Here is a 243,687-nt window from a genome sequence, read left to right on the forward strand (position 1 = left end):
AAATCAAACAGCTACAAGGCCTGACAAAGTACGTAGCTGAGCAATTTTAAGTGAATTCAAAGTGTTATTCAGCACGTCTGTGACTAACCTCTGGTCAATCGAAGGCTGATTTTTAAGGTTATGCAGAAGTTAACATATGCACAATAACGAACAAACCTGATCCAAAGACACGGGATTTTCACAAACTCTTTCCACATGTAGATGCCTGTTCATTTTGGCGGAATCTGCATACCCATACCTCTTAGGCAGTTCATGATATTTCAAAGACCAATGAAAAAATTCAGCGTACAAATAAAACCAACAAAAGCCTACAAATTCTTTTAGGAAACCATCTGTATTCCTAATATGCCATGCTTGTCAAAGCAGAAAAAAACCCCAAACCAACCCTGTATTAAAATGCTGAATGTTATTTAGTCATTACTGGTCATAAATCATTTGCAAAATCTTACAACACTAACATACAATTGAGTGGATTAAATATTAGTTTGGGGCATTAACTTGGATATCGTGAGTTTTGTGGTCTAAATTCTAATAATTAGGGGGGTATTTCAGTATATCTGTGTGCACTCCATATGTATTCGGGAATCTTTTGAAGCTTAGTAATGTTACAAAAAGCAGAATGAGAAGGGGAATAATGAACCCAGGTACAGTGCTGGTTTAACCCACATGAAGTTTGATGCAACACAGTTTCTTAGGGCTACGTTCAGGCATGAGGAGCTGGTTTCAAACAGATACTTACTTTGTACACAGTAGCACTTAAGCCGGGAGAATTGCTGATGGGGCGGAAGCTATTCAGCCTAGACAGAACAAGCACAGGATTTACCAGGAGAGACAGTCCCATCCCTCACCGCTGTGCCCACAGCCATTTGGCTACACAACTCTTCCGCAATCTGATCAAGGCACTGAGTCTCTCCTTGGGCAAAGGAATCAAAACCTGGCCCACATCTTCTGATGTCTTTACAGTCTTCATTTCTACTGTGGCCTCTTCACAGGTTACCTGCTGACTGCCTGCATTTAAAGCACGTCTGACATTATTAATGACTTTTCTGAATTAACTGATGATGAATATGAAACAATTCCACTTTTTACTAGACAAGAGAAACAGCACAATGTCATCTGTATTTCCTAATTAAAAACTTTAAATTCTGTTGCTGTAGAATAATGCCAAAATTAACAAAGATACATAAAATAAAATCCAATTACTAAAGACCAACAAAATAAAATTCAAAGACAAGATGAAAATGTATCATTGTAATGTTTTATTATGTGTGTATACTGCATAAGATTACTACATAAAATTCTGATCTAAATCATTGCTAGGTGCTATGCCAAATGTTCCAGTGTTAAGCCTCCAGAAATGAAAATTTTAAAATTAACTGAGTGCTCAGTCCTTTTTTGCTTTTCAGACTCTCAAAATCTGGATAGCACAAGGTCCCTTTGTTAGCTTTCGTGGAAAAGGGAGACTTTGTGCCATCTGAAAGCTAAGAGAAGACAGCATATTTTAGCAAGTCAGAGGTACACGAGTCAGGGCTATTTGGCAGATCTTTTACTCCTCCAGAGCAACCAGTTTAGACACCCCAGCACCGCTGTTTCAGGCAGAGCGTTCTTCATTTCCATTTACAACGCTGCCATCTATTGGCTTAGGTGGGCTTTTATCTTTTATAATCGTTGCGACATTTTCCTTTACCAACTTTTTGCACTTTTCTTGTTTTTCTCAATGGGATTTATCTGGCTAAACATATATACCTGCAATGAGAGCACCTAGTGAGAATTGCCTCAGGCTTCCTTGAAAATCAGTAGAAGAAACAAGCACTTCTGGGGTGTGATTCATTTCACCCCAAAGTAGATAACCAACATACATCAGATGAACAGCACCCAAAAAAGCATTACTGTGATTTGTCCATGGCTATAATGGGATCTGAAGAGTGACTAGCTCAGGTGTAGAGATTACTGTCCCACTGTAAGTAAGCACAGAAAGACGCCAAAAGAAATACTACCCCCTTATCCAGCGGAAAAAGTCTTCAGAGGTGCTGCTGATTTTTAATTCATTAACTTGTATCCCCGCACAATGAGGCCACAGGTATGACAGAAGAGAGGTATTACCTACGTCTAACTTCCGGTAAGAGTGGTGATGTGTTCCAGACGTCCAGCTGCACTTCATATGTTCTTTGGCAGTAATATTGTCTTTAAGATGTTTCTACATCTTCTCCCCCAACTCTGCCTCCAGTAGCCTGTCCCTTTCCCGTCTCAGAAAGCTAGAGTTAAGTAGGAGAAGTCTCACATGTAGTTTCCTGCATACAAACACACACACACCCCAGAAAGGGGTATCAATCTTTTCCTATAAATTTTATGAATTGTAGATTCAGCTTACACAAAAGCTAGACCTAAGTAGGATTTGTTTTAATCCAAAACCAGAATTTGCATCATAGTTGAAAATCTGCTACAAATAATGTAATGTTAAATACAATTTTGTCTTTAAAAAGGACAAGCAGAATCAGTAATTTCAACACTTTGACCAGTCAATAATTATTCTACAGTTCTAAAGGTGATTTATTTTGGATTATGCTTAACTCAGTAGAGCAACACTACAATAACACAATCTTTGCAAAATAATGGTCTACATACAGATTTGCACAAGTTTAACAGAACCACACATTTGGGTGTGACAGATGTATACTACTTGAAGAGTGGTACAAGAAAAAGAGGCTAGTGCCTAATTTTCAACTTCCTATCATCGCTCCCCTGTGCTGGAAACTACCATCCTTTCAGATCTGATGCCCAGAATGCTCTTTTCAGCTTATATAAGCAGTAAAGTATGTTGCAGATTTAAACTTGCTACATTTTTTTCACAAAGCTTCAGTCATTACACCCCTTGCTTCTTAAAGCATAAGCTAATTAAATTAATTGGCTAATTAATGAATCTGAGTAGCTGACAAATGCTCTCTTAGATGTCTAGACTTGACAACTGCAAATGCTGTTTCTTGTGAGGAAATTTCCCTACTCTAATAGCTGTTCTAGTCTAACATTTCATTCTCTTGCCAGGAAACATCATCCTTATTTTCAGCCTGGTTCTAGGCTAATATTCAACCACTGGAGCAACACTGAAAGCTGCAAGGAACACAGCTGTGGGGAAAAAACAGTTCAAGAGGGACATGGGACATTATGGGACACCAGGGATAAAACTGATCAGTAAAACCAAACCTCCCAAACCCGGGAGGGAAGATCTCACGTTGGAATCAATAGGAGCCAGCATTTACTCATCAGCATTAGCTTTGGAAAAGAAATTGCTGGTGTATGCACCACGTTTTAGACCCAGTTTACATTTTTCATGTATCATGGGCATAGCAGAAAAGGATTTACAAATCAAGAATTAACGTGAGACCTTCTTTACTGTTGGGTTGTGTGAGGGACTGCGTAAGGGGGTTGCCTTTAAAAGCAAACCTTTCTGCCAAGATGCTCCTTCTCCTCTGATAAAAGGTAGACTTTAAATACATGAAAGATCTACATGGGCTTCTAAGAAAAACACAGGTCTTACAGCAGCAGATATTTTGTGAAGTGAAAGATTCAGAAGTGATCCAGTGAAAGTGATCAAGTGAAACATGAAAAAAGAAATCACTCATCAGTAAGCAAAAAGTACTGATCTCACTGCTCACAGAACACATATAATCAGAGGTTTATTTAATGTGATATTCGTGTAGATCCCATAAGGTAGATGATAACTTTTCATGTGGTCCCACACAGACAATAACTGTGCCATCGCAAATACGCATAAGTAAGGCAGGTAGAAGGGAATAAATAGGAAGCAGTGAACAAAGAGGATGTACAATTTACATACAAATAACACTATCCAATAAAGTCATCTTTTAAACTGAAATATCACAAAACTAAGAACAGCACAATCGCATTTTCAAAATCTACATTGCAGCATCAGTAATGCATCACTTGAAGTCTTTGCTTGAGATTGATAACCTTAATAAAGCCAACACACATGCCATACCTTTGTGCAGTTTGCCTTGGTGCCTTTTTCCCATACAAAGTACAGCAGTTCAGCAGTAATGCATGCCTTCATTTTAAGATATATGTAACATAAGAATCCTTCACTGAGTCCAACTCAAGGTCTATCCAGTCCATTACACTGTCTCTGAGAGTGGCCAATGTTAAGCGTCCTCGGGAATGAACGGGGCAAACATACAGCAGCTCTTTCTTAGTGCACAGAGACTTCCTAAGCCAGAACTGTCTCTTGCTGACTAATAGATACTCCTTGTATGATTTGTCTAATACCTTTTTTTAACCTACTGACTCTCTGAGTTAATCTAGATGTTCTGCTGTCCACAACTTTCAGTCATCAGTTTGCCATGTGTAAAAGCAGGCACCAATCTGTGAGCACAAAGCAACCCAGATCTGTCTGTACAAATACAGAGATCAGAGGGGAGCAAGAAAAGCTGGAAAAGTCTTTGAGTGCATTAGGTGCTCACAGGAAAAAGCAGGCTGGCAATTGCATAATACACCTCTTCTGTCTTGGAGACAGAGAGGCTGTCTATGAATTTTTTGGCCACACACAGAGAAATCACAAAACACTTGTTATGCAGAGGCTGAAAGGGACCACAGCTAAAGACCACTGTAGTATCTAGACTTCTCAGTTCTACACAGATGCCTAACTCCCATAGGAAACCATACAGTGACACAGGAGCTGGAGGACAAGAAAACATAGATGATGGAGAAGCCGCTAGAGTTTTAAGAGCGGTGATTTACTGCTCTTATGCTGAGAATGTTCAGTATATTTACTTCTTATCATTAAACTCTTGTGTGTTCTACAGCAGGGCCATCACTGTCAGACTACGTCCTCTAGCACTTCTACCATATTTGTGCTAAAGCAGTAAACCGGTGCAGCAAAGAAGTGTATACTTCTTTGAATCTGAGATTTCATACTTGATAGCAAATAAAGCAATGTCCAATTTTGTTGCTAATTTAATTATCTGAAGAGACCAGATATAATGGTATTACTCAAATGCTGCTGATGAAAAAATGTACACCTCAATGTGACGACCAGCAACTGCACTGCCATGCAGCTTGGTGGGAAAGTGATCAAATTCAGTACATACACACAAATTGGTTTAGATCTATCCACTATAAGTATCATTGATTAGACAATTCAAACCGATAGGTATGTGAACTGGTCCATTGTTGTTGCAGGAGCCATAATCAGAATGACCTTGGGAAGGAAAAGTATACCAGGTAAAGGATAGGACAGCAATTAAAAAGGGATTGATTCATTTCTTGATTTATTGTGCCTTATTGCTGCCTGCTCTGATTTGAACATTCAAAAGATTTGGCTAGTAAGTAATGGTTGGTTTGGGGTTTTTTTGCATCTGTATTCATCATAGAGAAACTTGGAGAAGCTCCTATGCTGGCATGTTGAGAGGTGTATTAGAGGATCTTTCTCACCTGAGCTGTTTGTAGAGCACGGGACAAAACAGAGAAATTGAGCAACAGCAGATCTGCAGGGCCAGAGTGTTTCCCCAAGAGTTCTGAAAGGAACAGAGAACTGAATTAACTCTGAATTATTCTTGAACTCAGTTATCAAGTTGTATCAGTTGAAGTTCTCTGTACAAGAGTACAAGGTAGCTAACGATGACATTAGTAAAACTGTAAAACTATAAAATAGTATGAACTATTAAATCTGATGCCCATACCAAGCAAATTAGTAGAAATTATTTCAAAGAATAACTTCAGTAAATATGTGGGAAATAAATGCAGAAATTTGCTATGTGAAGGAGGCTCAATACGTGTGCTTTTTAAAGTGAAGTAATGTTTCACAATGGAGTTTCTTAATCCAAGCAGGTAACAAAGGAAAATTGTCTCAATATGGTCTGCTGGGATTTTCAGCAGGCAAGCAGTTAGGATGGCAAGCACAACAGGAGAGATAAAAAAATGGGAGTAAAATGTGAGTTTCTTGTACTGGAAGTATAAATTAAAAGCAAGGAAAGCAGAGAGCAGAAATAACCATTAGCTGTGGCGGTCTCAGGCTGTACGGCCCATCCATGAGTTGTCTGGAGAAGGGCACAGGTGATGGAGTGGCACAGTCTGTGAGGGCACTGTGCTACTCAGTACGGTAAAGCTGAAGGTTTTACTGACCATGCAGAAACACGGAACAACATTGCGACACCAGATAATAGCAAGAAAATTTAACATATATTGTGTAAAATGGGGCACAAGGGTAAAAGAAATCCCTGCTCCACTGGCCGTGACAGGCCCAAAACAGGCTGCTCGCACACAGTCCCGTGAAAATAGTCGCTCAGTAGCAGTACAGAACCTTAACAGAAAGTTTAGAAATTAATCGGGAAAAAAATAATCAGAGGACGAAGTATCACAGTGCCTCGCACCACAGCACACCCCGGTTCTGAGTAACAACTCGTCTTGCATAGCACTGGACACCCTCTGGGACCGGAGGAGGTACCGAGGGGCCGACGGGACCGCAGGAGCTCGCAGCACCGTCCCCGTCGAGGGGCAAGTGGTTTCACGGCGCAGCGCCCCGCACCGAGAAGTGACGGCAGCCGCGCCGGGGACCCTGGGCCGCCCTCGGGAAGCCGGACCCCGACGGCGCCTCCCCCTCCCCAGCCCCACAAGATGGCGCCGCCGGACCGCGGAGGGGCCGGGCGGAAGCGGCGGCAGGAAGCACCGCTCGCTCCGCCCCGCCGCGCTCGTCCGCGCCGGAAAACAGAGAGGAGGCACCGGAGGCGGCTGCACTCGGCTCCCCTGGCCCACCGGAGCCACAGGCTGCCCGGGTGGGTGCGGGGACGGTGGTGTCCCTCTCTCTGCGCAGGCTGCGGGAGGGGCAGCCGGGGCGGCAGCCGGGGCGAGCGGTGGCGTGAATGGGCAAGCGGACAGCTCGGCAGGGAGTTCCGCCTTCGGAGCGCGGGGGTGGAGAGGCGGTGTTCGTAGCACGCCGATCGGCTGTACGGGCTCGGGGCTTTTCCGTTCCTTTTCTTTCCTTTCCTCAGCAAAATGTCGACTTCCGGCCTGAGGCGGCCGTGCAGGAGCTCAGGCGGGAGGGGTCCTCCGTGTGCTGGGGGTTGGGGCCGGAGTGAGCCTGAGCGTGAGGGTTTGTTTTCCTGCAAGCCCTCAAATTTAGTCGTTTGCCCTAGTTGGCAGAGGCGAGAGCTGCTCTCAAATTTAGTTGTTTGCCCTAGTTGGCAGAGGCGAGAGCTGCTCATCGGTTTTGTGGTCCTTAAAGTCATTGACCTGAGTCTGGGCACGGCATCTGTGAGACTAGGAAATTAATTTTCCCTGCAAAGGCAATGGTGTAGAAGTTTCATCCTCTTCCTCGTTCACGACTAAACTGATAAGCCATATATGAAACATAAACTAACTGGGGCTACTAATGATTATACAGCTTTTAGCACTTCACTTTTGACCTCTGATTTTTGGTCCAAATAGTTTTTGGGTTTGTGTGCTGGATCTCAGAGAAGACAGATCCTCTTTTTTGGAGCAGCAGAGGACTACGCTGTCTCAAGCTCAGCTCGGGTCAAGAGAGCCATAATACACTGAAGTTTGACCTGCATGCTCTCTTAGCAGTAAATGTGGATTGTCCCTGCAATGAACATAATTTGGTCTTATGTGCATTATTGTTTCCCTTCCATTCGCAGGAATTACTACTGTTGGTGGAAGGACGTTGCTGTGAAGACAGCACAGTGATAGGTAGGCCTTCACAGCTCAACTGACTCTCCTGTTGGGATACGAGCAGCCATAACTGTATCCTAAAGTGTCTTGTATTTTCAGCCATTCAGAAACAAGAATGCACTGTATAGTGTTGGGAAGTTTTACCTTTTTTTTCTTTTTAAAGGAAATAACTTGTACTTCCAACTGTCTTAACAATCACAGGCTTTTATTTCTGTGTAACTGTAACTAGGGCCCTTCAGTATTATACACCAGCAGTGCACGGGATTAATCTGAAGCACAGAGTGTCAGAACACATTTCAGACTTTTATTTTCTAGTGGTAATTCTGCACCAAGAATAAACATTAGAAGTGTAAAATGAAATAGACATTTGTGGGAAGATGCACACTATTAATGTTCCATGGCATGCTTTTCTTGCTGAACTCTTCAAATATTTTTAGAGAGTATGTAGTAGGGTGAGTTCAAAATGCACAGCACAAATTGATGTTTAACACCTTAAATTGTGAAACTTACTGCCATGGGATGTTGTGGAAACACGTAGTATTCGTGGGTTCAGAGAAATAACATGTTCTGTCTCTAAATGCTAAAAACACTTTGGAGATGAAAAAACTATGTGAACTGCCACTTGCTGAAATCAGGAGAAATGTAGCTGAGAAGGTAATTCCTTTATGTGTACTCTAGTGTTACATTTTACTGAGCATCTCTTACTGCCCATTGCCAGAAGCTGGATAGGGGGGTGTTAGGGACACTGGCCTGACTGAAGAAGGCACTTCTCACAGGCTAAAGGAGCAGGGACAAAAGCAGCAGTGGGCAAAGGATGGGGTCAGCTGTCTTTTGTTATATTTTTACCTTAATACCATGCTACAGGTTAATTAATCTTGTGCTCATCGGTGTTCTGAAGAAAGTCAAACCCTCCCTGATTCCCCCATTGGTAGGTCTTTCTGAGCTGTACCTGTCGTCCCCGGTATGGCAGCCATGTGGCAGCACTATATCCAACACACCACTAGAGGGGCTTTGATCCCTAAGTATGAATTACATTACCAAGTTATAAAAACCAGTATTTCATGGTTGTGTCTCACAATATGACAGACATTGTCTTAACTTCTTTTGACTCCCGTGGAATTAAATGCTGTCATTGCTTTGATCAGAGTTATTTATTTTCACTAATGCTTAGTTGCTTCAGGTTGTTAAGGAGACAGGCATGTTTCTGATGAAAGGGAGTACATCCATATTTAATTATCAGTGGGGAAATATTTTAAAACTGAGAAAAGGAAGTCATAACATTTATCAAAAAATAACTTTTCCATCATTAATGGTCAGCACAGGCAAACAAATCTCTCATTTCAAAGTCTACCTTTGCTGGTGAGTTTCATATGTTCAGTTGCTTCCATATTTGTGTTTAAAAGTATAAATTATAGAAGTAGAGTTATTACATTTATTTTCTGCTGCTTGTCATGTTTCATATGTAGTTTGTTTTGGAAGAGTAATTCAGCTGAAAATAAACCAAACTCATTCTTAATTTAGTGTCCCAGCTTGCAACATTGTTATGCTTCACTTTATATTTGTAATCTAATTTTCATAAATAATTTATGAAAATAATTAAAGTGTCTGTGTTTGGCAAAACAGGTTTTTCATATTTGGTAAATAATATAGTTGAATAGTTTTGCCAGGGTTTTTCCCCTCCTTCCCCTTCAGAGAGCATATGTGTTGCATATTAATAATAAAGTATCAGGCTTCACCACTTCCCACTTTTAAAAGCATATTTACATTAAGATCTGAACCTGATTCCTGCTTATGCTGAAGCTAGTTCAAAGAATCTTTTGTTGTGTATAAGTTAGAGTGAACATGAAAATAAAATAAACATACTTTTCCTGAAGTGGAAAATGGAAGAATTGGTTACCGTGGACTTAGGTTTTTAAGTATGAGAAAAAGACATTATGGTAACCTTGACAGTATCCAGATGTATATGGGAAAGGGATGAAAAATATGTGTGTACGCCATGAGAATGGAGATGAAAGTTTTGAAGAGGGCTAGCATGGGAAATGAGATCTCTGAAAAGAACAAAGAGGGATAGCCCAGGAGTTTTTTATGTATGTGTGGGTTTCAAGTGTTACAAGTCACTGCAGTGTTTTACAGTGACCTCAGCGCTAGGTTTTTTTCTTCCTGCAAGCAGGCAGGAGAGCATACAATGAACTCACGCTTTTTGGTTGCCTAATGCCTGATCCTGCAATCCTTTGCTCACATGAGTCGTCCCATTGATTGTAGTGAGACTGCTCAAGTATGTAGGGCTTCTTGTAGATAGGTTGGTGTGACCAAGGGGTTATGGGTTTGAGCTTAGTGTGGGCTTTGCGAAGGGCAATAATTTGCCTTTGTGGTAGCTGCATGATTTGCATTTTCAATGAACATGGCCCATTTCGCATTCTTCTTTCATGCAGTACAGCTTGTCTTAAGAGGCAAAAAGTTGCTGTTTAATCAGTATTGTTAAATATGAGGCAGAACACAGCTGGTGTGTGTACTGTATTCATATGCATTTTGAAAAATCCTAGGTTTGTGCTGGTGTAAGTCTGCAACAGTTGTAAGTGCTGTCTTGGCTATATTCCAGTGTTGCTGGGAATAGCATTTGACCATGTCTTAGGGGTAGCAATGGTAGCTCAGTGTTACTGAGTCTCTGTTACCTTTCACTGGCAATCACCTACGTAAGGTTCAAGTTGAGGGTGAGAGTGTCAGGAGAAATATGTGGATGAAGCAGCTAACGTTTAATGATAAAATAATTGTCAGGTAGGGAGGGGATTCAGAATATTTCTCAGTGATTCGTGCTGGTAAATCACACTGAAAATGATAGTAATTATAAATCCTGCCTGGTGGTTATAGATCCCTCTCTTCTCGTCCCTGCCTTTGCCTTTTTCTTTTTTTTTTTTTTTCTTCCCTCTCTTTTATCCTCTTCCTCACATTTAAAAAATGTGATTGCAACCAGAACTGGCTTGTGCTTTCTTTACAGGAGGCAGGATCAGATGTCTAAAAAAAAAAGAGAAATAAAGTGAAAAAAGGGGTTGTACGTGGTTATAAGTGCACCATAGGTCTAAACAGAAAACTTACTACTTGAATGGAGTCAAGATGGGTTTAATCATTTTATGGTAATTGCTTCTTTTATAGATGTCCCTGTGCAGACACCACTAAAAAGTGAGAACAGTGTGTTTCACTTAAGTTTATGATTTTTGTTTGGCATAAATTTGGAAAACAAAGGTTGTAGAAGCATAAAGCGTGGGAGAAAGTAGAAAAGAAAGGGTAATAGGAAAAAAAGTGTTCAGTCCCAGCATTTTAGGCTGCATTGTGTAGAAAGTTCCCTTTTAACCTTCTTATTCTAGTGGAAAATTCCAAGGAATGGGATTTTTACTGATGCTAATCAAAAACTATAAATAAGAGACTTCAGCTACCCACAACAGAGAAGGGATATTTAATAGTTGTGGGCCATAGTGTTCCAAGTTTAACAAAAATATATTCAGTGTTTGTGACCATCTTCATACATACATTTTTATGAATTAAAACCCTATTGTTTTCTTTTCTAGTTCACCTTGATCACCAGAACAAACTTCACAAGAGATGGTAAGTGGTCTTTATGGGTTTGTGTGTGAGAACTTAGTCACATTTTATATACAAAATGCAGATAAACACTTTTATTGAACTGTCAGTGCAGACATGTAAAAATTAGATATGAAAGCTTCAAAAATATAATTCAGATTACAACAGCGAGTGATTTGTCTACTCCTGGGAAGACTCCAGAGACATAACAGGAAAATAACAGAGGACTCTGTTCATTTGCCTTAGATTTATAGCTTTTGTTTCCTTGAGGAAATCTCTTATTTCCATTTATTCTGCAGCTGAAAAAGCACAGACATAGAACTAAGTTAGACTTTAAAGTGTCCCTTTCCCTTTTCCACCCCAATGTAAAACATTTCTGTAATTTCTTTTTTAACAGATGTATTTTTAAAATTCAAATGTAAAAAGGGTTTTCAGGGGTCACTTTCAACAAAAAAGCCACAAAAAGTAGTTGGACAGGCACCAGCATCACAGTTCTGTCTACGTGAACTGGCTTTTTGTCTTCGTTTCCCCTAAATTAACAACTGAAGCTAGTCAGCTAGACAAATCAGCCAGCTGGATTCCAGAGCTTTCAGTAAAGTCATCAAGGCCCTTTTTAGAAACATTTTAGAAGAACTGGAGATAATTTTTGAGCTTTAAAAGACTATGTTGTCTTCTTTGGAAATACGTAGAATGTAGGAGATACCTGCTTTTGTCAAGCTTCATGATGTTCCAAAACTGGATTTTTAAGTAGTGGGAAAAATAGATAAAATGTTCTAAAAGTAACCTGTGAATGTATCAGATTTGACAACAGGACATTCTCATCTGACTGCCAAAGGATGAGGAGTCAGTGTGACATTCTTAAGCAAAGCAAGAACAGTAAATAAAACATTGTTCATCCTAGCTTTTAGGTGGTTGGATGATTAAGAATGAAGAAATTCCATATGGAAGGCAGATGTTTTTCTTGCACCCACTCATCTTGGGAATAAGTATTCTGAAATGCACGGTCTTGTAGCAGTGCAATGTTAGACCAAGAGGAGAATCAGAATGAAGTTTCACCTCCATGAATTGTTAGTTTTCAGGAAAGAGAGTTTGTCTGGAATTTTAAATCATGTAGCTGAGCCCTTCACAATTAGGGTGTAATTTTTGATCAGAAGTATCTTAAGAAACACAAGGTTGATGTGGGTTTTCTTTATTGACTCTATTAGCCAGAGGTATTTTATTTCTGAGAGCACTTACCAATGACCTTGAAAAAAGATAGCATTTATAGATCTCTTATGGGATAATGGGCTCAGTTTTGCAGAAAGAAGGGAAACATGGAAGTTGCAATTATTATGCGTTATTGCCCGAGAACCAGAAAGTGAAAACAAATGTAAGTAAATGAAATTAACCTCTCTGGATATTGTTAGCATTAAATGGAAAGTATTCCTTAGGTTTGTTTGTTCTGTTTTGTTTTGGGATTTTTTTTTTCCAGAGAATCGTTCTTTTAAGGCTACGGAATGGTGCCAGCACAGATTAAGAAAACATGCTTAAAGAAAGATTTTTCTCTTGTATGTCCTTTTTTAAAAAAACACTAATAAAGGACTGTAGATGTCACATTCATCTCGGAAAACCTCAGCTAATCTTGCCATAGTTTTGAGTGTTTGCCAAAACATGGCTTAATTAAAATTCTTCCAATTTAAAGTCCAGGCATTCCGTTTTGGCCCAGATAAAAGATTTTCTATGGAAATTAAGATGTAGGGGAAAGAAGAAAACATTTGCTATATATCTTACTGTTCCAGGCTCTGGTTTACTTTATGGCCTTCTTTTAAGATCCTCTATTATCCCCTCTTTTTGAGAGTAGGATGAGGAGGGAGATGAAATGGCCTGTAGGAAAGGGGCTTAAGGCTAGAGGAACTGTGGGGCTTCGTAGTTGCTGGTGAAATCTGAACAGCATGAAACTGTTTTTTCAGGAAAACTAAGATTAGCTGGAAGACAGAAGAAGGTGTGTTACAGTATGTTTCATTCTATACAACTATTTTTTCGTGTAATTTACTGGTGGTACTTTATTACCCCTTTTCATATGTTGGTTGCTGATGAGTACAAAAGAGAGATTTATTGGCAGCTTGCACTTGGCTAAATACAGTCTTGTTTTTGATCGAAGCCATGATGGATATATGAACTTGGCTGAATTGCCATTTGACCTTTTCTGAGAAACTTATTTTGGCAGGCAGATGGAGGAAATATGTTACTGGATAAAATGAATGCCTTTGTTTAATATGGAGGAATTTTAATCTCTTGTGTTTTCTGTCTGCGGATTTGAAAATCAGGTGTAGGTTGTAATACATACACCTTGGAATGATTCAGTTCTTACAACTCACATGAGCAGCTAAGGAATTGTGGAATATATCCACACAGCATATTCCCTAAAAAGAACTGATTGCCACTGTAGTAGCACAAACATTTGGAAAACACCTTCTGGGCACTACAACTTCTCTGTTGCTAATTCTTCACTGGTAGTTGTCTTGATGAAAAACAACCTCTTGTAAGAGTAATGAAGTGTAGTACACTTGCACTGTATTAATACTTGTCCTCTTTCAGATCTGTATGGTTTATGATAGGAAAAAGATGACTGATGATTAAAAGGCAGACTTTGTGCTTGTGTTTACAGTGTTTCTCCCCTCAATTACTGTTCATTTTCTCTCTCTCCCCGCCCCTCTTTTTTTGGTGTCTTTCCCTCTTCACCCGTGTTTTGGCCACAGGAAGACACTGAGCCATGGTATTCTCAGCAAGTGTATGCAAGATACTGGAAGCACTATGACTTAGCCATGCGCTGGATGCGTAGACACCAGAGAGCCTACAGGAAAGCCGTGGAGTCCTTTTATCACCTGCCGTGGCATCCTTCTGCAGCCTCTCCAAGTAGCCGCTACTCAGATTGGGATGGGAATGATCTCTCACATACCCAAAAATATTCTTCCAGCTATAGCCCACATGGCAGAGCTCTGTACCGTGGAGGAGCTCAGCAGTACGCAGATGCTCACCAAGGCAGGGAGGATGCTGACAGAGACTGCGAAATGGAGGAGGACTCTGAGTCTGAAGGGGAGATAGAATATGACTTGAGTAACATGGAAATCACAGAGGAGCTTCGCCAGTTTTTTGCACAGACAGAGAGACACCGGGAAGAACTGCGTAAGTCCATGCTTGTTCTATGTTTTCTGGTACTTGGTGGCCATAACATTGAGTGGTGAATGGCTTCAACATTTATAGGTTTTGTAAGAATTCACATAAATAGGCACTGCAAATGAGCAAGTCAAATGGAATGAAGTAGGGAAAACTGATGGGCATGCTTAAGTACCATTCATTAGAAATGTCTCAGAAAATGTTAGAAGGTTTTTTTGGTAGGAGAGAGAGAGAGAGAAAATTATGACTGCAAAGAGGAGAAAAACACATTTGTCCAGAAAATAATATTCATCTTCAATGCTGAAGGAAGAACTCTGAAATTTTTATGGTTAAATTTAACATGCTATATGTTTGAGAGGGGAACCCAGAGGAAGTGCTTTACTACGTCACTGAACCTTAGCATAAGCCTCAATGTATTTTATAACATGGAGCAGCCATTTTGTTTGTTATTCTTTGGCTAACCCAATGGTGAAAGCTTGACATTTTTCTTCTCCCCATGCATCCCTAGGGTACTCTTCATTCTGTACTATACCACAAGTTTCTCTTTGTTTTGTGTCTTGATATGGACCTAAGTCTTTAAGCAGGGAATATAAGCCAAAGACTTAAGATTTTTCTCAGGTCTTGATCCTCAGAGGTATTGGTCATTTTTAGTTTTGTGAAATCCTTAAAAGAAATAAAAAGTTATGCTGTACTTTATTGACACTTTGCTGCACATACAAAGGTTGCAGGCAAATATATTATCTGTTTTACAAAAGCAGCATGATGAAAATAATTTTTCCTATCACTCCAGTAGGAAATGCCCAGAATGAACGTTTAATAGAGCTTTCTCTGAAAGAGGGAGATGTTCTAAAAATGCATAATAAAGGCAGTGATTGGGAGAGAGATAAATACTGTGTTAAGTTCTTTGATCAGAGGGTATCCAGTGAGCTGAAACACTTCAGCCTAACTTCACACTTCTAATCAGTATGATGCACAGGTGATCTAGTTAGCAGAGGAAAGTAAGTTGAGGAGCTCAGCGATGGTCCCTGACATGCATCCCTTTCTCATCATGCTTTTGCAGGATCAGGTTGGTGTTCTCTATTGAAATGTTCCTTTGATAAGGTACAGGATTCTTTAAGATACTCAGCTACTTCTGGAAATGCAGTACATTTTCTTTGGATTTATTTTGTATTTATGGTTAGTGGGGTTTAAAGATACACGAGTGATTAAAGTGGTATCCTGGAAAGTAGGAAATCCGGGCTCAGATATGTTCTCTGTTGCAAATATCCTATATGACCTTGGTATATCTATATAATCTCTTCCTGACCTCTCACTGGCTGTTGTTGCTAAAAATAGGATTTGATTCTTTATGACGAGCAGGTGAATTGGGAAGAGGTTTGTGACTCCAAATACAGATTTTACTTTTGTTCCTTCTAACACAGTGGTACTTGGAGCCTTCTGGAATAATTAGGTCTCTGCTGTGTGCCTAGTTCTGGGTAAGTGTAACTCTATTCACTTTAGTGGCACTATTTCACATCTTCATGCAAATTTAAGCAGAATCTGGTCTTTAGCTAATGTGTGCCTCAGTTTCTTTAGTAGTTTCCCTGATAAAGTGAGGGTAGTAATAATAATCTTCTGTAATTCCTCAAAGCATGAAAAAGTAAACAAGTACTTGATTTAATTGAAATTTAAAAGTGCCACAGAAAGAACTCTTGGGTGAATGGTGCTATCTAAATGCTAATTTTGTGAGTAATTAAAAATACAGTATGATCTTGTTCAGAAATCATTTTTTCTTGTGTGGTGGGGGAAAAGGAAAATAGAATCCATTTTTAAATCTGTTGAAGTTTATCAAAAGAAGAAACATAAGCAGCAGGAGGAGGGGAGAATCATTGTTTCCCTGATGGTATGGAAATAAGCTGGTATGGGGACTGTGTTGAAGGCAGTACCACTCTACTTTAGGAGGCAGTGTTAGTAATTTTCCTGGATGCTGTTTCCGAACAAAATGAAATTTAGGGGTTTATTAAGCTGCAATCCATAATGACACTGCCATGTTACATCTTTAATACTGTGCTGAAGAATGATTGCCATTCTGTATCAATGCTCAAGAAGATGGAGGTAATTCACCCACAAAAGAAACCCACAGTTACCTAAGTATTTCCTCTCTGATTCCTTTTCCTTTTAATTCCAAACTGTACATCCTGGGCTGCCAGTCCCCCCACTTAGGAGTAGATTTGTAGAGAAATTTGGGCACTATAAAGCTCAGTGATGCCTGAAATGTAGGCATCCATGTCTGGAAGAGACATCTGTAATGTTGGGGTAAGAGTTTTAAATTTTCTATAAACTGAATGTTCGCATATGTCAAAGCAAACTACCAGTAGTGACCTTGATGATCAGTTGAGATATAAGCCAGCTGTTAGGGAATGTTAAGGGGAAGGCTGTCTCTCATGTTTTCTTTCTCTGGCATAAATAAGGGGCTCCAGGTGGAGTTCACAGCCTTTGACCACTGCACCTTGGTATGACTTGGGAGAAGACACCTGGCTTGCTCTTGTTTTAAAATGAGTGGTATGCAAGAGTTTGATATATGTTTATTGGCAATTTATTGATGTGTGAGACACATGGGAAAAGAAGAGCAATGGGACAAATAGAAAGGGGGATTTGGCCCTTAAGGAAGGGGATACTAGTACAGAGGGTGGAGGTCTGATTTATCTTTGTGAAGGGTGACTTCCACTAGTCAGGTGTTTTCAAGCCCTGCTAAATTAGGAAATACTACACAGCATTAATGCTGCTATTTTGAACATGCATAATGAGAGTCTTGGTTTACCAAATAAGATATAGCTGGTTCCCACACATGATCCATGTCTCATCAACATGTAGAATGATAATCAAATGGATGAAAATGAATCCTAGCTGATGTCAGACTCTTCACTTCTAATGCCTGATCTAGAGTCTGCTGGAGGTAAATGTGATCACAGACATCAGAGGGTAAGATCTTGTAAACTTTAACTGTGGAAGACTTCTATAGAGCTGAGGTGTAGGTGGGAAAGGTATTTGTGTCTGGATGGTGACGTACAAGCATTAATGTTAATTGCAAAGAGTAGATTTTCAAAGATGAAACAGCCGTCATGTCAGACTAGCCAAAGAAGAAAACTTCAGCTTTACTTAATTTTTCAATAACTGCCACAAACTTGAAGAACAAGCAGATTCTTCACTTCTGTAGTGATTTTTTTGTTGTTGTTGTTGTTGTTTTCACAGTGGGCATTTGCAGGAATTGGCTGACTTGCACAGTAAAGCCTTTGAAACTGGCAAACTCTGAGCCTTGCTGCATGATTTAACACTTCAGCATTGATACAGTTGTTCACAAACAACCTCTTTTAAAACAATCTATTTTTTTGTCTTTGAATTCATGTCAAATTCTTAGTAGTTTTTATATTCATGTCATGGGTTGCAGTCAAGTTATGTGTTCCTGGAATGCCCTGAAGTAATTGTGAGCAGAGTTTTGCTCAGGCTGTATGAACTCAGATATATTAATGCACTACAAACTTATCTCATATTCTAGATACACGGTGCATTTGGTTAAAATCCCTTACAGACAGATTTAATTTCTTTCCTCTTCAATTGTTTCTCCATATGCAATCATAATTATCTAGAGATTCTATTTTTAAGGGGGTTTTCTTGTCAGACTAGTCTGTTGTTCTGGTTCTTCCTGTAACTGGTGATGCTAATATACTGTGCTTCTTGGGGATGTTTTTAGTTGTATTTAAAAGTCTTTCCTCTGGCTGTTGAAAAGCATGTAGTTATTTTTCTGGGTTACCATACCTCTCAGACCTAGGTAGTGTATTGAATTCTTCAGGCATCCTAGATGTAAAGGACAGTAAGTTGCCATTTTATATTTACAAGAATTAAAAGGACAAAAAAACAAGAAAGGAAGATTCACAAGCCTAACAATTCTGTAAATTGTCTAATTACACATATTTATTACACTTTTAAATTTAGCCTTTGAAATGTGTAGTTTATGCAGTTTTTCTTTGTTCCCTTTTTACATATAAGATAAAATGACTAATTGAGTGAATACAGCATTGCAAGTACATTGAGAACCATTCTGTGGTAGTCAACAGGCAATGAGACCATATCCTTTATTTAAAAACAAAGAAAAGCAAAGCAAAGTACCATCATGTCAATTCATTACTGAAGGATAATAGTCTGTCAGTTGTTAATGCTCAGACTATTTTTTTCCATTAAAGCCTCTGTCTGTATTGCCCACACATACCCTCCAGCTTTTCCCAAAATAATGTTGTCTCAACTTAAAATTTTCATGCCAGATGGAAAACCTTTACAAAAAAAATGGAAAGGAAATGGTGAATGAAGATCTTTGTTTCAAATCTGCAATTTGTAGGTTTTTTTCCCTTGGGTTTCTCTTTCTCTGAAAGATGACAGTTGCCACTGCCTCTTCCGTGAAGAGGGAGTAATGGAATTTTCAATGTTTTGAAACTTGTTTGAATAGTACCAGATCCATGAAGCTTTTGGTTTTGTTTAAGGCCTGTGTGCTTCTTTGGAAAACACTTCGATGCAGGTTTTTTCCCACCATGTTTTCCTTCTTTTCTCCACTTTTGGTAAATGCTTCTCCCTGTTCTTCATCTGTCTTTTTCTCCATCAGACTGTAGTTCAAATTCTTACTCTTGGTCACCAGCATCTTTTTCATTTCTTCCTCCCTACCCTAAACAGTGTGGATAGTGAACTTATAAATATCTGCTCAACTTTCTTGGCTTTGTCAGCCTTGTCACATAACTTTTACCACTATCTTTGGAAGATGAATTGCTTGAAGATTCTGAGAAATGCCTGTGAAATGAGTGCTCTCTGCAGTATGTGTGGGTGCTTGAGAGATGCTTTTGAAGCACTTTCTTTTGTGAACTGAAGGAGAAATGTGAAAGGCTCTCCTCTGTACCACATCTCTGCTCTTGATGATTGAACCTTCTATTGTGTAGCAGCAGAATCCTCTCAAGTGTGCACATTGTATCCAACATAGAGGTTGCGTTATTTGGTACTGGAAGCCAACAGCTGAGAAAATGCTTCCTTGCTAGAGAAACAAGGAAAAGCACCACAATTTTCGGTGCTTTAAGATTGAAAACTAACCTGTACTTGCAAAAATAGAGGGTCTAAATTGCATTTGGAGAGCAACAGTTGGGCACAGTTTTATATCCGTTTTATAAGAGACAAGGTTATCTTTGTACTAAGAGTATCAATTTGGGAACACAGCTATCCCTAGAATATGTGATAGTCAAGAAAATGTCCTTGGATCTCATACTAGAGACAGAATTTGAGCTTAGAATGTATAGCTTTGCTATGTGGACCTATGTCTTTCCTGTCAATCCCATACATTTTGCAACAAATGGACATTATGCTGTACAGGTGTACTTACTGCTACAGGAATTAATGGATGAGAGAAACTAGAAAGCTTGAGGTGCTGCTGAGGAAATGGTGCGCTTTCTGTATCGCTGGACCAGATACAGTCAAAAATGGATATCCTCTGCAGCATGCTCAGGAGAGTTGTGTGAGAACACAACTGAAATTTTCTGTAAAGTCTTTCTTATCTGTTATGTGCATCAGACAGCGTTGGCAACCCCTGAAAGTACACAAGGGCAAGGCCAGGCTTGTTGTTTTGCTGCTAAGGGATGCCTCAGGTTTCAGCTCCTATGTGGCCTGTGAGGATGCAGTGGACCACGCTCCCATGCGTGCGGCTTGGACAGTCGGGTGGAGCTGGGGCCTGGAATGCCACTGCCCTGCCTGCCAGGGGCTGTTCTGGGCTCAGTTCTTCCTAAGCATGTTGTGCAGTACTGGCAGCTGAGTTACAGCTGGTTTACAGCTAGGAGCAAGGGAAAAGAAGCTCATGTGGTTCAGGGTTAACTGTAGTGTAGACATTGCTTTAAGAGGGATGATAAGATGTCAAACACCTCTATTTCCTCTTACATTTGATGGAAATGAAGAATGGTGTCTTAATATGAAAATATGTAGTAAACCTTTGGAAATCTGTGTTTGAAATTGTCACCCTTTATTTGTCTGTCTAATGTGTTCCTCTTACTACAGTGGAGATAGTACATACCTCAGGTGGCTTGTTGAGAGGTTCAATTTATTCATATTTATAAGGGATTTTGAGTACCTCAGCAGGAAGTAAGCAAAAGCCTCAAGTGATAGAAGAATGAATAATATGATCTGAGAAGAATTATTCATTCCAGGCCTTTTGCTTAACAGTTAAGTTAATGTCCTCCCTGTGACCAAAAGGCGTCGTGTTGACGTCATCTTTGCTGAACAAATATAGGATTTGAGCTACCCTTTCTCCCAGAGAGCTATTATCCCTAAGTTATTCATGAGTCAGTAAGAGAAGTCTGGTAGTCTTGTATTGTTGCCGCTCTTGCTGTGGTAAAATTCGTTCTGCCTGGACTTGTCTTGAGGATATGAGAACAAGATGTGCAGGACAGAGACAGATCATTGCTCCTCTCAGCTGCCCTGTCCCTCACCATCCATGTGCTAGATCTGCTTTTGATAGCTGTTTCTTGATAATTTCTGGTCTCAGAAGGATCCTGTGGAAACAGGTCTGTAGCTTGCTCTGATGGATTAGCTATTGGGACTTTCTCTTTACAAAGAAAATAAATGCAGTAATTCAGTTTTAGGTCAGACAAGCAGTGTGTCAGTGTCTGTTTTGTGTCCTTGCGATTTCCAAGGCTTGAGGGCATTGCTGTGACATACCTGGGCTCTGCAAAGCTTTGGCAAAGAACCACCAGGCAAATGGACCCCAGGGCTGAGATTCCGCGTGGGAAACAAGGAGTCTTTCCCTGGTCTTGTAAGAGCAAAAATAGCTTTCCGAATGCTGTTATGGAAGATTCCTTCATACGGGAACTGTTTGGTGTGGGAAGACGCAGACACTACTTAACACTCAGAACTGGTGTTGATAATTTTTGAAGGCAGGTCTGCCTGCTCACTTATGCTGTTAGCATCTGCAGCTGCTCTGAGTGGCTCCTCTAGTCTTCTCTTCAGTCTTTGTCCCTGCAGGGGAGCTGTGAAAGCAGCTGCAGCTGCTGTGGAAAAGAGCAGGTGAGGCCATGCTGACAGACACAGCTCTAGGGAAAAGCAGCATGAAAGCTGCTCTGTGCTAATCACTCGACCCGGGCAGTCTGCCTTCACAGTTTATGCACTTTTCCATTTCCCCTAAAATTCCTCGATTACTGGTTCCATCTAGGTGCCACATGCAGCATTTCTGGATCTCTAAATGATTTTACTTAGAGATCTCTTGTCTCTGTTCTGTCCTGATAAATCTGAATTCCTCTACCTCTAGTGTGATACTCTCAACCTTGTAAGTGGACAGTGACAGTGTGGGCTATGAATTAAGCATTTTCTAACACAACCTTTTTTGTATCTACCTGGGGCACAGTTGCTGTAGCAAGAATGTTAAAGTTTCAGGGTGTACAGCACTGGAGTAATTGTGAAAAGCAAATGTCAAAGACAGGTGGAAATGGATGTAATGATGGTGTGTGTTTTCTGTGCTCTTTATCTACAAAAACTGCTCAGAATCATGGCAGAATCACTGCTCACAGCATGACAGAAAAATATCTCAAGCATTACACATTTTAGGTCTCTGTTATAAAGCAAACTGGATGTGCTTGGAGACACATAATTTACCCCTGCTATTTTTACTGGGATGGTGTTAATGCCAAGATTTCAGAGGCACCATTTGCTTTTCAACATCTCTCACTGTGCCTCAGTTTTATCAGAAGCATCCAGATGGAATTCGCATCCATTGTCGTTAGGAAAATGTGGGTGCTCTGGAGGCACAAACTGAGAGTTCAGAGACTTCATCTGCCTGGGTTTTTCTGAAACTCGTTTCCTAGTAAAATCAAGTGAGAGAGACAGACAGAGGCTGTTAGACTTGTGTGGCCTTTACAGACTTCCATCATGACCTTGAACATGCCATTTGAGACTACATCCACAAAACCTTTCAATACAGGTGGAATTTAGAAGCAGATATCCAAAATAATAATCTTTCCCTTCCAACCATGCCTTCCAAGAAGAAGGGAGCTAGTCATTTACCCAAAGGATGATGGATCTTAAACCCCAAGGTGCAAGAGAACATTGTCACTCTTCTCTTTTCCAGTGGCTGGGTTGAGCACCTGTGCCACTTTGTGATATGATCTGCTGTGAAGCCCATTCCAAGGAGTCTAGAGCACTGCCTGCTCCAGGAATTTGTGTCCGTTTTCTTTTTATTCGGACCTGTAATACAGGGATGATAGCACTTCCCAGTCTCTCAGGAAAATAAAGAAGGTTGATATGACAGCACACCAAGAAACAGTTGTGCTGCAGCCATATGAAGTACTCAGTACAGGTTGATCCAGCTGTTCATATTGTTATTGGCCTTCAAAGTACCCAAACCTGTTTATCTGGATATCATAGCTTCCCCTGATATTTTCAAGACATCTAAGTTGTTATAATACTACTCTGCAGAACACTGAAATCATGGAGGCAATATAAAATGAAGAATAAATCTTATTTGAGTACAAATATCCATTTAAGGTTTGTACTGAAATAAATGGCATGGGTGTCATACTATTGATTGTTGTTATTCACATTTAGCTGGATAAGAATCTCATGGGTTTAGTTTCATTTGTAGTTGCTCAAGTGGTGGTTGTTGCTCCAAAAGTCAGCTCTGCATTCACGGAAATTGGAGAAACTGCAAAGGAATGTGGGTCTCCAAAGAGCATGCTGGGCCTCAATCTTAATGTGGTTGTTCAAATACTAACAAGCTAATGCTGCTGTTCTCTCACTCTGCACAAGCCTTGCAGTGCACCTTCATTTCTAGGAGATCTGCAGTTTCTGATGTGGTTGCTGAGCAGAACGGTTGGAAGACACACTTTAAAATTCATGAGCTATCATTGCTCTGGGATTTTTGGCCACTGGTATGGTGGGAAGGAGGCTGAAAAATTGTAGAAGAGTCCAGACTATGGAGACGGCATCATGTGTGACATGTTGGTGGAGGAGGTGTTGAGGTGGTAGATGGCAGAGCATCTGGCTGGCTTTGGAGGAGTGCAGGAAGAAGTATCTGCCTTTTTCTGATCTCTCCACTTCTCAGTAGGTAGAACTGGTGATGTGTAGTTACTTGCATTCACTGCTTTTGCATTCTTCCCTTGGCATTAGTTACTGACCTCTGTCATGAACAGGCTGTCAGGCTAGATGAGCTTTCAGTCTGATGGCTCTCCTCATGTAAAGTCTTGATCAAGTCACTTAAACACTTCCTTCATGTGTGAATTGCCCCACTGAAGTGACAGAGGGGAGACATGGAGCTCCCGTTTGCTAAGAAGTACAACTTGACTTTCTGAAGGGCAGATGCCAGCTGCCTCTTTGAAAGGAGACCATGCTCAGACTTATGCTCCAGCAACCGACTCTGGAATTATTTCTAGTGTCAAACATTTCCCTTTTGAAGAAGGTACGACAGATGCACATCTGCAGGTTTTCTCTGGCATATTTTCCCAATGTTTTTTTGTTGTGTTTTTAGTACTGGGCATAGCAATTATCCTCATGTATTTGCGTATATTTTATTTAATTTATTAGAATGCTGAAATGAGCAATGAGAAGCTCGGAAGGTCAGAGGTAAAATAAGTTTCCAAAGCTACCGTTCAGCCCTTTCTTTTTCAAGTTGTGATGTTTTGCTGATTCCTTTAGTTTGACCCTCTTTCCAGATCTCTTTTAAAACGATTGGTCAGGCAGCACATTGCAGTTTACTAACAGCATGGAAAAAATGCATATTTACTTGCTGAAATTAATTTTATCTGTATCAGACACTGTTATTTAATTCTGCATGTCTGCAGTAATACTAAATTACAGACCTGGCGGTTAACTGAGAGGTCAATACATAGCCTGAGTATGCTTCCTTTCAGAAAATCAGTGACATAGTTACAGGTTGCTCTCAGAAAAATTGTTTTTCAAATATTTTTAATAAAGTAGCAGATTTCCCTGCATATATTGCCTAATTGCTTTCTCATATTGTACAATAAACCGATCTTGAATTCAGCAGTGTAGTTTGTGGCTGGAGTCAAAGAAATTTCAATGTAAAGTTCGAATGTGCACGTTTGATTTAGAAGACTGACACAAGCTACTTCCTTTTTTTTGCCTGAAAGCACCAAACTTTCAGCATTATTTAACTGTCTAGCTCTCTGTACATCATGGAACACTTTATTCCAAGTGCGTGTGCTTAATTTCTATTCAGGGCGCATGTAAAGAATTATTGTGAAACTCACGTTTCTTCAACGTGCTCATTTGCTTTTAAAGAAGCACTTTTAAATTTGAACACTTCCTTGTTCAGTCTCCTCTGTGCCATAAATGTATGTGTATATAGGGATACAGTTATATATAGATTTAAGTAATCCTTATGATTAGCACTGGTGTCTTTGTCTGGCGTCAGCATTGTTGCCATCAGTGACAGATTGGAGTTGTTTTGGGGGATGGGACTGCAGAGTCAGCTGGTCTGTATTTAATCTTACTGCTTTAGACTTGATCCTTACTAGAGGCAGCTGCCAGTGCCTGATCCTGTACCAATTTCTAAGCAGTGGTCGGTCAGCAACTTCCTGGCTGTTTAGCCCTGTCAGATGGCACAAGTCTGGACACCTTGGTGCCTTTGGTGTCATACAGGCCCCTGGTTACACTGGGCTCGGCTGTGTGTTTTCTATCCCAGGTGCACAAATACTTGATTATGAATTACATATAGAGCTTCCAGATTTCTAAAGCAGGCTTTCACTTGAGGTTTCACTGGGCTAGCTCCTTGCTTTGTGTTTATGGGGTTTGATTGTTTGAATTGATTTGAATATCCCTTCTTAAGGGTTTCATTGTGGAAGGGAATAGAAGAAAATAAAAGAAAGGTGATTTGTTATTTAGCTGGGCAGTAACCAGTGTAGCCTACTGCTAGTGTAAACATGGACATGAAGGGTTATATTGTTTCCATCCAGGATCTTTGGCAGTTTGGTTTGGAGACCACAAGACAACCCTTCTTGGTTTTTAATCCTATTTCTAAAACAGAAATCAGCTTCTTTATTCTCTGATTAACTGTGTAACTTTCTGCCAGTTACTTAAGCCACAGATTTCAAAATAATGGGAGATAATGAATTCTTTAAAACTCTGTCAGGTAGGAAAGTATTAGAATCATTTTACAGATTCGTTACAGTGAGGCATGTGGCTAATTAACTTGAGAGTGATACATACCACACAGTAGCAAACCTGGAATTGGAACACCTTGGTTCTAATCTTACTTCCTGGTTTTCTATTCATTTTGATTTCAGAGGTAGTTTCTCTCCCCTTGCTGTCTTGGTAACTAATTTTGCCCTCTTTCTACACAGCTATCCTCTTCAAAATGTGTAGAAAATCTGTATTATAGTGAAAGAGAAGGTATCAAACCAAGTACTTCAGATTTGCAAAATCTGTTTGCTGTCTGCTTAGACAGCCTGTTGCAATTGCATCTTTCTTAGGGAGCACACTCTTGCCTTAGACTATTTCCTGCTTTTACCAATGGGTTTTCAGTCAGGCTGTGCTTCAATGAACATGCCTCAGTGCCAAAGCCAGGTTAAGCAGTTTTTCTTCCTAGCCATTCAGTCCTGCTCCAGCGCTGCCCCTTTAGTTCAGCATGTGTGGTGCCAAGACACTGAACTATACCAGGCTTAAACATAGCTTGTTGGGGTTGTTGGGTGTTTTTTTGGTGTGGGTTTTTTTTTTGTAGGATTCATTGTGTAGCCCCTTAGACAAAGGTAGCAGCATCCTTCAGGGGCCTGGGAGCTGGAGCATGCAGCTAAGGGAGAAGAGGAGCAGAAACTGCTTACACTGGTTTTGTAGCTGAGGAAAGAAAAATGTCTGTGGAACCGTGGTTTCAGACTGCCACAAGCTTGCCAAGGAATCACATCTGCTCTTACTTCAAAGCCTGTAACAGAACATTTTCTTTTTTCTTGAGAATATTGCATTGCTTGTGGATATATGTGGTGAAATATTCAACTTCTTTTAACTCATTCCCGCCTCAACTAGCAGATGGAAAACTTGTCGGTGTATCTACTTGGGGCTTTAATACCTTCAGCATTTTTAGTAGTTCTCTTTCATGGTGGTTGTGACACTGTATTACTTCAGGCAATTACAAAAGTCACTTTTATTCCAAATTAGTGTTCTCAAGTCAGCTACAGCATTTGATTTTTCTGCATAGGTAGACTGCTGGCATATTAAGATATGGCCTAGCTGTCTCCACTTCTTTGAAGATCAGACTTCTCCTGTTAAAAATAGGAAGGGGGAAGTTACATTGTCATCTGTAATCCTTTTGTTCAATTTTTTGCAAGCACAAGGTTTTACATTTAAGGAGAAGTGTAAACCTAAGTCTGCTTTCCCCAAGCCAGTTTACAGCTAGAATGAGGCTGTTCATTCTGCTATAAAATCATCACTCTCATCTTTCAGTATGTTTCCACAATTCCTCTAAGTTGCTTAGTGTTCCAAAGTAATCCTCCAGCGAGACTGCTGTTTTCAGCAACCCAGAATATTTTATCTTTACAGATGTGAGGGTAAGTCACAATTGTTTGTATCTTGCAGGTTCCCACTGATGGAAGCTCTTGTCCTGCAAAGCTTTGCACTTGATAAAGAGTAATGCTTGAGCTTTTAGCCCTCTGGAAATCCAGACCTCTGTAGAAATTAAACTCCTTGAATATCCTGTTCACAAATCCTCAGACTTAAATCCTTATTTTGTTGGAATTCCTTTAGGCAAAGATTTTGGTTTTCCCCATGGTATGCCTGGTTCATGCAAGTACAGGCATAATAAAATGGTCTGATGCTATCACTTCAGGAAAACTCATATGTAAGTTTATGGTAAAGGTACTTAGGTTTTCTAGGGAGATGAAGAAGCTGGCATTTAGCATTGAGAAGCCTGTGTGGGCAGAACATTTAACACAGCAGATAGGCCTGTGGGAAGTGGCATTCAAAGAGAGAACTAGGAGTTTTTAATCAGTAGAAATGGGTAGTGTTTTTAACTCTGTTAGTGTGGGCTGCTCAAGATCAACTCAGGTAGCATTTAAGACAAGATGAGAAGGCTCAGAAAATGCACATGCAGCAGTAACAGAAAATTATTCATCATTTGAATTAAGCAGACAAATATGAACAGGGGTATAGGTCAGTCTGAAATCATGGAAAAGAAAAAACAGATCAAGGCTGGGGAAAGTGCAGTATTTCCTTGGAGAATAATGTGTTAACTAAGCCAGAAACTCAAAGTCAGTAAAGGCCATTTGACACTTAGGAGGAGCAAGCCCTTGGTCTCTTGCCATAACTACCATCATGTGGGGCAGAGCATGGCAGACTGCAGCGTGTGTGCACCTAGAGAACTGTGGAGAAGGCTGCCTGTATAAGAGATGTCATCAGATTGCATATGATCACTGGCTACAGTGAGCTAAGGGTGGGATGTATAAATATTAAGAGCTGAAAATGGTACAAGAAACAACACAATGCTGGGTATGAATCTCTCATTAAAAATCCAACATAAATAACTACCCTCCCTACCTTTATCTCCTTTTAATGTTGAAAAGTCTCTCCATGGAGACTTCTCTCCAAATAAGAGAAATTATTTGGGGTTTGGTCTTGAGGTTGGTTTTTTCCTTGTTTTATTTTGCAGTTGTGTGGGGTTTTTTTGGTGTTTTTTTTTTTTTCTTTTAATAAGAAAAGGATGAATTCCAGAGAGGAATTTTTTTTTATTACTACTTAAGCTTCTCAAAGGATATTACAAAGAAAGAAGAGCAAAGTGGATCAAATTTACAGAAAGTATATGATGTTTTCCTTTTTATAAAGTAAGAGAAACAAGACATCTGAGTTTCTAAGGGCCTATGGGGAAAAAAGCTTACATCTTGAAGGACTTAGGTCATAGTTTTGCTGGAAGTGTGTAAGAGGGTGTTTGCATATGAAGCCCCAACTGCAGTGAAATAACTAAGATACTAGTTATGTTTATCCTGCTTTTGGCAGTACATGGGGATGGAGGTAGTTGTATATATTTGTTCACTTTTCAGTGAGTATAGCCTAGATTACAAGTCATCCATAAAAGGTGGGAAAAGTGTGTGGGGGAACAGCAACCCAAAATTTTCTTTCAAAAGGCCTGGAATAACTGATGATGTCCCAGGATGCAGTATGAGTTAGGTAGAGATCTCAGTATTCCGTAAATATGAAGAAAAAAGACTATTTACTGTGTTTGGAAAAAGCTGTCTCAACTGGTTTTGGCCAGGTAATGATGACTTCCCAGCAGAACTGGACTTGGTGGGAATAGGTTAATTCTGAAAAGAGCTTCAAGAGAGGAAGAGCATCTTTGGGAAGAAACGATACTGACCAATTAAGAAAATGTCAGCAATGCTTTTCCTTTGTGCAGGAACCAGCCACCACTGCAGCTGCCTGCCTGCCTTGTGAACATTTGCAAAATACTGTTCCATGATTGGGAGAAGCTTGCCAATATTTGAAGCTGAATGCTGTAAAAGAAAGCGCATTTATTGTAGCCTATGTGAAGTGGAAGGAGGAACTACTCAGAATTGTGTAAAAAATTATTTGTTTCACATTTATAACTTGACAGCACAATAACTTACGAATTTGGAGTGTGAAACTGATTTGAGAATGAGCTGGGGACTTAATTGCTGCAGGCTGAGAATTAGTGTTTTGATAAACCTTGCTATTCATGGATGAATATTTGGTGCTTGCTTCGGAGGAATTCTGGTTGCCCCTATAGGTTTAGAGCTACAGACAGTTTATAATTTTGGTTTTTTCCACTGTCAGATGCTTGCTGTCATCTTCTTGATGAAGAGGTAGTTGCACATTTAGTTCCAAGTTGTATTGCTTTGTATTGTTTTTAAAGTAAGTTTTGAGGTAATGGAAAGAACCCAGACTGCTGGAAATAAGAGCAGTTCTACTTCCTAGCCCCTGCCTCACCAAAGAAAGTTTAGTGTGCATCTCAACAGGACAAAACTTATCTGCTGTCACCTATTTCTTATCTTTATGTTTGGCTGGAAATACTGCTTTTGGAAAAGCAGTAGTTTACATACCCATTTAGTTCCATGGCTTCTCTTTCCTTGATTGTCCGTGACAGCAAATAGTGCCATCGCTGACAGTGAGTTTGTCATGGTACTATCTCTCCACAAATAATTGATTTGAAACTGCAACATATTCCACACAGCTACAGCGGTATTACCAGCAACAGCTGCTTTGTTCTATGCTCAAATTCAGCCTTTGGTATAAAAAAAAACTGTGGGTCCCTGTAGCAGACTTCTGTCCCCAGCCTCTGCCTGGACTCTGTAGTCCTGATTTACATGTCTGAGACTGTAATAGAGTCACTCTGGGAATTTTTTAACCAGTAGCTATGGAATAGTAAAAGTCAGGTTAGAAAGTTAAGGGCAGTACATCTGATTAGTGTAAAGTAAAACACACTGCAGACATTAGGTAGTTTTGAGCATGGAATTTAAATAGGTATTATTATTTTGATTGTTAACATTAGGATCTGTGGGTTTCTGTACTACTCTGTGCTACAAAATGGAGATGGATGCACACTAAACTGTAATCCACTCATCCATCATAAAGCTTCTGCTAGAGACCCATTTAATTTCCAAACAGAAGAATTCATTATCTATCTCCAGAGAAATGAATTTTTCTTAAGTGTTATTGTGTGCAATGAGCTATCAGAGAACATTCTACGCCAAGCAAGCGAGGAAGCAGCTGTCTCTAGCATGCAACTATGGAACTAATGAATAAAAAATTTCCATGGGCAATACAGAAGTACAAGGAATTATCTCTGTGGCCCAAGAGAGTCAACAAATATGGGTTTGATTTATTGCCCTGCCAGAGTTTTGCTGTATAACCTATAGTGGGAAACATTGGGTTTTGAGCATAGATTTTTGTTTTCTGTCTTAACATTATTCAGCTCAAATCGCATCAGGTTCATGCTTAGAAGCATGTCACCTAGTTGTGTGCAGTCTGGTGTCCCAGGAAGTTTGTTTCAGTGGGATGCGAGTGACCTGTGTAGTCAGAGCCTGAGTGCTATAGCCTGTCGTCATAGTACTGGGCCCTCTGTAGGCAATGTTAGTTCTTCTAATTGAGACCTTCTGGTTAAAATGGCCTGACACCAAATAAATCTGACTCTTCCAAAAACATATGGACTCTAATGTATGTTTCCTTGTGAATTCTGGCAGTGCAGCCCACTTCAGGGGTGTGTCCTTAAAGCAAAATCTCAGAAAGTGAAATGGCTCTCTGGAATACATTGCTAATAACCCCTCAAGCCCTCCTCCCCTTTGACTACCAGCACAAAACTATGGATGGTGTTTGAAATGTCATGACAAAAGCTTTCTGTGTCCCTGTCAGACAAACAGATGCCAGAATTGAAGTTTCTGATTATATTGTTTAAAATATCTATTTTCTGTGAATGAGGTACAGAGGATAATTCATTCAGGAAGGCTGACAGACAGTCATTTGGCTGCTCTGTACAGTACTTTCCAGTGTAAAAATAAACTGCAGATGTTTGACACAGATATGTCAGGATACTTAACTTTGCGTTAGGGTTTGCAGATGTCATGTGTTGTGGAAGCTGTATCTCTGTCTTAAGGGAAGGAGAGAAGCAGTACATGGCACCGAATGCTGAGAAGCATGTCCTGTATGTGACTAATGCATCCTGACCTGTGGACACTCTGTCCCTTTTAATGTTCTTTTTAAGGGGGGGGGGGCGGGAAAGTGCTGTCATTAGTCGTAATCTGTTTCAGTGATGTGGCTTTGAGAACTGTTATTTGTAATTGGTAGGCTAAAGAGTTCAACTGCCAGGTGATTTTCTTCATCTTGTAGAAATGTCCCCATAAGAGGAGAGTCTTGTGTAGCACTTTATTTTAGCTGCATGGAGCATTATTTGTTCCATCAGAGCAGCACCTAGGAAGTTTGGGTACGCAAAATCAAGTTATTCCTTCCCAACTGGGCTTACCAAAGAGGATTTTTGAAGACGGAATTGGCCAAATGTTTCACCTCTCTGAACTGTTTAAATCCTCTTTAAAAGACTTGGTGCAGGGATTTATGTTGGGTGCTGTTTTGGTTTGTCTTCAAAGCAATAGCAGTAAGGTTGTGTCGCGGATGAAAGTTTTAACACGGTAATGATTTAGTAAGAAACCTAGGTTTATTAATAACTAACAGCAATTTATTATTACAAAATAATTCAGAAATACTGAAAGAAAGAAAAGCGACTATTCACAGATTCTAAAATTACAAGATTCACACTAACTTACTTAACGGTACCTTTATATATACATGCACATACACAAAACGGACAAACATACAGAAACAAAGGTGTTTGGATTCAGTAGAATGAACACAGAACGGACATACACACATAGAAACAAGGGTACGTACCCACACACACACACCCCCAATAAACAGAGAAAGAACGGGTGAAAGAGAAGCTAGCTCAAAGAAAATTTCCCTCTCGAGTGTAGAGCAAATACTCACAATGCCTTGGCATTCCTCAACGGGCGATAACTGAGACTCGAGCGGGTGGACTTCGCCCTGGCCTTCCGTCTGGAGCAGACGACACCTTAAGGGTTTTGGTACCTGAGAGGCGTCCCAGCTCAGGGGAGATGCTGGTCACAGGCCTGCTGCGATCCAGGAGAGCTCAAAGGGTCTCCCTGGTGGTCGCAGTTTATAGGGTCCAAGATAATTGACTTTTGTCAGATACCATCTGGTGCCTTCCAGGAGTTGCACAAGAACTTGATGAATGTGCAACTCTGTTATTGTTCCCATTTGACCCCATCCCAGGCACAGGTGTGCCAGGCCTTTAGGAGATGATGGTCCGTTGTAGCCGTTTCAGAGCAATCGGCAGGGGGCAGGAGCCAGGTTCGCTAATGTTATCAGTTCTTATCTCCACAGATTGGTGTATAGCTCAGGGATGTGGGTGGAATCACACGTAGCACCAAGCAGCCCAACAAAGGCGGGGGGGGGGAGGGCTAAGAATTGCACCACCACAGGTTGCCAGTTTTGAACTTTGCAAGTCTTGAGAAATGGATGAGGTTGGATAGTTCATCTAAACACAGTGCTTAACGGCTGTGTTTCATTGGATGCACTTGATGGCAGACACTTATGTGACAGACTGATTTGTTCATTTTCATAGAGTAGTAACTGATTACGCTTTCTCTTGGCTGTGGTTCAGCTAAATGCATTGTCCTGTGCATTGTTTCGTTATGTCAGCTGCTAAGTCATTACTTTGGAAGTAACTGTCTTGTTTGGGGGTTTTGTTTGTTTGTTTGTTTTTTCAGGGCACGTGTATGTTGGGGAGAAATGAAGCAATGCTGATTTTTACTTGTTATTATATATATACAAAGGTTTTCCACAGTTTTAGGATTCAATTCTGGGATCATCTTCCTTTCTCCGCACTTCTTCCATAGGCTTTATCATGATAGTAGGAATTTGTCATTATGCATAATGAGCACAGCAGGACAAGTAACATGCAATTTGTTTTGTAAGTTGCTGAAGTTCGCTGCACCCTAGAATGTGTGGATTTCAGCCCTCTAGACCCAGCACAAATTTGAATATGTAATATTTAAAAAGTTAAAATAAAATGTGATTGGTTGACAGCTCAGTAATTTACATCTCTTGTGGTTTATTTCTCTAGGGAGACAGCAGCAGCTGGAAGCTGAGCACCAGTATGTGGAGGCTGATCAAGACCTTCACAAAAGGACAGAGCGTTCTGTGCAGCCGCCTGCAGAAAGACCTGGGGAAAGGCGAATGGCAGAAATGAAGAAACTGTATGGTGCTGAAGCTGACAAGATTCAGGCAATGGAGGCTGCCATGCAGCTTATCTTTGATAGAAACTGTGACAAAAAGCAGCCCAAATACTGGCCCATTATTCCCCTTAAGTTGTGAGCACCTGGACTATGCTGGGACTTGGCACAGAGCTGTAGGGATGGGTGCCACAGTCAGGTCATGCTCCTGAAAGAATGAACTGCAAATTTTGGTTTTGGTTGGGCTTTGGGGCAGAGGTTGGCAAGGGCAGCATGTTTCTTTGCCCTGTGTTTCTTTTACACTGTCTGTCAGTGATAGTCAGAGTCTGTTCTGCCTATGTACAGTTGTCAAGTAGTAATAGGAGGGACAGTAATACTAAACCTGTCTAAAGTCACAGTTTCACTCATTTGATACCCGCCTGCCTTGACCCTGCTTGCAAGAAACATAACAATGTCTATATTTAGTGAACTGGGAAAACTTAAAGCCATGCGAAAAAGACTGTATGAGTTGTCTGCTCTTCTCATTTAGGAAATTGAGTGATCCCATTTTCTAGTCTCATTTAACCTAGTAGCGTTTGGATCCTGTTTAACAGAGCACAGCTTGAAGTGTTATGTCTGCTAATCTTGGATTTTTTTGAGAATGGGGAACCCACTGGCCAAGATACAACATATCAAATTACTGCAGTCCACCCATTTAAATTCTTTTTCAAAGGTTTATAATAAAGCAGGAAGTTTTTCTTCCAATCTGATACTTGTCTGGCAGGAGTTCGACTCTAAAGCACCATTATATAGAAAAATGTTTTAATAACAGAGCTGGGGGGAGTGAGGGAGAAGCCTGATGTGGCCGTGTCTGTTAGAGATCTGTTTAGCAGAAGAGAAACTTAAGAGGACAAAGTAGTGCCTACAGTGATTTTTTTTCCATTCTGATAAAAAGCATCTAATTAGTTTGAAGCTTTAAAGAAGATGTGTTAGTTTGATAGACTAAGGATACATCTGTATGCTGTATATGGAGGTGTGGAAGCCATGTAGCCCCGAGGGTTATGTTTATTTTAGGTGCTGCTTTCCAATGCCCACCTGTATATTACATGCTCAAAGCTTAAACATAGGCAAGTTAGATGTGTCTCTTGTGTACTCACCCATCTGCACAGGCTGTTTGGCTCCACTTGTGTCACCTGAGGGGCAGGATTGGCCCCTCAATACTGGTGACTCCTTAGAAGATGGAACCCTGAACACTTCCAAGGACTTTCTGTGAAGCATTGCTGCTACCTATCATTGTGTGCTGAAGGGCTGTAGTTTGTATTAAGCAGCATGTCCATGCCAGGGCAAAGGAACCTTATGCTGCTTTAATTGTGACAAACATTCATGTGCCTTTCTGGCAACAGAGGAGGGTCACAACTCATTTCATGCCCACTGTGTCTGGTGTATCTCTCTAGCATGTGTAGTCTGTAATACACACCAGCAGTTGCTGTGTCCTCTGCAGCAGCCAGCTGTACCAAAGCAAGGCTGCAGTGCAGTTTGGAATAGCTTTGGTTTTACTATTACTTACTATGGTTTTTCAAAGCAGCATTTTCTTTTCAGTTTCACCTCCTTCACTTTAGATGTGACAAGATGGAGTTAAATTGAACATTGAAATTTAAAGCCCCCAGTCTCCAAGACTTACTACTGGTGTGATTAATCTGAAAAACTTGTGTGAGACAGGAGAGGGGAAAGTTATGAACAGTGCTGCATTTGTCTTCACTCTTGGTTTCGGTGGGTTTTGTCAGAAATTCAGTGTTTTGTTTGGGTTTCCTTTTGTTGACCAAATAAATTCTCCTCATAACACCTTGTAATTTATTTTTATTTTTTTAGAAACAAACTTCCATACTTCAGCACTCCAGTTCTCAGATGCTAAAGCTTTCTTTTAGCTGCTGTATTGTTTAGGGAAGATTGAACTTAGGGAAGATTGAACTTAGAGCAAGGACAGTTTTAACATATTGAGAAGCACAAAGAGTGTTGACAGGACTTTCACGGCATGCCAGTCAATACCACACACGCACGGTATGGTACAAAATGAATGGGAGGGCTGTTGCATCTGCTGGGGGAAAACCCTCTCCCAGATTAACATGCATAGATCTCTCTCTTCCTATTTGAAATGTTTCCAGTGTCATGATGGTGTCTCCCCTGTGCAGTTCAGTACAGAAGAAAGGAAGGATGGGTAGAACTGGGCTGTTCTTACTTTTCAACCCAATTCCCAGCTCTTGCTGTGATTGTTTCCGCCTTCAACTGGTTCTGCTAGCAGAAGCAGAAATTCTGGCCTCCAAAAGTATTTGTAGAGACCTCATACAAGACAAACATTGAATTCCTTTCCTACTTCATATAAAATATACAAGAAATTGCCTTGCCTTTGGTTCTTTAAACTATTTCTAAGAGGGTTTAATATCCTTCATGAGGTTGGAAGTAGAGAGAACTGGATGAAGTGTTCCCTAGGAACTATGTACTAAGGGCTGAAAGGGAGAAATACACTACTGAAGACTTAGAGTTGCTGCCAAATAAACCTCTGTACTGCGCCTGAATTTGAGAGGATGGGCTGTTGCTGGTAGTTGGCCAGATGACCCGTTTTGCTGGTAGTTCAGTAGAACTGGGAGATTTTATGTTGCAGTTCTTTTACTCCACCTCCTGTGTCATTTTAAATTTCTGAGAAATATCTCACATAAAAAATGAGATCATGGAAGCATAAAAAATGTGATCATGGAAGCAATGCAACTGCAACTCAAAAATACCTGTTCAGTCAGAATGTCTCTAACATTCACCTTTCTTGCACATATGTATTATGTTGCAATCCTCAATCATGGGACCATATACGCTTTTTTTTCCTCCCAAATACAATGTTAGGCCAGCCTCGACTAGAATGCAACTGTGATGTCGCAGACTTGATTATTCCTTATCCAGAATGTTGCACCTTCACTTTCAGTTACACCAACTGCTTGTACAGTCCTGCCCAAAGGGAATTCTTTGCTTGCTGGTGATGTTGTTTCTCATGAGCTTTTCCCAGCTCCAATAGAAGGAATTACACCCTGAAGTTGCAAGTACAATTAGTCTTAATTGCAGAAACTGGTTTCCTCATTTGCTACGTGCAAATACACAAATCAGCCTCATCTTCAGAAGAAGAGTTTGAGATTGGTTGAAGACACTTTGAAGGTTGGGGGGAAAATGGTAATAGGTCTTTCCTGCTGAAAGCATTCTTAAATTAAAAAAAAACTTTCAGAACTGGCACAGTACAAATTTAACATACAAATGAAGCAATGACCTCTATGTTTCCTACTGAAAGAAAAACTGCTTACTCTTACACATTGGTGACATTGTCAAGAATGCTTGTCCTTTAGAATTATTTCTCCATAGAGCAGCTGACAGTTTAGTATGCCTGTGTATACAGGCAAACTGAGCAGAGATTAAACAATTTTGATGAGCATAACTTTTCTTTTAATCTACCTTATTGGTAAGTATTCATCCTTTTTGATGGTAGTCTTGTATAATAGCTAACTGCAAACATCTCATACTTAGAAGCTTTAATAAAAAGCAACCTATATTTCTATAACAGCCTTTGCAAAGGATAAACATGTATATAACCCATATGGATTTGTTCACTCCTGTCTTTTTCTCTTTGCAAAAGCTTCTCACTCATTCATCGTATGAAATATATTTCAAATATTGGCATCTTCATCTCTTTTTGCATTAATAGGAGTCCAGCTCTGCATAGAAATTGAGAAAAGCAAGATGCTTTGGTTCAGCTGCTTAAATTTGGATTTTTTCAGTATGATTTTTGGCATGCTGGTCTGAATATTTTGGCTGAAAGAATTACAGAGGGGCCAAGATTATTGCCCAAAATGTGAAATACAGTCTGTCAAAAGGAAATATCCAGAACCCTGCTTTCCTTCTGGTTTCTTAAAAGTATAAGTTACTGGAGAATATACTGTTTGATAAATAATACATTCACGCTGTGACAAAATTCTGTCTTCGTGTTTGTGTGCTAATTCATCAACCATCTACCCTGTCTAACCTGGTCTGTTGTCTCCTGTGATCCTGCCTGGATAGTCCAAAGGAAAGAAGTTCTTACAGGCTTTCTCCTAGGTAGAGTAGCGGCCTGTGAGGAAGTCCCAGCTGCTCCTGAAGGGTGGTTATAACTAGAGTATGAAGTTCAAGGCCTCACATCCCTTCATATATTCTTACATAGGTGGAATTGCTGAGCTGGTATGCAGAGACATGTGCAGTGGAGCTCTGGGTGGGTAGATGGTAGACCATGACATTGCTATTCAGGTATTGTCTTGGAGACCTGGCTATCATAGCGGAAGAATTGCTTGGACTCAGTCCATTCTTTGAAGTAGGTGAGTGCACATTCATCAGCCTCAACTATTAATTTCAGCAGGACAGGAGTAGCACTGAATTCTTGCTTGACCAAAGTGGAGAAAGACTTGCTCGTCTTGAGCTTTGAGCATGTAATCAAGATTCTTTGTGCGTGGATTCCATTAATTACACAGTCACAGAAGGATTTTTTCCCCTTTAATCATGAATCATTTTCTTCTAAGAAAGCAAGCAAACAGAGTAAGTGAGAACATACGTAGTTTTTGAAAAGAAAATACTTCTCAGCCTAATGATGCCAATACTACTGCTAGTTCCCTAAACTACACTGAGATCTTTTGCCTACAAAGCCTTTTGAAAAGCCAAAATACACAAAACTGCTATCCCCATGACTGCTGTTTACAGCCATCCCGAAGAAATACCTTTGTGGGGAGGAAGGGATGAGAAAAGTGGAAAGGACTGGTTGATTTTTCCCAAATCGAGTTCAAAGTGGTCCTCCTTAATTTTTAGACTTTGTTTTAAATAAAAGCAACAGTTTACTAATATCTGGGTTCAATAAAGATGTGAGGCAAAAGTGTCAGGGGCTGTTAAAAATTAAGTTACACCACTGTCTTGGGGTTTCCCTAAGCTGCACCTTACTGGAAGCTGGGAAGGGGTAACAAAATACTTCTTTATTCATGGAATTTTCTTATGCTGTCCTCTAGACAGCTGCCATTGGGTGATGGCATAGAAAGCCAACTAGACTTCTGACTTGTTTATCTGTTTTTAGAATCTTTCCACATGCTTATACTGAAGATCAAGATTGAAATGCCAGTCGTGAGATTCAGCTTTCAGCTATCCCATGCATCTTTTTTCCTAGATACAGAAATCACCCCTGTGACTCAACTCCAGCAAAGTTTACTGCCATCGAGGTCTGCCAGCAGCTCTTAATTGTGTGATCACTCCCTCGCTGTAAGTCAAAATGAGTTGAGTTGGAAGAGCCTTACTGCTAAGATGTTTAATGTAACCCAGTTTATTTGTCATGAAAAAGATTAAGGGAAGCACTCGCTTGTGCAATTGGATGAGAAGGTCTGGAGGTGGCAAACTCCACAGGTGTAAGCTTTCATAAGGCAATGTTGCTACCGCTAGAATCCTGCTTTGGTATAAAAACAATTCCTTTGCATTTCGTTCATCAGACATGTTAGCCAGCTTTCTCTATTATGAAACATCTAGAAAAGTATGCATTTATTTTCCTTGCAGAACAGAGAAGGTAATTTTGGGCAAACCCAAGGAAGGGTTTATCCCAAGATTTCTAACAATTTCTTTCATTGCTTCTTTCGTGTAAAAGTTAGTGTCTTGAGTTTGTTGGTTTGCAGACACTGCACCAAGGAGCATACTTGCACTATTCAGATTCATACCCTTTGCTTCAGTGTGAACCGTAGCAGGAATTGGAGGCCCAAGATTCAGTGAGCCCCTTTGGTCTAGACATGTACAAGCATCCAGCAAGAAAAAGTCCATGCCTTGTATTTCATTAATTAATTACATAGCTAAGTCTTATTCCCATCCTTTGCACTGGACGGGAAAAGATCTCCTGGGTCATCATGGCTAGGTTTTGCTACCTCCAGCAACCACATCATCTAATACATTTCAGAAACTAAACAGGCTCCATTTTAAAACAAATTCCATTTCCTGTCACCCCAACTTCTGCTAGTTAAGACTGCATGGCCTGCTTCTCAGTTGCAAAGCATAATAAAATATCAAGACTGCCACAACTTTGTCTTTTGTCTGAGAGCTCCAGAAGTCTAAATGCAGGTACAGATTACGTATCTTGGGGTTTTTTGTATTAATTATGGTACTGTAATATCCCCCCCTGGACAGAAGGAAAGGAGATACTGTTGTGGCAGAAGTAAATGCTTGAAGTATGTTTTTACTCAAGAAATAATTCATCAAAGGCCACAGTTCTGGTCTGTAGCATATTCCATGAAGTGGTTGAGTAATAACCAACATCTCCCAACCCACTATCCTCCTTTGATGCAAACTGGTGAGGCTGAGCTAAAGCTTCAGCCAGTTATGCTGCAGTGCACTCGAAACAAAAGTTTGATGAGTTGCTCCAAACAGAATAATCCTTTCATGACTGCAGAATATAAATCTGAAATGGACTGTAAACCAAAAGCAGTCCAAAAGAAAATAGGCATTACATAATTATTACATCTAGGAAGATAGCAATATTCATGATTTTTTAACAATTTTCTATGTATCTGTTGATGAATTTAAGATTTCCAGTAATGCCAGATCACCCTGCACTAGAGACAAGAAAGTATTTGTTACACTGAGTTTTCCTGAGCATAACATGACATTTTCATTTGTACTGCTAGGCCACAAAGCTGTGTCCCAGCAGTGCCACGGCTGGTTTGTGGTCCTGTTGCGGTGTCACTGCCCTGGGTGTTCCAGGGGCACACATAAAGCCCTTCCTTGGCACCTCTTCTGAGAAGCCCTGCAGCGGAGTGGCACTCATAGTGGCTGGTTTTATCATTATATACTGGTCCTGTGGTCTTCATTATGTTATCTTTTTTTGCTGGCTGTTAAACTTAGAAAATGCAAACCATGCTGCCCATTTCAAGGCTTGCTCTTGCTCTGAAAGCTGTGATGCTGAGTGCGTGGTATGTGTGACATGACTGGGTGCCATGGCAACAGACCGTGATATCATAAATGCCAGATGATGAATTAATCTCAGGGACACATCAGAAAGAAGAGCTGCGTTGTGCTACAGAAAGTCCTTACTCCAGAACTGCTCTCCTCTACCGGCAAAGAAAAGAGAGAAAATGAGGGAGCTCAGTGCTCCCTCCTTAGCTTGTTCGGTTGAGCAGATCCCTCTTCAGGTCATCTGCAGCTCCAGTGTGAGAGCATAAACATGTACCTCTGGAGTGCAAAAGTGCTTCTGTAGAAAACTTTTAAAGAGCTTAGTTATTTGCGCTTCACAAGTGTGTTTTACTGTGCAGACCTCTAGAAAGATGTCCTTATACTTTCCCTGCCAACAGCAGTTAAATCTTGTTTGGAAGAAGAAAAAGAGCTGCCTTACTGTAGTCTCTTCCTTCAATAGTTCTTTTAGTCTAGCAGCGTTACTTGCATTATTCAAGTCTAGCAAAATGAAATCTGTTTCTACAGCATGGCTATGGCTAAAGCTTTTTTGTTGTAAATACATTGATAATAATTAACTGTACTAGTGCCTTGTGTTACATTGTGGAAACTGTCATTCCAGGCATAGCCTGCAGTGTGATAGTCCCCATCAGCACGATGGAATCGTTCGCTTCAGTCCAAGAAGATACCACATCCTACTGGAATAAAACACACAAACAGTTTATGTTGTTGAAACTTTAAAATACCATATTAAAAACCAGTAATTGAACAATTTTGTTTTGCCTGTTTAACTTCCTTCATGCCAGGCTTCTGAAGCATGAAATGATGTAAAACCACTGTAATGCTTGAAAACATACAGCATAATCTCAAGTACAATGCAGATTTTTTTTCTAGTAGGGTGCCCAAAAATATAATAATAATTGTGAAGAAAAAAGTGTCCAAAAAATTGTGTTGGGTTTGTTGATTTTCCAATATTATTTTCATTTCCTGGATTCCAGAAGTAAAATTTGAGGGTTTTTTTTTAATACTTCTTAGCTGAGCAACTTTGAAAATGTTGAACAGTTTAGTGGCCTCACTTCACAGGGCTAGAAATCTGAATTCACATTCAATGTAAGAAAAACGCCTACACTACTCTCCCAGTGCTGCCATCCCCATGAAGCTACCTGGAATTAAATGGATATGTATTGTGATTACTGGCAATGTCTGTCATACTTTAGATCTCCAAGGATCCAGCTGAGCAGCTTTCAGGGTTTCTCTTACCTCAGTCATTTTCCATCCACCTGTGCTCTCTTCTTGCTCCCTCATCTTCTTTCTCACAAAGGCTCCTACCTAGCTTGTATCCCTCCGCCCCAGCACACACTCTTCTGCAGCCTGATGCTGCTCTCTCATCTCCTACACTCCTGTCGGCCTCCCACATGTAGGGCACAAAATGTTGCTCGGACACTCAGCAAATGAGGACTAATCTAGGGGACCAGAAAAAGGCCAGTGGCTCTGTCACCATAAACACTGAAAGCAGAATGTGCCAAGACCCTTCCCACAGCATCAACCCTGACCTGTTGGTGGATGAGGGAAGATCACTCTCTCCTCTTTTCCTAATTAAACCACAAAACTTCCTCACTGCTGTGTAAGTGGTGAGAAGGGTGTCACTGCCAGTTCATCTCTTCCCCTCTCTGGGTAGACTCCAGACAATCACTCAGAGTAAGTATCCCACTTTTCTTAACTACTGACCAAAGCCTTTCTGAAGTTGCAGTGCAATGAAACCACTACAATCCTGTTGAGCACCAGGGGAAGCTGTTGTAAGACTTTCCCCTAGTGGGAGGAACAATTACTGGATACAGAGCCTGGACTTCACAATCCATCTGTTTAATTTATAGTGTGTCTCAACAGTACATCTCTGTCAACTCCATCTCTCCAACGGCAAGGCGTAACTGTAATTTAGGAGCTCAGTCATTTGAAAGACCAACCAGGCAACCATGATCTATTCCCACCCAGCAGATGAGGACGTTGCTAAGGCAGTTTCTCAATTTAAGAATGATTTTATCTCTTTTTCTCTCTTTTCAGCCCTCTTTGCCAGCTGGCATCCCGTTTTCTACTTTTCCAGCGGGCATTGCTTCAGCTCAGCATGATCCTTCGGAGGGGGAGCAGTAGCCTATTTAGAGCTTAAAGCACATAGAGATTTACTGGCTGGAACCCCAGAGAACAACCTAGCAAGAGGCTGATGAGGGCACTTAGCCAGATCGTCTCCAAAACACTATTGTTAAAAGAACCTGATATGCATGTTAAGTAAACATCAAATATGCAAAGCCCAGCACATGTAACATGCAGATAATAGCATAAGGTAATGGGCCCTATCCCCAAATAAATAATAGCACTCTCATAACCACAGGCAGTTCCAGTATTTTCTGTTCACTTTCAATGTCCTCTGAATGGGTCATATCTATAATATAATAAAACTCCCACAAGGCTCCAGCAGGATTAGGGTTTAGTGTTAAACCCTGGCTAAAACAAGGGGAAGAAATTTCTCTTGCACACAAACAGGCAAAAATGTAGAATAAATGTGATCCAGGAAGTGACTATATAAAGGCGTTGATAATTTCATTTGCATATAAAATAATAACTAAGAACGGAAGCGAAATTATCCCATATACACAGAAACCCTGGGCGTTCAGGATTGGCTATTCATTATTCTCTTGTCATACAAAGCAATTCAGTCTGCAGCTGCATTTCTCTCTTACAAATCCAATTCAATCAAGAGAACCGAAACATCATTAGCAAACCCACTGATTTATCCACCAGTAAAGTGCTGATACAGGCTTCTATTCCTGCTGCTAATAAATTCTCTACATAGCAGTGTTTGCTTTCTCTAGGGATCTCCCATTATTCTAATGGCTAGAGGCTTCTAACTTTTCTGCTGGAATTTCGGAGCCTAAAAATCTATGATAGCAGTGTCCAAAGCCTGTGGGAGTCATAGGAAAGAAAGGGCACAGGCCCAGAACACGTACCTAGTTACTATAGAGATGTGGCTACATGGAACTGCAGGTGAGGCAGCACCTGGTGCCTTAAAATCTGCTGTGAAAAGACCTTTTTTAATTCCCTTTCTGAAATATAACCCTTGTCTCCCGTTTTGCTCATCACTTCCTCTCCCTATTTCCCTCAGCTTTCCCCCAGAGCCTTGCCTCCCACTCTGTACCTTTCCCTGGCTCCTGCTTGGTCTCTTGCCTTAATTGCCAGCTTTCTGGGCTCGTTCAACTCTGCTCCGCTCTCTCTTCTCCTGCAGAAACGCAACAGCTCTGAAGACCAGTGCTGGGTGTTGTCTCCTGTTCCTCCCGCACATCATCTGCCAACAAGGTGCCAGGCAGTCACCTCCGAGCTCATCACAGCATCATCCTCTTGCTGTTTTCATATGCAGGAGCCCTTACACACTATTTCAAGGCCTGGGCACGCACTTCTGCGTCCTTTTCAAGGTGCACTCCAAACAGGGAAGGCCCAAGGGATGTTAGAAGTGCTGTTGTCTTTTGTGAATAATTTCCCAAGTTGCAGTTTCCATAACTTCTTTAACAGTCCTGGGTCATTTTGTCTGCCAGGTTCATGTGATGTTTGGTTTGTCTGTGGCCCATTCATCTTTTAAACACAAAGAAGTTATTTCCTTGGAGTATTGCAGACCAGAATTAACATTCTAGGCTATCTGGTAGCTAAGAAACACTTGAGTTTGGTCTGAATTTTATTTTTAAAAAAAAAAAAAAAAGTACAAAAAGTAAGAATCCAAATCCACCTGTGACAGTAGCCCATGTTTAATACAGCTTTAATAAAAAGTGTTATTAGATTCCTCTCTTGGAACAGTATTATTTTTCTACTTGCTGAACATGATATCCAAGATAACAAGAATCAGGCAAGGGTCTTAAAAAAGATCTTTATTTAAAAAATACAGGCTCTCTAATCTATCTTATCTATGCTATAAATGAAAGATAAAATGATTACTAATATAAGATACTTGACACTTTCATTTATTTACTTTTTCATCTCTACTAATTGGAGAATGGATATATATGGATAACTAGTGTGTTCTGCTTTTTTATTTTTAATCATATGCTCATGCATTTATAAAAACTCAGTGTCTAGACTGAAAATAGGAGGAAAATGCTTATGTTTATAATAGCTGTTTGGATTTTTTTTTAAGAAAAAACCCACCATGTTTATTATCTAGGGAACAAAATGTTAAACTAATCTTTCAAAACCAAGATTTAATATCAAACATCGTATCATTGTTATTTTTCAAGTTCCTCAGTTGCATTCATCCTGGTTGGGCTTTCCTGGAGTGATCTCACTCATCTGACCACAGCGGCTTGTGCTTTTTTATTCCTGAATGTCACATTTCTGGCAGGTCTAATGCATTTGGCTTTCTGTGAACTCAGATGGAGGTGACGTGTTTCCATGATGCCAGCAGACCCGAAGCCACATCTTCCTTCCAAAACCACACCTCGCAGAGCTGATGGAGAACGTTGTGTCTTAGCCCCATTTCCATTATCTACCAGTGAAGAACCTGCAGGGTTGCACCAGCTGCCGTAGCTCCCACAGCCCAAGACACCCGTCCTCTGCAGCCTGTTTGCACTATGCTGCTGCACCGTTGGGCACACCGAGCAAGTTACACTGCTGCCAAGTTACTGAGTCATTCCCATCTTTTCTCCAACACATTACATTTTTTGCCACAAACCACTGCTCCGAGTATAGCCATTAGCTAGAACTGGACTGAGCGAAGCGTGAAGAGTAGTACAGAAGCAATAAAACATAGTGTGTGTGTAAGGAGGGGGGGGAACCCCAACACAAAACCCAAACCAGCATTTTAAAATGGATATTGGTAGAAAACTAAAGCTGAGTAGCCCGTTATGAGAGAATTTAACTCAGCTTTATGATACTGTTTAAGTCTTAGGCACCATTCATGATTACACAGCAGAATTAAAACCTTCTCTAATAAGTTACAAGCTTGTGCCTATTGACAGAAGTGAAAAAATGAGAACTAAAATGAAATCAGCTGGCTGTTACTCAGCCTCCACTGCCCAACTGGATCAGGAAAAGTGTTAAAATGACTCCTGCAATTTTCCTTCCCAGCTCTTTGAGTTTGATTTTCAGTTTGCAAAAAAAGGCACCTGAGAATGTTCTTAAATGCTCTCTGTGCCTGCCATCAAAGGAGTTTTCTACTTCGGAAAAAGAGAGCGAGCCTTGTCTCAAAATGTACTTTTGCCAGGAATTCTGTCCTGATTAGGCTGCCTTGGAGCACTTTCTTGGGTGGGTGCCATACTGAAGTTATTGGGTGGCAGCCATGTGTACAACACTCTTAAAGTCTATTCCCTTAATTTGCAACTCAACATAAAACTTAGGTTAAGTCTATTGATACCACTGGAGGGTGGGGCTAACATACATATGTATGCAATTATTTTCAGGATATTGCAATGAGTACATATACGCTGCCACAGAAGTTGCTCTGAAGTTGAATACTAATGTTCCTTGGGTATGCATTTTGCCCCTGTCTGGTTTCTTCATTTGCAAATTATTCCACATTCAAATATCCCCACTGGTACTAATGAAAATGTTGGATAATCCATACATTTGAGTCAGCTCCTCCTAAAGACACTAAGCTGGCCTCTCCAGCCCACACAATCCTACCCTGCAACAGAAACTTAGCAAAGCGCTTCAGTAAATGTTTATATCCAAGCCTGCTAGACTGAACCCATCATCTCTGACCAAACACAAGTGCATTTTTGAGCCTAAATGTTTTAGAATGAGGCACGTGGAAGAGTGCCTTCACCAGCATCATTTTATCATGACTCGCATAGCAGAAAGTAAGACTTTTCTCTCCTTCACTTGGAGGAAGGGTTGTTAGCATTTCTCATCCACATTTCACAGATCCATCGAGGAGGAGGAAATGAGGTGGGCTGCACATGGAAGAAAGTTCTATTGACTTGTATTTTTTCTGTATAACAGGCATCCATTTTCAGAGAGGGTAGTTTACTCTTTCACTCATAAACTTTCTGCTCTGTACAATGCTTTACTGAGACCATCCACGCTCTTTCAGACCTCATATTATCTCCTACATGGTTCCTCACCAGGCCTATAGAGAGAGAAGAGCACAGAAGCACGTGTGTGCATCCAGAATAAAAACATCCACTACCATTCTCTTCCCTCTGATCTCCCCCAGACCTGGACCTCTCATGGACACCCACAGAATATTCAAACACAAAAGTGCAAAATACTGTGCTTAGGGTAAGGTCCCTCATGTAGAGCTAAGTGAAAGATGGTTCTTCAGTTGCCAGAGGTCCTAATCTAAACATGTATCCTTTATTTTCAATGATATCTTCTAATTATTTTTTTTTTGTACCTTTAAAATCACAGACATTGGTTATTCCACAAGTGACTTGGGTATATGAAACAGAGATGAGCCTATCTTTTAACACTGAAGATGTATTTAGTACTCCGTAATTAACACCAAAATGGTAATCACTAATTTTCAGATAAAATTAACTACGGTTCATTGGGAAAAATTATGCATTCTGTTGAATATATAATTATATCTATTCTAAAGCAATCACTGCTCATATTTACATATTGAGAAACGGTTGCTGGAAATATGACCTACTTCGTAATAAGAAACAGTTTTGATTTTGGAGAATATTTATTCCTTACACTATTGAACCAGAATGTTAAATTTCAGGAGTCGTATATACATGCTGGCTAAGCTATGTCAAATTACTTCTCATTTTTTATCTTTTCTGTTCTCTCTTTTCCCCCAGACTACACAGGAGCAATGATCTGAACAATTTTGTTCAGCATTTTGCTGGATGAACTTTGCAAACAGCTCTCTGCAGTCAGCACTAAGAAGGGGTTTTGGTAGCAGCAGCTGGAGTCTAAAGCGGATCAGCTTCACATAAAAGGCACAAACGACATAGGAGAGCATGAGTCATTCCCCTTAATCTACACCAAGATGCTGAGTTCAAAACATGAAAAGGTCACCTCTTCTTTGCACGCAGATGACAGTATAAAGTGATCCAATTGTCACCTTATTTCTCTTTAACATTCGTGGCCTCTGTAATGCCACTTTGAACAGAAGATCACATGGGAGAGAAAAACCCCAGCATGCCTCAACTGTATGTGGAATCACAGAAGCTCAAGACAGAGAGGATGGATGAATCCTCTTGAAAAAGGCCACAGAGAACTCTCACTACAACTATAACCAGATTATATCACTTCTGATTCCCTTAAATCTAGAATACTCTCATGATAACATTCAAAAGGAGGTTGTTTTATGAGTCCCTGATTTTATAAGTTTTTGAGGATTTGCAGGATTTTTGCAAAATCAAGCGTAGGAGTGGTACCCTATACACTCACTCTAATCCTCTGGAAACTGGCAATGACTGCTACCCACTGGCACTGGCTGTGTAGTAGTCAGAAGTAATATTTAAGATTAACCATTAGCTTCACCGTTAGCAGAGGGAGCCATGGGAGGGGGGGGCTCAAATACAGCCAACAGGAGGAGACAGTGTGAGCTGAGAACTCACCTAAGCAGGTGTCCCACTAGAACATCTTTTTATTAAACTACTGTCTTTAATACAACTAAATGTTTAGTCAAAGTTAAAACATTAAGCAGAAACATACTGCCTTTGATTCAGTTTTTAATTGGGAAGGTTTCCATATTTTAGAGCAATCTGTCCAGTTAGCCTGAGGAAAGACAGTAGGAGCAGAAAACAGAGACAAGCAAACAGGTAGCAGCAGCTACTGCCTCATTTCGTCCACAAAGAAAATAGGGATTCATTTCAGAGCTAGGATGTTCTCCACTCATGAAGTGGGGAAACAGATGGAGTCTAGTAAATTAAAACAAACAAAAAAAAGAATTATATGCAACAAGCCTTCACTTGCTCTCAAAATCTGTTTCATCACTGATTGCTGGAAATGCTCAAATTCGGTAAAATACAGCATTTCAGACTGATACCATGCCCTCAGTTACAACTGATGAGACCCTCCCTTTCCATCTTACTTGATCCTTGACTGATTCTGAGACTGAAGTTAAATTTTCTTCTGCAAATCTGATGGCCTCTTCAAAACGTCTCCAGAGAAGAACACACTGCTCCAGACTAGGTTAGGAGACAGACCAAGAGTATTGCTACAGGGATTGAAGGTGTTTCTTGAAATACCTGCTATCATCACACTAGTATTAGGGTAACACTACAGATAGAGAAATGTTTGCCGGTTGTTACCCGAGCTATGGAAAAGATTTCGAGCGTAGACAACGAATGACATTAATCAATGCAGACTTCTAATCTTCACCTTCTCTTGTATAATCAAATCTGTGATGGCACCAGGTTGTTTTATAATCCCTTGATGCCAAGATTGTCTGGATCAGTCTGGCTTCCAGCATAATTTACAGCAGGCCTTTAGCCCTACCGGCTACCAGCTATAGCACCAAGGAGCCATTCAGCAACTGAGCCTCGCTGACATCTGCACACTGCAGCCTTTCTTCTTTCTGTTATGTATTAGATAAAAGAGTAAGAGCATGGACCAGAATCCAGCCATAAGCCTTTCACAACTAGGTAAGTACCTGTTTCTACAGACATCTTTGTTCTGAAATGAAATCCGTTAGTTTGTTCTGGAATGAAATCCGTTAAGTTTGTACTCCTTGTAGAAATTCCAGCTAAGTATTCCTGACTTCTTGACCTCATTTGAGTATTGCAATACAATTTTGCTTAAGGAACCAAAGCTTCTGACATCAGCCCTGTCAACTTCTCTCTTCACTTGTCAGAGACTTGGTATCTCTGTGAGTAGAAATCCCCATTGACTGCTGAGCCATAACCAGTATTTGGACAGCTGTTCTTTGCTTTACTCATTGGAGAGAAAAATGACCAACATTTCCGAGGATGACAGAAAGCTAACAAAGGACAGTGAGTCCCTCCCCTCACTGCGTATGTGTTAACATGGACAACTCCTTCTGTGCTACCATGGGAATGTCTATCTCATACTTTGGTGCAAGTATGCAAACCCAATCCGGACAGCACTGATCGTGTTGACCCACTTCTCCTGAGCAACTAGTCCCACGGGCTTCAACGATGCAAACTTAGCCGTAAGCACAAGCGCAGTCAGAATCAGGGACGTATTTTTCAGCTGATCATAATATTAATCAAGCACTATGCTACAAGAGCTTCACAGAATATAAATATAACTAAAGATTTTATTTTAAAAAATAAAATGTATTTATACTCTCACCAGCCCATAGGCACATAGTGCTGCACACAGCGGGTTGCTCTTACCATTTGCCTTCAGTTCCCACCATATTTCAGTGCTATGTAGTGCCACTGTAGTTAAGGGTCATGAGCTATTTCCATAATTAATCTCATTTTTCAAAGGTGCATAGCTCATCTACTTTAATTCCCAGTGGAGACTGGAAGCAGCTTGCTAGTGATCAGCTTCGGTATGAATTTTTTTCCTATCTTCACAAAATGGCTTAATCAATCAATCCACTTATTACCTCTTAAAGAAGACGCATTTATTCCCTGATCCTGCAGTGCTTGTGTGGTGTTGGGCCTGTAGTCCTTATTGGAAAAACATATATGTTTCTTAATCAGTGTAAAAGCCTCAGATGATTTTGGCCCGAGAGACTGGGATTTTTCTTTTAATGGAAAACAAACCACAGCTTTAACATTGCAACTTTATATGTGAGTGCAGACAGGCACTACTTTGGGAGCAGGGGCCTCAAATCGCAAAGTACAAACTGATTTCCCTGAGAATTTGACTTTTGCCACTCCTTTGCCTTCGTTGTTTTATTAATACATTCTTAAGCAATCGATCTCATTTAGAGGGGAATAATATGGTTACATAATTTAATAGATCGATTTGTTAATAATCATGGGAGATGACGAAATATATCCTTATACTTCACATAAATAACAGAAAATTAGGATACATTGTGACAAAGGCAAAGGAAATGCATGCCAAGTACCCAATTAATGTAAATCAGCACAATCTGATATTAGTTACTATAGATGCATATATTCTGCCTAAAGAGCTGGCCTTTGCATCTGAACCAAATTGCTCTGATGGTAAAAGTCCAGCTGAGAAAAGCAACTAAAATGAAAAAGCCGATTTTGCCACTCTCATCCATACCCGTCGTCTGCGTCTGTGAAGGCTCACTCCTGTGTGACACAAACATTCTTGCCTCCAACCTGTCGAGGTCTGAGGGGTTTTACTGGTAAGCTCCTACCGGAGGAGCCAGGCATAGGCCCCAAACCACCCAGTCTGTTGCTTAGGGGTCCCCTCCACTGGTTTTCCCAAAAGCTAAGATGCATTTCTCACAGTGTTTAAAGAAAAGTCGTCGCAAGCGGAGTCACGCAAGGTTGTGTGGCTGGAACATCCTTCGAGTGGCAGCTCCCGCCACGCCATGTAGCGCTGTAAAGGAGGGCAGGAGGCACACCGTCCAACACCCACACAGGTATTCATGAAGTGACGGCTTGTTCGGGCACGCAGGGCCCTGGCCACAGCCACAGCCAAACGGGAAGGCGCAGAGGCCTCTGAAGGTCAAGGGTGCCCTTCGCCCCGTTTCCCAGGCAAGCGCCTGAGGCGAGGGGGCAGAGGGGTCCTGCCCGGCCCCGGGGTGCTCCTCCCTGGAACCGCCCGAGGACGGATGATAAAACTCGGGAGGGAAACGGGGGCCACCACGAGAAGGCGAGCCCCGGCTTCGGGGTCGCGCCGCCACCAGAGCCCGGGCGGGGGGCGACAGTCCCGGCGCGGAGGCGGGCGAGGGCGGCCCGGCCCGGCCCGGCGCCGCGGGGGGTGCCCCCGCCAGGCCGCGGGGCGGCGCTCCGCCACCCGTGCCCCGGGCCGGGCCAGGCCGCGGCGGGCCGAGCCGGGCGCCCCTCGGGCGGTGCTGGCGGGCGGGGCCGTCCCCGCCCCTCTCGCCGCGCCGCAGCCGCCGGAGGCGAGCGGAGCCCGCCAGTGTGCGAGCTGCCGCCGCTGCCCGCCGCCGCGCCTCCCGCCCAGCCCGGCCCGGCCCAGCCCAGCGAGGCACGGCAGAGCCAGCCCCTGCCCCGCGCCCCCCGCACCGCCCGGGCGACGAGAGCCAGCCATGGGTAAGCGAGCCGGGCTGCGGGGGAGCCCCCGCGCCGGGAGCTGCGGGGGGGTGGGAGCGGGGGCAGGTGCGGGGCAGCCCCGGGGGTCGCGGCGGCGCCTCGGCCCGGCCTCTTCCCGCGCAGCGGGACGGGGGGCAGCAGCCGCCTGTTGAGCGCCCCGGCAGAGCGGGCCGGGCGCGGCCGCCCCTCTCGCCCCGCTGGGGCCGGGCCGCCGCCACAGAAACTCGGCGGGAGCGCGGGGGGCTCGTGGCCGGCGGGGAGAGCCGGCGGGCAACGGGAGCTCGCCAGCTGCAAAGCGCTCCCTTCCTTTAAAAACACGTTATTATCAGTAGTGGTAACGCTTAGTCCCGGAGCTGTAGTTTCTTGGAGGCGGCTGTACGCAGCCGGCCTGGAGCGCGTCTCCTGGCCCGGTCCCGCTGAAGCTGGGAAGCGGTGCGGTCGGGGGCTGCCCCGGGGGCCGGGGCGGCCGCGTGTGTCCCCGCGGGGCCCGGTGCCGCCGCCCGGCGCTGGGAGCGACTCGGTCTGGCCCCGGTTTACCCCGAGCGGGGTGTCCCGCTCAGCCCCTCCGGCCCCAACGCGGATCCCCTTGGGGTGCAGTTCAGATTTTGCCCGGGGGTGAAAGCGTGGCTCGGGAGAGGAGGAGTAACCTCGCGGGACAGGGAGGAGAGGGACGTGCCTGTTGAAGGTGGGAAGCGTCGAGTGCGCGGTGTGCCGGTCACAGGGCGCTGGGGCGGGAGCCTTGGGGAGCCTTGCGGGCCGTCGGGGTACGGGGGGGTGGGCTCTTCCCTCTTGTAGCTCGGGGTCGGCGCGGTGGAGGGAATGGGGCGTCGATGGGAAGCGGCGGCCTCTGTTCCCGAGCTGCCGGGGAGGGCAGTGCCCGCGTGAGGGGGTTTGCCGGAGCAGAAGCGGGGCCCTGACCTGGGAAGGATTCGTCGTGCACATGGGTCACTCAGGGCTCAACACACACGTTCGGCGTTCGCATCCTTTTAGCGTGGGCCTTTTAGCATGGGCTGCTTCCTGCCAGCTTTCCTTTTTACCTACAGTAGACCCAAATGAATTAAGCAGTAATGAAAGTTACGAGGTTTGGAAAAAAGAAAAAAAAAAAAAGATAGAAAAATACAGCCGTATCTTTGGTCCAGTTTGCCAGAGGTGTATTCTTGCTAGAGGTTGCAGCTGCTAAAGCAGAGCTATCAGGGCGTGCCCGTATGGTAAGATGCACATACTGATGCTGGCACTGTCTCTGCCTTTGATTAAGAAGGAGAAAAAAAAAAAAAACACGAATTAATTACTAAGCCAAAAGAAGCTGACAGAATTCCTATGGTTGCTACTTTGTTAAATTAATTCGCATCACCTAATTCCTTAATTTCTAGACTGGTTTGTTCCCTAGCTTAGTGAAGATCAGACTCCTGTAGTATTATGGTCTTTTTACTAAGCTTTTTTGAAGTTTCCAACACCCGTTTCAATGCACGTTAAAGTATGGATTCCTACTGCCCCTACAGCTCTGAAGGCTGAAACAAACAAACCAGCTGTATGACCAGCACCACTTCTTGTGTGCATATTCTGATACTTACTTTTTAGACTATGCTTTCCTTATGTGAACTTTTGATATTAAATGAAACTGTAAAGTTGACCACCTCTCGCATGTCTATATCTTAGTATCCTCCTCTTAACATACACTTTTACTTTACTGCCATGGATTGATGATGTCAAATAAATCTCAGAACAGAGATGGAAGAGGGAAAGAGAGAAAGGAATGTTTTCAAGTGTCTTAGTAAGAGAAGTGTATTCCTTGCATTACAACATCTTTTGGGGGGATAAAATTTATTAGATGACACGTGTAAAATTGTTCTTAAGTGTCTTTGCTGCTAAGTCTGTGAAATTGATTTTCTTCAGTAAATTAAGTCGCTAGGGGTTTGAAATCAAAAAGTTGTTTTGAAATCTTTGTGGGTGATTCATCTTGAGGAGAAGCAAATCTTAGTCCTGAATTCTTAGAAAAACACTAAAGTTAGTCTCATGAGTTTTGGGTCTGCAACAGTGTGTGAAATGTATGTTTTATGTCTGTGTAGAATGTCTTGTCCTGAATGTAACAGTTGGGAAAAGGGGAGTGGAGAGAAGAAAATGTTTCTTGAACGTTTTGCTAATAATGATGATAAAAGCACAAAACTCCAAGGTCTGTTGACTTCTTTGCTTAGAAATGTTGCTGGATGATCAAGCCGTGCGTGACTGGGTAATGATGGCATGGTCAGTCAGGAGAAGGGGCTTCTAGCACAAATTTCAGATTAAATACTTCAAAAAGAAGTCACAAAAAGAAGCCTTTGTCAGCTGGCGATCCAGTCCCTCATGAATACGACGTTTTGTTTATGCCATTGCATAACTGCTGCCTTGGCATTAGGTAGGCTGAGGCTGATGTGACCATCAAACCAGGGCTTGTTTGGAGCCCTGGTGCTGTATTGAGCTTCCAGATCCAATGGCAAGGATGTATTTGACTGGTTCTCATTAGGACCATTTGAATTGTCCTTGCTTGCACAAAACTTTTATGTAGGATTGGCTTGCTGAGATGATTTTTTTTTCTTTTTTTCTTTTCAGAGGTGCTGAGAGCCCGCCACCGCGATTGATGTTCATTGGGCTTTGGCTCCCTCAGCACCTCTGAAAGTCAGACACATTGTGTCCAACACCAGTTAGGGTTTGCCTTGGCTGAAGTGTCGTCAGTAATAACCAGTGCGGTGCTTTGGGCCCACCTGTTGGCATCTTACATCGTGGCACACACTTGCCCAAATGTAGTGTCTAGTCTAGGAGGTGGGGAGGGGGCTGTTATTTTACAAAATGAACAAAAAATTCAAAAGGTTTTTGTTCCTAAAAGTTTAAGAAGCATGATACAGTGTCATTTCCTGGGAGCTGTGTGTTTTCATAGTTTTACATCTTTTCTTCTTTGTACTTCCCAAACTGTTGCTTTCAAATAAGAAAAGTGGTTGGAGCAGAGTGGGTGCACGTATTGTGTTTTGGTTGGTCTTTTAAAAAAGAGATACTGAGGAGAACACTGTGCACAAACAAGGGATGAAATGATGCCTGTCTTTATGTGGGTTTGCATCCCTTCTGTCTGCAGTCCCTGTGCAGTCCCTGCTGCCTCGGAGAGTCTGCAAACCCAGGAGTTGCCAGGGGCATCATGCTGTGCGTGCTGGCGTGTCCTTCGCACTTTCTGCAGCACATCCAGCTCCCCCAGCAGTACTTGCTCCTGCATCCCAGAGCAAGCCATCTCTTCCTCATAGGCAGTAACCTCCGGAGTTCCACCTTAGGGTCATCTACCACCCATAGAAACAGTCCTCGCTTTTATGTGAAACGTGTCCAAAGTAGGTTCAAATATTCCCTAAACCAGGCTTTCTTCTTATAAACAGCTGGGGGCAAATCCTGAAAGAGAATCATTCCTCTTTCTTTCTATTCAGCTATACACTTTGTTCAGGCAGGAGCTGAAGTCTTTTGTGTGTCACAGTAATAGTAAAATCTGATTAGTATCAGTCATTAAGGGTGGCTGGACTTCAATTGCCAAGTGGTGTAGTCCATATTCTGTTAATTCTTGCACCTCTTAAGTATATTTAACCTCGTTCCTACGGAAAAACAAAACAAAACTAATATTAAGTTTATCTTCTCTTAAAACCTGTGAAATATAAAATTTTATACTGCTTCCCTTCCTCTATCTCCACAACACCTGCTTAGGCTATTAAAAAGTACTTAATTTTGCCTCCTCAGTCTAATCCTTCTTGTCTGAGAAGGAGGCGAAGGAGAAAATGTTGTACATTTCAGATGTTTCCCAGTATCCTAAATAGTTTGTGTTTTTACCATATTTACAGATTTTCCCTCTTGCTCTTTCTAAATGTGTGGTTCAGTAGTATAGGAAATCTGTCCCGTATGTGAATTATGATATGTCTGATAGATCTTGAAATGTTACATTTCAGGAAAACATACTGGATTATAGATTACATCCCTGGGAGGGCTGAACTGTGACAGTGCCTGATTAGCTGTCTTTTTCAGAGTTGGTCTAGAATTTCTTAAACCAATTGAAATCTGCAGATCACTTTCAATGTTTAAAGGACTTTAACTGTTTTTCTCAAATCAGGTATCTTTTTTCCAAGTTTGCTTCCATCTGTTATTATTCCAGCAGTCATCATACTGCAAGCGTAATTTTTTTTTTTATACAATGTTTTTTTCTATAGCCTTTGTTTTTCAAGATTGATGCTATCCGATCATAGAGTGGTTTGGGTTGGAAGGGACCTGTAAAGATCATCTAGTCCACCCCCCTGTCATGGGCAGAGACATCTTTTCACTTGCTCAAAGACCTGTCCAGCTTGACCTTGAACACTTCCAGGGGTGGAGCATCCAGGATTGGGGAATCTGCAACTTCTCTGAGCACTATTTAGTAAAATACTAAGTCATTACCCTAAAAAAAGTCCATTTCAGGGTAAGGTTAAAATAGATTGAAAATAAATCCAGTGAAGCCCACTTCTTGGTATCATTTTATTCGTCGTGCAGCAGCATCATGTCGTCCCTGAGTGGGTGCGCATTCTTGTACCGAGGATTTTGTTTTCCCTGAGATAGACAGCTGGTGCAGCCAGATGTAGAATCACTGCACGTATTGTACTTCCACTGATGGTATTTGGATATAAATGCGTTGTTATCTTTCAAGAAGTACAAGAGCATTGTATTCAGTGAAATTTCACTGGGGTAAAGCATTTGCAGAAGGAGCTGCTGTGGGTTGTTACATTACCACGCTCCTCATGATGACTGTTCTTCCCACTGAAATGCCTGGATTTCTCTTTTTGATCTCCCCCATGTGCAACCCAGCTGTGTGTCCCCTTCACCCCTCCTCAGGCACGCACACACCTGGTCCCTGTAAATGCGTCCCCAGCACCTGCCTGGGCTGCACCTCATCTTGCTCCTCTGTGCAGCTCCTCCAACCAAGACTTTTCAGGGAGCCACCTTCCTGCCAGTTGCTCAGGTCCGCTGACAAAAAATTTCAACCGTTCCTGGCACCGCAGTGTTAATGCTGCCAAGGTTGTATGTATTTGTTTATAGTGTACTTTTAACATAGGTGTGTTTTACCCTGGAGTGTGGGATCGAGGCTCACTCCTGATGGAGCGCACAGCATCTTGCTGGGGTGCCAATCTGGTGGGGTGTGTGGTGGCATGTTTGGGGGATCATTCTCCAGGGTTTGCCTGAGTATGCTTGTGGCCAGACTGGTTTGAGCCATCCAGGAAATAAGAATCCTTTCTGTTCTTCTGGCTGTTTCCTTAAAATCTGTTTGGGTACGAGTGCCTCTGGGTTTGAGTTGTGGTGAGCAAATGTAAGAAAAGAAAGTCTCCATGTGGGACATCAAAGATGGTTGTATTAAAGTAATGGGTCTCAGCTGAGCCTGTAAGACTGTACAGATGCAGAAGCCTGCACTGGGAGGATTACTGGGTCAGTACTCACAATGGGCAAAGAATGAAACAGAGCCATGGTGGCTCTTGTCTGTAACATCCATCTTGTAAGGTGGCTTCTTCCAGATTGTATGCAATGTAGCCTGTGGCCCGGAGGAGGCAGACTCATCATGACAGTACCAGGGGGAGGAATCCACATCTCCTGATCCTCTCCCAACTTTTCTTCTGCAGGCAAGAGTGAACCTCTGACAGCTGGGGTGCCAGGATGGCTGTGCCTGACAAAATTACCTGTCACCCCTCTCCTGTAAACACAGTGAACAACAGTGGAGGAGATTTCACCATTCAGTGTAACAAACAGCATCCTATGTACCACTTAGTCCTCAGCTGTTTGTTACTTTCTATTGCTGCTCTGTCTTGGTGCTTTGGCAGTCTCCCTCTCCATAATTATTTGTCTCTTGGGTTTTAGGCTCAAAAGCTTGCATGTGGAGCTGCGGCTTGGGAAACATTTACAAGCAACACAAAGAACTATGAGAATTCAGGATCTTTTGTTCTCCCTGGTTTTGGAGCTGTTCAACTAGCAGCAATTTCAAAATGTGAATGGAGCTTATGTTTCATTAATAGAAAGATGTGCCTGATGCAGAGCTATCGCGTAGTACAAACCTCAGTGCTTTGCTGTGTGTCAGTTTTGTGTGTGTGTTTTATGCTTTGATACTTGAGTGCATGTGACACTTGAAATTTTTAGCCTAAAGTTATATGTACAGAAAATGACTTTCAGGAATGTGTACTTAGTGTTTGAGGGTTTCGGGGTTTTTTTGCCTGGGAGGAAGAATGTTGAAAAGGACTCTGGTTCAAAGATAGCTGGGACCTGGGTCATAAAGAAGACGCAACTTCTTGGAAGTTATGAACTGATTTGGAGTATCCAATGTAAGATACAGCCTTCATAATTTGTGGGGGGTTTTTTACTGTTTTGTTAAGAGCATAGAGCAATCATTGCATATTTCAGCCTAAAACTCTGTCTTTGTATACATTCCTTCAATGCCAATGAAAATATAAGAATTGCCCCAGTCTAAACCATACATAAATTGAAGAGTGGGATTGCACTGAAGGCAAACAGGGCAAAACTTGCTCCATTAGTGGCTCAGGAGTAAGGAGGCAGCTGGCTTGCCTTCCAGGTGCTGGTTTGTGGACTGGCAGGCAGAAAGGACACCTTGTGTTAACAACGTAGCTGATCTGAAGATCCAAAAAACCAGAGTAAGTGGTGGGAGTCCAGCCAGGGAAGGATTACGTTTTGAGTAGTATGCTGGTTTTCTTAATATTGGAAACACACATTTGGGCTTATTGGCGGTTTTGCTGAGCTGGAGCTGTGGAGCCTGCTGCTGATGGCTAACCGAGGAGGAATCTGACTCCCTCGTGCTGCCAGCAAAGCACGGCTAACTGGGGCTCTCTGATGTCTGGTTTTCACTTTACCTCTTGGTTTACATTTTTGTCAGCTTGCATGCTAGAAAATTCATTGAGGTTTTTCAATACTAATGGTGAGTGCGCATCAGTGAAGCTGCTGGGTGAAGGTGAGTGTTGGTTGCCTGTGGTCTCCTGCCTGCAGCCTTTGTGAGGGCAGCTCCTGTTGCATCTTGAGTATCTCTTCAAGAGATATTTCCCACTAACTTTTTTTAAACTCTTTGAGTTTATTGTTTTGCTTTCTGATAGGACACAAGTGTTTCACGACATAAGAGAGTGCTTTCATCAACTTAAGATGTCTTTTTAAAGCTTCTTAAGTTCTAGGCTCTGGGAATCTGTCAGGATTTGCTGGAATGAAGTCATGGGCATGCACCATGCTGACAAACGCCATGCAAGTCTGAATTAGTGCAGAGCTCTGGCTGGATCTTCAGTGCTTTTTCCTAACTTCTCTACTAAAGTAATTTTCTTTTTCATTGTGTTTTCTGTATCTTGGTTTTGGGATTTTTTGGAAGGAATAACTTGTGGAAGGTTTTAAATGACTGCTGTTTGTGTGTAAACTTATGCTTTTGTTACCAGAACCATGTTGACACAAATGCCATGTACTTCCCCAAGCAAAAGTATAAAATGAGTTGTTGTATTTGTTAGGCACGCAGCTGAAAATAAGTTTGCCACGTGGAACTTCCCTTGTGGGAAATTAAATGCTTTTCTTGAGCTGCTCAGGCTTGTATTACAAAAAAAAAATAAGAAGTCAGGAGGAGAGAGAGATGACTAGTGGGAGTATGTGGAGCTGAGAACTTTCAGTGCAAGCACAGGGATCTGCTCCAGCGCATCTGTCAAGAGCCCACGACTTGCAAGGTGTAATGAACAATAACACTTTGTGCAACATCTGCTTAGGCTCTGTGATGGGCGCTGGTACAAAGGCCTTGAAATCTCTGAGATATTTGTCATACCATGTCAAGGGAATGTAACAAAATCTAGTGCATCATCTGTTATTGCCTGCTTCCCAGCCAGTGAAATTATTAGTTTCTAAAGCTGGTGACTCTTTCATTGAGCTAGAGTCTTATGTAAGCAAATACAAGGAATGCAGTGCAGAGGGGGCTTTGCTATATGTGACCGATGTAGCCCATGTTAGTAGTTATTTCCCTCATACAGTGTCTACCTTCACTTCATAGACGTTTCTTCCATTCTGTGCTGAAATTAAAGTGGCAATTTCTCATGCTTGATAATTGTCTGATGGAAATCCCCCATTTCAGATAATGTCTGGAAACGTAAAGAAATAATGACATGGAATGAAAAATAGCCAGTTAAGGAATTTTGCTTTTTATAGCCTGTAATTTCTAGTCACTCCCTTTAAATAAATTATTTTTAAACAGTTTGAAAATACCTGTTTTTCTCCTCAAACTTGAGATGTGAGAAGCATATAATAGGTACTTAATCTTTAACCTTCTCCTGAAATTCTTTGAGGTTTTTCATCTTATCTGCCACCAATATGCTTGCAACACCATCTTTGAGAAATTGTTGTAATCTACCACATATTAAATTCCTCTTATTCCTCAGTGGAAACCTCAGGGAGGCAGAAAAGAGGCAGGAAGGAGTAAAAAATGTTTTGAAAACACTAATTTAAAGTATCCACGGTGGACTGAAGGTAAGTATTTGAGGAGTGGGTGGAACTGAAGCAAACCACAAATGAGGTAGCAGCATGAATCAAGACTCAGATGATTTTTAGCCTGAAACAGTCTGCAGATTTCATTAAAATTATTTTATTTTCCTGTAAAACTTTATTTCTGGATTTTCTTAGGTTTCCCATGGCTGTCATCATAAAAACTGCTGAATGTTTTCCCCATTATGGTCAGCTCCCCAGCACACCCCAGCATGGTTTAGGCTCTTTCCATCATCCTCACAGAGAGGGAGTGCTGGACTTCATGGTCAAACCTTGTCCTTCCCTCCCTCTAGGCTGTTTTCTCCTAGGTTCTGTGGGCAGGGGGTGTGTGTGGGTAGATAGTTCCCTGCCCCCCTTATTCCTGTAGGCATTTGATCCTCCATTGAAGGCTTCCTCCCTGCAGTGGTAACCAAGAGCGCTTGCTGGTTTTGCACACGTGTGAATCACACGTGGTGGATGAGCATGGTTGTGACGTCATCCAAAGGTGCACTGGGCACATGCAGGTGTGTTTTCCGTAGATGATGTCTGTGATAGCTGCTAGCATTTATCTATTTCAAAGTAAGTATTGTGCTTCTGTAGGGGTAGAATACAGTGAGGACATGTGGAGAAACAGCTTTAAGAAAACCCCAGAAAGTCAGAAGACACCCTCTTAAGGTAAAATTAAGTGCTTTACTGAAGGGAAGTTGGAGGCTTGGCTTTCTGTTTCCACAGTGACAGAAGGGCATGGCATGGCACATGTGGAATATTAAATGTTGTTGCCAAGGCTAATGGGTATGTCCCAGCTGCTGTTAAAACCTGATGTATAAATGTGTTAGTTACTGCACATGGAATCTTTTTTCTGTTCTTATAAGAACATAGAAAGAAAAAATTCAGGAGAATACCAGTGTAGTTACAGTCAGCACTATCTACTTCCTCCCCTTACAAAATGTGTGTAGTTGATGAAATTATTTTGTTTCATGCTTGATTAGTTGATCTTAGATAGCATTGCTATTTTTTGTATGTAGAGGCACTTGCCAAATTGGTCAGTATGCTGGCTGTAGGATGGCAGTCTACTTTCTGGAAGTTCACCTACCCTCTTAGAGAGAATTCTGCTCGGGTGGGCTAGAGAATTGGGAATATTGCAGCACAGTTGTTAAGAGTTTAACTGAGGGATGAGAATGGAAACAATACCTGAGTTTCTGTTAAAAAAAGCAAAGAAACAAAAGAAACCCTGCCAGCTACTTGGAAAGGTGGTAGCTCTGTTCATTAGTTCTTCCTCTGGCATGCTACATGGGTCCCTGTGCAGGACTCCTGAGGAGAGTCTGATAGGGACTTTACATAAGAAGACGCAGAAGGGAAGAAGCAGTTATCCAGCCAAAACATGAGTTCCCAACGCATTCCTTCCACTTCGCCATGGTATAAGGCAGGTTTATGGATTAAAAAAATGCCATCATGCTTGCTTAAGTTCTCATCTACTATAATCTTTCTTAAAATACTTGATCTTTAACCCTTTGTTTTTTAGGGAAGAGGGTGGTAAGGTTAGTAGGAGGGAAGCATGCCTCTTTCCTTCCATACGCCTTTGCGAGTGTGACTGCTGTGCCCACTTCCCACATGGTCAGTAGTCTGTCTTCTTCTGCATGTGTGAAACGTCCCTTATGTTAGCTCCTTTACCTTGTAAATAAAGTAAGTGTTTTCTATTGCCTTACTCAGAAAATATGTCAGGCTTTTTCGCTGCATATGCTTCATTGCTCCAACACTTGTGCTTTGCATTTGCATCAGGTTATTAGATCTCTATGGAGAGAGATTTATTCTCCTTACCCAAGTTTAATCACAGGAGAGAAACCATAGAATCCTAGGATGGTTTGGGTTGGAAGGGACCTTAAAGATCATCTAGTTCCACCCCCCCTGCCATGGGCAGGGACACCTTCCACTAGACCAGGTTGTTCAGAGCCCCATCCAACCTGGCCTTGAACCCTTCCAGGGAGGGGGCAGCCACAACTTCTCTGAACATCCTGTTCCAGTGTCTCACCACCCTCACAGTAAAGAATTTCTTCCTTCTATGTAATCTAAATCTACCCTCTTTCAGTATAAAACCATTACCCCTTGTCCTATTGCTATACTCCCTGATAAAGAGTCCCTCCCCATCTTTCCTGTAGGCCCCCTTTATGTGCTGGGAGGCTGCTGTAAGGTCTTCCCAGAGCCTTCTCTAGGCTGCACAACCCCAACTCTCTCAGCCTGTCCTCACAGGGGAGGTGCTCCAGCCCCCTGATCATCTTTATGGCCTCCTCTGGACTTGTTCAAGCAGGTCCATGCCCTTCTTATGTTGAGGACCCCAGAGCTGGACACAGTGGTCTGGGTGGGGTCTCAGGAGAGCAGAGTAGAGGGGGCAAATCACCTCCCTCGACCTGCTGGCCACGCTTCTCTTGATGCAGCTCAGGACATGGTTGGCTTTCTGGGGGTGCGAGTGCACATTGCTGTCTCATAGTCAGTTTTCCATCCACCAGTACCCCAAGTCCTTCTCCGCAGGGCTGCTCTGCATCCACTCATCGCCCAGCCTGCATTTGTGCTTGGGATTGCCTCAACCCATGTGCACCACTTGGCATTGTTGAACTTGCATTTATTTGCCATTTTAATGGTATTTTCTTGTGTCAGGCTAAATCACTGACATCACAGCAGTATCCCAAAACTGAATTGATCCTGAGCTGCTTTATGCGATCCCAGAGACATTCAGGTTTTTTGCTCTTGGGCACTCAGATGACTTCCATAGTCACAAGTGGACTTGCAGCAGGAGCCTTTGCTCTGTGGTGGCAGGCATGGCTGGAGCTGTGATGCTTAAAGCCTTCAGGTTTGACAGCTGCTGCGTGCCTTGCTTTGTCCTGAAGGGGACAGCTGGGAAGAGCACCCCGGTGACAGCCTGCATCCCAGGCCTCCCAGAGCACTCAGGATGTATCATGCCAGTGCTTCCTGCTAAGATATACTGGCAATTAATTTAAAATCTTTCCCCTAGGTCATCGTGGCTTTTAAGGAGATTTTGCACTTATTATCTCAGAAACTGCCTTTCTTCCTTGAGGATGACCTGCCAAGACAGCTGTGTTTCTCTTGAGCACTGAAGTTAATGATACAAAATAATGAAGCTTGAGAGGAGGAGAGCACGGTTACAGCTGCTCTTAGCTGCCAGCGTCCCTTGTGTGGGAGACCAGCATGATTGGGGGCTTTTGTGTCTGCAGGGACAAAGTATAAGGCATGACTTGGGCATCTGTGATCCTTTCTGCAAGGGGTTTTTGAGAATGGTGCTTCTACAGCCTTTCTGGGCTTAGTGTGTAACAAGGCAAGCTTTCTTTTTTCTTTCCCCCCTCCTTGTGTGTGCCTTTTTTATGTTTTTTGTTTGTTTTGTTGTTGTTTATGGAATGCAGTGGATACAACAGAAAAGCCTTTTTGCAGATGTGAAAGTAGTATTGCATAAAAGGGTCCTCCTTGTGTTTGTGTATACTGCTGACATACACTGGCATGCAGACTTTTTCATTTCCAGCTTTGCTTGGGAGCTGTCTCCTGTCTCTTGTCATGAAGCTGTGGGTGGGCTTACCTGTAGCATGCATGGCAGGAGTTTGCACAAGGAAATGCCTTCTCAAATGTTAGCCCCAGCAGCTGTGCCCCTGTGGAGGCACATAGAAGAGGCAGGGCAGCAGTGCCAGCAAACTTCACCACCATCTTGTGTTTCCCTCATAGCTATGGTGACCCTGGATGTGAGACCAGGAATGTATGCACTAGAGCTACTTTAAGGAAATGTGCAGCACTACATACTAATTAATTCAGGTCATGATACTCATAGGATGAGCACAGCAGCTTCCTGCCTCCCAAGTGGTTGCCACAGTTCTGATGTGAACCCTTTGGCTTATGCCAAGAAAAAAACCTGCGTAATAATTAAAATGAACCTGAACTGCTTTAGAGGAGCCTAGTTTGAATTAAGGCATAGTTATTAACTGTAGAAGTATCTGGCTTTGCTGACTCCTTCTGTTTCCTTCCATGTTGTTCATTCCCCTGCCACTCCACCAGCTCAGTAATGTCTGCTGGGGTAGTAGCTGTTTAGATAAGACCCCTCATCTCTGTAGAGAGAAAAAAAGGGCTTGGCTGCCACATACCATAAGCCTTGGTGGGACTCTGTCAGGGGTGTGGTGCCTACTGCAGAGCTTGCTGATGGCTGACAGGGTCTCACATTAGCCCATCTCTAGAAAGCCAGGACTATGGGAGCGGAAGATGGAGAGTGAGAAGGTAACTTTATTGTGTGCATAACTGTACTGAATGCTGTTCTTCTCATGGACATCTGAAATACATTAACAAAATCGGACTGCTTGGAGTTACTGCATTAAATCCAAGTCCTTTGGGCTTTAAGAGCATTGCCTTTTGTATGCATGTGTGGGAAATTCAGGAAAAAGCAAGAGTACAACAGAGTTTTAATCTCAAACCATGGAAGCTCTGTCAGTTCAAGGGCTCAGAGTCCCTTGTTTATGGTTTTCTTTCACATGAGCTAGATGATGTGCCTGTTTTTCCTTTCTATGTAGATGACATGATTTAAAAGAGTATCTTCAATCCCTCTTTGTGGGGACAGTAAACTGTGAACATGGGTTTTCATGCAAAAAAATGCAGTAAAGTTGTTTTTGAAAAGAAGCATTTTGCATTAGGTTGTCTTGTCATAAGGTCACAACTACGGAGCACTAGTTTCAAAGTCTCCCATGTTACAGCTGTGCTACTGGTTTTCCAAGGCATTTTTCAGACAGGATCCACTGGGAGCTGCTGAAATGGTTTCCCAAATTCTTCTCTGGTATGGTGCCTGGATGCCCTGGTGCCCCTGCCTCCTGCTGTGCAGTGGTGTGATAAGGCCCTCCATGTCTGTGACCTCTGGTGATGGAGTGAATATAAGCTTTTTTTGCTGTTGTTTGGTTTTGCAGTGTTTGAGAAGTTGATGTTGGCAGAAGAACAAAAAAGAGTAGAATTTTTTTTTTTTTTAATCCAGACTAGAAGGATACTTACACTAGAAAGGCCTTTCTCAAGACATTGAAACTACTTTTGTGTAAAAAATGTTTGAAACGTACATTGTGGTATGCTGCTTTTTTATTTTTTTTCCTCTGAGAGAATTGTCTCTGCTGTGAAATGAAACCAGTCCTTAGTTTGAAGGCTTGTATTGGACATCCCCTCAACTTGGGAGCGATCGGAAAGGAAAGCAAATGTATGAGTTGTACAAAGAGGCTGTGCTGACTTTTTCCCTGTTTCTTCCTCTGAAATTCTAATTTGCCTTTGGAAAGCCCAAGAAATTAGAGGTCACTAAACATGGTCCTTTAAAATGATTAAGCATTGATAATCTCTAAATGTGACAGTCCCTTCTCCCTTTTAAAGAATCACATTGTTGCAAGATATCATTAACGTCCCTAACCGTAAGATGGCCCACGTTCTTTAGAGTGGGTCTCTCTGCTGTCTCCTTACTTTCTGTGCAGGAGGTGGATCAGCGTCCTTCGGAGAGCTGCAAGCGTCTAGTTCTTAAGCACCACAAAATCCTTGCCCTTGGTTCCTGCTCCTATCCAGCCATTGTCTGTTGTAGTCCTTGAATGCTGAAAAAAATCATGAAAACTGCTATTATTTTGGAGGCTTTTGTTTACTGTTTGGCTTATGAGCACTGGAACTTATTTAAAATTTTACTCTTCCATGGTGATGAATTTTTATAATAAAAGATGCAGTTTTTCATGCATGCTTTAGAACCGGGACCTAAATTCAGCATCAGATCATGCCTCTCTTCCTGCATGACACTAGTACTTTTACTCTTGCTTTGGGAAAGAAAGCCTAAATGTGTTCTGCGTTACCTGCCTCTTTTTATAATCCGCTCTTTTGTATAGGGTTTACTATTGCAGGTCTATAGAAAAGCGCAAACCCTGAGCCTACAACACGTGTGAAAGACCTATGTTTTAAGGAAACATATCTGAAAGAAAACTGTGGAAGCAAAACAGGGATCATTTTTTTGGTAGGTGATACCTATTTGGATAGACTTAGAATACCTGGAGGAAAAGTGTTGTCCTGTAACATAGGGATGGTACATTTTTAAATTCTCAGAATACTCTATGCTTCTTCCCCCATCTTTTTGTTGTAGTGAAACAAGGTCTTGCTATAAATTTATTGTCTGCATTTGAGCAATGTAGTATATCTATCTGATAGTTCTGTGCATTCTCTGTTCAGTCACTAAAGAGGCACCATCAGTTGTTATGTCTTTGTTACAAATATTTAACTTAAAACCAATAAATTTGAGGGTGGAGGAATGGGGATTTTAATAGTAATATTGTTGAGGAAATATTGCAAAACTGACGTAAGTGTCATATTTTTTTCCTCTGCAAGCTCTGCATTTTTCAGGCAAACTTTGTCATAACAGAGCAGTTAGGAAGCAGTGGTTAGTGGGTCAGACAGGCCCAGGGGGCTAAACTGGGTTTTGTTCAGCCAAATGTTAGTACTTTTTAATCAACGCTGAATTCTGCGTGCAACACTCTCTTCCTTCCCCAAAGCCATAACAAAATAAAAATGGGTATTCAATTGGGTCATGGACAACATCTGCTCTTTACTGAAACAGTTAGGGAGTTACCACAGCAAGGGAAGAGAAGCTGCCTATAGCTACTGTTTAAGCATCATTTTGCCACTGTGGTCTGGTACAAGCAGCTGTCAATGAAGATCTGTGCAGAGTCCTCAAACTCCCTTTAGAAGGAAGATGAGAATTTCCTTTCACGTTTCGTGCAGCAGTTTTACAAAAAGGTGCAAAATTCCAATAAAACTGTGTCCCGAAATTTGGAGGTGCAATTAATTTACAGTGCTGTGAAATAATTGCATAGATTTCTTTTCACCCTGTACAGCTTCCATGGGTGTTAGGCTATTTCACGTTAAGGAACTGGTTTTTCAAATCTCGCTGCTGTCACCTGTTCAGTCTCTAGTAAGTGTAATTAATGTGATGGTAGAAATGCTGGAGGCTTTGGACTTTCTTGTCTAAATGGCTTATATATTCTCTACTGTAAATCATGTGTTAGTTGGGCTGTCCTGAGAAGTTTCAGCTTGCCTTGCTATAGGTCTTTCTGTTTGACAAAGGGCTTTGTGCAGGCCAATTTCAGTTTTAAAAAGTCCATTGTGGTAAAGAGCCTCAGTGAACATCTAACGCAGGAGTCTTTGATTTAAAGATTTTACATTCAGCTGAACTCCTTCCAATTAATAGGAGTTTATTAAACTCTCCACTCAAAGCAAGCTGAGTCAGTGCTGTATTTAAAGTTAAAAATTAACTGTGATTTACTGGATAGTTATTGGTGGTTGCTGTAAAGGAACCTAAGAGCAAAAATGGTAGTTTTCTTTTTTAAAGTTCTGAAGCAGTTCACTCCTATCTTCCATTAGAAGAAATAGGAGGATGTAGACCCACGTGATGTTGTCTTAATGTTGCAAACAACAGGAAAGTTAACTTGCTTTTGCCTTGTTTTGGTGAAGAGCTTAAGAAATCATTAATTATTTTTAGAGGGTTGTTTTCTACAAAACATTAAATTAGTGGATGCCTTTCTCCTGAAATTTCCAAATAAAAATACTTTTAAAAGTAATGAAGATTACTCTGAAGTGGATAACTCATCTCTGGAGACCTAGGACTATTTGTCTTATAATACTCAGTTTGGGCTCCTCCTTTCCCCATTATATGGCAAGCTGCAGAGGGGCAGTGGGTGCAAATGGACGTACGAAGGGCCTATTTGACAAAATAGTCTAAAATGTGAAATCAAATTCATGCTTATTTAAATGACTATTTCTCAGAGGAGGACTGTGTCTCAGCGTGCAATCTGTTAGTGGCATATTCCTGTTAATACGAAATTTTGTCCCAGTTCAGAAATGCACTAATATATGTGCTTATCCCTAGACGCATTGACAAGCAGCCTTATGAGCTCAAGAGGCAATATTTAGTGTACTTAGATGTAGAACCTGTAAATAGTCTGCTAGATCAGGGTCTGCATGTGCAAGTTTGTGTTAAAAAGACACATAGGAAAATACACATACATAGTAGGTAAAATTTAGTTGATTTGAGACTTTGCAGCAGTGTTTTATTGCCACTGCAAATGCTTCCTTGCTTTAACAGACAGGAAGAGTCATATTTTGTATTAGACTTAGAAGTAGGAAAAAAATGGTTTGGGTTTGTTCATAAAGCATGACTTGGAATAATTTTGGTTTGGCTGGCACATTGCATTAAAGACCAAATGAAATATTTCCTTAGCTTCCTCTTTCATGTAAGTAATTACAGAAATATGCATTGCTATTTGATAATCCAGAAAGCAATTTTTGATTATAATAAGACCTACAGAACATCTTTCATGCCATGAGCACAATCTTGGAAATTGTGATTGAAGATCGCTACCATGGTAGGAGATGGCTCTCATGGAAATGAAGTACACTGCAACTGGGATACGAATGATGAAGCTTATGTAGAGAAGTGTCACATGAAAGCATGATTACTGACTTCAAACAGATGTTTCAGGCTAGCAATAGGGTAACATGCGTAGACTTGGAACTTTTTTTTCCAGAACCACAGAACACTTTCTTTTTGCAACTGTTGTTACCACGGTTTTACACTTAGCAATCAAATGCATTGTTAGAAGTAAGAATGTGGTCTGTGGTGGAGATTGTAAGTATAATTGCAAAGTTTATGCTGTTTCATAGTTGCAAAATACCTTAAATGTGCTTATACTTAATTGAAAACAGGGCTTTTGACAGAGTCATGGATGTTTTGGGAAGTCCTGAATTGATTGCCAGGACTGCAGGGGAACATGCTGTTTGGGCTTTGAGTTGCATTTTTCAGTCTTCCAAAAATGCAAAGACAACCCCAAATGCCTGTTAACTTTTCAGTAATGAAGTGCTAGTAATTACTTTAACTACAGCCTTCCTGGGTGAGTCCTCTTATATAGATAGCTCCCCTTATACCTGCATTTAATGGTATAAACTAATGCTGTAATATATATACTGTTTCAAAACTGCATTATATTGTGAATAAACTTTAATCTCTGAAATGCTGAAACTCCTTTATAGGCATACATAAACTTACATGTAGCAGCTAGGTGGCAGAAACTGTGCCTTTTTGAAATGAGATACTATAAATGCAGCAGTGTTGCTTTGTAGTGACTGTTCAGTTTCTTTAAAAGAAAGAATTTTGTGATACCTTGGTATTGCCAGAAAGGTGTCCTTTGAGAAGACAAAAGTAAGCAATTTCCTTCTGTTTTATTGATGGCATCTTTTCTCTAGGTGTCTGAATGGTCAGAAATAGATTCTTCTGTTGCGTATCTACCATCTATGTGATTTTAAAATAAAAATAGCTGAGAGATATCACTTTGCTTCTACCACTGTGGCTTTCTTACTGTTTCTGTCAAGTCATTTACCTGTCTTACCTTGTACCAACTATCTACATACACTAATTAAACTATTCTTGTGAAAGAAGGCTTGGTATTTGAGTGTGCCTGTGTAGAACAGAAGCTTAGGGTGTAAGTATTTGGAAGCAGGGACTGCTTCATGGGTTTGTGTATCACTCATTAGACCTGAAGCTCACCCTAATGATATATGGTTTAGGTCCTTTCACAATGCAGCAGTTATGGGGAACAATATGGGTAAAATTTTTTCTCTATTTTAAGATACGCTACTGTTTCAAAAAAGAATGCCTTATCTTAAAAGTAAATCAACCTAAAATGGAAATGCAACTAGTAACAAACACTATGCCCTGTTAGGAAATTCTCTAAACTCAGTTGATTACTGCAATTCCATGTATTGCTTGTTCAGCCCTTCGCTGGGCACAGCTTACCTGCAGAGGTGGCAAATTGTTTTGGTGTGCTGCTTGAAATTCTTTGACCTTCCAACCCATTCTTTGTAGTATCTGACTGATGGCCACTGTGGTTTGGATAGGAAGTCAGAGAAGACTTAAGCTCAACCCTGCATACGTCTTTGAACTTCAAAGCAGAGCTGTCACAGAATCACAGAATCATCTAGGTTGGAAAAGACCTTGAAGATCATCCAGTCCAACCATTGACCTAGCACTGACAGTTCCCAACTACAGCATATCCCTAAGCGCTGTGTCAACCTTACCCTTAAACACCTCCAGGGATGGGGACTCCACCACCTCCCTGGGCAGCCCATTCCAACACCTAACAACCCGTTCTGTAAAGAACCGTTTCCTAATATCCAGTCTAAACCTTCCCTGGCGCAATTTGAGGCCATTACCTCTTGTCCTATCACTTATTACTTGGTTAAAGAGACTCATCCCCAGCTCTCTGCAGCCTCCTTACAGGTAGTTGTAGAGGGCGATGAGGTCTCCCCTCAGCCTCCTCTTCTCCAGACTAAACAACCCCAGTTCCCTCAGCCGCTCCTCGTACGACATGTGCTCCAGACCCTTCACCAGCTTCATTGCCCTTCTCTAGACACGCTCGAGTAATTCAATGTCCTTTTTGTAGTGAGGGGCCCAAAACTGAACACAGTAATCGAGGTGCGGCCTCACCAGTACCGAGTATAGGGGTAAGATCACGTCCCTGTCCCTGCTGGCCACGCTATTTCTGTCATTAGAGCTGGCAGCTATTAGACTAAAGCATTAGAGTGGTCAGGGTGATACCCTTGCTTTCCTGCATGAACAAGAAACTTCTTTAGGGTTCTTCATTTATACGGTCATAACGGTGATACAAAGAACAGTCATGTGCTTTGATTAGAGGAATTGTTAGAAAACAAAGCAAAAAAAAAAAAAACCCAACCAACTGTTTATGAGTAATGGTGGCCCAGTCTTGCTGGGTTTTTTCTCTGTGTAAAACACTGGGTCAGCAATGTGTGAAAGAGCAGTCTATCTTCAGAGTCTGTTCATTACAGCAGATTTGCTAGTCTGCAAGCTACCCATGCTGTCAACAGCATAAGAAGTTCTTTTGAGTGCACCATCTTATCAAAGTTACACAAGTTTGTTTGTTTTAAGAGGAGTGCAGTAAAGTTACTGAAGAACAGACAGGTTATTTTATGTGACAGGTTGGGAAATAAATGCCTTGTTACAAAATGCAGTGTTTAAGAAAATGCTTGAAGATGCAGAACTTATGTCCTCTCTAAATGAAGGCTTTGTGTGCAACAGCTCTCTTAACTCTTGAATTACCAAATAACTTGATTCCTTAACAGCCAGCTCTGTGGGAATTCGGAACATACGAGCTGCGAGACAGGTCATTTGTTGTGATGTTTAAACTTCATTAAATGTGACAGTAGGTAGGATAGTGTAATTTTACTAGACTCAGAAGACAACATGCAAGCTTTTCTAACAGCTAAAACTGTCAAGAGTGTAGTGTCCTAAACAGTCATGAGAGGGGACAGTGGATCTTACATGTATTGAACATTGAGGAACACGCATCTTCTGTAGCAGTTGAATAATTTGTAGGGTTACTGTAAAGCCTTTTCAGTCACTCTTGCCTTTTAATGCAAATTTTGCATATTAACGCTATGGAGAGAGCATTATGTTTTTGACTACAGAAAGTGCTGTCTGAAAATGTTCTCGAGAATCTTCCCAAGTACATTTTTTTACAGGGGCAAGCATATTAGCGAAATGCTAAGCTGTTAAGGCAATATGCTGTAGTGGCAAATGACATGTGATTTACGTGAATTTTAAGTCATAACTCTACCTGTTTCTTGGTTTTATGGCTTTGAGCAAATGAGTTGAATTATTTTAGCTCACTTCTCTTTCATTTGTCTATGTATTCAGAATGCTTAATGGATAATTATGATCTTTAAAATGCTTCAGTGTCTAAATGGAGGGTGATGCTGAAGAGGTTTCTCTGTGGAAAAAACATGACTTAGAGTTGCATGTTTAAGTCATATTTGTTCTTAGCATTTTCAACTATATGTGTGTCCGAAAAGGTTCGTAAATCCCATCCCTTTGGTTTCTCCTTTTGCAACCATAAAGCAGAAGATTGGAAGAAGAAACAGGCTGTGGCTGAGTAAAGAAGCATTGCCTTGCCTTTCAGAAACCAGTGTCAAATTTTTCCTGCAGATTAGTTTCCTCCCAACACTCTCCTGGCATGTTTTCTTTCCTCCCTGCCTTTCCATATATGTTTCTCTAAATATGAAAGACTTACCATTGTTTACCATTTAAGAGGGGGGAAAAAAAACAACCCACAAAGCAAACTCCAAAAGCGAAGCAAGAAAAAACTCACTGCTGATTGAGATTTTTCATTAGGAGCTCTCTGTAGCCTCTGGAGTTTCAGAAATAAGAAGCATGGCTTCAGAAATAAGAACCTGGCTGCAAGCAAACCCATTGTTGCTTTGTGATTCATAGAATCACAGAAGGGTTTGGGTTGGAAGGGACCTTAAAGATCATCTAGTTCCACCCCCCCTGCTGTGGACAGGGACACCTTCCACTAGACCAGGTTGCTTAAAGCCCTGTCCAGCCTGGCCTTGAACACTGCCAGGGAGGGGGCATCCACAACCTCTCTGGGTAACCAGTTCCAGTGCCTCACCACCCACACAGTGAAGAATTTCTTCCTTCTATCTAATCTAAAACTACCCTCCTTCAGTATAAAACCATTACCCCTTGTCCTATTGCTATACTCCCTGATAAAGAGCCCTCCTCATCTTTCCTGTAGTCCCCCTTTAAGCGCTGGAAGGTCGCTATAAGGTCTCCCTAGAGCCTTCTCTTTTCTTCTCTTCTCCAGGCTGAACAACCCCAACTCTCTCAGCCTGTCCTCATAGGGGAGGTGCTCCAGCCCCCCGATCATCTTTGTGGCCTCCTCTGGACTTGCTCAAGCAGGTCTGGGTCCGTCTTATGTTGGGGGCCCCAGAGATGAATGCAGTAACTCCAGGTGGGGTCTCATGAGAGCGGCATAGAGGGGGAGAATCACCTCCCTCGACCTGCTGGCCACACCAGGATACGGTTGGCTTTCTGGGCTGCAGGCACACATAGTCATAGTCTCATAGTCAGTTTTCCATCCACTAATACCCCAAGTCCTTCTCTGCAGGGCTGCTCTCAATCCACTCATCGCCCGGCCTGTATTTGTGCTTGGGATTGCCTCGACCCATGTGCAGGACCTTGCACTTGGCCTTGTTGAACTTCATGAGGTTTGCACAGGCCCACCTCTCAAGCCTGTCAAGGTCCCTCTGGATGGCATCTGGTCCCTCTAGCATGTCGACCACACTGCACAGCTTTGTGTCGTTGGGGAACTTGCTGAGGGTGCATGTGATTACATGGGAAGGCTGAGTTGCACAGTCATCCAGGTGATGGAAAGACCTCTGCCTCTGCGACGTGACTGAGAAAGAGCTGGCTGACAGGGTTTAGGGTTTTGATTAACCACATTTCCTAGCATGCTTGATGGCTCTTGACTGGAGAAGCTCTTCTACTATTCCCTTGCCTTGAGATGTGCAGTCCATTCCTGTGTTGTCTACTCATCTTTAAAGATGAATTTTTCCTTCTACTCTGCAGTAAAGTTAGCTGTACCCTGTTACTGGCCATTCAAATGAAGATAGAAACCCCACAGATGGAGCAGGGAAGAAGAACATCTGCTCTGAGCCCTTACAGGGTGCTAATCCCTGCTCAACTGGTGACTGAGTGACCTGGGTTGAAGAGGAGAAGGAGTGGGCGATGAGCAAGGGGATTGCAGCAGAGATGGGAAAAGCTGTAGAGGGGGAAAAGTGGAAAGTTGTGGGAAAAGAAGCACTTTTTGCATATGAGGTTTAAAAAGAAAAATGGTCTAAATGGGAAGCAAGTTCAAATTTGTGCTTGGGACCCTGTCAGTCAAATACTGATTTATCTCTGCGTGCAACTTCTGTATGTAGTTTAATGTATTATTACTTCTATGGATGTCAGTATATGTGTTTTATTTTGGGTACGTAATGCTAGTAATGGAATGTGGCATAAATCGTCTGGAATTTAAACTCATATTTTGCCCAGTTCAGAATTTAGTACTTCTTGCCACTGTTAAATTACTATGAGTTATGGTTTAATATCTGTTGGGACAAATCAGGCTACATGGCAAATTGTGGGAGAGAAAGTGTGTGTGACTATTACTCATTACAATTTTAAGCATAACTAATCTCTCTTTGTCTTTCTCCCTCCCCCATTTCATAAACTAATCTCAATCTTAGCTTCAGAGCCACTGATTTTACATGTATGAGCAGTTTCTCACTGTAGCAACTTCTCCTTTAGCCTCAAGTAATGATTGCTTATGAAATAAATATGGGATTCACAGTCTGATTCAAAAGAGTTTGGGAAGCTTTGTCAATGCTTTACATTTTTCAAGGACACAGGGCACAGTATTTTCAGGCTAGATTCTTATATCCCTTCTTAATGAACAGTTTTCACTGCAACAAGGTCCAAATCCAAATGTTGAGCAGCAACAGAAAAAGCAGCAGAATTTGACTCCTTTTTGGCTCTTACCGTGTCCGCTGTAAACTTCAATAATGTTTTTTCATTATGTTTGTGAGATAATCCTTTTTTTTTTTCTGCTTGATTTATTTCTAACAACTCTGAAGGCCAATGAATATGGTATTTTCTGGAATGAAGTGTGTGTTTAGAGGCTGGGGGGAGTGTCGAGCTGGTTTTTGTCCTTTTGTTTTTAACCCCTCTTCCATAGAAGACACAGTGTCCTACAGACAGATAGAACAATGCTATATTCCATTTTAGCATCAAATCACAAGCGGGGTCTTTGGAATTAAATTTGGCGAATTGCCTGGATATATTCAGTTTTTAACAAGCACTGCTTTGTGCATTAGCACCCTACGCTTCCTCCCTCCCTCCCTCCCCCTGATGCTGCCACTGAAGAGAGATGGAGAAACAAAAAAACCCGAAACAGAATAAAAGCATCTGTTAGAGTGAAAATGGGGAAAAAAAGAAGGGATGAAAAGAGGAGAAAAGATGTTTTCCAGGACAGCTGTCAAATTTATCAAAAGATCCGGATATAATTTTTAAGTTAGTCACACTCCTGAATATCTGGTTACATATGTATAAATCTTTTTTTTTTTTTTTAAACATTAGGTGCAATGTAGATGCAACACAGCTTTTTGTATAGAATGCAGCTCAATCTTCAGCAGAATGTTTGAATGCTCATTTACCAGTACTTTGAACCCAGGCATAAGCATGTGAATATTTGACACTAACACTTTATTTTTCCATGTGTGTGCAATTGGAGATATGCTGCAGTAAGGAATGTAGATTATTATTGAGCATAGTAGCTAGGTAAAGCTTTGACAGACTTTAAGGTACACATTAAGACTGTGTTAAATGTTAATGCTTGTGCTGCTTTCCTTTTTTTTTTAATTTACTGAAGGATAAATAGAAGCATAAACTCAAAGGATTATTTTCCTTGAAACAGATCTGTGAAAATTTATCTCATGACCAGAAAGAAAGTGACTTGTGAAGAAAAGTTGGTAAGATTGTTGTTAACTTATTGACAAAACGGTAGGTGAAGACCTCCTTCCCACCCCCTGGTACCCTGTTTTAGTTAGGTCAAGCAGGGCAATTGATTGCAAATCACCATTAAGGTGAAATCACCACTCAGCTGAAAAATGTTTGCCTGCTACATTTAATGCAGTGTGTTGTTTTGGAGCAAAATTTCTGATTTAGATGAAGATATATTCCTAAAATTAACTGTTTTTCAGTGGCTGCACTCAGTAGTGCATTCCGAAGAGGAAGGAATCATGAATAAGTGTGCAAATAAGCTAACCCTTTGATGAGAGAGGGGAGTACAAAGGAGGTGGCCCTCTGTGTTCCCCAGCTGTGCTGTATTCGTAGGAGCTGGGGTCACCAGGCAAAGCTGAAAATTGAGAGCTGTGAAGCTGAAGGGAATTCTTGTAATTCTTTTGAACTGCAGGCAAAATTATTTCACAGTGAAAATTGTATCAGAGGAATGTATGAGCTCAAAGATTTTAAATTTAGAGAGCGAAGGGAAATCCGCAGTCAGTCAAGTAAATGGCCATAACAGATGGCGGGTGTTTCTGCACTTGTGTTTTATTTTTGACACAGGGATGAGGCCCTGAAGCAAATCTCATTTATCTTTATGCACTGTTCAAATCTCAGAGCAGTCCTGGAGTTCACAACTTGGGTTCCTTTTGGATGAAACTGAACTGAAACTGGACTGAAACGTGCGCTCCAGGAGGGCATCTGGAAAGTTCCCACCACAGAGTTGCTCAGTTTATGGGATCAGGCTAGAGCTGGTGTGAAGTCCCCTCTCCCCCTCTCCCCTGGAAATGCCTGTTCTGTGGGTACTGGAGACCTCAGCAGCAACTGTTCGCTCTGCAAGTCTACTGCTGTCACTTCACAAATTTATTTCTCAGTTGGTTCTCCAGTGACCACTTAAAATATGTTGACTGAGCTATAGATAGTCTTAGTGATAAATTTGAACATGATTTTGTCATGCATACTATATGCAGGTCTATTTTAAGAAGATACATAATATTTTTTTTAATTTATTAGAAGATGGAAGTTGACTTATTTTTAAGCAATAAATCAGTTTAAAGTCACGCTTTGTTTGAATGAAGAGCGCATCCTTTTAACGCACTCCAACACCTTCAGTATTAGTTGACTAAAACAAGGTTAAATAAAACTGTATATCAAACCTGCCTTAAAAAGGGACGCATGTGTAGCTAGTAAGTAGAAATAGCTGCATCTGATCACTCTTGATTATGCATTTTATGCTGTGTTTTAAACCCACATGCGATCTCCCACATGCTGCCAGTGATCCTCACTTGTTTTGACACAAGTTTTTATGAGGAGGTACGGGTCTGAGGGAAGCTGGGGAGGTGGGGGAGCAGGAGCTCGTGCGTGTCCTCCCTCCATGTGGTGCCTGCCTCTACCCTTTCTGCAGCGCATGTGAGCTGTGGGCACCAGGGCAGGGGCAGATATGGCCTCCTCTGGCCTCCTGGCTGCCTGCAGCAGCATCCTGAGAACTCCTGCCTGCTGTGGGGCTGGTGAGGTTAGGTGACTTGCACTTGGGCTGTCTGATGCAGTCTGGTGGTGTGCTGCTTTTGGCAGGATGGTTCACAAAAATCTTGTGATCACAGGAGGGGTGTGCAAGGCCAGCTCTGGGGGGCAAGATGGTGGCTAAAGTTGGGTTCTTTCCAAATCTGAATTGCTTTCTCAACTCTAAACGACTGGGCTAGCAAATATATTGAATGAGCAGGAAAATAAGAATTTAAAAAGAAAAGTAATTTCCGTACCCTCTCATTCTGGGTGCTTAGCTAATGACAGCTGCTAATCTGATTTGTCTTTCTCTGAAACATGACAGAAAGCATAAACTGCTTGGGTATATGCTATACCAATAATCATGTAGGTGATAAATCAGTGTAAACTTCAGCATAGGTTTTCAAAGCTCAGAAGTGGTTTTACTTTTGAGGAAAACTAAAGGAAGTCTTTTATTTAGTTTTTTATTTGCTTTTGTGGTACATGCCTCCCCACCTACCATACAGCTCCCCAGCCATGCTTGGATAGCTGACCAGGGTTCAGAGTAGTGTCTGTGCCAAGGAAGTGGTGCATGTGAAGTATGAAAAGTAAGAAGGTAAAAGGTATGCCGCAAGGGAGTGAAGTTATTGTGACTTATTTCACCTTGGCTTTTAGCTATTTGATGCTTTCGTTGATTTGTAGTAGTTTCTGTAGTTCTCTTTTTAAATTGTGTTTAGGTTTGACAGAGCAGACTTCAGGAAGGAGTAAACAATGGAGTGATGCTGAAATGGTGGTGTTGGATAGGCAGTAGCACAACTTCTGAGCTTCCAGAGAGCTTATTTAGGTATTGAAGGAAATCCTTCAATATTTTTAGTCACACTAGACATGTACCACAGCTTGCTGCAGCCCAGTAGGTGAAACCCACATCTCTTGCTGAGCCTGATGAGAGCTGTGGCTGTCCTGCACCAGGTCCAGGTCTGCATGGAGGGGAGGCTGTGCAGAACCCGTAGACACAGCCTGAGGTGGCCGTGTCCTACGTGAGCAAGTAGTGCGGCTTATTAGGGTTGGATCTGTAGGGCAAAACCGCTGTTGATAAGGTCCCAGTGTCCTTGCTGAACATGTTATTGGAGGGTGGAGGGTCATGTCAAACTAGCTCTGGGCTGAGCCTGAAAACTGAGTGCATTTACACAGTTGGGGCATGTTCATTGTGCTCCTGGAGCACATGTTTTGGTTTAGTTTCGTTAAAAAGAAAGCCAGTTTATGTCCTCTGAGACTGCAGTGTGGGACAAGGTATGGTAAGGGGGAATGACTGGGAGAGATTTGTGTCAGAAGTGCACTTGTCATTTCACCTAAATAGTAATTTTTAGGGTTTTGTAGTATAGATGCTTCCTAGCTGTTCAATCCCTGTGCGTTTTTGTAAGAGGAAAGAGCTCATTTTGCCTATTCAGTTTAGCATTAGTGTTCCTTGGCTATTGAATGTGTTCCTGCAATGTCCCTAGTTTTTTTTTTGGTTTGTGTTTGGCTGGAGCATATACTTGGTTATAATTCACATGATATTGTCTGTCAGTACTAAACTGCAGTGTTGCCCTTGTCAAAACTTGGCTCCAGCTGTTCACCAGAGTGGTGTGAATGGTGCTTGAGTGTGCACATCTGGTCATTTTGGAACAGGTTTAGTACATTCCTTTTGGTCCTCAAGTTTAATTTGCAGCTGGAAAGCAGACCAGCGCAGCACTAAATTACTCAGTTTCAGATAAATGCTTTCTTTGTGACTGCTTTGTGAAAATGATTTATGGGAATACTGTGTATCCTGATACGTTTCTTCCACTTCTTCCACCACTCGCCCAGTCTGACATCCTGCAACTTGTGTGTTAGACTTTGCATCTGCCTGCTAAGTATATAATCATTATGTAAGCTGAAGATACAGACCATATAATTAAAACAATAAACTGAAATAGAAATTTAAATTGCATACCTTTTAGCAGTTGTAGAAATTGAGAAGAATGAAAACTTTTGCAGATGAGTACCAGCAACTTGTCTGTCCTGCACTTGAGGAATGTTTTTGTAATCTGTTTCAGTATTCTTGAAATAAAACTAGGAAAAGGGACTTTCACTGTCTGGGAGAGCCAGAAATTGATTCTGGGCAAGCAAAATTACTTTTTTTTTCCCTATAGAATTGCAGTTGAATGTGTTTGATTAGTAAGGCCATTTTCAGTGTAGGGGGGTGGTGTGCGAAGGTAATTGCTGAGCTGGCATAGATCTCAGTGATGCTCAGATTCAGCAAAGTTCAATTTTCAAGACTTACAATAATAAACTGAAAGTACTTCTTCTCTCTTGCAGGCTCAGATCTTGATATTTCTTTCTGAGCAGTAAGCGAAGAAGGAGACATGGAGGGTGTCTTTTTGCCACAGTTGCATCTTTGACTCTGCTCAGCTTTTGACCTTGTCATTAGTACTGTCTTTGTATCTTGCATCTCCTCTGGCTGAAGATGATAAGGCTGTACCTGTTTTACTATTTGCAGTTTCTAAGAGGATCAGGCTACTTTGTTTTTCTTTAGTAATGATCAACCCATATTAATTTGTTTTTAAATCATTGTAAGAGGGAAGTATAATTTATTCGTTAAATTCGATCAAAGAACTTGAACATTGGTAGTTACCTGTATTGTGGAGGTGTAAACATTCTGGACTTTTTTAAGGTACAAAATGTCTTACAGTGAGTTGGACTTTTTTTTTCTTCTTCAGTTCTCAGTTGACTGGTTGAGAATGCTTTTTGTCCCACTTCCCCCCAGTCATTTCCTACCTGCCTTGTTGCTAGAACCAGCTGGTGCAAGCTGTTTCCTTATAATTAGAAGTTTTCTTCTTTAGTTTTTCTCAGGATAGTATGCACAAAAAAAGTGGTGTTTCCAGGACCAGTCAAAACTGATGCTAAGTATTAAACAGAGAGACCATGGGAAGTGTGGGTGATAACTTGCTATTTGTCACCTGTCCTGAATTGTTGCACAGTATTGCTGCTGTTTGCTTGGGATGCAGGAGGACTTGCGGCCATTTATCTATAGGCTTATCTTAAAAACCCTGTCCATTTTATTCTGCTTTCTGAAATGACTCTGAAAAATACCTCATCGAGTTCCATCCAAGAGGGAGCCACCTAATTGTTTATTGGTTGTACCACTGGGAAGACAGATAGTTGAAGTGAAAACACAGATGTGCTTGCTTTGTATCCCCATGAGGCAAAACTGATCAGGCAGTATTTGAATTCCTCTCTGGACATGTATCACTGTGCACAGTAATCTCTTGACAAACTTTCTGCTAGAGTAAAAGTTATTTCTGTTGTGCAGATGTTTTCCCTCTGCCTCAAAACAGCATGAGTGCATTCACTATGGTTGTCTTTAGCATCATATACTTATTTTCTGCCTTTGCTAACTTAATTTAGCTAAGATAGCAAACTGCTAATTTAAAATGATTAAAATTCACTTTCTAAATAAATCACTCAAAAGTACTTTACTCTTAAAAAAACCCCATAAATGACTACTACATGCTTTCCATTTGATGTAGGTCAGTTTGAAGCCTCATGTTCTTTGCAGGCTTCTGATGGGGAGGTGGCCCATATGAAGAGAAGCACTTACTGAGAAATTTCTTTTTTGTTTTAAGCTGAAAGAATACTACACCAATGTGGAAGGTCATGTTTTGTTTGTTGGGAGGGAGGCAGAATGCTGTCTCTCAGATTGCTTTATGGACCTGAGTCCAGGCTTGGACTCTTAAAATTATATTTTTTTGCAGGAGACTACTACTTCTATAAAATCAGTGAGAACACAGACTTCTTTGGGTTTTCCTACCTGTAAGCCAGTGAAAGTACTTCATGCAGATACATGCACACACACATATATATATACACAGATATAAATATAAAAAACCTTTTCTACATGGTTACAGTATTTTTCTAGTATTGTAATCCCTCTCTCCCGTCTTAACATGAAATGCATATGTTGTATTTGCTGGAATATTTTATGAAAGTTCCTGTTGAACTTGCTAGGTGTCTGTTCCAGCTCATAATTAAAAGAAATAAACTCTTACTGTCCAGTAAGTTTGGTTTTTTTATCCACATGCTGTCTTGATGTATCTTGATTGTTTTTACAGTGCAATTAATCTTTTTTGTCTGTTATGGTAGAAGGTTTTCGGCAATGGTGATGACTCTTAGTGAGAGGTCAATGAGATTGAAGTTGTTGACCAACCTAACTGTTTCAGGAAAAGAACAACATGCCTTTTGGGTACTTTGCTATGGTCACTGCTTGTTCAGAAAGGATTTGTTGGTGCTTCTCTTCATGTTCTGTTAGTGTAAGAACCATTAACATGTTCAAAGCAGATTAATAATGACTCTTTGTTCCTTGAGCTACTGCTTCTTTGTAATTGCTTTATCTTGGATTGAGAGGTTAGAGAGGGAAGTCCAGCAGAAATCCAGTGAAATGTTTAGGGAACTGGAGCATATGAGAAAAGAGGCTGAGGGAAGGAAGAAATGTGGGGTTGAAGGGCAGGTCTAATCCCGAAATCACAATGGAGGTATTATAGAGAAATTGAAGATAAATACTTCTTAGATGTGCACACCAAAAGGACAGGGGGCAACTAGCACTTGTTGCAATAAGAGAAAATTTTTATTGGACATAATGAGCAAAAACTGCAGTGAGAGTGGTTAAGTGCTGGAAGTTGCTGAAAGAGTTTGTGGAAACTGTGGTCTTGGAGATTTTCAAAACGCAGCTGGGCAAGGCCCTGAGCAACCTGGTCTAACTTTGAAACTAGCTCTTTTATAAGCGGGAGATTGGACTTGTTCACCTCCAGAGGTTCCTTCCAAATGACTCTGGCTTAATTTGCACAGTTCGTAACACACTGTGCTGGTTTTGGCTGGAATAGAGTTAATTTTTTTGCATCGTAGCTACTATGGGGCTATGTTTTGGATTTGTGCTGGAAATAAGTGTTGATAATACAGGAGCGCTTTAGTTATTGCTGAGCAGTGCTTACACAGCGTCAAGGCCTTTTCTGCTTCTCAGTCCACCCCACCAGTGATAGAGCTGGGGGTACACAAGAAGTTGGGAGGGGACACAGCTGGGACAGCTGACCCTCACTGACCAAAGGGGATATTCCATACCATATGGCATCATGCTCAGCATATAAAGCTGAGGGAAGAAGGAAGGGAGGGAAGTTTGGAGTGATGGTATTTGTCTTCCCAAGTCACTGTTACATGTGATGGAGCCCAGCTTTCCTGGAGATGGCTGAACACCTGCCTGCCAATGGGAAGTGGTAAATGAATTCCTTGTTTTGCTTTGCTTGTGTGCGAGGGTTTTGCTTTGCCTATTAAACTGTCTTTATCTCAACCCACAAGTTTTCTCACTTTTCTGATTCTCTCCCCTATCCTACTGTGGGGGAGTGAGAGAGTGGCTGGGTGAGGCTTAGTTGCCATCTGGGATTAAACCATGACACACACCTTTGTGGGGTGTGTATGGTCCTGTTTCTTCCCCCATTTCTTCTGCAACCCTCTCCAGGGAAATATGGATACATAACTGTGGGAGAGATATCCCTGGCATGTAAAAGACTTTGTATGCTTGTTATCTGAGTTACTTGAGAAGGTCCCGTCAGACAACTGGTCTTTCAAACTGCTGCCAGACTTCACAGGGAAACTTAATTAATCTGTGATTTGTCACAACTTTCATGGTTAAAAAGACCCAGTCAAATTTTAAATAGATATTAAATATCAGTGGGAATGTGTTCCTATAACTCTTAGCAGCTGTATGTGACCAGGTAGTGTCATACATAACTTTTTGCAATGTCCTACTGTGGGGTGAAGACTCTGCAATGAGGTCAAGTTTCAGCTCTCATTTAATACACATTTGTCCCCTCCTCCACCCTTATCATGTAGCCTTGTAGACTGTTACTACTTTTTGTTGATGGCCAACACCTTCTGAATACTTCATTAATGGGAGATTTAGTATGAGTGCCTGTTGTTTAAGCATTATCTAATGTGTCAGGCCATTTTATGAGAATGGCTGTGGGAGAATATGACTATGTGATCACTGCATAATGCAAAGACTGGGCAACCTTAGATGGAAGGTGAAAGTGGCATCAGTCAACACAAGACAATTTTCCATTTTCACCTTGAAATAGCAAACATTTATTTTAAAGGGTTGATGAAATTTTAATCATTTCTCTGTACATTAGCTAGTCAAATTAATTGGTTCACCTGTTACTATTTTTGCTCAAGGATCAGATCACAATTTTAAGACGCCAGAATAAATAATACAGCCAGTTTTAGGCATTTTCCTCAGTTTGAAAAAATACTGTGTTTAAGCTAAGGCATTTTTATTTTCTGCCATTCTGAATAATCAGTGACTCTTGTGTTTCAGTTAAAAACAAAAAGAAAAAAAAACCCAAAACCAAGATGCTTACTACAGTGCTGTTTGGGAGTCAAGAAATGTGGTTTGGGAGCTGAGAACTCGTTAGCCTGGCTCAATCACATACTTATCTGTGTATTCTCAGTGTATCAAGGCTCTGTGGTAACAGGACCATGCTCTGTTATATCACAATTGTCAATGCCTTAGTTCTCAGTGCCACCGTTATCTTGTCAAGCACGTTATCTAGCTAGTAAGGGGAGAAACCAGGGAGCTGTGGGTACAGCTTGGTCCTCTGCCCTCCATGGATCTTCTGTGTGTCACTGTAGAATTGCCCAACTCTACAACTACTTCCATGTACGAGTGCAAGTGTGCAGCATAACCTATTTTATAGGCACACATAAGGTGTTTGAAATTACTATTCCATGTTATTGGATGAAAAGCAGTACAGATTTTCAGAGTGTTTCCTTGGACACTCACTTAATTGTTTTCTGACATTGAAGAGAACTATCAGATGTTTTGAACCACTGGTACTGGGTTTTAACTCCTTGTAAAAATGAGTCTAAAATAAGTCTGGTGGTTTTTAGGCAAACTGGCATCGTTGTTATGTGGTTAAGGTTATTGTATTGTAGGTTCATAACCAGACTTTTCCTAAACGAAAAAATTGCTTTTAAAAAGCTGATGGCCAAACAGAGCAAATACATATGTTGAATAGTTACATTTGTGGAGTGCAGCCAATACCAATGTGTGGAAGGAATTGCATAAGTCTTTGGAGATACTGGAAAGATCTGGTCACTAATGAACTATAAAATATTTTCAGAAATTCCTGGTATTTTTAAATTTTCTGTTGCTTTCTGTGACAGCTTTAAGGACATGGATGCCAAAAATCTGTGGATAAAAGCTGTTATGCATTATCCAGAGCATTACGGTACCATTTATTTAACTACACAGTTAAACAAAGAAAAGCAACTTCTACAAAATTTCATTTTAAAGGATTAATATACATGAGCATGAAGAGGGAAGAAAAGAGCTTAGTTGTGCTGTCCTTGAGTCAATAAAAAAGCCAGCATGATCAAAACTTCTTTTACTGACCTGGAGAAATAATTGTTATGCTTTCAAAATATTGATCTTTATGACTTAACAACAAAATACCAAAGGAATTACTCTTTTCTATCATGTACCATCCAGTAAAAGATAACTGAGTAGCTGAAATCGGTGAAATAAACTTTATTCCCTCTCTCTCCTTGGATCAAAAAGGAAATTGCAATGTCCCTGTTCCCAAAAACTTGTCAAATCCCCCTGGATGGGTCTTCGCATTGCTTTGAAATGCAGGAGGTGTTGTCGAGGGGGTAGTTCAAAGTCGTGAGATGGGGCAGTGGTGAAGGTAAGAGCTTCTCTTCCTCTCTTCAGGCCTTTTAAAAAGTCATAGATTGCCATTCACCTCTGATGAATGCATTTTCTCTAGAGTGGTAATCTCCTGTCAGTTATCTAATAGATACACGGCTGTTGGTGAAAGCCCTTGTAAGACAAAAAGAGAGTGAATAAAATCTGGTAATTGTGACACTATAAGAAAGCACACTGATATCTATCATCCCATTGGTTCTCCCCGAGCTCCTCCACAGTCTCCGTGAGATTCCCAGCACATGTTTGTCTCGCCTGTTCTGAAAAGCCTCCGGGGACTGACACTGTGGGCACCTCTAGGTGACCTGTTCTGGTCCTTACGCTTGGAGCAGGGATTTGCCTTTGGTTGTTCTGTTGTTCCTATTCCCTCAACCAGCACCTCCCCACAGTTTCCTAATAACCAGTCTAAATTTTTTTTATTATCATTTAAGCCAACTGTACTGTCTGTCTCTGGTGAATAGGGAGGATGATACGCTCTCATCCTCTTTGCGGAAACCTTTTGGATGTTCAGTATCTTTTGTCATGCTTCCTTCTTTTCTTTACAGACCATTGATCTCTAATGACAGATGGAAGTCTCTCCCAGTCTGAAAATAAAGATATCTGCAAACCCGTGGGTGTGTTCAGAGGCAAATATGTAGCATAAGCAGTTGGGAGAAAGCACATGTACGCTTTCTTCCTGTTTATCACTCTCACCTTGATTTATGTGGCTTTAACCTGTAATGCTCAATTAATGACCCACATAACCAGATGGTGAAGAATGACTTAGAAATAGCTGGCAGCAGTAGTTAGCTACAGTTACTGGTTTATTCTTGCCTGTTGGGTCCAAGCACTACCTGTGGGTGAATTGGAAAGGTGTGCTTGCTTTGCGATAGCTGGGTTTTGTGACTCTCTGATGTGCACCCAGTCTGGACCCGAGGACCTCCTGATGCCTGGGTCAGTCTCCACAGAATCTGCAATGAAACACACCTCTGCTTGAGCCAGAGTGGGAGATTTTAATCTGGCCTTGCTTGAAGGCTGTTGTTCTCATTTTTATGGACCGCAAAGGCCCCAAAGAAGGGCCTTTCTATTGTTCTTGTTCAAAAGGGCCTGCTGTTTCTGGTAAATGCCCCCGTCCAAGATCCAGAAGCAGTGCTGGAGAGCCAGGGTTGAGGGTTTGTGGTTTTATGGTTTCTTTTGAAAGTATATTAATGAGGTGAACTGTGCACTCTGCTTACAGAAGTTCTAGATGGCATTCCCTGAAAGCCTTCCTGTTCAGGAAATAAAAAATGGCTTTTTAACAAAAGCTTTTGGATTAAGCAAGCAGGATCTTAAGATATTCTTAAGGTTCCCTTAAGCCTGATGAGCTCATACACAGGCATCCACTGGAGAACATCTTTTGTGTAGTGTCTGCAAAATCTGTCACTCATTATGTAAAGCTGCATGGCTGGTATTTAGACAGTTTTATACGATTGTATTTTTGCTTTCTTTTTTACACACCCCTTTAAAAAAAACTTGCATACAGTTTAGAAGAGGTTACTGGATGATGCTCTCTAGCACAAGTCAGAAGACACACAACTTTAGGAGTTTCTATTTACTGGTCCACAATAGCAAGTGGCTTAAAGGTATTGTGTATGACCAGTCTCGGGGCTGTGCTAGCACAAGTGCTAAAACTTTTGGCTGTGGAAGTGATCTCCTGTACCCAGTGTTGTTTGGTTACTGTGGGTTGATGGAAGCTGTGGAAAGGTCTGTCTTACCATAAAAAATGAAACTTCCTGGAAACAGTCTCTGAACTATTACTGGGACTTCTTGCCTTGACACCTACAGATGAGACATGTCTTGTAAATAATGACCATACATGCAATAATCAGCATCTAGCTTTATCTTATTTGAGATCTATAGTCAATAGTATAATTGAAATAAAAAATACTAATAGGAAGGGATTTTTTTTGTGTGTGAGGAAAGTTATGGAAAAGCAGTAAGGAAAAAGAACTAGTACTCAAGTGTTGTGGTAAAATAAATAGTCAGTGTAAACTTACAGGCATACTGCTCATCCACTGATCCTTCCTCAAGCCACAACATGGAGGTGCACATAGGTAGAAAAGGGAGAGTTGGAAGATTGCTTCAGTATTTGAAATTGCAATATTGCTTAAGTATTTCAGTAATAACAAGGACCAGATCAACTTGTTTGTAGCTAGTTAGTTAACCTTTTTTAATTATTTTTTTAAGTCACCCTGCCCTTAACTCCAGTTGTCTTCTCAAGATCATCAGCCAAAAATACATCTATTGAGTATATCTCCCTTCCACAACTCCTCACCAACAGAAAATGTACACTTGGTGACCATGCAAAATTAGCTTGCATCTCAGACTGGGGTTTATGTTGGTGTGTATAAGCTCTGAAACAAGTCTTTACTTGAGCTGGCCTTATCACACTGCATTTGTTAGTCCAGTGGCAATTTATAACTGTTAAATTGAAACAATCTTGTTTGGTATTACAGATGTGTCCCTGTGCATGTGTTCTGTATACTTTGGCTGGTAGCTGTTCCTAAGAAAGGAGTGGGTATAAGGATGGAGCCTTCATATATATAGGAATTTGAGGTGATGACTTAACTGGGGAGAAAACTGATAGGAGAAATAGCTGGCCTGTATTAGTTTCTCCTAGCAGAAAAGGGATTTGACATCACTAGATGAGTTTTTATTGTGAACTGCAAGAGGATATAGGGATGACAGCTTAACCCCAGCCTCTCTGGGTAAAGATTCACTGGAATTTCTCCTTGCTGAATGCCACAGCACTTTGCACGCTGCCCAGGAAATACTGTCGTATTATTTACCATTTTTTCACTTGTGCTCTTCTGGGTGTGATAATGAATGTAATTCTCTCTTCTTCAAACTGAAGAAGAGGACTAAAACCAAAACTGTAAATAATACATGAAGAGCTTCTGATGGCTGCCAGTGCTGAGGCTCTCAAACACTGGTCAGGAAGTAGCTGAAGCCCTGATCCCATCACCAGTCTCTTTTCCCCTCAGTGTGGGTGAACCCACTCACCTGCCTGTGCAACTGAAAACCTGCTCAGTTAGGTTTGTGGTGGCCTCTACTGGTGCTCCTCAGCAAAGGAAAGAAGTCACAAGCTCTCCCATTCAAGTTTGCTGCTTCAGAAACCTAACAGTCCAGAAAATCACGAAAAAGTGAAGTTTGGGGTGGGGGGGAATTAAGAAAGCCCTTCTAGAGCATCTGCTGTTGTGGGGAGTCCTTCAAATCAAGACCTACCACCAAGTGTACAGATATCAAAGCTGCACGTGTTCCTCTGCTAAGCATTACGAGTTTTTTGCATCCATGAGCAGATATGTCCTGGAGGAAACTCATCCTAAGCCTCAAAGTGCAGCACAGCTCCCACTGGCTTTGGCTCTGGGCTGCAACTGCAGTCTAGTTGGGGTTGGGCAGCCGGGAGGACTCAGGATGCTGTGCCCCCGTGTGCTCCTTGGCAAGGCTGGCTTGCTTCAGTTTGGGAGTATCTACAGTCTGGCTTAACCTCTTCCTGCCCTTCCAAAATAATTCAATCCCACAGGTAGTTAAAGCTACTTAAGAAGCCTTCTAGCTGTCATGGATGAAATAAAATGAATAAAATCGAGAGAGGTCTTGAGCTGTTAGTAAGAAACCTTGTGTTTATTGCTGAGGATGCTTCAAAGTGATGTGGTTAAAGGACTCTTCCCTGCTCCTGCTGGGCCAGAGAAAGCACATCAGTGGGTCTGCATGCCACGGAGAGCATGAAGAGTGTTTGCATGGTGGGGAGAAGCTCAAGCTGGGCTGAGAAACATCACAGAGAGGAGTCAGTATCAAGGTTATGCTTCCATCCTTTTCATCTGGCATTGCTCTGAACAACAAAAGGCCACCTTGCTTCAGGTTTAAATGAATCTTCATGTGCTTGAGAACACCAAACCACAGCCTGTTTGTAAAGCCCTTTTGCCAGTAAATTGTCAGTTGGGGAGAGGAGATCTGTGGGTGGTTTGTCAGTCAGGCATGTTTACTTTTTGCTAGGAACTAGAAAAGTTACTGACCTCTGGCATTTGCTGGTCCCATCCGGCAGTTGTAGTGCAAGGAAGGTGTGGGCTCTTATCTTTGAGGGTTTCTTTTTCCCCTCGAGTGCCCAAAAGTTGAACTCTGGAACCAGTAGAGCAGAGGGTCAGACCTTCTCAAATTGGTCTGTGGACTTATCTGCTGGGTTTCCAGGTACACTTGCCTAGCTCATGAGGACGGCGGTCTGATGCAGAAGGTCGGGCTGTTGGAAAGTCATGACCCAAATGCTCTCAGTTTGCTTTTAAATTATGTACTTTAAATTGTCTACTTTATCATTTTTTCCTGTTTGTGAATTGTTAAAGGTTATGTTCTTAGGTTTTTTTCTCAGAAAACATGGAGGCTAGAAAATTTGGGTTGGTTTGGTTTGGTTTTTCTTAAACAGCTTCCAGCTGAAGTTTAACAGTTGAGAAGCTGAAGCCCTGATAAAAGCACTGAATATCATGAGAGTTGAAATAAAATCATGAGATGGCAGTGTTGCTTCTAGCAGCTGATCTTTTTGGCAGTGCTTTATTTTCTAGGTCTCTGTGCAAATGCTTCTTGCTTGCTAAAAGCTCTATATTGACAAATGATAGCCAAGACTAAATGCATGATTATTTCCACTATCTAACCTGTTTATCATTTCTGTGTTGCTTCTGGATTTGCCAGTTGAAGTTCTCATGGGCACAAATTAGTGCACTTGTTTTCCTGGCAATGTATAGATTTTGAATATGGTTAAATATGCTTAAATTAATCTGACATCTGGAGATGTGGGTAGTGAGAACGCGTTTCTATGTTACCGGCTAACTTTAGCCTTGTAGCTGAGGAGGCTTTCTCTAGCTAACCGTGCGGGGTGGCAGGAGGGAGCCTGTAGAAGAGCCCTTTGGAGACAGGAGCCGGTGTCAGGTATGCTCTGGCAGTGCTGGTTGTCGAGAGAGCCTGAAGGGGCTGGCTTCTTGACTGATCTGCCTCAATTTAATCCAACCCATTTCAACCACAAGGGCATCGTTGGCCTACGAGCAACCAGGGAGCTTTCCCTGACTAGTTCAAGTGATCCTTCAACTCGTTTTGGCTGCTTCTGTGCTTAGCTTTTAGCCCAAGTCTCTTTAGGCACGCTATGAAGGAGGGCATCACCAGTGGATGTGGGGGTACCCTTGATCTGAAGCAAGTATGCTACATCAGCCTAATGCAGGCAGTGCTTTATAAGCTTGTGTTTAAGTGTTTGAGATTTAAATGTTTAAGACCCTGCCTCCTTGGGCTTGCCAGGTACATCAAAACTCAGCTAACACCTGCCATCAGAAGAGGTTTCTGTGAAGCCAATGTCACATGTCGCTTGCTTATCGTAGTCTGGAGGCACTGTGATAACACCGCGTTGCTTCCATATCAAGCTTAAAAAAGGTATCAGCGTACTTCTGCAGCCCTTTAACTAGGATCCAGTGCCAAGCAAGATCTTTCTCCGTGGACTGAAGGGTAACTATACCCTTTACGTATTTGTTTTTTCCCTGGGCTTTTCTTCTCATCCGAAAGCTTTCCTTCAGTTAGTATACTCAAAGGGTGACGTTTTGTTGCTTTCAGCCAGAATAATGGCTGCTCTTGCTAAACTTGAATAACACTAATGTCCTTTGAGCAGGGGGAGGCAGAAGCATTTCCTGTCTAGACAGTAAACCAAACTGGCACAGGGATAAGCTTTTAAACAGCTTGCTTGCTGTGTGGGCAACCTTCTCCACGGACTGCAAGGGTGGGAATTCAAATTCAATATGTGGCTTTTTTGCATAGAGATCAACAGTCTTACTTTGTGTTGTTCAACAGAGTAAGGCCTGGAGTTTGTTACTGGCTCTTGACTGAGGCTAAGCGTGGTGGTAGCAGCTGCTTCAGAGCTACAGTAAACTCAGGTGACTGAGCTTGACTTTGTGTGATATGGTAGTGGCGGCCTCTTGGTCCCTTGTACTGCTGTAATACTGTGAAAGCAATGAAATGTGCTCTAAGAGTGTGAATTCAGGAGGAACAATTGCAAAAATGGTGAGTTAAAATAGGGCAATGAAATGTAAAACTATTCTTTCCTGGAAAGTGCCTTCATGTCATTTAGAAAGGAAATAAAGACAGCACCTATGTTCTTGTGCCAGGCTCCCCAGTGCATGTTGGCTTGGCTTCAGTAATTTTTAATAGAATTCAATTTTAAGTGCTCCCAAATGAACAAATAGGAATCAAACTAACTTAAAGGAGGACTTTTCCCCCTGAGATAATAACAGGAAAAATCATTACAGATATTAATGAGTTGCAGATACTTGCCTGTGTCTCGTTTTGAGGCTTTTTTGTGTCACTGGAATATGTGCCCTGCTGTTGATCAAGCTCTTCAGCATCTGCCACAGCAAGGGTTAATTTTGGAAGGCTGTAATATACAGGTAGGAAAGGATTCAGGATTTCAGGAAAAATTTCAGTGGTAAGTTCCAAGTACCCACTAGCTTCTTTAGTATAGCAGTTCCAAATTCTCAGGGAGTGTAAGGGGAAAGAGCTGCAAGAAATGGCCAGACTTGCATGGTCTTTCTAAATAGCATCTGCTTTTGTCATTCTCTGATTCAGAATACTGGGCTAAATGGCTATTGCTCTGACACAGCTGGGCATCATTACTTATATTTTTAAGCAACACAAAATTCCTGTTCCCATGTTCCCACAAACATCATGCTATAGATATTTTTTCTCAGTGTATACATATGGACATGTTTATTTCCTGGGGAATGGATGCATCCTCATAGTTCTTATCTTCCCATGCTATTATTTCAAGACTCATTGATGGCTGCAACAGATGATTCCCTGAACAGGAAGATGTCAGGTCTAGCTTCTTTCAAAGCTTGTCTCTGGCACACTTCTCATTAGTTGAGGGCAGATTTCTTGTTGTGTAATGTGGGGCTGAGGAGAATGAAGGGGACAGCAGAATGTTTTGTTGCTCCACATAGAAGAAAATAATTTGCTCCACCCAATTCCTCCACCTCATTTTTTTCAGTTAGGTATTTGCATCAAGATATATGGATATAATCTATACTGGATATAATCTCCATGAAAACTTCCTGAGCTGTCTTATACAGAGTACCTTCAATGATAGGTTTGTTAAAACTTTGTCACCTTGTTCTTGGAAATGTCAAGCGATGAATTTCATCTTGATTTTAAGTGGATTAGCCCTGGCATAGCTGCAATGCTACTCAGTCTTCAAGGTGCCTTCAGGGTTGCAGTGTCATAACAGTGTTAGCAATATTGCTCTCAAAATGTGCCTGCTAGCAATCCTCAGTATTAATAAACAAAATTAAGTGAATCCACGTAGAAAAACTTTACAGGGAGTTTAATCTTCTATCCCAGTGTAGGGACTTTTAGCTGATGTGCAACTTTTTGTACTTTAAAAGTTACAGCATTTGGATTTTTAGGAAATGTTTCAGAAATTGTTGCAGCTGGTTGACAATCAATGTGTCTAGTTCAGTTTTGGAACCAAAATTCTAGTTTAAGGTTGTAAAGAGCCAAGACACAACAATATTAAGGTGAGATCCTCTAATAATTTAGGGCATTTATGGACAAACAGTGGAGGGAGAGAGTGAAATCCTGTGAAATCATGATCAGGCTGGGAGCTTGGGTTCTTCTCATGGGTTCGTGTAGTCTTCAACTTTTGTGTGAGTCCCCTCCAAGCTGAGAATGGATAACACTAATTTCACTGATGAAAAGGAATTTTGAGTGGATGTTGGTTTAGATGTGCAACTTCCACGAACAGGGTAGTACAGCATCTGTCAGACTGTTTCAGGTAACAGTTGACAGTGTGGCAGAGCATAGATTAAACAAAGTTTATGCCTCACTATGAAAATTGTTAAAATGACTGCTGTTCTCATGCAGATGTCAGCTGTTGCAAGTCCACATTGGAATTACAGTGTTATGATTCAGAGATGCCATTGTATCTCCTCCAGTGCTGTTTATCTATCTGTGCTGACAGTCTTTTCCTGATTCTGCACAGGGATGAAAGGGAAAGACAGAAGTCTACATCTGATGATTGGCTCTATCATTCTTATACTTCAAAGGCTATTGCTTGCTCTCATCACCTCCTGCACTATTTATGTTGTATGTAAATCATCTGATCCACGATGTGCTCCTAATAATTCTCAAGCTATTTGCCAGAGCTGCTCATCACTGTCCTTGCTGCCATGGAAACAAATTGTTCCCAGTTTCATAGAAAGAATATTTTCTTTTTCCATGACAGCTTTGGTTATGATGCATCAGAGATTGAGACACCAGGCATCATTCTCTATAACCAGGTGCTCTTGGAAGAGTTTTTGGAGGAGTAAAGGATGGGTGATGCTACTTAACATTTGTTGTTTGTTCAGTTTGGAAAATCAAGTGAAAGAAGGGGGGGATGGGTATTCAATCATATTTGCTGCTTTCTGTTAAGGAAAGTGCTGCCCAAAAGTCTTGCTGCAACACGTCATCTTAAAAAATGAATGACTGCCATTGTCTTTCCTGCGTCCTTTGCGTCTTCATGACAGTATGACTAGTGTGTTCCCATTGACTTTTTCTCTGACAACATTGAGCAGTCGCTACTTATTTAAGGCACATTTGACCTTTGCATCCTTATGAACAAGAAGTAATGATGGGGAAAAAAACAACCCCTTTCCTAATTGCAGTATCATATGCATACACTAGTGGTATTTCGTAATGATATATGGTGGTACAGTGGTGACTTCTGCCTGCTCTGAGCTAACCTGCTGCTGGATTGTTACTAAGTATGTTCCCAAAAGCATGAAAATTGATTAAATAATTTTTACTTTTTTATCTGTGTGAACAAACAAAGTATTCTGAATGAATGAATTCTTACTCAAACAGCTCTGTTGACTTTCATTGTGCATTTTTTTGCATGCACTTTTAGGTTCTTCGTAGTGCTGCCGTGTGCATGTGGAAAGAGCTCCCTGTCCAGAAAAGCGATGCTTAGCTAAACATCCCTTTTCAGAGTGTGCCTAGTATCAGGCTGGCCATGATCTCAAACATCTGATTGAAGTCTCAGATTTTGGTAAAATGTGCCCTGATTTCGCTATTGCTTTATTCTTTTAGTTGAGACATATTCCCTCCCATCTGTTTCTTTTGTTCAGCTCCTTCATCTTGTCTATAGAGCAGAGAATTTAGTCTAGGAGTACAACAGTCTGCTTTCTTCATATCTGAGATGCCTAGCACAGCAGGAGCCTTCTCCCTAATTAAGCCTTGTAGGTGCTAATGCTTTTGCTGATCGTGGCAGTTTGTAGCATATGGTTGCTTCTCAGCAAAACCAGAATACCCTCACACAGCAGAGCTCCGAGGTGGGCAAGGTACCCTCAGCAGGTTGGTTGCGTTTATGCATTTCACCAGGTGGAGCAAACTTGCATCAAAGTGGCTGTGAATTCTCCTCCTTGCTACCTTTAGTCGATTTTTATTCCGCTGTTATTGAGTATCTGAGCTCTAGGTTTTTACCTGTTGGCAAAGTTGTAATGGTGTTTGATTTCAGGTTTTGTGGGACCCCAGGGTTGGCAGATGGAGGAAAAGGGAGAGAGAACGGAGGAGATGAGGATCATTTTGATTTACTGGGCTCAGAAACCAGGTCATTGAGTGACAACTGAAATAGGCAGAAGAGAATGAACTTCCTCACTTCCACTCTGTCTCCCCCTTTCAACAGTTTGAACCTTGAAGGTACATTGTTTTAAGCATATCTAAATTAATTGCTCAGGTTTTCATCCTGATATTTAAATTCAGCAGGAAATGCTCCAGAAATAAGCTTTTTTTTTTTATGGCATTGAGGGTTTTAATGTAAAGAAGAGAATTCTAATGAGGATAGAAATTTTGCAAGCAAATCAGTAAATTACATACTGGAGAATGATCTGTGCCTGTTTCATACTCCAGCAGTCGTGAAGGTAAACCTTGATACTGGATGTGGAAATGAAAATGAACTCTTTTTTGTCGTCTTCCTGTGGTTTACAACCAATGAAACTTGACAGTGGAACAAAAGAAGAGAAAGCCATCAAAAATACCCTTTTGTCTAACAGCATAAGCAAGCGAGAGGTGTCCAGTGCCTTGCCAGGAAGATTTGGTTGCACGGCCAGTGATGCAGTTCTCGGCGATCCCATGTTGAGGCAGATCAGGTGCAGTGCTCAACAGACACTCTGGAGCGCTAAGTAGTTGGGGGTGAGCGGGTGAAACACTGACTGACTCGTGTTGGCAGATGGGAATTCAGGGATTCATTAGTCATGCTGTAGTCTCTTGTTTTGCAGTGTGTCGTGATGAATAGAGAGAAAAAAGTTGGGTTTCGATAGCTGAAGAAGGCTTTTAAATACTGCAGACTGAAGGCTGCTGTGCTTGATGTTGTCTTCTGCAACAGCTGATCATCGAGATAGTCGTGTTGCAGATCAAGGAGATGTGATGGGATTAGGATTATCAGGCTCTGTTAATTATAGAAAGTGGACTGCTGGACCTTAATTTTGGAACAAGCAGAGAATGATCCAAAGAGATGCTATCTTAAAATGCATTTTCTGTAGGTAGGAAGACCTTTTTCAACTACAGCATAATCACACAGTACTATAGTTCTCATCTGACCAGATTAGGGTCCGTTCCAATAAAAATCAGTCAGTTGGAAGATAAACACTTTTTTTTTTTTCAAAACATCTTACTTAATGGTACCTTTATGATACCCAAATTAGGGTTCTACATCTGTGTTATATCACTCTTTCCCCAGGAGGCTGTAGTGTGCCTACTTAAGAGAAGCTTTGCCTTGCCATTCTTCAGTGATTCACTTTTTGGGTGGAAATTGGGTCTAGACCTGTGCTATCTGTCAAAGAAGTATAGGATGTGTGAGGCACGCTGTCCTGGTCACATCATTTTAATTTAAGATTGCAGGAGAGAGGAGGAAGACAAACAAGGCTTTCCAGCCACCTACATCTTCAGTATTGAAGTCACAAATGTCTAAAAGGGTGTTAGTAGAAATGATTAGCAATGAAATCATCCATGTAAGTTAATAGATGGATAAATACACGATGAAGTGAAAGATGCCATAAAATTAATAGCTGGAGAGACATGAATACTTGTAACCTTGCTAATGTCTGTGGCAAAATGAAGTACTCTTGAATAAATTAGAATAACAATGAGAGGAGTAAGCTTATGAAAAGTTTGAAGTATGTTCTGTCAAAATTGGGCAATGTTTCTTAATCAGGCATATCTCAGAGGTACGCTTCTGCCTGAGGAAACACGGACAAGGCTTATGAAACAGTCCATCCAAGAGGAAACCGAGTTAATGGGCGCCAGACCATTTTGTGCCGCTTGCTTGGTAAAGAGAGGAGTGTGAAAGACCTCCACACAGTGAGACCAGTTTAAAGGGACTAACTGCTGGCAGCCCCTGGGCTAGAGCCCTCCAAGCTTGATTTCACCCCTTCTACTAAAGTGTAGGTAAATAGAAAGGTTTAAACAAAGTGTTCCTCAGTGTAGTAAGTGCAGTTTTACCGAAGTCCTCCCATATCTTGGCTGCCTCTTAAGACATTAAATGTTGTACTTTCCCCATTCTCTCTTCTGTCCCCGTTGCTCTGCAAGCATTGCAAATTTTTCACATTAGCAGTCAGCGATTACTCTTTGGGTTGTATTGCTGGTCACAAATACCCTTCTGGCCCTTAAAAGAAGGGACATAAACTGCCCTTTTTTGGGCAGTTCAGGTAAGCACAATATTTGGAGGTGATCCCAGCCCATGTTGTTCTCCAGTTAAGGAGATTGAACATTATTTTGTTTCTTTGTTAGCTGTGAGTGCCTGAGACAAGCAGCTGACTCCCGAGCCTTTCCGGGAATGGTGCCTTTGGGATGCTTAAATACAAATTAAGGGGGCACATTTGTGCATCTCTTAAGGGCTGCTTCTGCGCAAATATGACCAGTGTCCTTGCAACACTATGGAGAACTAGCCCGATAAAAACTGAAGCCCCGTCTTTGAATAGCTTCTGGATATACGTACAGTGCAGGAGCAGCTTTTGTACGCGTGTGTGTGGGGGGAAGAACTGAAGCGTTCGGTATTTCCAAAATGTTCTAACCATGCTGTCAGTGTTGCTTAGCAGCAGAGGGTTTAAAATAGCGGTATTACTCAACAGTGTGAGCCACATTTGCACATGGTAATGTTCTGTGTCCTGTATTGACTTGCTGCATTATAAAAGTGCTAAGTTAATGTAAGGAAAGTGAAGATAGATCACCACCTCCTCTCTTAACTTGATGAACAAATGACTGAACAGTGACATGTCTTTCTTATAGTTTCAACAAGCAGATGTCCATTATAGGCAAGCCACGGTGTTTTGGTCCCCACAGGTGTGTGCATGCAGACCTCACTCAGATATAAAGGCCTTTCACGCCCCCGTTTGCCTATGAGCAAGTTTAACTCTCAACCCAGCAGCCTGCGCTGGTGCTGACGAGGGCTGTGCTATTAACACAGTGTGAGTTGGTTTGGGGGGCACAAGCAAGTGCAAATAACACTCAGTAATCTCTCAGCAGCCCAACTTCTCGGTCCTTGTCAGTGCACGTTCCCACTACTCATCTGCTTCCTGGGTGGTTTGGTCTTATGTGAAGTGATGCTGAGAGTATCTGGGGTGGAGGCATCTCTTACCCACGGTCTGTGGGAATCCCAGCCTCCTCTGGAGTAAGTCGTAGGGCTTGCAGGACTGCAGCTGTACTTGCTGTCTGCTCCGGAAGAGTGGAAGTATGGTGATGAGGGCAATAGATCATGGTGACCAAAGTCTAAAGTTTAATACAGGTATCAAGGAGTTCAAGAGTTTTGTCCTCTACAGGATTAAACTAAGGGTGGATGGTGGTTAAGTTGTGTGGTAGCCTGCTGAAAAATACTGTTTGCTGATGTAAAGATGAACAGCCCAATATATTGCACGTTCTGCCTTCTTTGAAGAGCTTCAACACTTGTTTTAGAACTATAGAAATATTCCCTTAGCATTACTAATGATTAATCTTCCTAATTAATTATCTTCCTAACAAACATGACTATGTATTATTATATCAAAATAGGGCCATATTTTAAAGCCCTGAAGTGAATTAAAATAGCAACTGGATCTGTCATTAGTGTTTTATATGCCGTACCATGGAAATAAAATGTTTATCAGATACACATGTTTAAAAACTGACCTTAAAATAAGGAAAATATGTTTCTTAAGCAGATCTGGTTTTTTCAGTATTTAAAACCATGGCCTATTTCTTCAGTGAAGGCTCATAAACAACCCATCTTAAATTGCACAGTTAGAACATCATTTAAATTTATGGCTATTTTATTCAGCCTTTGCCTTAAGCGTGGGCCATTTTATGATAGGCATTGCCTCAGCACACAGTATATGAACAGTGGAGGAGTATGGCCATTAAGTTTTAATCTAAGACTGGGCTGAGTGCAAGTAAAATACTTCCTTCAGCCACTTGCAGTTTGCAGGGTAGTGTTTAAAAAAGAAATCTGGTAGTGCTTGTGACAAATAGCACAGTATAAATTGTGGGAATTATTAATTTAAAATGCTGGTTTAATGTTTCTGAGGAGGAGTGCCAAGCTCAGTGCAAGTATAAATGAAGTCGACTAGTTTGGGTTGGGGATAGCAATGGATTTAATACCTCCATAGACTTACCTGCCATTGCTTTACCTCTGTAGAGGCTTAAAATACCAGCTACAAGGACACTGAAAAAAATGATTATGCCACCAGTTGCTTGGAAAGATGATGATTTTCAGTTGTTAAAAGAAAACAGACATTGCATCTTAGTCAGAAAAAGGACACCTGATGTGCCAAGGGCTGACACATTTTTTTTTTCCCCAAAATAATTATGAAAGACTTGAAGGTCATATGACAGACCTCATGTTTCCCTTCACACATGCTTTGTGTTTCAGAAAGCAGCAAGTCTCATGAGATGTCAGTTGCTAAGAAAAATGTGCTTCTGTTTCCAATTAGGCAAGCGGAGTCTTGTGAAACCATCTCTGCAACCTCCTGTAGCTTTGTTTCAAAGTTCCTATTGGTGGAGGTGCATTCACAGGAGCCCAACTTGCAAATTCTTCAGGTGCATAGGGGACCGTGCGAGTGATTTCTGCACTACTGGCTTTTCATGTTTGGGCCTTATGTTATGCAGCTGGTGTACAGAGTCCCACATGCAGACTGAGGATATTGCTGTCCTGTGCTGGCTGGTATGCCTCTGAGCTGGCAAAGCATTTTAACGAGTGTCATTCAAGGGTAGTGCTTAAGGATGCATTGCAAAGAGGAGAGAGCTTTTTCAACTGTGATCTCTCTTGGTGCTCAGAACAGATTCTTGACTGGAGTGGAGAAGAGGGGGATTGGAAAGCGCTCAGTCCAGCTGAGTGCTGTGTAGGTATTATTTACTACTTCTGATTAGTCCCTAAACAAATAATTTCTTCATATATGTGTACATGTGCTTGCACATATGCTATAACAAGGCCTTGAAATGTTTATACTATATTTCAGAAGTATCTTGCTCTTGTGGTTTCTCATAAAAGGGCTTATCTATGACCTGTTTCCTGGATAGTTTCCAATGAACACAAAATGTATTTAGCTAGAAGAAAGCAGCTGAATGAAAATTAGCTGGATGCATATGCAATATTGCCCTTTATATGACTGCCTGCCCTTACTGATAAACTTCACACAGAGATGAGCAGGCTTTCTTCTATTGTAGATCGAAATGTTGCTAGAGCTTGCAGTTGTTCACAGGTGTGCAAAATTAGCTGTTAGTAATAGCCTTACAGGACTCACCTGGGCTTCAGCAGAGCTTGGATTTGGTGCTTTGAAAATGTTGTTTCTGTACATGTGCTCGAAATGCATGTCAACACAAGGCTTGCGTGTTGCCTTAGATTATCAGTTTGTTTTCTCAGAGACCTGGTGGCTCCGTGCAGGAGGACGGATGAGATACCAGTTCTTTCTGCTACCTTCTGTAACTGTCCTAAAGGTCAGTTTCCTCATTCCCTTTTTTGTATCCATGCATGCTTAGCATCATGAATGTAAACATCTCAAGCTGGTTGCTGTGGAAAGGAGGAAAAAGCTCTGTGTTCATACTGCCACTGGCATGAGCCCAGGTTTGCCATGAGTGTCTCGCATTAGGCTCTGAGGCCAGGCCAAGCAAAGAGATACATTTCCAGGTTCTCTTTGGCTTTTGAAACTAGTTTTACATCTGGAGAAAATGCTTTCATGAAATGGTTATTCCCTTTGAGCAGAGGCAGATATGGACCCTGCCCACAAGCCACGTACTGATACCCAGATGTTTGTTACTCTGTGCTCAGCTGCTCGCCTGAGAGCTCCTGGCTCCCGCGGGGTTTGCGGTGGCAGAACCTGGGGGAGTAGCACCCCTCCTGCTCAGACATGGGGTGATGAGTGCTTCAGGGCAGGCACCTCTTCGTAGTGGGACCCAGGAAGGGATGTTTGTCTGCGTCTTTTGTTACCTATAGGTGTGCCTAAGATTAATTTTCTGGTCTACTAGATAAGTGATACATACTGAACACAGCAGTATTTTCTATTTGTGAATAAGTATTGCATAAACTACTGCATAAATTACATTGCTGATGAGGCCTATGCACACGCCTGACTTAAGCATCCAAAGTGTCTAAGGTATGCCCTTGGCTTTTGCACCCTGCCAATTCAGGATCTAAATAATGAAAAACAGATCTTGACTGCATAATTCTGACTTCATTTCCCTGAAATTTTCTTTCCCATGTCAGGCCAGTTTCACGCTCTTTGCCAGCCCTGTGGGTAGTTATCAGCTGTGGGGAGCTCTTAGGTGTGTCATCTCCTGTTCTGGGATGAGTTAACCTTTTGCTGTTCCTGACTTTCCTTTCTTATTTTGAAGGGACTTTTTCTTCTTAAAATTTTCCCTACAGCCAAATTAACAACGTGGTTCCTTTGTTTGTTTCTGTTTAATCCTAGGGTTTCTACTTCCAAATGTGGATTGGCTTTACTTTGTTTCGTTACCCCGGGGCAGCAGTTGCTGCTACCTGAAAAGGCACTTGAGCCCCAAGTGTTTCATTAGCGTGTGCTATGTGTAATTAAGGGGCAGGCTAGAACATGGCAAGCTGTGACTTGTTTGTATTCTGTTGCTTCACTGGCTGCCTGGTAGGTATTTATGTTCAAAGCATCCATCTTGGTCTTCCTTGTTGAGGGAGAGCTTGGGATGTTGCTCTGGTGCAGCTTCTCCTCCTCCAAGGTGCTTGGTGCAAGTGTGCTTCTGACAAGCACCTGTACGCAAACCAGTATGGTTTGGTAGGAAAAACTCAACCTGACACAGAGCTGAGTTCCATGCTTAGCTGCTGGCTGAGGTGTGCTGTTCAGTGCTGTTTCTTAAGCCTATGTTTTCCTTTTGGTAGGTAGCAGTATCTAGAGATCGATCCAGGATCTGGTATTTGCAGAAGTCAAACCAGTGCAAAATCCACTTAATATTTGGTGGATATTTTTTTGGTCTGTCTGCTATTTCCTGGTGGTCTTTTCTCTGCAGTTTAGATGTCTCGGAACTGCCAACGCTTAGTGGTGTGTACGAGCTGCAGGATGGGAGGGTGTGAGCAATGCGGTCCTAGATATCTCTTTGCTGCTTCCTGCCTCCTCCAGCCTATCTTGTGTTGCTGTGGCAACTCTGAGCACCTACAGGCATGGAGCAGTTGTTGCCTATCCTTGCCTTCATGCTTCATAATCCTCTCATTTCTCTGCCTCTCAGTTTATCACATGTTGTGGGGCTTGGGAGTTCTTTTGTTCAAGGCTAGAAACTACTAACTTTTTAGGACGGCATTTGTCTAAGACAAGATGTCTTAGATTACTTTTGGCCACGCTGTGTGTTTTGTGGCGTTTGTGTTTGATTAAAATTCCTCAGGCTTCATTTCTGAGTAAAATGAAGCACGCAGTCATGCAGTGTCCCAGTCACACGGTAACAAAGGACTCCATTACAACATTTCATTGGAAATCTGTTATATCACGGTTACTTCTATTTCCAACAAGAAACCCACAAACAACCCAAGGGAGAGTTGAATATGGGTACGCTGTTGTCCAGCTATCTGCAGCTGGCTGGGAAGTGTTTTCCAATCCTCATCCTATGTTTTGTTGAATATTTTCTTGTTCTAAATTTAAGACTCCTTTCATTTCATCAAATACTAAAAAGTTAACAGTTATACAGAATGTATTTTGCTGTCATTTTCTTCAACTAAATACTTTATCTTTCTCTAATAAAGCTCTTTATCATGACCAATTACTGTTGTCTTATAAAAAAAACAATTGCCAAAAGGTTATCTTCCTTTAATAAGAGAACAGGAAATTGTGCTAGGGATTACAGGCCCTGTGGAGGTTTGCCAGTAAATCTGCTGCAGCAAATATTTGTAGTCGTTGTAATTGCATACTGTACTTTGTGTTAGTGCAAAATCCCATTCTTCCCTTGAGTTCACTGTGCCTAAATCTTAGGGCTTTTATGGTGCTCATGTGTTTAACCTACGCTTGCCACTGCAGCATAAAAGTAGATTTAAATTACAGAGGAAAGAAAATGGTTTATATTTTGCTTATCTCTATTTCTGTGCTCTATTACTAGTAACACAGATGTAGGTACGGGCCAGTGAATGGAAGGACTGCTTGCCTGAAGGGCTGTGGCAGTCCTTGTTGCTGGATATGGCTGTAGAGAAAATGCAGGCAAGACTGAGGGCCGTCAAGTCAGACTCATCAAAGCAGATTTGGTTTCATGGGGACTGCAGTGAAATGGTGCTGGTTTGCCCTTCAGTTCAGATGAAATGCCCATGTACTTGAATTTGTACAGCTTGTTCTTGCATCTCTTTCCTTGTGACTTGGCTCGTGGTTAATAACTTCGCTAGCTAGAGAGAATCTAATTTGAGCATGTCTTTCTGTGCTACCATCGTGCCTCTGACAATAACGTGTGCTGGAGAAAAATGTATGAAAACTGTATGGGTCAGTATGAAGTCTTCCAGTCGTTCCCCCTTCCAGTTTACTCCTGTTTTGTTCTTAGCTTGGTAATATTGTTCTAGCTGGGAGTCCCACAAAAATAGGCATTGAGTATTAGAATACAAACAAAGCTTTTTTGGTTTTGATCCTTTTTGAATGAATGGAACGCCCTCTTGATAATTAAGATTAAATGGGCATATCCTTTTAAAAGCATCTCTGGAATAGGATTGTTGGTTTGATGTTGACCACAAAGGAATAGAGGTTTGGTTCACAGAGAGATCTTTCACTAGCAAACTGCTTTCCCAACTTTGCGAATTGTGCATCCATCTGTAGGATGATTATTGTACTCTTAACATTTAATGGTATTTGCAGGTACACATGTCTGAGCTCTGTATGTTCTCTTTTGATTTAATGCTGCAATAATGTGTCTGATACATTGAATCTGAAAAAAATACTTTAGCAGCAGGGGCAATATTATTGTAAGTTACAGTGACTTCAGGCCGAACCCCACACCAGAAGAGGCTTCAGCTACCCAAGACTGAATTTACAAATGTGAAAATCCCTTCTCAGTTAAATTCAGAAAACTTGTGGGACCCTATCTTTGTGCAGGGGTACTATGGGAGTTTTCTTCTGTTTAAATCTGGAGCTCTGGGCAGGTTTGGTCCCTCTTTCTAGTCCTGAGCTACGTTGTACCAAAGGCAGGGAGAGATGCAGAAAAGAGTTTACAAGTCTCCTATGAATGTGGGTTTCTGAGATTGGGTACCTGACATCATGCACTGATGGCCTCTGGTTCTTCTAAAACATCGGTGAAGAGGAGGGCATGGAAGCGGAGGTCCAGACATGGGCTGTGCTCTCACATGTATGCATGTGTCCTTGCTGTGCACATAAGTGACAGTGTTGTCACCCCGGCCGTTGCCTTCTTTTCACATGGTCAGCAGGTTTTGGAAGAGAGGCTCTCAAGAAGTTTTCCTTGTCCAGAGTTTTCCGCTTCTGGGTCTGGAGTGTGCAGAAGTCCTCACCTGAGATCTGAAAAAGCTTAGAGCCGAGGTTGTCTTCATCACATGGCACGATCATGCTTCTGGGTCCCAGCCTGGCTGCCAGCCTGTATGCAACAGCCATCTTCTGCAGAGCCTCACTGCCTAGCTCGAAGTACTGAAATCCAGCCAGGTACCTAAAAGTTGTCCCCCTGCTTTGTCTAGGCCAGGATGGACGAACTGCAGCTGTTAGCTGCATACAGCAGCTATACATCTGTCATTGTTCAGTTTGTTGTGCTACCAGCAGCGAGGCAGTAGTAGAGGAGCACAGTGGTGGGGCGCGGAGGGACCCTGCTGTGTGCCTTGCATAGCAGGTCTGTTCTGCAGCAGATCTGTGCAGCCCTTTGATCCTGTGGTCCATCACCTTAGCTTTTCCTCAGCTTTCCTTCACAGCTAACCTTTTGCTCTGGTGCATGTAGGATGTCTTTTGGCTCTTACATGGATTAGGATTTCAGTAGACAAACTGCATTCAGGAGTGTGGTCCATCCCTTGATCCAACTCATGTTCTTTAGCATGTAAGGAGCTTTCTTCTCATGTCACACTTATTTAAAACTAAAATATAGCATTTAAGATTGCCTTAAGTAATCCAGTTCTAGTGCTTATCTGAAAATACAAAATTAAAATAAAAGCTAAATTTGAGGTTTATAGTATATTACTTAACTACAAAAATAACATTTTCCAGCCCCAATTGCAGACTTATGAGTTCGGTTCTTCAGTGTCTCAGCAGGTCCCCAAATGTGCTATGCTACATGCAAAATAAAGCTACTGTTACTCTGAAGCCAAAACTGGTCATTATAAAAACTCTGTAAGCTGGCTGCCAGCCTCAAAGTTCATTATGAGGGAGGTCATTCTTCCTTACAGGAATGAATGTAGCTTTTGAGTACATTCTAAAAGTTTCATTTAATCACAATGGGCATGAATTGTTTTAGCTGTGATCGCCTGATGGGAAACTAACTTTCTTCTTCCTGGAAGAAAAACTACCGTGTTGATTCTTGCAGCAGCTTTTAGAACTACAGGATGTGATTTCCTTTTTTTTGAAAGAGTTGAAGATTTTGGCACTAACAAAGGAAATTTTTCTCCCTCTTCTCTGCTTTTTCTTTAAAACTGAGTAGACACTTTTCTTTTGAAATTGGTGAATGTGCAGAATAAGGTCTTTAATGGGGCTCTTTCTTAAGCATCCTCTCAAAATGTATTTTTTACAAATGTATTCAGCTCCTCCATAAAAATTGTGTGATTCCAAAATGTTTTGAAGACTGTATCAGTTTCATATTTGGCTAAAATGTTTTAAATGGGGGAAAGAAAGCAAGTATATTTTTTTTGTGGTGGATAGCCTTTCATGTCGTAATGAAATGGTTTGGAGAGCAAGCCAGGCATTGTGTGGTATTAGGATGGGAAACCATGTCCTCCAGCTGGAACACAGGAATTTCCAATGAGATCCAAGGAAATATTTTTTTTCCCTGTGAAGGTGGTTAAGCACTGGGAGAGGTTGCCCGGGGAGGCTGTGGACACTCCATCCTTAGAGGTACTCAGGGATGCTTGGAGGTACTCAAGCATCCTTGGAATACCTTGGAGGTTCTGAAGCAGTCTACTGTAACTGACCCTGCTTTGGCCAGGACATTGGACTAGAAACCACCAGGAGTCTCTCACAACCTAAATTCTGTGATTCTTTGAAATTGATCTTCATTGTATGTGCGATATCTATGATATTGCATGAGTTTGTCATTCTATTATACAATTGTATTTTCTGTATGATTGCTGACAACCACAAAGAAATGGAGAGGGGATGGTCTTGGTAGAGGGCAGAACTCTGCAGCAGCAGCAACTAGTCGGTGAAAAACTAGAAGTCAGAGTCCAGTGCAGCAAGCTGCTGCATGTTCAGGATATTATTTCGCAGCACTGAAATGGTGCGGGGAGTGTGTTCGTTACTCCTTGGCAACTGTCTAACGATTGTCATGTTGTAAGTAGCTGTGAAGAGCTATGCCCAGGATTGATTTTCCTCATGTGTGTAAAAATGTGTTGATGAACGAAAATAGTAAATTTAAAGTACTGCTTTACTTTCACTAGTATAGACCCTTTGCCAGGACCAGTTTGGAAGAATCCAGTCTCATAACACTAGTCCCTAAATGTTAAGAAAAACAGATAGCAGCGATTTCAAACACCTGTCTCCTCCCAGCAAAATTCCAGGACTTTTCCCAAATAAGTATTTGTTTCAAAACGTGTTTAAAGTTTAAATTTTCACATGGCTTAAACTAAACACATAAAGTAGCAGGGATATCCAGTTTTAATCCTCTGTAAGCTTTTTAATTTACTTTATGGTTGTTAGGATATTGATTACCTGTTGCCAGAGAGATTCAAGATGAGCAAAAAATCATGGTATTGTAGATGCTTCCCAACCCAACAGGTCAGAAAAGGAAAATTCCTGGCATTAACTAACTTTAAATGTTTCAGCAGAAAATAAATATGGCTTCCAGAAAATGTTGTGCTCTCTATTCTAGATTTTTCCTTTCTTGCTATTCTGAAGTAACTCCTTCATTCAGATATCTCAGTTTTTAACACAGATGTGTCAGTGCTATCCTGTTGAGGATCCACAGAAATTCTGGGCCATCAATGTCAAAGAAATTCCAGATCAATTAGGTGTGTGGTCCAGGCAGGAAGGACATAGGTAAGAGAATTTCTTTTCCTGTCACATTGTGCACATTGGTGTCCTTAATTTTTTTAAGTGGTAGGTGATGGATGGACCTTAGTTAGGAAGCACTAAGTGATATTCACTGAAAGACAAAGTCTCTTGTTTTGAGATATTTCTGAAGAATCATTTTTTTTGTCTGAGAAGAACTCAGCCAAGTAGTGTTGAGATGTATCTTCTATACTGTGCAAAGTTGCAGAAGCCATTTAAAACTGTCACACTGCTGAACTGAGATGAAAATCTTTGTAGCTGTGACTCCAATACGTGGATTTTTTCCTCTGTCCCATCACCTCTAGAAGTGAAAAAGTAATTCATTTAATGTTAGTTGTCCCTGGAGTACCTGAGCTGCATAGTCCAAGAAGTCTAATTAGGGGTGACTGTTACATTCTTATATACCAATAAAGAAAAAAAAAATGCATAAGAAAATCTTGGTGCACCATTTAAACAGTAAACAAATGCTATTGTGAGTAAATTATACATGACAAAATGGCTTCATAAAAATCCAGTGGGCTTCAAGTAGATTTTGGGGGGGGGGTGGGGGTGTGGATGGAGAAGAAGGATAATCTCTTTTTTGATTAATTCAACCAGCCATAGGTGGTGAACATAGAATATTGATGAAGAAAGGTATTGATACAGTTGTAAAATAGATTGTATCTAGAAACCAAATGTAGGTCACAATCCAAGAGGTGGAAGAACTGCAGTTGGAGAGGCACGTACAGTTTGTGATGGATAGCGAAATATAAGCTCTCAGCGTAGACTACTCAATAAAGGAATGAAGGTGATCCCTGGATACAGGAGTGATGAAGATTCAATACTGTGTGGAAGAGTTTGATTCACAAGAGTTGCAAGAAGAACGGTAAGTCTAGAAAAGCTGTGAGAGAGTGAGCTTTTGATTTGATCCAAGAGAAGGTTAAGATGTTGCCAGGTCAATCTCTATGTGAGAGAATACTTATACCAGCAGACAGAGATTTGATCCATAAGGCAGTGACATAACAAGATTCGATGTCTGGAAGTTGGAACGCATAATGCATGCTACTAATAAGTAACATTCTTTATTATGCTGATGATTCATTTATGAAAGAACTAAGTCATAAATTTCGTAGGTTCCCCATCTGGCCAAGTCTTTAAAGACATCAGATCAGCTGTCTTTCTCTGGAAGAAATGGTATGGCTTTGTAGCAAAGGTAGAAGACAATGAGATGACGGAGGACTCGATGGATGAAGCCTTGTGGGCTGTAATAATCTGGAAGTTTTGTGATCTGGAATAAGTCTGTCAGGAACTGGAGTGAGGCCATCAGGTTTTTTTCAGATAGGCTGCTGAACAGCTGTCAGACAGTAGCTGCCAGTTAACATAAAGAATGTGTCCTACATTGCCAAAATGTCTAAGTGGTTTTGGCAGTGGAAGGAAATGTGGGCTTGCTTCATAGTCTTTTCACCGCAGGAATGGATGATGCACATCATAATCTGTTCTAGCAGAGCATTTGTTTGGGCATCAGAGGAAACTGAAGAAAATATAGAACAAAAATCCAGATCAGTGCCCTGTGGAGAAGAAAGGGAAAGACTAGATCTTGGAGGCTTTTACATGCAGTTAAGTTCCACTCTTCAGTAAACTTTTAGAAGCAGTTTAATAAATCATGTAATATTTTCTGTTGACAGTTCTGACTTGTTTGAAGCTGTATGCGTCACTGCTTGAGAATAGCTTCTGCTGATCTCACCAAGGTTAGAGGTGGGAAATTTGTCTGCTTTTGTATTTCTGTTGTTCAACAAGCCTTTCTTCTCTTTGCTTAGACTGTGCCACTTTGAGGCTAGTGCCCTTTCGCAGCTGTCAGAGCTGAATGTCATTGTCCTTTACACCCAGATGGGTGCTGACCTTGTGCTGATTTAGGTGGCCCCTTTCCCAAACCTGACCTCCTAGGGACTTTGCTCCTCTCATGGCAGGTGCAAGTGGTTTGAGATGCAAAATGTAGACCATGCAAATGTTGGGGGGGAAACTGAAATCTCTCATACTCAGAATCTTTTCTCTTCATTTTCTTCACTACTCTGCAGTACTATTTAAGCATATGTCCTGTAGGTTTTGGCAGTACCAGATTTTGTCTAGCTTGGCAAGTTTGTGTGGTACATATTACCACCAGTTAAATGCCAATAAGAAAGTTATCTTCTGATGTTGCAGTCAGTCTTGTCCCTCTACCTGTCTTGTGACACCCTGACCTACTATAACACTTTATCACCAGATGTTGGGCCAATTCAGTGATTTGTCTCCAGCCTATTAGGGCAGACTGAGATCTCCAGTTGCCAAATCTTTTATCTAGAGCCTTCCACATGAATATCAACCATGTTCAGTGATTCTTCATTACCAGCTCATTGACATCACTCTTTGCAACTTTTTTTTGAGAAAGGGATAGAGATGGCAAAGATATCAAACCTTGAACTCCTCAGTTTGTAGAGATCTTGTTACAGTCTATGGAGATAAAAATACCTAGATTGTACGTAGACCACTGAGTGCTGCTTTGTGCCTACTTGAAGGTACCTCATCTGGAGAGAGGCATGAGAAAAATACCTATGCTTGCCAACAGTGATCAGCTGGCAGCGATTCCCAACTTCAGGAGTTGGTAGGGAAGAATTATATTAAAATAGTGACTACTAAGTAAATCCTAATCAAATGGAAATCAGAAATTTAGAAAGGATGAATATATTACATAAACGTGACATTATTCATATACCATAGATGTTTAAAGTAGAACTTTTCTGCTAGCACTGAGAATCTGCTGGAAGTCAGTCTTAAAAAATAATCCATTGCAATGAAATGCAACAAAGAAGTTAGAATTAATTTCCTCTCATAATAATCAGTAGATATATGTAATTTGTGACTACTCAGTTCTGTGAGAGGCTTGTATCTAGCAAAATAATTCAGTAAAGCTTACAGGGCTCACATGAAAGAGAGGTTCAATGCACTTTCAAGTAAGTTTATTTGCTCAGCTAAAAATAAACATATGCAAACATTACAGGGTTCAAGGGGAAACCAGTGAACCAGCCAGCTTCTGAAGGAAAGATCTTATTGCCCATCTGTTTCCACAGAAAAGGACCTCTACCTATCCCTGTATTTTGGAGGGCCACTATTGTTGGGGTCTTTTTGTTCTGTAACTGGTGTCTAATCAAGAGCTACTAAGAGAAGTTAAAAAGTCCTTTTATAGTAATTCAGGAATAGTTCAGTACCATCAAAGATGACGAATTGAATGCTGTCCCTTAAATGCCTTTTTTTCTTGCTGCTGTTAAATCCTCACTCCTTTCTCTAAAATACCTGCTTTGCTTTGCTGAAAACTCCCCACATTTCACATGGAAGGTCCTCTCCCCCACTAACTCCAGACTGTGCCTGTAGGTCATATCTTTCTCTTTCCAAACTGGCAGTTTGCACCTCATCTGGTCTTGGGAAATTCTCACAAGCTCCATGACTTTGCTGTGCTTTTCTGCAAACGGTGCTATATTGCAAACTTCCACATGGTGCTGTGAGGGATGAAGGAAGAGAGCGTGACTTAGAGTCCTCCTTTGCATGTGGGTTGATGAGGAAACCCCGGTGAGGTTCTCATGCGCTCTAGTTACTTCTGAGTAGCAGCCCGGTCTGGGGCTGTGTATGTGCCTTTTGCTGTTTAGTGCTGCTGTGTGAGAAAATGAAGCAATGAGACAAAATCTGAGCAAGATTTTACATTCTTTTACCAAAAATGTATTTTGCATACCAACTTTTCTGAGTCTTCAGCCTTAATTGATCCTCTTTCTGATTATTCACTTAAAAACAAGCAAACTCCAACAATTCACCAAGTTCACTTTGGTATATAGAGTCATGAGGTATATCTACATATGGGATGATTACTTCCATGAGCTTTCCTTGAGTTCGGTGACTAGCTCTCTGAGCCTGGCAGCATGACTGAATTGCTGTCATTATAACGCCTGGCTGAGCTGTGATGGTGCTTTTGGAGAATATCTTAGGTGTTGCGTTCTGGAGAGAGAGGGGAGCGCCCATCTGCTTGTGGTGAGAACTAGAGAAAGTGAGAAGAAACCCACTGGCAAGTTCAGGTGTGTTTACGCTGCTTTATCTGCATTTGTAATAAACAGAAATGTATCAGTTCACAGGCAAAGGAATTAACTGTTCCTCATCAGATGAGGTAATTCACAGAGGAAGTTTCTATAGCATGGGGACATTCCTGCCAGAGGACCGATTTTTGTATCGGATACATTGAACAGTCTGAAATTATATCTAATTAATGACTGTATAAGCTGGCCTTATGCTAGAAGGCCATATGTTCACATGTGTAGACATTGTGAAGACAGGCAAACAGCATCTGCAGTGATTATGGATCTGCCTCAGAGCTGCTTACTCACTGTGAAGCAGTTGATGAGCAAGGCAGCGCTGGTGCCAACCACCTGAAGTAGCACTGATGCTCACTGATGATACATGAACAGATATAGAAATATATGAATATTCACGGCCCATTGCTGCCTGCAGCATTTTGTCGATATGGGATGGGGTCCTCAGCCTGTTCAGTGGTTGAAGGCACCTCACCTGTAGAAGGTCTGGGTTGCTGTATAAATGCTTGGATACGCAGAGCAGCCTGTGTATGCAGCACTAGCATGGCAGATAGTGTGTAAGCAAGTGCTTCTCTTTAAAGAGAAAAGGGAAGCAGGCGTGAGTGGGAAGAGCTCACCTACGTGGAGTTACAGCTGGGAACTTTTCTCCAGCCCATAGTAGCATGTGGACCCATCAGGTCCACAAATCCTGAAGATATCAGCCAAAGCCAGCAGGAATGTGTATGTGGATGTACCTCTTTTAAGCATAATTCTCTCCAAGGAGGAAAGGGGAAGTGTGTTTTAAAGGTGGACAAATAGTAGCCCAGTATAAAGTCCCTTCTGGAAATTTGTCTCAGCCTTTGAGAAAGTAGTGTGTGTCCTTTTTGGTTGTTTTTCTTTCCTGCATGAGGACTTTGATATCAACAATAGTTCAAGGGGTGAATAGGAGAATTTTGGAAGGATGAGAGCAAAGAAAATAGTTTTGCTGTGATCCATTTAGATAAGATGAATGGTGACCATTTACCTTTCACCAGAGTTGCATTGTTTCAGTTCAGTTGCACTGGAGAGATGATGCCTAGGACTGCATAGGCAGAGTCTGGAAAACTTGTACTGAGCTAGAGGGGAAAAAAAGCATTTTTTTGTCCTTGAGGTGTTTCGTATTTGTCCTCTGGGATGAAGGCTAAGTCAAACAGGCTGATTTTGGAAAACTTAAGTCATGGCAATTTTTTTCCCCTGGCATTTTTGCCATTTCAGACAGCTCTGTCTTTCTGATACTGTTTTTGCTCTGACTCTTATTCTGCCAGAGACCAGCTCCTGGGTGGATGGCTTCCAGCATGCTTCTGCATGAGGGAAAAACATTAGCCAAGGAGGGAGTCAAAGGAGGGGTATTATTCAACTTCGTGGCCACATATATCCTCACTGTCTCCACACAGGAGCACTTAAATCCTCCAAACAGGAAGATTTGCTTTAGAAGATGGGAAAGTTTGTAGCTACTTGCAGTGATCTGGAACAACTTTTGGGTCCACCTGTACAACATCAATGGGCAAGTGATCTTTTCTGATCAATTGCAGAAGAAATTGGAGAGATGTTAGTTGTCTCAGTATCTCGGTGGGTTTAGGCCTTAATTATCCTTTTGTGCCATTCTGCTGAAGCGCATTTGTTAATCACTCCAGAGTACTTCAGCTTCTTTCAATATATTGAATTCCACCTCGATGCTTTTAAAAGTGTTTGTGCAGCATATACCTTTCCTATGAGTATGTCCACAGTCTGAAACAAAAGTGCAGTCTTCCAAACTTGACATCCATGTTGTTATCCTGTAAATTAGTATGCTCTGTGCTGTTACATAAGTTTATCTCGTCAAAATAATAAAAGCTGAGTGTGCTAAAAGGCTGATAAGCCTGCCATGAAGAATTACATCATTCAGATTCTTCTGCCTTAAAATAACACCTGTTGCTTTACCAACTGATGCTGGTAGGATAGAGTGTCTTGAGAACTAGTATAAAGTGTAAAAAAGGAAAAAAATGAAAAAAGGAAAAAAAGAAAAACATTTTTTTCAGGCAGTTCAGGTCCGAGGTTGCCTTGGCAGCCTTGAATTTAGTATTGTCTCTGAGCCACTCTTATACAAAAGGATGACGAGAAAGCACAGCTGTTCTGTATTTCTGGATATTAAAAATGGACAAAGTGACTTTTCAGTAATACTGCCGTAGCCTCGAGGACCGAATGCAAAAAACAAGTGCTCCTTCTGTTGGCAGGTGGGAAGTTCAATCCCTTAAATGCAAAATAAAAAATAATAAAATAGATGGTTGTGCAGATTCTGAGGGTAGCCTGCAATGAAGGGAAAGAGACAAGCACCCCACAGCTGCCAGCGAAAATCGCTGCTGGCAGTGTGTGCGCATAAACTAACAGCGGGCTTCCAGCAGCCCTTAAATAAATGGAGAGGGGGAGAGGGGAAGTTCATCCCTGATACCACGGTTTTGCACAATGATCCCCTTTCTGGGTGCTGGGGTCACAGCTGCTGTCTGGAGATTACGTACAGAAGCACTCTTCTTCTTGGGAGAGTGAGGTTTCCTGGAGGATTAAGCACAGGCTGAAAGCAGGAGGAGTTATTCGGGAGGGAGACAAAGAAAGCGAGCCCGCAGCCGTGACATGTGACAGGGGAGGAAGATTGTGAGTGAGAGGACAACTGCCGGTGGTTGCTGCTTGGATGGCAGAGTCTCCAGTATGGGTTCCTGAAGTGTTCCAGTCGCAGGGTGAAACCCACCATGGGTTTGGCATGACCCTGCCTGCTTTCAGGACTCGGAAGTGCTGCTTTCCCGCTCATGTGGGAGGTGGATGGAGTCTGACAGAGCTCTGCCACCTCCTGCGTCTGAACTGAAGTAATTTCTTTGCTTGCCATCTCAAGTCCCCTTTAGTCATTCAGAAATAACGATCAATGCAGTAATCTGAATCCCCATGTAAAGGTACATTTGCGCTCCCCATCTGCTCAGAAGGCTATGCTTTTTGCATTTTCCTGTCGCAAACATGGTGTCAGCGTGCCTTCTGAGCCTGCTGCTCTGGTACTTCCTTCTTCCCTCTTCCTTCTCAGCTCCCAGTTTTTCCTTTTTTTTTCCCCCCTTGTTTCTCTCTTATCCTGCTGTTTCACCTCTTGGGTGTACATATTCCCAGGAGAGTACCCATAAAAGTCCTTCTACCCATGTATCATGTGCCAGCACCTCTGTTTTGCGTAGGAAGGTCTTCTATATTTGAAGCCAGGGCCATCTGCCTCATTCCTTAAAAAAAAACATGTTTATTGCAGTTTTCTGCAAGGGCAGTGGCCACAGTTCTTCTGTATAACTTTAAAAGGAAAATGCAACCCATCCTATAGTAATAATATTTGAAACTTCTCTCCTATTTATCAGTTACTTCTAAAGTTGAGTCTCATTTCACTTACCAGATCAAATTTCCCACAGATCCCATATGCTGACTACTTCTTTTTAGTTGCCACAGAATCCACTACTGCTTTTTATAATCTGAAACAAATGGGTTCTGCACATAATGTAGGAAAGGAGAGGTGGAGGCAGAGGAGGCTGACAATGCGTGCATTCAAACGATGTGAAAATGCAAGTGGGAAAAATATGACTGTGTCAGTAGAGGTTGTCAGAGGGGGGTTAGGGCATATCATGTATGAGCAAATCACAGCTATTTTGAAGGCAAAAGAAAGAAACTTCGTGAAAGGAGCAGAATTCCAGAAGGACACTAATGAGTAAGTATAGGGTACCAGCGTTTAAATGTAATGTCATAGTTGCTAGTTATTGTCCCTGCTGCATGGGTATTTCCTAAGTGCAGTATGAGTCTTAACCATCTCACCTTTAAAACTGCATTTCCATTTGCCTCTGACTCTGTAAAATCCTCTCTAAAAAGGAACATTGTCGAATAAATTGGTAAGAGAGGAAATACTGCTATTGCAGCTGAATAGTTCATGCTTTTGATGTTGCATTTAGGCACAAACATAAATAAATGGTAAATGATGCAAAAGCTATTGAGAGAGGAGAAACTAGGTAGAAGGTAGAAGTGTAACCTGTCTTCAGTCCTTGGTTGATACTTTTGTTAAAGTGAAATGCTGAAGAGTGCTCCCTTGCCAAGGAGGAACTGAAGCAGCTTCAATATCTTTTTGAATCACAAGTCCTTAATGCAAAGAGTACTGATGACTGCCCACATCTGGTGAATTGGATTAGAATCTAATTAGCATGAAGAATTTAGGAAACTTTTATAAAGTTTCAAAAAATAATATGTGAAAAAAAAAATAGCTTAGCTAAAAATTCAGAGAAGTATTACTGAAATGTTCCTTGGGGAGAACTGGAAAGTAGCTTTCCTGCTCCTGAAAGATACAGCACACATGAATGGTAACCTATTTTATTTGTTAGCATTTTCTGTTCAGATAATTTGGTATGTTTAAAGATATCTGTTGTATCTAATTGACCCCTGTAGTTTAGAGTCCATCTGGAAATCTTAGGCACATACTGTGAAAGATCAATAAAGTGATTTTAGTGTTGTGAAAGCAATTTTTCTGGCCTAGTTTATGCAGTAAAAAGGGTAATACACCTGTCCTACATTTGTGAAGTATCCCAGCAAACACAAAAGGACAGTCTATTCAGTTTATATACTTTGTTTTCCAACAGTGCGTTTTAATGGCATGTTTCCAAGCAAAAACATACTTTCCCCTCTAATCTCATTTACTTACAGGCACAGCAACTATTCTGTATAGCAAAGAAAGGTTAAATTCAGGCTAAAATGTGGTCCAAAGGAAAGATGAAGGCAGAAACTCCTTCTGTAATGCTTACTGTAGAGGAATAGAAATTCATGTCTCTAAATTTAGGGTTTACACCAACACTGAGAAGCAAAGGCTTTTCGAAAAGAAAATGAGTTGTGTAGTAGAAATTACACATATTTTAAGGTGGGAATAGCTGCTTTCATGTCTTCCATCTCTGTTGCGGTTCTGAATATCTACTCAGCTTTAGGTGTGCATTTTCTTTTTTCTGTGGGATTGCGCAGGGCTTATTTGCACAGCATATTCATAACAGTGCTTTGACTTGTAGGGTGGAAAGTGGGATCCTCTATGTATTGTTAGTAGGAATTTTGTGTCCTGAGGAAAAATCTTGAGCAATAGTTATCAAGATGGACTAGCATGTCTAACACTACGTGAGGTGATTCAAAACTGTTGGAAAATTACATTTGACTTCCCTAGGGCATCTCACATATTTGGTTGCTACATCTTGGATTAATTAGTTTTGGTGGGGTTTTTTTGTATGAAGCTCTAAACCCTTTCTCTTTGAAATATTTAGGAGCGAGATTAAATTTTGTCAACATCTGTGGTGTTGTTATGTTGCAGGTATAGCATGGGTAGAAAGGAAAGAGGAGTAGGGCTTTTGAGGAGAGAAGGGTTTATATGTTTTTAAGCATGCAGGCACTTGAGTGTTTCTGGAGTTATGTATATCTCTGAGGAGGCTCCTCTGTAGCAGGACACAGGATATTCCTCCCCAGTTTGGGATCAGCTCGTGCAGCATGTCTGGGACCATGAAGGATCCCTGTGGGAAACTTCAGTGCTGTGGATGATGGGCTCCATCCAGGCACTGCATTCCAACTAGGATGGAGTAGGATGCGTAGGGTGAAATGTGGGGAGACCTTCCTTCTCCTCTCACCCTGCTCTGTACCTACTTTCATTGCTTTCCTGATCTTGGTCATGATGTGTCCAGCAGCCCAGCTTCGGTGTTTGGTGTTCCCAACTCTCCAGCTTTGACTTGAAAGGAGTTTTCTATTTTATGGGGCCCTGTTCCTCTGTCCCAAGAGCAGCCTTGAGAGCTCAAGATGCTTTTTGCGTTAATGTCCATGTGTGTGTCTGAACGAGTGCTGGGGCTCTCGCATTTAAGCAGAAATTTTAGGCTAGCAAATATCTACCATATCATGAGAAGACTGAATATCACCTCTGCCTTGATTCGTACCTTCAGACAGATTCCCCAAGTCAGGGCTGTGTTTAGAAAGTAGTAAAAATAGTAATGATCCAGGAAGTCAGTTTCGTTAGACTGAGTTAAAAGGACAGGAAAGGAGATGTGAGGGACTTGTCCTGCTTCATAGCAAATCAATCTCTGTTTGAGTTTTGGCGTTTGTTTTTTCATGAGATTAATATAGAAGGCCAGAAACTATTTCTGCCTGCAGGAGCAGGCATAGTATGTCCTAAATGTTTTCTGTGGCTTTCTCTTCTCACTGAAAGCTGAAGTGTGAAGCATATTCTGAGATAATTCTATGTTGTTCACTTACACAGAAGAAAATAGCAGTAGGTGGGATACTGGAAAAGTTAATAGCACTTACTCAATGTGGAGGTGAGAAGATAGTTTTGTCTCAGCAAGAGTGACTCGTGATGCCAAAATGAATGTAATGAGGATTGTTTATTTAAGCTTAGATATCATATGTACCTATTGAGGTCTGAGAAAAAGCAAGTGAACCTTCATAAGATTATTGTCAGGGTTCAATAACCTGTAGTGATCTGAGTTGTAAAAGCCCATCTCATCACATGAGAATACAGAGCGCTCTTTCTGGGACTTTTTGAAAGGAAGAGTGGTGCCATTGTTGGTAGGGTGCTGCCCTGTGCCAGAATGTCACAGCGGATAGCGGCATGTGCTGTGTATTCATCGTTGGTCTGAATCCAGCAAATCTGAAGAATAACTGGAATTTCAGAATATTTCCTTGATTGGTAAAGTACTGTGGTCAGGTCCCTTTGGGGCATCAGCAACATGAAAGGCATTGCTCTACCCTGTTCTGACTTCTTTCACTTCCTTTCCTCCACACCCGAGCCATCCTGAAGAGAAATTTCACAGGTGAGATGTATCTCCTAATCAGCAGAGGACTTTTTTTCTTGGCCTTCTCTTTTCTTGATCTAAATTCAGAGTTATGAGACTATTTTACCTGAAGTTTCTGTTGATAGATCCCTTCCCCGGGAAGCCTAAAATCTCATTGCTAGTTTACTAGACCTTTTTAGCGAGCATTTCTCTTACCACCTGTGGTGGATTGACCCTGGCTGGATGCCAGGTGCCCACCAAAGCCACTCTATCACTCCCCCTCCTCAGTTAGACAGGGGAGAGAAAATACAACAAAAGGCTCATGAGTCGAGATAAGGACAGGGAGACGACTCAGCAATTACCATCATGAGCAAAACAGACTCAGCTTGGGGAAAATTAATTTAATTTATTACCAATCAAATCACAGTAGGATAATGAGAAATAAAAACTAAATCTTAAAACACCTTCCCCCCACTCCTCCCTTCTTCCTGGGCTTAACTTTACTCCCTATTTTCTCTGCCTCCTCCTCCGCAGCGGCACAGGGGCATGGGGAATGGGGCTTGTGGACAGTTCATCACACATTTTTTCTTCTGCTCCTTCCTCCTCAGGGGGAGGATTCCTCACACTCTTCCCTTGCTCCAGTGTGGGGTCCCTCCCATGGCAGACAGTCCTCCATGAACTTCTCCAGTGTGAGTCCTTCCCACAGGCTGTAGCTCTTCACAAACTGCCCCAGCATGGGTCCCTTCCACGGGGTGCAGTCCTTCAGGAACAGACTGCTCCAGTGTGGGTACCCCACGGGGTCGCAAGTCCTGACAGCAAACCTGCTCCAGTGTGGCCTTCCCTCCCCAGGAGGCCACAGGTCCTGCCAGGAGCCTGCTCCAGCGTGGGCTTCCCAAGGGGTCTCAGCCTCCTTCGGGCACCCACCTGCTCCGGCGTGGGGTCCCCCACGGGCTGCAGGTGGAGATCTGCTCCAGTGTTACCCTCCATGGGTGCAGGGCCACAGCCTGCCCCGCCATGGGCTGCACCACGGGCTGCAGGGGAATCGCTGCTCCAGCGTCTGGAGCACCTCCTCCCCTCCTTATTCCCTGACCTTGCTGTCGCAGAGCTGTTTCTCTCACATTTTCTCACTCCTCTCTTCTGCTGCAATTGCTGTTGCGTTAGGTTTTTTCATTCCTTAAATATATCATCCCAGAGGCGCTACCACCATCACTGATGGGCTTCAGCTTGGCCTTGTCCAGTGGCGGGTCCGTCTTGGAGCCAGCTGGCATTGGCTCTGTCGGACATAGGGGAAGCTGCTGGCAGCTGCTCACAGAAGCCACCCCTGTAGCCCCCCCACTACCAAAACCCTGCCATGCAACCCCAATACACCATCTTTTTGTGACCTGTAAGAACTGCAATGGTGCAAGTACATCTGTTTGTAAATGGAGCAGGTTTATTTCATTTTCTGTGCCAAGCAGTTGCAGCAGTTGATGAAACAACACTTCTAAAGGACTCATCTCAGAAGGACCGCTTATGAAGTAAAGTTCTGCTCATCCTAGTATGAGTGAGAAAACTGGTCTCTATTTGGTCTCTAATTCCTCTGTCTCCTGCCTAGGCTGCTTTATTACTCTCATCCATCTGTTAATGACTGGAAGAAGGCCTCTGGAAGGCATCATAAGTCCTCCTTTTGTTTTGATGTGAGACCTTTCTGTGGTAACATGTGAAGGTCTTGTCCACTATTTTGGTACCAAGTTGTGAAGTGCCTCAGAGCGTGGAAAAATGCATGTCCAGCCTTTAGAGGCAATTTACAGGTGGTGGTAGAGAAATACCGCCAAATAGTGCATAGTACTGTTCAGCCAGATTTCTTTAGCCCACTTTGGTCAGAAAGTCACCATCCAGTCATGTGTGGCCCCAAGTATAGCAAACATAATTGTTAAAGTGAACATGTAGCTATTGAAGAATGTGAAAAAGCTTTCCTGTGGGGAGAGTTGGCTTGTTACTGGCTTAGCTGGTGCATCAGAGAAGAGTGCGAATCATTAGCAGACAGACCCTTAGGCTGTAGGCGCTTGATGCCGCAAGGAACGTTTTGGTGAGAAGTGTGTGAGAACATCTGCTGGAGGGAGGAATATGTCTGCAGTTAGACCTCAGTCACTGCTGCACAGTTGCCATATGGACACTATACTGCATCAGCACCAGTAACTCTTTGGTTCTGGTGGAAATGAGTAAGTGAAACGCCTCTCCTGCCAGGTAACGAGGATCTGCAAAATCCCCAGGCTTGGCCCTCTACGGGAGGGAGCACTGGCACTGTGTAGGTCACGTGGCACGTCGCAGGGTAAAAATGGATGGTTGAGAGCAAAGTGCTCATGCACAGCAGAGACTGTTGAGTATCTTGAGCGTTGCTGCTAAAGAAATCAAGGAGTGGAGATGGTTTCTGATCCTCAGGAAAATTTCCTGAAACAGAAGAGTCTGAACAAAGCAGGCATTTCTCCTACACGACTTTTCTGCAGGCTGCATCCCAGGCTTTTTTTCTGCATGGTTTTTATATCCACCTCACTTGCAAGCTGCCTGCCTGGGATCTCATTGGCATTCTGCTTTTCTGCTGTAATCTCATGTTGTTAAGGAGTGTGATTTTTGTTCTTAGCTGTGCCGCATATAGAAGATTACATAAATACCTTGGAAATCTTGGGAGGGGGAAGAAGAAGAAAAAGAAAAAAAAAATCCCCACCAAACCTTCCTCTGAGAAATATTTTAACCGTGTAATCTTACGTCTTCCTCTCAGAGAAAATTCTGTTTAACATAGGAGGAAAGCAGACATGCCTCTTTACCAAGAAAGCCATGAACTGGCTTCCTAATGGTCCAGCTGTGCTAATGAGCAATTGCAGACCAACACACTGAGCTGTGGTAGATTTGTTTTCCTAGCAGTTGTTGCCCAAAGATGTTTTCGTACGGGAGTGCTTTTTCCTCCTCTGCTCCCTGTGTTGAATTTGTCATTTCCATCTACTTCCTCCTGCCCTCCTTTCCCTGGTAAATAGTTACTCACTTTCTATATGAAGCCATTTCATAAAGGTTTTACTTCTGAGGTTCAGCTCTGCTGTTTATAACCCTCAAGTTAAACCAAAGGATAATCCCAGGGGTGAGGGAGGCTGATGTGTTTCTCCTTGCAGCACAGCAGTTTAATTTCTCGTTGAAAACCAGTATTTTCAGCAGTGTGCCCCTGGTACAGGGGGGAGGACCCTTTATATTGCGTTACTGTAAATGTACTTGAGTTGCAAAATCCTCGATGACAGGCTCCATGCAAGTGCTGGGGGCATCCAGACAAGCTCACCGGGGGGTGGACCCCAAGCCTGTGGTTCAGTGGAAGCACTGCATCGACACCACGTTGCTCTTTGCCACATCAGAAGAGTGGCTTTTTTTTTTTCTTTCAAAGTCTGAAACGTATCAAATAATATAATTCACTATTTTAGATTTTATCGGTTGCGCTTCCTTCTTTTCAGAAAGAGCAAAAATTTGTTAAATATGCTTGCAACTTGGAAGAGAGAGTGGGGGAATAAAACTTCAAACAGTGCTGCTAAAAACAGCCAGGGCTGCTTTTGTTTGGACTTTCAAAACGCAGCAGCTTAATGCCTCCATTGTACGCAGGGGGAAATATGCTAATTCAAAGCACATTTCCCATCAGAAGCCCTTTCAGTCCTGTCATCGTTGAGATATGAAGGATGATAAAAGCGGGGAGAAGGGGGAGGCCCATATTATGGGAGCGCGGCTGCTGGTTATTGTGCTTGGGGAGTAGGGCTGAATAGGGCTGATGAGACCGGTCACCCGTGAAGCCCCAGGGCCGTGCGGATTCCCATGGGCGCTGGCTGCCCCCAGCCCCGCCAGGACCCCCCGCCACTGCTGCCAGGGCAGGGGTCCTTGGGGGCGCTCCCCACATCAGCCACCCCACCGCCAGCCAGCATGGGAGCGGAGGCAAGATCTGCAAGTGCAGGCCACTGTCTCCCATCCTGCAGCCCTGTAACCCAGTGTTTCTTTCCGGGTAATGTGGGCAGCTACTTTCTGTTCACTTTAAGTGCAGTTTAAGCTGAAGTAACTGATTTTTTTCTGACAAGGCCTCCATCACTTCCTTTCCGATTTGCTAAAGCTTGCAGGGCAGTGGTGCTCGCTGGCTGCGCAGCGCTGAGCTCCCTCAGTAAAGAGGCTCCTTCAACTTGGGACACGGGTGCTGCTGCCATTGGGGTGGTTTATTTTCTTCACAGTTATGAAACAGAAGGCAATCTGTGAAATACTACTTAGTCTGTTACCACTCATTTAAATGATTATACTTCAGGTTGAAATAAATACATTCATCAGTGTTTGGTATGTATTAAAAATCTGTAAGCACTATTCTTTAAATACTGCATGATATATATAAAAACCTAGAGTTTGGGTTTTTTCTTTTCTTTATTAAAGTCGTGAAAAGATCTTTAAATGGCAGGTTTTGTCTCAGGAGTCTGACCCTGTTGCTCTGGAGCTGGGGAGATACTTGGTTTACCCAGGAGGACTACATTTTCTGTTTTCTTTTTAACAGGTGCTAGTGTCGTTCTATTGTATAGAATTTGGGATTAAATGAACTCAAGGTTCTGATAGTGTTGCTATGATATTTACTTGGAAACAGTTTGAAATGGCAATGAGAATTTAGTTGTAGTTGTTTGTCTGGCTCTATAAACCTGCAGTGTACTAATGGCAAATTAAACTAAGAAAATGGGCTTTTGATTGTACTTGCAGTCTGGTGATGTTCTGTCTGCAATAGAAGTATGTGCTACACTCGAACACATAATTAGTTTAAATATTTCTGAGGCCCATAGCTGGAATTAAGTGCTTAGAAATACTTTCAAAGCTGTGGTTGGTCTTCAGTTTTTTCCCTGTACTAATAAACTTGTGAACAGGCACATCGGGCTGGTTGATTTTGGCTGGACATGAGAAGCTGCGATCTTTTTCTGCAACCTGTGGGCAAGTCTCTGATCTGCAATGAGAGGAGCTCTATCCCATGTTGAGCAACATGCCTTCGGTCACCTCCAGGACGGTGAGCACACACTTGATGTAGTACAGTTTTTTTGATACAAAGACACAGTTTCTCCTATGGACTAAAGAAAGAACCTTAGCCAGAGGCTTGGATGTTGGTTTTGCCTTGTGCTTTTCGCCACTGTTTTAATTTTTCTTTTTTCAATAGATACCTCCCTTCTCCCTTTCCCTGGTTCCTTAGCTCCTTTCTTTTCCTCTCCAAATCGTGCAGAAAGGTGGAGCAGATGATGGTACTCAGGAATCGATAGTGGTGATAGATACACAAGATGTGTCTGTAGTACTACTAAGAGCAAAAATGCCTGATGCCATTTTGAATAACGAATGCAAAGGTCTCCAGAGAAAACACACAGTGATAATGCTTGGTGTTTACACTTGGGAAGCTCTGAGTGCAAGAGAGATGGTTGCAAATGTGCTGAAACCCAGAGAGCAGAAATAAAATGGGATGGGAATGATGCAAGGAACAGATGAAGAAAAGTAAATGTTTCACTCTGACTCATAACAAAGTGCAGAAATGATGCCTTTCAGCTGTTTAAAACCAGTGAATGTCATGTTTGGAAAGAAACAGAGAAATGGGGATGTAACTAGGCAGTGTCAGGGTGGGATCGCTCAAAAGCGAGTCTGGGTGGTTTTCAGGCAGCGGGACTGGAGGCCATTTCAGAGGCCGGGATCCTGCTCTGGAGAAGCTGCTCCTTATGCATTGACTGCAGCGGGGGCTCAGCTGCTGTGCAAGCCATCCTTTGTGCTGAGCCTCAAAACCTGCTGGGGCTGCAGAATGGCGAAACGACTGAAAGGCTCCAAGCTCGAGACACTTAAAAAATTAGGCGAGACAAAGTGTTGGAAATGTATACTCTAGGGAATAATCCTGCCCTGGCAAGGGATTTTTGCTTGACAGCCTGTCAGGGAATCCAGGCTGAAAGCTGCTACTTTGTCCTTAACTCACCCTATAGCGCTTTTGTCTCAGAGCTCTCTTTGTATGCAAGATCACCCACTGCTGAGGTTCAGCAAAAATCAAGGCATGACATGATCTAGACAGAGCTCCAACCATGCTCGTTGTTGGCAGGTTAAGTCATTCCCTGTTTATAAGGTAGAGGGGTGGGTTGTTTTTTTTTAAATTGTGCTGAACTCCCCAAGTGCACACTTAACTTTTTATGGGTGTAAGTGAAAGACCTGTTAAAAACACTTCAGCGGCAGTTGTTTGTTGTCCACCGGCAGCGTTCTCAAAGGCATTGTAAAGTGCAGAAAGAACCGCTACTTTATACATGACTGGGATCCCAAATGGTGCAGCTAGAAAGAGGAGACTGGAAAAGCTAGGCCAGTTCAAGTTGCCTGGCACATATTTAGTCGATGAGTTAATTGAACACCCTCAAAGTGGAACTTGTTAATGTCCTGCAGCTTTCCTAATGAGGATATCTGCTCTTGCAAAGAATACCATGATTAATTGGGGACCCTTTCGTTAGTGTCTTAGCTGAAGATTTCATGACTAGCTTCTTGTGTGTGAACAGAAACTGTATTTGCAATTCAACAGGTGGTCCAGGGCTGCATGACAGAACTAGTCCAGGATCTCTCCCAAAGTGTAGTTTAATTACATTGGAATGGGAATTTTCAGTATCAGGGAAACGGCTATAGTATTGGTGACTTACAAGGTGCTGAAACTTTAAACAATGAATTTCAGTACCTTGTACCAATCATTATTTTGATGCTTTCTTCTATGTCAACGTTTTGACTGTGGAATTACATGGACTTTTCAAAACATTGACACACAACTTCCTAGTAATCAATGAGTGAGTCTTGGAGAGATGTACGGCTGACCCTAGCGTTGGTGAGGCCAGCCTTTCAACCCAGGATACTGAGGTCAGCGGATAATGGTGCCTAAGAAACGGTGCTCTTGCTGCATGGTTTAGCTCTGCTGCATACTCCAGTCTGACGCTGGGTAACTTGGTTCTTGGCCCTGAAATCTTGAGCTGGGAGGCTGTAGCACTGGCATTGTGCTTCATTGTGCATTCACTGTCAAACTTAATACTTGTTGCATGACTCTGTAAATTAGTTTGCATTCCTCATTGTGGTTCCAATGATGCTGATAAGGTTTTCTGCTCAATAAAAGTGTGTATATAATCATATGCATGTGTTTTCTTCATATACAAATGTATACACACACGTATATGTTTTCTGCATATGTATACACACATAGATCTGTATCTATGATTTATGTATGGAATCCCTCATGAAATTCAGGAAGAGGATTCATCCCTGTCTCTCCGTATGCCCTTCCACCGTGGGGTACTTTTTTATAATGAGTGCCCCTGATTTCTTCTGGGGGATTGTAGGGTTTTGTACTTCTTTATATGTCCCTGTTTTTTTCCACGCTTTGTGAAAAGACTGGACTGAGGCCAAGACTGAAGAACAAAACAAGCACTGAATAGATGAGAGATTGTAGGTGGGATGGTGAAGTCTATGTGAAGAGTGGGAGGGCAGTTTTGAAAATCAGTACTGGATGTAAAGTTAACACAGGATTGTCTGATTAAATCTGACTTTGTGGAGCAGAAGAATAAGTGTGTGTCAAGGCTGAACTCAGTGAAGTTTAGATTTATTTATAGAGATAGAGAAAAAAATTGAACAGGTAGCCTCCCAATACCAATTCTGTCTCAAACTCTTACGTGTTTTGAGTCTAAGTAGCTCTGTTACAGCAGGAGTGTATTATGAGACCTTTGCTGCCTTCTAAAACTCTGGCAGAAATAGCTCTTCCACAAGTATAAGAAGCACTTCTACTTAAGTGCTAGCAAGTGCAACGTAAATATCTAGGATGCTATTTCAGTATGTCCAAGTATTTAGGAACTCTTGTTAGTGTTCTGAGATGGCAGTAGGCTTTGGCAACAATATTGGAGAATAGGGTTCATAGCAAAAGTGAAGTAGGTGGGGTTGTCTTCAAGGTGCAGAATTAAAGGAACAAAGACCTAAGCATGTTGTTTTCCTGCTGTGCTGCAGCGCTCCTGCTGCTGCCAAATGTGTGACTTGAGGCAGAGGGATGGAGACACAAGCATGACAGCTGAGAATCTTCTTTCTGTTGTGAAGGTGACAGAGCTAAAAAGGTGGTTATGTGTGTCAAAATCAACCCTTAAAATGATGGAAGATCATTTGAAGCACTGTTGAAGGGCTTCATATATTAATCATATATGTGAGGATGTTGCCACTGCTGAACAGAAAATGTATATAAGATTGGGTAACTCAAAGTCTTGTTTTGCTGCCTAATTTTAAATTTAAAGCATTTGAAACTTGCCATGAATTACACTTGTAGGAAACTATACATATTGCCATGAAATTGTTGAGCTGGAGTAGAACCTGAAGATGACCATCAGGGCTGGCGCTCTGAACATTGCTTGCTGAATGAAAGCTACTTCTGGGGGAAATGCTAGGACATCTTTGCTTTTGTTTCCTATATTTCCCTGCTCTTTCAGCTGTAGTATAAATGGGCTCCAGTTCGTCAGCATATTTCTTTTTGGCTTGCCATGGAATAGCATGGTGCTACTCCAGGCAGCTTCACAGGAGAGGGGTGCAGGAGGTGATGTTGCTTCCAGCTCGGTTTCAAATGTAACCTCTTTTGTTTTCATTTTTATTGCTTTTCCTCAAAAGTCTTTGGCATGGTTGAGGTTTCCGTGTTCTGTCTGTCAGGGTTCTGAATTAATTTTTCCCAGGTCTGTTTTTTAAATACAAGTTTCTTAACCTTACTAAAGCCATTGGTCAGGATAAAGACATACTATCTAGCATTTTTTTTAATCATTTCCATGCTGTTGACTGCCTTTCATAAGCAGAAATAGACTTCCCAGCTGCTTAAGAGCATCACCAACTTTTGCTTTCATTTTGACTTTGATTATAGCTCTTCAGGCTTTTTTCTTTGGTAGCTTTCCCATCTCTGCTGTTTGAGTCGTCTTTGAGACTAGGACTTGATGAGACTTAACTATTGGAAAAGCCTTACAGAACCATCTATTCACTCTGTAAGGGATATTTTTTTTCCACTTTATGTTCCAAATAAAGGTTAGCCATCCGTGTATGTTTTGGATTTAGACTGTTTGTTGCCGTTGATTCTCAACAGTGGCTGTGACTGCAGTGGACTAAAACAGTGGTCCAGCTGGAAGCTAGCAAGGCAGCCAGTGAAAGGTATGAAACCCAACAACAACTGAATGACATCTACTTTGCCTGCCTGCTTGTCGCCAGGCATTTAGCTTGGCAGCAGTTATTGCCATCTTCATGTGGCTTTATTAAGGGGGTCACAGGACTGGCGCCTTCACACTGTTAAGGTCTGCTCACCCTTCTGGACTTACCTGCATCAGTTACCTTGGTGATTTTCTTTGGTTGCGAAGAGAACCACCATCCATGCTTAAAAAGCCTTTAGTTTTGCCCTTTCTACAGAAATCCAAGATTGAGATCCCTAAGTGCAGTGCAGACTCATGTTTTTTAGTAGTCTGTATTTTATACTATGGTAAAAGTGCAGGTTTTTTCCACTGTTACTTATTCATTAATTTGGATTTCATTTTCCTACTAATTTAGTATGTCTGAAAGAACACGCCTGAAATTTTTCTTTAAAGTACTTGCCAGGTATATGACTGCTGCACAACTAAAAGCTTGTCATGCTTTGATTTTATTCACATGGAAAATTTGCCTGCTTTTGCATAAGCATTCAGATTGGGTTTTATACTCAAGGCTTAGGTAACTGGTCTAAAGCTGGTCTGAACATAAGCAATTACATTGAGAGACACACCAAGTGGCTGCATGTGTATTTGTTCTTTCTCTTGAATATTTTTGCATATTTCGTAAAGGAAAAAAAAAGTATTCTACAAGTTGTCTTTAAAATTAGTTGTTTGGAATACATGTCAGTCTCGTTTGAGGGACAGTCTCTGTATTTTAACTTCTGAGTCTTGGATCTCATAGGCTAATCTCAAATGGCTCTTGAAGTATGTGGTGAGAACACTCTTTATTACAGCTCTGTGAAGCCTTTGTAGAAATGGCAAGTGTGTATTCATCTTCTGAAAGATTGTGAAGAATTTGCTGTAGCTTATGATAGAGCTCCTCAGCCTTCAGGAATGTAAACTAGATTCAATGACATTTAAGATAGATGTTCAAAAGGAATTGGCACATGAGCAGAATTGGGTTTTTAATACCTTTTTTAACTTTGTGCAATTGTGCTATTTTACTTGACTGAGCAAAATGATTAAATGTTTTTTTAAAACCTAGATAAAATAGATTAAAACCTCTTTTTTTAAAACTGTTTTGCAGTGGATGTCACTTGTTCTGCAGTGCCTTCACATACTTTGCTTCACTGCTATTCATCCTGAGGTTTGGCTGTAGGCTCAGAGCTGTGCTTTAGCAGCAGAAACCCTTACTGCTCAGCCCTGCTCCTCATTTTATTTTTATTTTGGTCTGCAAATAAAATGCTGGTCTGAACTCCTGAAATGTAATGAGCTGCCTTCCCTGGTTGTTGGCCTGGTCTGTACAGCAGGTTTTTGCTGAGCATCAGTCTTTAAAGAGTTTTTTGTAATTTCTGCCTTTGTGGCTTTGTCTTTTGACGTGTTGTCATAGGCATAGACTTGATGTCTCCCAGTCTCATCACATATTATGAAAAGGATGTAGCTGATTAAGGGAGGGAGCATTGGATGATACAACTTGCTGGCTGAGATTAATACCCAGAGTGCAAGATCAGCACCCATGTTAGCACTGGAGGAAATAGCATATAGTTTATCTGCTGTGTTTATCAATGATGGGACACAGGTTTGAAGATTAAAAAATTATAAGTGCTTAAAACCCATCACATATGACAGCAATCTGGAAAGTGGTATGAAGGGAGGGGAGCGAACTTTACGCTCATGCATCACTTGAAGCTTTTAGAGCATGATTTAGTAGGTAGAATTAATGCTTATGAATAGTTGGGATTGATGGCATCTGAAGTCTTCAAGCTCTTGTGAAGTTGATTCTGGTATTGTGCACTGACTTATTCATTGCTCATTTGGGGAAGGGATTATCCTGGGAGAAAGTAGGGGAAATAGTCTCCCAGCCTGTTAGTTTTGTGTTTGTAAAACATCTGCGCTGAAGTCCTGAGCCTACCTAACTAAATCTGCTTGCCATCAGGAAAGCATGCAGGTGTTTGAAGGAGTAGGTCTTACTGATACAGAATGGAGGGCTTAATTAGCAGGTTTCCTCCAGGGACAGTCTGTAACCAAGGGTTCTGTCTAATGTATTTTCTGTTTAAAGAAAGGAAATTCCAGATGATGTTCGTATTTTCTGTGTATTTATACTGATAAGTGCATTAATATTATACCACTTGAATTAGTTTTTGAACGGGCCTTTTGTGACGTGGGGTAGTCAGAAGAGAGGTTTTAACCTTCTAAACTTTTAGACCTTCCAAAGTAAGCAAATATCATTAAGAAATGGAGATCTACATTGTGACAGCAGCGAGCAGAAGTACTGACTGAACAGTGAGAAGTTCCAAGAAGGGAATTTTAATGTCAGAGGCGATCAACTGTTTTGACCAGTGACTAAAATTTGTGTGACTTTCAGCAAGGAGGCTGTGTTTGCTATGGGTTTGCAATCTTACTGACATTAAATGGGGAAAAAAAAAATTATTTGTAGAACATTTTCTTTGTATAATCATTATCCCAAAAGTAAACAAGTTTCCCAAATGTCTTTCCTTTCTTGACTGTGGGATTTGAACAACTTTTAGTAATGGTTCAAAGAATACGGCAAACACATCACCTACGGTTTCACCTTTCAGCTGCTTACTTCAGGGAGTGCGTTTGCAGTACATGGTCTTGCTGGGCAGGAATTTCAATACGTCTGTGGACTGCTTTGTGGGCATTGGAGAAGGAGATTGAAGGAGTACGCCTTGTACCTGGGTTGAGGTCTCTGCTGGGACTGCTGATTTGATTACCTTCAGGAAACCAACTCATTGCCTCGCATTGGTTCCTGAGGATGCTTCATCTCCTCTACAGATTAACTTCATCCTGCTTATAAAAGGGTCTGCTGAGGTTGGAGCTTTCACTGCAGACTTTTTCTGGACTCCAAAAAAGTTTTTTGGGCAGATCCTTGACATCAAGTTTTGATGCTGTGATATGAAACCTTAGGATAAGTCCAAGACCTCTTGGCAGCTAGACTGAAGCATATATCTGAGCAGTAATGCCCAAAGCAAAGTAACAACTGGTGACCATGGTGAGAGAAGACAATTTGTGCACTGATTTCTTGCAAGAAAAGGGAATTTTCTCTAAGGGTTGGGTCTGAGGTTTTTTGTGCTTTTCACTGGGCATCTATAGAAATAAAAATGCACAGCAAATTTGTGGGTGTAGTAACTTTAACCAGAAGAGGCTGAATTGCAGCTACAAATCTTTGGACTGCTTCCCTCTTCCCACTCTCCTGGTTGAATCTGTTATATGGAACCTGCAGCGTGTAGGTTTTAACATCCCCAGCATTTGCTGAATCTGCTAGGCATCTTTTTAGCCTGCAGAATTGGCTGCTGCGGCTGGACCAGCAGAGCCTGCCAGACCACAAAGGCCATTACTCCATGGTTGCTCCATCATCCTACACACAAAAAGGGGTGCCTCTGGGCATGTCTGCCCTGTGCAGTGTGGCAGGCTGTGAGGCCATTGAGACAAGCAAAGTGATAGGCAAGGTTAATTAGCCTCCGTACAGTACAGCCTTAAATATGTCAGTTATCTTGGGGTTTGGAAGGTGAATAATACCCCTATGTGGTGTTGCCCTGCTCTGCGGCTCCTCAGCACGGGTCTGCTCAGAGCAGGCTGGGGACACCTAAAGTCACCTCATGCAGTGCAATGTAGACGTGTCCTGGTTTTGCTGCTTCCAGAGGCAGAGCAGTAACAGCTCATGAGATTGTACTGCAGTCTGTCTGGATGTAGGGGAGCGATCAAACATGTGCTTAACAGCAACTCGGCACTCGCTTCTAAGCATGGCTTTAGGTCTCTAATGGCAGACATCCTTTTAAAATCCAAGCTGTGTTTTCTTAAACATTTTATCCTTTAAAGTATTGCACAGACATTTTAGGTCATTTGAGCTAGCTTCCCTTCTGCTTGCTTGGAGTTTTTTGTGCTTTTTTTTCCATCAACTTGCTAGTTAGAGAAAGAATTTGGATTTTCCATGTACATGTATATATATATATGTATACCCACTTTTGCTTTTATGCTTCTCTCACACAGTCTTTTGCTGCGGGTGAGCAGAACTTACTCAGCAAAGAAAGCAAACAGAGAGAACAGACCCATCACCCCCCACCCCTTGAAAGAGCAGAGGGCATGTGGAGTAAATCAAAATGCGAAGCATAATAACAAGATCCCATGGGAAAGGGAGCCTTGCGATTGTGTGCCGGCGTGCACTCCTCTTAGAGACAGCAGCCGGGGGGCTCACCCCACGGCGGCTGGGGGGCTCCTTTCTTTCTTGCCCACATCTCCCCTCCCAATGTCGCCAATCCATTCACCGCCGAGAGAATTGATTAACATTCGTCGGAAGTCTTGGGAGACAGGGGGAAAGAGGGGGAGAGCGGAGCACGAAGGGAAGGGTGCGCGAGCTGGTGATGCCGGTCCCCACGACGCGGCGAGCCGGGGCACGGTCGGGTGCAGGATGGCTATTTTATAGCTGGGGACCGCGGTGACGTATGGCTGAGCACTCGCTGGCACGGCTCCTCGTGGACCAGTCAGCGGAGCGAAATTGAAGCTGACAAGACTTTTCTGGCGTTTTGGAAAGGACTGTAATCTACTGTAGGGGAGAACAGAGCCGCTCAATCACCGCCGCTGTAAATAGGAGACGGAAGGGAGTGAGAAAGGAGGCGAAGAGAAAAAGTGCTTGCTGGGGGGGGAGGGGGGGGCAGCATTTTTGGTGGATGGTATGAAGCCAGCCATGGAAACTGCAGCGGAGGAAAATGCAGAACAAAGCCAAGAGAAAAAAGGTACCCAGGGGTCTAACAATAGCCTGTTTAAATCTTTTCATTCAGGGGGCTTAAAGAGGTTTAGGCCAGTTTTGTCACTTTTTCGAATAGCTCTTAAACAATCATTACTGCATCTTTGGGCTTTCAGCCCTCCTTTCCTGCATGGCTTGACAACAAATTAATAGAGCAGCAATCTTTCTGTCTGCATCTGTATTTGCTCTGAATCTGTCCTAACCCTACCTGAAATTATGTTTGCAAAAGAAGTCTTGTTATCACTCCATCTTTGAGGGATTTTTGTAATTTGGTTTACATAGGTAGTGTGTGCCTGTGTGTTTGCATGTCGTTTTCAGAGCCATAATCTGGTGTTTTCATTGAGACTAGCCATGTAGCAAGGCTTTGCAATGCAGTGTGGGAGACCTTGGTTATAATAACATATAAGAGATTATAATATCACACAAGCTTCATGTGGTTAGCTTCATGCCAAATGATACTCGTATTTTTAAATTCCTTTTCCTTTTCTATGGTGTCATCTGGCAAATTTTGCTTTTGTAGAGATCTGCCATAATAATGGGGAATAATGCAATGAGTTTCACAACATTAGATTTCAGGATGTGTTAATCACCAAAAATTGCTTCTTAATGGAGAGAACAATTCCATGGTAGTGGTTCTGCTGTAGGGAGATGGCAGCAGAGAAGGAGAGGTGCTTCATCCATCCCAGCCTTACAGGTGATGTATTTGGTCTGGAGCACTGAACCTCAGAGGGTAAATTCAACTAACAAAGGATGTTTTGTTTCTGCATCATATAATTCATGCCAAATAAATGTCCCTCTTCAGTGCAGCAGGCTACTGTACAAATGATAGCAATATTTTTTTGCTAAATGATACAGCAGTAACAAAACTGTTAAAATATCCACTGCCTTTTTACATGAGTCATAGTACACTTTTGAACCTGTTGTGTGTCATTTATAAGCAATCTGAGTATCTCATAGGCACAAGAGGCTGATACACAACTAATACATTTCCCCAAGTAGAATTGTTTCATTTATTGTTAAACAGCTCAGATATGAACATAATGATAAATCTTGGTACTGTCCAGTACCAGATTTTGTTTTCCTACTTTGAATCTGATTCCTCCTACACACTTTGTATAGTTCAAACCTAGCTTCAGTTTCAAGTAAATTAAATTTGTCAAGTGATTAGACATAGTACTACATAATCCTTTAGGGATTTCACAAAAGGAGGTCCACTGATGAGAGATTAAACTCTGAAAGCCATTAGTGTATGTGGACAATAACCCACCTCACTGCAGATTTTGAGTAATTAATGTACAAAATGTCCTAAATACCTTGACTGTAAAACCACCTTGAACTCATAGATCATTCTTCAAAGATCATTTTTTTTCTTCTGATTGATGAGTTTCTTTTAAAGTGATAGAACTCAAGTACAATAAACACCAAAGAAAGTTATCCGCCTGCATTAGCAGCTGTGCAAAATGGAATGTGTTGCTGAGTGTGTTTATGATGAGTTTATGGTTTCCTTTTTATTTTGGCAAGGATGAAAGCACAACATGTAGAACAGTAAATCTGTTACCAAGTCAAGGTGGTTGATCTGTTGCTTTCATAGGATGCAAGCAGGGGAACTTCCTCTTAATTGTACCACCATTTCCTAGATTTTTCCTATATTTCTAAGTATACTTTGGATCTGTTACATAGGTATGTGTATTAACACTTCAAGGCTTTGTTCTTGCCAGTTCCCTAATTTCTGGAAGTAACACATGCTCTCACATTATGCTCTTTATTTCTGTTCACTTAAATTCCCAACATGTTTCACAGTGAATTAAAATGCAGAAAGCTGAAACAGTCCTACTTCTAGTTTCAGTAGCAAAATAAATAGCCCAGATCCCCCTGCAAAGTTACTGCCATGAAGCGGTGATGTAGGAGGTATATTCGGTTTTGGGGGACAGATTTTCCAAAGTGCTAAGACTGTCGATCCCAGTCGGGTTTTTAGATGAGCTCAGTGGGCATCAGGTACCTCTGAAATGGCAGGATTTTTCAAAAGCGTTCTTTCACCAGCAGCTCTCATGGAGAAAAATAAGCTTTTCTCTGTGAAGAAACTTCCAGGAAAATGCTGCTGCTTCATTTTGGGGTCTAAATAAGAAGCTGACCGCTTCAAACGTGTTCATTTACTGTCTGGACTGGATCTCCTGCTTGCTATGCCCTACATGCTTGCCAGGCTTGCAACATTTACTTTTTCCTCTAAGATCCCACCTGGACTTAGGGTAATGGCCATCCTTCATGAGATGCCCTAGTTCCAGTGATTGCAAGGCAACCGCCACAGCTTGAAGCACTTGCAGTGCTATCAGTCTTTAACTCTTCCTCCCAAAATGAATTGAAAAGTCCAAGGAGATAAAACAACATCTGAAAGGGTTTGGGGGATATCACTTTGTTAAGACTGAGCAAGGGAAGATCCTGAGCATCTCACTTTGGGTATTCAGGTGCACACACAGTATGCTTTGCACTGCCAAGTTCTGGGGAAGGTATCTGCATTTAACTAATAGCAAATTGTACTTTTAAGCTAAGAGGTTTTTTTCCCCTTTACCAGAATTTTAAACTATGGGTTTCTGGGTTGTTTTTTTTAATGAAAGGACCTCTTCAGTGATGTAGTGTAGCCGTATAGAATAAATACTTGGAGGAAGTTGGGCTAGGAATACATGCTGTCCGTATACAGGGCTCCCTGTACTTGGGAAAATGCTGGAGAGCGATATTGCTTGATCACTTGGGGTGAGCAGCGAGATCTGTTTTCAGTTTGAGCACCTCATACAGTCAGATCTGAATGGTTGTGTTGCATAGGTACCAGTTTGTGTTTCCCATCCCTGTGGCAAATGTGGATGGCCAGCGGTTTTGGATTGCAATGTAGTAAAGACAATTTACACAAGCTAATGTGCTTTATAAATAAATACTGATAAATGAAAATGATTAATCTTATTTAGATTTTTAAAGTTTGCTAAATTGTATATGAATTTCTGTTTTAAATTTTAATAGTTATTTTCATGAATCCCCTGCCTAATTCAGGCGGTGATATTACCCAGCTGATGGATTCAGTGTTTATCAGACATTTCTTTCTCTGCACTCAGATGAGTGGCTGCTGCCCCAGTTTTTTTAATTGGAAATGGAACAACACCCATGTTGATGGAGATAAGAAATAAGTCAGCTTTATACTGTGTATCAGCAGCCTTTATCAGAGGAGAACACCCTGAGCAAGCTGAAGCAAAATGTTTAACAGATACTTTACAGGGCTGCAGGACAGATTGGATGCATTTTAAAGATGAAGGTTTACAGATTATTACAAATGACAGGGTTTATCTTGCAGGCATTAAATTAAATCAAAACGTGAGGACTAGGCAGGCAGATTTACTGAGGTGGAATAAATAAGTAAAATGAAATGCCGTTTTGCATCATAAGTGAAGGAAATAGATCCTGATACACATTAACAGAGACAAGAAGTTTCCCTTTTTCTTTAACTATGAGAAATACTACCAGGTTGCAAAATTCAAAAAACAAAACAAAATAAAACCCCTGTGGATGGGCCATGGTGAATTCACCAGTTACACATGGGAGGATGGAAGAAAGCCATTACACTAGGATATAGTTTCCTTCTATGAATGCATATGATGTTCAAATTGCATATGCTGTACTGAGGAATAATGAAAACCAGCCCGAGCAGCTGTACCGCAGGTTCCTTGTAATTGGCTCTTCCCTTCTAATGTGCTCTCGATGAAAGAAGACCTCGTGCTCAGGAATGGCTGCGAGCTTTATTATTTTCATCATATATGAAGTGATCTTTCCACTTTTAAACTCTAAACAGACACGTATATGCTAGTCAAAAACAGAAAGAAAATACTTCTTTTAAACGCAACTGTACAACTGCGTGTGATAGTGTAAATGAAGCTGCTAAAGTGCAATGTGAGAAAGGAGTGAATTAATGTGCAGTTTATTTCACTTTTAGTGAAGTTCTTTTTACGTAGTGAGTTTATGGCATTTTGATGCATCACAGATAGATGTATTTTTTATTACAGCAAATTGAAAAAAATGTCTTTTTTTATATACACGTTATGGTTATTAACTGAAATTTTCAAACGTACCCCCTTAATGTTAGGCTTATGCAGGGATATCAGAGCTGTCAAGCCGTTTAAAGATTTTTAGTATGCTGCATATTTTTTCCCATTTCAAGCAGTTTATTAGTGTTTCAGATCCCCTGAAAACAATAACTGCTTTAAGTATAAGTCCCTGAAGAATACAACTGTAGGAAGAGAGGTCCAGCCCAGGGAGAATCTGGGACACGCGATATTCTGGGGATAATAATTTGGCAGGCTTAGTGATTTAGGTTTTAATGAATAGGATTTGGTTTCTAAATAGGAGGGGGTTGAAAAACACTCAGAGAATGTACTCACAGTGGTCTGAATTACCTCATGAAAGCAGAAGACCTAGACATATGTGCCACAGGATATGGTGATGGGGGGAAAAACCCAGATGGCACTGTATGTGCACAATAGACTCTGCAGTGGGAGCAAAGGGGCTAAAGAGGGGAGTAAAGAGGGGTGGGGGGAGTCCCCTTCAGTTACTCTGACCCTTCCCCATTTTCTGGCCTTGCTCCTAATGCATCATTCATCACCAGATTGCCATATCACAAACGACCAAATGACAGCCCTCTCTTTGCTCCTGCGGACAGCGTTGTCAGCTGCGACAGATGAATGTCATAACTGTTTGCTTCCTCTAAAACCATATGCTAAAGGCAGCAAATGTGAGGATGTTGGGCACTGGAAATTTTATTACAGGCATGCAAGATGATTCATCCCAATGAATATTGAACACCACATTCACCATCGGTGTGCCTGCCTGGTGTGACATGAAGACGTCAGTTCTGTAGCTGCTGTGTCTGTGCAAGATCAAGTACAACCTGGTTCTGACAGGAGGCTTTGAGCTGCATGAGCTTGGCTGTGCATGGAGAGTACTGTAACCTAGACCTGGGAATGCAATTAGTGTAGTTAGTTCCTCAAAAAGCAAAAGATAAAAAAAAAAATCACTTGAACCTATTTCCTTTCCTAACTATTTGGGGTACAGAGTTAAACTCTTAATTCATATGTACTGTGTGCAGTAGTTGTTACAGCACTGAAGCCTGTGGGACATTTGACCTGGTGGTGATTTTGCATGAGTGGGCCCGGGTGGGACCCAGCAAAGTCACCAGAAGATACTCTTCAACTTTGGATGTTGTTCCAGGCGTGCAGTAAGGGCCACTAAACAGCGATTGCTAAATGGCTCTTTGCAGAGCAGTGGAAAAACTGAGCTTCCTTATGGAGTTTGAACTGGCTCCTAATGAAGGGAGCTCTGTTACTGCAAAACCAGAAAAGCCCAACTTCGTAGAATATTTTTACTTACAGAAATGATGCTACCAGTTTTACATGCTATCTCTGTGTTTCAGGGTTTGATATTTGTCCCACAGCAGACAGTGGTGACTTCACCAGTGTTCCCCCAGGCCAAGGGAGAAAGGCAGCTGCCTGCTCTGCTGCTCTGAGCAAGTGGTTTTTGTAGCCACTGCAGGAGAAATCTGGAATTGTGGATTCAGGCCTGGTAGGATAAAATCCTTCTGGTGCCAAGGGTCTGGTCTAGATGCTGCTGCAATGCAAATGAAGAGTTTTTTTCTTCCCGGAAGTCTTTGCAGCTGGTTGTTTTTAATTTATTTTAAAGTCTGAATCTCTTACCAATGTCCAGTAAGTAGCTTCAGAAAATCAGGGAGCAGACAGTTGGGAGGGAGAGGGGAGACGGTATGCAGTACTAGCAAGGAATTCTGTTATTTTCCATTTTGTATCCAATTCAATTATTACAGCATTCCTTGTAATCTCAAACAGGATTGTTCCTGTCTAAGCAGGAGATGATATCATCCTGAGTGTACACAGTCGTTTTGAAACAGTACTTTCAACACATTTTGAATTTGGTTATGCTCATAAGATGTGGAATTTGCCTCTCCTAAAAGGAAGGATAAGCCATACAAAATGGAATAATGTCTTTTAGGAGAAATATGCTACCTGATACCTGCTTGCTGGTTTGTGGGTGAGTGGCAGAGGGGAGAAATACTAAGCCACAAAGTATCCTTTAGAGAGCCATTGATACTAAGTTTGCATCCCAAACCCAAAAGACTGTTTTATTTTTGGAGTTCATTTGCCAGTGTACGAGACAAACACATTCTTGTTTCAAATCTTTAGACCCAACATTTGGATTCAAGGCCAAGATTTTTTCTTTTCTTGGTATATGTAAATGTAGCTACGCCAAACTCCTCTTTGCACCAGCAGCAAAACCACATGAGAGAGTGGGACTAGCTTCAGGACCTTCCTAGCCCTTCATAGGCCAGATATTTATGGCATTCCTACTTCCCCTGCCCCACCCCAATTTGTCTCTGATCTAGTCTACAGTAGATGGGTTTTCAGCATTGTAACCTTCACTTCCTCCACCTGCTGAAATGCTGCTGAGTTGGATTTATTTTGGCCGGAGATGACGTTACTTTTTCATTTAGCCCCTGCCGAGTGGGACTCTGGTACATTTTCAAGATCTGTCTGTCTCGCCCTGACAGCCTGACAAAGCCATAGCGGCGCCAAGGGGGGGACATGTAGGTTCAAAAGTGACTTGATGTTGTTTTGCCAGTGGCCTCTTTCAGGGAGCTCAGAAGCCTGTGCCAATGAGTGTGTGATGAGTGTGCGAGCGGGTCAGGTGCGTCACTGCGCGTGGGGTCTCGTTGCTGAGCTTCATCCGTCCTTTGAAAAAACAAGGATAGCTGCTCTCCTTCATTGTAAACCCGGAACAAGTCTGTTTTAACATACTTGGTTCAGATTTTTGGATGTGAGCAGAAACTATGTGTGAAATAAAGCCTGTGACTTTTTTTTTTTTTAATGTAAGAAAGTAATGGAGCAAACTCCTGTGTTTGCCCTACCTCTACACATGACAATAACCATTTTCTTTGACAGATTTAGGGTCTTTCAAAAAAACAGGTAACGTGGTTTTCCATGACTTAAGTCTTCCTTTACTTCTGGAGCAGAGCTCTTTGCCATGAACAAAGAGAGGGAGACGTGAGAGTGGGTGGGGGGAAGGAATAGAGAGTCCTTCCTTACGTGTTTAATTCAAATCCTAGGTGGAGTTTTAGCTATTCAACCTTTCTTAACACCTGTGTGAGCATTTCCCTGTCCATCGTCCCTCCCACCCCCTCCCTTGGTTTGTAAGGTTATGTTGTTTCTTAAACTACAGTGTGTTTTTCTGGGCTCTTATTTTTAAAGTTAAATGACTGAAAATACTGAACTAAAACTTGCTGGTGACACTGACTTTTTACCACCTAAAATTGGCAGTGATCACCAGACCAGAAATGGAAATTGGCAGGTACCACTGGATGTACAGGAGTTCAAGGCCACACCGGTACCATCATGTGCCAGCATTGAGAGGCAATATTAGTCCTTTGGGGATTCAAGGTAAATAAAGGGCTGGGTGAAAGGGAAATGGAGAGTTCAGAAATGGTAGTAGCATAAACCTAATGCTTTGCACTAGTCCTAACAAATTAAGATAAATGTTCTTCTATTTTTCTTGTTTGTTTTGTTAAGGCTGTAAGGAGTCTAGTCCTTTTATATGAATACTTGACATAAATTTAAATATGGTTGCTAATGCTTGAAAGACAATAATGTGTGGTGAGGGACACCTCCCTTTTAACTATGCTGCCTGATTGCTTCAAAACTGTTTACAGATGAGACAGCATAGTATAGGTTTTGTGTGCAGGTGAATCTATCAAACTGATAAGCCACAAATGCGGTAATTGACACTAAAGCAGTGATAGTACATCTCGTTCACTGGTCTCCTACAGTATGCTTCCTAGACAATTTCTGTGGATTTGTTTGTATTTTTCCCTTGCTAGAAGCAGTAAGTGCATATGTCAGAGTCTAAAAGAGGATTTCGGCTATGGCTTTAAAAATCGTTTGGTGATTCCACATTCCTGTCCTTTCAATATCTGGCTTGAGTCCTCAGAAAGGTCCTATTTTGTTTTCCTGAAGCTTCATTTTAAGAGTTTGGGGGGAATTTAGTTTTGAAACATCTCAGAGAAGCACCTGAAATCAAGCACAGGATTGATTGCATTGGAAAATTCCAGTCTGACTGAGGGTTAGCACAGCGAAAGGTAGAAATGCTTAGGGATAGCATTTGCAGCTAGCTCTATCGAGCAATCCTCTTCTCTTTATGGAGCTGATTGACTGAAGCCTGCTTGACAGCTTGTTTGCTGGAGATGCCTGCCTCCGCATCAGAGACTTTAACAGCAACTGCAGGGAAATATTCACCAAAGCTTGCTGCATAATCCTTCCCTTTTCCATTATATTTTCATGCACATTTGTTCTTTAGGATTCAAATGTTTATGTATTTCAGAATGGGTTTGGGGGAGGGGGTTGGGTTGTTTGGGGGTTTTTTGCATATACCTAGGTTGCAAATCATGATCTCCGTATTCAATATCAGTGTTCATTTAGGCCATATTTTATGATAAATGACCTGGGTGACAGACTTGGTGCTGCCGGAAGACATTCCCAAACTTCAGATCAGTGCACGTGGGATATTTTATACATGGGAGTAATGTTTCAGGAAAGGGTAGATTATGAAGGCTGCCTTCCTGGGCTGTGGAGGACATGGAGGGAGCAGGCCAGATGCCTGGGCGTCAGGGTCTTGTGCCCCTTCAGCTGTCTCCAGTGATGAGACACAATCGTATGTGCTGGCGCAGATGAGCCAGGACACAGAGGAGATGCACAGCCTTCTGTCACAGCAGCTGGGAGTCTGGCACCTAAAATGGTGCTAGAAACCCTCATTTAGGCAACTGAACCCTATTCAGGCTGCCTTGGGAATCTTCCTGAAATAACATGCAGGTAAGCGGGGTGCCTGTCATGGAGGAGTTGAAGACTGAAAGCGTTCTTGCTGATGGGGGTAAAAAAAACCCCACCAACAAAGCCCAGAAATGCCAATTCAAAGGAAGGTGCTTTAAATGGCTGCACTTAAAATAAATTAAAAGGTTTTTAGGCAGCAATGAAACTGCTCTGTACAAGTCTTGAGTAAGATGGACCTGCCAATGATGGATTAGCCACAGTGGTTTTTGCTCCTTTCCCTTAGATTGGAGGGAAAATATCACTTCAGTCACAACACAAGTCACAACTGTAACATGCCTCCATTTAGTACTGCATACAGCTCCCCACTGCTGGGTGGCATTGGCTGCTGTGCTGAGGTAAACTCTCAGTTTCTTTGACAAGCCACATTATTTCTTGGGTGCCTTTGCAGCACGGGTATTTCTACTTTGCCTCCTCAGTCAGTGTCCAAATGGACATCATAAGAGAGCACCTGTGGCAGTCCTTGTGGCATCCACCTCTAATGCCAGGGTCTCCATGTACAACACGATCTCCCTTCCCCGTTTTAAGCTTTAATTCGGCACTTGAGCAATAAGGGAAGAGTCAGCGTGGGATATTCACTGTGGTGCTGGAGCCAAGACATCCTCAGAACACCTGCAAGCTTAATGAGCCTTTCAAAACGCCTAAAACGATTTTTTCCCAGGAAGTAAAGTACCATCTTTTTCTTTAGTAAGAGAAACTTAGCAATGGTTGTTTAACATGAGCTTAGCTGTAGGCACTCATCCAGGCTGGGTGGGCGTTGTTTGCTTTATCGGAATCTTTTTTTTTTTTTTATTCCCCTTAACTTGCTTCCCCCAGATGCTGGGAGGTGTTTCAGCTCCTTTGTGAATACATAAGGGCATGTGAATGTGGAGTATCTCACTGAAACAGCCAGCTCTCTTACTGAAGCAATCTTAAATTTTGAAAATGGTGTGGTGGAGGACTCAACTGGGGAAGTACCTGCATGAAAGCTGTTGCAGGGCAAAGGACTTCTGGTTCAGGTTTCTTATTGCTCCTCTAGTTCCATAGCTGGGTAAACCCATAGTTGGGTAAACACCTGGGAAGATCTTGACATCTTCATTTATCTCTGAAATGGAGAATTTACCTTCCAAATCTTAGATCCATGAGGCTAAAATCCACAAACACTGTTTTTCGCCCCCAGCTCTAGGGAGAGAGAGGTTGTGTTTCTGTTTGCTTCTTTGTAGCTAGGGAAGAGTCAACTGGGGAAGCAGTCGGTAGCGGTGGCTGAAATCCAGTGTGGCAAAAGTCTTGCTCTCCTGAGTGCTGAGTGCTGAAGGTTGATGGAGAGTGAGGTGAGTTACAGCTGCCAGAAAGGTGGAGCTAAGAGTCTCAACTTCAGTCTTCCCAGGTAAGATATTCACCTTTGAATAAAGTCAAGTCAGCTTTAAAAATCATGTCAGCCAAGTACAGGTGGGTCTGAAGGATGGTTGAATCAAGGAAACCCAAATGTCCTTACAGAAGGGATCACAGAACTGCTGAAGTAGCCCATGGGACTGAAATGCTTAGGTGCTTTTGTACTTGCCTCAGTGAGCTTGTCTAGACCTTCAGACGTTTTAATATCTTTGGCAGTCCGCCCATCGCTTCATCTGTTTTACCTCTTTGGCTTGAGTTTGTCCAAAATTATCACCTGGGCTGGCACCTACTGAAGCAGCAGTTCTGTTATGTTGACCCTACTGAGTATTTCTCCAAGAAGGCAAAAATAGGTGAAGTGAGGGGAGAGAGGTCATGATGAGGGCATAAAGGAGGAATGTCTTCAGACATATTGAGCAGTGAGTTGTTGATGTGAGCTGCAAGTTACAGCCACAGTTTGGACCAGAGTCTGCCCTTGCTGGTGCAGTGTGTTTGAACTATGAGTTCTTTGTGTCAGTGAGCCTTTCCACATGCTCAGGCTGTGCAAAAGTCCCAAGCGTTATTTTGGATAGTAAAACACTAGAATGAATCTCCAGGAGGAATAATGCCAAAGCTTGTATCAATACTCCTTGAGCTATCCCTTATGTGAGAAGTCTCTTTTAAAATCACCAACTTACTTTTTTTTTCTGCAGAAGTAGCTTACAGCTAAAAATATACATCCTCAAGGATTCCTATATAAACCTTTTTGAAGTAAGGCCTTTTCCAAAGTACAGATTAGGTATTTTTCTTCTACTGTGGTTCCCACTGTTTTGTAGGCCAAAAGTGAAACAGAGAAGACATGAATCAAAATAAAGTTCTGCCTGCCCTTTGTCCAAGAGCCATAAAGCTGGACAAGAGTAATTCTCTCGTCCCACTGTCTCATGGGGCAGCGGCGTTCTTCCGGTGCAGGTCTGACTCCTCTGACACAGCAAAGGCCTGGGATGGGTGCTTGCAATAAGCATGGATATAGTGATTCATATTTCATAGGTTGCGCTGTCTGGAAAAGACGCCTTCAGAACACCTGTGAGCTTAATGAGCCTTGCAGAGGCTGGGAATGATATAGATGGGGAGTGTGTGTATTTCAATAAATTTGAAGAAGACAAATTAGATAAGGCCTGGAAAAGACATTCAGATCATCTGTCCTTGCATAAAACAGGTTTGATTCCTGCAGTGGGAATGCAAATTTTTTTTCTAGAAGAAGTACTGGTTTGGGCCTCAGATTTGAAGAAAAAAAGGAGGTTATATTTACTGCTATCTGTCTTAGAGTCTTCTCTGTGTCATTTAACAGCATCCAGAAGAGGCAAATCTTGCCTCGGTAAAACATCCTTTTCTCCAGTTTGAACATCATGTTTACTTTGTAAAAGGAAAAAAGTTTAGCTTTTGCTGTTGGTGCACATCGATAACCTCTGCAAGGGTGATTTTTTGGTTGGCTTTTTTTTTGTTGTTAATCATGTTAGAAAAAAATGTGCTTGGTTTCAAACCTATGTTTACTGTATTTTTGCTGGGGTATTGAGGAGCAGCTTATTATTGTTTCTCATACAGTACCACAGAGATACTTGGTACCTTGTGGATTTAAAAAGGAGTTTGCTAATGATGCTTCCAGGCTGGGAGATGCTTGTTCTTAGTGTACACCAGTTCTCCTGGTTTCTCTGTGCCAGTTCCAGCACAGGAGGCACGAGCAAGGATTTTTAGTTCTCTGCTACACAAGAATATGGAAGCATCTAATGAAGTTTAAAGATGGCAGGCTTAAAACTGATAACAGAGAATAAATACCTTCTCGGAAGTGGTGAACTAGCTGTATGACAGTGCTGAATCCAAATATCTCATATATGTATCAAGAATATCTGGAGAAGTTGCAATTAATGCTGATAACCTTCAGAAAGGAAATAGTAGAGATTGGGATGAGACTTACTACACAGATCAGACTACCCAGAATCTCGCTGTGTTTCACTTGAATGAAGCATCTTGTGCTAGCCACTGTGAAGGATGAGAGGGTGGTTTTGCTGGATTTCAGGTCTGATACTTCATAGCAGCCCTTGATGGCTGTAGTCTCTAAAGGTAATGTGTTCTCCATCACAGATACTGTGCTGGCTAGGAAGGAGTATTTATTGATTAACAACTCTGGAAGAGGGGGATGTGAATGCAGGGGGGAGATTATTGATCTGGCTAGACTAAAGTACCCTCCATTAAGTTTTCTGGCTCTCGTGAAGAGTTCATTTTCAGTATAAGTTAATTCCACAACTTCTGATTTGAGGAGGACAAAATGACAAAATTAGGAAAGGTTGAACTTGAAAGGAAGTTTTCTGTGGCAGAGCTTTAAGAGGTTTGTGGGAGGAAAATAAAGGATTTTCTCTATTTGAGCTCATCACTTAGTCTGTTTAATGTACTTAATCCAAAAGTGTGGTGAGTGAGCATTTATTGTAATTAATAACAGAGATTTTAGCTTTGTGTCATGTTCTGTAAATCATCAAAATTTAAAATGAACAGGAATAGGTAAGGATAGAGCTTCAGGAAAGACTTCCAAGTGATTTAACATGCAGACTTTTTATTTTAGTGCCCCTATTAAAGTGTGGAGAGAAATTTGTCACATGCTTTAAACTTACCCTTGTAAGATTATATGTTTTATCTTATTGTACTGTTGCCACTGACACTTGACTGCTTGTGTGGGCAATAGATGTGAGAAGTAAAGTTATCTTACTGCCAGGCTTAATCTCACACAGGGAAGAAGGAGGTAAATTCTGTTTTTGCTTCTGAGGTATTAGTGTATTCCCGCATCCCTCACTGCTTCCCCCATAGCCATCAATCATGCTGTAAGATACGAAAATGTACATCCTAGCATGTATAAGCCATTCAGAATGGGTATTTTAAATGTACAGTAGGTGGCAGAAAGTAAAATTGGCATTTGCTTTCATTGATATAAAGTTAATTTTCTGACAAAGATCCATCGTAGTTTAGGACTCTGATGGTATTATGCCCACTTGGTATTGGGTAATCTTCAGCACTGGGGAAACAAGAGGTGAATGTAAAGTATTGAGTTACATTTATTTGTGAATTGTGAGTAATGCTCTCGACACCAGGCTCCCATGGATGTGTAATAATGAGCCCGATATACATACGATGGCTGCATTTAAGACGTTATCTGGTGCTTTCATTTAAGATGGTGTCTAGTGTTTTTTCTTTGCTTGGGTCTCTTGCAACCTTCTTTCTGTTAAAACAGTTCCTCCACACGTGGTCCTTGAGCTGTGGTGCTGAAGCCAGCAGAGGTCATGGTTCTGTGGTGGAACGTGCCATGTAATTTCTACCACATATTAACTGGACAGCTGTCCAACGTGCCAGGATTTCTAAAAATGCATTATACAATTACAGGAAGTAAGTGATGAGAAAAAATGGGGCCCATCGCTTCATCTTTCAGAACAGCAAGACAGATTTATGGGAGGGGAAGAAATGAAACTTCTAGGGAAAAGAAAGTGGGAACTAACTCAGAAAATGACCGTGGGAGCCTGGAGGTTTATCTCCCTGAAATGGAGAGTTTTTTAAACCTCCTTTCAGGTTTGTTTCTTGGTTTTGTCGTTCCATAGTGACCTTGACTATGGGATAAATGGTTTGCACCTGAGATACATTGAGAAGTTTGGGACATTAGAGGACAGGCTGGTTTTCTGTCCAGGAGGTCTGGACACCCTTCCCTTACACCATGTTTTCCATGCTTTGCTTTGAGGGATGGCTTTGTGAACATGTGTCTGTCTCAGCTTTTCAAGTCTGGGCTTCAAGAGCTGATGTGTGAACTTCCTAGAGTAAGCCCTGGGAATACTCAAGACGGCTACCTGATGCCATTACATTGTCTTTTGTCATTTCTGAAGGACAGATTTTGTCATTCCAGTCCATCTTGACCTTAGTAGGATGAGTTAGAGTCTGAGAATTGCTTTTGTTTTTAAGACCACTTTCCATTAATTCTGCATTACCTTGCTTTTCTGAGTTTAAATCTTAAAGCCATACCTAAAGTACCAAAGAAGGTTTAGCCACACAATTGCCGTTTGACATGGGAAATTGAATGGCTAAGCCTCTGCCTATATGCAATAGCCTGTACACTGCTGCGTAAATTGTATAATTGTTCTTCATACATTAAGCAACCAATTACTGATTTGTGTACATATGTAGGTTCATCCTTTAGCAGTTTCCTGTGACTGATAGTTTCCAGGAGATGAAAAGAATAGCCGGTTCCTGTTTTTTCTCTTTTCTTTATTTTCGTCCTTTAGCAAGAATATTTGTGTGTGTGTGTGTGTGTTTAGTGGCATTCATTCCCTAGAGAATAATCTCAGTCCTTGTTTTAGCTGGCCTCCTTCTGAGAGTGTGTTAAATCTGTAGCCAAGATCACAGGCAGCTCTGGGCAAATCATTGGGCTGTTATTAACCTGCCTCCATGGCAACTGCTGCTCGCCAGCCTGAGGACAAAAAATGTTTTTATTCTGCTGAGTTGCACAAAAGGTTCTAGTGATGCTTCGCACAAAACGGCCATTGAAAGGGGAGATGCAGTGATGTTTGTGCTGTACAGTTTCATATTTAAATCATTTTACACTGTTGTGTTGAAAGTGGATATACAGCTGAAAAGTTTAGCATGTTGGCCATATGGAAAGTAAAAACTAGCAGAGAATTGGAACTAAACTTATTTTAATACTATTATTTTTGTCAGCTTGAGTTCATAGGCCTTCAGCCTGCAGTTGTCATCAGTGCGTTAGCAAGTTATTTTGTGAACATAAACTAGACAAACATCATCATGGGCTTTCAGTTCTACTGTATGAAGATACTTGCTGACTTGGGGTTACAGAGAAGGATCATAAAGCAGGTTTCCTGGAAAGCTTTCATTTTTTTCCAGAAATCCTCTGATTTGCTTCAGTGCTTGTTTGGGAAGCTTGGTAAGCATATCTTAGTGTTTGATGAGCTTCAAATTTTAGCTGGTTTTGAAAGCTGCTCTTGGCAGTACTGTTCTAGGCTTGCTTTAAAACCAAATTATAAAACCAGCTATATTGCTCAGGCCAGACATGGATTTAAGCTGATCTAAAAGAGTGTTCACAGTGGGATCTGGGAGCGGGTCTGGCAGCCCCAGCACCGTGATGAGGTGGTGCCCCGCAGTTAGTTACCCTCTGGCAGGAGACTGTGCAGCTCTGCTGTCAATTTGGGTGCAGAATGGCTATGTATGGATGGATGCAGTCTCTTGGAAATGTGCTGGTTTGGGATGCTTCTGTGCTTGCAAGCTGGCAGCACGCTTTTTCCCTGTGAACTGAAGTCCCTCTGCTTCCTGCCTTAGTCTTGGTGTGGGGGTGGATGGTTTCTGCAGTTACATGTTTGGGCAGTTTTCTCTGCCTTGCTCAAAGCAGTATGGTTGCTTTAGACATCTCTTAGGGCGTCCCTTGGCCGTGGTCTGCACTGATAAAATGAAAGCCACTGAAATATTGTGATGCCTTTTACTTGAGCTGTAGAGGAAGCCATAAAGAGTATGGCCACAAAGATGCTATGTGCAGCTGGCAGTCACAGGGAGGTGAGAGGGGGTTTGCCAATGTTGGCTTGTGTTCAAGGGTCTGTGGATTAGTGGCAGATACTGTCATGTGTTTGGGTGAGGGATCCAACAAACTCTCCAGGGCGAATGTTCTGCCAGAGGCCTAGAAAGCTGGCTGTGTGGTGTGGGGTACGGAGGGCAGGTACCTAGTTGGGGGATCTTAATCATCAGTCCTGCATCTACACCAATTTTTAGTTTTGTCAAGCAGCCTGCTCCCATTTTTTGAAATCAGCAGCTTTTCTTCTGGACCTTGTCAGTCCCTTGGTGTTGCTTCCAGTTGTTTTTTTTTCTTATCTTTGATGGGATCCTTCTGCGAAGCAATCTGTGGATCAGCATGATTAGGTGATCAACCTCCTCCACACCAAGCAATGATCTAGCATTTAGTCGCCTTCTCCTTTAGGAGTGCGGCCCAAAAAGCCATTTGTTTTGTGCTGGGCTGTAGCCACGTGTGAGCATTGCCTGCTGGATCAGAGTGTGGTTACTCTTGGATAATCCTTTACCGCTAATCCTGCACCAGGTGCAAGCGTTTCTTGGATTAACTCTCGGAGGTTTGGGCCTGACCCAGGAGCAGATGCTGCGGAGGCGAGCCAGCCTCACGTGTATGACTGCCGGTGCATCTGGCGCGTGGCTTGTGAGCTGCATTCAGGCAGATTCCCCAAAGCAGAGGATTGTTCTGCAAGGTCTGATGTCTGAACTCAACTCTGGACCTCTGCGATAAAATGAAACGCAGAGATGATTTCCTCTGATAGCGTGCATTTGGATTTTGTTTGCCCCATCACTGCTAAGCTGCAGTGTTTGTTCATTCGGCAGTATTTTTGTCACGAAGATAGTTCCTACTGAGTGGACTCCAGCTGTGGGCTTGACTATAAAAGCTTCCCAGGCTTGTTTCTGTACAATTAAATCTTGTCTGCAGTTAGTGAAGTGGTGTTTCATAAGTCATTTCGGTGGTGATAGCTGCTTAAGCCTGACTAGGACACTTGCTAGTGACTCTCTAAAAGAAGCGTTTCCTACTTATGAAATGGGAAAGCTTTCAATTATCGGATGCATATTATTCCCCAGTGCTTCATGGAAGTGCCTGCTCTGCAACTCATTCATTAGTGGGAAAGGGAGGGGGATAAAAATAAACTTGCCTCATGTGGCGGATGGAGACTCGCTGATCTTTATGAGGAATTTTTGGGGTGGGAAGATGGGATGTGATGTACACGTTCACCAGCTGTCTCCCTGCCTTCAAATGCTTTGTCCATTTAGCACCTTCCTGTAGAAGCAATGGGCTGTTCCTGCGACGTGCAATGCTGGTCGCTCCATTAAGTGTTGTCTTAATGGCTTGTGTTTTGTGCAGTTGTATGAAATGCACGTTAATGGAGACAGCTTAATGCCATCACCCTGAAGTAATGAATTGGTATGGATTGCCATTGCCATTATAGCGCAGTTAAAAGCTGTGTTTGTTTCCGATTTACATTTCCCAGCTCTGCAAGCAGATGGGTTTTCAGGCCACGCGGTCGGGAGGAACCTGGCAATTCAGCTGCAACCTCCTTATTACAGTGTTTGTAGACCAGCAGTTCTGGGGGGGTGTTTTGTTAACTCAGACTGCTTAAACAATACATTTCATTAAAACTATGATTATGATACTGCAGAATTGTATTCAGGGATCACTGTAAATCCAGTGTATCCTGTAAAGCTGGAAATGTATTGTCTGTGTAATACAGCTTCATCTCACTGCTGCTGATAAAAATTGCTACTCTTTGGCCCCCATTCAGTTTTTCTGTTCTTAAAATATCTGTATCCCTATAACCTCGTATGGATTGATACAGAAAGATAGTCGGGAGTCATGGGAGAGTGTAGAGTAGTTACGTTCTGCAGACCTAAACATGTTCCTCTTCCAATGAAATTGCAAAGTATCTCTTACTTTTCCAAAATGCTTCATTGTCTTGAGTATTTGCTTCTCTGGCTGCCTAAATGGTGCCAGCGTAGCTGGTGCTCCTGCCATTAGTAATGCTGAAATGTGGTGAGCTCTGTATGAGCAGCTGAATCGCAATGGATCACCTTAGACAAGTGATTATTTTTTTTTTTTTTTTCCTTCTTCCATTTCCTAGGCTGTCTCTTCATCTCCTCTTGGTCCTGTAAAGATAGCAGCACTGAGCCCACTTTTTCTGGGCTTTGAGTCCATACCAACAGATCTGTAGGTTACTGCTGTAGAGGGTGACGCTGTCTTGCACCACCTATAGATTTTTGCTTAGCATGTCATTACCTAGGCCTTCTAGTGCCTGTGGCTTTTACCAAGTGGAGGATGGATATTCTTTTCCTCATAATTTGCTTTTTGCTTATAACATTTCTTTTGCTTTCTCTCTTCTGCTTAGGTTGCTTTGAATGTTGCATTAAGTGCCTAGGAGGAGTGCCATATGCTTCACTCGTGGCAACCATTCTCTGCTTCTCGGGGGTAGCGTTGTTTTGTGGCTGTGGCCATGTGGCACTCACGGGAACTGTGTCTATCCTCGAGCAGCACTTCTCCACGACTGTCAGCGACCATGCTTTGCTGAGTGAAGTGTAAGTATGCCCTCCCATTTCCATTATTCCTCATAACACCCTCACGCTAAATGAGTAGAATCCTCAGTCTCTATGCCTGAGTATTAGGTTGCTTGTTTGTCCAACAGCACTCAGTGGTTTTTTGGTGTTCATGCACAAAGAACCAGAGTGTGTATCCTGCTTAACCTGTTTATATTGGGACCAATACCATTTAATATCTTCAACAGTCCCATGGACGGTGGGACTGAGTGCAACCTCAGCAAGTTTGCAGATGACACCAAGCTGAGTGGTGCGGTTAGTTCACTTGAGGGAAGGGATGCCATCCAGGGGGACCTTGGCAGCCTTGAGGAGTGGGCCCCTGCAAACCTCATGAGATTCAAGCAAGGTTCTGCACCTGGGTCAGGGCAATGCTCAGTATCAATACAGACTGGGGGATGAATTGGACATGAGCCAGCAGTGTGCGCTCACAGCCCAGAAAGCCAGCCGTGTCCTGGGCTGCATCAAGAGACGTGTGGTCAGCAGGTCGAGGGAGGTGATTCTCCCCCTCCGCTCTGCTCTCCTGAGACCCCACCTGGAGTTACTATATCCAGCTCTGGGGTCCCCAATACAAGACAGACATGGGCCTGTTGGAGTGGGCCTAGAGGAGGGCCACAAAAATGGTGGGAGAGATGGAACACCTCTCCTGTGAGGACAGGCCAAGAGAGTTGGGGTTGTTCAGCCTGGAGAAGGCTCCAGGGAGACCTTATAGTGGCCTTCCAGTACTTAAAGATCTTACAAGAAAGATGGAGAAACGCTTTTCACTAGGGCCTCTAGTGACAGAACAAGGAGTAATTATTTTAATGTGAAAGAGGGTAGATTTAGTGTTTGTTGGTGACACAAAGTTTGAAGGGATGACAGGAATAACAGGGAAGCGTTCTCTCCATTCCCCCCAGAAGGTGGTGGACTGTTACTGTACAAATGAGAAAAAAAAAGAGAAAAGTCTGGAAAGAGCTTAAATGTTTGTCTTTGCAACCGTAGCCTTTCGAAATAACCACCGATGAAATATTCAGGGCTTTTGTGTTCCCGAGGTTTCTCCGTGAAACCAGAGGAAGGTCTGGAGGCTTGTGCCAGGGCCCACACTCAGCACCCAGCCCCGCTGGCACGAGCCTTTCATTCCCCCTGACACTGAGGGACACTCAGGTGGTCTGAACGTGCTGGGCCTTATGCGGCTCCTCCAGCTGAGCTGCCAGGCTGTGGAAAGGCTTTTGTCTGGCGACAGTGAGGAATTTTGCACAGGTTGTGATTCACGACGACTGCACACCGGCGTTGGGATGCTGACTGGGTCTGGGTTTGGCCTCTTGCCCGCTGCTTACCATGGGCCAGCACTGACCTCAGGCACAGCGTTCGGCCAGCCCTTGGAGACGTCTTCATCTCAGGGCAGAGGAGTGACGCAAGGAATGGCAGCCGAAACCTTCTGAAAGCCACCAAGGCTCTGGGAGGGGTCCCTGGGCAGGCCCCGCACATCTGTGAAGAGGGGGCCCACGTGGCACATGCTTGTGGGCACTGCGCACACAGGGGTGCACTGGCGACAAACAAGGAATGCGTGTTTTGCTTACTTGCCTCAAAGACACAGCTTTTAGGACATTTGAAGACTTTGGTGTCAAGGTCCAACACAACACACTTAATTCTCCTTTTTTTCTTTTCTTTCATCACTGACTCCATTTATATGCTTGTGGACATAGACCTGCCAGTTTGCATGCACAACCGACCCCTTTGTATCAGACAAGTATCACTGAATTTACAAATTTTTGCAAAGGTATATTAACTGGATTTTACAGGTGGAAACAGTGAATTTCAGGGACTGTTTCCTTTCCCTAAGCCAAAGGAATCACCGTGGAGTTTGGTAGTTCAGCTCCAGCCTTTGCCATTTCAAAGCCCTGTGTTGTCCCTGTCAGACATTCCCCGAGTTAGGTGTCAGGATCAATAATAGGAAGAAAAAGTCTCCATAGTGGAGGCATGAAATTATGGCTTCAAGCTGGTGACTAATACCAGTCAGTGTAAGAACTGCAGCACAAACAGGCAATGCTCAAGCAGATGCAAGACTGTTGCACATCGGTGTTGCTTACCTGTAGAAGCAGGATAGTCATGCCAGTGCTCTCCTGCAGCCTGCTTGCTTAAAATGCATTAAGAAGCCTTGAACTATATTTCTAGAAAAGGAGTTACCTCATACCTATTATGAGTTGGGAGGGCTGGCTTTGTTTTTATAGGACTGAAATCTAATTATATCTTTTTTCTTTTCCATTTTAGAATACAGCTAATGCAATATGTAATTTATGGCATTGCATCATTTTTCTTCTTATATGGAATAATCCTTTTGGCAGAAGGTTTTTATACAACAAGTGCTGTGAAGGAGCTGCATGGAGAGTTCAAAACGACAGCTTGTGGCCGCTGCATCAGTGGAATGGTGAGTAGCATCAGAAATGGGAACAGCAGTCTTTGCTTGCTAAAACCTGTTGGGCTCGGTTTGATGTCCTGTGTTTTTGAACAATATTATTGCTGCCTTCTTTGTTTAAGTTTTATGGGTGGTCAGAGTCAATTCCTGTTGCTGGTCCTTCTTTGAACTTCGAGGATGTTTAGTCAAATCCAAATTCTGCAGATGGACTGTTGAGGTGCTGCTGTGGCCTCCCCTGTCATAAAGCTGAACCCACTGGTCTAAACTAAGTTAATCAGAGACTGCTAATTTTAAAACACTCAACGTGAGACAAAATGAAATCTGTGCTTTTAAACATGGAGCACACTAGTGATGCTTAAAGGCATATTGTAAAATGGCTGTGGTTTGCAGAGTTATTTAAATAACAAACTGTAATGCCTCTGACTTCTGTAGTCAATTCTGCTTGAGGATATCTGCATCCTTCAGACAAACAGTAATGAATGAAGCTTCGCGACATCTTTGCACTTGAAACAAGTATTGCTGTCTTGCTTTTGCAGATGGCAGAAGGCATACAGATATAATAGTGAGTCTTTTTCACAAAGCTGAAACACTTAAAGCCTTAAAGTTACAAGCCATTTTCCCTTCTATATACTTCTGTATTAGAACAAAACTTTAAACAAAGTTTAACTAAAAATAAAACTTCAGATTCTCACCCATGTTGCCCCCTAGGGCACACTCTGCAAGAACAGAAACATAACTATGTTTCTGAGACAGGATTTCAAAGCTATTTCTGAAAATCTGAATTCAGAGCTCGTAGTTATGGAGGAAGCTAAGCGGTATGACAGATCGCCCACGGGAAAGTGTGGGTGAAAAGAGAAGAGGCTTTTGATGTGATTGTTGCATTTTAATATACAGTCTATATCCTGTACTTAAAAAATATGTACTTTCAGCTGGTTAAATACAAAGGAGATGCATGTTTATTTTCAAGAGACTTAACAATTTTCCACTGTGCAGTTGGATACTTACGGAATTTTTCAAGAGCTAATAAAAATAAGACATCCGATCATTTTCCAGTTAAGCAGCTATTCGCTCACTCTTTTTCTAGCAAGTATGATCTTCACAGACAAGCAAAATTAGATCTAAAGCAGTGTTTCAAAGATCCAAAATATAGTAGAAACATACACATACGTGCATCTCATTAGTGCAGACAATTGCTTGTGCAGTTGAGTAGTTGCAGGCACGTGATTGTCAGCTGCTTATACAAATACCAGTGTGACACATGGAAATATGACAGAAAAGTGTGTTTTCATGTTTGCCCATATTTGTCCACATAATGAAGGAGAGAATTTAGCAGCTGAGTAACGGCTTGGAGCTCTGTTAAGACACATCAGTGTCTAGTGGTGACAGTCATGGCGTAAAAATGCCTGTATGCCGCTGTGTAGTGGTAGAGCTGCTTAAAACACCGGGGTTGGAACAATGTTTGAGAGGAGATACAGTATATTAACAGACTAGTGGCTGCAGATGGGTACGGACAACAAGCTTTTAGACATACAGTGGGGTTTTTTGCCTCTTTGATGAAGAGCTCCTCTGCTTCCTCCTCTGTTACATTACTTAGCGAGGTCCTGAAAGGCAGTCACTTCCATCTTGCATAAGGTTATTACAGAAGACAGACTTCCAACTGTCCTAAATTATTGGTGTTGGCTGTGGTAATGCAGAATAGCCATTTCCTCACAGTTACTGCATTAAATGTGAGAGTGAGTGGGTTTTTTCCTGGTTATTACACGGGCCTTAGTTTTGCAAGTACTTCCACCTCCCCACACACACCACCTTCATCGACTATGAAACCTAACCAGTTGCTCAGTCTTTGCTGTAACGGATGCAGTGTTATTCAGCATGTCTGGACAAACACCTGTGAGGATGCAAACTTCCACCACTGCAGCATTTGTTCAGTCTGTCAGTTTTGGGTGAGACAACCTCCCTCCTCAGAGCCTTTCCCATCCTTGCTGTTCTTCTCTGGCACACAACTTTCAAGTGAGGTAGTACTGCATCAGTGTTTTACTGGAAGTAAAGCCTTTCCAGTCCACCTAGTTGGTGGAAAGGGAAGTAAAAAGGGTGGAAAGGGAAGTGAAAAGGGAAGACACAAGATGTAACAGCATTTCCCCCGCTTTCCAAGTAGGATCCAAATCCTAGTCTCACCAGGAGGAGGCAGCTAGGAACTAATGCCAGAGCTACTGTTTCACCATAAAACTTAGAAGAAAAGGGAAGAGGTCCAGTGGGAGGGAGAAGCTGGAGATTTCCAAAGCAATGAGTGCCATACGTAATATTTTTTAAAAGAGCAAACCCAAACCGGCAAATTTCAATGGAAAATCCATGATTCTCTAAGGTGAAGTCACTATTTTTCTTCCTGGCAATGTGTATTAGATCAATTGAATCTTTCTGATCTGCTGTAACGGTCACGGTATGTTTTAAAAAATAGGTATTCTCAAATGTTACATTCAGAACTGATTTCAATAAGTCAGGGAGTGTGGGAGAGCTCTGTCAACATCGATTCACTCTATTTTTGCAAGCTGTATAGAAATGCTAGTATGTTACAGTTAATTTAAAAAAACTCCTTAAATTGATTTCTGTTGGAATTTTATTGGGTTCAGCCTGCAACCAGCATCCCTGCCTAGCTGAGAATCTTGAGAAATTAATGGACTGTTCTTTCAGTAGGGCAAGCTGTTTACTCAGGCAGGCTTACGAAAAAGGAAATGTCCAAATTACTTTCTCAGTAGCACTTAAACTACCAAAGTATTTGCAAGCAATGAGAATACTGGTTTTATTTGTGCTTGGAAATCACATTTTTTATTACTTGATTTCTGAAAGTATGCTTAAAGATTATTTTGAAGCATTTTTAAGGAAAATTCAGGTACTCTTGTCAAAGAATAAATGCGAAGTGCTTGTGTTTTCTCTGCCCAGTTTGTTTTCCTCACCTATGTGCTTGGAGTGGCCTGGCTTGGGGTCTTTGGCTTCTCTGCTGTGCCTGTCTTTATGTTCTATAACATATGGTCAACTTGCGAAGTCATCAAATCTCTTCAGACAAATGTGACAGTTCCAGGGGACCAGATCTGCGTGGATATCAGGCAATACGGTACTCATTTTAATCCCGATTAAATGCTTTATCCTTTCTCCTTGGTCTGTCTTCAGTAGTTTTGTCTCAGCCTTATCAAATGAACCAAATGCAAAAGCATCTTGTATCTCTGAATGTGCTATTACTTTTCTAATTAATTCAGATCTCTTTCCAGATGCAATCAATTTAACTGAACTGCCAAGTCATTTATCTAAAATGATTTTGTAGCGCTTTCCAATACTATAATATTACGTTTAAAAATAGATCAGCCTCAAAATAAACTGCTTAGAAACAGCGCTGAGAAATAGATAACCAGATTCTGGTTTTTGAACCCATATGCATATATTCTTTCCTTTCAAAAAGCTGTTTTTACATTTAAATATGAAGTTAACACCTGAAATTTGATCTAACAATTACTTTCAGTTAGAAGACCAAAAACCTGCAATCATGAGTCTGCCTTAACTATTAATGAATTAATACCGCTTTCTGATGGGACACAGAAATCCGAGGGGGGTGCAGGTAGCAGAGGAGTGGGACAATAGCTTAAAACAGGGTCAGGCTTTTCAAGTAGTTCATTCCTCAAGGTGAATTTTTCCTGACGTTAATCTTTTCAGCTTCCCTTGTGCAGAAGAGCTTTTGTCACCATTACTTTTGGCTTCAGTTTAGCTAGCATTTTCTAGGAATGTTTCTTTCTTTGGACTAAGTCATTCAAAGCTAAGAAAACGGATTCAGCGTTGAAAAAGTAAGAACTCTTGGTTTTGCTTTCCTGTCCAGGCTGTAAGTCCAGTAGGAGAAGATAACATATACTGATTTTTAAAGCAAGAAGTCCTAAACCAATTAAATGTTTGCATCCTAATTTAGGAACTGACAGCAAGAGGCTGGGAAGACGTTTTCTTCAGCAGCAAAGCTTAGGAGTGCAGGGAGAAGATGTGCTCCTCCGCCTTTCTGCTTTTCCAGTTTCACAGCTGTACGAGTGCCATGTGGGGCTGTGACGTTCCTCTGATCAGTAAAATCATTTGGGTTTCAATCAGCAATGGGAGAGAGCAGCTCCTTAAGCGGCAACTTGTGTCACTGAACTATCCTCACATTTTTGGGTGGAGGTGGTAGCTAAAAGGCTTCAAGTATATATTGGAGTTGCAGAGAAGCTGCTTTAAAATAAATCATATAAATCTTTTTTGAAAGCCATACCATCCTGAGATAATTTCAATGATCTGCCCCTTACAGAGTTGCTAATTCCAACCAGCTGAGTTTGAAATGCAAGTTGTAGGGGGGAGACAAACTGGTTTTCTCCTGTTTCAAATGGCTTTTGCTTAAGCTTTACATCTGTTACAGGCCTAAAAGTTTAGGTAATTTAAACCTAGATCATGTCAACTTTTCCGAATTTTCAATCATGTAAGAAAAATAATTGGGAGTATATGATGTACGGCAGACCAAATGTTCTTGTAGCAGTGTTCACTTAATGCTTTTTTACCTATTGGAACTAAAACAGAAAAAATCCTTCTGTAATTCTTCCCTCTAGCTTGATATTCACACTCTTGTACAGTAGTTACTTGTTCAAGTAGAATTTAATCTAGTAAGTGTATGCTACCTTGAAAGGTGCTAAGTACCTCTGAGATGCAGATTATCCCTTTCAATGCGGAGTGGAGGAGTAGGCAGTATGTGACTGGACCTGAAGTGCAAAAACCCAACCAACCATTTGGCTGCCATATGGGAAAACCACATCTGAGAACATGCCTTGGCAGCAAGCCCCGCTATAAGGAGAAAGCTTGAGTGAGTTGTTTTAATTCCTCCTGCCAACTCAAAGCTGTACTGGTCAACGCACGGATGCCCAGAATGGGAACACAACTGGCAAGTGGGTGGAAAAGATGAGAGAGGAACAGAAAGCGGGTGTTGGTTGCTAAAATTAGTGGTTTCTTTTGCTGTGGTATTTCAGGTATTATCCCTTGGAATGCTGTACCTGGCAAAGCCTGTGGTCCGATTTTAGAGAACATCTGCAACACGAATGAGGTACAGACGCATAACCTTGTGTGCAGCTTTTGCATACAAGTCACTTGGGCACTGTGTAATAAATAAGTTGATGAAAGTTTTTGGAAGAAACTAATATTAATAGTATGAAGAGACTGATTTAAACACAACACTGAAATTATTCTGTGTTAGGTCATCCAGAAATGGAAGATCATTTCAGACCATTTTTATTTTCTGAAGCATTGAATATCTTGCTGCAAAGATGGTTTTATTATCCTTATTCTCTGGAACAGTTGAAATGCATTTTATACTGTCCTCAATTGCTTCACTGTTTTTAACATGTTTTTTTCTCTAGTTCTACATGTCTTACCACCTGTTCATTGTGGCTTGTGCTGGAGCTGGTGCCACTGTCATAGCATTGGTGGGTAGCATTTTTTGTTGTTTTATTGTCTAACATGTTCCTTGCAGGCTTAAGATGCTTTACGATTAAGTTTTGTGTGTCTTAAAAATACTGATACTAGACATTAAGCAGGGCGAGCTGTAATCGCCATTATTTACTGCTATGGTTTGGTTATTACAAGTCAGCAGGTCCCAAACTTTTGCTTTAAGAAGTCATCTTAACCCACCTCCCCCATCTTTAGGAAAAAAAAAAATTTCTTTGCATGTCCTTTGAAAATCCTATTTCTACCCACTATTTCTGTTTTTATGTCCACTATTCCTTTTCATTTTTGTAGTTTATTTGATCAATCACTTGTAACCTCTTGGGTTTTTCTGTCTGGACCCAGGCAGTTTGACTAGTCCAACTCTGCAATGCCAATTACAGGTAGCAGTTGAAAAAAGGGACGTTAACAAGATGACTTGCTTCATATGTCTTAACACTTCCTCTAGCTGCCAGCTTCTAACCTCATGTCAGCCAAATCCAGGTGTATTACTCACGGTTTGTTGACGAAATAGCCCTGGGTCTGTATGTAGATTATCCTCTCCAGATAAATGGCAAGTTAGTTATCTTGCATCTTCACCCTGGAAGAAGCCCAGAATAACATCTGTTGTAAAAGTATCGACAGTTGCCCAAGTGGGCTTGAGCCGTCACCTTGTTGTATCTTACTCTCCTGTATTTTGTTCTCTTCCACCAGCTGATCTACATGATGGCTACTACATATAACTATGCTGTTTTGAAGTTTAAGAGTCGGGAAGATTGCTGCACTAAATTCTAAATTGTATAAGCCCAGAAAAGAGCTGCAATTGTGTAGCTTGAAATACCACTGACACCCTAGGCTAAAAGTCTAGCTTTCTGAATTTTGTTACAGTAATTGTAAATAGCTTCAGTAAGCATCATTTAGCTTATCAGATTAATAAAATGACTTCTTGTATATGAACTATGATGTGGATGAGATCTGGCTATTGTTTCATGTTGAGAGGATTCAGTTACTGTAGGGGTGTTTATAATCATCCTTCTGAAGATGGGATGTTTCCATTTCAAGTCTCCACTTGCTTTCTAACAGTCATCTCTAAAACAAATACTGGAACAGTTCAGGGTCAGAACTATTAATTTATTCTTCATCCTGAATACCAAATACAACCCCCCCTGAGCATACAAAACATGTATGGTACAAAAGAAAAGGAATAGTAAAGTAGTGCCAGCCTCTTCTGGCAGAAATCAGAAGTGCAGGTATTGTGAATTAGTTGGCTTGTATTTCCAGTGCACGGATGATGAAGTTGATTATTTTCTTTCACTCAATTTTTAAGTAACTGCCAAATGACGCTCTCTCTGGAAGGAAATATATCATTGTATTAGCTCTGCGTAAAACAATCACATTCTTTCTTTTGGACCCTGAACTAGTAAGAAACAGCGTATAAATAGCTCTGCTCTTGTATGGCTTGCACTTTAGTAACTGATTTCTCAGTAGCCAGATCTCAAAACTGTAAGTATGACTGCACGGGAAGCAAAACCATGCATAGATCATAGAGACGTTTTTACACTGTTGGGATTAAAAAGAAGGAGAAGTGAATCAGTGTTTTCAGATGTAGATTTTTTGCATGAAGTATGGCGAAAAGAAGTTGGGAAGAGATGAATGCACAAACTAGAAAAAGTCCACACAACAATAATAATAAAAAAGAACCGGTTGCTATATATGATATAAAACTCTTCAGCTGAGGTTGGACAATGGAAGTTTAAAAAGTAGTTATAAAAATATACGATTAAGACTTCTTAACCCAGAGATTGCATGCTTTTGCTTAGTTTTGGACTCATGTTTTGTTGTTTAAATTTTCAATATGTTAATGTAGCCTTGTTCACGTAAATAAAACTGTTTACAGTTTCAGGCTTTTTCCAGGGGGAGGGTGGAATTCTCATCTGCTTGTTGGGGGAAAAGACCTACTGGGATCTGGGCTTGGATATGCATCAACACCACAACCTTAGAAAGCAGTTCTTCTGAGCACCGCGTAGTTTACAGATTACATAAATTGCCACGTACAAAACTTTTTTTTCCTGCTCCCCCCCATTCTGCATTTTAATTGATCCATACAACTCTGTAGCTCATTCCTGTTATACTAACTTTCTCTAAATTGTGAATAACCAACTGAAATGTTAGCATGCCCAATTCTAGAGATCTTTGAAAATAGCCTCTGTGCTCATTTTAATAACAGAATGCTTATTAACGTAGAATAACTTTTTTTTTGGTCGTTATTTTAAAGAGCGTCTATTAATCTAACTAGCAGCTTGCTTTGCCTCTTGACATGCTCACTAGCCATCATGCTCACCCTTCTCTTCCAGATCCACTTCCTCATGATACTGTCTTCTAACTGGGCCTACTTAAAGGATGCAAGCAAAATGCAGGCCTACCAAGATATCAAAGCAAAAGAAGAGCAGGAGCTTCAGGATATCCAGTCTCGGTCAAAAGAGCAACTCAATTCTTACACATAAATGTTTGCCACAGTAATTCAGCAGAAGAATTCTGTAGCTCTGACAAATCAACAAATAGCTGCTCTGCAGTACAGATGTGTGTCTACCAAACAAAATTAGAGAGAAGTGCAAAAGCTTCACATTCCAGCTCCTGGAACACTTTCATAGGGAAATCTTCCCACGGGTAATCTTCCATCCTTTCATACAGAGAATGGAGGTTTTATTCCAGGCATTTTAAAAGGCAACACTTCACAATAAGTGACCAAATTATTCTTCTTCGAGACTTTTGGTATTTAATATTTGCCATATTCTACAGCATGATGTCCTGCACTAAAACCGTGGCAGGTGCTCCAAACCAGCAGGCAGTAGATCTCTGAACAGACCTTAGGCAAAGGCACGTGTATGACGTGTGGTTTAGCATCTCAGTTTATATACCAAATGAAACTGTGGCCGGCCAGGATTTCTGACAGCTTGTGCTTACGTGACAGCACAGTTGCAGCAGTTCCTAAGCTGCAACAGGGCCGTCTCCGAACGCTCTTTCCATGGGCCGCAGGAACAGCACTCAGCTTTTGTGCCACACTTTTTTTTATGATGGAGCAGTCACGCTCCTGTGCTTACATGAGTGTTGAGCAGCTGTCCCAAGTTTTAATCTTTTTAATAACTATTTAATGGAATGTAGATCCCTGGATCTGGATAATGATCCCCTTCTTTGAAAATAAATGTCAGCTTTGCCTTAATATTTATTTTCTATAAATGTCTTAGCATTTATATAGTGGCAGGAGACCATTATCCTACATTTAAGTAAGTGAAAAGTGTTACCTTATTAAAATGACACTGATCTGACTATTCCAAATGAGCGGATGAGAAAGTTTGCAGAGTTTTACACAAACAATAAAAATTACAGCCATAAAACAGAATACAGGATGTCCACCTTTCTCTATCTTGGTGCTTAGCAAATTTATAGTCAGTGCTTCTGTGTTTTCCTTTTTACAAATTAGAACATTAAGAAAACGTGGTGTTCAGAAAAAAAACAAACTGGTGCCATTTTAAAAGTCATTTCCCATAGAAGTCTGCCTTCTAATTAATGTTTTTTTTCAGAAGCATTCAGTGATATCTTGAGTATTAGTGATGGTATATTTGGTGTTTGTTCTATATGATATATATATATAAATGTTGGGGGAAAAAAGTAAAGTACATCAGTCATTTGAAAAAAATTAAATATTCAAGTCATACCCATGTTAAGCTGACGTGTGGTTTGATAGTTTTGACTGTTTGCTGAATATAAATCAAAAGGAAGCACAAATTTCTTCGAGTCAGTATTAAGAGAAAAGGCATTTTGGGGGGTATTAACTTCAAATTATTTTTTTTTGTTAAATATTGAAGTCTAATTTGACAGTTTCAAAAAAGGGGCAAAGTTGATCAATGTAGAGCAAATATGACAAAATAGCCTAGTGTATGTTCTTACCTGTTGCATGAAGGAGACATTTCTACAGCAATGCAGGTGATGTTCTAGCCCAGTGTTTGCATAAGGGTAATAATGGAGGCAGTGTCTTAAAGCCTAATTCTTTTCTAATTCAGTGTAGCTATTACTGGGAGTTTTTGAAGTTTTGTTTAAGTAGTCTAATATTTTTATGTAAAGAGCATTAAATTTTGCTATGTATAAATTTTTGTAACCTAACAGTGAATCAATATTTTCTATCAGTGCCAAGGGCTTCCTGTAGTTACATCCAAGTGTTAAAATAAATATTTGTAGATAATAGCCAACACTTGTGTATGCTTATTTGAAAACAGACCTACAGCTCCTCCATACGAGCGCATCTCTGTGCTTTATGTCTCTATCTGAAGTTAAACACTTTTGTTTTGTTCAGTAGTACCTCTCCCTTGGCTCCTGTAGGGGGGAGGGAGGCCCTGTAGGTGTGCGCTTCAGCATGGTAAGTCAGCGAGTGTTTCTAGCGTGAAGTATCGGTAGTTGTTCCAGGCCAGCATAATGCAACAAGCACTACCCGTCCTGTTCTGGACGTCAAACAGAAGGAGTCCCCCAGAAATTTTGTAAGTAAATGCCAGCATCGCTGCAACACCAAATTAAGCAGCATCCGAAATTAGACTGGCCCCCAAATCACATTTTAGCTTGATTTCTAAAAGCAAAGTTCATTGCTGTCACCGTTTTGGTACATCATGATTCAACATCGAATGAATTCAAGACGGCGCTTCGTTTTCTGCCCCTAAATCCTGTCAAACTTGGCTTCATGTTCTTGTAGTTAGGTCAAGATGAGCAGCCTCAAACGCAGTGCAAGTTGTAATATATGCTGCCACCCAAAATTACTTCATTGATAAAAAATACTGTATTTTATACTGTAAATAAAGTTTAATGATCTTGCCTATAATTACCTACAAAATACAAAGCTTAAATAAAGATGAGTTAAATAGCATTTTTATTTGAATCTCTCCATTCTGGGCCGGTTCATACCAACAAGGTGATACACAAGATAAGGCTGCTTTTAAAAGTGTTTGCTCCTGCCAGGGCAGTAAAAGGGGCACGTCAGTTTGGGTTTGTCACATCCTCTCTCTGAAACCACAGGGCTCCACGGGACACCTTCAAAAAACAGGTGATGACGACTGAATTTTCTGTTAGCCACACACTCTCACTTCAACCTACACATCGGAACAGTTGCAGGGGAAGGGGGTGGGGGGGCACCACTTGGAAAGCTGCCAGAGTTTATAGGAATTCAGTGCCAAAGCCAATCTACCTCAACATACCCTTTCGTTTCTTGGCACTGCTTCATCCTCTCTCTCACCCCCCTCAAGGGCCTCCTTCTGGATTAATAACACATCAGGGCTCACTCTATGAAGTCAGTGACTGAAGTCATGAGACAACTCAAAATCAGCTTTATTAATTTATAGTTATTCAGCCTGAAATCTTGGTGCCTGACATTTATTACAACTTTTTACAGGCAGAAGGCTTCTTTAAAGACATTTTATTGAAAAAAAAAAAATCAGTAGCTATTGTTCACCAGAAGTTTTCATCCACGTCTTCATGAGAAATGCCTGTAGCACTGTATTAAGGAGATAAGGGAGGGAAAGAAAGTGGTATGAGTCCAAAGTAGTTTCTTATCTTAAATCTGAAATATTAATACTTATTTTAAAAAGAAAGTTGAGAGAGTGCCTATGCTGCAGTTCTCTTGCTGTTTCAGTGAACTGAAGGAAACAAGCAAGCCTTTAAGGGTAAGGATTTGGGCCTTCGTTGTCAGAAAGCCATCTTGTATCTCTCAAAACACAGCACTGTCTATCTACTACTTTTGTAGCGCTTACCCAGTGAAGAGAACACAGCACAGGTACCAGCTCAGGAGCACCAGGGTATGGCCTGGTATGTAAAACAGCACTTTAATGGCACAGATAATACTGAATCATTACTACAGTTAGAGTGACCATTTAATTTTTTTTAAGTGCTCCATATTTTTTGCTTATATATATTTTCATTTCTACATCTTCAAATAAAGTGAAATATTTGATAGAGGGTTGTGGGGTTTTTTTCCTCTCAAGCAACTAAAAACTACATATCCTTATTTATCCATGTCTGGAGAGACCCAGAGGAAATGCCCCAGCTGTGCTAACTCGGTACAGGCAGCCAAAAATCTCTGAAAAAAGTGTGTGAACTACTTTGTTAAAAGCCCACCATGCTACTGACAAGTCAAAGTTAAATTCAGTGCTAGTAACAGACTAGCTATGAGGTCAGTCACAGGGTCGTTACCCAAGAAGAATCCCTCTTACTTCAGCTCACTGTGAAGGAACCCAGATGCTCCTCAGTGGCAGATAAGAAGTTCTAATTGCCACAGCTATTGAACAGATCATCAGATGCTGTTCCCAGGTCTGAATGCCACACACTGCACAACTTACCTGCATAAGAACTGGAGGGATCCTAATTTTTCCAACACAGTTGCTTTTGATTACTAGTTTATTTTGCTTTTTAAGGAGACAGATGTCAACCATAATTCACGCGGTAACAATTAATATGGAGTAATAGAAATGATTAATAGTAATAAATCAGCCTTACCTGTCATCCTTTCCATTAGATATAAGTCCCTCTGTAAGTGATACTTCTCCTATTTCTTCTTTTTTTAAATCCTGGCAATCAGAAAAATACACTTTCTATAAGTTGTTCTTAAGGTTTAAGTGACTCTAATAATAGTATCTGTATTTTAAGGCACCTACCTGAAAATAAAAATCTTCTGAAGGAGCCAACCTATTTCTACAAATACTACATTGCATCTATAATAATGACACTTTGGAAAACCAGTTTGGATAATGTCTGAACAAAAGTATGCTGCATTCCTTCATCAGAGTGATGTTCACCCATGTACATACCCGTTCTTTAAGGCCAAATTTTCCATTCTGCCAGAATAAATTATCAGTTGTGTTAGTGGAACACAAACTGACCTGTATGGAATCAAGCTGTGCTTAAACACAGTTTAAACTAAAAATTGAGGACATTTAAATTTAAATACTGTCCTAGTACCTAAAAAACAAACCAACCCCCTCTTCCGCAGGACACCAGAACAAAAACCCTTCTAGATGAAAGTTTTCAGTTTTTTTTCTTTTGAATCAACACATTTTTGCAATACAAATCCAGACACTCATCTCTGCAGGTTGTTACATAAAGCTTCTGAATGAAGAGAAAGAATCATGAAAAAATGAGAATATTGTTTTCATTCTAAGCATACTTAGCAAGACACAAATTCAGTCAATAATATTTCGGGAACCCAGTTTTAAGAATAATCACCTTGTTTGCCAGTTCCTGCTCTCTGCTCTGCTGAATTATTCTCATGTATTTTTCTAATGGATTTGGAGTAGCATCCTTTACATCATCTTCAGCTTTGCTGTTCTCAGATTTTGCCCCCTCCTTATCTTCTTTTTCTTCATCTATTTCCATCGAGTCCTGGATCCACTTCAAGACACAAAATTAAATACTGATCGGCTTAAGAAAAAATACCTTTATGATTTCATGTTAACCTCGGTAAAACATGCCGGTCTAAACAGCATTAAACTTGTTACATGCAGTTTGAGATGAAATGTTAAGCTATTGTTTCAATTCAAAAAGTGACATTTCAGAAATCCCACTAACCCTGCCTGAATGTCTGAGATGCTGTGAGGCCTGAGGCTTCTGTGTGTGACATCTACATGTGAATTGAAGATGAGCTGACAAGGAATGCAAGTTTCTCGAAGGGCCTAGCTTGCTGGTGTGAAGGGTAGCATAAGCATGTCTGATCAGTACCACTGCACTGAATCAAATTAACCACAGTTTAAGGGTGGGAAGAGGGAAGACAAAACAGGAGGGAGCAAAAACATACAGGTCCGAGAAGTCCAGAACACTACCTCAACACATCAGCTCAAAGGGATTTAAGCAAACTCCTTAAGGTCTCCTTATAACTTCTACTTGCAAGAAAGTACCCTAGATACCTTCATACAGGCTAATAAACAGATGGACAGTAACATGGTCGGTGTCGTCCCGCCAGCGGCGGTCAGGACCAGAAAGACAGCAATTGTATAGCTTGTTCCAATAGTATGGTGACAGCTGCCTTCTGAGTTCTGGCCATAAAACTGTAGCTTCCAGTTACATGAAGCACGGAAGAAAAAGCATCTGTTTCCAGTGAAAAAGTTACTTGGCATAAGGAGAAATTCTAGCAAGACTCTGGTTCATCACACAAGTACATAAAAGAATAGTGTCTACCACTTTCACTTAAAGAATAAAATCTATTTTTAACCAAGTAACACACAGAAATCCTAAAATACATGGCAGTACAAAGCTGCATTACTGTCAGAAATTAAAATACTAAATCACCACCTCTTTGTCAAGCTTTTCCACTTCTTTTTGCTCTTCTTCCAAAGCTTCCTGTTGTTCTCTCTCTCTCCTTTCTTCTTTTGCTTTCCTTTCTTCTAAGTTTTTCTCAACTTCTCTATTCTGTTCTTCAATCTGTCTTTGATCCAGCACTGCTGTGAAAAATTATTTCAACATCTGTGATTTATGTAGTTCAGTAATCTACTACAGTAGCATACAAATAAGTAACAGGTTCCTGTACATTAATAGTAAATGAAAAACAACTGGATGTATTGTTTACATATATACCAAAGTTATTCTTGTGTATCTGGTAATGTTTCTTCCCACCTCTAAACATTTTAGTCCGATATATGACTCACTAAGAATTAAACAGTAGAGCCAAATTAGAGGCCCAAGAGGTGACAAATCTCTATACACTTCTCATTCCTATCATGGGCTTTCTCAATAAATCTCTGTTATCCTAAAATTCATGTTGCTATATTGTTTCCCTCTCTGCAATACGGTTGGATACAGTTCTTTATAAATATAAAGCAAAATACTTAAAAAAAAAAACTTTGAAAGTTATTGCAGAACACACTGCTGATGTGGCCACTATATTTATAAAGCTATGTAAGTAGAACAGTATTCAGATAGTAATTAGATGGACAAACTATATACTGGGAATTGTTAGAAGCTAGAAAGCTCTTCTCTAAATAAAAATCATAATGCTTCTATCTAAAACAATTAGAAAAGTGACATATGCTGCACTGAAACCATCCTCATCTACCCAAAAAATTAAAACAGCATTGTGATAATACAGTTTGCAAACAGTCAAGAAAAATGAAAAAAAAATCAGACAAGCAGTACATAAAACACTTTAAAAAAAACAAACCAAGACAAAACCTTTCAAGTCTTATTTCTATCAAGACCAGAAATAATATTTAATAATTATACTAAAAAGAAAAAAAACCAAAATCATCTCTCCAGAAGCTGTACAGGGGGGTGGGACAGGTGGAAAAAGTGTTTAAATTAAAAACTAATTTAACCAAAACCAGGGTGAAAAAGTCATCCTCACATAGAAAAGCCAAAGACAACATTCCTCCCTCCTCATTATGTAATTGGCACTTCTGGAAAACTTTTTCAGTCATGCCAGCATACGTACCTACAGAATGTTAAATATTTGGCTTTTTGTGTTATACATTTGACATTTAAAAAGGGTATTCACTTTTGTTTCTGGGCTGAGAACTCACTTAAGTCCTGCAGCGAAGTGGCTGTTGCTGGCACAGTGGCTGTGACATGGTTTCCATTGACGATGTCCCCAGATGGATGCAAGGCATCACTTTCACACTGCTCTGGAATGTCCCCCTGATCTGGAGAAGAAATTTGAACAATGGCTTCATTATTTTGTAATTACAATAGTGGAGCACAGCAATGGACACAAAGTGTGGGAATGGCCAAATTAGAACACATAAATATCAGCACTAATTGAGCATTTTCCCTTCAACTTCACCATTTCCCTGAGGATTAAGAATTATCATAGGCTGTACTTGCTTCTTTAATTACAGAATTGTTACTTTTGAAATTAGCTATTGGAACATGTCTGTTTACAAAGCCAAAACAGATTCATGAATAAATATACAACAGAAAACCAAAATGTTTTCATTTCTTTACATAATCAAGATACACGTCACAGAAAAATTACATGTCCAAGCTTAGCTCATTCTTTCTATCCACATAAAACAACCTTTAATTATTTGGTCACATATTTCTTTCTTAGGATTCTTGCCTTCTTCAGTGCACAGGATGGATACTGATAACTCAGATATTCTACACTATTTTCTTCTCCCTGCATAATGGAGCTCTGAATTTACAAAAACACAATTACTGTACCTCCTCTGTGATCATTGCTATGATAGTCAACTGCTTCTTAATTATTTATCTGCAACGTATGCAGACTGCTATTACCTCAATTTTATGGGAGAAAGCAAAGAGAGATAAAAAGTCAGATGTAGCCATTATCTCTTGGTAGCCAACCTTCTGAAATACACAGGACCATTTTTCCAAGTATTTACTGTAACACAGTACAGATATCTTATATATCTCCTTAAGTTTTGTGTAATGGTTTAGAAAACATCAATTTCCCATCCTTCACATATTATAAACGTTTCAAGCATTTTTCTTTTCCAGATGATAATAAAACTGAAATATTTTGCACAAAGGAAAACAAGACGTGCAAACTGATCAGCCTCTCTCTCAGAATGGTCTGAATCTCTTTAAATTAAAATTCTTTTAAAGGAATTATAGATGAAAGCATCACAGAAAATTTCTGCCAAACTGTCGGTCTCGCTAAGTTATGAGAATGTTTTCAGTTTCTTACAAAAGCAACAGGAAGTCCCACCAGCTTCGCCTAGGAAAGTAAATTCTATATATGTTTTTTATGAAAGTCTAAAATAACAGGCTGTCACAGTCAAAAGGAAATCTATTCCATTTTTTTGCTCTATCTTTAGGTTTAAATTATAAGGTTATAAGAATCATAGACGATGTTATCAACAACAACATTATTTCCATATGAGGCACCAGTGTGTTTCAGGGTCTGCGATATTTTAATAGTCAAAAAATTCCTTTCAGAAATAGATTCCAGTTAAATATTATATCTAACTTCTAAAGGTCTGCTAACCACACACAAACAAAACAAACACCAAACCCAAAACAATACAGTACAAAACATCTTTACATAAGCATTCTGCAAGGGCAAAAAAGGTAACACTCTTTGTACACCTTCACTCCTTTATGTAAGAGTGGAGACCAAGAGATGCATTACTTCCTTAAGAAGAGCCCATCAACTAAAAGCAATCACTGCCAACAGAAATTCCAGTCTTTTCTTGCCAGAGCTCACTCAGAGCAGGATTAAGTCTTCCACATTTTCCGGTACCTGCTTCACTCCACTGGTTGTTTCTACTCTTATCAGCTTCTTCCTTCATTATATCTTACTCTATATTTACTTCTTAGATTTTACATTCTTATTCCACCCCAATCCCTCCTGGGCTACTTTCTCCCCTTTTTAACCATTCTGATTTCCTTCTACATATAGAGATTGTCTTTTGATGCAGTCTGACCCAAATAAAATACTGTTGATTGGGAAACCATCAGCATATACAAACTCTTAAAATTATTCTTTTGACTACCACGTGTCACTAAATGATACAGTGGCAACTTACTTGGGCACAGCATCTATTCAGGCCTAACTGCCAAGAAAATGCCAGTCTATTCTCATATGTGGTAAGAGTGAAATATGTAATGTATTCCTAAAAGTCTCTAATACAAAATTAAACAAATAAATCTAAATCTAATTAAAATATGAGATGAGTAGAAGCCACTAGCGGCTACAGGCTCGACTCACATTCAAATAATGCATTTAAAGCTTACGAAAAGAGAAATAAATGAGATTAAAAAACAACAAATGTACTGAGTAAAACTTCACAGAGAAATGCATAGATGAGCCATCAGCTTCTGCTAGTTATCTCTGAACATTATCAGCACATCTGCTGTTTAAACAAACAATCTTCTTTGGTTGGTTGGTTGGTTTTTAAAATACTGAAAGCCAGGTTCAGGGGAGTGAGCAAGGGCATCACTCCATCTTCCATATGACCTAACCACAACCAAAAGAATAAGCCAGTCTCAGACCCGGGAAAACACTCACACCAGTTAAGAATATCTTCTTTGAAATCAGTGATTCTAACTCTCCTATACAATAATTATAATCTCTTCCACACCTATAAATTTAACTATACCACCCAACGATGTATCTCTACCAGTCTCAAGACTTTACAGACCTAACAAAATCTGGAAAGGGGAAAGGTGTTTAGCTTGCTGTTCACATCTTCCTCACTGACAATTTCACTTTAAACCCACAGTTTCATGGGAGATAAGGCTGCTCAGGTCCAACATTAAAATGTCACTCAAATGCTGAAAAACTAGGAAATGAAGCCAGTAACTGCTTTTGTTTCTCTCTCCATATAGAAATGGCTATAAAGTGTATTAACTTTTATTATCCTCCTCTTTCTACAGTACCTTAACTATATCATAATTTTTTCTAAACTGACCCTGCAGGCTTGACTGCAGCATATAGAGAGAAGGGAACATTTTATAGCACACAGTGCAAAACACCACATAATGACAAAGTTCTTCCTGCAACCAACAGAGAGAAGAAATGTAAATAAATAAATAAAATTCTGACCTCAGAGAAAAAGGAAATTAAGATAAAATTCACATTTCAGTAACTGAACCATATGTTCCAAAACTATTCAGAGATGCTGATTAATGACAGCATAATGGAAAGTGTTCTTCACTCATTTACACACACTTCTAAAGTAACTTCTAATTCATAAAACTATTTAAGCCTCAGTTACTGAAGGAAAAAAATCAACAAGAGTATATGTAATGGCTGCAGAAATTTATCCTCAGAGTTACAACTTGGTAACACTGCTCTGACATTGGTCCATGATGAACGCTCCTTGGAGTTTTACTTTATGTAGCAAATATAATGAAGCCTCAAGTTAGTTCATATACTAGTACACCTTGTTGTTTTAAAATAAAAAATCCTACACAGTTTTAAAATATTCTGAAACAACCATCAGACATACATTAATCTGAACAAGATTATATAAGATTTCCAAACAAAAAGTATGTTCCCAAATTTCAGAACAAACTCGATTTTAGTGTCTATTTAGTTCTCTAAAGATGCAAATATGAAGAAAATTAATCCCTCATCATCTGAGACAGTTTATTTTTCTTATTTCCAACATCAGTCAGAATTTTTTCTCTCCAACTACAGTCTTAAACTATTAAGACAACTGTCTCAGAACTGTTAAGCTCTAAGGTGTTAAACAAACTGTCTGAAATGCACTAAAACTTACATTCAACAGAAGAAATGTGTTCTTCAAGGTCCTCATACATTAGTTTCTTTGGTTTGGGGATATCACTGAAATCTTGTTTATCTGTTTGTTGATTATGAAGTCTGAAAGAAGACAAAAGAACATAAATAATTTAAATAGAAATGCTAAACTTTTAAGCAAATAGCAATCTGAGATTTAAATATCAAGAATTACTCACATGCTTAGCAACAGACTAAACCAAACCATGAAACCAAAATGCTGTAACTTTCTGACTCAAGTTATTTAAATATGGTTCTCTAACATTTACCAAAAGTTATCTCTCCAATAGCCATCTCCCTGCAGCCTTTCCCCAAGGCCTATATATGACATAAAGGCATTACATTAAAACAAAATACACTCTCAGAAGGCATAAAAAGGAGTAAGGAAAAAAAAATACGGAGAAATACAATTAATTGTGACACTTAGTCAACCGAATATAAGAAATTTGCCTTTTTAGGCTCTGTGTTACCATCTAATTCCCACTGTGATGTTATCTTAACAGATGTGTTTGAAATGTATTAGGATTAGATGTCTGGCAAAACATATATGCAGGGGTGAAAATCTGGGTGCTGCGAAAAATGGGGTTGGTGCCCTCATTCTAAATCCCCATTTATCTCATCAGAAGGATAATGTGGAAGAACAATATCTCCCACGTGACCCAGCTACTAAACTGTGACCAGAACCAGAATAGCAAAAGGAGTCAGGTCACTAATGAAATTCAGCAGCAGCACTTCATAAAGGAGCTTACTACACACCAGCTGGTGCTCTTCACCATGGCATAAATATGTTTATGCTTACAATTTCTAAAGAATTCAGGTTTTCTGTGGGGCAAAACTGGAGAACAAACAAAACACACCCCCACAATGAGACATGTTCAATTAAGAAAAAATAAATGTGGGGACACACAAATAAATCTGCATTGTCAAAAGAATAGTAACGTCAGTGGGGAAAAATACCCTGTAAATTAACTTACGAAAGAGTAACTGGAACTTCAAGTTTTTGGAAGTTTACTTCATGTTTTTAGTCTTTCGTTCACAGAAATGGTTAAGTGTTAAATAATTCTTAAGGATGCAAGGTTCAAGGACTTGCATGCCACTTTCTTCAATACTGAGTCCTGCAACACTGATAGAAAAGACAGCCAATACACTGCCTCCGATTCAGCGAACTGAAGAGGTCTGTCTCATGAAGATAAGTAAACACATGTTTCCAAAAAGTTTTCAAAATTCATTCATTCCATCATACGAAGTTGGCAACCAAACCCTGGACTGTACCTAATGTCAATATTCCATGAAACAGTACTGGTGTGCCAATCAACACCAAATTATTAAATTGCGTGAGTTATACTTAAAATTACCATTAAAGCTTAAACAAAAGCCAGCAACCACCATCTAAACTATGTTGTTAATGCTTGAAATCACTTTTTTAGCCTAAAACTGGTAACAACCCTCCCAATTGGTTTCTTCAGCCCTAAACAAAAAAGGAATGGTTTAGATAATAATCTGTCTTATAACTCTAGTCTTCCTGTCTGTGTTTATTGGCTTCCTTCATACCACTCATATCTTGAAACATAAATAAACAAGGAGCTCCTGTAGTCACAGAAGCAATTGTTCTTCCCCACTGACAGCGGTCTAACTTGTAATAGCTTACTGGTGTTACAGCATCGTATTTTCTTTTCTTTTCAAAGAAGTTCCCATTGCCACTTCAAATCTACAGGTCATAAACTAATCCCACAATACACATCCATGATGTGGCATTTGCTAATAATGAGAGTAAATAACAGGAAAAGCCCACACATGCATTTCTCAAATATTTTATGTAACAGAAAACAGTCCAAGGCACAAGAAATTAAAAAATACTCAACAAAAGAATGTTTTCCCTTTAAGAAAGTCTTGGGAAAGCAGCAAGTTCAAGAAAATTATTGGGACCTCATACCCTTGCTTTGTCACAGGGAATCCAAGAAAGCAACTACAACTCACAGCTACCTGCCCAGACCCCGGCCTGTTCTCTGCAACACAACTTGCTCATACTGTTCACGCCTCAGGCAGAGTGGACTCATTGTTTTAGAGCATTTTCCCTTATCACCTTAACATGCAGGTTAACATTCAACCTTCACTTTGTAAGGTCTGTCACAGGAATACAGGAAATCTGAGACATACTGTAGAAAATGTGAATGAGCAGGGAAAGAAGAGACAGCCACCTAAAGGAAATAACCTCACAGTCCCTCGAAATCCCAACAGCTTCTTTTCAAGGCCAAGAACATAAAGGCTCTCCCCAAATGCTAACCATGAAAGAGACCCTCTCTACATTAAATGTATATTGACAACTTTGTAACAACAAAATAAGAAAGCCCTACAAATGCCTGCTAGAGCTGCCCCAGGACAAGCTTTCTTCAGGCATCAAATCGGGAATAATGGCTAGCAGGCCAATTCAAGTGTCTCTGCTTAGGAAAGAAACATTAAAAATTAAACATCCAAGCTTTTTCTGAAGGTACGTATTCAGGATTCTCAGTTTTGGAGAGTGGAGGCACCAGCGACCATTAAGAACAGAACAATTTCATACATGGAAATAGGAGATACAGAGAGGAAAGGGAAGTCATTTTTCTGCAGCTTAATTTTGCCAAGTTATTCTTTTACTTAAAAGAGATTTAAAAAAAAAAAAAACAAAAACAAAAACCCACAAAGAAAAAAATAGTAAAGTTCTACTACCCATCCCATTCCCACATGCAAAGGGAACCGGAGATTTCTATTCTGAAAAGTTATATAGGCACATGAACAAGTTCTTCAGAGAAAAAAAAAAAAGCTAGCATTACAGCTTGTTAATGAATGAAGTGAGAATGTACAACTGCCTTGATTTAAATTCTCAAACAGGCAGCAGAAACTACCGAGCTTCAATCAGCAAAAGCTCGTCAGTCAGAGCACAGATGTAAAAAATAGAGACACAATAAAAGAGATAGCTTTGCTCAAGGAACTAGTAGCCTTTTTTTTTATTAAGGGTTTTTGTGTGCATCAAATATAAAATCAACAGCTTTTCAACATCAAGGGTATGCAAAAGGCCTGTTCTGATATAGGAAAGGTGAGAGATTATCATGACTTTGGACAAGAATTTGTGATGAGCTTGTAGTTTTACGTTTTTCTTGAAAAATAATTTCAAGTTTTTGAAAAATGAAGTTTACTTCTCTAAAGACCCAACTTTGTCTTCTGAAATGAAGTTTGTTCTCAAATCAGTCAGCAAGAGTTCTTGTTAGCCTTATCAAGATCACATTTACATGGATGGCACAGAGGGCTACTAGAGGAATCAAAACTGTCAAATTCCAAAAGAGTTCATGACAGCGAACTGCTAAAAATATGTTCACATTCCCATATGAGGGCAAGATGTCCCATAGGATTGTTGTAAATAAGACATGCCAAGTAACAGTTAATTGGCCCTGCAGTACGTTCACATTCCCATTAGCACCACAGTATAGACATTATTCTTACTCAAAAAAGTATACAGTCTAAATTTTTAAATTATCAATATGGTCCAAAGTTAGATATATCTTGGATATGTGCATGCATTCTTCACATGTTTAAAACATAAGATTTTTTCATAGATATTATACATAGGCACATAAGTCGATGGTTGTTTAACTCAGATTTACTAGTAGGAACCAATTTTACTTTTTTAGGAAACTTTTAAAAAACACATTTTCTGAAATTAGTAGATTAGCAGCATATTTATTAACAGTGAATTATTCAGCTGTCTGAAAGTGGTCTACTGTGAAATACAATGAAACAGAAGGTCTACACTGATACAATAGATTTCAAGTGCTGCAGAACTTGCAGCTCTCTTGAAATATGAGGATCCACACCACACCTTGCTTTCAAAAGTTTGTCAGAACACCAACACGTGAAAAGTAGAAAAGCAAAGAAGGGCAAAAGCAAAGAAAGAAGGGCAAAAGCTTATTGTTAAATCTAGAGCTACATCTACAGAGATACCTACAGGTCTGAAAACCAACAAAGTAAATCAGCCTGACCTGAGCCCAGGAGCATCCGAACTGTGTATGACCTGTATCTGTCAGGTGTGCCTTAGTGGTGACAGCACACACCAAATGAACCACCTTCTATCTTTGAAGGCACACACAGTAACAAAGCAATACTTACAGTGGTTGAGTAGCACAAAGTGCCGAGAAGCACACACAGTTCTAAACATTAATTAGTATCCTTAAACAGCAGAATTTGAGCTAAGTTTCAGTGACGATCAGTTTGCTATATCTGCATTAAATCAACACGTGCTTAGGGTGCCTCACATTCTCACTCTCCAGGCTTTTTGATCCTTTGCCTAGCATTTTTCCACAGCAGTGGGTATTTTAGGCTCTGGAGCTAGTGCTGCCATTACCATTTCTCCACAACAGAGGGAATCTTTGGAATAACCTTTCACCCTTGCCCAACTACAACAGCATAATGACTTTATGGAACACTTTGTAAATCAATTAAGTTTTACCTTGTCATAGGACAAGACTTTTTTTTTTTTTTAAAAAAAAAGTTGCATTCATCTGAAGTTTCCAATGCACTTGAGTTTCAAGTATTTCACTGAGTGTAACTTTGCACTCTAAGGAAGCACAAATTCATCACAGGTGAAAAAGTCAAAGCATACTTGCCAAAAGTGTTTGGGTTTGGGAGGAGGGGGGGGTGTTTGGGTTTTTTATAACTAAGTTCCTCTTGAGGCATGATATTCAAGAATGGAAATCTTTATCCATCTTTAGCAAAGTTCTCACTTATAAAATTAATGTATTACTTGAATTATAAAAGCAGCTATCACCATGAACAGTTAGGTAAATGTTTCTTTAAAAAGCAGGTTAAAAAAGTTGCTTTGTAAACAATGTTACCTGATTTTCTGGCCATGACTGGATGGTGAGGAAGAAACTGACTCAGAAGATGAAAGTAGATAAGGCTTTGAAATAGGAGAAAGCACCTGGTCAACACTCTGCTGTGAAGAGGCAAGGTATGAGCCACTGATGTCTGTAGAATAAAAATCCCACAATTTGTATTAGTCGGTTATTTGTCCTACCATTTCTCAGACTTGTTTTTACAACACATGCATAATTGGACTGTGCAGGCACCACCACTACAGGGCAACATCCAGATCTTAACGTGTACTTTCTTGTACTAGTTATTTATTTATTTATTTACCTCTCCTGTATGGGAATTCTCCTCTATAAGCCTTGACCATCATAAACTTACTCCTCACAAAGCCTGTGATTATCATCACCCCATAATATGTCCATGTTTCCCACAAACTGTAGCCCCTCTGCCAAACACCAAACAATTTCTCCCATGATGGACATTAGAGGAAGCAGTTACAGACCTGGATTTCAAGCTAGGGATGTGCTTACTAGCCAGGAAAAGATAATGCTTGAGGTCTCCCAGAGGCCATTCTTCCTAGGAAATTTAACCTGGAGGTTTCATTTTCTACAGATTTGTGAAAATGGGTGATGAAGCAAAGAAGATCTTTGAAGATTTTATCCTCTTATCAACTGCTGTAAAGCTATTGGGGGAGGAAACAGTGTGACTAGAGAAGTCTTGAGTTTCCTAAGAAACCAAGGCAAAAAACAAAACCTCTGCATTAAAAAGCCTTTTAATCAATCTTGCCAAGTCCAGCACTTTGGTTAAATTTGGCTTTGCAATCTTAATTTTCCTTTCCTGTGCAGCTGCACAGGTCTTTCATTACTAGACTAGGGATTGTTATTTTTTCTACAAGATATGGTATACACTCAGTAAGCAGGTACTGTTGTTTTTCTTCTCTTTATTGACCACATAACTTTTACTGTAGTCAGTGCTAATTGGGCTCAAGAGACAGATGAAAAGCCATTATTAACGCTCCCATACCTGAAGTTCTTTCAGGTGGTTGTATAGACAGGCACTCTGTTCATGGTGCACATCACAGTGCAGAAGTCAGGATGCTTCAGACTAGGGGCTGCCCATAGATTTTTTCTCCAGACACCCCTATGCCCATGCAGCACAGATGAACACCCTCTAAGGAAGCTGAGCACTAACAGAACAGGACCCAGCAGTTACATCATACTCATGTGTCAGCAGTACCTGTTCATGGTGGGAACCCTCAGCCCACCCACATCCAATCTTTTATAAAATAACTTGTCAAATTTTCAGATGCAAAACAAATGGACAAGAACAGCACGTAGTACTTACTGCATGTACCTCCTCGACGTAACACACACTGCATGTCAGGACACAGATGGCACACCAGCCATCTCATATAGCAATTTACTACATCCTACTACTACTTAGTAAGCTGTCTGCAAGACTCACAGCCCTTGCTCTTTCTCATTAGAAGGTACGAAGTTTGGTCAAGTAATGATGAAGGTGAAAAGTACTGATGAAGTAATAAGAAGCATGAGTCAGATGGCAATCCAAATTTTTTTCTCAGTAACTATTTCTTGATCCATGTTATTGCCCAGAGATTGGAGACAGTAAGCAGGGGAAAACAGAAAAGGATCCTGTCCTACTTTTAGTTGCTCTTAAAGAAACAGGCTTACTCCTTCCCAGTAGAAAGTCAAAGCCTGAAAGATGTCCAACATGCATGGGGTTGGGAAGGAAAACAGTCAAATACATGAGCTACTTTAAAGGAAGAGAGAAAACCTCATACCCTTCCACTGGTAGATTATGCAGTAAAACTGCTGCTAGATCTGTCAACTGCAAGTATTTTACAGGAGGACACGCTTCCTCCTTTCATCCTTCAAAGACAGGTGCTGACAACTGAGCTGCAGTTGTCACTGAGGTATACCTTACTTAAAGGAAAAACAAATCTCAGACTCACGTGCATGATCACTTTTACCTCTTAAAATTTATTCTGAGCTGTTCTGAGCACTGAAAACCTCCATGGAAGCTTCCAGAATGACTTATGGTTTTCTAGCAAAATCACACCTGGTGCTTCAGCCATCTCTAGCACAAATGATAACGTATATACCAGTATAAAAGCACTCCTCCTCAGAAGACTCTTGAAACAGAGGTGACATAGCAGTGGGGAAGCAATCTAACTGGAAGCAGATGAATCACTCCACAGCACATTAGGACCGAAGCTACTGTGCTTACTGGGGCAAGTACTTCATCAATTCACCTTGAGACTATCATCTAGCTGCAACCCAGTTTCCTACACTACATACCACTCAATATCTGTAACACTTAAGTCATGTAATGCCCTCCTTTGTTATTCAACTCTTATCCCTCTCCAGAACAAGTCAGTCTTGTGCATTAAGCAAAGAACAGATCCAGTGGAAAAAAGACATCAGCCATCATGTAACTAGCCTCTGACAGGTACAAAGACAGGAAGGATTGTCAAGGTTACGCACACAACTTTAATTTTTACATTTCCTGATTCTACAACAAAATCCTACTTTTATGAAAGATTGTGTGTCTAGTATTAAACAAACAGTCTGCAAGTACTTTATACAGAAACTGATAGAGAAAACCTAAAATGTAAAAGACTGCTTTGGAAGTTCAAGTTTTCAAATATGTTTTCAGTAACAGAGCATGATATTCTACAAGCCATAACAGATCAGGCTGTAACCTGTTTCTAACAGTGCCCACTACTAAACAAAACTAAACTAAAATTCAAAAAGGAGAATACTTATATCCTACTTCTGTCAACACCCACCCTGACGTTTCCTCTCAACACTTTTTTGGGTCCTCCTGACAGGGAAGTTTTATTCCTGCATCTATACTTGTTGCCACAGAAGCAATAAATTCCACAACTTACTCCTGGTATGAAAAAGTACCTCCTCCTTCCTTTCAATTTTACAGGATTCTGGGGTCTGCGAAGCAGAGATTAATCAATCCCTTTTCACCTTTTCCACATCACTCATTGCTTTCCAGATTTCCCGCAGCCCACCTCAGCCAACTCTTCTCCAAACTAAGCTGCCCTTCTTGTATTTAACCCTCCTTCAATGCAGAAGCTGATCATTATCTTTTTTTTGTTACTATCTCTTTTTTTCATCCTATTAAATCCACTTTGAGCTAGGGTGACAAGAATGGCATGACTCAAGAAGCAGAGGTGCTGCAGATTTGAAACAACATGGTTTTTAAATTTTAAATTCTCTTCTACTTTGCTTGCTTTTCTGACTACTGCCCCTTTAAAAAAAACAACTAAGTAATTATTAGACACTGTGAAATTAATAGGAAATTACAATTTTCCAATAATGACCAAACACTAATCCCCTCCCCCTCACAATTGCTCAGGAATATTTGATAAAGATGTCACAGCAAAAGAACAAACAAAAGCAAATCTGGAGCTTTCAGATTGGAAAACTCAATTTAAGAGAAGCAAGACAAAGCAGTCTTCCACTGCACACGTTAACCACAATAGCTAAAGAAAGGATAGGAATACAGAGGGAAGGTTATTAAAACTAGGAAATTACAATTAATGCTGCAAAGTAGTTATACTTAACAGCAACTTTTGAATGAAACTCTGCATATCATAAGGTTACACCTGTAGTGAGTTATATGGTGTAGTCTTCTCTTCAAAGCTACCTGAACCAAGTGCGGTATGTTTAGCCTCCCTCAATGTATTTCTCCAGTACTTGTTTCCATGAAGAAGCAATACTCCAACCAGATAGCACATTTTGTCTTTGACTTCTCCTGCTTCTTAGCAATTAACAAATGAGTGAAAGACGATCACTGCTAAATCTTTCTCTTCCCATAGTGCAAGAGGAACAGTAAGTAAAACCCCAATACCACACCACATTAACAATCGTCACTTACCATCTGAAATTTTCTTGTTACCGAGATCTTCCAATTTGGAAACAGGAGTAGAAGAAAGGCGTCTTGAAGAAGACACTCCTCTGTGTGGTGGTGTTAAGGGATTTTTAAAGACATCAACCTGCCCAGTTCTTTTGATGTATTTTTCACCTCTTGGACTGCTCAGCGGGGAATGCTGGGAGCTGGGATTATCCTCTGGAAGTTCATGCTGGGTAGTCAAGGGAGGTCTACTAATAGGACACTGTACAAGTAAAGGAGACTGCATCTTTCTTGGCGTTCTGCTTGCAACCGCATCCTGCATGACTCTGTGTTGGTAGTTCCTGTAGGCTTCTTCCAAATACTCTGCCTCTTTTTCTAGTTCTTTTATCCTAGCCCGGGTTTGTGCCATACACTCCAGGTCAGAATCTGGAGAAGCACTGCGTGGCTGTAACTGCTGATGATAGCCAACTCTTGGCACAGCATTTACCTTCATCACATCAGTCATAACCTGATTCTTCAGGAACGTGCTATCCACATAAATATCATGAGGTACAATTCTGTCAACAGTGAAGTCAAGGACAGAGCGATCGACAAGTGAAGGCTTGGGATTCCGATACACTTCATTTTCCAGAGCTAAATGATAACAAGAGAAAGTCACTGACAGTAAAGAGAGGGAGATCCATAATGAAACAGAAACAGTAAAACACAGCATTTAAATTCCAATTCGATCAAAATTATTTTAACATGGAATTGGCTTAAATTTTGAGAATTTAATGGGTTGATTTAAATGTATTTTTAATGTAGCTGCACAGCTGCAAATTATCACCTATACTATTTTTTTAATATATAATCCTTCCACGTAAAACTACCTAAAGTATGCTCTCTACAATGTTATTTCTTAAATTATGTTTAAATAAATAAATAGAAATGAAAACATCAACACTTTGGACACATTATATCCAACCATGCTGTTAAAGGGTGAGGGACACAGGGCAGGCCACAAGTCTTAACAGTCTCCTATTTAGATCAGAAATTTGGAGAAAAACAACATAGCACACACATAATGTTGGGTTTTTTTAAAAAAGTATTTCTCCAAAATTGTCAGGTAAATTGAATGTTTCAGGGCTGTCTGCTTCCTGGCTTGCACTTGCATGCTTCAGCAAGCCCAAAAGACGAATCTATAGGGCTGTATCTTTCTCAGCAAAATAACAACCTTGCTTTTATGCTACATAAATAGTTCTTCAATGACATCCTTAACTCTGATGCAAAATAAGAGTCCCTGCAGTACTTTCAGTCATTTAATTAAAATATATATTTGCTATTTTGACACTAACAAATTTCCAATTCCAAATGGTACCGATACTTGTACCATATATGAAAATGTACATATTGGTCTAGTGAATAATATAAGATATTGCATATTCTGAACTATGGTGCAACACATGCTGTATGTAAAGTATAATCACTGCAGAATTCAATTCCATATTTTTAGATTAAATATACATCCCCAAACTTCTATTTATCATACTTGATATTAGCAATTTGACAGACAGGCATCTTTAGAACTACATTTCTTCATCAGCCTGAATTGCTGTATGCAGATGCCTCTCTCTTTCTAATGTCTGTATGAGATGCATAAGTTATTAGCCTTGACAGTTTAAAGGTTAGATTTAAATTTGTGAGGTATGCAATAAATTTCAAATTGATTATTCTTATTATGAACATTCAAGAGTCAAAATGCATTAAAACACAACTTGTGCCCCGCAAAACAGTGATTATGTTATCACCAAACATTAATGTCTTCATACTGAAGAAAGAGACAATAAAAACCATGCAAGTGTTCAGGGAGGAATGTTTTCCCTTCCTCCTATACGCTTGTTTTCTGAAAGGAATAGAAGTTGTAATGAGTCTGCTTTTTAAATTGGACTTTTAAATAGATTTTGATTTTAAACTTGAAATCTACTCACTGGTGGTATATTAGTTCTATGCAACTGCAGCTTTTTAAGTTTCTGGAAATTCTTACATTGGCTAGGTAAAAGGACGGTTCTGGTGTAAGATACAAACCTGCCTGTGTTTGTTTCACCTGCAATTTCAGTTCTTCAACCTGCACATTTAATTTCCTGACAGTAGCTTCGGAGTCCAACAGCTGGGTTTTTAACTGGGCACAACGCTCAACCTATAGGAGATCGAGAGAAAAACAAAAACCAGCATAATTCTAACAAAAAGAGTAATGTCAACTGGCTGAATACTTGTTTCTAAATATTCTTCAGGTCTGGTCAAACCATATATACATAGTATCCTACTGAAAGTCAGTGCTGACAACTACTTGAAGATGTACAGAATCATCTAGGTTGGAAAAGATCTTGAAGATCGTCCAGTCCAACCGTTAACCTAACACTGACAGTTCCCAACTACACCATATCCCTCAGCGCTATGTCGACCCAACTCTAAAACACTTCCAGGGATGGGGACTCCACCACCTCCCTGGGCAGCCCATTCCAACACCTAACAACCCGTTCTGTAAAGAAATGCTTCCTAATACCTAGTCTAAACCTTCCCTGGTGCAACTTGAGGCCATCACTTCTTGGGTTGGGGTTTTTTTCGGTCGTTTTTTGGTGGTGTTTTGTTTTCTTTAGAGTTGTTTACATAAAAATAAGTGGAGTACAAACAATCCCTGTAACTACAAACTAAACGGCCTGCACAGGTACATAGATAAATGTGAATAAGATGACAGGAAAAAGAAAGGACTCAAATTATTTTGAAAAAATAATTTACCTCACTTTGTAGCTGCTTTTCCAAAATCTGCCTATGACTTTCAAATTCATCCAGCGCCAGCTTCCTAGAATGTTCCATTCTCCTCAGCTCCACTTGGCAGGCCAGGTACTCCGCCGAGGGCTGGGACAACTCTGCCCAGAAAGAGAAATACTAGACACTCAGCCGTAGAATAATAAGCGTGCGCTTTTCTACATGATACCCCTTCAAAATGTAAAGCTGATTTGTTTTTCGGAACATAACAAGGCTTTGTTGAATAAAGGACTTAGGGATTTTTTTTTTCTTCTTTTTACAAAGGACTGACATTTTCTTGGCGTAGTCATTTAAGAACTAGATCCAGACTGTCCTATTCTGGAAGAAAAATACATACCTTTACTTTATGTAACTGGGTATACATCTCTACCATAATCTCAAATGCACATTAAAACTACTTGGCATTTTATAACTGTAGCCAGGCAAGCACTTAAACGTAATAATGCAATGTTCTTTTACCATGATTAACCATACTAATACTATGGTTAGAAATATTGCATGGCTTTTTTCAAAGGGTGAAAGGGGTATTCTTAATATTATTATAGCTACCACTTAATTCAGGATTTCTACTATAGAGACATATTAAAGAAAATAAACTTTTAATATCAAGGACTGTTTCATTTTACACAAACATTAGTTGGGGTTTAATGCAAACTACTAGTATACATAATACAAAGAATGTATTGTAATGAAAATTTATTTCTAAACAAATACTTGTAGGGAAACATAAACAAGGAAATTACTAAATCATTCACTTACTGTCTCGAAGATGCTGGTTCTCACTGCGAGTCTCATCCAGCTGTTGCCTAAGTAGTTTATTCTGTACTTGGAGCTCCAATTTCTCCTCCTTTAGCAAAGGATAGTCTGATACTTCTTTCAGTTTTTCTGTCAACAACTGGTTCTGTTTATTTACCAACAGAACCTGGGCCTTCACTGACTCCAAATCCAGCTGCAGATAAAGAACAGTTTAGAAGCTTATGAACTGCTGTACTACTTAACCATTATTTTTATTTCACATTTTCTTTTTTTTTAAATGTACCTCAAATGTGTTAATTATAATACAGCAGCTTTAAATTCATGTTTACAATTACCTCAAGCTCTTTCGTGCGTGATACAGCTTGCTTGAGTTCCTCCTTTTTTGAATTAACAGCACTGGCTTCTTCACGCAAAAGCATAGCTTTCTCTGCAGGGAGGATTACAAATGCTGAATTAAAATTAGTAGAGTATTACAGTAAAAAACTGTATCAGCAAAAACCGGTTTAAGCTGCTAAGCCCCACATTCAATTTAATTCAAGACATAAAAATGACTGAATGTCACACACACTCCTTCAAAATTAAGTAAATCACACTGTGTGTATATATACATATGCATACTCCTTTAGAATTAAGTAAATCAAATTCGTATGCACATCATATATTTCACACGTCCCTAACTTAAAAGCCTAAACACGTTATCTGTCCCAGCTCTCCTTCCTCAAGCTCCAATTAAACATCTTGTGCACGATAAATGTAGAAACTGGCAACCATTCAAGGCTATGGTACCAGACTGTACCAGAGTTCAATTAGAGAATGAATGAGCTAGTAGGACTTCAGGAGATGGCAAACTGAAAAAGCAAAATGCTTTGCAGCCTCTGTGTGAAGCAGCAGCTCATGGTTCCTGCTGCATTCTGAACAGCAAGGAGTTGCAGACCTGTCACTGGATCCTGCTACATGTTTTCAAAAATCTATTTTGATGGCTTTTCTGTCGCTTACATCACTGTTACTGAACACCATGACTGTTTAGTAACAACAGTGTTTTCATACCTGTTAGTTAAAGCTCTAAACAGCTACTTTATTAATCTCAGAGAGATGGTTACCTTTATTTTTTTTCTCATCTTCAGTAACTTTATTGGTTCTGGCTATGTATTCTTCTTTTAATTCAAGCTGGTACCTAGAAGTAAAAAGAATTATGTATTCCAAAGTATGCATGTGTGCACATGCACCTGCATTTGTTTAATTTCCAGTCTTGCCCAGACTAAACTATAATCACACAATCATTTACTGACAAAATTAATTATTGCAGAGCCACTGAAACAGTTGGAAGGGGCCCTGCCAATCACCTCACTCAACCACCTGCTCAAAAAGCAAAACTATCACCAACTCTAGAGCAGGTCAGCTGTGGCTCTTCTTAGCCAAGTCTTGGAAAGCTCAAAGGATGTATATTCCACCACCTCCCTGGAAGACCTCTGCCAATGTTGCACCATCCTCCCAGTAAAAAGTTTTTCCCCCATGTCCAAGCTGAATCTCCCAAGACACAATTTACAGCCCCTGCCACATGAACTCAGAGGTCACATCTGATAGTCCCATAACTATCTTGACAGACCTTTACTAGGCCCTCTCCAGTTTCTTCATGGCTTTCTTGAATTGGGGAGCCTAAACCTGAGCATGGTGTTCCTAGCACAGCTTTGCCACTACGTGAAGGGGATAACAACTTCCCTCAGTTTGTTGGCCAGGCTGCTATTGTCACCCATCATGCTGTTTGCCTTATTTGCTGGAGCCTGCTGCTGGCTCATAGTCAATCTGGCATTCACTGTAACTCCCAGGTCCTCTTCAGAAATGCAGCTCCTCGGTCAATTCCATTTCCCCATTTATACTACTTCACAGAGACATTCTGCCCCCAGCGCAGAACTTTGCAGTTCTCCTTGTTAAAATTCCTAAGATTTGTGTTGGCACAATCCCCAAGCTTATCAAAGTCTGTCTGAACTGAAACTCTGCCATTAGTTGTGGAAGCCATTCCCCTTAATTAAGCCTCATGTTCAAAGTTGTTGAGGACGCCCTGTGTCAACATCCAGATCATGGATGAAGGTGTTGGACGGTACAGGTCCCAGAACTGGCCCCAAGGGTTCTCTGCTTATCATCGGCCACCAGCTAGACACTGAGCACTGCCAGGTGCACCACTATTCACAGCCTAGCAGTCATCCAACTCTACCATTCAATTTTACTGGAATTTACAGGAGGTAAGAAAGCTCAGCATTTTGCATGACTGGGACATAGATTATAAATGTTTTCAGATATGGCTTTTTCTGAACCTGACAGAACATTTTGTCTTACTAGCAAAGAGCTAAGCAATAACATAAGAATTCAAGCTGAAACAAAAACAAGTGCACATTTTCAAAGTCCTTGCTTTGTTACACTTTTCAAAAGAAATCCTATAGAATGTATTGTTCTCATAGAAATGTTTTCATAGAAAGTAGCATGTGTCCTATTAGAGAAAAAAGAAAATTTTACTTTAAGAGTTCCGTCTTAAGCTTTTGGTCATATGTCTCCTCTATGTTCTTCACAGCAACCTCCCGACGTCGAAGTGCATCATCAATAGCTTTATTTTTCTCTTCCTGAAGTTTCTGAGTGCTGAAATATCCATAATTATACAGACAATGACCAGTTACAAGGCCAAAACTTTAGTTTTTTGGGTTTTTTAAAAAAATAACATTTAGAGACATCAAAGGGTAATGTGCTTGCTTGGAGGACTAGCAATTTAAAATTATAATCAGAATCTGTCATTGTAATTCATTAAGAACAAAAAGATGTGACACAAACTAAATTGCCCTACTTAAAATCCAGTACCAATCAATTATGCAGCTATCCCGGGATAACCCTAGCTCAGTTTCCCACACCAGAAAGCCTTCAGAGGAGGTAGTGCTGAGCGTGCTACTCTATCAGCACCCTCTGCTGGCTTGTTAAAAAAAAGGCAAGTTTTTGTGAGTGGGATAGTCATGTTGCTGTAAAAAACAGATGACAAAGTAATGACATTAAGTAGCATGGAAAACCTGGCCAAAAATGTTTTGTTTTTTTTTTTTTTTTTTTTATTTAACGAAAGAAAACTGATCTTACTAAGGACAAATAAAAAAAACCCCAAGTCTAAAGCAGCAAAATATGTACATGCCTCATGAGTGTTAGGATTAAATAATATGTTGTTTGGGGTTTTAAGTTGTTGAGTTTTTTTTTAATTTAAGTACTTCAAAGCAAACATCTGGCTCCTTGCCTCCAAAGTGATGCTGCACTGTTTTAGTTGGATGAGGAGGAATAGAAAAAAAACCCAAAATGACATTTGGTATGAGGTATTCCTGCTAATAGAGACAGTATACAATACTGCTCAAAATGCAAAACACAACTTCTGGGATATATAATCTATTTCAGTGTCATAGAAGCAGCAACATCTTGAAGCATGCTTTCCAGAAAAAGGACAATAACATCATATTGTATATGCCCCTCAGCAACTTACACTTCAAATGCCTCAATTCTTTGCTTCAGTTCCGCCTCTCTGGTCCTTATGACTTCAATATCTTTCAGTAGACTTTGTCTCTGAGCGTATACTTCCTTTGCTTCTATCTGAATCATAAAATATTACCTCTAGTTTTACTTCACACTTTATACAGGTATTTACTGTTTAACATGTTCAAACTTTCAAGGATCTTCTTCAGGAATTGGTCTTACTCCAATAAATATGATTTATATAATCATAATTTGAAATAACATCTAGAATTGATTGTAATTTTTTCTTTTAAATTCCCTTTCTTCTTTTACTCTGAGTAAAAATGCTTTAGATGGAGTCACGACTGGCTACCTGTAAACACTTTTCTTTTAAGAAATAGCACTGACTAAAACTTATGTAAAAGGAAAAAATGTTTTAAAAAAATTACAGAACAAACATGTTTAAACATCTGAATGTTTTTAATAAACAATAGTTTTGTAGGTTCTTCATAAAAACAAAATTGGAAAAACAAATGCCAAAAACCCCTGATAAAACATGATAAAACTGAAACTGAATCAACCAGCAGTCTTTCAGTTTTTTCAGTTCAACTTACAGAACTCAAATTGTAAAAGGGATTCTCCAAGTGATGAACATGCTAATACCAAAAGTCACGTATCTTCTTATTAATAAAAAATAGCTTTTTTTCTTGTCCTTAAGCACATAAAGCATTATTTCTCTCCAAAGAAATAGTAATTGCCTAAGAAGAAGAAAATAATGATTTTGCCACATGGGTGCTCATATCAAATTTGTAAGTCATGTGCACTTGACAGTACTGAAAGACTTAGCTGCTGTACCTAGTGCAAAACATGGAGCAGTTTGTCAAGCCATATTTCCTGGGCATAAAGTTATCTTCGTAAAAGGTTAAAGGACCTTCTACCTTTAATGTAAATATATTTCAAGTCAGTAGAGCTCCTGTTCTCTGTTAACAGAGTCCCCAGGTAAATGAAGCATATACATTTCAGTGAGTGCAGAAGCTGACAAGAGCAACCAAATATTCATACACAGTACTTGATAGGTATGTTGGTTTAGTTATCTGTCTTTTTTTTTAATTACTGAATTAATTTCATATCCAAAGAAGAAAAGATTGATAGCATAAAATAGATTATTTTTTTGTAAGCTCCTAAGGACATATCCATGAAAGAAATTCATAGCATAGTGATAAAATGTTTCATTTTCAGATTGGAAGGGAGGTCAGTAGTAGAGACCAGTACATAATAATCTATATAAGAGACCTGCATCATCACTTTGTTAACCAATACCATGTGCTCTCAGGGGGAAAAAGAACCAAAACCCCACCATACCAGAGCAAAAATGTGGTTAGCATTTGTGGATGGCTATTATTTAGATAGGAGGGTCTACTGCAGACAGCAGGAGAATGGCTACACAAACAGGCAAGCAAACTACTCTTCCAAAAACTGAAAAGTAATAGAGTTGGGAGAAGCAATTTAGAACTATATACAAATTATTGTGTGGTGCAGTAACAGTTACTACTCTGGCAAAGCATTAACCAAGAGTTAACAGCCCAAAGGAGTAACTCATCAACAAAAAAGTGTTCAAAGAAAAGAAACAAGATGCTAGTTTACAGTAAAGACAGTGGCTATTAATAATATTCAACATATAATGACATAAAGAAAGGGCATATCCATACCATACAGACTATATATTCCATTTAGAGTCCTTCTTAGCAATAGAAAGAATTTATAGTATAACTGAAAGCTGTGGTGAACTTTCTGTTAAAAAAATCGCAGTGATCTGAATTCAGAAGTCATTAAAACAGATTTAAAAGTATTTATTACATTTAAATCCTTCAATCCTAGCTTGCAAAACTATTCCTTTTCCAGCCAGCTCTACTTAGATACTTACCCATACTTATTCTTGCAGCTACTAAATGCGTTCCCCTATTTATGAGAACAAAAGAAGATTCCAAGTTTTCACTAATAAGCCAAGTAAGATCTGAAGGCATATCTCCCAAAGATAAATGAACAGTTCAATCAACTCACCAAATCATTTTGTACTAGGTTAAGAAAAAAGTATTTGGAACTTTACCTCTTGTTGCTTCTGAAGCCTCTCAATAGCATTCTTTTCACGAGAAATCAAGGCTTCAGACTTTGCTTGATGTGTCCTCTCTAACTCATGACGCAGCTCAGAGATTTCTTTCTGGGTCTGCACTTTCTCTTCCATTTTAATCTTTGCTATTTCAACTTCTTTAAACTGTTCTAGCTTACATAAAGGAGAAAGAGTGGGTTAAGTATCAAATCCACAGACAATCCCTTCTCAGACAATTCTACATTTCACTTAGAAATTCTTGTTAGGAGAGGTATGATAATTCAATGAAAATAAATTACTGTGATAAAAGTATCTTAGCAGCACATACTATCTGCATGTCTCACATAGTTTTCATGCATTTATCTGGCATCCCAAAGCAGAACTTGTACAAAACTAATAGCTTTAGACAAGAGCAAAACAGAGGCCTATGAAGAAAAACTGCAGGACTGATACTCTGCTTGCAATTAATAGCCACACTCTTTAACTCGTCCTCTGACACTGTTGCTATTCTTGCCCCTTTTTCCTAGAATGACTTTTGACTAGTGTTGCAAGAAATGGCAGAATGCTCAGGAACAACAGAAATTCATCTGGACACAAAAGAAGTGCCTAACATGTAAAAAAATGCAGATTATGTAACTCCACATAAAGAGGGTTACAGAAACAGAAGTCCTGATTCACAGACTTAGCACAACTGAAAAAAAAGTAAATGCATACAAGCAAGAAAGTACGCATCTTGAAACTGCACAGAAGAATCATAGGGAACGTGCCTCCATACAATGTGTGAAGTGCAATTTATGCAAGAACAAACGGGGTTATAAAGAATTATAATAAAAATTTGGAAGAAAATGGAAAGCAGGCATACAAGACAAAAAACGTGAGGAAAAAATGAGCAAAAGAATAAAAAGAGAATAGTAGAAAAATTGTGAGACTGCAGAAAATGAGGTTAAAGAGGGGAAAAAGCACAGGAGGAACGGCTGATCAAGGAATTCAGGTCTGTGGGCATAAATTTTGTGAAAAATTAAGGAAATGGTGAGACAGTACAGCATCACTTGTACATACACAAATTGGATTAGAAATGTCTTACAGTAATTCACGTCACATTGCTAAGGAATGCGTGTAAAGTTAATTGAATTTAGAAGTGATTTATATCTGGTTAAAATTCCAATCTCCTTTGTTGCAACTGCTTTGCTTAAACTGAGACAAACTTAACAACACACAAATTAACATGTTTTACATACTAAACAGACAGTGCCTGTTGGGGAATAAAGACTAAATGAAAAATGAACGTAAAATACATTGGCAGTTTTAACTCTTCATTCTTCTACTTGTCTAGCTGAATAAACATGACTAAACTGATTTCCTCAGTTTAAAAGCAGATGATTGGCTTTAAAAGTGTGTCTAAGAATTCTGACTATCAGATTATCATTTTTATATCCAAATAAACTATTGATCTTGACAGAAATTCATTGAAAAAAACATATTTAAATGAACTAGTTAAATTATTCTGTCCAAATAAACTGTTGATCTTGACAGAAATTTATGGAAAAAAAAAAATACCTGTATTTAAATGAACTACAGTATATTCTCTCTGCTCCATTTTTCAGACATAAGAATTATCAATGGATTACTGACAAAAAAAAATTTCTGATTTTATTCCTAAAATGAAGGGAAATTCTCTAAAAGAGCTGTCTTCAATTATAGGAAGAAAAAAACCCCAGAAATAATTCATAATATTGTCTGTTACAATTTTAGTGTTTCTGTGTAATGTTTTGAAATAGTATGCAAACTCTCATTGATTTTAAAAATTAAATCAACTGTCAAGCTACACAGCAGCAATTCATGCCTCAGTTGCTATGCATTATATTGAAATTGAAATTCAAGCTTCAAAATATTAACTAGGAAGGAAAATGGATAGTATGACTAAGCAGAGTAAACATTTCTCCATAAAACAAAATAATCAAAGAGCAAATAAAATTTACCAAATTAAGACAGTCAAAATAAGAAAAAGTCATGTCATAAATTAATATAGGAATAAAAAGCTTAACATTCTGTGCACATTTAACAAAAAAGGGGAATGGAAAAATATATACATGCTATATCATCAAATTAACAATTGATATTGGATTACTGATATTGGCTAGCCCTTTGTGTTTGATGTAACTCATTATTGGATCTTTTCTTTCAATGTACCTTAAGTATTAAAAGTCTGTAATGTGCAAAGTCAAAATTAACAAATCTCTCTCTCAAAATGAATGACCAGAGTTATACCTTTTGACACATTTCTGCTTGAAGCTGCTTCTCTATTTCTTTTCTATATTCCTGAAGTTTTACTTCTAAAGATTTGTATTTCTGATGCTGGGGATAAGAGTCTGCAAACTGTTCATCAATCAGCTGAAGCTTCTCAGCTACAAAAAGAGCAACATATCCATCATAATTTAAAAACAGTCACCACAGTTATCCTACCCAGGACTGTAGGAACCTGTCTCTCTGTAAGAAGTTCCTTAGTTTACTGAAGTAGCACTGTCACAGAAAGACGCGTGTAGTACAAAAGCAGAGGCAGCACAGAAATGCCATTTATCAGCTCTATGCCCCACAGCATGTACCTAGGAGGAGGCACTTAGCTGTTTAGGGACTATCTGTGGTATCAGTCATTCATTCTCTTTATCACGGATGGACAAGAATTTTCTTTTGCATGCAAATTTTAGGTTCTTTTGTATTACTGACTGCATGTATATTATAATTCAAGAACTCCCAGTCTATGCCTAATTTTCACTGAAACACTATCATAGAAAGAGAGGCGTGCATTTATGTTTTCCAGAACATATTTCACCATATAACATTTACATTGCATCTAAGACATAATAGTTCTTAGCGAAATGCCTAAGAAAACATCCGAGTGATTAAAAAAAAGAAAAAATCATAACAGGACTTTTGTCTTATTCTAAGAAAGGTTAGAAAACCAATGTACTACTGATAGGTATGACCTTTACTTATTATTACTTTAGGCTGCATTTGAGTAAGTGGTGAATGAATACCACTCATATCATTTATTAATCCGCACCATTTACCAATATGAAAATACTTGGGGAGACTTGCTTGCAGAGGTCGCACTTACCAAGAGATGCTCTGTAAGGAGGCACTGAGGTTGTCTGAGTTTCTGTGTCATGAGTTTCCTTACTTAGATGGTGCTCTGTAAGTTCGATTAAAATCTGCATAAGAAAACCTATCAAGATCAAATATATTAGTTAGATCTGATTTCATACCAAAACTGAATTTGAGCCTGTAATTAATGAATTTATTTTCACTGGACAAGAAAACCTATTCAATTTACAGAAAGAAACAAGTATTTAAGTAAAAATCTGTACTAGTAAACTATTAAGATTTTAAAATAAGCATAATCCAGTTGATCTCATTCTGCAAAAGCTCTCTTTTTACGACTTTTCCTTTCATCCATGTCTCTCTGTCTTTCAATATCATTTGAGAGAGCAGATTATTACTACTTTAATTATGAGGTCATTAGGCAACAGGGGTCTCTGAAGATCAAGCTACTTCAGGTTATGCAATACAGCTAGATTTCATCATGCAGACATAAGAATTATTTCTTATATAAACCAACAGAAAGTCAAATAAATCTTTAACTAGTTTTTGAAGTAAATTATGCAAGCTAATACAGTCAGTTATAAACACAAACCAAAATCTGAGTTTGCCAAAGTTAGTGAGAAAAGCTTCTGAAGAACATTATATTTAATACCTGATTACACATTTTCTTCATATTTCTAATGTTCAAGTAATTTATTTTGTTGGTGAATGTTAACACTTAATCCACACCACAAATAAGAGTTGGATAATCCTGAAATATAATATTCATCATCCTGGTGTACTGCAAGTTTCAAAATTCAACTGAATCTATATAATTTCATACCAACATACGCTCAAGAAATTTGAATTTCTATTGCTTGCATCTTAAAAATGAAGCTGACACAATTATCCTTGTCTGCATCATCTATAAACATCTTGTACCTTTATTCTCCTTCTGAGTTCCTGAAGTCTGTAAGAAACAAAAGATGTTTTAGCCAGTCTATTTCATCACAACTGAAATTTAAGCTTATTTTCAAGATCAAACTAACTTTACCAGTGATTTGTACAGACTGGATTTTGGATTGATCCTCATTAATTGAAGAAGATCTTGCATAGTCCACAGCTTGGGGGGGGGAAAAAAAAGATAAGTTAGAAAAGGTTAACTAATTTAAAATAATTTCAAATATTTAATACACTATTTTACAGTCGTAGAATGTTTTCCACTTGAGAAAGATCTGTTTATCACCTTGTAAAACCATTTTCAGAAGCCTGCTGTTCTAGTACAACATTTACTTATCTCCACTACCTAAGACATATGGCAGCCAGTATGTGGCTTCATGATCAACTGAAGCTGTGAAAATAGATGGGTTTACTTCCCCCTCACCCTGGATATATGCTCTTGCTACTTTCCTTGCCTCTTTTCATGATTTATCATATAAATCAGATGAGCTCACTAAGCCAAATGACAACTAACAACTCACTAGGTCAAAAAATTCATTTTCAGTTGGAAACAACTTCACTGTAGCACATACTCACAGAGAGGGCAAGGACTGCCTTTTTTACCCACAGCTTGTAGTTAGAAGAGCTTAAACTGAGCATGAACCACACTTTCAGGGAACTGAACGGCCAAACAAGAGGCTAGCTTTAATTGGGATGAGTTCCCCCAAGCGCTCTGCCGCACAGCCTGACAAATGGTCACGCCAGGCTGTGGCTATGGGTGAAGCAAGCGCAAGGTTGAGAGGCTTGTGGCGTTATTGCCAATTTAAAGTATTCATGAAAATGGCCCTGAATAAGGAAATCTTTCATGATCAGCTGTATTTGTGTTTGTATTTCACTATCACAAAAGAGGATTGTGTTCATTTCTGTTGGAATGTGACAACTCCCAGAAAGCAAAGCTCCTGGAAGTCTTAGAAGGGGTATATTACTGAACTTACCTTCTTCTTCTCAAATCCACTTTCTGGAAAGAAAACAGAAAGCGAATACTCATAGCCACATCTCTGTAGATGATCTGCCACCAAACTATTGGAAGCTGTGATCAAAAGTGAACAGTCATCACTTGGAACAGCCTGTGGCCGAAGTTCTCCACTTAAAATTGGGTGCATTAGTTCATGGATTAGCTGGTTTCGGAGCTGTGTCTGATACAGAAAAGACATGATATTCTCAGCTTACACGTTATTCAACAAGAGATTTTATTTTTCAAAATTCATGGGGAGTCTCATTTTACTTGTACATGTTTTATTACAACCTACATAACAGAAATGGGCAGACTACCTTTGGCAAAATTTAGAAAGGACACCGTGCCTTTCTTCAAAACACTCTTACGGTGGCTACAGTGATCTTTGACTTTCCCTCAAGATGTATCAAACGTAGGACTGAAAAGAAGTATTGTTCTCAGTCAAGAACTCACTTAAACTCCACTCCAGTACCCCCAGCTTAATTTTTAGATCTCCCTCCTCTCTGGCTTAAATAAAGCCTGCCTGATGTGGCCTCAATTTAAGGTGTACTTGGAAAACTCACTAATCCTCTTCCGAACCTCCTATCAAGGAGCTGCCAATGCCATCAAAAAAGCAGATGGGAAAATAAACGGGAAATTCAATGTCTTTAATATCAATTATTTTGTAGGGAATCAAAAGAGTACTAATGAAAGAAACCTACAGGCACTAATAATAATTAAACTGCATTTCTTATTATTTATTTGCATTCAATGAGTTACAGTAGAGAAAAAAAGAGTAATCTAAAATTCTTTTCTAAAATTCAAGTCTCCCTCCAGCAAAAGAAATAAGTAATAATTTTCATTATATAATTATACAAATTGTTTATAACGTACTAAGAGATCACGACAGAAATAATGTTTTAAGCTTTCAACAGCAGGTATGCAACAGTGACAAAGCTGATTAAAGTAGTAGTGTGTTACCAAAAATGGGACAAAATACTTACCAAAACTTAACAAAGCTAGATTGTCAGTCCAGCCTTACACTTTAGCACAGCCTTCTACAGAAATTAGGCTGTCAATAGAAACAAAGACAACTGAAAAAATAATTTTCCTTATTAATTTCTGAACTTGTCTACTTTCAAACAACTTTGACAGAGATGACGTTGTCTCAAAAAACAAGGGAGCCCAGCAATCTCTTATACATTTTGTGACAAAGTGCAGGTAGAAAACACGGGGCTAAATCCCCATCCCTACTATGGGAAAGGAAGGCAGAAATCGGCTGTTGTATGTTGGCTGTTCAGCATACCTGTAGCTCCAGATCCACTCTGCCTCTTAACAGAAGCAGAAGTCAGATCAGACCATGAGAAAGTTGAGAGTATTCTCATTAGAAGAAGTAATTCATAAGAAACCCATAAGAAACCCAACTGTAGTAATTCTTCAGCTCAGAAAAGCTACAAAAGCTTTAATACAATGTGCAATCCTCTAGATGAGGAAAACAAAGCAGGAAAATAGACTTAAATAGCATGCCACCTGGCCAACTATTAGTTAAGTCAAACAAGACAAGAAATGGTTCAAGCACTGCAAGCTTGGTATGGAATATGTTGAGGGAGAAACAAGTTTTCCTGAACAGGCAATTCTTGGAGGTAAGATTAGCAATGGTATTCTTAAATATAGATCTTGATTTTCTTTTTTTTTTTTTAAAGGAATTTGACAAAAAAAGCAGAAGCTAAAAAAATCTGCTGGTGACATGGAGATGTACATAGGAAGATCAAGACATCATAAAAAAAAATGCAATGATGATGTTTAAAGTCTAGCAAAACTGAAACCGCATGAAATACATTTCAGCATTTAAGGCCTGATACAAATTTCTGCTATAACATGAGGGATATATTGCTTCAAAAAAGCAAGATGTGGAAGTGTCAGTCAAACAATGACTAGCACTACAAATATAACATGCCTCAAAAAGAGATATATACAGCCTTCCACAGACTTTCCCAGAAAATAGGGAAGAATTAATATAATTTTAAACTTTGCCTGGAAAGCTCAAAACAGTCATGATCTATTCCCTTTAAAAAAAAGGGGGAAAGACTTCAAAGTGATGCAGAGGACTATTGGGGTAACTGGCAATGAGACTACTGCACCTTGACTTGCCTAGCATTGTGGACCAGAACGCTGAAGAAAAGGTATGACTGCTGCCTGTAAATCATCAACAGGAGTAAGAGCTACTTAAACTGAAGGATACTTTCAGCCCAAGAAGAAAGGCCAGAGCAACCATAAATAAATGCAGGCTACAAAGCAGAACAAAGTTTCACTCTTGAACACAACCATATTCTAAGACATTCTCCAGAATGAGCAGACTGGGAGAAAATAGCTCAAACAGTGTTAAAACAGAACTGGAATATTTTAGGAAGATAATTCCTATAGCGTGCTTACTTATAGTAGGTAATAAACAGACTCTGTGACCTAAGAGATCCTTCCCAATCCTGTATTCTCATTCACTCCTCTCTTTCCTGCTTTTTTCTCAAGCATGGAAAATTTCAAAGACCCGATACAGGCCTTCAACCTTCCTTAAGAAAACTCTTGAGATTAATCCACTACAAAAAGTACTTCTGTTTATAAAGAACCTCTGAAAAAAAAAAAAAAAAAAAAAAAAGCTGAACACAGATTAGGCTGTGGCAAAAATAATACATTTGGGGAGAGTGGGAAGCACATTTATTAAGCATGACTGTCACTGCTTTCAGTGTTAAGTAATACAGCGAATCATAGCACCTGCTGAAAATAACGCACACCTTAAGTGTGTCCAGTACACCTCGGTTCTTAAAAGTCTGATAGAGCCTTTTCCGGAGTTCATCTTGGGACAGCGTCTCCCTTTCAACCGAAGCCATCCTGCCCTACAACATCAGAACAAAAAAAAAAAAAGGCATTACTGACTCCTGACTCCCAGGGAGACCCACGGCCAGCGAGACGGCCAGCGAGACGGCCAGCGAGACGGCCAGCGAGACGGCCAGCGAGACGGCCAGCGAGACGGCCAGCGAGACGGCCAGCGAGACGGCCAGCGAGACGGCCAGCGAGACGGCCAGCGCCTCAGCCGCCCCAGACTCCCCCTCACGCAGGCCCAGGCTTTGCCGGGGCAACCGCCCCGCTACCCACAGGGAGGGCGGCAGCTCCGGCCCGCGCCGCGCCTGGGCCCTCTGTCTCCTGCCCGAGGAGCAGCAGCGGCGGGCGGGGCCCGGAGCCGGCGGGACCCGGAGCCGGCAGGCACTGGCAGCGGAACCGGGAGCACCGGGTCAAAGCGGCGGCTCCCGCGGCGGCTCCCGGCGGGCACCGGCGCGTCACGGGGGCGCCGGATGTTGGGCGGGACGCGGGGTGGCGCTTCCGGGCGGCCGCGGGGAGCCGTTGGCGAGCGCACGTCGCAGGGTAGGCGGCGGGCCCGGGCCCCCCAGGCCCGGGCGTCTGCGGCGCAGACCCCACTTCCCTCTCCCGCCGGTTCCGCGGGCACCCCCCGCGGCGTCCGATCCTTCCCCTGGAGGCGGCAGCCGCGGCGGGGCACGGGGGAGCCGCCGGGAGCCTGGGCGGGCCTCAGGGCGCTGGGGCGCGGCGCGGGGGGGGGTGGTGGTGGTGTCACTCCCCCCGGGTAACTCTGGAGTCCCCGGGGATGGAGCCGGGGCCGTGGGGCTTCTCCTTTTTACTGCCTGCCTGTAGGGCCCCCAGGGAGAGACGGGTGAGGCGGGTGCACCACGTCACTTCATGGAATCGTTGCCGTCCAAGGCACTGGGGGGGCTGGCAGAGGATAAATGAAATCGTCAGTCGGATGCAGAGTAAGCGTTTTGAGATAGTAGTAGCTAGGCTCACTTCCAGGAGGTGTTTCGCCTTCTGAGGATATTTTTCCCCCTGTTTGAGTATAAATGTGCATGCCTAAGAAAGTATTTCTCTTTAGCCCGTGGTAAATACTATAGGAAGCACGTTGGCAGATTTTTAGGGGCACTTTCCCATGGATTTTTTATATAGACTCATCAGCGTGTCTGTCTTTTCTTGTAAGGAGTACTGTTTTGAAGAATGTCTGGAAGTTTCTACTTCGTGATAGTTGGTCATCATGATAATCCCATATTTGAAATGGAATTTCTGCCTCCTGGAAAAGTAGAGTCCAAGGTGTGTTTTTTCCTCTGTGATACTCCTGTGATGTAATTATGGTGCATTTTCTTTTATAATTTTACAGTGTATTTGAAGCATGACCAGCATGTTAAAAGTGTTACTAATATTGACTGTTTTCTACAGAAACTTTGTCATAGGGAGTAGAACTCAAGTTCTTGAGTCTCTTAAAAATTCTTTGCCAGATCATACTAGTTCTTCATAAAACATGGTCTCCTTACATATTTGATGCTGTATGGTGAAGAATATATATGCTAGTCATGCTTTGGTCATTGCTCTTAGTGTTTAGAGCTTTTATAATAGCTGTTCATTATTTAAGGCTATTTACTGTCCTTCTCTATTTTAAGGCGTCTGTATCTAGTAATAAAGTAAGGAACATAAATTTGAAAGCTCTATTCAGTCCTTTATTTTTTATGCTATAAAAAAAATCTTAAACATCTTCAGTAGTCATACTTGCTTTTCAGTAAGAAAGATTTAAATCGTGTATTGATAAATACGAGTTTGAAAATGTGAGAAATGTGAGACTACTCAGTAAGTAGTGTTTCCAGTGGGAAAAGAACAGATCTATCTATTGAGATATGACATTGAAGAAACAATAGACTTCAGAATAAAAGTGTGTCAGTCTGTGAGTGTGTCCAAAAATGGAAGTATATGCTGTCACTGATTTGAACAGCATGGCATCATCTGTAATTTGAATTGGTGTCCCATAAAAGATCATAAATAAGGCTAGTCGGACTAGACTTAGTGAGTGTGAGGATGTGACACATCCACAATAGTGGAAAAATTAATTTTCTGCATTTTGCTAATGGATGTAACTTGGCTCGGGTAAGCTTCTTGTCTGGCTGAGGTTGAAGTACTAAATTTTCTCCTTAAGAGAGTATCAAAACTTGGATGTGCAGTGAAGGAGAACTAGTAGACATTGATACGTTTTGGCAACAATTGCTTCTGTTTCGAGACATGCCATTTCAGAGTGAATTCAGTGCAGATGCACAGCTGCCTGAAGTAAGGGGTTTGCGTAATGGATGTGGTAAATCAGCGTGAGCTTTTGCCCCTTAAACTTCATTATTTAATCTCTTCTTCAGTATGATTTAATGGAAGTGGCAAAGCTGTTAATGCCCTGATGGAGGAAAAATATAGTACACTGAGGGGTGTGAGAGTGGCATGAATAGCATCCCTATATTATGAGAATCAGTGCAAGTCTACTTATGTTTCCAGTCTAATAGAAGCTTACAGTATCGTTTAGTCCCCCGTTTCTTCTTGGAAGATGTCCTACAGTATTCTAGTTTGTATAGAAAGTAAATGGCTCTTTCCCCACATGACTCTTGCAGTGTTAGGGCCAAATGCTGTCATTACTCTATGAAGGCCGTTTGTGTTTATTATACAAAGAGGTGTAATTTACATCTGCAAGCATATATTTAATACCAGTTGCAGGATGTTTTTCTGCACTAGGTTCTTATGAAAAAGAAAACCCCCAAACCAATTAAAAAATCCTATGTTTCTAAGCAAATAACCTGAAAAAACAGAATCTTTAGGTGAGAATGTTATCAGTGTATCTGTCCTCTGTACCTCTGCTTTCCCCATCTGCCCCCCGACTTAGACACATCATAACTTGTTTCTGGCAAATTTGAGAGAGATGTTATGGTCCAAAAAATGCTGAATTGCTGCAAATTTCACAAAAACAGGTGACTGGAAAGCAGAGAAAAATATTTTTATCGGGGCCTCCATTGTGGAATAAGTTTACAGTGGGAGATGACCCATTGGTAAACAAAATAATTCATGCTTGAATTTTGAATTAATTTCTGGGCTATAGATATAGGCTTTATTGGTTTTGCTGCTCTCAAGACTGTTTTTGTGATGACCTTTTTACTATGACCTTTTTTTTTCCCTTGAAACCAAGTGTTGGTTACAATATATACGTTTCTTAATTACAGGATGGCACATATGTGACAGACAAGAAGGGTATATATAACTTTACGTAACTTGAGCACTAGTTGTTTAGCAACTTGAGCAAATTATTCTTAATATTTCTCTCTTTTCACTGAATGACCAATCCTCTGTCTCCTGGAAATACATTAGGATGATCATCGCCATCTCAACCAGTTCATTGCCCACGCTGCTCTTGACCTAGTAGATGAGAACATGTGGCTTTCTAACAACATGTATCTGAAGACTGTGGACAAGTTTAACGAGTGGTTTGTTTCTGCTTTTGTCACAGCTGGACATATCCTTCCCTCTTCCCTTTCCTTATATTTATATAGGAAAAGCCTTTTGCCAGAAAGGGACAAGTTAGATAAAATGAGTTTGGAACAGATTTCTCTGGCTATTCACCACTATTATTGTCAGAGAGTCACCAGCTTCACGATGAAGTAAGTTGGGACGCGCAGCAGTTGTTGAAAATTGGGACCAATTAGAAAGGTGGATTATTCCTTTTGGAGGAGCAGAAATAACCTAATGAAATGTGGAGCTCACATGGAGTAGAGAAAAGAGGAGTGAGAGGGCAATAATATGAGAGAGTCTGAGTAAGCTTATATGATTCTCTGTTCCCATCCCTTTGACAGTGCTGGAGAGGAGAAGCAGGGATAAACGTGCTTGGTGTCAGTCACACCCATCTTGAAAATATGGTGTTGAGGCTTGATCAGGTAGTCCTAGAAGTGTTTGTTGTGAAACATTTGTTATACATAGCAAGTAACATTGAATCTCATTTTAACTGCAGGGATATATGGCAAAGGTGCTGAACGCATTGTCCGCACTCAGAATTGTCTAGCTTTGAAAAGAATAACTTTGAATAGAGAGGTGATTATTTTTATTTTCAAATAGGGGAATTTTAAAATATTAAGGTAATGCTTTCTAAATTTCACTGCTCCAGTTAACTTCTTTTAATGCTTCCTCCTATAGTCCCTGCTATTTCATGTTCAGCTATTTTAAGTATATGCAGAATTAGGTGTAAATGCTTATCTCAGGATCTGTTAAATGTCTCTCTTCTTTGTAAAAGTTAAATTTTCCTTAATTGCTTTACATATGAGATTTATAATGCTTCATGATGTAAGGCAAGAAGATGGAATTAAGAACTTCTTTAATGATGTATATGACTTGTATATAAAGGTAAGAACCCACTTCTTATGGTCTCACTGCAGTATTTGTAAGTGTGTTCTGCTGTATGTGCTCAGGCATGACTGTATTAGTGTGTTTTCTCATGGGGACCTGTGTAAGTGGAGAAGCACCCATGCAGTCCACATTAGCCAGGGTTGATAACGTGACATCAGGGCTTCCTCAGTGTTCCTCAGGGCTCGGTGTTGGGACCATTTCTGTTCAACACCTTTATTGATGATCTTGATAAGGACATAGAGTGCGTTATCAGTAAATTCGCAGACGACACCAAGTTAAGCGGGACTGTCGATCTGCATGAAGAGAGGGAGGCACTACAGAGAGACTTGGATAGGTTGGATCAGTGGGCCAACGTTAATGGGATGAGCTTCAACAAGGCCAAGTGCCAGGTCCTGCACTTGGGCCACAACAACCCCATGCATCGCTACAGGCTTGGGGAGGTGTGGCTGGAGAGCTGACTGGAAGAGAAGGATCTGGGGGTTCTAATTGACAAGTAACTGAACATGAGCTGGCAGTGTGCCCAGGTGGCCAAGAAAGCCAACGGCATCCTGGCTTGTATTAGAAATAGTGTGACCAGCAGAAGTAGGGAGGTGATAGTCCCCCCGTACTCTCCACTGGTGAGGCCACACCTGGAGTATTGTGTCCAGTTTTGGGCACCTCAATACGAGAGAGATATCGAGGTGCTGGAGCGAGTGCAGAGGAGGGCAACGAAGCTGGTGAAGGGCCTGGAGAATAAATCCTGTGAGGAGAGATTGAGGGAGCTGGGACTGTTCAGTTTGAGGAAGACAAGGCTGAGGGGAGACCTCATCACTCTCTACAGCTACCTGACAGGACATTGTAGAGAGGTTGGTGCTGGTCTCTTCTCACAGGTGATTAGTGACAGAACAAGGGGGAACGGCTTTAAACTCGAACAAGGGAGGTTTAGACTGGACATTAGAAAAAAATTTTTCACAGAAAGAGTGGTCAGACAGTGGAATAGGCTGCCCAGGGAGGTGGTGGAGTCACCATGCCTGGATGTGTTTAAGGGTCGTTTAGATGAGATGCTGGGGGATATGGTGTAGGGGAGAACTTTGTAGAGTAGGGCTGATGGTTGGACTCGATGATCCCAAGGGTCTCTTCCAACCTGAATGATTCTGTGGTTCTATGACATAAAGGCTGTATTTTCCATTAAACAGAGTAGATTTTTCTAAATTGTGATAAACGGTGCTCTTTCAGAATTTATTCTTCATTTTAGTCCAGTGATTTTTGGACAGTATTGTGGCATTAATGGTGATAACGAAAGCAAAGGACTGTTCTACAGAAGGCTGGCGGGAGCGTTTTGCTCTGAGAACGAGTAGCCTGGTGATCCTTCCACTAGATGGGGCAGTCGCAAGCATGGGTGGGGGGGAGGTGGCCATCTCGGCCGCCTGCAGGGACTCGGGTGATGCTCATGTATTTCCAAACCAGACATTCCCACCAGTGTCGTGATGGATTTGTTCTGAGAAGCTGGTACTAAGGGATGGCCGCGTGCATGTATGGGGAGAATGTAAGGGCCTGGAAAGCGAGTGGCTGTTTAGGAGCTCTGTGCTCTTAAAGTGGTATGAAATAGGCTGAAAGCTAACAATATAGCTGCCATTTGAAGTAATATTTTTTCAGTGCTGGACCTTGTGCTGTTTGATGAGTTTTTCTTCTTTCCTCAGTTTGCAATGAATCCATTTTATGAACTCAATTCTCCTATTCGATCCAGTGCCTTTGAAAGGAAAGTACAGTTCCTTGGGAAGAAACACCTTTTAAGCTGAATAAATACATTTCCTGAGTGAGTGCTTTTTCCATACTTTCCTGATTATTTGAACTGTAGTTCTTCAGGTTAGTTCTCAGCATGTTTGATACTCATCTTCTGAAGACTGACAAAGTGGATGCTGAAGCAGCTTTTTTTCTTTTGGCCAATACAGATTAAAACAGCAAAGCCTCTCTGACTTTAATTCTAATTCAGACATGGAAAGAACCAAACTAAATTTACATGTTCAAGCCCACCTCTTTCCAGTATCTCTGCAAGTGCTAAAATTTTCTTTTTGAAAATATATTTAGAGTAGGGTTTCTGAACCATGGAACTATTTGTTGAGCTTTCAGAACAGCATTATTTGGCCTGTGTGGCTACTATTCTATTGTAAAATGTGGTTAGAGACCCTTTTGCAAAACTTACCATCATTCCAAACCAGTGAATTTTAAATGGGTCATTTGGCATATATTTACCTAATATTTTGGTTGTTTCACAATCTGTTTCCTTTTGCAGCAAATCTGTATAAGCTATCTTCTTGGACTTCTTTTAAAATGTCTGAAAAGTAATTTCCAAAAGAAATGGCATGCTGTTCTAGGAGGCACATTTTGCATAGTCTGTATAATTAAAGGGACCATGTGTATGTGCTTTAAATGTATAGTCAGTCATTATTTCTTTGTAATTTACACTTACTGCTAAACTGTCGCTGTAAAATACTCCATGAGAAAAAGAACATGATATAAAAGTTGCAATATTTACCTTAAATAAAATGAATGATGCAGTATGGGTGCCTGTTGAGTATACTCTAAATGATTTAGGAGAAAAGTAGATGATCATGGTAAGGCTACCTTTATTCGTGGGGTGACAAGTGAAGATGGCAATACTTGTCTTGCAGTGTTATTTCATAAAAACTGCATTGTACAGCATTTTGATAGTCATGTGATCTTATGTAAATCAACTGATTTTATTTTTTTTTTCTGCTATATACATGAAAGCATCAGAAACAGACTTGAGGTAAAGTATTCTCATTCATATCCATTAAGTTGGAGCTCTTAATGCTGTTTTCCACCTCCTCCCCAGTAGCATGATGGATGGAAAAATACTAAGAGTCAAGATTCACTGAGGAAATACGTATGTTAAATAATCATATATGTGGCAGTTAAGAAAAGTTTTTGGCAAAGATGAAGGATTAGTGCCAGGAGTTTCCACCATTTTTAGAAACTGTGGGGTTTTTTGATAATTGTATTCTTTTCTGCCAGCACACAGTAGGAAGTTATGTAAAATGAAAGCATTTTACATCTTGCCTGATCTCTGAAGGCAGTTAGCCAAATGGTGCCTGTTCTTATGCCCCCCATACAGTCTTTCCCCTTTTCTTCTGAATATAGGAATTGTAAAGGGGAAATGCAGTCTCATAGGTCCATCTAGGCTTTATGAAAAAAGGCTGTTACTGGCCACAGGCAAGGGAGAACTATGTACTAATTCATTACATCAATCATTATAGAGTTTGTGGTGAGGAATGTTGCCTCAGGACAGAATTCTGAAGGACCCAGGCTAGGTAGCTGTGATTTCCCCGTGTATGGAGGAACACTTGTTTATGCTTTGGTTTGTGACTTTTTACAATAAGCTGAAGGACTGCTATCTGGAAGCAACAGATGAAAGTTACCTCATGATCAATGATAGCCACAAATCTGCTCCAGGTCTGAAAGATGCAGTTCTAGCGTGCATCAGAAAATGAACAGTTCCTCAACGGACAAGGCAGAAGAGAGACCTTTGCAAGTATTATATTCATGCCCCATCCCAGAGGCTTAGGAATAATTCAAATGAAATCTGTTGCCATGTGAGAAAGCAGCAGTAACTTGTATTATACAATAGAGGCAACAAAAAAGTGTGAACTGAAGGGACTGGAATTACCTTATACAGTACAAAAATCAAGCATAAGGAAGTGAGAACATTAGCACGAGCCTTATAAGAACAAGAACCAGCCTTAATAAATCTAGGCTAGTAATGCAACTTAGACTCAACTTTGCAAGGTTTTGTTGCTGTTTAGGGAACCTGTCATATGGACTTAAAGTAAGATCTGTTCGAGGTACAGAGCAACTGTTAAAGCAAGCAGCCTGGTTCTGGCAGCAGTCTTACACAAAGCATCTACGTACTTTTCTGTGAGGTGAGCCGTTAGCTGTCCTAGCTAGTTCCTTCTGCCCCTTCCCATTTTGCGTAGCTTTCATCAATCCCACCAATTTGCCATGACAGTATTTTGCTCCTTTTCAAGGACATCTGTACCTTTGCATACGTATTACACAGTATACGCTCCATCACTTTACAGAACTCTAAATACTGCTAACAGGACCCCCTAATACTTGAGGTACATTAGTACTTGAATCAAATCATTGAACTGAAACATAAGCCACAAGTGCCTACCTTACCTCCATAGTGAACAGTAAGTTTTCACAGAAAGTACAGAAATGCCTGTTATTAAGCATTATGGTTTTTTCTTTTGTACCTATCATCTACATCTGCTTGTCATAGGACTTCTGCTTCTTTCAAGTACCTGATAGCCTACCTCTGAGACCGGATCATGACCTCAACGTAATTCCTATGTGGTCTTAATTTACCATAGCACGTAAACTCCCCTTTATCTTTACTACCCACTTTCACACTTAGTGTACAGTTATGGTACAGCAGCTCCCAGGGCACAAGTAATACAATTCTATTCTATGAAGTTTTATTTAACTTTATTAAACCTACTTCTCAGATGGAGACTTGGTAACCATGACATTACATGGCAAGGGGACAGATGGGAAAACACAGATGCTTAGGCACAAGGAAGACCATGATGGTTCTCATCCTTGTTGCCTTTTAGGAACCATTTGAATCATATCTACAGTACTCTAGTCACACTAACTTTATCTCCTGTTTTGTTTCAACCTTAACCTCTGCTAAAATGAATCTTAGAGACAGCTTTAAGCAGTAAGGTAGTAGTTCTACAACAAGTTCACATCACTAGCTGATTAGCCCTCAACACAATCTTTGTTTTTAAAGCTTTTTGCTCTCTTGGCTTAATCTTAAGAGGAATTTAGCTAAGATTTTCTTCACAAATACCTTTTCATTCATTGTCTAGAAATTAAACAGAAGTAGCAGCTCAACCTGTATTTAGGTGTTAGGTGACTGAAGCTTAAAACAGTTGCTGTATATGCTGGACTGTAAATGAATTAGACTCAGGAATGTACAGAAAGTAAAAAGATGTCACTTTTAAGCAGGAGCAGCAGATCTCTGGAGTAAAGTCCCAGACAGGTTCAAGCAAGAATACAATACATTCAGAAGAGTGTATTTATTAAGAGCAACAAAAAGGGTTTGTTTTGCAAGCTTTACTTCCAAATAATTACACCTGGTACAGACTGAACAGATTCGCTAAGAGAAAACTCTTGCTGTTACTGTACTCTCAAGAAATGCTTTTCTATGGGAACCAAAAACTTGACAGAAAGCAGAGTCTGTGCAGTTTAGTGAATAACACGGCCTGTCCTATAGGCCTCAGACTTCCTTTTGAAGTCCACAACATGTGTACATGCATGCCTGTTAGCAGTCAGATTACACATTGAAGCAACAGCGCGCTATCAAGTTTGCTATTACAAGGACAGTGGGTATTCTGAGAGCCAACATTCAACAACTTCTCATACAAGTATTCTACCATTTAACTGCAATGGAGAGCCTCAGATACACTTTCTGTGGTTTCATCTGCGTTACTGCAGAAAGACTGTCCATTAAATACAGAATTTGCTTCTGTTCATCATCATGTAATGAGTACAGTAATATAAAAGACATTGTCTTAAATGTGTAAGTCCATATCCTAAAATAGCAAATTCAACAATAAGGATCAAATTCAGCTCAAACACTAGTTGTAGGTATTTATTAGGGCTGAAAGCTGTCACAATCTACTGTAAGTCAAGAGCTTCCTGAGTTCTCTACGTATTGCCAATCCTTAGTTTCACAGTGCAGGGATTACTGGTAAACACATTCACAGCTCAGGTTAACAGGAACAAGACGTCTGGACCTTTAAGGCTGTATACTAGAAGTTCTCTTAGCAATTTGTCATAATGTGGATCCCTTCAAGTGCTATTAAAGCTGAGGGAATAAAGTGTATCTTTTTCATAACTAAAGATGGTTATACTTCAGTTACTCAGATTTTTTACCTTACTGATCAGAAACACACTAGAATGGGACTTAAGGCAAACACATGTATTAACTTAAAAAAAATCATCATCTTGCATTAAATTGCTGGAAAAATTAGTACAGAATTAGAATAGTAAATGAAAGGAAAATGGACATTAAATATGTAGGAAGTTTATTTCCTACTTAGCCTACTCAAATTATAGGAACATTAGGCAATTAGAAGACAATCTGAAGGTAATTTATATTAACTTATAATAAACACATTAGAGATGAAGTACCACTCACAGCAAAAGGAATGTAGTGAGACTGGTTTAATATCTAGCCTTGTTAAGAAACTGACTTCTAGTGAAACAAAAATGGAATGCTGATTTCATAAAAATATACACATATAAAAGTATCTTTGTGCCTGAATTCCAGAACAGTTTCTCCAAAGTAGTGCTTCTAGAACTTTCAAGTTTTAATTATATTCAAAGTATTTATCATTTGAATAAAGTTGGCAAATTACATTCTTATATTAATGTTTTCACTCGACACCTTCCTAAACAGAAAGTGTCACTAATTCAGTAACAGGTCACTCATGAATGGAAATTTTTCATTTGCTCCCCCAAGAAAGCAGCAGATTATGACAATTTTAATATTAGAGTGAAACCCATTTGTTATTTTATCTATTACACCTTCCCCATCCTTTTACAGAGCAAGCTAGTCAAAAGTAATTTGGCCAAAAAAAAATTTTAAGTCAACAACAAGATGAAGTGGGTTTTGGCTTCCGATGAAGGTTTACTGTATCTGTTTGAATAAAGTGATCTGACCTATCTTCAGAGGCTAGAACTCTTCTAACAGCTTCTTCAAAGGCTGCTGCAACATTAGTGGCATCTTTTGCACTGGTTTCAAAATAGGGATGGTTGCCATTATTCCTGCACCAGTCTTGGGCTTCTTCTGTAGACACTTGCCTTTCATCAATATCAACTTTGTTACCCAGTATCACAAACGGAAAACTTTCAGGCTCCTTGACATCTGCATAATAAATGAACTCTTTCTTCCAGTTGCTTAAGTTCTGGAAGCTTTGAGAGTCATCCACGCTGAAGGTTAGTAGGCAACAGTCAGAACCTCTATAGAAAGGAGTCCGCAAGCTCCTAAAACGTTCCTGACCTGCCGTGTCCCATATCTGCATTGTAACAAAACGTCCATCAACTTCCAGCTCTTTATTTAGGAATTCCACACCTATTGTATGAAACAGCTGTGCATCAAACTTGTTGGTGACGTATCTGTTCATAAGGGAACTCTTCCCAACTCCACCATCTCCTAGCAGTATTACTTTGAGGAGTGATGATTTTGCTGCCATTGTTACAGGAACAGATCCTCCCAGTTTCCTAGACCTGTGAAGATTAAGAAAATCATTAAAAAGAGTTGTGAGCAGAAAGTTTTGCACACATCAATACCTAGAAAATGTTGAAGTCTACCAACACCAAGTTTTATATACAAAAGCAGGAGGACTATGCTAAACAGGTGAAGTGTAGCTACTCACAGTAACAATACCCACTCAAGAACACGTGTTTAGGAGGTGTCTCTGCCACTGACTGCAGTCTGTGTGGCAGTCTAAGCAGTACACCGCACAAATTACTGGTCTGTCACTTAAAACCCCCAAACCCTCCAACGTTTGTGCAGAAGGGGTATCGCATCACACTCAACTAGGGCGACGATTCATTTATGTTCACTGAAAAAGGTCCAAGGAAGAAAGCAAAGTGAGAGAATTTTATAGACCACGTGTCGAACTGGTCACTTCAGCACTGCATTTCATTAGCAAAGTTATTTTTTAACATGTGAAAGTGAAGACGAAGCTTTAGGAATAAAGCAGGACACTACCTGTTGCACTGGAATAACTGCTGCACTTTACCCAAAATTGCAACCAGACAAGGAATTTTAAATTAACTCAGAGGGAAGACAGTTATCTACAGAACAAATGCAAATGCTGTAATTTTATTTTAGAAGTCAGGCAACTAGGTATTGGTACACAAACATTTGGTATTTTACAGTTTACTCCTTGCAGAACAGCCATAATAAATGGAATACTTTACAACTACTACACAAGCAAATTCACCGTTGCTACTTCAGATGGTACTCAAGATGCCGAATACTGAGGCCAAGTCTACACCCACAGTTCAGTTAGTAGGTGTCAACTTCCTGTGGTAAAACTGTCAAAAAGCCTGGAAGTGCTAGTGAGCCTGGCTGCCAGCACAGGGATGGTGAATTAGTGGCACCAATGAAGCTTTTTTACTGTCAGATTTTAGTGTTAAAGGATTTTATTTTTTTAAAAAAGTAATTAGCTCATTAGTGTTTTGTGCCAGCCCAAGGTTTGCCCTCATTACAGTAATGTCATCTAATACTGTAAAAAGAGTTTTTTAATTGCTTGGGGGCAAAGTTTTATTTTAAAGAGCTCAAACTTAAGTTTCTGTATAAAGAAAACTGCTGTTCCTATACCTACCCGTTACTAAAAGAGCTTAAAGTAATTCAGCCAGAACAGGCTTCTCTGAAAAGAGTGTCTGTTTAAAATGGAAATGGGTCATAAGTCCCCTAGTCTGTCTCCTTCTCTGAAGGAAGGAATGCGGTCTTGCTAGTTGTAATTAGCGCTACTGGCATATATATCACCCACAGAGTATGGTTATGGAATTAATAACCTGATACAAGCTGGCGTGAGAGTCATGTGACTGTGCTGCCTTAGAATCAAGGCCTACATTAGAAGCAAGAAATGTCAGGAATTTATTTGTCTTTGACTTTCCATCTATGAATGTTTACTTGTTAGAAAATCTACAGCTGAAGCCTCAACATAAGGAACAGTGGCTGCTTCCATTAAAAATTTGTTCAGAATGAGTAATTTAATTCATTTATACTGTAAAAACAATGTTTAGAAACCCTTAACATTTCTACAAGTTTGTATCACAACAATGTTATAACTCCTTAAAAGCTACAAGTGGATTGTTCATTTACCTTTCACATTACCTTTCACAGAGCTATGGGATAATTGTTATGGTTCAGGACATACATTTTTATGTATGTGAAAAGCCTTATTAGAGTCACCAGCCTACTTGCACATGATTTCCATGTTCATGCTGAAATATTTAGAATGGTCCAGTGTCTTCACTTATCTCCCTAATTCCTACTATTAGTTAACTAACAAGGTATTTGAGCTACACCATTAAATAGTAGCATCTTCTTAATAAATAATGCATTCATGAGAACAGAGCGTACCAACTACTGCCCTGTTCTTCCACTTCAGTGTAGGAACGAGTTACTTTTTTTTTTTCCTGTCCTCTGAAATCACAAGTTCCCTAGAATACATAATGTGAATAAAAACCTGACTTACGTAGTTCTGAGTGGTACTATGGACTTGTTTCTTCAGCTTCTACAGTTTGAAGAACTGCAGTTACTATCATTAATTTCTCCATGAAGCCACATTTTAAACAAAATACAAGTAAGGAAACACTGTTAACACTAGTACTCTTGTGTATCGAAAACCCGAGAAATTGATTTGCACAATTTCAACTACACTGACCGTTACAGTGAGGGCTAGGAGACTTATGACCATAAAAATACTTTCACTGGGCAGACAGTTATAGACCAGCCACAAACCATGAAAAGTGTCTTTTTAACTAGAACCAAACTGATCCTTTTACACAAAGGCTACAAAACAGTCTTGCCAGGGCTGATAAGCAAGTATCTCAATGGGATGTTGCATGCAACGTCAGTAAGTGTCATACGTCATTTAAGTACATACATACAAGCTGGATCTGAGACAGGAAAGCAGCATGTTTAAAGGCATTAAGAAGCATTTTTGCTTGGAAGCAGCAAAGACTTTATACAATTACAGTTTTTCTGATTATATAAGGGACTCATCTGTAGCCCCAATGATTATGTTATTTCGAGTATCTGCAGAACCAGGACGGTAGTTTTCAGCACAGTAGGCTGCTGCATTTTTTCCACTTACACATCTTTAAGTTAAGATTTTTAAAGAGCTTAACTGGTGTGGTTTTTTTTTTTTTCCCCCCTTCATTATGAAGCCTTAATACTCCAACAAACAAAACAACAATAAAATCCTTAAGATGCCTGGAGAACCAATGTTATTTCTCCTATTACATACTTTGAACTTATCTGTATGTGTTTTTTGACAATGTTTTTGGAAGGAACAGTACTTCTGTTGTTATATTTCTGAAGATTTATTATCTTTAACAGTTCAGATTAAATTATCATTCAGCATCTGAAAACTAAACAAAAACTTAATTTCCAATGTGTATCTGATTATTTTAACCAACATTAGGAACTGCAAGACATTACAGATAACTATTTGTTCCAGTTCTTACATTAAACTAATTGTGCAGCACAGTAAAAGTAGTCTCAACCTAGTACACAGAAGAGTCTGTAGAGAGATTTTTTGCCTCATGTGCCTCTATCATTTCAATATTCAAAGAAACTCACAGAGCAAATAAAAAGCAGCCCCACTCTGGCCCATTTTGATAACCACCTTTTAATTGCATCTACCAACTTATAAGGGCTCCAACTCTTAGACCACTGACTTCGATATTAGCGTTAAAAGCAGGGAACAGTTTCTATTAAGTGCCTTTCTAACATGATCATATACCATAATACAAATAGTAATTTAATTGTCACCTCTCAGAATCTCCCTCTTAAACAGTGAGCTGAATTAGAAGTCTGAAACATTTCCATTAGCAGTCCAAACATTTGCTGGCAAGACTAAAACCAACATGCTAAAAGCAACTTCAAAAAAAAAAAAATCAGTGCGCATTACCAAATCTTTGATTCCCAGCCCCTCAAAGCTTAGAGAAACACCACTGCCTTGTCCAGTCTATCCATCTAGATGTTCTTAATTCCATGTCTGTCAGCTTCATAGCCGTCTTTATCTTGAGTGCAATTACCTCTTTTAACACTGGTACTGAGACAGCACTCAAAGAAAAGAGAGATTTTTGGTCTACAAAACCATAGCAGCACCACACAAACTTTGTCTAGTAAGTTGTCTTTTTTTTTTTTTACTGTAAAAAAAATTTAATAGATTAAGGAGGACCTGATTATACCAGAGTAATGAAGGCTGAAGACGGGTGCTGTACTCGTTACGTCTACAGAAAAATACTGTTAGCCAACACAGTAATTGCATTGTATCTATCATGTCAGCAAGCACAAACTATTAAGCAAACTGAGTCAATTGGACCAATTTATAGTTTCACTTTTACCATACTGATACCAGGCACAGCAGCACACCATAAAAATAAAAACAAATAACCACATAGCAACTGAAATCTCACCTCTCAACAAAAAAAAAAACCCTCCTTTTTTAATAAAAGACACCAAAACCTGGAACTGTTTCAATAGCACCACAAAATTCCCTCAGTATTCTCAAAGAAATAGATGTAAGGGGCACTTCAAATTTCCAGACTATTGTTTCTACACTTGTAGCTACTTTCTAAGTTGGAAACAGGCAAGAAAATCTATTTCAATTACCATTTTCAGCCAGTGGTCACTGATGAACCACCTGCTATATGAAATCAAGACTAAACCCAAAGGTTTCCTTGAAGATATCTGGTACACTGTCCTTTAATTAAAGTTGTTAAAGAGCATCCATTTCACTTGGAAAAGGAAAAAAATCCAAAATAAGGCAGACTCAAGTTTGTTCCAACTAATCACATTTATTTACAGTCTAACATGCTTTCAGCCAAGACTCCTTAAAAAATAGGGGCCATCTTTGTTAAAGACTTAAGAAAAAAGACTCTCAAAGTTATCGACAAGCAGAATTAGCAGTTCCATAACTAGCATAACAATAACACTGACCATGCTTCATAACTCCCTATTTACACATATACAACACATTCATTTCAGCTTTAAAGCTTATTCACAGTTTTCTTTGCTAAGACATCTTATTTTGTTAAACCACAGGTATCAGACATTAATAGTTTAAAAAGGCTTCAATAGTTTTTAAGAACACTTCAAGTATTTAGTCTGACAAAAACACTGGCCTTTCCATAACATAGTGTGAACTTACTCCCTCATTAGTAATTCTTTTTAACACAAACCATTTGACAATATTTACCAGACTAGCATAAAAAAAAAAAAGTTGCTTCCTGTGGTTTGTTAGTTGCAGTGGCTCATTACATAAAATGTTCCTCTGTAAAAGGTCTGAAAAACAAGTCCCAAGAACTATCAGAGTTGCAGCAGCAAGGGCAGAATCCAGAACCACGTCAATTAGTTTTCAACACTTACATCTACTGTTTGTGGAGTTTTTACATCTCTCAATACTCAGTCACTACAGAGTTTACACTTGTCACCTATAGCAGATTTGCAGGTTTCCAGAAATTTGAAAAGAAAGGACAGAAGCCAATTTTCTCCCTTTTCTCTGCTTAGCCAATCCTTGTTCTTGTATTTAGAAGGTACCGGTTTACACCCTGGCCAATTAAGTGGCACAAGAATGGGGCTTTCTAGTGTGTAGGAGACCACAAGCCTGTTTAACCTGGAAAGATTTTGCTCTCAGTTCCAAGAAACATACAGGTACGAAGTCAAGATGCTACACGCTTTGTACTTTTGAATGCATTACAAGCTCAGACATTAGTCAGCCTCCAAACTGACCTTCCCCTCCATGGGGTACTGACGTAAAAGCTGTGATCAGGAACACCCCTTTACTGATGGCCACTTGCCAGCTGCCTGGCTTGCCGGAAGCCTGGAAGCCCTTCAAGCATATGGCCCGACCTACCGAGATCCTTATCATCTTGCAAGTCTTCCTTCCTTCTTCTACAATTTCACCATTGCAATGTGAAGGTAGCTTGTGTTTTCTGTTGGATAAATCTTTAATAATTTGATGACAGGTTATCTGAAAATTGCCTCTAGATGTAAGCAGCCTAGAAACGCTTTATCTGACACCAGAGTATCACTAGAGTTTGTTCACAATAATTTGTAATATGAACACAACCCAAACTGAACTGACATACAGCTGTTGCCACTCGTTTGTATACCAAAAAGTTGTATTCTGGTGTCTCTTTATAAGGTTATTTTTAACTCCTGCATAGTTTAGGACTCTAGTTCAAACAGTTGCCTGGCATGACTCAGGACTATGAAAGAAGCTGCAACCAAGGGAAGCAATCCTTAAATCCACATAACCCCTGGGTCATTAAATCATCCCAGTACCTACTGCCAGAATCACTTAATTTATCCTAACTTATATCTAGCCGCAAACTCAATCAGCAAAACTTGTCAGGAGAAATACCTACATTTATACCTGTTAGTTTACTCTTGCAGAGACCTGGCCTTCACTTTCTACCTCATTCCTCATGTTCAAGTAGAATGAGCAAACTATTATTTATTCTGATTTAATCAGAGTTGACATTTCTGAGCAGCTCCCAATTTAAATAATCTACTACTTTCAGCCAACTTCAAGACACCCTCGGGTGCGGCTGCTCTCAGTCCAACATTTCTAACGATTCATGAGTTAACTGACATTCTCCTTGCAACCTACTTCTCTGTTACTGTTTCTCTTCTTTCAATAACCTATCAAGCAATTATTTCTGCTCCTATGTGCTCATCTTTCTCCCTTGCATTAGCTTCCCTTTTCCTCTGGGGACTCTTAGCAATAGCAGCCTCTATTGGCCAGGCTACACTGTGCATTCATATTCTTCCCAATATAACTGTGTGACCAAAGCCCATCCCTAAGGGATTAAGTGGGTTACACTGTACCAGGCCAACATACTGTCTGCTGGGTAGAGAATGAAAACAAAAACAAGACACCAAGGAGAATGAACATTATAAAAAAAACCCTTAAGGAATTCTTAAAAGCCTTTTTGTTGGGAAGTTTTTATTCATTGTGAAACATTTGTGTAAAATTCCAATCCTAAGGAGCTAAAAGATCTATTTCTCATGATTACTAAATTGACACAAAATAAAATACAGCTTGAAATCTAAGTACCTCATCTGACCCTCTGCGATTTTTTTTCACGTATGTCCAATTTAAGGAAACCGATGGTTGGTTTAAGCACTCAAAAGCAAAATGAGGACTGCTAGAGCGAGCCTTTTTTTTTTACTACACAATCCCTATTTTTAACTTAACGGAAAAGGCTTTACTAAAATTAAGGCAACAGAGCTCCATGCAACCTGAAAGAAGACAGAAAAATAACAGTTCATTACAAATTCCACATTGATACTGAAACACAGATGTAACTGTACCATCCTTTGGTTAGTTTTCTCTAGAAATAAAAGTGCTAGGAAAAAAAAAAATTTGGGATTTTGGGTATGTCTGAGAAATAGCTCTTCCTCTGGTCTGCCATTACAGCTTTTTACCTTATACGCTACTAAAAAGTCATCAAAAAATCCCCCCAAGAAGCCAGCCACACACAACAACCCTTGCTCTAAAAAAAACAAGCTCTGACAACTTCAGCCTTGTACAACACTTTAAAAGTAAAGACAAATAAAAACCACATGCTTATTTAGTGGAGCTGTAAATTACTGTGGACAAGAAGGAAAGAGGGAAAACAACACATAGGGCAGCAGACTGCATGACAGCTATCTGCAGACAAGCGTTTTAATTCCAAAACAAAATTTAGCCAAGGAGTTCCCTACTTGCTTATCCCACCCCAGTTAATAAAATTAAGTGCTATGTATCAAGTTATATAAAGGCTACTAATATAGGTTTTTAAAACTACTTTTCTTGCACTATTCTGTTATTCGTGCAATTATTTTGCACAAGTTACATTTAACATGGAATACTAACACTGAAAACTGCTCATTAACCATTGAGCCATAAGCGATTCAACAATGTGAACCTAGCCCTTTGGGTTCTCCAGCCACCACCACTCTGCGTCCGAACAGCCATCTGCCACGACTGGAAAAGCAACCGGCCGTTGCAGAGGAGAGCAAAGTCACTGGTTCAAAAAAGAAGAACTAACAACTACACCGCTCAGGGACCCTTCGGGAACACAGAAGCCCTTCTTCAGCAGACAGTAACAAGAAAGGGCGAGAAAGGGACCTTTTTCCTCCTTTTTTTTTTTTTTTTTTTTTTTTTTCCGGTTTGAAAGGCGTTGAAGGGACAGGTACGAAACCGAGTTTCGCCCTAACAGACCGGAGATCTTTCTCAGTGCCGGGGAAGCACCGCGGGGCCGGAGACCGACCGTGCGCCGCCTGGGAATCGCCTGGCAGGAGCCGCTTCCCGAAGGAGCCACCGCCTGCCCCGCAGTCACGGGATCCCCGGTCACGCCACGCTCCCCCCGCCGCCCGCACCGGCGCCGAGGAGCGCCCGCGACTCCCTCCCACCGCAGCCCTGGCAAGGGGCGGCCGGCGCTCCCCTCCCGCCCCCCGCAAGCTCTCAGCCGCCGGGCGAGCACCAGGAGCGCGCCCGGGAGCCGGCGGAGCTCGGACAGCGGCGGGGGCCGCGGCGGGGAACGCAGCCGTAGGCGGAGAGCCAGGAGGAGGGAACACAACGAAACCCCGGTGAGCTCCGGTCAGCTCCAGACCGCTTCCCCCCGCCACCCTTCCGGGCTGCCGGGGTAGAAGCGCGGCCCCCCCACCCCGCAACAGCGGCGAGGAGAAAGGCAAAGCCCCCGGCGCGGGCCACCCTCACCGGGACACCGGCCCCGGAGCCAGCGGCCACTGCTCGCCCGCGCCCGCTGGGAAAGAGGGAGGGGACGGCCCCGCCACGCCGGCCGATACCTGCCCGCGGGAAGGGGGCCGCCGCCGCTCCCGAGCCCGGGCTGCGCCACCGCCAGGCGCTGGGGAAGGAAGAAACAACATGGCGGCCCGGGCAGGGGGCGGGGCCACGGGATCACGTGAGTCGAGCCCCGGCACCCGGCCCCGCCCACGTGGGGAGGGGCGGGGGCGCGACCCGCCGCACCCGCCCCCCAGGGCCCCGCCCCTGACCGGGGCCGGCGGGGCGCCGCTGGCGCCGGTCTCCGACGGGGGCGGGTGGCGGGGTGGATATGTCCAGCCATGGGCCTGCGAAAGTTTGGGCCTTGGCAAGCCCGGCAGTGGGAAGAGCTGTGCTCACAGCGAGCGCAGGGCACTGATCTCTAGGTGCGACACTGAAAGGAAGCAGCACTGCTCCATTGCAAGAGGGTAAGGCCTTTATTTGCTCTAGAATGCTCTGAACTAAGCTATAAAACGCCTTTATATAGTATTTGCAGGTCAGAGTTATTTATTAAAGGCAGTAGTCTCACTGTGCTCTGCGTCAAGGGCCCCATGGAAGCAAACTCACAATTGTAAGGCAGCTTCGCTTTACAGGTAGAGATGTTTAAAAATGTACATGTGTCAATGAAGGAATTAACCAAAATCCAAAGTATGCAATTTAAAAAGTAGTCAGACACTTTTTTCTGTAGTAATTCAGAATAACGTCAACTTGACTGTTTACAACAAGATCACAGGAAACAAAGTCTAAAGGAGCTGGGTGATAGAGTCTTTTCTGTGCTCTTACAACTCATCACGAGGATAGGGCAAAATGTAATGAAAATGAAAGGAGCAGAAATTATTTAAGTGTATTTAAAGAGGTTCCCACATCATCAAGAGGAATAGGTGATGACAGGCGTAAGGAAAGAGCATTTGAAATGCACCCATTTGCTCAAGCAGTCATCACATGCTTCCGATCACAAGGGAGATGCAATCGGACTGGAATTGCCACTTGCAGAGTCATCTTGTTTTGGATCAGATTTACAACACGGCCCAAGGAATGGAAAACAAGATCTCAGTATCATCAAAAGGAAATGCCTCCTACTGACAGGAGTAGGATTATTAAAAGGCAGTCCATGCTAGAGGCAAATCTGATGATAGACCCATTCTTATTTAACAAAGCTGGACTTTGAAAAATTTTAAGTACTTTTTTCCTGGGCTCTGCTTTCATTCAATGCTAAAGTAAAATACAAGTGCTGGAAGAGTAGAAAAATGGCATCTTTAAATGACGGTAATTCAAAGACGTAAGTTCTGATCTGTTATGGCATTACTTTGTGATTTAAAAAGAAAACAAAATCTGCATTTAGAAGTGGAGGAAATAATTACTCTCTTTTGCACTTGATACCTTGTGCGATAAAGCTACCATTGTTTTTTCTTGAGACAACACTGGTTCTCAGAGATTTGGATACAGTTAAAGAAATTTAGAATTGTAGAGTAGTTTGGGTTGGAAGGCACCTTTAAAGGTCATCTAGTCCAACCCCCCCTGCCATGGGCAGGGACACCTTCCACTAGACCAGGTTGCCCAAACCCCATCCAACCTGGCCTTGAATATTTCCAGGAATGGGGTATCTACCACCACTCTGGGCAATGTGTTCCAGTGTTTCACCACCCTCATCGTAAAAAATTTCTTCCTCATATCTAGTCTGAATCTTCTTTTAGTTTAAAACCATTACCCCTTGTCCTATCACTACAGGCCCTATTAAAAAGTTTGTCCCCATCTTTCTTATAAGCCCCCTTGAGGTGCTTGGAGGCTTCTCTAAGGCCTCCCTGGAGCCTTCTCTTCTCCAGGCTGAACACCACCACCCTTCTCAGCCTGTCCTCATAAGGGAGGTGCTCCAGCCCCCTGATCATCTTCATGGGCTCCTCTGGACCCGCTCAAGCAGGTCCATGTCCTTCTTATGTTGGGGACCCCAGAGCTGGACACAGAACTCCAGGTGGGGTCTCACGAGAACAGAGCAGAGGGGTAGAATCACCTCCCTTGGCCTGCTGGTCACACTTCTCTTGAAGTAGCCCAGGATATGGTTGGTTTTCTAGGCTGCAAGTGCACACTGCCGGGCCATGCTGAGCTTCTCGTCAACCAACACCCCCAAGTCCTTCTCCGCAGTACTGCTCTCGATCCCTTCATCCCTTGGCCTGTATTGATACCAGGGGTTGTACCAACCCATGTGCAGCACCTTGCACTTGACCTTGTTGAACCTCCTGAGGTTCACATGGCCCCACTTCGCAAGCTTGTTCAGGTCCCTCACATTTTTAAAGTTCTAGTTAGAAACAAAAAACTTAAGCTTCTGAGATAAGATGTACTTTTATTTCTTTTACAGGGGAACATAAAAGAAAATAGGAAAGGACCATGCTGTAACTATGGCCTATTATGCTTATGATTTTACAGTCATAGTGGAGTATCAATGGAGTTACTCTTATGGTTAAAACACGCGCATGCATGCTTGAGGATCAGGAACTGAAGGCTCTTTTCCCTTGTGTCCACCCTGTTACTGCTACTCATGTATATAACAAAACCAGTAGTTGCTGCAGAATAATCAAGAACTGTAGAACAAATAACGCCACTGATGGGGCTGGTCACATGAATTATACGTACCAGTTCTTAGGAACAGACAGAAGAAAATGTCCAGCTAAGATGTGGTTTGAATCACGTACACCAAAATCACTCCTGTTTTAAATTTTGCAGACAGCGTAGGGTCACAATGGTGGGTGCTGTGGGCTCTGCCCCTGCCCAAGGGCGCTGCCCAGCTGTCCCAGCGGTGGTGAGCAGGGCTGGGGCAGTGCCGGTGGGGGCAGCTGACTCAAGGTCCTGCTGCCAACAGAAGCCACATTTTGGCTCAGGCTCTGTCTGATCCCAGTAGCCCTGGACCTACACCCCACCTTTGCCCCAACTCCCATTAAACAGCTGGCCCACCTCAGCACAGCCTCCTCCCCACAGACTTGTCTGGTGCTCACTGGTGTTCTGGCTAATCACTGTCACCAGACCTGCCCTGATCTTCTTGTTTGGGTGCTGTGGGGCAGTGACCCTTTTTACTGAGGCCACCCACCCTCCGCTCGTGGCTCACCTCCTCTTGCGCAGCAACCCACCCTTGCCGCTCCCTCGCGTGCACGTTCATCTGAAAGCTGACTCTGCACCTTAAGGATTTTATTCACAGAGCTGTATTCATGAAGAGATAATTGTTGTTATGTCACGTGCTAGCAAATGGCACAAATAACATCCCAATGGCAAATAAAGGGCAACTTTTGTGTGTGTGTGTATGAGAAAGTTCTGTATCAGCAAAGCTCTCGTATAATAGAGCTTGTGAATAATGCTTTTTACCATCTGTAGTTGGCAAGGAGACTTTGTCCCATCCTGGCAAGTGATGACATCGCCTCAATAAAACATGACTTTGTCACCTCCTGGCTGAATTACAGCAGTACAAAGTAAGGGGATATGAAGTCATCTGCCTTTATGGCTCTGTTAATACCAAAATGCAGCAAGCCAGCCCCTGAGTGATCCAAGAAATTATCAAAGTGCTCTTGTTTCTTTCCTTATCTTCTAGGCACTCAATGAACTGGGCCATTACACCCTGAAGATTCCCTGAAGGACTGTAATTCAACATATTTGCTCCTTAACCACAGTCCGTTACCAGGTAACCTTTCTTTTTGCCAGAAAAAGAGCTGTTCTTTTTTTGTTTAAAGAGTTGCAGTTCTTGGCTTTAGTAACAAATGTATATACCACAGCAGGCTGAAAGGAATACATTTTAAATAAACACAAATTTCCTTTTGGTTTTGAAAGGAAGAAAGACTTACAACCAACGAATGGCAGCCGAGTACCTCCCTGAGAAGCGCTACAGTAAGAGGGCTATGAGAGAAGATATAAAACACCCTCAACAGATGGAATGAAATGGATTCGGCAGTGGATCTCCAGGAACCAGAAGCAGTTTTGTCACTGGTGTTAAGGGAGCAACATCAACTCCAATAAATAGAGCACTTCTCAGAATAATATCTTTGCTTTTACATTTGAAGTTGTGTGAAATTCATTGTTAATTTAGCTCTCATCTTAAGACACGTATTACAATTTCTGCAGCTACAGGCTGCTTAAGCTTTGAGTGCAATCTACATTTAAGTCTCTTTTGCTACTATTAAACCACAGCAATTCAAGAAGCAGGTGAATTTACAGCATATCTGGAAAACCCAGTGAAAATAAATACAGACTTTAGCCTTATTCAGCATACATTTGCCCCATGTCTCTGTGGATCACCTCTAATGTCATGTTCCCTTGTGGAGTAGCATCATGGACATGCTAAACATTGTACCAAAATTAATAGTCTCTGCTTAAAAAAGTTAAGAGATCTTTTTCCCACCTGGAACAAACAGAAAAAGGACTACTTCAACAACGTAAAAGCATCTCATTTTTCAAAGCTTTCCTTTTATTCTTGTTTCTGGACTCCAATACTCGCTGTACGCCAGCAATCTAGACTCTCCTGCTGGCACATACGCTGTGTAGTTGCAAGTTGACTTTTTAAAGCCATTTTGAGCCAAAGCATACACTCTTATCCAGTCAAACATTTTAAGCCTGCGCAGTTACACAGTCTGGGTAGGGACAATTTAACCTCTTGATGAACTCCAGCCTGGAGCAGTACTTTGCTTAGTGAAACTATGACCACACCTCTTTAAAGAAGAGCAATGATTTACCTGAATGACTGTCTCTCATACTTGGCACTTCATGTCTGTGCAGTATTCTGATATATAGTGGCACATGACACTACACAACATCTACTTTCTACAAAACCTTTCAAGTAATGAGGTTTGGATACAAAGAGATGGAAAAATGGCCAAAGCAGTAACGAACTGTGTTAGGTGAAAACAACCAACAGCATAAGATGATCAAGAAGGTAATACAATAATTCATGATTTTGTATACAGTTTCACTAACTGTTAAATGTGAAGTTGCAGGCAGCATGTTTATCAGCATGAACTAGGCATAAAGGGAAACCAAACTTAGATGAGCTTTTTCACCAGCCCTGGAACAACAAACCTCATTTCCTATACATTACTGTCCTCAACATACTTAAAACGGGCCACGTTCACTTTCCCTGCCTCCCAATACTTTCTGCTTCTTTCTGCCAGTATTCCCAGATCTCCTCCTTATCCCAGACTACTATCTGGGCAAGCAGCAGTGTATTTTGTGTCTGGCTTTTCAGTAATACTAAGAACCTAGCAACTCTGTGTGTGTTGAACCAGCAGCTAGCAGCTAGGTAACTCCTGAATAAAGGTAAGGGTACCATCTCCTTCCACAGGAACAGAAATTCTTCTCATGATTACCGGATTTCACAAAATTTACAAATATATTCTCATCTTTTAATGTCTAACTTTAACTGGATTTGTTGCAAAGATGGCTCTCAGGTTCAACTGTTATTGGGAAAGCAGGCAATAGAGGAACGCCTGCTCACAATGTATTACCATGGAAAATGACTTTAAAATGCTGAGTTTACAGCTGCGAGGGTATCAAGGACTTGCCCTAAGAGTTCTGACTGCTCTCGGTTTGAAACACGCGGAAGAAAGTTAAGGGATAGTTGTACAAGTGGCATGATTACAATCCATTTTTTGACTATTTGTAGTTACTGACAGTTGTTTCTATACCGTAAGCTGCAACTGCAGCTGTTAGTAACTGGATTTTATTATTTCCACATCTTAGAAGAAAAGGCAAGATGTGAAAGGCTAGAACCAAATGATCCTCTTGCTGCTGCAGGCATGGCTCACTCAGATCCACAGCGAGGCAGGCTTGCTCAATGATTTGAAAAAGTTTTAAGATACCAGCTGTTCACGTTTTCTTAGCTGCTCAGTAAATATAGATCTGTTGAAAATCCCAGTCATGTTGGGGCATATAGCTTAGCACTATACATTTAGCGATGGGCAGTTCAAAAGAAAATGATGTTACACATTATGTCACAGTATTACAGCTACAAATTTTAGCCTTGAAATATATTCTGTCAAAAACACCATCCGTGCCTTGTAACATTTCCCTTCGCTAAGACAAAACCTGGATGGGCTGTACATCACTGAGAATGGCTTCAAAACCATCTGCAGGCAGAAATTATTTATAAGTGTTCACGGCTACACAGTGTTCTGACACAGCACAATACAGGTGTACAGCTCTCCTCAACTCTGTGCTTCCTGTGAACCAGTAACTCAGAAGTGTTTGCTTTCCTATGGTTTTATGGAAAGCTAAAACCAATACTTTACACAGAAGTACTTCCACTTAAACAAGCAGAACTACTTGTAAGCATCAATTCCAGAACATGGGTAAGGGCTGGGAAGGAAGATCAGATATTAACTGATTGGTTACACAGTTGAACACTGGGGGCCTGGCCTAATGCTTTAATATTTGTTTTACATCACTACAATTCCACTAAAACACACATTTTCACATGATAAAAATCTAGGTAATGCCACAGTAAATCACACCACTGAAAGTTAACTGTTAACACTTCACAGAATGGAAAATATTTTTCTTGGGGTTGGTTTTTTTTTCCCGGTAAAATAGTAAGTACCTCTTTGTAACATCAGGTTACAAACCATTTCCACCATATACAGATAAAGGTCTGTCTCGTCTTTTAGTTTTAGTCCTGGGTGGCTTTTAGTTCAGCAACAGCTATTGTATTATCTCATGCTCCTAGCTCCTTTCTCTGACAGACCACATGGCTGGAGAGCTCTGGGGCAGTGCCTTAGACCAAAAAGCTGACCAGCCTCAGCTCTCACCAAGTTTCTCTGCTCAGCTGATGCATTTTAGCCTCGAACTGCAAAATGCCTGCTGTGCATTTGTTAAAGATATCTCAATTAATGCCAAGTATGCAGTTTTATTGTGTTTATACAATAGGATGAAAGGAAACACCTGCCTCTGTGCCTAAAGCATGACTTTGGCAATTTACTGACCCATTTCACCATCCTGTCCACACTCCATCAAGGAAACTCATTATGAAGGTTATGCTTCCAAACAGTGCTACTGCTTTGCTGCAAGAACCTAACCTCTCTCGCAGGGCAGACTTATTCTTTACTACATCTCCTTAGTTCCATGAGTTGACACATTCATGTGTTCAGAAAATCAGGACTCAATGCAAGACCCATTTCCTCTCATTTAAACATTTACAGGAACTCAAAAACGGTGAAGAAACCAGAACAGGGACACACAGTATGAACATAGTCTTCTACAGACCAATAGACAGCTTGAAAGATACCCAGACTCAGGTGGTTCTCCCAGTTCTGAGAAGAAACACCTCCTTGACTTCTAATATATACTCCATTCAAAGTATTCAGATAGCTAATTCTGAAGCAATTTTAAGTTGTCCAGAAAAAAACAACAGGGCTATTCCTTAAGTAAAAATAACACTAAGGTGATATTTTTTGATAAATAAATGCTTCTAGTATACAGCCAGTGGGAATCCTGTTGACTCTGGGAACAAATGCATGTATAAAAGCTTCAGCTTTTAGATTTCCTTCTATTCATTTTTTCTGGGTAACTTGCACTATATAAAAACATTAATTTGCTCAGTTCAGGACAGATATCCCAGTTCAACAGAGGATATCCATTCAGAAAGTGATTAATTCCTATTAACTTCATGTCTTTATTTATTAAATAAACTTAATAATGTATTTACATAATTCTCTGAAATAAACCATTATCTGATTCTGCATTAATTTCTTAACAGTTGCAGGACACATCATCTTACATTGCAAATCTGAACTGCAAACTGATAGATTGTTACAAAACCTATTTTCCTCCCAATAGCTATAAAAAGCTAAAGCAGAATTTAATTTCATTTGCTAGTTGCCTTCTTCCCCTTTTACACTCTTTTCATTCATTTTTTCCTGTTAGACATTACCTGTCAAACCAACTTAATAATCTAACACTTACTTGCAAAAAGTGATTTAATTAAGGACTGAATCCATGCTGAACATTCTGCAATCCACACAAATATGTCAACTGCAGTTATGGAAACAATTTTTACTGCAAATGAAACTTATGTTCTGTGAAAGAACTCCTGCTGAAAATAATGAAAATTCCAAGTACTCAGTACCTTGGAGGAAAAATAATTGCAGCACCTGGAATATTTTTAATGGATTTACTAGTGAATATTCCTCTCAAGATACAGTGTTACCATTTTTTCCCTTTTTTTATTTCTTTACATATTGACAATACTTAAAAACACATAATTTATTCAAGTCACCTTCAAAAATAACTTAGCAATTTTTTAAAACTGATTTTACACTTTTTAGTGGCAACATCTACATAACAGCAATACAAAATTTCAAACTATAGTTTCAACAGAGATACCTTCTCTTATGTATGTTTCTAAACCACTCAATAAAGAGGGACAGTGTTACAAACAAATCCATCTGCTGTGATACCACTGTTCTCCACATTCATTACAAATAACATAAGTCAACATCTGTTCATCTGGATTTGTGTTTTGCACCCAACCTGGAAGAAAGAGAGTTCCTCTTGCAATTGTAGTGACAGTGCAGTCAAATTTTTCACAGCGCCTACACTTTAGTTTGTTTGTCCGTGTACCATTAATAACTTGTGGAAGCTGATGTTCCTGAACAGATGATTCTGTGTACAGAGCCCTGAGCTGTTTCAGTTCATCACTGGCCATTTCCATCACTGTCATCTCAGCAAAAGCCTTCGGACTCAATGTCCCTGAAAAAAGGTTATGTTTTAAGTGGAAATTTTTAGGGTTCTTCAGGTTAGAGATTTTGCTTCTGATGGAATTTTTATACTTTTTGTCATTTTTAGCATGAAGAGCAAAAATATGTTCTTCAATTTCTTTAGATAGCTCTAGCCATCTATCAGTTTCTTCTTTGTCTTTGGCAGAACCAGTCAAAGCTTTATAAAGAAGATCCGTACATTTACACCTCAGAGCTCTCATCGTATCCTGCTGCAGACTCACGTCATTAGCAAGAGGTTTAGAATCTTCATTACTGGTGTGTTGTTTCTCAAAAGAACAAACCTGATTCATGCTGCCTTCTGCATCGTTACATACCACATTTTTAACAGTTTGTGATGGGACCAAAATTTTACAACCAGTAGCATCTAATGCCTCCTGCTGACATGGTCCTTCAGACAGCAGCTGCTCTCTAGGAACCACAGTGAGATGTTCAATTTCCTCTTTCCTACACACAGAAGCTGACTTTTTAACTTGCACTGACTGAACACAGTTACTCTTGTAAACTGCTTTCCACCTTGATAATAACTGCTTTGCTTGCTTTTTCAACTCTACTGAAGGGCAGCTCTTGAGTACTCTGTATACAGCCTTGGCAACTTCTGTCCCCTGAAGATATTCTATTGTCATATCAACATTTTCAAGTTCTTTAAGATGTTCCTCAATATCTTGGAAATTGTTCTCAGACAGTAGTTTTTCAATACAATGGGCTCTGTGTACAATACTCTTCTGGTCAGACATTTTTAAACCTGAAAGCGAACAAAAGTTTGTATTTATTGCAGTTATGACATTAATTCATTTTCTGTGTATTCTCACATAATATAAAAAAACAGTTATTTTGTTGTTTTACACTATTTTATTTGTATACATCACTGGTTTTGACAGCTTTTGCTTGAAATGGTCTACAGTAGAGTTAGCAGAGCAAATGCAAAATGCAGGGGGGAGCACGCTAGTCTAACTCGTGCAGGGAAACCCTGGCAGAAAGGGGAGCTCACAGGGACTTCTGCTGGGGTAGGGTTAACAATTTAAAAAGTAGGGTATGACACTAATTTTAGGGAAAAGCACAGTGTCTTGCCAAAAAACACAGTAACAAAGACACTGCTAGAGTAATAAAAATGTTTGTATTTGTTTTTCTATGCATGCACACTGCAACAGAAGTTCACAGGGAGATTCTCAACTACTACAAGAAGGTAGGTAACTACACTACCACTCGGCTGTGAGATTACAGGTAGACTTTGTGGATTAGTTAACTCTAGTACCACTGGACTACCAAGAAGCAATGAGTTCTGAAATTCAGCATTTTTCACCAAAAGCACCAGATGATTACCCATTGATGTTTAAAATCTAGACACTGTTATAAAATTACATGTTTTCAAAAAAATAAAAAGGCTTTATAGGCAACTTATCTTCCCCTCTTCACACATACAGTGAAACAATAAAAATATCAGTAGGGTGTTTACAGTATTGGTGTCAACAAATTGCATTTTATAAGAATGCTCTTTTCAGAAAATCAGTTTGCTTTTCTATCACAGAAATTTAAAGTCTATTAAAAACCATGTCTTGGACCTTCTACTATAACAGGTATTTGAATAACATAATGATCTTGCACTGTTTAATACATTCTGTAATAGCTTCCCGATAATGTCCAAAGGCAAATTTGTAAATACACACTGCACTAATTTAATCTGAAAGTTGCAATGGTGTGGAAGTTTACTGTAAGACTTCAAACACAGGGAGATCATTGCTGTCATCCTCCCAGAATGCATAAGCAAAATAACCTTTCTCAAAAAAACTGACACGTCTCAACTTTCAGGAACCTCTATTTAAACATCTTCTTCCATTTTTCACAGTTTTCAAGTATCTGACTACAAACAAACTCAGTACAAGTTGCGGTGATATAGAATAAGAGAAAAATCAAAGCTGGTCCAAAAACTCCACATTGTAAGGTGCTTTTTTGGTTGCTTGTTTCTGGGGGTTGTGTGTTTGGTTCTTTTCTGGTTTTTTGTTTTGGTTTGTTTTTTTGGGTTTTTTTGTTTGTTTGTTTGTTTTTCTAAATCAGTCATTCCTGTAACTACACCCTAACTTAGCAAGATTTTTTGACAAATCCTTACAATAAATACTGAGATGTTTGGCTATCTGTGGTTTTGTTTTTAATAAAATCTGCCAGTTTCCACTTGGTTTCTCATAACAAACCCTTCAGTTAAAATCAAATATATATAGGTTTTGGCATTAGAAAACTAATTTGGAGTAGGAAGCAATATATAGCACAGTATGTTTTTCACAAATGTGTTTGGTTTTGCCACTGTATGTTGTAGCCTGTATAATGAATAATCATTAATATATGCAAAAAATAGATATGAGCATTAGTAATGATCCATAAAACATACAGAGAAATTTTAAGAAAACTTGCACACTCACATTGTTTTAGTTAATACTAACTTTTACAGCAGCAGACAATACACCTGTGAATTTTTTTTCATTTCAGAATTTTTCCTCAAGCATTGTTACTTCAAAGAATACAATTATCCAGCTAATGTGGACATGGTATCTGACCAAGAATCACTGACCTAAATTACTTTTTCAAACACCTGGCGAAGATACCAGAGTTTTCAGGCCTTTTGAGGAACTTTTTATATGTCACCACAACTTGATATTAGGGATTTCTTCAATTACTAAACAGTAAGCAGCTAAACACATTTTATTGGGAGCTGCAAAGCAAAGGTTTGGGGCTACTCTGCAGCAAGTTTAAGTGAGCCTGAGATAACTCAGTGGATCTTAAGCCCAAAATACCATTCTGGTTCCTACATAACCCTCAACCTTTCATTTGCTATGCAAGAGATCACATTGTATCTCTTCCAAAAGTTTTTCTTTATAGCTGGTAACAGAGAAACAAGTTGGACTAGCACGCTTTTAACTGAGGTCCCCACCTCTGCTCTTTTCCCTTGCTAGCTCTGGCATCGTATTTCATCAAGGCAGGGCAGCTCAAAAATAGCGACACCCGAAAAACAGTTTCAAAACAGTGACATCTACAAATTCCTAATTGCTATTTTTGGAAACTCTTAGAAGTTAAAGACACATCCCTTTATATCCTAAAAGGTACCTATTTTCTTACAGCCGTAGCACTATTAAAGCATGCTCCCATATATTCTCATTCATTAAATGAAAAGAAAAAGGGAATTTCAGAATGCAGAATCTCATGGCTTGAATAAGATTTCTTTATGATTCCTTTTTATCAAGCCCCTTGACCAAAAAAATGCTCAGTGCATTGCTATGTGCAAATTTACACACAAAAAGTGTTAATACTACTAACATTATTCTTCCGTTTGCTGAAAAGGGGAATTGAATGTAGAATGCAGAATTGAACGGTGTGTTGTGAGTGTTAAGTGTTCCTCTTTTCTTACGAGAGTCTTCTAAATTTGTGCACAAAACCAGTGTTTTGTCTGAAGCTGCATACATCCTGATTCTACTCTAGAAAAAGTCATCTGCCTGATAGAAACTAACACAAGGCAAGCTACACATGCCCATATTTAAAGGAACTCATAAGCACATTTATTGCACCATCACTGTTTCCATGAAGTCTCCTGAGAATGGGGGGAGAGGGGAAACAAGTGATACAGCTGGGTAATTTGCATGCTCTTGCTTTCTATGACCACCAGCCCAGCTGCATGACAGAAATAAGTTCAAACTTTTGGTAGGGCCTCAGAGCTCCACAAAAGAAAAGGACATAGACAAAAAGAAAGAGCATAAACCTTCATCTGTTCCTATAATCCTGAACCACAGACCAACCTGACCTCCACAGTGAATGCTCTCTGCATTCACTTAATCTGTATTTAAACAGTTTGTTCTTGTCTGACTTTTTGAAGTCCTACAAAACCTCCATAATGGCTATTACAGAAACTGATTTACTACTCAAGAAGTTTCAAAATCAGAGAAACAGGATGCATTTTTCAAATAAAGTTGAACTCTGTGCACTGTCATACTGAAAAGCACATAAAATTGTATCCACTCATCTGTTCTCCTACAGGAACATGCAGAAGCTGAGAGTGGAAAGAGGGGTTTTCTTGTGTAGGGCAGCCATCACTACAGCAGGACAGTTCCCTGTCTCCCAAACGCTAAGTAGCTGACATTAGAAAATGATGATCTGCTGACTTACTGTTTTTCATGCAATCTAGGGCAGAGTTGGTGACACAGTTATATGCTCAACCAGTATGACTGCCCTATGCCTTACAATCAGTTCTGCTCCTTCCAACATACTCCACTTGAAACGTAGTCTTCTTCAGTTCTTGTACCTATCTACATATGCATTGTATTATGCTATGCATACCATAAAATATACTTATCCAAATCCAAGATGACTTTATGAATTTTTATTATTTAGTATACAGGACTATGGACACACAAAGAAATTACTACACACGAAGTGCTCTGCTGATAATTTATGCATGCATCACTTTTACCCTGTGACAAAGGTGAGGTATTTTGATCTTTCATTGAGGACTATGCTTCATAGAAAGTTTCCTCTCTAATATTGTAGGAAAACCCATACATAAGAAATGGTGCATAAAGTCCATGGATATCATCATCTGCTTTATGATAGCGGTCCTTGCTCACAGTTATCCACCTGACCCTAGGCAGGCCACCGGGATGGCAAGGTTAAGACATGCCCATTTCCAGGGCCAATCTCACACAAGAGAATTATAGGGCTGAAAAAGACTCCTTTGGCTTTACAGCTCTGAGTAGGCACTGACAGCTGCAGTGACTAACACAAAGCCTCTGCAGAGAGCTGGAGCCCACGCGTTGGCATCTGCAGCGAGAATGCAGCCATTCTGACACACACACAGTGAAACACCTTACACTTACCGGACACCTACCAGACATATGCTAACTCATCACCCCACGCAAAGAGGCTTTTTTTTCTAATATGCAGATCTAAGACAACCTGGTTTGTTTGGTTTTTTTTTTTTTAAACTCTCCAACAGACATATAAAACGCTGATTAGATTTGATGAAATGCAGTATATATGTTCTACCTTAGGAGTTTTTCCACATGTGCACTAAGGCAATAAACTAAATTATTAGAAATTTTAAGATCTTCTTAGTCATGCATTGACTTTTTCAAGTTTATGCAACATTAAATTCAAGTACATAAATGTTATGGCAGTAGTTAAATAAACAAACTGAAAACAGAATATGGACATCAAAATATGGACAATGATTTTTAAATTATTTTGGAAATTCAACCACCTGACAGCCTACTAACATTTAAGTCAAAACCATCACTTCTAAAAGAATACTTTCCTCAATATGTACAACATATAGCAAAGAGGTAGGACCTAGTCACTCCCTTCAGACTTATAAAGCAAAGCTAGGTAAAAGTAACAGGAAAAAAGAAGTCATCAAAAATATATGACAACAGAACAAAATCCATAATTCATTACTTCAATGGAGTGGGATATTCACCGGTAACTGGCAGAAGCACAAGAAACAGCCAGAAGAGAAACCACTAAATAAAGGTAATAAACATCTTTATCACTGACAATAGAGAGGTTTCTGCGGGAAAAGCATTCTTGGAATGGCACTAGCTTTGCTGTGTGTACTTAGTTTGCACAGGATTTTAAGATCCTTCAAAGTGAAAAGTAATCCATACATCTGAAAGACCACGCTAACTACTCAATCAATACATTTCATCTCAGCTTCCAAATTAAAAGGCAGCATAGTAGAAAAAAAAGTTGTTTGTGCATTTGTTGCCCTATAAATCAAGCAAGGACTAGATTTATCACCAAGGTTGACAGAGATCGTTATTTTACAGAATCAGAAATTAAACAGAGATTCCTGAACTTATAAAGAACATACAAGGTAATGTAAATGGTTCATTTTACTACTGCTGACTTCCTTCAAAGGATGAGGCAGAATTCCTCTTTAATACTGGGAATCCTGCGTAGCATTTCATATTAAGTCTGGATGTCAAGCACCTCTTCTGCTTCTTTAATCAAGGCACAACATGATTTCCTCAGACAACTGTAGAAAGCATGTTTTTCATGTTCTTATAGGGAGCAACAAGAAATGACTAATGCAGTGGTAATACTGGAGTGTATCTTCTAGCCAAAGATCACTGGGAATCTAAGTATAGCAAACCTGAGTTCTTTCCTGCTCAGACTCCTCTTCCTTGAACTCCGATGTTTCTGCTGTAAATCAGGGTTTTGGTGTTTTGTGGAAGCATGGCAAAACCTCCAGGTATGTGAGGGCTTTATTTTGTTACTTGGTAGAAAGGATAGGGGAAGTCTGTGATACCCGAGACAGCTGCCAGATCTCTGACTGCCCACTGACAAGGGATTTTTGAGTTTTCTGCTGTCAGATAAAATCATTGATTAAGAGTTACTTTTAAAAAGAATTGAGAAATAGGCATTAAAAATACTCTAGGTAAGCTGCAAATATTTATCATTCTCTCTAGTTCTCAGATGACAGAAGTGAGGTTTATAATTACCTGCCCGAACTGGTTCAATAGGTCAGCTGCAGAACGGAGATCATGATCATCACCCTTTAACCCACAGCTCTACTTCTCTGATAACCCCACAGTCGTAAGCAGTTGTTTATAATGTTCAGCATTTGGGGGTGGGGTGGGGTGGGTGGGTGGATAGAACAAACAGGAAGTTGGGAGAAGCCTCAAAACTTTCTGAAGAGAAAACAAGTGTTTCACAGAAGCCAAGCTGCAAGTCCAAATGGCAAAGTATTTTACCACTTGAGGGAGCTGTAGCATAGCAAACTCACGGAGTCTTGTGATATGTGCATCATGCAAAACTCCAGCCTGTTAAGAAACAAGATAAAACAATTTCCCTATGACCTTTAGGAGACTCTACATTTTTAGGGTACCTATTTGCCTAAATTTGGAAAAAAAACGCCCAACCTGTAAGTCCAAAGGTGCTGGGAAACAGACAGGAGGGAAAAGGTGCATCCCTTATCCAGTCATTGCTCTTTCATTTGACATTTATTAAATTTGGAATTTGACCACTCTTCTACCTGATTTAATGCTATTTGGAAAATGCTGCTGAACAAATATTTGTAAAATTAACTGAATCGTACTCAGCCAGCACTGTTCTGCCATCTTCCTAGTTCCAAGAGGTAAGAAATCCAAGAAAATTTTTTTCTTAAGTTATGAAACAAATTATGCATTTTTGTTATTGTAGAGATGCAAGAATGAAAGTAGAAATGGTAGTATCACAACTCTGTGTAGTACAAAATAAACATCCTCATCCTTTCTACAACTACACAAAGCATTTCCATCCTGCTTAACTCTATCAATGCATGAGAACATCTGTTTGAATTCCAAGTGTCTGTTGAAGGTTACAAGGTAGAGACTAACTCATATTTACAATGAGACTCTGTAATGCTGTGCTGATGAGGTACTTTCTTGCCAAATCATTAGGAGCTCTCACACTGACTGCATGGTATAATGAGTCACTCGTGTATACAAGAATAAATGATGGTGGTCAATAAAAATCTTGTAAGTCAGTTAGCTCCTAAGGAAAAAAAGATCAGCCTACCTCATGTTTAAAATATGGGTGTTCTGTAATAACACCAAGTTGAATCAGAACTTTGTTAAACAGTAAAATGACTAAGCAGGAAGAAACAAACAAATAAACAAAAAACCCCCAGCCTTAGACACTTGCTGCTAACTACAAGGCCCTGGAAAGAACACTGCCTTCTCCAAAATCATTTGGGGTAAATGCCTTGTCTCTGCTATATGCCTTGTCTGGCTCAAAGCCATAGCCTATATTGCCTTAGCACAGCTAACTCCCACTGATAAACAAAGACAAACTCAGAATGCATCCAAGTAAGTGTGGATGAATGTCTAGGGAGGGTAGAGAAGGCTGAACACCAGTCCTCCCTCATCCCAACCTCAGATGTAATGACTTTTTCTCCAAGGATTTCTATGTAATCAGAAGAAAATCCAGACCACAGCCAAGATAAAGATCAGAAGCAGCCAAGTACTCCTAATGGTGTAATAAATTTTCTGCCAAAAATGTGGTTAATGCTATAAGTGGAGATGGTGCATAGCAGAATCCTGGAAACACCCGATTTTTTGCTTTGGGCAACCTAAATTCCATTTACACAATGAAAATGATCAAATGCTAATTAAGACTCTGAGCCCAAGAGGAAATCAGAGAATTCTCCCAGCCAGCCTCCAGAATCAAAAACATTCCTTCATCCTATCTACAGTGGGAAAGTGAATATCAAAGATGTCACCAAGAAATCATTTTCTGGGGCTTTTATTTCATCTTGGCAAAAATCTGAGCTTTTCCTGACTCTCAGCAGGACTGCCTCCCACCCCTAAAAATTTCTGAACTCTACAGAAATTCATCTTCAAAGAATAGCCACATGAATAAAGCTAAGTTAATACAGTAATAACTGAGACAATACAACAGTACTATTGCCAGAAGCCAATGAGCACCAACACCTCACTGACCAAGAGAGTCACCTCTTGGTCAAAGACACAGAAGCAGCAGAGAACACGAGCTCAGGATTATTGCAAAATCTTTCCCCAAAAATCTCTACTTCACTTGCAGAAGGCTACCACTGTATTGCCAGAAGCAAAATGCATCTTTTATTCTTCTGCACACAACAGAATAGAGCCACAGTGAGCAAGAAAAGGAAAATTCAGTAAGAATACTACATATGTTTTAAGAAATTTTCCAGGACAACATCTGGTGAAAGAGTTTATGCATAATGGAAAGCAGTCTGATAGAGCAATAGCTTTGTTCTGCATCTTTTACATCAGTGACTGCTTGAACTACAGTGCTCTTAACTGATCTGGAGCTATACCATCTGTACTGGGTCTGGCTGAGCCGGAATTGGTTTTCCCCTATAGCAGCCCTCATGGTGCTGTGTTTTATGCTGGGAGCTGGCAGGGTGTTGATAGCACACTGGTGTTGTGGCTACTGCTGAGTAGTGCTTACACAGCACCAAGGCTCTTTCCAACATTCCCCCGCCGTGGGACAGGGTGGTCAAGATCTTGGGAGGGGACACAACCAGGACAGCTGACCCGAACTGACCAAAGGGATATTCCAGACCATATGACATCTGCTCAGTATAAAGCTGGGAAAAAGGGGTAAGGGGGGGAAGTGATAGAGCAACTTGGTGGGTACCTGGCATTTAGCCAAGGTCAAACCACCACACCATCTCTGCCCTGTGTTTCTCTCACTGGAACCATATTCTCCTGCAGCTTTATTCCCAAGAGAGAGAGGAGAGAGAGGGCAGAGTACATCACATTCATGTGAAGATGCACACAGTAGCCTCTTTTACAAGGCAAAGTTTTAAGCAAGTTGCTTCTCCTAGAACCCCCATTTTTAATTAAAATAGAATTCTTATTTCCTTTAAAAAATAATTCTAAAAAAATCAATAGACTGCATAATGAAGTTATCAAGCCTCCAGGATCAACCCCGAAGTAGGGTTGTCAGCACATTTTTCTAATAAGATCAAACAAACACACATGGATTTAATGAGTTAGAAAAAGCTATTGCCCTTACCAGACTGCTTAGCCACTGGCTTTGTTTGACCTCGGTATGTAAGCTGGAGCTCAGGAAAAAACTCAAAATATTAGAGTTACACCAGACGAATAACACCTCTGACTTGTCTCACAGCAAAAAGTAGCTGAGAAAAGTCTTTATGAATTGAACAGCTACAGCTGTTTCAAGTTCTAGGACCTCCAGCTGATGCTACGGTGGACACACACCTCCCAGCAGAGATGTCACCTTGTTAAATTTCTTTTAACAATTTTGTTTAGAATTAAACTGATTCTCACCAGAAGACACTTTAGCTTTTCCTGTATCTTGTCTGCCTTACTCACATGAATTTTTCTACTGAACTGACCGGTTATAGACAAACACCTTAAACCCTGAAAATGTTACAAGTAATGCATTATTTCACTGATCTGAAATCTCTATTTCTATTGATATAGTTGACCTTTTTAATAAAATACTTCTTAGGAGTTAAAAAAAGTGACGAAATTTAGTTTTAGCAAGTTATAGATTGCAAGTATCAAGTGGAAGTCTTAGCTAATCTCTTCCACAACAGGATAGCTATACAGATTCACAAGACATTCTAACACATTATGATTCAATGGGGCAGTAATAAAATGTATATATAGTTCAGAGAGATTTGCCATTAACAGTTTCATTTGAAATTATGTATAAACAACATGTGCTTCTATTTGCATTAAAATTTTTACCATTTCACACAAAGAAATGCTTACATGGTTTCTGTAATCTCCAAGCAGATGATTTTTCAGTATTAACTAACTTTATTCAAAATCATGCTTTCAAGTTTGGGCACAAGGTTACACAATTTCCCCATGGGGCGCTCTGTTTTTTCCAAATTTTTATGACAAAGCCTTATGAAAGCTGGCAGAGGATACCTTTTCTCTCAGTCACCTTCTACTACTTGCCAGCATGAGGTAGCAGCTGGAGCGTCCAGCAGACAAAAAGTCAGGCTTTTGACACACAGGGTACATTTTCAAAACATGAATTACTGTTCTGGTCACAAGTGACAAATATACACAGGAAAAGAATAGTGTTGAATGAAATTTAAGCAGATGACTCAGACATGAATTAATGCTACATAATGATGGGGACACAGATTGTGACATATGTATTTTGCACTAATTAAGCTGACCTGCTAGAGTGACGTTTATCAAGGAGTTCAGGCTTTTTGGGGGGCTGCACACAATTTTTCACAAATCATATAATAATTTTCACTATTATAAATTAAGAGTCTCTTGCAAACTAAAGAGCACAGCTTATCATCTGCACAAAAAACCCCAAGCTTGCTAGAAGCACATCTGGCATCTTCCCACCATGTCTCTGTCACAAAGAGCAAAGCTTAACCTGGGACAAGTAGAAAATGCCAATACCACCCCTACAACATCACCTACCTTAGCACCCAATCAAAACTTGACTGTGTGAAATTATTTTATTTGCATGTTGTGAAATGATTGCTTAACTTCCTAACATTCATGTTTTTCCAACAGTAAGAGATTTTAAAACAAAAATAATTTATTGTTAAATTTAAAAGACAATATGAAGAATATTTCACTATCTTCCCACTCCAAGAGGATGCTATAAGCATTCTTCCTCACTCAAGAGACTTCCCACAAGATATCAATATGATTTAAGCAGCTTAGTGTCATTGTTTATTAGTTAACTACTTTAATTCAGTACAGTTTAGTCTCCTAAACTGTTCATCTGGATGGATGGAAATGATCATATTCATACTTCCAACCACTTAGGACAGCAAACCAGCCGAATAACTTCGGCAAAGCTGCAACATCTTTCAAGAGGAAGCTGGTTTCTTCAACATACATTAACCATATTGCCTTATACAGATAATGCTAACAGTTCCAGCTCATGAGGTGTGCGCACTCGCTCTCTCTCCCCGCCACTGGGATTGCATCAGACACCTGGACTGCTCCCTCTACTCAAAGTCTGTGCACAAGAAGCATTCATAATGCTGTCGTCCAAACACAGGGAAATCATAATTCAAAATCCTCAATATGCTGAGCTTGGCTAATACACTATAATGCTTTTAGAAGTAAAAAGCTGGGAGCTGTTCTGTGTTTCCTGTAAGGATTGGAGTTTGTAGCATTCCCACATTTCCTCCAGAGACAAAATTATTAGGCATTTAGTTTTTTGAAAAGAAAGGTTACACTATCATGTACAACATGGTTCCAAGGACCAGCACTTGAAGAAATCAGATTTCTGAGCATTCTATTGTAACTGTAAAAGACTGACAATACTTTCCCTGTTCACCTATAATGATGTTACTTTTCATGTTCCTGCTTGGTATTAGAGCTTTCCTCCACTATTTTCTAACTTTCTTTTCAATTTCTTGTTCATTTACCTAGGTAGAATTAATTGGGTGGGATTTTTTTTAATCCTACTGAAGTTAAGAACTTGTTGTGAGCTGCAGGTTTAAAATTGGCTTATAAGTGATAGATCTAATCTGACACTCTTGCACATCCACTTATTTTCCAGTCTCCATAAATACTGTTTATATATCCTCTTGCAGAGGTACTGATTTGAAACCAGGACAGCCTCAGTCTAAACAAAGCTTTCCTAAGGTGGATCTCATATCCTCCTATCCTCCTTTCAGTAATTTCTGCATTGGCACAGCAGTCCAACAAAACTGACTGGCTTGCAGATAGGAGCCTAAATCAACAAGTGAACTTAAGACATATGTTCAAAGTATATTTGTTCACTTCATACTTTAGAAACAAAATATGCATGATTTCGGAGAGGAACAAGCAATTCTTTCTCTTGAACACATTTCCTTGACAAAACAGCTTTAAAGATTATTCTTATTCACATAGAGCTAGCAAAGACTTCAATTATAGCACACTACAAGCAAATGTTCAGACTGCAATATCTTTTTATGGCAAATTGTGCTGACAAATTAATATAAAAATGGAACATGTAAGTAATAAAAACATGTTTTATGAACTTTTGTGAGTTTTTGATCGATAGTCAGATGAACAAGACATTTTATTGCTTTAATGTTCAGTTTCTAGCTAAGCCTCGGCTCAATATTATTTCTATTTGTCATTCCACTGTCAGGAACATACTTACATTAGATACTGCTTTATCATTTTTATAGGTTTTCCAATGAAAAATTATATATCTTTTTCCCTTTAAAATGAAATTCTTTGTATGCAGAAAAGCACATATGTTTCTGACCCCTCTACAGAGAAAGTGTATGATACAATTGCTATTTATATTAGTCTGCCAGAATTCCTTCTTCTAAAACATGAATACTTAAACATGAAAGTACACATCTAAACATTTGAGAGTCTTGAACAAGACACCTGACATACTGTTTGAAATAAGGTGTGAAATACTTGAAATGGAAAGGGATTTTTATATATATTATTAAAAACAATACTACATTGAAAGTGTGAACTTCCTAATTCCTTTCTAGATTTATGCCAGTGTTTGACTTACCTCAAGACACCAATATAATAAATACCTAACAAATTCCCATACTACTACCATCACAGATATCCATCCTGCAATTTTCAAGATCAGGCTCTTCTGTGAGTGGGAATTACAGCTCCTTACAATATAAATCAGTTGGGTAATTACAACAGCTGGGAGAAGCAGCCCAGCCTATGTATTTGAAAGCTGCTGACGTATGCATGACGTGAAAGCCAGCTGCAGGTGCCAGCTTGTCTGGAAGAGGCCTGGAGTCAGCCTCACCACGCCAGGAGCTGACCAACACCAGTACAGTAACCTTCATCTCCAACACGGGCCCAAGAAACTAGGTAGAGATCAGCCTGCACTCGCTCCCATAAAACAGGTGGGCCAGTTCACACAGGAGCTGTGCTCCAAAGTGCCACTCAGAAATGTCATGGTGATACAAGGAAATGATCACCTACTTTGCAACTTATTTACTTATAGTAACTTATAATGATTTCTGAACATTGCTTAATACCCTGCTTGCCCTGACTGTTCTGTGGAAGCTTACCGAGGACTACCTGTGTTCATCAAAACCAATCAGTTTTCTGTGGAAATTTACCAAGAATTACTATGTTCGGCAAAAATAAGAGCCATGTCATTGGAAGGCAGATATGTTCTAGCAAGTTTAGACTGTGTAATGGATAGATAGCCGTATATAGGCGGTAGAAATTAACAGACTGGTGCTTTTAGATAAGATAGAGGTGGCAAACCAGCAGGAACCACTCTTGTTATTCAAGAAATTAGCTAAGAGAATCTGCGCATGCTCTGAGGAAAAGCACAACGTGAGAAAGACTGTGAGCCTTACTCCCAAAGACCCCGGAAAACGTCCCCCAGGAGGCAATGCGCAGGTGCAAAGAGATAAACATAAACTGCTGACACCAGCCTTTCGAACTAACCCAGCCTTACTCATGCATATGCATGTTTGTGTTATGTAATCCAATGAATACGTATATCCACACTCTATAAGTTTTTGGTAAAATGTGCTGTTGGTGCGGAAGCTTCGTGGAGAAATCCCCTTGCACCCCGGCGCCGGAGTAAACATACTTGCTTTATAACTCTGAGTTGTAGAGTCTGTTTCCGCGAATCAATAGGAACGCTAACTCCCTGTTTTTTCTCCAAATCCTCCATGAAAACCCCCTCAGGTCTGTTCCTCCTACATATCCTCAGACCCACCTAGCTTAAGAGCCACTGCTGTATTGCTTAGGGGCGAAATGTCGCCCCTCCTCAGACTCCTGGCACACCCCAGGCGGAAGGAGAAGCAAGCACGGACCTACCTACCGACGGCCCCCGCGCCTCAGGGACCTGTGACCGCTGCACCGTTCCCCTTTGGCCCCCGAGGCGGTTTGGGGGCCCCCCCCGGCGCCATTTCGCGGCGCTGCGGGGAGCCCCCGCCCCACGCGCTCTCCCCGCCCCCCCGGACCTCACCCCCAGCGCCAGGGCACGGGGAAGCATCTCCTAGTCCACCCGGCGGGCGACGCCGAGAAGGGGGGAGCTGCGCGCCTCACTCCCGCTGCCCCTGGGCGAAAGGCACGGCGTTACTAACGTCCCCCTCGTACCACGGTAGCGGGGCCGGCACTGTTACCTCCGCAGCGGGCCTCAACATGGCGCCTCCCTCCCGCTTCCTGCGCCGCTCCCGGGCGCGCCGCCGCCGCCATCTCTGCCGGCGGGCGGGCCGGACGGCGGGGGCGAGCGGTTGCGGGCTGGCTCCGGCCCGCGGCTCCCGCTGAGCCCCGGTGGAGTGGCCCGGTGCGGGCACCAGGCCCGAGGCCTTAGGGCGTGGGCAGCCCCGCTCGTTAGGGCGGGGGGCCCGAGGCGGGAGCTGCCCCTGGGCAGAGAAGCCACGTCCCGTTGTTAGGCGCCGTGGGGGCGGCGGGAGGGCGGCATATTCAGTGTGAGGTGCTGTGCTGTCCCCCGGGCCCACTGCAGGGCTGAAAGCACCCGGCAGCCGGGGAAACTGCTTGCTTTCCTGAGCAGCCTCAGGTGTGAAGGCGGAGCTGCTGCTGAGGCCGCCGGCACCTTTTGGGCATTGCTCCGTTCTGGTCGACAGGGCCAGGGGATGAAAAAATGCACCGGGATGCATCCCTGGGGCCCCTGTGCTGGGCACGGCCTTCCCCTGGTGCCTGCCTGCATCCGCCATGCTGCTGGAGTGGGAGCTGGACACAGACCTTGCAAGCCAGGCTTTGGGAGTGCTCTGCTTGGGAAAGCTGGAAAAGATCAGCCCTGAGACTGATGAAAAAGTAGATGCTATTCACGTGATTTTAAACTTCAACCTTAGTCATGACATGGCTCTTCTCAAGCAAACGCAGCTAGGGAAAGGCAGTGCGACACACCAAATGGGGTAAAAGAGTATCATACCTAAGGCTAATGGAGAACAAAAAAAAAATTGTAAAACTTCTCATTTTCAACATTGTACTGCATTACTTCTGGTGTAACCAACTAGTCTTTTGGATGACAAATGGAGCTATTAGTATACACAAGGTTAAAGAAACTATAAAACTTCACAGAGTAACAGCTTTTGGATATAATGAAGTGTACTGGGCATATCAGATTAAGCAGTAAACACCTAAAAGTTGATATATTTTAGTCAAAGAAGGTGTTTGTCATTGCCTTTATTGCAGTGCTTTTCTATTTCATATATGTTTTATGCAGGCATTCAAAATGATTTTGTAAAAGATTAATAGTTCTAGAACTTTGGTTCTACAGCAAATGGACAGGTGTATGGTGGGGTTTGTTTTCAATGACTGAGAAGTCGATGTGAGCTTTTAAGAATTGGTTTTGGTTTTATTCACTAATGAGGCCTGTGTTGCCCTCTGCTGACAGTAAGCTGAACTTACCTACCTGAACTTGCCAAATATGTTTTGGCTTAAGTATGGTGTATGGCAGACACACCTCTTTTTCCCCATCTTCACATAATGAACATCACCAGTACTAATAACAAAGAAAAAAAAAGCCTTGCATTGTTGTATAGGTTGTAAAAAGTCACATAAACAATTTATTAAATTATTGTAACAAACCAGTGATCAGTGTTGATTACTGCATGGTATCAAACCTTTCCTTGCTAGTGCTGCAGTGGTTGCATTATACACTGGTAACTGAAGAACCCTAAATGATTGCTAATTCTGTTTAATACTTAATTCGCAATGTATTTGTGCCAAACTAACGAATTCATCAGTGATTGAATGTGTGGTGAGTGGTTAGCCCTGGCTAGCTGGAGGCCACAGGTGAGATGAGGCTTCCTTTTTGCCTTGTCTTTGTGGCTCACACAGCAACAAAGTGTGGGACAAAACCTGTCCCAAAGAGTCCATAGTTTTATGAAACGAGATGAAGAATTTGAAGCAGATGACATGACTTTCTAGAACTAGCACAATAAAATAGTAGCAGAACCAGAACACAGTCCAAGCCTTCCAGGTCCAAATGTGGTATGTCACCCAATGGTCTATCTTACATATCTTTAAGTATTGCAGCATACATATTTCATGAGCTCAGCAGCAGCTATCATTGCAATATTCAAGAGTTCACAGTTTAGTCTCAGTTTGGGGCTCCCAGGATAAGGCTATTGAATGCTGGTTTTCTTTAATCTTTCTCTATCTGTATGATTGTGAGCATTATACCTGTAGGATTCCTTATATCCTCATCTGAAAGTGCCTTGCCTGCTGCAGAGGCACAGAGCTCCTTTGGCAGGAAGGCACAAGAAGGAGCGTGACTTGCTCCTCCTGATTAACCCTCCTTTGAGCAGGCATCAAAACTGAGGATGCCCCTGGAGGCGGGCTCCTCACTCAAAGGACTGCTCCGGCATCTCCATTAAATCTTTGATCTAAGGAATAAAGAATCATTATTCCAGTTTCTCATTTATAAAACAGACACAATAATGCTTTGTCAATTACCCCTGAAGTAAAACAAAACAAAAATGTGATAAAAATTATATGCCCATTGTATTAATACGTATGTGTATATGCGTGTAATGATACATATGTACATCTTCCGGGATAAATTCAGTGCTGCTCTAACAACAACAACTTCCTTGAGACTTCAGTATTGGCTGTGGTAAGTATCTGCTTCTCTAAAAACACAGGCTTCTATTCAACAAAGTGAGATACTCTGCCAGATGATAAAGTGTTAAATATCCACAGAACTAGTTGGAAAAATGTTGGTCAAACACTGTTCATCATAAGGTTCCTGCACAGAATAGTATCAGTTTAAAATAAACTTCCCTAAAAGAATTTTTTTTCTAAAACAGTGGTTCTATTTAAAGAAAAACAAAACAGTTAGGTGTTATTTATTCTATACAATTTTTTATCTATTTTTATTTTATTTTTAAAATTATGTCATACCATAATGCCGTAACAGGCCGCTATTTTATGATGTAATTTACTGCTTTGTCATATAGTCCCACAGTGATACAACATATAATTTTGGACATACTATAAGAATTTAACATTTCTGAGTTTAAATGAGCTGGAAGTTTGCATTTTCTGCATGTGATCTACATAAAAAACAATGTTAGCATAAGAACTCATGAGCAGTTCTGGCTTGCCATTGAGCAGCAAAAAATCCATCAAAATTGCCACAATTATTACTCTGTTTATTTATTAACTTATACCTGTATCTGTGTAAGAGATCACAGTCACTGAAAGTAGAACAGTGATAATGCAGTTTCTCTTCATGAAATAAAAAGCTTTTTTTAACCAGTTGAAGGTGTTATGTGTTGATAATACATTGGCAATGAAATATTGCAGAGATGTACTCCAATTCACAAAATATTTGTCATGTAGTTATTTGAAACAAAATATGTGTGAGTTCCCTTCAAGTCTTCTTTTTTCAATTTGTTTTTCAAAGGTTAAGCTTTTGTTGTCCATTCTTGGAATTTTAACAGCTGCCTCTTCAGAATAGCTCAGGCAAAATGTGTTGTGGTGGGAAGGACTGGTGGACAGGCATTTCCTCTAAAATCCCTGGGTACAGGCACTGGAGCTGTGGTTTGAACTTTCTGAAACCTTGTGCACAGGTAATGGCAGCAGCTGTTCCTTATGGAGTGGAATCAAGGAAATTGTATCCTCCCTGAAAACCTGAAAGGGAATTGGTAACTGGTCACTTGCTAGAAATGCTCCTAGACAGGGAGGCAAAGTCAATGTCGGCTCTTGGTAAGACCAGCATAAATCAAAATGTCTGTAGTGAAATCAGATGAGTAACAGATTTACACAAACATGGCTGAGAACAGAATTTGCCTGCATATCTTCAGCAGAAATCTTGAATGCCAAAGTTGTGATAAGTGGTTAAAAATTTCTCTTGCCTCCTGACTGAAAATCAAAGAAAAGCAGAATTACGAATATCTTTATTAAAAGTAACATCAGTCCTATAGAGAACATCATCTTTTTTTGATTTATACCTCATACAGCCTTTTTTTATAGGTTTATAAAGCACTCAATTAGCCACAGGATAGTTTTGTATTAAATCTCTGTGATAATATGACCGTAAAGGCAAAATAAAAGGTGGCAACAGTTCAGAAACTCTTTAGTAGCATGGCTGAATAAAATGGGTTTGTTCAGAATTACGGTCATTTTCTGGCACTGACTTTAAAACATGATTTGTTATAGGCTTGCCAAGCTGGTGAAGAGGTCTTTAAACTAAAGTGGCAGGGGGAGGGGAACCTCAATCCATCCCACTCCTACCAGTTTGATGGCAGTGCCAGCAACAGATGCCCAGAGCCTGGACAGGGATCACAGGTCAGCAGGAGAGCACCTGAAGAGCAGCAC

General features: G+C 40.8%; 6 protein-coding genes and 2 long non-coding RNA genes across 44 annotated transcripts; 4 read left to right on the plus strand and 4 right to left on the minus strand.

Moving 5' to 3' along the window:
• Positions 1-1,877: 1,877 nt before the first annotated feature.
• Positions 1,878-6,589, minus strand: LOC141940160 (uncharacterized). The gene is made up of 3 exons (XR_012627900.1): positions 6,458-6,589; positions 5,446-5,528; positions 1,878-2,291 (listed from the first exon to the last, which is right to left on the minus strand). It is a non-coding gene; the product is annotated as an uncharacterized LOC141940160 (long non-coding RNA).
• A 62-nt stretch (positions 6,590-6,651) lies between these two features.
• Positions 6,652-34,985, plus strand: GEMIN8 (gem nuclear organelle associated protein 8). 4 transcript variants are annotated; one of them, XM_074858756.1, is made up of 6 exons: positions 6,652-6,785; positions 7,647-7,752; positions 8,545-8,608; positions 11,244-11,280; positions 13,995-14,421; positions 33,056-34,985. In XM_074858756.1, the coding sequence occupies exons 4-6, from the start codon at positions 11,278-11,280 to the stop codon at positions 33,304-33,306; spliced, it is 681 nt and encodes a 226-aa protein (XP_074714857.1). In that variant the 5' UTR covers positions 6,652-6,785; positions 7,647-7,752; positions 8,545-8,608; positions 11,244-11,277; the 3' UTR covers positions 33,307-34,985. The 4 variants fall into 4 exon arrangements, with proteins under 4 accessions (XP_074714857.1, XP_074714856.1, XP_074714858.1 ...); XM_074858757.1 differs by lacking the exon at positions 6,652-6,785 and adding an exon at positions 6,847-6,956; XM_074858755.1 differs by lacking the exon at positions 8,545-8,608 and having other exon boundaries at positions 7,647-7,698.
• Positions 34,986-48,642: 13,657 nt separating this feature from the next.
• GPM6B (glycoprotein M6B) lies at positions 48,643-162,154 on the plus strand. 9 transcript variants are annotated; one of them, XM_074858778.1, is made up of 8 exons: positions 48,643-48,694; positions 138,300-138,419; positions 149,174-149,360; positions 151,626-151,782; positions 154,708-154,879; positions 156,792-156,865; positions 157,179-157,244; positions 157,957-162,154. In XM_074858778.1, exons 1-8 carry the CDS (start codon positions 48,658-48,660, stop codon positions 158,035-158,037), a joined length of 894 nt encoding a protein of 297 aa, XP_074714879.1. In that variant the 5' UTR covers positions 48,643-48,657; the 3' UTR covers positions 158,038-162,154. The 9 variants fall into 9 exon arrangements, with proteins under 9 accessions (XP_074714879.1, XP_074714877.1, XP_074714883.1 ...); XM_074858776.1 differs by having other exon boundaries at positions 159,597-162,154; XM_074858777.1 differs by lacking the exon at positions 48,643-48,694 and adding an exon at positions 89,893-89,916 and having other exon boundaries at positions 159,597-162,154.
• Positions 162,155-162,595: 441 nt separating this feature from the next.
• On the minus strand, positions 162,596-196,673 carry OFD1 (OFD1 centriole and centriolar satellite protein). Of its 6 annotated transcripts, none has more exons than XM_074858759.1 (23): positions 196,504-196,673; positions 196,143-196,244; positions 193,355-193,555; positions 192,475-192,543; positions 192,363-192,390; positions 191,458-191,565; positions 190,611-190,747; positions 188,343-188,516; positions 186,267-186,373; positions 185,273-185,392; positions 183,862-183,935; positions 183,097-183,188; positions 182,765-182,954; positions 181,976-182,106; positions 181,265-181,376; positions 179,225-179,833; positions 175,336-175,468; positions 170,454-170,554; positions 166,788-166,907; positions 165,565-165,713; positions 164,503-164,667; positions 163,777-163,847; positions 162,596-162,778 (listed from the first exon to the last, which is right to left on the minus strand). In XM_074858759.1, exons 2-23 carry the CDS (start codon positions 196,236-196,238, stop codon positions 162,733-162,735), a joined length of 3,033 nt encoding a protein of 1,010 aa, XP_074714860.1. In that variant the 5' UTR covers positions 196,239-196,244; positions 196,504-196,673; the 3' UTR covers positions 162,596-162,732. The 6 variants fall into 6 exon arrangements, with proteins under 6 accessions (XP_074714860.1, XP_074714861.1, XP_074714862.1 ...); XM_074858760.1 differs by having other exon boundaries at positions 165,565-165,710; positions 196,504-196,672; XM_074858761.1 differs by lacking the exon at positions 196,504-196,673 and having other exon boundaries at positions 196,123-196,207.
• Positions 196,674-196,713: 40 nt separating this feature from the next.
• Positions 196,714-203,147, plus strand: TRAPPC2 (trafficking protein particle complex subunit 2). Of its 2 annotated transcripts, none has more exons than XM_074858792.1 (5): positions 196,714-196,770; positions 197,393-197,502; positions 199,579-199,721; positions 200,517-200,604; positions 202,287-203,147. In XM_074858792.1, the coding sequence occupies exons 2-5, from the start codon at positions 197,410-197,412 to the stop codon at positions 202,383-202,385; spliced, it is 423 nt and encodes a 140-aa protein (XP_074714893.1). In that variant the 5' UTR covers positions 196,714-196,770; positions 197,393-197,409; the 3' UTR covers positions 202,386-203,147. The 2 variants fall into 2 exon arrangements, with proteins under 2 accessions (XP_074714893.1, XP_074714894.1); XM_074858793.1 differs by lacking the exon at positions 196,714-196,770 and adding an exon at positions 196,860-197,171.
• Positions 203,148-205,667: 2,520 nt separating this feature from the next.
• RAB9A (RAB9A, member RAS oncogene family) lies at positions 205,668-239,591 on the minus strand. 5 transcript variants are annotated; one of them, XM_074858791.1, is made up of 2 exons: positions 239,520-239,591; positions 205,668-207,906 (listed from the first exon to the last, which is right to left on the minus strand). In XM_074858791.1, the coding sequence occupies exon 2, from the start codon at positions 207,870-207,872 to the stop codon at positions 207,267-207,269; it is 606 nt and encodes a 201-aa protein (XP_074714892.1). In that variant the 5' UTR covers positions 207,873-207,906; positions 239,520-239,591; the 3' UTR covers positions 205,668-207,266. The 5 variants fall into 5 exon arrangements, with proteins under 5 accessions (XP_074714892.1, XP_074714888.1, XP_074714890.1 ...); XM_074858787.1 differs by lacking the exon at positions 239,520-239,591 and adding an exon at positions 216,224-216,399; XM_074858789.1 differs by lacking the exon at positions 239,520-239,591 and adding an exon at positions 216,228-216,376.
• On the plus strand, positions 215,309-231,061 carry LOC141939313 (uncharacterized). 8 transcript variants are annotated; one of them, XR_012627552.1, is made up of 5 exons: positions 215,309-216,004; positions 219,772-219,861; positions 220,008-221,106; positions 226,090-226,880; positions 227,420-231,061. It is a non-coding gene; the product is annotated as an uncharacterized LOC141939313 (long non-coding RNA). The 8 variants fall into 8 exon arrangements; XR_012627551.1 differs by having other exon boundaries at positions 226,090-226,875; XR_012627553.1 differs by having other exon boundaries at positions 226,785-226,880.
• On the minus strand, positions 223,817-239,693 carry TCEANC (transcription elongation factor A N-terminal and central domain containing). 9 transcript variants are annotated; one of them, XM_074858766.1, is made up of 2 exons: positions 239,520-239,693; positions 223,817-225,683 (listed from the first exon to the last, which is right to left on the minus strand). In XM_074858766.1, exons 1-2 carry the CDS (start codon positions 239,590-239,592, stop codon positions 224,593-224,595), a joined length of 1,164 nt encoding a protein of 387 aa, XP_074714867.1. In that variant the 5' UTR covers positions 239,593-239,693; the 3' UTR covers positions 223,817-224,592. The 9 variants fall into 9 exon arrangements, with proteins under 9 accessions (XP_074714867.1, XP_074714870.1, XP_074714875.1 ...); XM_074858769.1 differs by having other exon boundaries at positions 239,494-239,597; XM_074858774.1 differs by lacking the exon at positions 239,520-239,693 and adding an exon at positions 239,363-239,474.
• Positions 239,694-243,687: the final 3,994 nt, after the last annotated feature.

Source organism: Strix uralensis, chromosome 2, assembly GCF_047716275.1.
Source record: "Strix uralensis isolate ZFMK-TIS-50842 chromosome 2, bStrUra1, whole genome shotgun sequence".
Taxonomy (NCBI): domain Eukaryota; kingdom Metazoa; phylum Chordata; class Aves; order Strigiformes; family Strigidae; genus Strix; species Strix uralensis.

Bases quoted from the DNA above. Each gene is read 5' to 3' on its own strand.
- GEMIN8 (XM_074858756.1), top strand. The intron at 14,422-33,055 runs GTAAGTCCATGC...TTATTTCTCTAG, and splicing joins GAGACACCGGGAAGAACTGC to GGAGACAGCAGCAGCTGGAA.
- GPM6B (XM_074858784.1), top strand. From the start codon at position 130,870: ATGAAGCCAGCCATGGAAACTGCAGCGGAGGAAAATGCAGAACAAAGC. The intron at 154,880-156,791 runs GTACTCATTTTA...GTGGTATTTCAG, and splicing joins CGTGGATATCAGGCAATACG to GTATTATCCCTTGGAATGCT. The intron at 157,245-159,596 runs GTGGGTAGCATT...CTTCTCTTCCAG, and splicing joins GTGCCACTGTCATAGCATTG to ATCCACTTCCTCATGATACT.
- OFD1 (XM_074858759.1), bottom strand. From the start codon at position 196,238: ATGGCTTCGGTTGAAAGGGAGACGCTGTCCCAAGATGAACTCCGGAAA. The intron at 188,517-190,610 runs GTATAACTCTGG...CCTTTATGTAAG, and splicing joins AAGCAGAAATGTGTCAAAAG to CTAGAACAGTTTAAAGAAGT. The intron at 179,834-181,264 runs GTTTGTATCTTA...GTTATCATTTAG, and splicing joins GGTGAAACAAACACAGGCAG to CTCTGGAAAATGAAGTGTAT.
- TRAPPC2 (XM_074858792.1), top strand. From the start codon at position 197,410: ATGTCTGGAAGTTTCTACTTCGTGATAGTTGGTCATCATGATAATCCC. The intron at 199,722-200,516 runs ACATATCCTTCC...CTTAATTGCTTT, and splicing joins TCTGCTTTTGTCACAGCTGG to ACATATGAGATTTATAATGC. The intron at 200,605-202,286 runs GTAAGAACCCAC...TTCTTTCCTCAG, and splicing joins TATATGACTTGTATATAAAG to TTTGCAATGAATCCATTTTA.
- RAB9A (XM_074858788.1), bottom strand. From the start codon at position 216,304: ATGTTGTTTCTTCCTTCCCCAGCGCCTGGCGGTGGCGCAGCCCGGGCT. The intron at 207,907-216,134 runs GTGAGGGTGGCC...TAATCTTCACAG, and splicing joins GCTCCGGGGCCGGTGTCCCG to GTCTAGGAAACTGGGAGGAT.
- TCEANC (XM_074858766.1), bottom strand. From the start codon at position 239,592: ATGGCGGCGGCGGCGCGCCCGGGAGCGGCGCAGGAAGCGGGAGGGAGG. The intron at 225,684-239,519 runs GTAACAGTGCCG...GTTCGCTTTCAG, and splicing joins TGTTGAGGCCCGCTGCGGAG to GTTTAAAAATGTCTGACCAG.